The sequence below is a fragment of the Mytilus galloprovincialis genome, chromosome 10, assembly GCF_965363235.1.
Source record: "Mytilus galloprovincialis chromosome 10, xbMytGall1.hap1.1, whole genome shotgun sequence".
NCBI classification, from domain to species: Eukaryota; Metazoa; Mollusca; class Bivalvia; order Mytilida; family Mytilidae; genus Mytilus; species Mytilus galloprovincialis.
In genome coordinates, this window is record NC_134847.1 from 34,355,080 (window position 1) to 34,643,437 (window position 288,358).

At 32.8% G+C, this 288,358-nt stretch overlaps 2 protein-coding genes across 3 annotated transcripts; one reads left to right on the plus strand and one right to left on the minus strand.

Annotated features, from left to right (window-relative positions):
- Positions 1–28,355: 28,355 nt before the first annotated feature.
- Positions 28,356–44,788, minus strand: LOC143047445 (uncharacterized). Of its 2 annotated transcripts, XM_076220513.1 has the most exons (10): positions 44,636–44,788; positions 42,349–43,183; positions 38,029–38,142; positions 37,120–37,272; positions 36,103–36,324; positions 34,613–34,627; positions 32,233–32,345; positions 31,202–31,350; positions 30,331–30,434; positions 28,356–29,609 (listed from the first exon to the last, which is right to left on the minus strand). In XM_076220513.1, exons 2-10 carry the CDS (start codon positions 43,094–43,096, stop codon positions 28,807–28,809), a joined length of 2,421 nt encoding a protein of 806 aa, XP_076076628.1. In that variant the 5' UTR covers positions 43,097–43,183; positions 44,636–44,788; the 3' UTR covers positions 28,356–28,806. The 2 variants fall into 2 exon arrangements, with proteins under 2 accessions (XP_076076628.1, XP_076076629.1); XM_076220514.1 differs by lacking the exon at positions 34,613–34,627 and having other exon boundaries at positions 44,636–44,787.
- A 399-nt stretch (positions 44,789–45,187) lies between these two features.
- LOC143047446 (E3 ubiquitin-protein ligase rnf213-alpha-like) lies at positions 45,188–180,552 on the plus strand. The gene is made up of 92 exons (XM_076220515.1): positions 45,188–45,303; positions 47,843–48,209; positions 48,576–48,899; positions 49,917–50,534; positions 50,861–51,255; positions 52,000–52,070; positions 52,925–53,089; positions 53,483–53,682; positions 54,661–54,962; positions 55,537–55,784; positions 56,228–56,458; positions 58,154–58,352; positions 58,912–58,976; positions 70,564–70,852; positions 71,854–71,955; positions 73,640–73,732; positions 74,786–74,969; positions 75,616–75,903; positions 76,198–76,778; positions 79,525–79,678; positions 80,109–80,329; positions 81,059–81,211; positions 81,994–82,161; positions 82,389–83,031; positions 83,497–83,680; positions 83,943–84,079; positions 84,676–84,750; positions 85,225–85,331; positions 85,781–85,922; positions 86,550–86,745; positions 87,541–87,784; positions 91,717–91,863; positions 94,719–94,993; positions 95,794–95,962; positions 96,833–96,972; positions 97,683–97,880; positions 100,551–100,673; positions 105,717–105,837; positions 106,226–106,479; positions 106,953–107,035; positions 108,883–109,016; positions 109,350–109,442; positions 120,577–120,747; positions 121,062–121,222; positions 122,143–122,365; positions 122,599–122,769; positions 123,219–123,281; positions 123,447–123,556; positions 124,101–124,238; positions 124,691–124,853; positions 125,706–125,791; positions 126,184–126,316; positions 126,510–126,617; positions 127,039–127,124; positions 127,939–128,136; positions 128,937–129,063; positions 129,643–129,822; positions 130,236–130,372; positions 131,321–131,528; positions 131,976–132,366; positions 136,384–136,528; positions 137,699–138,039; positions 138,356–138,522; positions 139,349–139,570; positions 140,978–141,189; positions 141,467–141,569; positions 142,676–142,776; positions 143,159–143,338; positions 144,090–144,347; positions 145,059–145,179; positions 149,110–149,381; positions 150,065–150,185; positions 150,462–150,578; positions 151,858–151,965; positions 153,642–153,887; positions 154,401–154,503; positions 154,902–154,936; positions 155,805–155,902; positions 156,653–156,806; positions 157,211–157,394; positions 157,962–158,062; positions 161,562–161,619; positions 162,360–162,544; positions 164,650–164,791; positions 165,239–165,322; positions 166,453–166,645; positions 169,842–170,061; positions 172,590–172,664; positions 175,532–175,729; positions 176,640–176,729; positions 178,396–178,595; positions 178,968–180,552. Exons 2-92 carry the CDS (start codon positions 47,879–47,881, stop codon positions 179,167–179,169), a joined length of 16,737 nt encoding a protein of 5,578 aa, XP_076076630.1. The 5' UTR covers positions 45,188–45,303; positions 47,843–47,878; the 3' UTR covers positions 179,170–180,552.
- The last annotated feature ends 107,806 nt before the right edge of the window (positions 180,553–288,358 follow it).

Here is a 288,358-nt window from a genome sequence, read left to right on the forward strand (position 1 = left end):
TGTAAAAGACATTTATCCGAGATTTAACGAAATAATCAAATGTTGGTCGTAGTAGTAGAGTCCGGATGGTGACCTGAACTAACCCCGGACTCGGTGTATTCTATTATATATAAGTAGACATCGATAGAGATATAAAACCCTACACATTATTTGATGGAAATATGTTTTTCATTTTTATTCATTTAACTTTTTGCTTAACAAATTGTCATCGGAAAAATTAACAAAAGACTTTTATCCGAGAATCAACGAAATAATACTAGGCGAGTCCGGACTGTGACCTGAAATAACCCCGGACTGGGAGTATACGAGTTATATATACATAAACTGAATTAAGTGTTTAATTGAAAGATTGTATTTCCATTTTTCCTTTTTCTTTTTTCTTCATTTATTTGTCTATTTCTGTAATTATTTGATTATGATCGGAATGATCAATAAAAGACACTAAAGCAGCAATCAACCATGCAATACACAATCTTGAACAGGTGAGTCCGGCCTGTCACATTACATGACCCCGGACTAGCTTGAAGTTTTCTATACCTGTGTGTATTGCACTATGATAACTAACTGTATGTAAACTGTTTATTGTCGTAAAGTATGTTGACGGAACATTTGATTTGAAAAATGGAAATACAATCTTTCAATTAAACACTTAATTCAGTATATGTATATATAACTCGTATACTCCCAGTCCGGGGTTATTTCAGGTCACGGTCCGGACTCGCCTAGTATTATTTCGTTGATTCTCGGATAAAAGTCTTTTGTTAATTTTTCCGATGACAATTTGATAAGCAAAAATTTAAATGAATAAAAATGAAAAAACATATTTCCATCAAATAATGGGTGAAGTTTTATATCTCTATCGATGTCTACTAATATATAATAGAATACACCGAGTCCGGGGTTAGTTCAGGTCACCATCCGGACTCGACTACTACGACCAACATTTGATTATTTCGTTAAATCTCGGATAAATGTCTTTTACATTTCCTATGTATTACAGGTTTAATCAAATGTTCCGTCAACATACTTTACGACAATAAACAGTTTACATACAGTTAGTTATCATAGTGCAATACACACAGGTATAGCAAACTTCAAGCTAGTCCGGGGTCATGTCAGGTCACAGGCCGGACTCGCCTGTTCAAGATTGTGTATTGCATTGTTGAACGCCGCTTAAGTGTTGTTTATTGATTTTTCAGATGACAATCGAATAACTTAAGAAATAGAGAAATGAATAAAGGAAAAGTAAAAAGCAAAAAGAGAAAAAAAATCTTTCATTTAAACAAATAATTTAGTATATTCATATACAATCCGTATACTCCTGGTCCGGGGTTATATCAGGTCACAGTCCGGACTCGCCTACCGGTAATATTAATTTGTTGATTCTCGGGTAAACGTCTTTTATTAATGTTTCCGACGACAATCCAATAAGAAAAAAGTGGAATGAATAAAAATGAATAAGTTCGTCTCATCAAATAATTTGTGAAGTTTTATTTCTCTATCGATGTCTATAGTTTGCGAATACACCTAGTCCGGGGTTACTTCAGGTCACCATCCGGACTCGCTTATTACATTTAATTTTTTCGTTAAATGTCGGATAAATATCTTATAACTTTCTTATGTATTACATGCTTGATCAAATGTCCCGTCAATATACTTTACGACAATAAACAGTTTACATACAGTTAGTCGTCGTAATGCAATACACGCAGGTATAGTAAACTTCAAGCTAGTCCGGGGTCATGTCAGGTCACAGTCCGGACTCACCTGTTCAAGATTGTGTATTACAATGTTGAACGCCGCTTAAGTGTCGTTTATTGATTTTTCCGATGACAATCGAATAACTTACGAAATAGAGAAATGAATAAAGGAAAAGTAAAAAGCAAAAAGGGGAAAAAAATCTTTCAATTAAACAAATAATTTAGTATATTTATATACAATCCGTATACTCCTGGTCCGGGGTTATATCAGGTCACAGTCCGGACTCGCCTAATATTAATTTGTTGATTCTCGGGTAACCGTCTTTTATTAATGTTTCCGACGACAATCCAATAAGAAAAAAGTGGAATGAATAAAAATGAATAAGTTCGTCTCATCAAATAATTTGTAAAGTTTTATTTCTCTATCGATGTCTATAGTTTGCGAATACACCTAGTCCGGGGTTACTTTAGGTCACCATCCGGACTCGCCTATTACATTTAATTTTTTCGTTAAATGTCGATAAATATCTTATAACTTTCTTATGTATTACATGCTTGATCAAATGTCCCGTCAATATACTTTACGACAATAAACAGTTTACATATAGTTAGTCGTCGTAATGCAATACACACAGGTATAGTAAACTTCAAGTTAGTCCGGGGTCATGTCAGGTCACAGTCCGGACTCACCTGTTCAAGATAGTGTATTACATTGTTGAACGCCGCTTTAAAAGTGTTGTTTATTGATTTTTCCGATGACATTCGAATAACTTACGAAATAGAGAAATGTATAGGAAAAGTAAAAAGCAAAAAGGGGAAAAAAATCTTTCAATTAAACAAATAATTTAATATATTTATATACAATCCGTATACTCCTTGTCCGGGGTTATATCAGGTCACAGTCCGGACTCGCCTAATATTAATTTGTTGATTATCGGGTAAACGTCTTTTATTAATGTTTCCGACGAAAAATCAAAGGTAAGCGGAAGAAGGGATCCCGTAGACCGCCCTACGTCACGATTCATGAATTATGCATATTCTATTTATAGGCTATTTATAAACGATTCTGAAAATACTTATTCTAAAAATAGAATATTCTCAACATGTACAACTATTAAAAAAAAACTGATTCAAAATCATTAACTTTCATGAAACACGGTGAATTTGCTTTATTTATTTTTTTATCACATAAAAAAAAGGAAAATGTACCGCATTACAGTAGCATATATCATTGTGCAAATATATATATACAGATTCCTTTTTAAAATACACATGATACATTTCATATAGATATGATCAACAGTAGTATTCAGTGCCTTAATTATGTTGTAAAGACCTGCAAATGTCACATGCACGTGGTCCCATGGCTTTGGATATACTATGGAGTTAATAATATTTTTATTATCCGTTTAAAAGAGTATTTTTATGTTGGAAAATTGAAAAAAAGATGTAGCTTACACATGTTAAACATGTTACACGTACTAAGGCTTTACAGGAGTGTGAGAGGGTGTTTAAACTGGTCTGCGTTTAAAGAAACGAATCTGTAATCTGACCCCCTGTTGTCTGACCATTCTACTATAGCTGGACGTTCTATAGGAACCATTGTTACTTGTTTACAATAAAGCTACTGTTAGGGCGTTCTACAGGATCCCTTGGTCGTTCTACATGATCCCCTGTTGTCTGAACCTTATATATCTACTACAGAACGTTCTATAGGATCCCTTATATTGTTTGTTTATCATGTATACACTAAAGGACGTTCTACAGGATCCCCTGGACAGTCTACAGGATCCCTTGTTGTCTGAATATGATATATATATCTACTATAGTATAGAACGTTCTCTATAGGAACAAGTTTTTGGTCAGGATTCTTCTGAAAAAGCTCATACCAAATTTATGAAATATATTCTTGGTGTAAACAGAAAGTCAAGTATTATAGCTGTAATGTCAGGGATTTGGTAGATTTCCCGTGTATTTTACTATAATTTTACCAATGTTAAAATATTGTCATAGACTGGAACGTTTGAAAGAAGGATTATTATTTGATGCATTTATATGTTGTAAACATACAGTTACATAGTTCTAATGTAAATACATGGTATTCTAGTATAGATTATATTCAGAGAGAGATTGAATAACCAAATTTTGACCAATCAATTGGTTCTTTATGTCAGTATGTTAAAAATAAACTATGTAAAAGTTCTTTCATATTTTGGAATGAACTGAAGTAGCAAACAATAAACTCCGAAAAAGGGAAAAAATTGTTTTAAAAAAGAAAAATATTTAGAATTACAGGACTTCAAAAAAAGACAGTCAATTTGTAAATTAAGAATAAGCGCTCATTTAAAAATTGAGACAAACAGATATTCAAAAAAACATATAGAAAGATCTGAGCGTCTTTGTTCTAATTGCTCATTCGGTAAAGTTGAAGATGAGCTTCATGTTTTATTAGAATGCCCTCTTTATGATATTCAAAGGGACGATTTTTTCCAAGATATTTCTAACAATTGTTATAATTTTATAAATTTAAATAAATCTTCTAAATTTTTATGGCTCTTGACTCAATAAAATGTTACTCTATGGAAAAACTGGGCTGTTATATTGGTGACTGTTTTGAATTAAGGAGATCAGGTATGAACACTGACACTAGGTCAAGTAAATAATTTGAGAATAAATACATATATAATGTAATTTTATTATTCTTTTATTCACAATATATATGTGGTTTTTGGCTTGATTATGACCAATGCTTATATTCCAAATATATCTGTATATGCCTCTGTAATTGTTGTTGTTACCAATTATGTAAATCAATTGTATCTGATTTTATGCCCTTTATGGGCCCTGTAATTTTGGTAAAAATATATATAGGATCCCATATTGTTTGTTTATAATGTATATACTAAAGGGCGTGTTCTCCAGATCCCCTGTTGTCTGAACATTATATATAAACTATAGAACGTTCTATGGGATGCCCTATTGTTTGTTTTTGATGTATCTACTAGGCTAAGAGAACGTTCTACCGGATCCCCTGTTGTTTGTTTTTCAAGTGTATACTATAGGGCGTTCTACAGGATCCCATAGGCGGTCTACAGGATCCCTTGTTTTCTCAACATTATATATCTATTATAAGACGTTCTATAGGATCCCCTGTTGTTTGTTGTTCAGGTTTATACTATAGGGCGTTCTACAGTATCCACATGGAGGTCTGCAGGATCCCCTGTTTTCTCAACATTATTTATCTACTATAAGACGTTATATAGGATCCCCTGTTGTTTGTTTTTCAAGTGTATACTATAGGGCGTTCTACAGTATCCCCTGGGCGGTCTTCAGGATCCCCTGTTTTCTCCACATTATTTATCTACTATAAGACGTTTTATAGGATCCCCTGTTGTTTGTTGTTCAGGTTTATACTATAGGGCGTTCTACAGTATCCCCATGGCGGTCTGCAGGATCCCCTGTTTTCTCAACATTATTTATCTATTATAAGACGTTCTATAGGATCCCCTGTTGTTTGTTTTTGAAGTGTATACTACAGGGCGTTCTAAAGGATCCCCTTGGCGTTCTACAGGATCCCCTGTTTTCTCAACATTATATATCTACTATATGACGTTCTATAGGGCCCCTGTTGTTTGTTGTTCATGTTTATACTATAGGGCGTTCTACAGTATCCCCTGGGCGGTCTGCAGGATCTACTATAAGACATTCTATAGGATCCCCTGTTGTTTGTTTTTCAAGTGTATACTATAGGGCGTTCTACAGGATCCCCTATGCGGTCTACAGGATCCCCTGTTTTCTCAACATTATATATCTACTATAAGACGTTTTATAGGATCCCCTGTTGTTTATTTTTCAAGTCTATACTATAGGGCGTTCTACAGTATCCCCTGGGCAGTCTGCAGGATCCCCTGTTTTCTCGACATTATTTATTTACTATAAGACGTTTTATAGGATCCCCTGTTGTTTATTTTTCAAGTCTATACTATAGGGCGTTCTACATGATCCCCTGGACGGTCTACAGGGTCTCCTGTTGTTTATGAAAATTATGCATTTAAGATAGGACCTTCTAAAGGTTCCCCTGTTGTTTATTTATTATGTACATACTATAAGGCTTTCTATAGGATCACTAGGTTGGTTTGCAGGACCCCCTGTTTTCTCAACATTATATATCATTATATATCTTCTATAGGACGTTCTATAAGACCCCCTGTTTATTGTTTTTCATGTTTATACTATAAGATTGTCTATAGGATCCCTTGGTCGGTCTGTCGGATCCCGTTTTTTCTCAACATTATATATCAACTATAGGACGTTCTATACGGTCCCCTGTTGTTTGTTGTTCATTTTATACTATAGGGCGTTCTACAGTATCCCCTGGGCGGTCTGCAGGATCTACTGTTTTCTCAACATTATTTATCTACTATAAGACGTTCTATAGGATCCCCTGTTGTCTATTTTTCAACTGTATACTATAGGGCGTTCTACAGGATCCCCTAGGCGGTCAACAGGATCCCCTGTTTTCTCAACATTATATATCTACTATAAGACGTTCTATAGGGCCCCCTGTTGTTTGTTGTTCATGTTTATACTATAGGGCGTTCTACAGTATCCCCTGGGCGGTTTGCAGGATCTACTATAAGACGTTCTATAGGATCCCCTATTGTTTGTTTTTCAAGTGTATACTATAGGGCGTTCTACAGGATCCTCTGTTTTCTCAACATTTTATATCTACTATATTACGTTCTACAGGATCCTTTGTTGTTTGTTTTTCAAGTGTATACTATAGGGTGTTCTACAGAATCCCCTAGGCGGTCTACAGGATCCCCTGTTTTCTCAACATTATAATATATTTACTATAAGACGTTCTACAGGATCCCCTGTTGTTTGTTGTTCATGTTTATACTATAGGGCGTTATACAGTATCCCCTGGGCAGTCTGCAGGATCCCCTGTTTTCTCAACATCATTTATCTACTATAAGACGTTCTATAGGATCGCCTGTTGTTCATTTTTCAAGTCTATACTATAAGGCGTTCTACATGATCCCCTGGACGGTCTACAGGGTCCCCTGTTGTTTATGAAAATTATTCATTTAAGATAGGACCTTCTTAAGGTTCCCCTGTTGTTTATTTTTCAAGTATATACTATAGGGCGTTCTACAGAATACCTGAGCGATCGATCAACAGGATACCCTGCTTATAAAAATTATGCATTAAAGATAATACTTTCAATAGGTTCCCCTGTTGTTTGTTTATCATGTATATACTCTAAGGCTTTCTATAGGATCCCTTGGTTGGTCTAAAGGATCTTCTCTTTTCTCGACATTATTAATCAACTATAAGACGTTCTATAGGGTCCCCTGTTGTTTGTTGTTCATGTTTATACTATAGGGCGTTCTACAGTATCCCCTGGGCGGTCTGCAGGACCTCTTTTGTTAAAAAATTATGCATCTGAGATAGGAAATTCTATAGGTTCCCCTGTTATTTGTTTATCATGTATATACTATAGGGCTTTTAAGATGCCTTGGGCGGTCTGCAGGATCCTCTGTTGTCTTAACATTATATATCTTCTATAGGACGTTCTATAAGACCCCCTGTTGATTGTTTTTCATGTTTATACTATATGATTTTCTATAGGATCGCTTGGTCGGTCTGTCGGATCCCGTTTTTTCTCAACATTATATCTCAACTATAGGACGTTCTATACGGTCCCCTGTTGTTTGATGTTCATTTTATACTATAGGGCGTTCTACAGAATCCCCTGGGCGTTCTGCAGGATCTACTGTTTTCTCAACATTATTTATCTACTATAAGACGTTCTATAAGATCCCCTGTTGTCTGTTTTTCAAGTGTATACTATAGGGCGTTTTACAGGATCCCCTAGCCGGTCTACTGGATCCCCTGTTTTCTCAACATTATATATCTACTATAAGACGTTCTATAGGACCCCCCTGTTGTTTGTTGTTCATGTTTATACTATAGGGCGTTCTACAGTATCCCCTGGGCGGTCTGCAGGATCTACTATAAGACGTTCTATAGGATCCCCTGTTGTTTGTTTTTCAAGTGTATACTATAGGGCGTTCTACAGGATCCCCTGTTTTCTCAACATTATATATCTACTATATGACGTTCTATAGGGCCCCCTGTTGTTTGTTGTTCATGTTTATACTATAGGGCGTTCTACAGTATCCCCTGGGCGGTCTACAGGATCCCCAGTTTTCTCAACATTATTTATTTAATATAAGACGTTCTACAGGATCCCCTGTTGTTTGTTTTTCAAGTGTATACTATAGTGCGTTCTACAGGATCCTCTAGGCGGTCTACAGGATCCCCTGTTTTCTCAACATAATATATCTACTATAGGACGTTCTATAGGGTCCCCTGTTGTTTGTTGTTCATGTTTATACTATAGGGCGTTCTACAATATCCCTGGGGCGGTCTACAGGATCTCCTGTTTTCTCAACATTATATATCTTCTATAGGACGATCTGTAAGACCCCCTGTTGATTGTTTTTCATGTTTATACTATAAGATTTTCTATAGGATCCCTTGGTCGGTCTGTCGGATCCCGTTTTTTCTCAACATTATATATCAACTATAGGACGTTCTATACGGTCCCCTGTTGTTTGTTGTTCATTTTATACTATAGGGCGTTCTACAGTATCCCCTGGGCTGTCTGCAGGATCCCCAGTTTTCTGAACATTATTTATTTTCTATAAGACGTTCTACAGGATCCCCTGTTGTTTGTTTTTCAAGTGTATACTAAAGAGCGTTTTACAGGATCCCCTAGGCGGTCTACAGGATCCCCTGTTTTCTCAACATAATATATCTACTATAGGACGTTCTATAGGGTCCCCTGTTGTTTGTTGTTCAAGTTTATACTATAGGGCGTTCTACAGTATCCCCTGGGCGGTCTACAGAATCCCCTGTTTTCTCAACATTATATATCCACTATAAGACGTTCTATAGGATCCCCTGTTGTTTGTTGTGCATTCACTGGGCGGTCTATACGATCCCCTGTTGTCTGGACATTATATACATACTAAAGGACGTACTATAAGACCCCTTTTAATTGTTTTGAATGTTTATATTATAGGTCGTTCTACAGGATCCTCTTTTGTTAAAAATTACGCATTTGAGAATGGAAATTCTATAGGTCCCCCTGTAGTTTGTTTTTCATGTATATACTATAAGGCTTTTATGATCCCTTGGGCGGTCTTCAGGATCACCTGTTTTCTCAACGTTATATATCTAAAATAGGATGTTCTATAGGGTCCCCTGTTGGTGTTGTTCGTGTTTATTTTATAGGGCGTTCTACAGTATCCTCTTTTGTCTGAACATTATATATCTACTATAGAACGTTTTATAGGATCCCATATATTGTTTGTTTATTATGTATATACTAAAGGGCGTTCTACAGGATCCTCTGTTTTCTCAACATTATTTATCAACTTTAGGACGTTCTATAGGGTCCCCTGTTGTTTGTTGTTCAAGTTTATACTATAGGGCGTTCTTCAGTATCCCCTGGGCGGTCTACAGAATCCCCTGTTTTCTCAACATTATATATCCACTATAAGACGTTCTATAGGATCCCCTGTTGTTTGTTGTGCATTCACTGGGCGGTCTATACGATCCCCTGTTGTCTGGACATTATATATATACTAAAGGACGTACTATAAGACCCCTTTTAATTGTTTTGAATGTTTATATTATAGGTCGTTCTACAGGATCCTCTTTTGTTAAAAATTACGCATTTGAGAATGGAAATTCTATAGGTCCCCCTGTAGTCTGTTTTTCATGTATATACTATAAGGCTTTTATGATCCCTTGGGCGGTCTTCAGGATCACCTGTTTTCTCAACGTTATATATCTAAAATAGGATGTTCTATAGGGTCCCCTGTTGGTGTTGTTCGTGTTTATTTTATAGGGCGTTCTACAGTATCCTCTTTTGTCTGAACATTATATATCTACTATAGAACGTTTTATAGGATCCCATATATTGTTTGTTTATTATGTATATACTAAAGGGCGTTCTACAGGATCCTCTGTTTTCTCAACATTATTTATCAACTTTAGGACGTTCTATAGGTCCCCTGTTGTTTGTTGTTCAGGTTTATACTATAGGGCGTTCTGCAGGATCCCCTGTTTTCTCAACATTATATATCTACTTATAGGATCTCCTGTTGTTTGTTGTTCATTCACTGGGCGGTCTACACGATCCCCTGTTGTCTGAACATTATATATATATACTGAAGGACGTTCTATAAGACCCCCTATTGATTGTTTTTCATGTTTATACTATAGGTCGTTCTACAGGATCCCCAGGGCGGTCTACAGGATCCTCTTTTGTTAAAAATTATGCATCTGAGAAAGGAAATTCTATAGGTCCCCCTGTAGTTTGTTTTTCATGTATATACTATAAGGCTTTTATGATCCCTTGGGCGGTCTTCAGGATCTCCTGTTTTCTCAAAGTTATATATCTAAAATAGGACGTTCTATAGGGTTGGTGTTGTTCGTGTTTATTTTAAAGGGCGTTCTACAGTATCCTCTTTTGTCTGAACATCATATATCTACTATAGAACGTTTTATAGGATCCCATATATTGTTTGTTTATTAAGTATATACTAAAGGGCGTTCTATAGGATCCCCTGTTGTTTGAACATTATATACTTACTATAGAACGTTCTATACTATCCCCTATTGTTTGTTTATCGTGTATATACAAAGGGGCGGTCTGCAGGATCCCCTGTTTTCTCAACATTATATATCTACTTTTAGGATCTCCTGTTGTTTGTTGTTCATTCACTGGGCGGTCTACACGATCCCCTGTTTTCTGAACATTATATATATATATATACTGAAGGACGTTCTATAAGACCCTCTATTGATTGTTTTTCATGTTTATACTATAGGTCGTTCTACAGGATCCCCAGGGCGGTCTACAGGATCCTCTTTTGTTAAAAATTATGCATCTGAGAAAGGAAATTCTATAGGTCCACCTGTAGTTTGTTTTTCATGTATATACTATAAGGCTTTTATGATCCCTTGGGCGGTCATCAGGATCTCCTGTTTTCTCAACGTTATATATCTAAAATAGGACGTTCTATAGGGTCCCCTGTTGGTGTTGTTCGTGTTTATTTTAAAGGGCGATCTACAGTATCCTCTTTTGTCTGAACATCATATATCTACTATAGAACGTTTTATAGGATCCCATATATTGTTTGTTTATTAAGTATATACTAAAGGGCGTTCTATAGGATCCCCTGTTGTTTGAACATTATATACTTACTATAGAACGTTCTATACTATCCCCTATTGTTTGTTTATCGTGTATATACTAAGGGGCGTTCTACAGGATTTCCTGTTGTCTGAACATTATATACATACTAAAGGACGCTCTACAGGATCCCCTGTTGTTTGAATATTATGTATCTACTATGGGACGTTCTATAGGTTAGACTGTTGTTTTTTTTATGTATATATTAGAGGGCGTTATATATATGCGCCCATGGGCGGTCGATATGATCCCCTGTGGTTTAATAGTTGTGTATCTGTATAGGGCGTTCTATAGGATCCCCGGGGCGGTCTATAGGCTCCCATTGTTTGGTTATCATGTATTCGCTAGATTTATCTACTAGATAGCGTTCTATGGGATCCCCTGTTGGGTCAATATGATCACCTGTTGTGTTATAATCGTGTATCTGCTATAGGGCGTTCTATATAGGTTCCCCGAGGCGGTCTATACGATCTTCTTTTGGTTGTTAATCATGAATCTATAACAGGTTGTTCTATAGGATCCCCTGGGCGGTCTATAGAACCCCGTATTGTTTAATAATTGCATATTTGATATAGGGAATTCTTTGGGATCCCCGGGTCGGTCCATAGGATCCTCTGTTGTTTGTTCAACATGTTTCTTCTAGAGGGTGTTCCATAAAATCCCAGGGTCGGTCTATAGGATCCCTGTAGTTTTTTCATCATGTATCTATTAGAGGGCGTTATATATATATGCTCCCATATGCGTTCTTTATGATCCCTTGTGGTTTAATAATTGTGTATCTGCTATAGGGCGTTCTAAAGGATCTCCGGGGCGGTCTATAGGATCCCCTGTTGTTTGTTCATAATGTATCTATAACAGGTTGTTCTATACGATCCCCAGGGCTGTCTATAGGATACCCTGTTGGTTGTTCATCATGTATCTATAACAGGTTGTTCTATATGATCCCCTGGGCGGTCTATAAGATCCCCTTTTGTTTAATAATCGCGCATATTCTATAGTGCGTTCTATCGGATCCCCTGGGCGGTCTATAGGACCCCGTATTGTTTAATAATTGCATATTTGATATAGGGAATTCTTTGGGATCCCCGGGTCGGTCCATAGGATCCTCTGTTGTTTGTTCAACATGTTTCTTCTAGAGGGTGTTCCATAAAATCCCAGGGTCGGTCTATAGGAGCCCTGTAGTTTTTTCATCATGTATCTATTAGAGGGCGTTATATATATGCTCCCATATGCGTTCTTTATGATCCCTTGTGGTTTAATAATTGTGTATCTGCTATAGGGCGTTCTAAAGGATCCCCGGGGCGGTCTATAGGATCCCCTGTTGTTTGTTCATAATGTATCTAAAACAGGTTGTTCTATACGATCCCCTGGGCTGTCTATAGGATACCCTGTTGGTTGTTCATCATGTATCTATAACAGGTTGTTCTATACGATTCCCTGGGCGGTCTATAAGATCCCCTTTTGTTTAATAATCGCGCATATTCTATAGTGCGTTCTATAGGATCCCCTGGTCTGTCTATAGGATTCCCTATTGTTTATACCTTGGATGTCTATATGATCCCCTTTTGTTTAATAATCGCGCATATTCTATAGTGCGTTCTATAGGATCCCTGTGTCTGTATATAGGATCCCCTATTGTTTAATAACCTTGCATATGCTATAGGGCGTTCTATGTTTTCCCTTTCAAAGGTCGAGGGGGCATAATTTTATTGTCCCGACAAATTCTCGGAAAAGGATAGACACATTCATCTTTATGGAATTATGGCATAATGTAAACCATTATATAAAGTTGTGCTTTTTAATAAGGGGATGGTCCAAGATGGTCTCGATTACTATAAACACTGGTCAACAGTTTTTTTTTGCCCCACCTACGATAGTAGAGGGGCATTATGTTTTCTGGTCTGTGGCTCCGTTCGTTCGTTCGTTCGTTCGTCCGTCCGTCCGTCCGTCCGTCCGTCCGTCCGTCCGTTCGTTCGTTCGTCCGACTTCAGGTTAAAGTTTTTGGTCAAGGTAGTTTTTGATGAAGCTGAAGTCCAATCAACTTGAAACTTAGTACACTTGTTGCTTATGATATGATCTTTCTAATTTTAAAGCCAAATTAGACTTTTGACCCCAATTTCACGGTCCACGGAACATAGAAAATGAAAGTGAGAGTTTCAGGTTAAAGTTTTTGGTCAAGGTAGTTTTTGATGAAGCTGAAGTCCAATCAACTTGAAACTTACTACACTAGTTGCTTATGATATGATCTTTCTAATTTTAAAGCCCAATTACACTTTTGACACCAATTTCACGGTCCACTGAACATAGAAAATGAAAATGGGAGTTTCAGGTTAAAGTTTTTGGTCAAGGTAGTTTTTGATGAAGCTGAAGTCCAATCAAATTGAAACTTAGTACACTTGTTGCTTATGATATGATCTTTCTAATTTTAAAGCCCAGTTACACTTTTGGCCCCAATTTCATGGTCCACTGAACATAGAAAATGAAAGTGGGAGTTTTAAGGTTAAAGTTTTTGGTCATGGTAGTTTTTGATGAAGTTGAAGTCCAATCAACTTCAAACTTAGTACACACGTTTCCTATGATATGATCTTTCTAATTTAATTGCAAAATTATATTTTTCATCCCAATTTCACGGTCCACTGAACATAGAAAATGATAATGGGAGTGGGGCATCCGTGTACTTTGGTCACATTCTTGTTTTTTTATGTTTTTTGTATATAAATCTAGTATTCCTGAGCATAAAACCATAATATTCAATATACAAAGTAGATGTCAACAATTTGTATGATCCTCAAAATTACATGTACCTAGCAGTAGGTAGTTGTGTTTTTTTTAGTATAAATTTTATTTCAAAATTGCTGACGGTAACCTAGCAATGGCAAGGTCGTCTGGCAACTTGACAACAGTATGACATCCGCCTTTGCTCGCAATGGCAATTCTATTTGTTTTCGTATTTTAATGGATTTATACAGACAGGAGAAAAGAAATTGACCCGTCTTTTAATATCCCTTTCCGATATATTGATGATATACTGTCTATTAATGATAATAGATTCAATGAGTATATATGGCAAGCCGTTTTACTATTTATTCTAACTTCAAGATAGCTCATATAATATATCAGATATTTCAAATGATATATATAAAATCTCTCTCATATAATATATAATATATAAGATATTTTATATAATTTACTCTTTATAAGATATCTTATCAACTTTAAAAGATAGCTTTTATACTTTATAAGATATCTTATTAATCTAATAAGATATATTATACACTTAAGAAGATATATTATAAACGAAATGAAAAAAAAAAGAAACGAACAATAACAATATAATATGCCCCCTTTGAAAGGGATAACAAAGAACGTCCTATAGCAGATTTACGACTATTAAACAAGAGGGGATCCTAAGACTGACCCGGGGATCCTATAAACCGCCCAGGGTATTGTATAGAACACCCTGTTATAGATACATGAACAACGAACAGGGAATCCTATAGACCGCCCTGGGGATCCTATAAAACGCCCTATAGCAGATACACGAATATTGCACAACAGGTGATCCTATAGACCCAACAGGGGATCCCATAGAACGCTCCCTAGTAGATACATGATTACTTAACAACGGGATCCCATAGAACCCCAAAAGCAGATACACAATTATTAAACCACAGGGAATCCTATAGACCGCCCAGGGGATCCTGTAGAACGCCCTCCAATAGATACATTATAAACAAACAACAGGGCTCCTAAAGACCGACCTAGAGATTTTATGGACCGACCCGGGGAACTTAAAGAACGCCCTATAGCAGATGCACGATTATTAAACAATACCAACCAATAGGGGAACATATAGACGGCCCAGAGGATCTTAAAGAATGTCGTATACTAGAAACATAATGAACAAACAGCAGGTTATTCTAAAGAGCGCCTCGGAGATCCTATAGAACGCCCTTCAGCATGCAGATACACGACTATTACACAACAGGGGATCCTATAAAACGCCCTCTAGTATATACGTAAAGTAGATACATGTTTAAAAAAAGGGGGAACCTATTCAAGGTTCTATCCTAGATGCATACAAATCAAACAGGGGATCCTGAAGAATAAATAATGCTGAGACAACAGGAGATCATGTAGATGGGCCTATAGTATAAACATGAAAAACAATCAACAGGGGGTCCTATAGAACGTCCTATGATAGATATATAATGTTGAGAAAACAGGGCATCCTGCAGACCGCCCAAGGGATCATTAACGCCCTATAATATATACATAACAGACAAAGAACAGGGAACCTATAGAATTTCCTATCTCAGATGCATATTTTTTTTTAACAAAAGGGGATTCTGTAGACCGCCCTATAGTATAAATATGAAAAACAAAGAACAGGGGAACCTATAGAATTTCCTATCTCAGATGCATATTTTTTTTAACAAAAGGGGATTCTGTAGACCGCCCAGGGAATCCTGTAGAACGCCCGATAGTATAAACATAAAAAAACAATCAACATGGCATCCTGTAGACCGCCCAGGGGATCCGGTAGAACGCCCTTTAGTATATAAATAATAACCAAACAAAAGGGGATCATGTAGAACGTTCTATAGTAAATATATAATGTTCAGACAAAAGGGGATCCTGTAGACTGCCTAGGGGATCCTATTGAACGCCCTTTAGTATATAAATGATAAACAAACAACATGGGATCCTATAGAACGTCTTATAGTAGATGAACAATGTTGAGAAAACAAGTGATCCTTTAGAACGTCCTATAGTATAAACATGAAAAACAATCAACAGTGGGTCTTATAGAACGTCCTATAGTACATATATTATGTTGAAAAACAGAGATTCCTGCAGACCACCAATAGTTTCCCGCAGACCGACTTAGGGATCATATAGAAAGCCCTATAGTATAAACATGAAAAACAATCAACAGGGGATACTATAGAACGTTCTATGATAGATATATAATGTTGAGAAAACAGGGGATCCTGCAGACCGCCCAAGGAATCATAAACGCCCTATAATACAGACATAATAAACAAAGAACAGGGGAACCTATAGAATTTCCTATCTCAGATGCATATTTTTTTTAACAAAAAGGGATTCTGTAGACCGCCCAGGGGATCCTGCAGAACGCCCTATAGTATAAATATGAAAAACAAAGAACAGGGGAACCTATAGAATTTCCTATCTCAGATGCATATTTTTTTAACAAATGGGGATTCTATAGACCGCCCAGGGGATCCTGTAGAACGCCCGATAGTATAAACATAAAAAAAAAAGATCAACAGGGCATCCTGTAGACCGCCCAGGGGATCCGGTAGAAGGCCCTTTTAGTATATAAATAATAAACAAACAATATAAGGGATCCTATAGAACGTCCTATAGTAGATATATAATGTAAAGACAAAAGGGGATCCTGTAGACCGCTCAGGGGATCCTATTGAACGCCCTTTAGTATATACATGATAAACAAACAACAGGGGATCCTATAGGACGTCTCATAGTAAATAAATAATGTTGATAAAACAGGTGATCCTTTAGAACGCCCTATAGTATAAACATGAAAAACAATCAACAGGGGGTCTTATAGAACGTCCTGTAGTACATATATCATGTTGAAAAACAGAGATTCCTGCAAACCACCCAAAGTTTCCCGCAGACCGCCCAAGGGATCATATGGAAAGCCCTATAGTATAAACATGAAAAACAATCAACAGGGGGTCTTATAGAACGTCATTTAGTACATATATAATGTAAAGACAACAGGGTATCCTTTAGACCGCCCAAGGGATCCTTTAGAACGCCCTTTAGTATATACATGATTAACAAACAATAGGGGATCCTATAGAACGTCTTATAGTAGATATATTATGTTGAGAAAACGGGAACCTGTAGACCGCCCAGGGGATCCTGTAGAACGCCCTATAGGATATAAATGAAAAACAAACAACGGGGGATACTTTAGAACGTCTTATAGTAGATATATATTTTTAAACAAATGGGGATCCTGTAAACCGCCCAGTGGATCCTGTAGAAAGCCCTATAATATAAACATAAAAAAACAATAAACAGGGCATCCTGTAGACCGCCCAGGGGATCCAGTAGAACGCCCTTTAGTATATAAATTTTTATAAATAATAAACAAACAATATAGGGATCCTATAGAACGTCCATTAGTAGATATATAATGTAAAGACAGCAGGGGATCCTGTAGACAGCCCATGGTATCCTGTAGAACGCCCTTTAGTATAAACATGAAAAACAATCAATAGAACGTCCTATAGTACATATATTATGTTGAAAAACAAAGATTCCTGCAGACCGCCCAAGGGATCATATAGAAAGCCCTATAGTATAAACATGAAAAACAATGAAGAGGGGGTCTTATAGAACGTCATTTAGTACATATATAATGTAAAGACAACAGGGTATCCTTTAGACCGCCCAAGGGATCCTTTAGAACGCCCTTTAGTATATACATGATTAACAAACAATAGGGGATCCTATAGAACGTCTTATAGTAGATATATTATGTTGAGAAACAGGGGATCCTGTAGAACGCCCTATAGTATATAAATGAAAAACAAACAACGGGGGATACTTTAGAACGTCTTATAGTAGATATATATTTTTAAACAAATGGGGATCCTGTAAACCGCCCAGTGGTATCCTGTAGAAAGCCCTATAATATAAACATAAAAAAAAACAATCAACAGGGCATCCTGTAGACCGCCCAGGGGATCCAGTAGAAAGCCCTTTAGTATATAAATTTTTATAAATAATAAACAAACAGTATAGGGATCCTATAGAACGTCCTATAGTAGATATATAATGTAAAGACAACAGGGGTACCTGTAGACCGCCCATGGTATCCTGTAGAACGCCCTTTAGTATAAACATGAAAAACAATCAATAGAACGTCCTATAGTACAAATATTATGTTGAAAAACAAAGATTCCTGCAGCCGCCCAAAGTTTCCTGCCGACCGCCCAAGGGATCATATAGAAAGCCCTATAGTATAAACATGAAAAACAATGAAGAGGGGGTCTTATAGAACGTCACTTAGTACATATATAATGTAAAGACAACAGGGTATCCTTTAGACCGCCCAATGGATCCTTTAGAACGCCCTTTAGTATATACATGATTAACAAACAAAAGGGGATCCTATAGAACGTCTTATAGTAGATATATTATGTTGAGAAACAGGGGATCCTGTAGAACGCCCTATAGTATATAAATGAAAAACAAACAACGGGGGATACTTTAGAACGTCTTATAGTAGATATATATTTTTAAACAAATGGGGATCCTGTAAACCGCCCAGTGGATCCTGTAGAAAGCCCTATAATATAAACATAAAAAGAAAACAATCAACAGGGCATCCTGTAGACCGCCCAGGGGATCCAGTAGAACGCCCTTTAGTATATGAATTTTTATAAATAATAAACAAACAGTATAGGGATCCTTTAGAACGTCCTATAGTAGATATATAATGTAAAGACAACAGGGGATCCTGTAGACCGCCCTTTAGTATAAACATGAAAAACAATCAATAGAACGTCCTATAGTACATATATTATGTTAACCCGAATAATTCAGTCCCTCCCCGTAATCGATCTCTCCTACTTATAATGTAGTAAGCGGAATATAACGACTGAATTATTCGGGTTAATATTATGTTGAAAAACAAAGATTCCTGCAGACCGCCCAAAGTTTCCTGCCGACCGTCCAAGGGATCATATAGAAAGCCCTATAGTATAAACATGAAAAACAATGAAGAGGGGGTCTTATAGAACGTCATTTATACATATATAATGTAAAGACAACAGGGTATTCTTTAGACCGCACAAGGGATCCTTTAGAACGCCCTTTAGTATATACATGATTAACAAACAATAGGGGATCCTATAGAACGTCTTATAGTAGAATTATTATGTTGAGAAACAGGGGATCCTGTAGACCGCCCAGGGGATCCTGTAGAACGCCCTATAGTATATAAATGAAAAACAAACAACGGGGGATACTTTAGAACGTCTTATAGTAGATATATATTTTTAAACAAATGGGGATCCTGTAAACCGCCCAGTGGATCCTGTAGAAAGCCCTATAATATAAACTTTAAAAAACAATCAACAGGGCATCCTGTAGACCGCCCAGGGGATGCAGTAGAACGCCCTTTAGTATATATTTTTTTATAAATAATACACAAACAATATAGGGATCCTATAGAACGTCCTATAGTAGATATATAATGTAAAGACAACAGGGGATCCTGTAGATCGCCCATGGTATCCTGTAGAACGCCCTTTAGTATAAACATGAAAAACAATTAATAGAACGTCCTATAGTACATATATTATGTTGAAAAACAAAGATTCCTGCAGACCGCCCAAAGTTTCCTGCCGACCTCCCAAGGGATCATATAGAAAGCCCTATAGTATAAACATGAAAAACAATCAACAGGGGGTCTTATAAATAGAACGCCATTTAGTACATATATAATGCAAAAACAACAGAGGATCCTGAAGACCGCCCTGGGGATCCTGTAGAACGCCCTTTAGTATATACTTGATTAAGAAACAATAGGGGATCCTATAGAAAGTTTTATAGTATATATATTATGTTGAGAAAACAGGGGATCCCGTAGACCGACCAGGGGATCCTGTAGAACGTCTTATAATATATACTTGAAAAACAAACAACAGGGGATCCTGTATAACATCTTGTAGTAGATACATAATGTTGAGAAAGCAGGGGATCACACAGACCGACCAAGGGATCCTGTAAAAAGTCCTCTAGTAGATACATCAAAAACAAACAAAAGAGTATCCTATAGAACGTTCTATAGTTTATATATAATGTTCAGACAACAGGGGATCCTGTAGAACGTCCTTTGCTATATACATAATAAACAAATAATATAGGAGATCCTATAGAACGTTCTCTAATTAGAAATATAAGGTTCAGACAACAGGGGATCATGTAGAACGCCCAGAAGATCCCGTAGAACGCCCTAATAGAACATGTAGCTTCATTATAAACAAATAACAGGGGAAACGAAGACCAGCACCCCCAACCCCATCCCCACTACCACCACCCCCTAACACCCCGTAAAGGTAATATCTCGTGTCTAAGAACGTGTAAGCTACATGTTTTTTTTTCAATTTGCCTACATCAAAGTACTCTTTTAAGCAGATAATAAAAATATTATTAATTCCATAGTATATTCAAAGCCATGGGATCACGTGCATGGGACATTTGCAAGTCTTTACAACATAATTAAGGCACCACAACTGTGTGTCATATATATATGTGAAATATCATATATATCTTAAAAAGGAATATGTATTTGCTTAATGAGGGCACAATGATAAATGCTACTGTAATGCGGAACATTTTCCTATTTAAGACATCATTTCACGTTGAACATGAAATAATTTCTGTCATGAACGTTGCACGAAAAATAAAGACTTTAAGGTGAACCTTTTGTGACTGAGTCACTGTCCTCTTGTATATATGAACTCTCTGTTTTACTTAATATTCCCTATTTAGTGTGTACACATTTATGATATAAATAATTTACAGCTTTTAAAAAAGTATATAAAGATATTCTGAACTTTTAAAATGCAAATAAAGGAACAACATCATTGGCCTTATACCGCCTTATCATTTCTGATCACGGAAACAAAATTAAATCAATTTCGTTCTTCTCCATGTTGACGATCCCTGTCTAGTGTTGTTGTTTTTTTTGAAAAATACTGAGCACGCAAAATAAGCATTTGAATCACGAAGCACGTATAAAAATTACATATAAGCAGAACATGTTGAACACCTCGGTGTTTTGCACGACTGAACGTAAAATAAAAAAGTAAAAACACATTGAACGTGAAATAAAAAAACCCAATCACGTACCACGAAAATAACTCTCTACCACTCTCCATGAAAGTTAATGATTTTGCATCGTTTTTTAAGATAGTTTTACATGTTAAGAAAATTCTATTTTTAGCATTAGTATTTTCCGAATCGTTTAAAAAGAGCCTATAAATAGAATATGCATAATTCATGAATCGTGACGTAGGGCGGTCTACGGGATCCCTTCTTCCGCTTACCAAAATCAAAGTGGTAAAAAATCCACAGTCCGGGTCCGGCGGCCAGTCCGGGTCCGGGTCCGGGTTTCATACCAAAGTCCGGGTCCGGAGTCCGGTCCGGTCCGGGTTTCAGTGCGTACCCAGCATAACTTAGCGTGTATATATCTCGTACAGTTAGCCAGGCGCATTATGCAGTGAACATAACTCATTTAAAAAAATACCTCATGAATGTGAAATTGAGGGAAGTTAAGACAACCTTTGTTTATAACCGATGTGCAAATCTCATTAATAAAGAAGACAAATCTAGTTACAAACAAAATCTGAGGGAATTGCATACACTGAAAAAAGAGCGAAACGGGTGCGTCGACAGATCTATAGTAATCGTCTTCTATTTTGCATGCAACACCTGTCATGTGAATCCACACTTACCCAAAATGTCACAATCCAAAATAGGACACAATCCTAAATATTGCAGATTAGACGACTATTCTGATGTAGTTAGTTGTCTCATTGGCAATCTTAAAGCATCTGCTTTTTATTTTTATAAACATTTTCAAATATTTTTTTGGGATGTGTAAACATCCAGGTTCATTTTCTATATAGAGTTTACTTTATCTATATATATATATATAACATTATATATATTTATTAAAATGTTAAATCCTAACTATCCTACTGCCTGCCGATACTTTTATTTTGGCATTGCACAAGTCATGTCTTCTTTGACTGTCCATGACGTTAAACACTAAATCACTGGGATGTGGTTTAGCTGAATTTAGTCTCTGAATGTTTTTTTATTATTAATTGTTTTTGACTTTTAACTACCTAGCTTTCAGTAACTGCGAGTACTCTCAAATTGTACTTTCGTGTCAATTTAAACTGTTGATACCATTTGTAATGCATTTTTGTTTATTAATGTTTACTTATTGTGTTGTATCTCATCTCACTATTTTGAATATATACCACCTTTGATAAGTATTTAGTATGACGACAATTTTCACTTCTGTTCTCGTACTATGAACAACAAATTTATTTATTTTGTAAAAAATATTTCCATTCCCCTTGAACTTCCAAAGTTCAAAAATTCTGGATTGAGAAGATACTGAATCAAGCAAAACTTTATATCAGTTTAAAATATTTATCATTGATATATAAACCAGGACGTTGTCATCCTATTGCAAATACAAATACTATGAATTCAAGGGAAATTATTAGAATTCCTACAAAATTGAAAATAGCTGCTGGGAGTTACATTCTGCAAACAGTTAGAGCCAAGTTTATAAATAATACAGAACTGTCTTTATGCAAACTGTGTAATGAAACAGAAGAAACTTTACCACATTTTTTATTAACGTGTAAAAGTCAAATGTAGACGATTATGTTACAATCTCCATTGTGAAAGGTATACGGTCTCACTAATTAGCGACAACAAGAATTTTAGCGACAACAAGCGTCAACAAGCGACAAGAAGCGACAACAAGAATTATTTTAGCGACAACAAGCGACAAGAAACTATTTAGCGACAAGAAAACATATTTTTTTTAATTAAAATTAATTATTGCTAGTTATTCCAATAAATATTAAAAGAATATGCAAAAGAAAATAATTTTAGCGACAAGAAAGTTAAAATTGATAGAAAAAAATGAAACATTATTTACATATTTATTTTATCATCTCTAGTGTTATTGTGTAATTGGTGTGTACGTCATTGGTCACATTATGCTTGCGATAAATGCGTAAATTCCAGAGGTCATGCTATGCCTTGGATAAATTAGCAACTTTCATTGGTCACACTATGCATGATATAAATCAGCTAATTTCATAAGTCATGCTATGCTTTTGGATATATAAGCAAGAGGGGCGAAGAAATAAAGAGGCGTATATCATTGTCAAGAAATAAAGAGGCGTACATGTATATCATTGTCCAAAATGGTTAAAAGAAGCGCTGAGCATGCTTTTGTGTCAAAAATTATATTTTCGGATTAAAAATCTACATTCCACCCCTCTTATGAATTTGCTGTTGTCATTCCAGATTCTATTAAATTATAGATTAATAGTAGGGATGGCAACGAGTACTCGAGTACTCGGGTACTAGCTCAGAAGGCAGAGTACTCGAGTACAGTTTTAGTACTCGGATACTCCTTTGCCTGTTATAAATCTCGAGATATTTCTCTTCACATTTCCACTCCCTTTTCCGTTGAAATGTCCCCTTCGTAATACTAAAAAAAAACAATTAACAACATAAACATGTTTATCCTGATGATCATGACTATTTGTTATAGTAGTACTAGCAACGTCCTTTCCTTCCGAGGGAATGTTTTCATATGCCCTTCTTGTAACAAAAAATAGAAAGTCAGACAGTCTTTCGTCTGAAATTGTTGACCAGATCATATTTCTAAACAAGAAGAAATTCAAAGTGACCTGCGGTGAACCCTATGCAACTGATTAGAGACATTTTAACGGTGTTTGTACACGGATCAACACTTTCATGGATTAATTATTGTCATTATTAACTCATCACAAGCTGTAAAAACTTACCTTTGTTTGTTAATCAAGACTTCCATATACGTGATTGGTATGAGATGTACATTTATATTAATTTAATAACTCTGTTTTTGAAAATTAACTATAATTGTTTAATTTACAATTTAAAGATAGGCAAAAGTACGAGAGCGAAATTCAAACCCAAAAGTCGAAAATAAACCGACAACATATATTGTCTACTATGTCGGACTTTATATACAAATATTATGATTTTATTGGAATTTGGTTCATGAACACGTACACAAAAAATAATTGCTATTATGATAGGCTACTAGTAAAAACAATGGTCGGTAATTCATTGTTTAATTAATACAAAAACCAGAGGATCAAGCTTTTTTGTGGTACATTTGTCTTTCGTTAATATGTTTATGAATGGTAACAACAAAAACACTGCATCACACCTAAAATCTAAACTTTTAAATAGACGTTTAAGATTTATCCGAGTACTCGCGAGAACTCTAGTATCACGACCGAGTATCCGAGTATTACATTTCAGATCTTTTGACATCCCTAATTAATAGTAATCTTTTGACATGAAAAATTCCATTAGTGAGCTCTCTTCAATGTGTTTGTAAACAGCATAGCTCAAATGATTTATTGCAAAAACAAAATTTTCAACAGCACATTCTTTTATTAAGTTACAAGGTCATAGATAAGGCCAGGATTTTTTAATTTGTTGGTTTACGGATCCGCCGACCCGATTTTTCCGATTTCCAGAATAAAAATAAAATTGACTTTTCATGCTTTTTTTATTCCCGCCGACCCTAACAAATGCATTATCCCTGAAAAATAATTAAATAATTTTTTTTTATGAAATGAAATGCATTAGTCACTAACAAAATTGATAACACTTTCTGTTGTGAAAAAATAAAACTTCCAGTTTACGTTTCTAAAAATAGACAAATCAATTATAACTGACCTTGAAATGTCGTTTGCGCAAATAATATTGCGGAACGAAACTTGTGTTTAAAACCAATTACACAATAAGTTCGTTTCCCTTATTTGTCATCAGTCCGTAAGATGCATCATCTCATAGAATTAGACTTGTCCAAATGTGGACAGGGTAAAGGCATCAAGTTGAAGTACTGAATATTAACAAATCATTTGGAATTTTCTTGTTTCATAGATAATAAAAAAATTATCGTCCATTTGGATAAAAAACGGGAATGCGAGACAACAGATTAACCCGATAATCTCGTTTTCCAGTGGACGAGTCTATTAGGTTTTTAACACGTGTGTTGAAACTTATTTTCGTACGACGTTTTTACATTTTTTTCTTTATCAGTTTTCGTGCTTGAAGATCATTTTTCACCAAGTTTTCTGGAATTGATAAAGAGCTACGCGAATTTATTTTTTGTTGTTTCTGAAATGACGATTTAATTTCGTCTTTGACCGTGCACCCCCCTTTTTTTACTGTAAATTATTAGACATGTCATGCGATGTTTATAACAGTTGAGCAATAATATTTCATCGAACTAAAATTTAAGAAATGATGATAAAATAGCATAACAAACATATTGTTAGAAAGGTGAAATATATATTGATTTTGCGTATTTTTCTGTCTTCAAAGATGATTTTTTTTTCTTTTTTTTTTCCCGACCGACCGACCCGACTTTTTCATGGGGAAAATCCGTAAACCATCAAATTAAAAAACCGTGGCCTAACAGTATACTAAAACAAATTATATATCACAGCATTAACAATAAAGATATATATAATAAAAATGTTAAAAAAATATAATAAAATATGATTTGAATCAATATTTTTTAAAGATAGTTATCAAAAATAATATAACAGATTTATAACATTGTAAACAAGTGTGTCATTATTATGCTATTTTGTCCTCAGTCTTTCTAATATTTAATCCGAATTTGATTTTTTTATACTTCTAAAAATACATTTACCATAAAAAAAATAGTGAGTCAGCAATTTAAAAGATTGTCATGATTACCAAATTGTTATGAAAACGTAAATTTATATATACTTTTTGAAGTGGAATTCAACTTCAATGATAAAGCCTTTTTTAGTAAAGAAATGTAATCACTAACTTTAAGAGAGATGCACATAAAACTCATTTAAAAAAGAATGAAGCAAGCAAGAGTAATATTACAGCATTTCATGATTAACACCCAGCAATGGAAATATATAAAAGACTACAATGAAGTAGAATGTGAATAACAGTTACATGTTCATAGAATAAAATGAATAAGGAATGATTGATATATGATAATCTACTTTATAACAGATGGTTTATGGATAGAAAAAATGTTAAAAATGCAGTCAAACATCAAAGCAATACATGAACATTTTTGCTTGGATATATAAGAAAATGTTATTGGCCACTCTATGCTTGGGATAAATAAGCAAATTTCATTGATCATGCTATGCTATGGATAAAAATAAGCAAATTTCATTGTTCACATAATGCTTCCATAAATAAACAACTTTCATTGTCACACTATGCATTGGATGAATATATGCAAATTGTATTGGTCACACACTGATTGGGATATAAGCAAAATGTATTGGCCACACTATGCTTGGGATATAAGCAAAATGTATTGGTCACACACTGCTTGGGATATAAGCGAAATGTATTGGTCACACTATGCTTGGGATATAAGCAAAATGTATTGGTCACACTATGCTTGGGATATAAGCAAAATGTATTGGCCACACTATGCTTGGGATATAAGCAAAATGTATTGGTCACACACTGCTTGGGATATAAGCGAAATGTATTGGTCACACTATGCTTGGGATATAAGCAAAATGTATTGGTCACACTATGCTTGGGATATAAGCAAAATGTATTGGTCACACTATGCTTGGGATATAAGTAAAATGTATTGGACACACTATGCTTGGGATATAAGTAAAATGTATTGGCCACACTATGCTTGGGATATAAGTAAAATGTATTGGCCACACTATGCTTTGGATATAAGCAAGATGTATTGGTCACACTATGCTTGGGATATAAGCAAAATTTATTGGTCACACTATGCTTGGGATATAAGCAAAATGTATTGGTCACACTATGCTTGGGATATAAGCAAAATGTATTGGGCACACTATGCTTGTGATATAAGCAAAATGTATTGGTAACACTATGCATGGAATCAAAAAGCCAGGTCCATTGGTCACAATATGCCAATAGATAAATAAGCAAACTTCCATGGTCACAAAATACTTTGATAAATTAGCAACATTCATTGGTCACTTTTTATGGTTGGGTTAAATAAGCAAATTTCAGGAGTTGTGCTATGCTTAAGGGTATATACAAGCAATTTTTATTTGATCACACTATTCTTCTGATAATTAGGCAACATTGATAGTCAAAATAAGCATAGGATGACTATGCAAATTTTATTAGTCATATTATGCTTGAGATAAATATTCAAATTTGAATGGTCACATTGAGATTAATTATGCAAATTCTATTAGTTATATTATGCTTGAGATAAATATTCAAATTTGAATGGTCACATTGAGATTAATTATGCAAATTTTATTAGTCAAATTATGCTTGAGATAAATATTCAAATTTGAATAGTCACATTGGGCTTAATTATGCAAATTTTATTAGTCATATTATGCTTGAGATAAATATTCAAATTTGAATGGTCACATTGGGATTAATTATGCAAATTTTATTATTCATTTTATGCTTGAGATAAATATTCAAATTTGAATGGTCACATTGGGATGAATTACGCAAATTTTAATGGTCACACCTTAGTTGAATAAATTAGAAAATCATTGGTCACACTCTGCTACTGAGCAATTAGCAATTTTATAGATCATACTATGATTTGGTTAAATAAGAACACTTGATAGGTTAATTATGCTATTGATAAATAAGAACACTTGTTTGGTCACATAATGCTTAGAATGCATAAGATCAGGTCATTGGTCAGACAAATGGAAGAATGAAAAATAACACATCAATGCTCACACAAAAAGTAGAATAAATAAGAAAATCTCATGCTTCACACAAATGGTAGAACGAAAAAGATCAGCTCATGGTTCACACAAATGAAGGAAAAGATAAGAACAGCTAATTCATTACAGAGATGGTGGAATGAATAAGAACAGCTCATTGTTCACACTATTAATGGAACCTATAAGAATAGCTGTGCTCGCACAAAGGATAGAATTAATAAGACCGGTTCATTGGTTACACAGATGATGGAATGAGATCATTTGTGCCACAAATGGTGGAATAAATTTAAACAGCTCATTTGTAACACAGAAGCAATAATAATCGCTCATTGGAAACACAGATGGTCAAATTGGCCGTTTCAGAATCTAAAGCATCATGGGTAATTTCATTGTTCGTACCCCAAAATGTAAATAATGTCACGTCATTGGTTAAATTTCCATTGTTTATGACATTTTTAACCAATCAGGATGTTTTGGTGTACACTTTTGAAAATATTACCCAGGATGCATTAGATTTTGAAACGCCAAATTAATAAGACTCATTCACTGGTCACAAAAATGATGGAATAAATGAGAAAAGATCATTGGTAACACAAATAGTGGAATGAATAAGAACAGATAAATGGTCATACAGATAGTAGAATAAATAAGAGGAAGTCAATGTTCACACTAATCTTGAAATGTATAAGAACATCTCATTGTTAACACAAATAATAGAATGAATACATATCTCATAGTTCACACAAATGGTAGAATGAATAAAATAGCTAATAGATCACATTAGTCTTGGTCAAAAGAATGTAGGAAGGAATAAGCCCAGCTCATTGTTAACACACTATATTAGAATTACTAAGAACACTTTAACAGTCATGCTAATGTTGATCAGAAAATATAGTACAATTCATGTATGTCATATAATTAAAGCAAAATCTAAAGTACACCACTTTTTTATACAGTCAGTGTATGGTACAAGTAACCTTTTTGTAATGATTCAATGTATTTTGCAATCTCTGATGATTATTTTTTGTAGAAAAATATTCTGAATATAAATCTTCCTGGATATGTATAACTGGGATCTTACCTTAAAAGAAACATAACAAGAATATTGAATTTAAAAAAAAAATAAAAAAATTGAACGGAAGCCAGTAGATTTGATTTAAACATAAAAAATAAAAGATAAAATAAGTTAATTTACAGTTCCCTCTAGAATGATAAATATGAATTTTTAAACACATATGCAATTTTAACCTCTCCTTCCTCTCATAAAATCATAATATATTTTTTGTACCAGTTTCAAATTATCTGCCATTTCTTTTGCTCTAGTCAAATTACCTAAATCTTCAAAGAAGTCAGTTAGCCTGTATATCTCAACTTTACAATTTGTAAAGTAAGACTCCATACTTTTCTTGTCACCAAGGCGACGTGAAACTTCCATTAATATTTTATAAGAATCATATATAAAGGTATTTTGTGGCATTTGTTTAATGAAACCCTCTTTGCACTTCAAAGTTTCCACTAAATCTGTCTGTGCGACACTATATTGTCCTAGTCCAACATAAGCTTCGGCCAATCTTGTTTTTTCTTCCAATACACAAATATGATTTGGTGACGATTCTAGCCTCCCTTTCAATCCTCTATTAAAATATTTAATCGCATTATAAAAATCTTTTTTGTGTAAATAAACTAGTCCCATTGTATCATTGGAGAGATCACGGCAATCAGACAAGAAACCAGGGTACTTATTTACAATATCAAATGCTTCGTTTAAAATGTCAATGCCTTCGTCATGGCGACCAAGCTCAGACAAAGTACTAGCAACATTGTTCATTGATATGACTATTGCTTTGTCTGTTGCTTTTGTTTTTCTTTTAATATCAAGTCCTGCCTGATAATACTCCAAAGCTTTGGAATGATCTCCCTTTTGTTTGTATAATATTCCCATATTATTGAAGCATGCTCCAATGGAAGGGTTTTCATCTGTGCCATAAAGATCTCTTCTTTTCTTCAGAACTTTCAGATGGTAAAACTCTCCTTCATCCAAAAATCCTAAAATGTTATATGTTTTTTAATTTTCAAAATAATGAATTTCTCAAAGCCATGTCTTAACTCTAAAAGTCAAATATTAAAAACTTTTATTTGATTATTGCTGTGTAATAGCATTAATGCTACATCTCCTTTTAATCATATTCAGCCTTATAATATAATAATCCAAGAGTGCAGAAGTTAGTGAGATTGATCCCAAGCCAGGTTGAACCAAAAACTTGAAATTGGTTTTTGCTACTTCTAAAGCAGAAGTCATTTCAAAGTAAGACCAAAGACAGGTTGGCTAAAATAATGTGTCAAGGAAGGGTGACATGTCTTCCTGGAGTGTATTATCATATAACCTAGCAAGTTAAAATTCAGGCTCATGTTGGTCCAGTTCAAAGTACTATATTCTATTTCATTAACAGTTCCTTGCCCTGATATGCATGTGATATTTACCACTGTACATTAAGCAACAATCGTCAACATTATCATTAACTACTGTAAAAATCAGAAATTCATGCGTGCATTTATCATTACAGTTTTGTCATTTTTGACTATTATGCAATATTCAGAAAAATCCTGTATGATTCACATAAAAAATTTCAAAATACGAGTTTTAATTATTGTGATTATAACCCTGTCACATAATTAAAATAATTACTGAATTTACAGTATATCATACATGCAAACTCAATGACCTTGACAGATTTGACCGTCTGCAATTTAGTAATCTCATTCTCACCTGCAAATGTGTTGAAGAGAGCCAGACACTGTAATGTTTGTAGAATAAGGTCTTCATTCTCCATACCAAGTTCGGTTTCGTATTGAAAAGCTTTCTTCAGGGTACTGTGAACAGAATTATTACCAAAAATTACTGAAATATGCTTACATTACTATCAAAAGACAAAGTAAAATACTTGGTAATAAGAAAAAAATGTATAAGAAATGCTGCATACTGAAGTTTAAAGTTGATGTGACCACCAAAAGTCAGAATTAAAACCTAAATACAGAGTACCATGAAATGCATACCTGTCAACCTATGAAAACAAATTCGTGGATATATTTAATTTCATGGTTTTGGCAAAGTCTGCACACAAGTCTACCTTAAATTTGTCATCCGTTGAACATTTAATTTCGTGATTCCCTAGGCCCGTAGGAAATCCATGAAAGTTGGTATACCATGAATAATAATGAAACCACAGTATGCATAATATAACTATCAAAAGACACTATAAGTTTTTCTATTGACGAGGTAAAATACTTGGTCAAAACTTACAAATTAAAAAAATGCATCAAAAATGGTATATATACTAAAGTTTAAAGTTGATGTGACCACCAAAAAGGCAGGGAATCAAAACCTAATTTTCATGAAAACTGACATATCCAACCTATTGCATTGAGGTCTACTATAAAAGTATTGTTTATTTTCCAGTAATACCTTGTTTCCCTAATTTATATCTGAAAGTGCCTCTAATGCTATTAGAGTGCAATGAATCTTGTCTTCCCTTTAGAGTAATGGGGTGTTAATCTTAAATGATACAATTTCAACTGTTAATTACTTTCATCTTTTTCAATGAAAATCAAAATCGTATTGAGACATTATTTAAAGTTACCTAAGAGCTTCTGCTGATTTTCCCTGACATCCAAGATTCCACCCCAGACCCTGGTGAGCTCTTATCTTCATCAAACATGTGGATACATTATACTTAGCCATCACAGATATGGAATAATTGTAGCTTTTTTCTCCTTCATGAAAATCTCCCTACAAAATAGCATCATGTATCAAGAAAATAAAGTGGTTAGAAAAACAAAAACTGTAAACCAAGGAAATTTGGGGCCTTCCTTTTTTCAAGACTTACAATGTGTTTCTTTATTCTACACTGGCTAGAGGTATAAGGGGAGGGTTGAGATCTCACAAAACATGTTCAACGCTGCCACATTTTTGCACCTGTCCTAAGTCAGGAGCCTCTGGCCTTTGTTCGTCTTGTATGTTTTTTTTAATTTTAGTTCATTTATATGTTTTTGAGTTTAGTATGACATCCATTTTCACTGAACTAGTACACAATTTTATTTCCGTGCCAGCTGAGGACAACCTCCAGGTGCAGGATTTTCTCGCTGCGTTGAAGACCCATTGGTGGCCTTTGGCTGTTGTCTGCTCTTTGGTCTGGTTGTTGTCTCTTTGAAGTATTCCCCATTTCCATCCTCAATTCTAAGTCTTATTTCAAAAGTATCACACAGTAATCAATTCAATACAGGTGTCTATACACAAGATCTATATAGTATTAAGTTGTTAATAAGTGTTGTTGGTGGTAAAAACCACAGGGTAGTGTTATCCATCTAGTGCATTTATGCTGCTGACTAGCATTGTATGTGAAAAGAGATCTGAGCGTGTCAGCCTCTCCTGTCAGTACATAGCCTCTACTCTACCAAGACTCCATTGGTGCCTCCTCGTGGCAACGCAAAAAATAGCATAAGGACCTAAGAGCTACAGTTCCCCCAGCTAATATAACCCCCTTACCAAATGTTTGTAGAATTTAAAAGAAGACCGCCATCAATCATAAGTCAAACTTCTATTCTTATTGGATGTTATCAGAGGTAACTTTTAATCTGGATATAAGTATCAACAAGATCATCTGACACTTACCTTAAGATTTGTAAGAACACTACCATAGGTCACACTGACAAAAGCCTCATCTAATTCTTCCCTATTACTTCTGGTTAATTGTAGAACTTGCTCTATGAAGGTAAAGGTATCCACTGCAGAAATGAATGAATTTTTTTATTTGTATTATAAAGAAAAACATAGTTGATATAAAAATAAGAAGATGTGGTATGATGGCCAATGAGACAACCTTTAAATGGCATTGAAGTTAACACTTATATCTGTTAACAAAACTAATAACTGACTATAATCGGAAAACAATATTAACAGCTTGTATGAAAATGTTTGAAACACAAGCACTCAGTAAACATCTTGTTTGTTATGTTGGTAAAATGGGATCCAATAATTATCAGTGAATCGATTTGCATTATACTTATTAATTTAAAATACTTGTATATTATGTGAAAGTAAATGCATATGTTATATGTATATGTGTGCTTTATAGGTACTGTGTATGATAGAATAAATCAAGCAAAATACATGAAATATGTACTGTTAAAAAGAAAAGAAAAATGAACCAAACTTGCTTAGGCTGGTTCTTCTCATTCCAAAAGGGCGACACAACTTAACTTGGTGAAAATAAGACTGGAATACCTAAATCATGACAAAATCCCATGGAACCCCCTGTTATAATTTTTTTTAATTCAACCCTTTAAAACAACAACTGTTAAAACTTCTTCAATTTAAAGGTTTCATAATGAGTGAGAATTAGATATCTCCTGATATCAATTGAGGATGATACAATATAATACAAGAGTAAATGTTTTGAATATTATTAAAGAAATCCCTTATCTCTGTTGGTATGGAGGATATTCTCATTGTTTTGACCTTCGAAAGTCATCAATCATCATGATGACTGAACAAAGTACCAATATTATTTTCCAATGCTGGATCATTTTTTACATTTTTTGTATCCCATGTGCAGTTTGATACAGTAAATATCTCTTCATGCAAGAAATAGATAACAGGCCAACCATTAGAGAAAAAAATGTATATCAAAGTCAATTTCAGAGGCAATCAAGGGACACAATCTAATAATTCTTGAATTGTTAAAATATGTATAAGCACACAACATTATAATTAAGTTGTTTACAGCCACTCAATACTAAAGCAAAAAAAAAAAATATTATTGTTAAAAATGTGCTAATCAGCAAAACAGTTGATTTGTGTTTACTCATAAATTTGTAGCACACCACCAGTAAATATTGACAATAAAGTATGCCCTAATCATTCTTTTTGTCATTAAAGCATTCACTAGTCACCATTTTCATCACTGAAGCATTCATTAGCCAACCTTTATGTCAATAAATAATTCACTTGGCAACTTTTTTGGCAATTAAAGAACCTTAGTGAGAGTGCTCAGATGCCACCTTTCCCCACATTGTTACTGGACAAATAAAATAACTCTAAGAAACACAAATTGAATCATAATTTCCTGTTGTTATGAAAATCTGCATAGTATATGTCCTTATTATCTAAAAGGTTTCATGAAATTCTGTTGTGTGGTTTCAGAGGAGTTGCAATAACAAACTGTTGCAGTAGTATATTGAGGCAAATAAGTTCAAAGAAGCGTAACTCCTAGAAAAATACCTGAATCATAATTTGGTGTCGATATACACATATACATAATATGACCTAATTATCTACAAAGTTTCATGAAATTCTGTTGTGTGGTTTCTCAGGAGTTTTGATTACAAACTGTTGCAGTAGTATATTGAAGCAAATAAGTTAAAAGGCGCGTAACTCCTAGAAAAAAAACGTGAATCATAATTTCCTGTTGATATGCAAACCTTCATAGTATAACCTAATTATCTACAAAGTTTCATGAAATTCTGTTGTGTGGTTTCAGCTGAGTTGCGATGACAAACTGTTGCAGTAGTATATTGAAGCAAATAAGTTAAAAGGGGCGTAACTCCTAGAAATAATATTGAATCATAATTTCTTATCTATACAACAGGACTAATGGATGGACAGGTCAAAAACATTATACCATCCGCAAGTTTGTTGCTTGGGGTATAAAAAAAACTTTCACTGGCCAACGTTTTTGTAAATAAAGCTTTAAATAGTTCAACCTTTTTCTGAATATATATACCGGTATATGGTTATTTGAATATTCAATCTTCAATATTTACAAGTGCTATGATATATAAAACTTTGTTAAGAGAAAACACCACTCAACAATGTTCTTTTATATATTGCTTAAAACAAGATGTTAATTATTTTTGCATGTAACTGATATATATACTAGTGTGAGAAAAACATAAGACACTGAAAATAAGTATTAAATTGTAACTTAGTGGTATATATGTACACATCTTAGAAAGCTTTTCACAACATTGTTATTGCAATTGTTTGTACTTTCACAAGGTTTTGTTGTCTGTAATTAATTGCTTATAATCTTGAACTTTATCCATATAATAAACAGTTGTGCCATGAGCACATGATACACCTGTCACATTTTCAGGAATACTTTCATTTACTTCTCAATGTCATATTCAAAATTTATGAAATTCAAAAGGGAAAACTATAGATATTAACAATTCACCAAAGTTTCATGAGAATTGCTGAAAGCATTTTTGAGTTATTGTATGAAAACTGGAAAATCACCCCTGTTTTAATGAATAAAACACCATTACTGGGAAATGTAAAATCTGAAATTTATAAAATTCTAAAGGGAGCTTGCATCAATAGATATAAACAATTCACTTAAGTTTCATAAGAACTGCTGAAAGCATTTTTTATATATTGTACGAAAACTGGAAAACTGGAAAATCACCCCTTTTTTATGAATAAAACCCTGTAACTTGGAAACATATAATTTAAAATTTATAAAAATCAAAAGGGGATCATGTCAATAGATATGAACAATTCACCAAAATTTCTTGCAGGTTTGTAAAAGAATTCTTGAGATATTGTCAGAAAACTAAAAAAAAACCCAACTTTTTTTAAAGAAATAAAACCCCACAACTCGGAAACAAGATATCTAAATTTTATAAAACAAAAATGGACTCATGTCAATAGATATAAACAATTCACCAAAATTTTATGCAAATTGGTTAAAGTGCTTTTTAGTTAATGTTTGACATGTTGACGATGGAGGGACAACAGTATCCCATAATATAACCGTAAACGTGCCTATAAAAATGAGATGTAGTAATTCCCAATGAGATAACTATTCTTTATTATTTAGCCCTTTCTAGTCCAATTCACAGGTTCAATTTCTGATACAGGGGGGCGGGGGTTGTAGGAGAGGTCCTGATCCTGAAATCCCAGGCTTAAAAACACAAAATCCTGAGGTGCCGAATTTAAATAAATTTAAATCCCAACAACCTGAAACCCGAAAAAAGAATTCCTGAATCCCGAAAGGGTTGATCCCGAAATCCCAAGCTTAAATACACCTGATATAGGAGTTCCGATAAAGGTCCTTTCCCCCCTTCTTCATGTAATTAGCCAAGAAAAGATCCAAGTTTTAAAATTTTTGCAAGGATTTATATTCGCATTATTTTTCTTCTGGCAAAAAGCGCAAAATAGATCACTCTTGCAAATAAGTTGGTTTAGAGTATATAAAACATTAAACCCAGCTTTATTGATGCATGAAAGGACTTATTCACTGGTTAACCAATATAATTTCTGAGGACTTGATAAGTCAACAGTTTCAATGAATAAATCATGAGAGCATGAATATAAAGTTTTGCTCAAATCTGTGTAGTTTACAAATCAAATGAACTATGCAAAAATTGAATTAGATTGCTTAAATTCTTTTTATTATTCTGAACTTAACCAGACCCTCATATAAAAACATGGCAGCAAAAGGAGTTTCTTTAAAATGAGAATTATAAAACTTCTACCAACCTCCGACAAATCTAGTCATAGTAGGGAAGGCTGTTGTGGCCAGATCTACATATACCGGGTAAGTGTCCTCAGTGGTGTACATAACATCTGTCATCAGTTTTTGAAAGTTCTGCTGCTCCATATTATACATGCTCAGGGCCTCTGCATACTGTGAAGTTTCCATCTTATCACATATGTCATGCATGAGCTCAGCAAACATTTTGCAATATCTTTTCCTTATTTCTGAAAATTTATCACTTATCAGAATTCTGACTATAGGTTTTTCTGAATTCTGGGTTCTGACTATAAGTTTTCAGAATTCTGACTCTAGGTTTTTCAGAATTCTGAGTTCTGACTATAGGTTTTCAGAATTCTAACTATAGGTTTTCAGAATTCCATCTATAGGTTTTCAGAATTCTGACTATAGGTTTTTCAAAATTCTGAGTCCTGACTATACTGGTTTTCAGAATTCTAACTATAGGTTTTCAGGATTTTGTATTGCTTACATAGTCTCTACATATATTGATTCATTTTGAATATTGAAAAACTGTTTTTAATTGGAAACCCCAAAATCATTAAGATCATTTTAGATGGTAAAAAAATGAGTTTTACAACACAGTTTTATCATGTAAATCCCCATAATAAGATATTGTGAAGCTTCAGCAACCTTTGGATAATTTAGATTTTTTTTTTTTAAATTTGGCTTATATTTGCTTTTAAGATTAGAGAGGTGATGTATGTATTTCTTCAGGAAATTGGTATTTTGTTAAATGCTTAATCACATCTACCAACAAATCCATAATAATAAGTTATTAAACTTGCAAGTATCAATGAACATGCTTTGGTACATATCTATTTACATTACAGGGCAAAACCTGGAATAGGGCTGACCAAAAATGTTTTCACATTTGTAATAGAAAAATGTGTATTGACTTCGTCTAAAATAATATAACCATGGCTAACAACATTGTTTGTTATTGGAAACCCAAAATTCATTCAAATCAAAAACTAAAATAGCGGCTGCACAAAGGAGCATACCTGGTAGATTTTGTATTTTCAAGAACTCTGAAATACAGTCTCTCAATATACCATGTATATCAAATCTCTTTGAAGGTTTGTCATATTGTACCACATGGCGTTGAACAATAGGAATCAGTGTTTCTGTCATGGTAATGTCGTCACTCTCCTCATCTGAAATGATAGTTTTATCATATAAAGGTGAATCGAGAAGGATAATAGGTTTCTCAACCCCGTTTTTCAGGATTTCATTTCTAAATCATGTAAAATCTGTGAAAATTAGGCTGAATATCATCCCTAAAACTGATTTTTCTTAAAATATGAAATGTTGTTTATATAGCTTGTGTAATAGGACAAGTACTGTTTTTCATTCCTTAGACTATAACAATTATTCTCAGACTCTTGGATTTTCTATTTACATGCATTGTCTCAAGCAAATTTACAAAAAAACTTTTCTTTTAGGCCACACCAATTTAATTTCTTGTTCTACGGATTTTTGGACTCCAATTTTTTGTTCTTTGCAGATATTTCCGCTGTTATAAATTTATATTGGAGCACTCCCACTTTGGATAAATAGGTTTCATGCTGAAACAAATATTCTCACAGATATTAACAGTGTGGTGGGGTGCTTTTATGTTTAAAATCGTAATATACAGGTTAGACTGTGATTTTAAAAACAAATGTTGATATCTTTTTATAATATTTACAACAACAAAAAACGGTGCGGGAAATGGACATGATTACATTTCCGGATGTGGGAAGCGGGAATACAAATAAAATAAAAAATGTCTGTTTTGAAAAAAATAGGTGCGGGCGGGTCCGTCGAACTAGGAATCAAATTGGTGTGGCCTTATCATTTAAAAACTTCAAACACCTAATCCTTATGTAGAAACTTATTTTACCAGTTTTAATATGATGCTTCAAACATACCCAACAACCTTGCTGCCTGTTGTGCAGAGAACGTCCCAGGAATGTAACTAAGTATTCCAAGCTTCTCTTTTAGTATTGTGGATAATCTGTTTAAGAACTGTCTGTACATTGGTGCTGAAAATAAAAGTATAAAATCAAAGAGCTGATAGCTCTGAGGTGGAAGAAGGTGAATAAAAGGTAACTTGAATTACCATAAAAGCAGCCCCACTAACCCAGCCTGCTTTGTTCCATTATCGTCATGACATATTTTTTTTTCTTTAAACAAGAATGTGTCATCAGTACATGGATTTCCCATCCGTACAATCATTTTCTATGTTCAGTGGACTGTGAAAATTGAGTAAAATCTTTAATTTGGCAGTAAAATTAGAAAGATCATATCATAAGGAACACATGTGTACTAAGTTTCAAGTTGATTTGATTTCCACTTCATCAAAAATTACCTCGACCATAAACTTTAACCTGAAGCAGAACGGACGGACAGACCAGAAAACATAATGCCCATAAATAGGGCATAAAATTAGTAGGACTTGTAACATACCCGCCAACTTTTGAAAGTTCCCATGGGGGTTTTTAGTGTGCGATAACAATTTTAATGGTTACAATTTTTAGCAAAGTATTTTGCACGATCTGGATTGTCTAGAAAAAGTGTCATATTTGTATGATGAACTTACATGCCTTTTTCTTAAGTCTGTTTGCATGATTCTAGTTATTAAATCAGTAGAAAAGATGAACATGTAGCTAGCAGACCAGGGTTTATTTTCTTGTGTAAGAATATTAGATGCTTGTTGAAATTTCCAATTTTGAATTATGCACAAAGATGGACCTTTAACAGGTTGGGAACAACACTCCAAAATGAGGAAGTAACCCTCATTGAAAGAACATTACAATCCACTGTAAAAAATGAGCACCTTTATCATTGTTTATATTCATATTATTTGATGAAACTTTTCCCCAAAAACTATGCATCTATCAAGTATTAAATGGTCAAAACATGTCAAAAGAATTTTGTGATGTTTCTAAACTTATTTATTAATTTGACCCCTGATTGTCTTACCTTGGGTACAAAATAAGGAACAGATGATTTTCACTAAATCGTGTTTTAGAGTTTTTTTAACGATACCCTTGATATTAATATTTTTTAATAAATGTAAGGACGTATTATAAAACGTCCATGATAAGAGTAAAGAGAATGAACACAGGGTGAACGTACTCATGTACTATATGGGTGAAAGAACTCATGACGAACAAAACAAGGGCGAAAATATAAACAGGGCGAGTTGTCCCGATACCAAATTCACGCATGCGTACTACAAATATCTACAGTAAAAACATCCGGTTACAAGTTAACAAATAACGTTCATGTAGATGAGATGAAATCTAATAATTTACATAAATAAAAGGGTACATATTTGCAATAGTGATTGTTTTTCAATCCTAATTTACAAATTAAATGATTCAGATGCTTAATCATGTGTAAAAATTGGTGTCAGGAATCAGAAGTTGTTATGAAATTGTAATACACAGAAACGAATGCGGCATACAGAGGTTCAATGATTTTAAAGTCGGCACCATAGGACTTCAGAAGACTTGAAGTCTTCTTCCACCAAAAAATATTTGCATAAAAAAAACTCTGATTTATGACAAAAATATAGACAAAGAAAAATATGACAGACTGAAACCAATAGCAACCACTGAATTTCAGGCTCCTAAAAAGTTTGGAATCAAGAGCTTAATTTCACTGGAATAAAATACAGCTACATTATAACACAATTTTATTTAATGGTTTTAATCCCGAACACTAAGTTCCACTCAAATTATTTTGGTTTCACCACCTGACATGTTTAAAAACAACTCTTACAGTAATTGCTCTTCAACTATTGCAACTTGTCATTGTCATGCTAAAGGTGAAATGTTGTAATTTTGAATTGCTATAAAAATGTCCGAATTAAGCTATCATATAATTTTTCTTTTGAAAAGTCTTCTATATTCATAAGAATCAGACATGATTTGAATTAACCAGATGCTCCGCATTATATGACCGCAGACAGTCAGGGGTACTACTTGTACAAGTGTATTTTATTTACTTGAAGAAGTAAAAAAAAAGCCAATTTTTTTTTACCTATACAAGTAAATAAAATTCACTTGTATAAGTATCCTACAAATTTACTTATATGTGTATATATTTTTTTACTTCTTCAAGTAAATAAAATACACTTGTACAAGTAGTACCCCTGACTGGCAGAGGTTGAACCCTGAACATTGGGGCAAGTATGGACACAACATTCAAGCTTGATACAGCTCTGAATTTGGATTGTGATTGAAAAGTTGACACAACACAGGTTTCTGACACGGAATGAATGTGGTCTAAGAACTTAAACTTAAAACTTTAAATTTTAAATTGGACATTACCTTTAATGGTCCAATATCTAAAATCTAAATACATGGTTAGATTCACCATATCAAAGAACTCCAAGAATTCAATTTTTGATGAAATCAAATAAAGTTCAATTTTTGACCCTTTAGACCTCAATGTGGACCAATTTGTTAACCCGGCCCAAATATCAAAAATCTAAATACATGGTTAGATTCAGCATATATCAAAGAACCCCATATATTCAATTTTTGTTGAAATCAAACAAAGTTTAATTTTAGACCCCGATTTGGACCAACTTGAAAACTGGGCCAATAATAAAAAATCTAAGTACATGTTTAAATTCAGCATATCAAAGAACCACAAGAATTCAATTTTTGTTGATATCAAACAAAGTTTAATTTTGGACCCCGATTTGGACCAACCTGAAAACTGGGCCAATAATAAAAAATCTAAGTACATATGTTTAGATTCAGCATATCAAAGAACCCCAAGAATTCAATTTTTGATAAAATCAAACTTAGTTTAATTTTGGACCCTTTGGACCTTAATGTAGACCAATTTGAAAACGGGACCAAAAATTAAGAATCTACATACACAGTTAGATTCAGCATATCAAAGAACCCTAATTATTCAATTTTTGATAAAATCAAACACAGTTTAATTTTTGTATGCTGAATCTAGCTGTATATGTAGATTCTTAACTTTTGGTCCCGTTTTCAAATTGATCTACATTTTTTGGCCCCTTATTTCTAAACTGTTGGGACCAAAAACTTCCAAAATCAATCCCAACCTTGATTTTGTGGTCATAAACCTTGTGTTAAAATTTCATAGATTTCTATTTACTTACACTAAAGTTATAGTGCGAAAACTAAATGGACAACGACGATGACGATGACGACGACGACGCCAACGTGATATAAAAAAGAAGATGTGGTATGATTGCCAATGAGACAACTATCCACAAAAGACCAAAATGACACAGACATTAACAACTATAGGTCACCGTACGGCCTTCAACAATGAGCAAAGCCCATACCGCATAGTCAGCTATAAAAGGCCCTGATAAGACAATGTAAAACAATTCAAACGAGAAAACTAACGGCCTTATTTATGTAAAAAAATGAAACCAATATACGACCAAAAAATTTTCAATTTTTGCAGTCGTATAAAAATCATAAAAGACTAACAAAGGTCAGAGGCTCCAGTGACTTGGGACAGGTGCAAAAAACTTAGCAATTCAAAATTACAACATTTTATCTTAAGCATGACAATGACTACAAAATACCTATACAAACTCACAAATGAAACTGTTAGACTAAAGTTAAAATCCTATAGCATTGTAAGTATGTTTTATTATATCATCTTGCACTTTCATGACTTTACTGTGGTTTTCAATGTTCAGCAGTTTGTTCAAATTTCTGACCAATTGAACAGTTTGGTTTTACAAAACAAATTGCAATTTGGTCAGAATGTTGAATAAGTTGCAATAGGTGGAGAGCAATACTAACAGTCAAGTCACAGTAATAACATTTATTCAACTCTCTTTTCGAAATATTCAATTTTATCTTCAAAAAATTTTCATGCCAGACATTTGCCAAAATTAATTCATGACTTTTTCAAATGCAGTGTCATTAAGATCTTCACATGAATGTATGGTCTTTGTGTAGTGTTGTTTGTAATTGAATTGTTTATTTGTCTTTATAGTTAGATTACTAACCAAATCTCCTTTAACATGTTTAAAACATATCTATGTAATACATTTAAAATTAAAAGGACCAGTCACCACTTGCAAGAAAACTAGTATGTAAACTTGCAAAACTTTGGGTTAGAGATTATTACAAAATTGATTTTAATAAACTAGGTTAAATAAATTTGATCAACACATGATCAAAACTCATTTTAGGAACCTTACTTGTAAGCAATTATCAAAAAATAACTTTACATACCAATTCTCTCTTGGATTGGATATAAATCTTGACTAAGAACTTTCAGACGACACTTGTTCAGTAGTTCCACCATATCACATGGTTCTAACAACCCATCATCCTGCTCTAGCTCAGAACCAGTCAACAACAAAGCAAGAGGAAGACCCTCACAAAGCTCTACAATTTTATCAAGGTAAATTCCAAAGTCAACAGATGGGGCTGACATATGCAATAAATCTCTTGATTCCTGCATTGACAGGGGAAGTAACTCAACATACTTGTATACATCTCCATGGCAAAAGTCATGACCTTGCAAGTGAGAAGTTGATGTTATTAACACCTTGACCTTTGCACTTTGATCTGAGATATCTTTGATCAGATTTATAAAATCTGGATTGAAATCGGAATCAATTGCATCCTCAGCATTGTCAAATATGATGAAAAATGTTCTGTTTGTTTTTGAAAGATAAGTTAAAATGGCCTGGTAGAGTTCATCATCATCTCCGTCTATAGATTGATGTATTTCACATTTTTCAAATAGAGTGAGAAAAATTTGTCTGAGTGACTGAAGATTTCTGAGATCCACCCATGCAGCTGTATAATCATTGTCATTGAAGTGTTTTGATACAAAATGTAATAATTGTTTCACAAATCGGGATTTGCCTATAGATCTCATCCCATACACTCCGACACATCTTAGATCCTCCCATCTTTCCAGCAATGCTTCAAAATATGTGCCTCTACCAACAAAGTGACATTCCAAATCCATTTGTGAATCAGAGTTCACTCAACCGTATCATCTGACAACAATTTGTCAATGTATCATTTTAATTGTCCATGTTTTTCAAGTGACAACCTGGAAAAAGTATGCAAGATCATGATTATAGATAAACTTCAGAAACATGTTGAAATAGGGGCCAATAAATGCCATAATAAGTCATATGTATGTTTGGTGACATAAATGAAACCTGCAATCATAAAAGATCATTTACATATATATATTTATTGCTTAAAACGAATTTGCAGTTGTAGATTGAAGTAGCTCTTCACTAACAATTTACTTTAATTAAAGCTTAAAATATAGGTCATAGTGACTCAACCATGTCAACTATGATTGTCTTTGCAAAAATAAATGCTAACATCAGGCAGTATTTTCAAAGTTTCTCAGCATCATGAACATAGAATATTTGGCCAAGTATAAATCATATGTGTAAAAATTTACACTGTGTGTTCACAAAACTTTTTCATGCACTGATTAATATCATATATTTATTATATCAAAACTGTTTTAAAGGATGGTGAAACACAATATACCGGTAGACTACATGTACATGTATTAAATGGCATTATTTTATAATCAATAGGATAATATTTTGAGCTTGCTTACCATGTTTATAGTTTACTGCATAATTAAGTCTAGTGACTTACAATGATATATTGTTGCTGAAACTCCTGTTGCCTATACTAGAACTTTGGTTTCTTACTGAGGCTTTCCTCAGCCTAATATATTCTCCCTTTCTTGATAATATATACTGCATTGACACATGGAGGTTAATGATTAACCACTGAATAATCAGAGGCGGATTTACAGCCCCCCCCCCCCTCCCCCCCCCCTTTTCTGAGAAAAATTTGGTTGATTATATATGGAATCACTGAAGCATGACCGGAGTGGCCCCCCTTTTAGGCAGTCAGTGGGCCCCAACTTATGAAAATTTCTGAGAAAAATTTGGTTGATTATTATATAGGGAATCACTGAAGCATGACCAGAGCCTAATATGTTCAAGAAAGTTTCTGGATCCGGCAATGATAATGTTGTAATTAGTGTCTTAATGAGTAAAACAGAGGGAAACTTTATATTTCGATGGCTATTCTCTTTTTATGAATATTTTCAATCTTTCCAAGAATTTCTGAGTTATTTAAGTATGATTATTGAATTTGCAAAGTTCAGACAGTCTTCTATACATTTTTGCATCTTGGTTACTGGAGTGAGTTGTCTATTTTGTTTGAGATACTCAATATAAAGTTTTTGATGGTACCAGGAGTGTATATAAATGCAACCTTTTTGTCTACTTTCTTTAATATCTATGTAACAAATGTGTCTGTTTGTGTTTTCTGTGAATATGTATATAATGATCTGTCAATCAAAACGGTTAGATATTAATGACTATTTTCAAAACCTATAAAGACAGTGAACTCATATTATTGGTCAAACTTAATTTTAAAATAATATAAATCTTTTGAATGCGATTCAATTACGGTCAATTACCAATTTGAAAATTTTATGCAAATATTTAGAGTACTAATTTACCAATTTTACATTTCATAGGTTAATTGAATGAGCATCACAATGAGTGGAATTCAGGAAGAAAATGTTGACCATGTTGACCAGGTTTTACTTTCATATTTTCCTTCTTTCGTTTCATCAAACTTTCTACTTTCGTTTCGGCTACATGGTCTTACCTACTTATGCTTCACATTTCCGGACTAACACCATAATATATTGAATATTTTTCGACACAATTATCTTTTTTTGTCACCTTTTAACTTATTCTACTAATTATAAAAAGATCAAATTATTATTCTGACAATCACAATTTACTTATTTTGTGGAGAATTTCTCCTTTAAGGTTTCCTAAAGAGGTCGGGATATATAGCCGCCTGTTAGCAATTCACTTTTACCGCCTTTGGAATTTCTTCGTAGAATGGTTTCGAAGGTAAACCTTGTTTCTTTAATTTAGTAAGAACATGATGTCATTGACAGTGCAACACGTTATCATTTTATTAATCAGTCTAACATTTTGTATAAAAAAGAAAGTATAAATACGTCAGTTGTGACGTCTTCAACGAAACTTTCCAGTTGACAGTTGTCACAAAAACGAAAGTAGAAGTAACATTTCTTGAAAATCCACTTGTCAGAAATTTGTAACATTGAAATCGATACACATTTGTTCTAAACAAACTTTGCACTTCAAAAAGGTAATGTTCATTTTAATATTAAAACGTAATAAGAAAATTATTCTGGAAACCAAATAAGATTGGATAATATTCATGTATGGTGCAATCCAGTGTATCCGTGCACCTAAGACTTTTGACTTCACTTCATTCAACTGATAAAAGCAATAATTGGATAATATTGTGTTAACACATTCATAACATACTTTTATTTCATAAAATTATCTGTTTGTATGGTTTCACCCTCAAGTTTTTGTGTAATGTGTGTCCAAAAATAGGGAAACCCCTGTTCTGAGAGTTCCTCCAATGTATGGTGATTTTGCGCATGCCTTCACAAAAATAGCTTAATTTAAATAAAGGAAGGATTTTCGGCTACGAAATATAGCTGAATTTGAACCATGCACACTGCCAAGGATGCAGTTTAAAAAATATTTCAATCTGATATAAATTTGACTTAAATAAAACAAATTTTATCTGATGATGTAATTTTTTTAATGGAAATTGGCCAAATATTGTAAATCACAGGATTGCAGTAATTATTTAACTCTTGAACTTATCAATTTTATTCTTTTTTTATCCCTTCGGAATGTTAAAACAATAACAAGAACAATTCTATTTGTGTTACTGTGTTGATATGACGAAATCAGCTAATGCGCTGTATCACCAGCAGGACGGACACCGGGGACTCCATTGTAATTTAATTGTATTGCCTATTGTTAGAACCCCCTTTTTTTGACAATCAATGCATTTGAAATATATGGTTTGGAACCTCCCTTTATCCTGGGTTGGCATATTTCACTTACCTGCTGTCATTAATACCAAATGCAATTTTTTTGTAGCATACTCAACTTTTACTTCACGTCATGGTTTACTAATAAAACTGATGAGACCTATTTACATTTTATGCTAAATTGGTCCTGTGCCATGCAAGGCTATATCTGCACCATTTGTTGCTTGTTTATGTTGTTGTTGTTTGCATTTCAGGTTTTTTTATGCCCCATTTATGGGCATTATGTTTTCTGGTCTGTGTGTCCGTTCGTTCTTTATCTGTCCGTCTGTCCCACTTCAGGTTAAAGTTTTTGGTCGAGGTAGTTTTTGAAGAAGTTGAAGTCCAATCAACTGGAAACTTAGTACACATGTTCCCTATGATATGATCTTTTTAATCTTAATGGTAAATTAGAGATTTCCCTCCATTTTCACTGTCCACTGAACATAGAAAATGATAGTGCGGATGGGGCATCCATTTACTGGGGACACATTCTTGTTTCTTCATAATATTATCAACGGTACATGCTTTTCATCCTGGAAAAAATTTACAGGATGATAAAGGATTATCTATTAGATAAACAAAAACCTATTTAAAAAGTGTGAAAGCAGCTAAAGGGTCCAATAATGCCACATTGTCATTTTGACTCACTGCTGACAATTTTTGTCGAGCCTGCAACTTTTGTTGCAGAAAGCTCGACATAGGGATAGTGATCCAGCCGCGGTGGCTACAGCAGCAGCAGCGTTAGCTAACTTCTTATAAGCTTTATATTTTAGAAGGTGGAAGACCTGGATGCTTCATTTTTTGTATATAGATGCCTCATGTTACGAACTTTCCGTCAGTCACATGTCCAATGTCCTTGACCTTATTTTCATGGTTCAGTGACTACTTGAAAAAAAAGTTAAGATTTTTTGTAATGTTAAATTCTCTCTTATTAAATAAGTAATAGGATAACTATATTAGGTATGTGCGTACCTTGCAAGGTCCTCATGCCCGTCAGACAGTTTTCACTTGACCTCGACCTCATTTCATGGATCATTGAACAAGGTTAAGCTTTGGTGGTCAAGTCCATATCTCAGATACTATAAGCAGTAGGTCTAAAATATTTGGTGTATGGAAGAACTGAAAGGTGTACATGTCCAACTGGCAGGTGTCATCTGACCTTGACCTCATTTTCATGGTTCAGTTGTTATAGTTAATTTTTTGTGTTTTGGTCTGTTTTTCTTATACTATATATGCAGTAGGTCTACTATATTTGGTGTATGGAATGATTGTAAGGTGTACATGTCTATCTGACAGGTGTCATCTGACCTTGACCTCATTTTCATGGTTCAGTGGTCAAAGTTAAGTTTTTGAGTTTTGGTCTATTTTTCTAATACTATATGCAATAGGTCAACTATATTTGGTGCATGGAAATATTTTATGATCTATATGTCAGTCAGACAGGTTTTATTTGACCTTGACCTCATTTTCACGGTTCATTACTAAGTGTTAAGTATTTGTGTTTTGGTCTTTTCTTAATTTATAAGCAATAGGTCAAATATATTTGTTGTATGGAAGAATTGTTAGCTGTTCATGTCTGCCTGGCATGGTTCATCTGACCTTGACCTCATTTTCATAGTTCATTGATCAATGTTTAGTTTTCTTGGTTAATGTGGAGTTTATGTGACAGTTGTAATAAAGCTTTATATTTAGGACTATCAACATAATATCAATGATTACTAAAGAAGGTAAGACATTTCAGCGTGTGCACTCTTGTTAAAAGAATTAATATGCTTAAATTATTTTATTTTTCAGTATTAGAAATAAAGGCATGATTTAAAATCATTTACAATGAAGTGTAAAAACACTGTTGATGGGGGAATTTGTGGAGAAGAAATCCCCCAATCTTCAAAGTTTTGTCTGGCTTGTGGTGGTAAAGTAGCCAAAGAGGATGACACCACTACTAAAGCTTGTCCTCAATGTTCATCTTTAATAACAAAGAGACAAAAATTCTGTGCAGAGTGTGGATGGAGAATAGATCCAGCAATATTTTTGGCTCCTAAAATTTTGTGCGCTGGGAAATTTGATGATGGAAATACATGTGGAGCAGAATTAATACCTGGAGTTAAATTTTGTACAGAATGTGGCAATGATCAGAGCAAGTTAAATGAACAAGACAAAGGTAAAGCATGTAATGACAGTTCCCTGTATTTAATATTTTAGCAGTTGATAAGGGGTTAAGATTTTGAATATTGTATTGCCACAATGTCAATGAATGTTAACTTCTGAATTTTTTATTTACATAAGTTTATTCCTTGGGTTGTATAATGATTAAATGTTGTAAAATTTTGGATATCTTCTGATAAATTGGTATGTTAAATGATTATGTTCCTTTATTTGGATGTGACTAAGGTGACATTATAATATCTGAATACCACACTGCAGTGTTTTTAGGTAGACATGGCAATGAAACTCTGCCATTAATCAGTTATCACTCTTTCTTCACCAATAATTTTGCAATATTTTTGTAAACCTTTTTTTATTTTAGTTGCAAAAGGTGAATCTGTACCTGTTCCTGTAGAAAGACAAACAGAAGACAGTCCAAGAGTAGACGATCTCCCGAACACAAGACGGTCACCACAACAAAGTTCAGGATCTGGGTCATCAAGTCGATCCGATAGTCCTGATGCATGGAAACCTCCTGGTATGTTATCTTCCACGCCAGACTCAACAGAGGAGGACACAGTGGATAGTGACATGCAGAGAGTGGCTGGTGGTCCTCAACATGAGCCTGCGGTGTCAGAATGTCTTGATGAAAGAGAAATGACAGAACAGAATGAGGAGGGTCAAGGTGGTACAGTCAGGAATGAGGGTAAGTTAGAATTTTACAAGTACTTTTCATTGAGTGTGCACATGCTTAAAATTGTTCCAAGCAGTATAAATTTAATTTTCGTACACTGCAACAAGTGTGTTCCATTATTTCTCCTCTCTAAACAGTTAAATTTTATAATTTAAAGCACAAGGCTTGTCGAGCTTTTTAAATAATTAAAATTTAACTGTTGAGAGAGTAGAAGTACCATATTTACACAAGTTATAGGGTTGAAATCTGTTTCTCTAATGATTTTTTCTGCTTTTTCTAAGATTTTCAGAAAGTTTTATTTTCTATATGTGACTTCGTCAGACATTTTTGTATGACACCACAATAGAAAAATCAGAAAAAACCAAGTCGTTTTTACGTCATATTCAAATTTCGACTTATCATATGCAGAGAACAGATATTTCACTAGTGAAGAGAAAAATTTTCTCACACCGCTCAAGAAATGTGAAAGTTGCACATAAATTGGAGAAATATAGATTCCACAACTGCAACAAGTGTATTACGATATTTCTCCACTTGAGACAGTTAAATTTTAATATTTGAAGCGCGAGGCTTGCCAAGCTTTTTAAATAATTAAAATTTAACTGTTGAGAGTGGAGAAATATTGTAATACACAAGTTACAGTGGTGGAATCTGTTTCTCTTATGACTTTTATCCTTCCTTTTCGAAGATTTAAGGAAAGTTGTGTACTTTTGATGTGACGTTATCAGGCATGGTCGCCTTTTTTCGTGACGTCACAAAAAGAAATTTCAGAAGAAAACAAGAAAATTTAACGTCACAATTAAATTTCAACCAATCATTTGCAGAGAACGGATTTTTCACTAGTGAGGAGAAAGATTTTTCTCACAGCGGTCAGGAAATGTGTAAATAGCACAACAACTAGAGGACTATGTTTTCACCATTCTAATTAAATGGTTAGAACAGATCATGAGATGATGTCTGATGTTACATACTACATTGTACTATGTGCTATGAACGGAGTAAAGTTTTTAATTTATATGTTTATTGTAGAAGATACCAAAGGCACTGGACCCAAGCTTCCAGCTAGTGCTATATCTGAGCCTTCAGGAGCAACAGTTAATGATTTGGACAAGAACAATCAACAATCAGAAGCAATGGAAACTGATGAAACTCTATTAAAAGAAAATGCAATTCCTAAAAGTGACAATGCAACTGAAGATAATAACATGAATGATCAATCTGCTCAACCAGAATGTCTAGCCCAAGGACCTTCTTTGTCAGAATCAGGCACTCCAGTAACTTCTGATGAGCTAATGGAAATACCTGTAACAGAATCTGGATTGACAAAGACTGATACCAATGAAACAGAAAAACCTGTTACAACTCCCCCTGTTAATGAAGAAATTCCTCCTCATAGTTTTCTAACGAATAATATGGGTAATGCAGGTGCAAAAAATAAGGTACACCAGCTGGCTCAAACTTTTGAGAAGAATGTCAATGTCAGAAGTCCTGAGAAAGTTAAAACCAACGTTGCAGGATCTGAACAGAACCAAGATGTCAGGAATGGAAATATTCCTCCAGAATCAGTGGGTTCAGGAAATGTTGATGAAACAGGAGATAACAAACCACCAGCTACAGAAGACAACAACACTACAGATAATAAAGACTGTATGTATGATTCAATATAAATTCAATTTATATGTATTAACAATAATTTAATCAGGTTAAATGTATTAGAGTGACTGGGGTATTACAATTACCAAGTAACTTCTCAGTGCCTCATGTTAAGTATGGACTTTAGTTATATAAGATCAATTCATAGCTTGTTTAAAACATGGCTATGCTATTTTTAATAAAAAAGCAAAATAGCCAAATTTTTGAGACCTTTTATAAATTATATTTTGAATTAAAACGCCTAATAGAGAACACTTTCTCAGTATGTATATTCATGCATAGTATACTGTCATTAGTATCATTTTATCATTAAATTTTAGGGAAGAATGCACCTCTTCCAGAGTCCTCAAGTAGTGAAAATGATGAGGATGAAGAAGATGATGAAGAAGAAGAAGAAAAAGAAGGTGCAAAACCAGATCCTTCTGTAAAATCAAAAGGTCAGAAAAAGAAAGCGAAAAAACGTAGGAAAAAAGAGGAAGAAAAGAAGAAAGACAGGAAAAAACGTAAAGAAGAGAAGAACAAGACTGAAACTGATGGGGCATCTGATGTTTCCAAGAAACAAGAAAGGAAGGAAAAGAAGGCCAGATTACAAACTGATCCCAGTGCAGAGAAAGTAGAAGGCATGGATCAGTTACCTTCAAATGAAGAAACAAGACCTCATGATAAAGACGACAAAAATAGGTCTAACAACGCCACTGCTTCAGGGAGTGGAGAGGTAAGTTAAAAAGTGGGATGCTATACCTGTATCTGTTGGAATATGTGTCTATGCATAAATAAAGTACCACATCCAGAGCTTTGTGGTTTAATTGGGATGTAAAAGCCTTGAAAACGGCACATTAGTTTATATGGGCACAGTTAGTTAAAAAGGCTTCATGCTAGCCAAATATAACTACAAAAAAAAGAACTACATGTGTTTGATTCCTTTCCTTTCATTTTAATGTAAAATGGTTAAATTTAGAGCTGTTAAATTTAGAGCTATTGATATTCCCATGCTTTTTTTTTTATGATATGGAGAGCACATTTAGCTATGGATGATGGATGTTGTGTTTTATTCTTACAAGGAAGAAGGAGTAACTTTAATACACACAAATAAAAACACAAAGCAAAACAGAGGAACCCTTATGAAACCCTACGATTTTAAACCTGTATGTGAAGCAACACTAAAGGCTTGCTGTTTCTAGCTATGGAAAGGGTCAGGTTCCATTTGCTTTGAAAGTTTTGCATAGTTTACATTTTAAAAAATGTGGCCAGTTATTTTCAAATAAACTATAAAAAATACATATTGGCGTGACATATATCTATGTCAACAGCATATTCAAAAATATATACTATATAGCTTGTATAGCATGAAAATATATCATTCACTTATTATAAGTTTATAATTTCAAATTGTGAATTGCTTGTACAAATTGAAAAGTGAATACATAACCATTGTGTTTCTTTTTTTATTTCATTAAAGCCACCTTCAAATTCTGCAAATACTGGTAATCAAGCTTCAGGTCCAAGTTATGCAGATGCAGTATCAACAAAGTAAGATTCAGTAATTATGTTTTTGTTTTATCCCATTTCAGTTATTCCATTCAAATTGAAATCAGGAAATATGGCAAAATATTTATATATAAGGACAGACATATTACTATAATATAAAAATTTAGATGCATATAAATTTACTGTGAATTCATTTATTTTCGTGGGTACCAATTTTCGTGGATTAAGGGAAACTTGCATGTTCGTGGATATTTAATTTTGTAGTTTTGTTGAAGTCTGCATACAAGCCTATAGAAAATTTGTTATTCGTTGAACATTGAATTTCGTGGTTTTATTGTACCCATGAAAGCAACGAAAATTGGTATCCAACGAATAATAATGAATCCACAGTAGTTCAACATTTTCCAGAAGAACACTAACATGACTAAAGAAGTGAAAAGTTTATCAAGGTCACATTACAAATTTTATGCTAACATCCTGCTTTCATTAATGATTGCATAAAAATAAGAAGATGTGGTATGATGGCCAATGAGACAACTATCAATGAGTTTAAATATATGGTGCTTAGCAATTATAGGTAATAAGCAGCCATTTCACCCGCAGATAAAATTTAAAATACAACATTCCAGTTGATTTTCACTTATTTAATTTGATTAAAAAGTATCGGGTGAAACATTAATTAGACAATGAAAACTCATTATTGTTCTTCCGCCACGATTTATTCTTTTCCTTACTTGTTGATTATTTGATTATGATGTCAAATTTTCTTACTTTCCTCTGAATTTCCTATTTGGAAAATTTAACTGTCGCAGGTGGATAAATATCTTATCAAATTCCAGACAGTGGTAGAATCTATATTTTAAGGTAACCTTGTCTTATTTATAAAATTATTTCAGTTTAAGATCGAAAGAAAAGAACAAGCAGTTTGCAGAGGTACATTTCCATTGTATTGTTTCTCCCTCACTATGGAGTAACTTAGAAAGGGATAAACTGTATCTAACATTTGAAGACTCAACTCTTGGAGGATGGCAGTCAAGGAAACATTTAATGAAAGGCGAAAGGTAAACAAATTTGTTTTCTTTCATATAAATTTGACTAATTATAAATAGTATTTCTTTACATTTGCCTTGCTATTTCATGCTGCAGGGGAAACAAGTGTCAACAATGTGTTTGCGATTATGTAAGTTTAAGAGATATTTGGTATTTAGATGTACCATCACTTATATATTGCATAAAATTTTATTAACAAGAAAAAACTATTTTACCAGGAACTTTTCACACATATTCATTTTACCCTGTTGAAAGTATACTTGAAGGCTCATATAGCATTGTATAGACTTGGTTGAAGTTCAGTTATTTATTTGATAAATTAATTTTAAAGAACTTTTACTTGCATGGTTTTCATGGTTTAAACCAGTTTTCTTGACAAATTTGATGAAATTCTTATTTTTTAGGACTTTACCAGATAACTATGTAGTTTTCTCAGGTACAGTAAATGTACCCAAAACTATTCTACACAAAAGACTTTTCTACAATTATATTATGGTACATGGGAAAGGAATAACAGATACATTTGAATATGTTTATTGTGGTACACTTAGTGGAAGTTCAATATACAGATGTCTTAATATTAAGAACAGTGATTTAGTGAAAGGTATGTATTTTCAATGGTTTAACAACAAACAAAATAGCCATTTTAACAAAACAATGCTCTTTTCTGTTCCTTTACATGGATTCCTTTAAAGTCTAAAGATGCTACTTCTGAAATTTACTTTTTTATTGAATAAATCTTACACAGTAGGTAACTTTATTTTATTGGAAAGTCTGTTTCTAATGCAATCTTTATGTAACAATTTTTTTCATTGGCTGAAATTTACCGTTAAATCCACAGTTGACCAAGCGTAACTAAGGAAGGACCCACCATTTTGAATTGATTGGATCAACAAATGTTCGATTACTACAATATTATTGATAATAAAACTATACCTACCTCAAATTCGCCGTTTTAATGTGATTTTATGTGAATTTGAATCAAAAATAACGTGATAAGCCCTAGTTTGCAAGTTTTCATTTGTATGACCTCACATTTAGCCATTACATCTTTGCGCCAAAATCATTCATGAAGTTTCGCAGATTATTTTTTATGTTAAATTCATACATTTTTTCAAGCTTTAACGTATTATTTTTTTGTAAAGCATTAGAATCGGAATAACAGGACTATAGTTGAAGAGTTGCCACCGTCAATTTTGATTTGACAGTCGCAAATATCTCTTTTATTGTCTTTGCTACGGGTCGCCAGTAAAACTGCATTTGCAAGTTATTCCTAAATTAGATATTAACAAATGAGATATATAGATGTTTTGGAAATAGAAGATTTGAAATTTTATTAGGTCTTCTCTTTTATTTATTTTCTTATCATTTGTTAACATAAACCTGAACAAATCTTTTACTTAACCAAATTTACTTCAAAAAGACAATACATATAAATTAACATTTTGTTTTCTATTGGCCATAAGTAATGCTGAGATATTTTGATGTCAGAACTGTAAAGGAATTTCAAGTTACATTGGGCTATTTTTAACAAGTTTAAAAATGACTGGAAAAATAAAAAAAATATCATTTTATGTTTTAGGTGTCTATCATAGATATGATGGGGTGATACGCGAACATCCCAGTAAACATAAAGGTGCCTGGCAGTCATTTAAAGAGTTTATTGGAATAGATGATTACAAGAAGGTCTTGTTCAAAGATGCTGAGTTGTCGGGAAAAAGTTTTAAACCTGCATGGCAACTCACCTCATATAGTTCAGATGGAATCAATGGTGAAGAACTGATAAATCATATAAGTCTTGTTGTTGATGGTTTAAAGGAAGTGTATTGTAGACATGCATCATTATGGTTTGCACAAGACTTCCATAAAGTTGTCGGCTCAGTTGTAAGTATTGTCAAATTACTCTCACTAGTCTTTATATTCTAATAAATATGTTTATATACTACAAGAGGAAATATGTTAGCTTAGTATAACTTCTATCATTCTATCAAAGTATGAAAAAAAAGTTTCGAAATAAAATTGTACAGAGCATAGTTTAATATTTATTGCAGGTACAGCAATGATGGTAAATAAGAGATTCAAAATCAAAAAGTGTGATGTTAGATTTAATTTTGTTATCATTGCTATCCAAACAAAATTTCAATCAAATATTGTATGAGAACTGAAATTTTCTTTCTATTACTGGTAGTCTACTAGCAGACATATCTATGGATATCTTTGATAATTTAATCACTGTGACCTTTATTTGGCAGAAAAACACAGGAGAGATATCTTAAACATTATAGGGAAGTGACATGTTTATCTAGTTGTTCAGAAGAATTTTGAAGAAACTTAAGAAGACTAGTGGCAGACACTTCATAATAAAATATTTTAATTACTACAAAATGTATTCCTTATTAGAATTTCTAAAAAAAGATTTTATATATACATATTAAATTGATTCTGCAACCTATTTCAGATTCTGCATCCAGATATAATAGTATTATTGAAAACACTTAACACAAGGGAAAATATTACCAATGAAGAGCAGGTTCTCCACATAGTTACAGCTATAACAATATCTTACCTGGTATCAGAGTACCAAATAGTATTAGATGACTCAGCTAGGAGTATGCTATGTGAAAGTCTGCTGCCCAAGCCTGACAATGAGAAGAAATTGTCCTGTGACTTTGACTCAGTGTCAGCTTTTTTTCCAACAACAAAAAAGTAAATTTTATAGTAAATGGATAGCTTTAAGAAATTAAAAAAAATTATGTTATGAATAACTGAGATGTGGTTTTACTCCAGGCGTACAGCAAACCAATAATACACACATTAAACCGTCACAACATCATTACAAGGTTCAAATAATCATTATAATTGACAAATTAGAGGAATTCCAAAAGTTACCATAATCTAGGAAACTTGACAAACTTAGCAGTTTGCTATATTTCACTAAAAAAATATCTTGGAATTTCAATGCTATTCAATATTTCTTTGCTAACAAACTAATGATATCATTTTCAACCCACACTTGCTGTGTAAAAAAGAGGTTATACTTAATTCATACATTTGATTTAAATTCATGTAAAATGTTCCGCATAAATATTTCTAAAATAGATAAATGATGGTACTATAAAAATGTATATTGAAAAAAATAATTTTTTCAGGCAAGTTACTGAATCTGTTTTGACTTTGTCGAGACAAATTGCTGGCAATACATCTAATCCTTGCTGGACATATTGCCTGCCTATTCTTCATTTTCTACAAGGAAAATGTATACCTTTTCAACAAGCGTCAGTAGCAGTTAACCATGATGCTGCCAGACCTGAATGGTGGGGAATAGCAGAATATGGAAGTGATATTGTCTACTTCAAAGGAAAGACAGTTCCATGGGATAGGTAATTAACCCTGCAGATTAAGTCACCTTGAATTTTAATCTCCACTATAAAACAGGGAGGTCTTTTTTGTCGAGCCTTCGACTTTAGTCGAAAAAGCGAGACTAAGCGATCCTACATTCCGTCGTCGTCGGCGGCATCCACAAATATTCACTCTGTGGTTAAAGTTTTTGAAATTTTAATAACTTTCTTAAACTATACTGGATTTCTACTAAGCTTGGAAAGAAGCTTGTTTATGATCATAAGATAGTATCCAGAAGTAAATTTTGTAAAAATAAAATTCCATTTTTTCCGTATTTTACTTATAAATGGACTTAGTTTTTCTGCGGGGAAACATTACATTCACTCTGTGGTTAAAGTTTTTAAAATTTTAATAACTTTCTTAAACTATCCTGGGTTTGAACCAAACTTAGACAGAAGCTTGTTTACAATCATAAGATAGTATCCAGAAGTAAATTTTGTGAAAAAATAAATCCACTTTTTCCGTATTTTACTTTTAAATGGACTTAGTTTTTCTGCGGGGAAACATTACATTCACTCTGTGGTTAAAGTTTTTAAAATCTTAATAACTTTCTTAAACTATCCTTGGTTTGTACCAAACTTGGACAGAAGCTTGTTTATGATCATAAGATAGTATCCAGAAGTAAATTTTGTAAAAAAAATAAATCCATTTTTTCCGTATTTTACTTATAAAAGGACTTAGATTTTCTTCCAGTTAACATTACATACAGTCTGCAGTTAAAGTTTTTAAAACATTTATTAGATTCAAAAACTATCCTGGATTTTTACCAAACTTGGACAGAAGCTTCTTACAATCAAAAGATAGTATCAAGAGGAATATTTTTATTGATTTTTTTCCTCACTTTTGTTGAGCCTGCGATTTAAAGCAAAAGTAGGCGAGACACCGGGTTCCGTGGAACCCTTACAAATTTTTACTAACCATTATCTTTTTATGCCCCACCTACGAAAGTAGAGGGGCATTATGTTTTCTGGTCTGTGCGTCCATTCGTCCGTCCATTCGTTCGTCTGTCCGTCCGTTCGTTCGTCTGTCCGTTCGTCCGTCCGTTCGTCTGTCTGTCCCGCTTCAGGTTAAAGTTTTTGGTCAAGGTAGTTTTTGATGAAGTTGAAGTCCAATCAACTTGAAACTTAGTATACATGTGCCCTATGATATGATTTTTCTAATTTTAATGCCAAATTAGAGAATTTATTCTAATTTCACGGTCCACTAAACATAGAAAATGATTATGCGAGTGGGGCATCCATGTACTGTGGACACATTCTTGTTTGTTTCTGTTTTAGTTTTAGTTCAAACCATTTATCAAAAAAGAATTTTCGGAAATGGAAATTTTCCATAATAAAATTGAGAATGGTAATGGGGAATGTGTCAAAGAGACAACAACCCTACCAAAGAGTAGAAAGTTATTTTTGGAACATGATTAGCACACAGTGCAGTCGCCTCTCTAAAATATTGAGTCGGGCTTAATTTATTGTAATAGCTTCACAAATTATGAAGTTTTAACATATTTTTCAGTTCTTATGGTTCAATTGATGAAGTGAAATTTGGTATTTGGAAAGTTGATGTATTTGTAGGGATGAGCTTAGCCTAAAAGGCACTCTTAAACCCTAACAAAAGAAAGGGAAATAAACGTATATAGTAGTAAATATTGAAGTGGTAAAGAGCAAATGTTTTATTTTCAGATCATCTACTCTTGTATTGAAGAAGTTGATACCATACTTCCAGATGGACTTTTACCTACCTAGATCATTTATGGCTGCTTTAAAACTGGAAGAAATACCTAATCTTATTGCAAGTGGGATTTTCCCGTCGGACTGCATTCTTGCAGTCCTTTTTTACTTCATAAGGACTTCAACAAGCTATCAAAAAGAAAAAATTGAGGTAATTTCATATTTATGATCACTAATTTATCAATCTGTCTGCAACTTGTATTGCTGTTTGTCTGTCTGAAATAAAGAAGGGAAGAAGTAAAAAGAAAAAAGAAAGAAAGATATGGTTTTCTGATGAAAAATAAATTTACAATTAAATACATGTATAGCACTGTATATGTTACATGGCAATATAATACTTCCTTCCATGGAATGAAAATCAAGCATGATACTGTAAACCAACTTATTTTTGCGAGCGATTTACGTTCGTGACTTTCACGAGTAGAAAAGTAATGCAAATATAAATTGTCGCAAAAATGTAAAACTTGGATCATGTCTTATTAAATTTCACCAAGTAAATAAAAAAATCGCGAAATTAAATAGCGTTGAAAAAACTTAGAAAAATGCATTGTAAATAAGTTGGTTTATAGTATTCTCTGTTGCCAAAGTAAATGTTCCTGATTTAGCCCCTTGAATTGTTTAACAATATAAAAAAATAAATCTGGATGACTACTTAGGTTCACTTTCTTTAAGGTAAAAAAGTTTTGCCAATATTGTTTGTTCTTTTTTAGGCAAATTTAAAGATGCTGTTCAATCAAGCTATAGTTCAGAATTTCTCAGATGATCCAAAGGATATGTATGTATTTTATTATTTGATCATTTATCCCAAGTGTTCATGGAACTTATTTCCAACTGTCACCGCTTGTATACAGTCAAACCTGAGTAAACCGGATTCCTGTTCATTCCAACCGAAAATTATAGTCCCATTTTTTCCCCTTCAAAGTCTTTGTTAAAATACCCTTTGTAAACCGGACCCTGTGTATTCCGAATTCTGATCTTATGATGCAGTTCCAATACTCTTAATTAAATCAATTATTACCTGTCAAAACAGGTTTGTCTAATTAATTTCAAATGATCGATATGCAATCAAAACATATATTTGTTTATTCAATATGACTTTTAAGGTAATCAATTAGCCAGGTGTTAAACTGTGAACTTACAATCGTACAGTAGTCTCAGACAGTAGTGAACTGTATTATTTATTATAACGTGTCAATTAAACGAAAAGACACGCCGAATAAAACTCGGATTGAACTTGCGTTGTAACTTGGATAAAAAAAAATCAAAATCGCGGAAAAAGATATTTACATCGTGTTTTCGAAATCCTTGGTACCCTGTTGAGAACCCCATAACCAATGACCATGATAATGAAGAACACCCGGATGATAACAATCAATATGTACGACAATATTTCGATAGTTAGGAAATTTTGTTAGTAAATATTTTGGCTTTTTAAGCGGCCATACCAACGATTCAAGTTATGGATCATGGAAGTAAATCGAAAATCTCGTCTCACAATCCAAACCACACGAGTATTATGATGCAAATGAAAACAATGAAAAACGTAGTGAAAGTGAAATTGACAAGTCGGAGACTGATGCTACCGAGGTCTATTTGATATACGACGACATACGAGGATATGTAAAACACGGTGAAATTATATTTTTTTAAATTCGAGGAGCAACCAGTTTCTTATATAAATTCAATTACTATAACCAATAAATATGAAGATTCAAAACAACGATCATACGTTATTTCGTTGTTGTGTTATGTATTTGAATTTATCAGTTTATAATTTACAATCAGACAGAACTTTTACATGCAATATATCGGACGTCTGAAGTCATTTACTTCCGGTTAAAACGGAAACCTGAATAAACCGGCTCACTGTCAAAACTGGCCCTTTTTATCTCACCTGGCCCAAAGGGCCAAGTGAGCTTTTCTCATCACTTTGCGTCCGTTGTCCGTCGTCTGTCGTCGTCGTCGTCCGGCGTCGTCTGTTAACTTTTATAAAAATCTTCTCCTCTGAAACTACTGGGTCAAATTAAACCAAACTTGGCCACAATCATTATTGGGGTATCTAGTTTAAAAAATGTGTCCGGTGACCCGGCCAACCAACCAAGATGGCCGCCATGGCTAAAAATAGAACATAGGGGTAAAATGCAGTTTTTGGCTTATAACTCAAAAACCAAAGCATTTAGAACAAATCTGACATGTGGTAAAATTGTTTATCAGGTCAAGATCTATCTGCCCTGAAATTTTCAGATGAATCGGACAACCCGTTGTTGGGTTGCTGCCCCTGAATTGGTAATTTTATGGAAATTTTTCTGTTTTTGGTTATTATCTTAAATATTATTAAAGATAGAGATAAACTGTAAACTGCAATAATGTTCAGCAAAGTAAGATTTACAAATAAGTCAACATGACCGAAATGGTCAGTTGACCCCTTTAGGAGTTATTGCCCTTTATAGTCAATTTTTAACCATTTTTGGGATACGATTGCTTTCAAGCAATCTGTAGACTTTTACCGTTGATTCATTGCTGCATTCCCTCACGTCAGCCGTTTTATTCTAGACATTCAGCAACATCTCAGATTCTTATGATTGTCTTGCTTTAAAAGGTAAAAACAAGCAAAAGGATTGAACATAAACAACTTTCCTGTAATGTTCTTCTCATAATCTTCATGTTTGATATTTCCCTTGACTTATATGCGTGTTTTTAACAACACGGAAAATCAGAATTAAGCAGTATTTATATTTAGTGTTTTTATAAATTTAGAAACACGTCAGAGGGAATCCCCCAGTTTTAATAAATGTGGGAGGTCTCTGAATTCCGATAATTCTATTTCTGTCATATATAAGAACTGAAGTGGAGTTTTTCTATATTTTACCGTTATGAAACTGATATTTGATACTGTACTCTCATAAAGAAATGGAGAACCATTCATCATATCATTTAATAAACGTTCTTGTTCCAAACCACAAGTCGCGGGTTTGTTTATGTATTAATGCGCATGCGTATAGTTTTCTTGATTTCAAGGGGTATCAGATTGAGTGGTTGCTCTGGATTCCCCGCTTCATTGATTAATTTGAAACTCGTGGGATTCTTTCTATGTCTGTCTGCTATTGAGGGTTATTGTTGTTGCATAATTTTAAATCATATGCATCATTTAAATTAAAATAAATGTCCACTTCGGAAAGGTTTACACCCCTTCAGCCGAAATGGAGTCTTCCATATTATCGTTTCGAGTTGTCTCCCTTCCGGAAGTATTTTCCGTCAAAATCGAAATACAATACTACAATATTAAAAGAAAATTTAACTCGTTAGATGTCGATAAATGTCGTATTATGTTAAGAACGATCTCAATTTAAACAGAGAGTGTGTACGGAAAGGAGTCATGCCCACTGACCCAAAGGAAATTAATATTTAAAGAGTTAGAAATGGGGTTCCTCCTAGAATTAACGGTGATAAGATACGAAGTGAAATAAAAATGTACCTTTTCTCACTCTCAGTGACTGCTGTGGAAAGTAAACTGGGAATTTATAGTACAAAAATAAAACACAATAAGTACATTGCTCATACACTTGTATCCGGGATTGGCTATTTTTAAAGTTGAGTGACTATTCAGATTATTACATTTTGCATATGCAGTTGAATTAGTTTTGAAAATAATACTATCCAGCTGTACCAGGGCTGCCAAAAATGCGTGAGACTCATGCATGTTCATGCTTTTTTTTTGCGGCAGTATCATTGAATCCATTGTTTTCCTCTTTAATCTTTTCAATTTTGGCCAAATCTCAAGCATTTGCTTAATGAAAAGTTGGCAGAACTGCTATACATGTGTCAATGAAAACTATGGCAATCGTATCCCTCAGAGCATTCTGCTCTTTGATTTGTAAATCTTAGTAATCTTTTACAAAAATTTTCTTCTCTGAAACTACTGGGCCAAATTAATCCAAACTTGGCCACAATCATTATTGGGGTATCTAGTTTAAAAAATGTGTCCGGTGACCCGGCCAACCAACTAAGATGGCCGCCATGGCTAAAAATAGAACATAGGGGTAAAATGCAGTTTTTGGCTTATAACTCAAAAACCAAAGCATTTAGAGCAAATCTGACAGGGTTAAAATTGTTTATCAGATCAATTGGCCCTAAAATTTTCAGATGAATCGGACAACCTGTTGGGTTGCTGCCCCTGAATTGGTAATTTTAAGGAAATTTTTCTGTTTTTGGTTATTATCTTGAATATTATTAAAGATAGAGATAAACTGTAAACTGCAATAATGTTCAGCAAAGTAAGATTTACAAATGAGTCAACATGATTGAAATGGTCAGTTGACCCCTTTAGGAGTTAAAAAAAAAAATGTATTGCCCTTTATATTCAATTTTTAACCATTTTTCGTAAATCTTAGTAATCTTTTACAAAAATCTTCTCCTCTGAAACTTCTGGGTCAAATTAATCCAAACTTGGCCACAATCATTATTGGGGTATTTAGTTTAAAAATGTGTCCGGTGACTCGGCCGCAATAATGTACAGCAAAGTAAGACCTAAAATTAAGTCAACATGACCAAAATGGTCAATTGACCCCCTAAGGAGTTATTGTCCTTAATAGTAATTTTTTAACAATTTTCATAAAATTTGTAAATTTTTACTAACATTTTCCACTGGAACTACTGGGCCAAGTTCATTATAGATAGAGATAATTGTAAGCAGCAAGAATGTTCAGTAAAGTAAGATGTACAAACACATCACCATCACCATCACCAAAACACAAATCTGCTTCCTTTGTTTAATATTCACATAGACCAAGGTGAGCGACACAGGCTCTTTAGAGCCTCTAGTTCATAGTCCCGTAGCCAGCCGGTTTATACAGGTTTTACTGTATCTTGTAAACTTTCTGTATACAATTTTTTTTAAACCACTGAGGAAATTATAATAAATTGAAGTATCTATAAGATTCTGTTTAAAGTTAGTACATCATCAACCTACAGAAGGAACTGAGTTTTTTTTGTTGCGTTTTGTATTAATAGATATTCTAATTTTACCACTTTGTTTATATATGATCAGGGACCTTGGTAAGTGGCCGAGTGGTCTAAGTAGTTACTCCTGTAATCAATAGCCAGTCAACACTGTGGTTGTGAGTTTCGAACCCTACTTGTGCAGGTGCACTTGACTTCAGTCTTAATTGACTAGGATTGTCAGTTTTCCTAACGAAGGTCATGGTTTTCCCCGGGTACTCCGGCTTCTTCCACCAATAAAACCTGGCCGCCACGAAATAGCCTAAATGCGGTGCTTAAAAGTGGTGTTAAAACACCAGAAATAAAATAGATAAATAAATAATATTAGGGATGTCAAAAGATCGGAAATTTAATACTGGGATACTCAGGCATGATACTCGAGTACTCGCGAGTACTCGGATGAATCTTAAACGTCTATTGGAAAGTTAAGCTGGATTTTAGGTGGGATGCAGTGTTTATGTTATTACCATTTATAAACATATCTACGAAAGACAAACGTACTGCAATTATAGCTTGATCATCTGTTTTTAACCAGATTTTTGTGATAAAAATGTCGGTTATTGATTTGGGGATGTACGGCGGGCGGGGGGGTCGGGCGGGCGGCAATCAAATGTTGTCCGTGCATTAACTCATGAACCGTTCAACCAAAGCTTTTAAAATTTTAATATGTTGTTACTGACAACTAAATGATGGTCAGGTTCAATAATGGCGATTTTGACTTTTACCGTTCAGGAGTTATGGTTCTTGAAAGATTGAAAAATGGAGTTTCCAGTCGTGTCCGTGCATTTACGCATGAACTGTTCTACCTAAGCTTCCCAAATTTTAATATGTTGTTACTGATGACAAAATGGAGGTCAAGTTCAATAATGGCGATTTTGACTTTTACCGTTCAGGAGTTATGGTTCTTGAAAGATTGAAAAATGGTGTTTCCAGTCGTGTCCGTGCATTTACGCATGAACTGTTCTACCAAAGCTTCCCAAATTTTAATATGTTGTTACTGATGACAAAATAGAGGTCAATAATGACTTTTACCGTTCAGGAGTTATGGTTCTTGAAAGATTGTGAAATGGCGTTTCCATTCATGTTGTTGCATTTACTCATGAACCATTCAATCTAAGCTTTTCAAATTTTAAGTGTTGATACTGATGACAAAATGGAGGTCAAATTTGATGTTGACGATTTTCACTTTCACCATTCATCAGTAATGGTTCTTGTGATATTGCCAGGACACAAATAAATATTAATAAATCCGGTTTGCTGTCGTTGTTACAGCCTCTTGTTTTGTGTGTCAATCAATGAATTACGGACCGCTGTTTCAACAAATTACCTATCATAATAGCAATTATTGTTTGTGTACGTGTCCCTGAACCAAATTTCAATAAAATCAAAAATATTTGCGTATAAAGTCCGACAAAGTAGACAATATATGTTTCATATGTTCCTGAGGAGTTGGTATGCTTTTATAATACGACTTGTTTATTAATTTGTCATCAACAATATTGGACTTCAAATTACTAGAGCTTTTTAGTGTTGCTCTGTCTTACTTTTTCTGTGGTTTTTTTTTTTGCGCTATCATTTGTCTAAATTTATCTTTTTTTAGCTTACCTGACCTGAAAGGTCAAGTGAGCTTTTCTCATTACTTGGCGTCCGTCGTCCCGCGTCCTGTGTCCGTCGTCTGTCGTCCGTAAACTTTTACAAAAATCTTCTCCTCTGCAACTACTGGACCAAATTTAACCAAACTTGGCCACAACCATCCTTGGGGTATCTAGTTTAAAAAATGTGTCCGATGACCTGGCCATCCAACAAAGATGGCCGCCATGGCTAAAAATAGAACACAGGGGTAAAATGTATATTTTGGCTTTTATCTTTGAAACCAAAGCATTTAGAGCAAATCTGACATGTGGTAAAATTGTTGATCAGGTCAAGATCTATCTGCCCTGAAATTTTCAGACAAAACGGACAACCTGTTGTTGGGTTGCTGCCCCTGAATTGGTTATTTTAAGGAAATTTTGCAGTTTTTGATTATTATCTTGGATACTATTATAGATAGAGATAAACTGTAAACAGCAATAATGTTCAGCAAAGTAAGACCTACAAATAAGTAAACATGACAAAAATTGTCAGTCAACCCCTTAAGGAGGTATTGCCCTTTATAGTCCATTTTAACAACTTTTCGTCATTTTTTGTAACTTGTACAAAAATCTTCTTTTCTCAAACTACTTTGCTAAATTTAACCAAACTTGGCCACAATTATCATTGTGGTATTTAGTTTAAAAAATGTGTTCGATGACCCTGCCTACCAAACAAAATGGCCGACATGGCTAAAATTAGAACATAGTGGTAAAATGCAGTTTTTGCTTTATATCTTTGAAACTAAGACATTTAGGGCAAATCTTTCAAGATTTAAATGTCCATCAGAATAAGATCTATCCCCTCACAAATTTTCAGATGAATCCTACAACCCGTTGTTGGGTTGCTGCCCTAAAATTGATAATTTTAAGGAAATTTTGCTGTTTTTGGTTATTATCTTGAATACTATTATAGAGATAAACTGTAAACAGCAATAATGTTCAGCAAAGTAAGATTTACAAATAAGTCAACATGATCAAAATTGTTAGAAGACCCCTTAACATACAAGATGGCTGACATCAGTAAATACAGTAATAGGTGAGCGACACAGGCTCTTGAGAGCCTCTAGTTTAGCCATGACGTCAGTTTATATTCGACTTTTGGGTCTGAATGTCGCTCTCGTAATTTCACCTATCTTTACATTGAAAATTAAACAATTATAGTTAAATTTCAAATACAGAGTATTTAAATTAAGGCGAAGTGTACGTAATTAAACTACACAATGGATTTTTTTAAAATTTTACATGTAGATTCTGCTTGTAAAAATAAATCAGAAAATAAAATAAAAAAAGGGGGTAACCGTTTTCGTTTTCGAGATACGAGCTGTTGAAGTTAACAGCATCATACACCAAATTTACAAAGGATATATAGGGAAAATCGTGAAATTCGGCAGGAATTGTTACATTTCCAAGATTTTCTATTATATTAGACAATCGATTTTTTTTTAAATTTATGAGACGATTCTAAAATGTCTGAGGAATCGATTGGTGCAAAGAAAGTCCTTAGCAACCGTGCTACTTTTCAAGCTATACCCTATTAAAGTTGAATCTTGAGTGTAAAAAAAACAAAAAAACAACGACAACGTTATTGACGTCGCCGCATCATTTACGACGCTTCATATAGTTCTATACTTGTATGAAATATATACCGTTTTGTTGGAGTTCGTGTTGCTCGGTCTTTAGTTCTTTATGTTACGTTTTGTGTACTATTGTATTGTATTGGTCTATATTCGAGTGCGTGTGGAGATCGCCAAGCTAGAAAACGGTTGACATTTTCTTCATTATGAACTAGAACTATTTTTTGACCTTGGTGCCTTATTTTTTGTTAAAATCTAAACACTGCGACGTGTTTTCAAAATCTTTGTTCCGAAAAAACTTCATTTCATCAAGGTCTCTTCTCAGAATATCAGCCATCTGTCTGGCACAGGATAACAAATCAATATTTAAGTAAATTATAAGTTGTGTGGTAATTCTTAGTACCTTTTGTTAAATTAATCTTATCTTTGTGCCGCATCTCTATAATTCAACACATCCCTGAGCCACGACATTATACATTTTATGCATTGCATGCACTTCTTTTTATCATAATCCAGACCGGCTAGTAACCGTTGATTGATTGATTGTTGGTTGCTTAACGTCCAGTGGCAAATATTTCATGCATATTCAGGACGAGAACAAGTTCACAATAAATACAATAGGTAGGTTGATACGATAGATGCCATCTGGGATGATGGTCGGGGAAATTTGGACTGCCACTGGAAAATGAGGGTATCTTGGATAGGGACAGAAATTTTGCCTTGCAATAGGCCACCTACGAACCCCTCAATAGAGTTGTTGCAAGGGTTCTTAACGTGCAAAGAGCGTGGCACTCTCTTTACACGAGGCATCGGATTTAACGTCCCCCTTCTGACCGGACGTGACTGCGAACTTGATACATCCCGCACAGCCAAACGGACGCCCCACTTCGGCAAGCGTTTTACTGCCGGTCGGGAGAAGACCAAGTGACCATATTTCTATACCCCAGTCACCCTTGGGGGGACTAGTAACCGTTGTATAACTTTACACGTCTGAAGACGAATATTTGCGTGAAACATTTTTGTATGATTTTTATTTCTATAAATCAATCTGAAATCTACAATAGTCCATTTCCGAAAGTCGGGCTGGACCTTTACTTTTATGTGCATTCGGGATTTACACAAATTGTAACCCGAATAATTCAGTCGTATTATTCAGCTGATGTACGAATGCTACATTTCTCGTGTGGGAGAAAATCGGACATGGAAAGGGCTTGAATTATTCGAGTTACTCAAATTGAAATTCGGGAATATATTTCTAGCTGTTCGGAATTCGCGGAAACAAATGATTATTTTTCGGCATTACGGTATTGAATCAATAGAGATACCAATTATTTCTTTTAACAAATTCGAATACCAGTCAGTTTATAGGACTTCAGTTTGAAATAGGGGCGGCAATCCATTCTTTTTATCCAATCAATTGGAAAGGGGGGGGGGGGGGGCGGGGTCAACATTGATAGTCAAAAAGCCTTGAAATATTCGATAAAAAACGTTGAATGTAAATTATATGAACTCTAAAGTCTCATATTATAAGACTAGTAAACCACAGGCTTCTCAATTCTTGTATGATCATGAACTAGGTGAAAACCTAGAGCTGACCGAGTGCGAGATCCTCATGGCTTATCACCGAGGTCGTTAAACACCCCTTGCAGTAAACTTTGGTTAAATTTAAAAAAAAATCGAAATGTAATAGTCTGAACACATTTCACCTCTCATTCCACTAAATATTAAATTGCAGTTACAAGTATAACAAAACTTCCTTGACCTCTTTTCTTTAACCATAATAGAGGGAGGAGGAAAGGAGGGATCCAGATCCCGAAATCCCTGGATTAAAAACACGAAATCCGGGCGAGGTCCCGAATTAAAAAAAATTTAAATCCCGACTACCCGAAATTCGGAAATAGAATTCCCGGATCCCGAAAGGGTCAATCCCGAGCTTAAAAGCACCCCCCCCCCCCCCCCCGTAATTCTATATTCTATTCTTCATAATCTTGAATTGAGACTTGATACTTCAAAATTACATTCTCTAATTTTGAATGATGCACACAGGCACAATAAAAGAAAACAGATTTCGCTATATATCTCTTCGAAATTGGAATTTATGAAAGAATAAATGACATGTTATATTTTATCTTTCATGTGTACTTTCAATTTCATATGGTTCTAAATTTAGATTTAGTTTTCCCATAAATTGCGGACGGAATAGAAGACACCTGTTTATTTTCTTCACATGTAGAAAAAGTTGAAAACTGGGAGTTGAATGACATAATTTTTACTTATTTTAAGATAAATGTTAGAGTGAGACAATTTTTAAGTTACTGAGTAATTTTTGGGGCATAATTTGTTTATTTTTTGTTTGTTTTCCGTCTTTGTTCTTCCGACTGGTAAGTTTTGCACTAGTGGTCAAATTATTCTCTTGGTATCGTCTGATTTCTTATATGAATATAAATCATGTCCTTAAATTTTCAATTGCACAAAATACGAACATTTCAACGTCTTTTTAATTAAACAATTAAATTCACACGTCTTTCATTAATTATTTGTAACGCTATTATAAAGCTTAACGTTGAGTACTGTGTTTTTCGTTCAAGACTACGGGTTTTTAAAACGATATTGTTGGGTCAATTCAGGTTTCATTTTAATTAATTGATATCAATAGAAGAAAAATTGTTACATGTTTATTGTTTATAATTTTGTTGTGAGGCGTTTTTTCTTTCTGTTGATATCATAAACACGAAATGCCTTCTCCTACGCGTCTAAAAAAAAAAACAAAAAAAAACAAAACAGTGTTTTTAAGTCAGGCTGCACACAGAACAACGTACAGAATGCTGTGATTTCTAATTGGAGTTATTTAGATAATTTCTATGAGGTTTAAAACAGCACAGGCGTGCTTGTTGGATTCATTAAAGACCGCAGAAAGTAGTTTCTCTTTCGTGTGCCCTTTCTTGGAGTAAGGGAGATAACTTGCGTAACTAACGACGAACGTTTTTAATCCCGTATTCCGCTAGAGGCGTGCAATTACGTACACTTCGCCTTAATTTAAATGTCTTGATTAACAAACAAAGGTAAGTTTTTACTACTTGTGATGTGATAATTATTAATCCATGAAAGTGTTGATCCTTGTACAAACACTGCTAAAAATGTCTGTAATCAGTTGCATTTTTAGTGTAAATAATGTATATACATTTTAGATAGTCTTTCATAACTCTTTTTAGAGTGGCTCTTGTATGTTTTATGGTGTTATTTTATTAACTTTTTGTATCTTTTATATAATGAAGAGGTGAGACTTAAATAAAATAAAAAATAAAAAATGCATGCGCTTCACCTCAGGTCAGATTTTTTTCTTTTTTAGAAATATGATCTGGTCAATAATTTCAGACGAAAGACTGTTTGACTTTTTTTATTTTTTGTTGCATGTAGTGCACATGAATGCCTTCCCTCGCAAGGAAGGAACTTTGCTGGTACTAATATAACAAGTAATATCCTCAGGATAAACATATTTATGTTGATAATTGATTTTATTCAGTATTTCGAAGGAAATATTTCAACGGAAGTAAAGTGAGAAGGAATGTGAAGAGAAATATCTCAAGATGTATAACAAGCAAACGAGTATTTGAGTACTAAAACTGTACTCGAGTACTCGGCCTTCCGATCGAGTACCTGAGTACTCAAGTACTCATTGCCATCCCTTATAAATATATATGATCAGTTCAGCTTGATCTCATTAAGACTTGTTTGAAAATCTTAATATGATTAGGATATCAATGATTAAATAGTTGAAAATCTAGATTGCAATCTAGATTTAAAGATTTTCTACCAGAGCAAATTTTATTTCATCAATTAAAATTAGTTTTGAATATTTATCACAGTGACTTGATTTTCTAAGTGATGCAGTCATTGGCATTGCAGTTCAATGAAAAAAAAAAGACCAAATTGCAATTTGATTCATGAAATCAAACGTTTCAACTGATTGGAAATGTTAACTAACTGCGATAGTAGAACCACAGTCAATTTGGTCAGAATTTTGAATGTGCTGCAATAGGATGAGAATAAAACTTACAAGCCGACACAGATAGAATTTTAAAACAAAGCTGAACATTGGATTGAAATTTGTTCATTGCCAGGATGTTTGCTTGTAATTAAGTTTCTATTTAATTTTCAGTACTTTTGCTGATGCATGGAGATCTTGCAGGATATCGGGCGATGTGCTACAAGAAATCTTCAAGTACAGGACGAACAGAGATTTTGCTGTATTTGCCATTGAAGCATTCATTGTGTCATTAGATATGTATGAAAAAGTACAGGAAAAAGTAGATTGGAAATCAAAGGAAATAAAAGAAGTTAAAGTATCACAAGACAGTCATTTGAAGATGTTTGAACGAATGAGATTTGATATCTGTAAATATCTGTCTAATCAAACATTTTATACTGAGGAACTAGCTTATCTGGAGGTAAGTAGACACACTGAAAATATTTGAAAATTTTGTAAATTTCAGTGCAGAGGATTCAAACTTCATGCCTATTCTTTTGCTTGTAAATGTTTGGGAATTGTCCAAATTTATGCAATATTTTTGTTGTTCTGCAAAATACCTACCCCAAAGTTTTTATTGGCATTTTTTAAAAGTTTTTATTGATGAAAAACCTTCATGGCTCCACATACACTCAAGATGAGAAATTTACCAGTACATGTACAAAGAAGATTTCCTACCTGCTTACTCTTATCTTCAAATTTCCATCTATCAACTTTTATAGTAAGAAAAAAAAATATATTTGAGAAAAAAATAAAATAACAAAAATACTGAACTCTGAGGAAAACTAAAAAAGGTCTGTACTCAAATGGCAAAATTAATATCCCAAACACATCATATGAATGGATAACAAATGTCATATTCCTGAACTGATACAAGCATTTTCTCAAATAGAAAGAATTCTTCATATTTGCAGAGGAGCTTTGGATATCTACTTTTAAATTTTCCCTTTTGAGCCTTTTTCTGTTAATTTGAATGACCTATCAAGTAACTGTTAAAACAATCTGTTTTTAATTTTTATCAGATTTGTAAATGTATAAAAAGATCATTTAAAAAATATAATTCCAATCTAACCATGCGGTGAAGACCTAATGGTGGCCTTGAATTGTTTTCTTTTAAAAAAACAGAAATAAGATAGCTGTCTCTTTGAATTAGGTTCTGTGTCATGACTTTGAATTTAAGCTTATGAATTAATAGACCACTTTCTCATTGGTGCATTTTTCTAAATTTGTCCTATGCAAAAGGCTGATATAATGTTATTATGTCACAGTAAGTTTTGATTTTTCTCCATTGATCTCTGTTATCCAGTGCAAGTCGATCATAAAAGTATACTATATACATACTTCACAATGGTTTGTTTTACATAGAAATGTTGTATAAGAAGAAAACAAAATGTTATCCATCTTTTTAAATTTAAATTTCAGCGTTGGAATGCTGCCCTAAGAATCAAAGTACCGAAAGGGGATATTAAAGACAGTTATGTGAAATATGTGGAGGAGCAATTGAAGATAGAGTTACAAAAAGTGGTAAAGTTTTTTATGCATAAAATTGTTTTGTATTGCAATGTGTGTGGATTGTTAAAAGAAAATAAAAAAAAAATGTTTTGCAAAAAATTCTTTACTATTCATTTGATAAAATAATTTAAAGTTTGATATTGTTGCTACCAAGAACTGTAAATTCAGAAATTATTAGGAGGTTATTATTAATGCAAATAATGCAATTGTGAGTATTGCACAGAATTCTCATTCTGAATTTCAATGCATATATTTATATGCACATTTTTTTGAAATTGCAATGATTAATCTTGTCTTTTTGTTCATTCTTCAAAAATCAGAAAAGGAAAAGCACATTATAATTTCTGAATTTGCGGTATTTATTTTTCATAGAATGGTAATTTCTTATTAAAAGTTTTCTTGTTAATGATTTAAAATTATATATTATCAAAGGAGTAATTTCGGTAAGGGTCATATTTGGCCCCGATTATAAAGTTCAATGTTACAAGACAAAAATTGTTTTAAGTTGACTTAAAGACGTGTGAGAAAGTTAGATAGAACTATGTTGGTCAAATTAAACTCCGTATGGTGAACCAATGCCTGTGTGAATCATTTCGAGAGTCTCTGAAGTGGATACCTTGGTATGCAGGGTTGTCAAATTATGCAAATGAATGCAACATTTAAAATGATACTCTAAATTGACAACAGCAGGTCCTGATGAAACCTGCCTTGCAGGCGAAACATGTAGACCATAGCAAATAAAATTGCAGACCATTTGAAGTGTTGTTGTCAATTTAGAGTATTATGTTGGTCAAAGTTTAATTTTAACACATTGAATTTTGCGTCCCAAAAAGGTCAAAATATTAGATTTTTGGAAAAATTGATAAAATCGGCTGAACTCAAACATATTTAGGACCAGGAAACATAGAGGGCAAGCGTCGACAAACTTAATATTTAAATAAGACATTTAAAATATCTTCACAAACATTATTTTTAAAGATCTTAGTTGTTGACGTATGCGCTCTATGTTTCCTGTCCAATTATCTATGAAAATTTTGCCATTTTTCTTGATTTTTTTCGTGGCAAATCAATATGAGTACAACTTGTGACGTCATCATAAAACGCAGGAACGTAAATTTTCACCAAATGATTTTTTTCCTATCTAGTCATTGTATTAGCTATAATTTCTTGTGATATTGGTCAATAAATAAATTTGGTGTATTAACTGTCTTCTGATTGGTTAAAATAATTAGTTTTATTTTCAATGTTGTCAATTTTCATGGCGACACGCCCACTCTGACGTTGTGTATTCATACGCCAACATGTGTGTACGTTGTTATTGTTAATATAAATAATATAAAAAGTTCTTTGAGCATTATTTTTGATAGAAATTTATTTATAATGAATGGCAATAATTTATTTTGAATTTATTGAACCATAAAATTAATTTTTTGACTCTTTACATTTTACATAATCCGCTTCGCGGATTATTCAATGTGAAGAGTCAAAAATTAATTTTATGGTTCAATAAATTCAAAATAAATTATTGCCATTCATTAAATAAATCCTAAATTGAAATTTATGCTAAAACAGGGGGCCATTTTAGGACCTTACTAAACCTACTCCTTTGTCATGTGTTTCATTTGCTGCAGAACATTATGCAACCACCAGTTTTAAATAAATAACTATAGATGTTATTGTTCTCTCTTTTTTACAGAGCGCCAGTCAGGCATTGATAAAGATTTATTTGATTCAGAATGAACAATTTGAAAGTGCTATACAGGCCATGTTGAGTGAGATTGCTTTCAAGGTAAGTGTAACATCTGTCAAAAGAATTTATAAAGTTGATGTTTGATCTAAATAGTTTGCAAGTATTTTTACTCTGGGTTGATCAAAATCAGCACCAGAACATACCCTTTTGTAGTAAACCTTAATACAAAAAGACAGACAAAGACAAAGTTCATACTTTAAAACAGATTTATTTTTTATGTATATTCATTTCAGCTTTTGATAGGAGTGTTATGCTTTGGAATGTTTTCACTAGAACACATCAATAGATACATTGCCTTCCTACCTGGTTGTAGTAAGGATATATAGGACATAATATTAAAGGCCTTCATAACCAGTTAACAAACTTATTTTTCCTAGTGTCTTATATTTTCAACAAGAAATAATAGAATAGCAAAATAGATATAAAAATTAGAGATACAATATGTGTTAAGTATAATTTGATGCTAGTACAGATATTTTATAAAGATAACATGCAAAAGATCTTTGGTCCTTTTAAGCATTTTCTCGTGAATAATGTCTATTATTGCTATTTTATGAAATTTTCCTTTGATTTTATTGACTGATAATTTCCTTTCTCAGCGGAGTTGAGTGATAAGAAAAATTATCACTAGAAACTAAGGGAGCATGTGGCGTTGCTTATGAAATTGACAACGTGTCATAGGTAAAATAGAAATAAACAGATTATCTTTGGTCGTACCGGCTCAAGCCAGAAAATCACAATCTTTGAGATGATCAACGATAATCTATAAATGTAGACGATTCTCATAACATAATTATTTGCAAGTTTAATGTGGGTCTCATTGGGGTCTAAGCGTGATGCAGGATTGCCGATTTTTTGTAAGCGTGATATGTGAAAGTCAAATTATTGTGTCGTGAAAATGGGAAAGGAGTTCTAGCAGGACCCGGGAAATGACAAAAAAATGAGAATTGCTTACCTACATAGTGTAAGTGGGATACGGGAATCTGACAAAACAGTAAGCGGGATCCGGGATTGGAACCCCCCAATGAGACCCCCTTTAATGAAAGCTGCATGATAATTCAATAATATAAATATCTTGATTTCATTTTACAGGCAATTCATGAATTTGACTTTGATATGGAAATCATGAGAGAAGACAGAGTTGTGATGAGAATGGGAGATTTGATTAACAGTGTTCTGGAGCGAAGCTGGGAAAAAACTCAGTCCACAGACCCCCATCAAATTTTAGAGCATGCTGTAACATGGGCATCATTTCCAACATTCATTGAAATGTATTGTAAGTATAAATTGTAATACTAAATAAAAAATCTTTTATTGTGTTTAGTATCTGTACTTCTAAAATAACAAGGTCTAATTTGTTAGCAGACTTGACGAAAAACGACCTTTCATAGAATTTAACTTTATGAGAAACTAACAAAGGAGATTGATACTGACTAAAAATTATACCATTTCAGGCCTTTTTTTTTCCACATGATTAATATTATCAATAAATAAGTTTTGATACCAATATTTTATTAAGCATGTAGTTTCTGGATGTTGTTTTTTTCTTTATTCTACCCTCCACTATGGGGAGTACCACTACTATATTGTGGTAAGAAAATCAGTACAGCTTCAAACTGAAAGATTATGAGAGCAGAGAAAAATGTGCACCTTATAATAAGCATGACTTTATCAAATGACAATACGAATACCAATAATTTCGGTTGAACTAAGGCGTAGGTACTTTAATTCAGTCATGGACCTGCAATGTTGCGGGTGTGTTCTATTTTAGTAATAAATATTTTGATATCAGAATAGTATACTGTTTCGATTGTAAGCAAATTGAACTTAGGTTTTTTTTTTGCAGTATGTGTTTCAAACCATAAGTTAGACATGAAAGTTTAGTTTATTTTTCTTATATTGCAACAATTTGATTTTAACAGACAAATTTTCCAAACATTTGAAAGAAGATTCTCTCCACTTATTGAATCGCTCCATCAAGGTTTTGAATGGTGCCATTGTTCAGCTGTTCCAAGGGGAAATAATGGTCAAAGACATACAAATAATTCTGGAGAAACGAATGAACTTCCAGAAAACAATACAGTCTTTGAAAGATGTGAATGTTAAGGCTACAATGATGACATTGAACCTTAGGGAAAAGGAATTACAAGCTTATACAGATACACTCAAAATAGTGAAGGAATTTTTATCCTATTGCATCTATTGTAAAGGTAGGCATTAGAATATTATTGTGAATATGAAAATGTAATTTCAACTGAAATGTCTATACCGTTGCCATTGTCCTGTTTTAACAAAATTCTGTATAATAATTTTTGCTGGTTTTATTAAAGTTAATATTATTAGTGTTTTTAAAAATCTTCTGACATTGTGTACAGTGTCAGATTACAGTTTGCATCAGTTTATTAAGCAGAAGATAATTTTCCCACTACTAATATTTTATAGACTTTTATGCATGCTTATGAAATATAATAAGATATAATATAAAATTTGCTATACTTTTACAGCCAACACAACTGTAATGGAGGATCTGATTAGAAAATTGGATGATTTAGGTACATTTCCTATCAACCGCCTTGTTCGGACCTTACAGTTTGATGAAATAACGGATATAGAGAGGCATAGGCCATTTGTGAAAGTTTTTGAACTAAGTCAAGACCAACTGGATATTCTACCAGACATAGTAGAATGCAGTAGAGGACTTCTTTTTACCAAATTATGGGAAGACCAAGGCATTGAATTGAAAAAAGAACTAAACAGAAAACTGACTATACATGAAGTTTTGACGGAGGTTTGGGAACCTACTGTGAATCAATGGAAAACTATTTGTCAGAGGCTCAAAAGGGGAGATTTGTTTTTTTCTGAATTTGAAAGATTTTTCAGAAATACAGAAATTGGAAATTTGAGAGATGAGCTGACACTGCTTGAAAGAGGAGGAAATACAAGATGGGTAGATGAAAGACTAGACCAAGTAGAAAAATATCGAAATTTGAAAAGTTGTGAATTTGGCGCTGAAGCAATACTAGAAGTGGTAAAAGCATTTGATTTGCAAGGAGACTTTAATCAAATCATCACAATATGCAAATTTGTAAGTTGAAATATGTTAACTGTGGTATAGGAATCAGTTTTAGTATTGTATATTTAGACTCAAAACAAGTGCATGCTATTAAATTTTTTTGATACAAGTTAGTCAGAGATTGCGCTGATGTAGGAAATTCATTTTAGGACTTGCTGGTGTGTTGGACATCAAAGAGCAATCTTTATAGAAAACATTTTTAAAAATTGTCAACCTGCAGTGCAAGTTTCTGTGTCTAAAAAATAATATATCCATTTTCCAGTAGTAAAATTTAATATTCTGATTTCGTCCTTGAATTTAGAAAAAATCTTTCAGGATCAAGACTTACTTTTAGAAATTTATTTCTCACTAGCTAGAACTCAGCTATGTTTTCATCCTTATTGAGTATTATGAGTAGCATTATGTTTTGATTTTAAAATTTTTGTGCAAATGTAACCTGAAACATTGTATGGTTTAAAACAGTGTATTTGTGAACAAAATGTGTTTAAGAAGCAATGATACCCAGTGCTAAGGTATTCCTTTAATGTAATAATAAGAAGATGTGGTATGATTGCAAATAAGACAACTCTCAACCAGAGACCAAATGAAATAAAAGTTTGACATGTTTTATAATCTAGGAACTTGTAATGGACCTATAGTTATGAAATAAAGGTAAACTGAATTTTGTATTTAAGGGCATACGATACAGTTTTGATCCCATATTGAAATTTTGCTGACAATTTGCATCTAGGCTATTTTTTGCCTGATTAAATCTGATATGTAATAAAAAATATACCTTCATGCGCTACTTTTTGAGTAAAATGAGGTTCAAATTTTATATATTTTTTAGACTCAGATCGACGTCCCGCCTCTAATCGACGTCCATTCCTCAAATCGACGTCCAATCCTCAAATCGACGTCTAAATCTGACGTCACATTCTCAAATCGACGTCCAATATGTTAATACTCTAATCGACGTCCAGTGTGACTTCATGTAGTGCCAAAACGACGTCCGATTGAGTGTAGTCATCTCTGATCGAGGTCCAATATCAATAAGGACTTACAATAATGAACATGTTATGTAGGGTTCTTATGTCATCTTTTTCTACATTTATACATACTTTCCATATAGATTTTTTCAACCCGAAATAGGTAACATGCATATTAATATTTATCTTGATAAAAAGTTCATCCAAAAGATTTTCAATTGTTCCTATTCATAAATGTAATGACATGCATGTCAATGAGAAAACAACCCAACGACAAAGAAAACCAAATGACATCTAGAGGGCATAAGTCTTCAACAATACACAAAAGAAAGAACTACAGCCAATTGATTTGAGAGTATTACAAGTTGGACCTGTAGTGAAACATATACGCAAGAAATTGCGTTATGTTCTTATGTTGTGCTGTTACACCGCTGTTCCAGATCTGGGAAGGGTTAAGTGCACATGCACATGTCTATCCCCGTCACATTCAATATGTGCATGTCCAGTTGTTGTCGTTGGTTTATGTCTGTCATATTTGTTTTTTCGGAATTGTCTTGTTATAAATTAGACCGTTAGTTTTCTAATTTGAATTTACATCATTCATGTTGTGGTTTTTATAGCCTTTCCCGGATGGGTTTTTATCAGTGTTGAAAGCCGTACGGTCGCCTTTAATAGTTCACATTCACTTTATTTTAACTCTGTTGTATAGTTATCCCATTGGAATTCATATCCTTTCTCCTTATTTTTATGTAATCTTTAAAATCTAAAAATTAATATCAAAACCTGTTTACATACAGTCGGACAACCAGAAGCCTCTGAGTAGGAATATCCTAATCATAAGTGTCTGTCAGACAAGTTACAATGGCGGCCAATTTTGGTGTCATTTTTCAATGATAATTTTCAAAATATCGAAGTTTCCAGATGGTATTCAAAACAAGTTATTGCTATTCTTTAATTTATTTGACCACCTTATAGTTAATGAATATAAATCAAATATGTTTTAAATAGATTTAATGTGTCACACATAATACATTTAAAAGTTTTAAGGTTTCAGCTGATATCGGTTTAGGTCTATTCTGTATTCTGTTTCCCGGCAAAACGGACGTCAAATAGAAAAGCTTAAATTGGACGATTAGAGATGCCAAAAATTGGCCGTCGATTTGTAATGTTATTTTATTGTGACGTGCGATATGGACGTCGATTTGATGAATGGACGTTGATTAGAGACCGGACGTTGATCTGAGTCTTACATATTTGCTCAAAATTTGGATTTGTGGACGTATTTTACCTTTCGACAGATCTAGAAATACATAACTTTTTTTTGTTTTAAAAGATAAACACAAGCTGTTTTTTGTTGAATTATTTGTAAATTCTGTTTTATATAAATGTCCTTTAAATTTGTGCAATTTTTTTTTCAAATAACTCATATTTATCTAATGTACACTAATGATAAAAAAACGTCATTTTTTGCTGCATATTTATCAAATTTGAAAAATGGCATTTTAAAACAGAGGTGTTCATGAACTTGTTTTCAAGTTAGATAAGTTTGAATGATAAAAATCAGTTTAAAACTGAATCTTTTCCTGATAAGTCATAGTTTGACTTTGCGAAAATTACAATTTACGTTAGCAACGTCATTACCTCCCCTGTAATTGTATCGTATGTCCTTAAGCTGTTAAGGCTAACATGTTTTTAATAGATTATTTTTTTAAACTCTGATTTAAAACTCTGAGAAGAATTTAAAGTTTTTTTTTTATAGAAATCCACCATTGATTATTTTCTCTCTTTAGACCAAAGGAGCTGACACCAATATGAATAAGCTGGACAAATCATTACTGAAAACCTGTTCTGTTTTGAGGGAAGTTACCAAAGAGAGAGCTGAATGTTTGAAAACATTTATCAGATGTAAACAGCTTGTTGATTGGCTGAGAGAATCAATGCCGTGTAAGAAGTTAGGAATTGAATTTTTGTTTGCATATGTACTTTTTGCTTCATGATGCTTTCTTATGTTTTAGAACAATTAGGTTTCATGTTAGAATTTCAATAACCTAGAATTAGAAGCAAGTAAAAGTACATTTATTTTGATGAGGTTTGTTTATTTGTTTGAAACACTGTGTTTGCATTTTCACATGGTATTGAAGACCAATTCAACAATCTATTATTTTGTTTTAGAAAATAACTTAATAATTAGTTATTTAGTCAACAAAATGTTATTTAAAAGCTTTTATAAAGGAAAAAATATTATTGTCAGCACTTAAAAATATTTGTAGAAAGAGAAGTACAAGTTTCCTTATTGCTTAAATTTCTGTTCCCTTAAAAAAGCTGTTCATTTCCTTTACAAGAGTTTCATTTGGATATTCATATCTATTTTTAGCTGGGCTGAAAGAATTAAAGGTGTTTGTTGACTTGGCCAGTATTTCTGCTGGAGAAGGAGACATGGAGATTGACAAGGTCAACTGTCTCCACTCAGCAACAACAGGATATGCTCCATTGATTTTCAATTTGAAGAAAGACTGCAATACAAAGATCTTCCTGAATAAGTGTCAAGAAGTCTGGAAAGAATTGTTAGCAAACCCAGAACTTCCAAGGAAATTGGTATGTCATACATAACTCATGCTACATGTGAAATTTAAGTCTATACAACCAGCGATCATTCACCTGTTAACCAGTTTTTTGCAACTGTGTAGTTCAGTTTGAATTTTATTTCAACTTTTTAAGCATTTAAAATCAATATTTCTCATATGAAACAGTAGATGTAGACTGTCTGAGACTAACATAGGTAGTCAAGCTTGAGAGATGTGGTGTAGTGGTTAGTCCATTCTGTGGGGAAAATTTCAGGTACTTTATTTTCAGCTCTCCCTTGACACCATTTGCGAGTATGGTCTTGAGAAACGATGATAGTCCCTCAGAAGGAGACGATAAATGGCTGACCGTGTAAAAACACTCTTAAGGTTGTAGATTTGGAAAAAGAGCTGGCTAATCTCGCTACAAGGCAGCACTCGCACCTGCAAAGTTGAGATCGAGGGATTAATATAAGTTGTAATATCTTGTTTCCCAATCCACAAAAATGAAAATGTTTAAACTAAGTCAAGCTTGTAAAATTCCCCAGTTGTAGTTGTTATGCAGTTTGATATGCTTTTAAGGTAAAAAAAAAAAAAAACCAATAAACTGCTACATCAATTAATGATGTATTTGAGGCAAATTTTTAAAATCATAGAAATGATTGAAAGTCATTATTAATTATGAAAAAAATAAAACTAGATAGACATTAACCAGAAATTGAAAAATATGAAAATAACTATATAATGCTCTGTATTTGTTTAGATTGATACCAACAGACAGTTGGCATGGTTACAGACTGTAAAGAGATCTCATGGTTCTGTAGAAGTTAGCTCCCTTCAACAGGCTGAAGCTATAAATACCAAAGGAATTTATCAAGTAGGAAACCTCAAGAAAATTGAAAATCTTAGAAAAACAGTAAGTTTATTAAGTGTTTTTGATTGGTTTGCTCATGAAACTTTCAAAAATGAGTTAAATTTGTTGTTGTTATATTTGCTCTTTGACTTTTTCTTGTACATTTGTAATGAAATAGAAGTTCCTTCATAAAATAAGTTGCAAAAAGAAGAAATAATATTATATTGTAATAATATTTCCACTGCAAAAATATTATTATTTGTTTCCTTACAAGTAAAGGTTTAGAATATTTGATCCACATGATTAAATATTGTGGCATTGTTTAAAAAAAAGTATCCAAAGGGATCTTCAGTCAAGGAAATTTTCTATTTATTCTACTGCTCATTTGGAATGTACTAAATATAAATGGCAAGACATTAAGTTATGATGTTAATTTTCATACTAAATTTTAAGATACATGTTTTTCACTCTCAATTTGTGCTTGAGTTTTAAGCACTTATTTATCTTCGTATCAAGTTTTCTATTTTCTCAAACTGAGGGTTAAACATTTATAAGATTTTTATGAGGTGATAGATGCTTAAAAACACAAGGGCTGTGTGCAGAATTTCTGTGCCAGCATAACACCAGAAGGACCTATCGAAGTCATCTGATGTAAAAATGAATAGTATTTTGTGGTAAAAAATACAAATACCATTACACAGGAAAACAATCATAGCCCAACATTTTAAAGTGGAGATAATCAAATTCACTTTCTTCATTAGAAAAGTGATAGTTTTGTGGTGTGGGATTATTCTTTTGTGAGTTTACAGTTCTAGCTTAGTTGACGGATTTTATTGTTTTACCAGAACCTGAATGAAGTTTTAGAACTTAGAGTTGCTGAAGATGACCAGGAAGGCAGAGTAGCACAGAGAAAGCTCTACAGATATGATCAACTCCATGACCTTCAGTCCAGACTTATGTTAGTAGCTGGTAAAGCAGAGAAAGGGAAAGATGAAGTGGATAGATTTATGGAGGTAACATAATTTTTAAGATAAATCCCATACACCAGTGTCCAGTATTTCGTGTCTTGCCTCTTTAGCTAAATATTATAAAAAATGTATATGAAAAAGAATAAATTTAGTGCTGCTGTTTATCAGCAGGGGAAATAACATACTTTAAACTACTGTTTTAATGTCAGATTGATAATTCTAAAGATGAATTTTAGATAACAGTTATAAAAAAAAAATACTTTTACTTGCAGATTTTGGATGGTGCAGTAAGACTTGGAAATATTTATGCCAAACTGGTAGAAGAAGGCTGTGTTCTGTTCTCTCAATGGCATGTTAAATTTTTGTGCGACCGAGGAAGACTTGCTTGTGCATTCATATACTTTGGATATGGAGAGGACAGGCATACATTAAAAGGGAGAGTTGATGAGTCCAGTCAAGATGTCAGCGCTATTATACCCAAAATAGCAAAATTTCTTGAGCAGTGTCATGAGAACTGGCTGCGATACATAGATGAGAAGAGAGAAAAATATTATTGCTTGAATTTCTTCACAATTGATCAGATGGTAATATTGCAACAAGAACTTGTGAAAATTGGCTCCAATCAAGAGCCGTCTGCTCTCATTTATCCACTGTTGTCTGCTGTTAAGCAGGGATGTACAAGAGAAGACCTTGTCAAAGCTATGTCTGCTGCCAAGGAGGATGTGGAACAAATGGATAGAAGAAGACAAGAAGAAGAAGAAACAAAAGAAAGTGACGAAGACGTCATGGTAGAAGTGAAAGAACCAGATGAAGTAAAAACCAGTAAATTTTTACAAGAAATGATAACAGCAGGATACAATATGGAGCTAGCAAAAGAAGCTCTGAAAAATGTGGGACCAGATGATGTTGATGGAGGTTTGTGTTTTTATAAAATTTATCAGTTTTTATTTGAAAAACTGTATTTTTGGGTTAAGTGCTTGTAAATCAATATGAGCACTTTGCATGCACAACATAGATTATTTTCATTATCTAGATGAATATAGGTATAAATAGATTATTCATCAGTCAAAGTTATCTAAGCCTGTTTTTCTACATTGCTGAAATTTTTTTACAATGCTATCACTTATCAATATTTTTGTTTGCACAAACTTTTCAAACAGAGATTTCATACCTAGAAAAGGGTGTCTAAATATTTCGAAAGCTTCATTATATGACAATCATTTTTTCTTTCGATAAAAACACACTTTTTCTTTTGGCTGTTTCTATAGGTTACATGACTTTTTTCACTAAAAATTACAGATAAAATTTAAATTGAGTAACATTAATTATATGACGCCATATTTACAACAAATGTATAATCACTAATAATTCTATAATTAGGTATAGTTTGGTGTATGGATAACGAAGATGATTTCCAGGCCATGGATGTAGATGAACCAGGCAGAAAATCTCCTGGTTCACTAGAGGAGCAGGCCTTCAGTAGATTTACAGGATGGACGCAGTCTGGACTGTCATTGGCATCTGTAACTGGAAGTCTAGTTGATCACCTTGGAATGGGAACGGGGTAATTTTTGAAATTATAAAACAAAAATCAATTGATACATGAACAATATTTAGTTTTGTTTCAATATGATTAACAACTTATTAAAGATTTTTTAGATATTTTATTATGCAAACATTACCTTTTTCCTCCATGTAATTCAATAAAATGCTTCATATGTTATTCTCAATAGTGGATAATGTCAAATTCTAACATTAAAATAAAAAAATAAATTCATACTGCAGTTAATATTCTTAAATGTAATGGTTTTACTTTCTATTTGCAGAGAAAATAATGTAGAAATATTAATCAAAGCTCTGGAAAGTCTGTGGGACACATTTCTTACATCAATTTCTTCTAGTGTATCAGACTATCTTAGTGTAGAACATCTAGGGATGATTCTAAATAGACTCAAAGAACAAGGTAAATTCAGACTTGTATTTTAATATAGGAAACCTAAAAGCATGAGACCCTAATTGTAATTCTCTTACTCAATTTTTCCCAAGGAAAGGTCATAACATTTCACATGATATTTTTGTCCCGACGTAGTGGAGAGGGCATTAAGTTTTACCCTCACAAAAAACTTAGTACAAGACCAAGATCAAGTTTGAATTTTGATGGCGTCACTTTTACCATTCTACAGTCATTATTAGCCCCTTTACAAATGGAAAAATTTATTAAATTTTGTGTTTCCTTTCTCTAACTATAGTTTTGCACAATTTAATGTTATGAAACCTATACACAATGCTAATTACCAAAAATCACAGATCAAGTTTAAATTTTGATGGTGTACCATTCTAACGTTATGCCCCTTATAAATGGCAAAACTGCTGAATGTTTTGCTCTGTAATCTATAACTTTAATTTGCCTCAACCAAATATTATTAAACTCATACACAATGCTCATTACCACAAAACACAGATCAGGTTTGAATTTTGGTGGCGTCACCTTTACAATTCTAGAGTAATGCCCCTTTACAAATGTAATATTTACACTTATTTACTTTTTTTCAATTTCAGAAATATTTGAAGTTGACAGGTCATATTTACCCTGTTTCAATATGGGAGAACCAAACTTGATTATTTGTCGTCAACGTAAGTTTCTTCAAGTAACATTTAATTTATTCTTGTTTAATTGAATATGGTATATTGTGATTTTATTTGAAAACTTTGGTGAGTTAACAATTGAAAAGATGTAGAAATTCTTGCAATTTTATATTCATATTCTGAAAACAAAATAGCAAAAAAAAAAAGAAAGAGTGAAAAGAAAAGTATGGTGGCAATATATTAACTCTAAAATAGAATTATATTTATAGATATGTCAACATTACTTTCTAATTTTGTTGTCTTTTACTTATAAATGGAATTATCCACAATAGCTATAGTCGATGGTTGTCTCATTGGTAACCAAACCACTTACAATAATTTTATGATTGTGTTTGGCAGTCAATTCAATTTTACACATTTACACTGCAGCCATTGCAGGTAAGACAAAGGGTTCTGTAGAACCCTTATAAAGTTTGTTTTTGTTTGGTTTTGTTGTTTTTCACCAAGGATATATGATTGTAGGTGATATATACAACACAGTAATATCAGTTTACAGCCATGAAGATGACAGACCACTGCCACAGTCAGATGAAGTGTTACTCTGTACACCACAGACAACACTGGATATGGTAATTTAATCATAGAATAGAAATGATAATCAATTCTATCTATTTGTTGTTAGGTTGCTTGGCTTTTAATGCTAATGTGATATTGTTTATCTTTTTCTTTTGTATGCCCACTTAGGCCACTTTTCCTCTGTTAACTTTTTCAAAAAAATTATCCGCTGACACTACTGGGCCAAATCCAACCCATCGATCATCATTATATGATGTAGTTTTGAATATTTTTCTTTTGACCGTGCCCCCGACCAATATTACTCATAAAGCTAAAAATAGAACATATAAGAAAATGCACATATTTGAGTGGACATAGAACTTAAATATCATACATTGAGTACCTAATTCATTATTACTGAATGATACTATCTTTAATATCTTTAAAATTTTATACTGTCCTCCTGACAAATATGAAACAAAACAAACCAATGAAATAAAATTTTATTTAAAACTTTTTGTAGCTGGAAATATTCTGGAGAAGATCCTTGTTTGCAGACGACAGTAAAGTTTACTGTTTAGTAAATGCTGATCTCCTGGATTATGAAGTTAGTGACAAGGGAGAGAAATCTTTGGAGAGGCACATGAAACAAGCTGATAGTAAAGGTTAGATAGGCTTAATGTCTAACAAAATTATATTTTTGGGTAGCAGAAATTATCTGTTAAAGGTTGATGATATTTGTGTATTGTTATTCATTGCATAGCAATATTAGGGGGAGGGGACATATACTTGCCTCCCCATGATGCCAAATTTATATTTGCCTAAGAGCAACAAAAACACATCTATTGCCAAGGCACATTTATTCCTAAGAAACAGATAACATCACATGACAAGTTTGCATCATACAAAGGGACATAACTCTCATGACTTAACTACAAAATACATACAACCATACATATACATGACACCAATTTTAGTTAATTGTTAAGAATAATCATCCCAAAGAATTTGATGTTGTGGATGTTTGAAAACAAAAAACAGAAAAACAAACAGTGATGAAACAAATTTTTCTCAACAACTATGTTTTTCGGTCATATCTGTTGAATCCTTAACAAATTGTCAAGACAAGGCTGTTGAGACTTGCCAAATGATGCATCACTTGTTCATTGTTGAATACCATCTATAAATTCAAAATGTCTGAATTGATGAAGATTTGATTGTTGCTATGGTATTTTATGATTGTTTACCCTGACAGTGGCTGTTATGATGCATGTTCTCTTTGATTATTAAAGGAAGGAACTATAGACTGGTAGTTATATGTAGCAGTGAAAATGAAGATAGGTCAAGAATAGTTGCTGCCCTTGATAAGTATCGTAGACCACAACTACCTACAGATGGCGCTACTATCAGGAAATATCTCCTGACTAAGCTGAAAGTTGAAAGGTCATCTACTGGAATAAGACCTGCATCAGCTGTTGACTTTGAAAGGTAAATAAATATTGAAATATGATGTCATGTCAAAGAATTTGTCCTATTTAGACTCTTTTTACATGAAGTTTTTTCTATAATGGTTTGTCTTATCTGATTGAAAAATGCTGAGTGGACTGGTAAATTTTATCAAAATGTCAGAAATTGAACAGATACAGTCATCAAAATTAATTGACTCCATTTTGTAGCAGTTGTCAACTTTCATTTAGGCTACTGTAGATTCGTTTATTATCGTGAGTACCAATTTTTGTGGATTAAGGAAAACCTGCATGTTTTTGGATATTTGATTTCGTGGTTTTTCCCTAGTCTGCATACAAGCCTATAAAAAAATTGTTATTGGTTGTACATTTAATTTGTGGTTCACCTGTACCAACAAAATACATGCAAATTGGTATCCAGCAAAAAATAATGAAACCACATGTACAGTATTTATTAGATCAAGCATGGACCCAAATATCAGATGTCTGTTGATGGTCACTTGGTACAGTATGACTTATCCATCCATGATGATTGTTTCTCAAAAATCCACTTACAATGCAGAAAAAAAGTTTGTTTGGAAAAGAAGACTATTGAAAAATAATCTAAATATTGATGTTGCTTTACTTAGAAAGATAGGTGGCATTTTCTAAAAAATTTCTTCAATTGAATAGGAGTATCACTCTGCAACAAAATTTTAGGATTGTATGCCTTTAGAATGAGACATCTTTAGAAAATTTTCTGTATTTAAATCTTTTTCGTGAGATACCTTTGTGTTAGGAATCTCAATTTTTATATTATTTAATTAACTAATTTTAGATGCAGTGTAAGAGTTGTGAAATCATGGAGGGCAGGAGTCGGCAAGTCCTTGTACAAGAAAAGAATGGTGACAGATTTGTACAAACTTATAACTAACATTACCAGAAGGAAAGCCAGTAATGTTACTATACCTTTACATGAGAAAACTATCAATGTTGATGATATAATGGACATTTTGTTGGAGGAGACATTAGCTCCACGATGTCATGAACCACGGATATTCCACATTGATATTTCACATGTTGTAAGTCACCATTTGTTTTAATATTATTGTTCTCTAATTTTTGCACAATTTTCATTTCTTGATCAGTGTGAGAGAAATATTTCTCCTCCCTAGTGAAATCTGTTCTGAGCAAATGATTGGTCGAAATTTACTTGGTTTCTCAATTTTCCTATTGTGATAATAAAAAGGCAACCATGCCTGATGCATCACATAAAAAGTACACAAATTCATTCAAATCTTAATTAAAAAATTAAACCAAACTTGGCCACAATCATCATTGGGGTATCTAGTTTAAAAAATGTGTGGCGTGACCCGGCCAACCAACCAAAATGGCCGCCATGGCTAAAAATAGAACATAGGGGTAAAATGCAGTTTTTGGCTTATAACTCAAAAACCAAAGCATTTAGAGCAAATCTGACATAGGGTAAAATTGTTTATCAGGTCAAGATCTATCTGCCCTCAAATTTTCAGATGAATCCGACAACCCGTTATTGGGTTGCTGCCCCTGAACTGGTAATTTTAGGTAATTTTTGCTGTTTTTGGCTATTATCTTGAATATTATTATAGATAGAGATAAACTGTAAACAGCAATAATGTTCAGCAAAGTAAGATTTACAAATAAGTCAACATGACCAAAATGGTCAGTTGACCCCTTTAGGAGTTATTGACCTTTATAGTCAATTTTTAACCATTTTTCCTAAATCTTAGTAATCTTTTACAAAAATCTTCTCCTCTGAAACTACTGGGCCAAATTAATCCAAACTTGGCCACAATCATATTTGGGATATCTAGTTTAAAAAATGTGTGGCGTGACCCGGTCAACCAACCAAGATGGCCGCCATGGCTAAAAATAGAACATAGGGGTAAAATGCAGTTTTTGGATTATAACTCAAAAACCAAAGCATTTAGAGCAAATCTGACATCGGTAAAAGTGTTTATCAGGTCAAGATCTATCTGTCCTGAAATTTTCAGATGAATCGGACAACCTGTTGTTGGGTTGCTGCCCCTGAATTGGTAATTTTTAGGAAATTTTGCTGTTTTTGGTTATTATCTTGAATATTATTATAGATAGAGATAAACTGTAAACAGCAATAATGTTCAGCAAAGTAAGATTTACAAATAAGTCAGCATGACCAAAATGGTCAGTTGACCCCTGAAGGAGTTATTGCCCTTTATAGTCAATTTTTAACCATTTTTTCGTAAATCTTAGTAATCTTTTACAAAAATCTTCTTCTCTGAAACTACTGGGCCAAATTAAACTAAACTTGACCACAGTCATCATTGGGGTAACTTGTTTAAAAAATGTGTGACGTGACCTGGCCAATCAACCAAAATGGCTGCCACGGCTAATAATAGAACATAGGGATAAAATGCAGTTTTTGGCTTATAACTCAAAAACCGAAGCATTAAGAGAAAATCTGACAGGGTTTAATTGTTTATCAGGTCAAGATCTATCTGCCCTGATGTTTTCAAATGGATCGGATAACCCGTTGTTAGGTTACTGTCCTGAATTGGTAATTTTAAGGAAATTTTGCCGTTTTTTGTTATTATCTTGAATATTATTATAGATGGAGATAAACTGTATACAGCAATAACGTTCAGCAAAATAAGATCTACAAATAAGTTTACATGACCAAAATAGTCAATTGACCCCTTAAGGAGTTATTGCCCTTTATAGTTAATTTTTAACATTTTTCATAAATTTTTGTTAATTTTTAGAAAATATTTTCCACTGTAATTACTGGGCCAAGTTCATTATAGATAGAGATAATTGTAGCAACAAGAATGTTCAGTAAAGTAAGATCTACAAACACATCACTATCACCAAAACACAATTATGTCATGAATTTATCCGTGTCCATTGTTTAATATGCACAAGACCAAGGTGAGCGACACAGGCTCTTTAGAGCCTCTAGTTACATTTTGAACTTCTTCTAGAGAACCACTGAATGAAATGAAACCAAACATGGCATGAATGTTCCTTATGAGGTGCTGACCAAGTGTTGTTACTTTATAGACGATCCATCATCCAAGATGGCCGCCAGCGAGGGACTTAGTTTAACATAGGACCCTATAGGAAATGCTTACAAAAGACTTCTTTTAGAGAACCACTGAATGAAATGAAACCAAACATGGCATAAATGTTCCTTATGAAGTGCTGACCAAGTGTTGTTACTTTGTAGCCGATCCATTATCTAAGATGGCCGACAGCGGGGGACTTAGGTTAAGATAGGACCCTATGGGAAATGCATACAAATGTCTTCTTTTAGAGAACCACTGAATAAAATGAAACCAAACATGTCATGAATGTTCCTTTTGAGGTGCTGACCAAATGTTGTTACTTTAATTTGTAGCCGATCCATCATCCAAGATGGCCACCAGCGGGGGACTTAGTTTAACATAGGACCCTATGGGAAATGCATACAAATGACTTCTTTTAGAGAACCACTGAATGGAATGAAACCAAACATGACATGAATGTTCCTTATGAGGTGCTGACCAAGTGTTGTTACTTTGTTATTTTGTAGCCGATCCATTATCTAAGATGGCCTCCAGCGGGGGATTTAGTTTAACATAGGACCCTATGGGAAATGCATACAAATGACTTCTTTTAGAGAACCACTGAATGAAATGAAACCAAACTTGTCATGAATGTTCCTTATGATGTGCTGACCAAATGTTGTTACTTTGTAGCCGATCCACCATCCAAGATGGCCACCAGCGGGGGACTTAGTTTAACATAGGACCCTAAGGGAAATATATACAAATGTCTTCTTTTAGAGAACCACTAAATGGAATGAAATCAAACATGGCATGAATTTTCCTTATGAGGTGCTGACCAAGTGTTGTTACTTTGTAGCTGATCCATCATCCAAGATGGCCGCCAGCGAGGGACTTAGTTTAACATAGGACCCTATTGGAAATATATACAAATGTCTTCTTTTAGAGAACCACAGAATGAAATGAAACCTAACATGGCATGAATGTTCCTTATAAGGTGTTGACCAAGTGCTGTTACTTTGTAGCCTATCCATCAACCAAGATGGCTGCAAGCCGGGGACTTAGTTTAACATAGGACCCTATGGGAAATCTATCCAAATGTCTTCTTTTAGAGAACCACAGAATGGAATGAAACCAAACATGGCATGAATGTTCCTTATGAGATGCTGACCTAGTGTTGTTACTTTGTAGCCGATTCATTATCCAAGATGGCTGCCAGCATGGGGATTTAGTTTAACATAGGACCCTATGGGAAATATATACAAATGTCTTCTTTTCGAGAACCACTAAATGGAATGAAACCAAACATGTCATGAATGTTCCTTATGAGGTGCTGACCAAGTGTTGTTACTTAGTAGCCGATCCAACATCCAAGATGGCCGCCAGCATGGGGACTTAATTTAACATAGGACCCTATGGGAAATGCATACAAATGACTTCTTTTAGAGAACCACTGAATGGAATAAAACAAAACATAGCATGAATGTTCCTTATGAGGTACTGACCAAGTGTTATTACTTTGTAGCGGATCCATCATCCAAGATGGCTGCCAGTGGGGGACTTACCTTATGGGAAATGCATACAAGTCTTCTTCTAAAGAACCACTGAATTGAATGAAATCAAACATAGCATGAATGTTCCTTTCCTTATGAGGTGCGGGCCAAGTGTTGTTACTTTTAGCCAAATTTTATATTTTTTTATATGATTTCAAAAACCCAAGTAGAATGAGGTGAGCGATACAGGCTCTTGAGAGCCTCTAGTTTTTTATGAAAAGATTCTTTTGAAAAAAAATTAAAAAGAATTTTGGTGTATATTAAACATATGTTGAAATAGTTTATATTTTATAAAGCTAAATTAAAGTATTTGTATGTTTACGAAATAATGGTTGTGTGTGAAAAATTAATATATATTTCCAAGGAACTTAAATTTCTTGCGCAATATTTACATTTTAGGTACAAGAAGGAGTTGATGCCTTTCTGTTCCAGTTGTTAGTTCTCGGAATGCTAGGTCACAGTTCAGGAAATGTCTGGAGAAGATCAGAACTTGATTATTATATTATTGAATCAATGCCGTTACTTGCTAGAGATATGGATGTACAAGTAAGTTGTTAGTTCTCGGGTGTCTAGGTCACAGTACAGGAATTGTCTGGAGAAGATCAGAACTTGATAGTTATACTGAGCCAAAAAAGTTTAGCAACACTTTTTTTTTTAATTTTTTTTAGTTGTTTCTGGAAACAAATTAATTAAACATCATTGATATAATCCTTAGTTTTACCTGTAATTTCAAACAGTAGTACTTTTTTTCCTGGTGATTGATTTTGAGCCATTTTAGCTTTGCATGTGTAATTGATGTTTTACCTTCTGGACCTGTACTTTTAAAACGATATTAAAAATTTCTTTTTCACTAATGTTCAGAAACACACCATTGGTAAGAAAAAAAACATACACATTTGAAAAAAATGCATGGGCGTCAACCAGGCCTCCCTGAAAATGACCATCAGAAAGCTCTTGGCTTGGTTGATGCCGGAATGAGTGTTGCTGACATCGTGGCTCGATTTAATGTGCATAAGGCAACAGTTTAGAGACTAACAAACAGATATCGACAAAATGCAACTGCACAGGATAGGTTGATATCTCTTAGACCAAAGAAAAAAACTATTGTCAAAGGAGGAGTGCTATTTCGCTTTTTTCAACACGTGACAAATTTTTTCCAGCCACAAGAGTAGTGCAATGACTAAGGGCAGCTTCTGGTGTGCCTGCCAATCCTTCATTGGTACACTTAGGGCACGGCTGAGAAATTGATTTTGAATAATACTATACTCATTTCCGTATTTTGACCCTCCCGCGCTCCATACAAAGAAATTCCTAATGAATATGAGTGATAAACATTCATGTTAATTCTGACATGTCATAATTCCATTTGTTATTATCAAAATTACATGTTGTTATGATTTTGTAATAGAATAAAATTTCACATTTTTGTTGCTAAACTTTTTTGGCTCAGTATATATTATTGAATCAAAGCCATTACTTGCTAGAGATATGGATGTACATGTACGTTGTCCCATATACAGACTACATATTTAATAGTTCAATGGTGGCATAGAATGTACTGTGGATGCATTTTTTTTTCGTGGGTATCAATTTTCGTGGATATTTGATTTCAAGGTTTAGCCAATCTCTGTATACAAATAAAATTGAGAATGGAAATGGGGAATGTGTCAAAGAGACAACAACCCGACCAAATAAAAAACAACAGCAGAGGGTCACCAACAGGTCTTCAATGTAGCGAGAAATTCCCGCACCCGGAGGCGTCCTTCAGCTGGCCCCTAAACAAATATATACTAGTCCAGTGATAATGAACGCCATACTAATTTCCAAATTGTACACAAGAAACTAAAATTAAAATAATACAAGACTAACAAAGGCCAGAGGCTCCTGACTTGGGACAGGCGCAAAAATGCGGCGGGGTTAAACATGTTTGTGAGATCTCAACCCTCCCCCTATACCTCTAACCAATGTAGTAAAGTAAACGCATAACAATACGCACATTAAAATTCAGTTCAAGAGAAATCCGAGTCTGATGTCAGAAGATGTAACCAAAGAAAATAAACAAAATGACAAAAATACATAAATAACAACAGACTACTAGCAGTTAACTGACATGCCAGCTCCAGACTTCAATTAAACTGACTGAAAGATTATGATTTCATCATATGAACATCAGGCACAATCCTTCCCGTTAGGCGTTTAGTATCATACCATCATAACATATATGAGAAGAACATAACCCGTGTCATGCCAACAACTGTTTTTAAAAAAAAATAATGTGTTTAGTTCTGATGCAAAGACCTTATCAGTGACTCAATATTAACGCCAAAATATGCAATCTTTAATGACTTGACAACAGTATCGTAATTATATCCCTTCTTAATAAGTCTATTCAAAGGTTTTGTAAGTTTCTGAGGTGAATACTGACACCTTTGTGCTTTATAAAGAATATTACCATAAAAAATTGGATGTGAAATACCTGAACGTATTAGAAGTCTGCATGTTGAGCTATATTTACGATTGATGTCTTTATACCGATGATAAAATTTAGTAAATGTTTTGACTAGTTTGTGATATCGAAAACCCTGGTGTAATAATTTTTCAGTAATACATAAATTTCTCTCGTTAAAATCTAAAACATTGTTACATACACGAGCGAATCGTACAAGTTGAGATATATAAACACCGTAAGATGGTGACAAGGGAACGTCACCATCTAAAAGCCTATTAAAAATATGTTATTGGTTGAACATTTGAATTCTTGGTTCACCTGTATCCATGAAACCCACGAAAATTGATGTGGTGATATATCGATATCTGTCGATACCTGTAACTTGGCATTGCACAAGGTCATGTTTTTCTCTGACTGTTTATGACGTCTTTACACTAAATCCATTAGATGTTGGATGTGTACATATTGATAGTTTAGTCTTAGATGCATGATTTTTTTCATTAGTTGTTAGTGGCTTTTACTAGCTGTCAGATAGCGAGTACTCTCAGATCTGTTCCTAGTGTCTTTTTGTTGTCAGGATGTACAAGTACCCGGCCACATCCACTTGCATTTTTGTCCAACTGAGGAGTTTTTAAACTGATTTTTATAGTTCGTTCTTTCTGTTGTACTGTAATACCACTGTCCCAGGTTAGGGGGAGGGTTGGGATCCCGCTAACATGTTAAACCCCTCCACATTATTTATGTATGCGCCTGTCCCAAGTCAGGAGCCTATTATTTAGTGGTTGTCAGTGACTTATTTCCATGTAAAAATGGTTCCTATGTACTAGCTAATGGTTAAGTTTTGTAGTAATGTGAACAAAAAGGAATTATTAAGTTGCATGCTCTAGGGAGACATTCCAAGAATTTAAAAAGAACATGGTGCAGAACTAAAGATATTTTTTGTTGATTTCAGGGAGGAAAACTGAGATGTTTACATCATTGCTTGGACATTTTACCACATGTAACCTGCAGATCTCCACAGGAAAGTTTTGAGATTTTAAGTAACATCAGACGTCCTGCAGACTATACAGACCATGATAGACTCTTTGATGGTATAGAATTCAAGAGTCCTACATTCCAGAGACCATATCAGTATCTTAAAAGGCTAGACACAAATTGCAGACTTGATGATGTGAATGCTCAGATACCAGACGGTGATAAGAAACAGTGTCTCAATACATTACTCAAGTATGCCTATTATTTAAGAAATAATTGATGCAAGCTATACTTTATTGTAGTTTAACATACTAGGTAGGCATTATATTCATGATTATTTTTGCCTGAGAGATAGTAAGGAAGGGTTTTTAGTTAATGAAATATATTAAATGCATGCCAATTTGATAAAATTCATTATTATGCAGTAGTCAATATACACATGTACAAAGAAATTTTATTGGATTTAGAGCATGGGTTTATTCACAAAGCTAAAGAAGCACGTCATATTAGAATAAAACACTTTTTTGTGGGCATTACTGATGTTGTTGGTTTGAGAGAAAATTGAACTTTCAAATATATTGCCAAAAAAATACATTTATGGTTTGTTGTTCTGTGCATTAAAGTCAAAATCCCATCTGTCTTTCTTTCAATAAGCTGTAGTTTTGTTACCTCAGCTTCTGTATTGAGGAATTATTTGTTATTTGGTCTGAACCTTTATAATGCTGAGTTGTACCTTGTGAGAAAATTTCAAATCTACCGGGCAAACACTTCCACAAATCTTGCACAAATCTTCTGCAGATTTATCTTATAAAGATAGAAGTATTAAAAATATTTATTAACAATAAAGTCATGTGTTGAAGGTTAACTTGATGAACACAATCCAGTGATGTGAATGATACGAGCTTTGTATTTAAACTCATATCTTTAATAACCATAACTGTCAATTTCATTTTATGATTTGACAGTTATTTTGTAAAGGTGAATGATAACATTGCATTTTTTTTAATTCAAAATATTTTTCTTTGTTTAAAATAACCTGTTCATTTTTTCAGACATTGTGGTATCAGAGATCCATCCTGGTCAGAGTTGTATCATTTTGTCAGCTTTCTGAACAAACAGTTACAAGACTTTGAAGTGTCAGCTTTCTGTAGTTTAGCAGCAGGGGAAGACTTGCCAGGATTTGCCAAGTTTGTACTACGATTCCTCATTCAAATGTCTAGGGTAAGTGGTGTTTTTTTTTGCAGATAATCTCTCTCTACATCAATAAAACTGTCGGCTATAAAAATTATGTTAAGGTTAAGAAACAGTAAATGGGCTATGTCGCATATTTTTCTTAAATTTTGCATGCAACCTTGGCTCGTTGAACTTCAACTGAAAAACGATTTTAAGACAAATTTCAAAAGTTTTTTTGTCAATTTTATGTGCTTTCTATACAAATATTCACACATAATGGAAGAAATCAATCTGTAATATTTCAGATAAAAAAAAAAGATAAATGCATTATTTTTTTATTTTCAGTTGTAGTTCAACGAGCCAAGATTGCATGGAAAATTTTAGCAAAATCTGCAACATAGCTCATTTACTGTACCTTACCCTTAAGTGTTATTGTGCAATCTTCAATAGACATAAGAAGATGTGGTATGAGTGCCAAAGAGAGAACTCTCCATCAAAGTGACTTGTGTTAAAAGTAAACAATTAAAAGTCAAAGTATGGCCTTCAAAAAAGAGCTTTGGCTAACACAGAACAGCTACCTTTAAAGGGCACAAAATGACAAGTGTAAAATAATTGAAACAGGAAAACCAACGGTCTAATCTGTATAAAAAACGAGAAAACAAGAAAGACTTTTATGAACCACATCAATAGCCGACAACCACTGAACAATAAGTTCCTGACTGAATACATGAATAAAACATAATGTTTAAAGTAGCTTTCTCATTTGTGATTATATAGTTAGGCACTTAAAATTGTAAGTTCATACCAAATTTTGAAAAAAAATTGTAAAACAAGAGTGACAAGAAAATATAGTATGAAAGGGATTTCTTAATAAGTGAGAATTCATATAGATCTAATGTTTTAATATTTTGATGACAGGATTTTTCTACCCGATCCTTGATAATGAGTGAGGAATCTCCATTACAACTGCTACAGAGACAGATGAGTGAAGAGGATCAAGACAAGGAGGGGGAGGATGTTATACAACTTTACCAGATGAGGAGAACATGGGAAACAAGGTAAGGTTTATCATTCATTGAGTCTAAATTAAGATACTGTAATCCAATTAATTTACTTGTGCCTTTTTTTTCGTTTACACCTTGAGAGTGGTCTCCCTGATTATATATTTGTACAGTTTTATAAAATTGTGATGTATAAGTCTAACAAAAGAAACAAGTTAAACAAATTTGTAATGATTTATTTTCACGTTGTTTTGTTTTCAGCAAGCAAAATTTATAAAAATAATTTGCCCATAAAAGTTAATTTGGGATTCAGTCAGTCTGATTAAAGTACAGATCCTATGTTTAATTAATGCTTACAAGGATCTGACGACACTTGGTTCTACTTTCTTTTCAAGCATCAGCCAATGAAATGTCAGCTTACAAATTTTTGAAGGAGTGTATCATAATGGTAAAGCCAGAGGATTTTGATATGTCTTCAAAACAGAAAATAGAATTTAGCATTTTTAAGTAAAGCATGGACACAGGATCATTATTTTAATCAAACTGGTCTACAGTATCATTATACAGTGAAACCTGCCTTATCTGACACCTGAGTATTCCAATATCCGCTTTAACCAACACATTTTCATGGTCCCAAAATATGCCTAATCTTGCAAGAACACCTGAGTATTCCAACACCCTGCTTAATCTGACATTTTTTCTGGTCCCCCAGTGTGTCGGATAACACGGGTTACACTGTGATTAAATATTTTAATAATTTGTTTCAGTCCTCATCCTTACCTGTTTTTCAACCCAGACCAGAATAGTATGACTTTCTTAGGATTCAACATAGACAGGAGAACTGGTAACCTGGTTGATGTACAGACAAATACCATTCTAGAACCAGGAATTATGGAGAACAATTTGTTTGATGCTCTTGTCAGAAATACAGTCAACCTTGCTGAAAATTTTGATGCTCTCCCAAGGTAAAATTTTCAAGTATAAATGTTAATTAAAAGTTTTTTGATAATTCAAGTAGACTTTTTCACTTGTTAAATCTTTTAGTCAAATTATGTATAAGTTATGTGAAAATAAGAGTATTTTGTTTGACCTCCAATGAGACAACTCTCCACCAGAGACAGGATTATGTAAAAGTTTAAAAATTTAGGTCATTGTAGGGCCTTTAACAATGAGCAAAACCCATACCACATAGTAAGCTATAAAAGGCCCCAAATGACAAATGTAATCAAATTCGGACAAGAAAAATTACAGCCTGCATTAAATTAAAAAAATTTAATGGAAATTTATAAGAGCAATTACGTCCACAATTTTAACTTCGTATCTACCACAGGCGATCATACAGTTCACTACTACACACATCTTATTAGTTAGCTACTGCAGCTGATTTGTAGGTTAACTACCAGAGATATTTTGCAGTGTGATCATTTTTACGGCGGTGCAATTAAATATGAAATTATTAAGCAATTACTGTATAGAAATTAAAAATAAAAAATGCATTTAATTCACAATTGTTTGAATTTTTATATTTCTGATTTTGATCCAATTATGTACACAAATTAAGTCAATAAACTATGTTGAAAAACAAAATTATTTGTCCAAATGTCGTTATCTAACTCCGGTTCTTCACTTACTATTTCCGATTAACTGATATCACTGCCGATTTAGAAGTAGCCTTCTAACTTCACTTTCGTCTATACTAGACTACTTAAAACCCTCAAACTCTTCATCTTCTTCCTCTGATTCGAAGAATGAAGCCCATTTAATGGCCATTGTTTCAATCACATTTCGCAAACAAAAACATGTGTTAAACACAATGTATTTTAATGTAAACATATTACCTTTCAATGGAAAGGAATATACGAGTAGAAAGTTTATTCATTTGTAAAACCGAATTTGATTGGTTTATTTCGGGATTCCCCCTAGGTATTGTCCAATCTAAAGAGTTTTAACAGTGGTATATTTTACGGGAATATCCGTCAACACCAGGGTTTCCCCTGGGTCAATTATTTTTTTCGCCACCTCTTTCGCCAAAACAATATATTTTTCGCCACTTTATTATTTTTTTCGCCAAGTAACATAATTATATTTTTCGTTTAAAATTTACCTTTTTTTCTAACCCCCCCCCCCCCCCCCGCCCCCACCCGCTCCCTTAAATAAGATGATTTTGCCCCATTGTGTCTATGATTATGCTCTCAAACTTATTTTAGAGTTAACATTTTAATGAATAAACACTAAACATTTACTTTAAAACAACAAATTTTTTTTTAACTTAAAAGGGAAAAATATTCTTTGTATATTAAACGACTTTTCTAAATGATTTGGCCACTATACTTTTAATAATAAAGAAGATATAAGTCCTGGAATATAACAAAATTAATGGACATGTTTTGATTATATAATACCAGTCTAGTTCGTAGGGAAAGTTTCTTAAAAGAAAAATACTGATGTTCCCTTTTGTACTAAGAAGTGGTTTTTACTCAAAACAAAAGCTTTTATCACATGAAATTGATCCCTCGTGTAATGTGTAGTCATTACATTGAAGGGCTACTCCCATTCAAGGGCTTGTTCCCAACCTTTTGGATGGATTTCTTCATAACGACAGTTTTCTTTTCTTGACCATCGTAAATAAAAAAGTTGAGACGTAAAACTATGATTGAAACAAGTGTGTCACTCAAACGACTTTAAACTAGTCTCCCTAATCAATTACCGATATTAAAGTCAAAGGATAATTAAAGTTTTAAATCGGAGATTTTTCTTGCTTTTGAATATTTTCGTCACAACAACAGCTTTCTTTTCTAAACTATCTTTAAAAGGAGAGGAGACGTCAAAAGTTTGCTTCAAACACGTGCGTCGCAAAGTGGTAAATCAATTCCGTATGTGACATTTAGCGAAAGCCATTTAACCATATCATTTTGTCAAACAATTCAATCAACACCTTTATTAATTAGTCCTTTGTTGTCGATAGCTATAAAATGCAATCAGCTGATTATTGATTTTCTGTCCAAACCTTAATGAGGTCAAGAGGAATTCCGAGTATTGTCTGATCGGGTAAAGTCCGAGAAACTCGAAAAAAGTAAATAAACAAGATGGAGGAAAATAAATCGTTCTATATATTTCTTTCGCCAAATTCTTTCGCAAATGACGAATTTTTATCGCCACAATTATTATTTTTTCGCAAATTGCGAAAATGGCGACCGCCAGCGGAAACCCTGGTCAACACGACTGTGCATGCATTGTTTACAGTGGATAGATCAGTCACTGCGAATACACAGGTGTTTTGGCCAGCGGATTTATCAGTCACTACGAACTAAACGGTGTTAATTACCGCGTATATATCCGTCAGTGGTAGATAAAGAGTTAAACAAAATAATTAATTTTACAATTGTTATAGGCATGTCAAAGTATGAATAAGTAAAAAAAAAACACCATTAAAATATATTTGAAGGTTTTGTGGGACTACGAGAGCCATCTTGCACGTAAACCCCCTATGGGCATTTTTAAAAGTTGGTAGGTATGTGAAAAATATAAGTATCATATACAGCATCCAAAGTGGCCTTATATAATGGACATGGATTATGTTTTTTCTTATACTTTTTTTGTCTTGCTTGAAATATTCCTTTATTTTTCAATTTTAGACTAGAGAAAATCACAAAGTTGTGCAATGTTATGGGACTTGATATCATACACGATCCAGATGAAACCTATGAGTTGACCACAGATAATGTGAAGAAAATACTGGCTATTTATATGAGATTCAGGTAATTTTGGATATTGCTTTTAATTTAAAAAAAACTTGAATCTGTTATTTGAATTATCATAAGCCTTTTGATACTTTTTAGCTCACCTGGCCCAAATTTTCAGATGAATCAGACATTCCGTTGTTGGGTTGCTGCCCCTGAATTGGTAATTTTAAGGAAATTTTGCTGTTTTTAGCTCATCTGGCCCAAATGAGCTTTTCTCATAACTTGGCGTCCGGCGTCTGTCGTCGTCCTGCGTTAACTTTTACAAAAATCTTCTCCTCTGAAACTACTGGGCCAAATTTAACCAAACTTGGCCACAATCATCATTGGGGTATCTAGTTTGAAAAATGTGTCCGGTGACCCGGCCAATCAACCAAGATGGCCGCCATGGCTAAAATTAGAACATAGGGGTAAAATGCAGTTTTTGGCTTATAACTCAAAAACCAAAGCATTTAGAGAAATCTAAGACGGGGTAATATTGTTCATCAGGTCAAGATCTATCTGCCCTGAAATTTTCAGATGAATCGGACATTTCTTTGTTGGGTTGCTGCCCCTGAAATGGTAATTTTAAGGAAATTTTGCTTTTTTTGGTTATTATCTTAAATATTATTATAGATAGAGATAAACTGTAAACAGCTATAATGTTCAGCAAAGTAAGATCTACAAATAAGTCAACATGACCAAAATGGTCAGTTGACCACTTTAGGAGTTATTGCCCTTTATAGTCAATTTTTAACCATTTTTAGCTCACCTGGCCCGAAGGGCCAAGTGAGCTTTTCTCATCACTTGGCGTCCGGCGTCCGTCGTCCGTCGTCCGTCGTCCGTCGTCGTCCGTCGTCGTCGTCCGTCGTCGTTAACTTTTACAAAAATCTTCTCCTCTGAAACTACTGGCCCAAATCAAACCAAACTTGGCCACAATCATCATTGGGGTATCTAGTTTAAAAAATGTGTGGCGTGACCCGGTCAACCAACCAAGATGGCCGCCACCGCTAAAAATAGAACATAGGGGTAAAATGCAGTTTTTGGCTTATAACTCAAAAACCAAAGCATTTAGAGCAAATCTGACAGGAAGTAAAATTGTTGATCAGGTCACGATCTATCTGCCCTGGAATTTTCAGATGAATCGGATAATCGGTTGTTAGGTTGCTGCCCCTGAATTGGTAATTTTGAGGAAATTTTGCTGTTTTTTTGTTATTATCTTGAATATTATTATAGATAGAGATAAACTGTAAACAGCAATAATGTTCAGCAAAGTAAGATCTACAAATAAGTCAACATGACCAAAATGGTCAGTTGACCCGTTTAGGAGTTATTGCCCTTTATAGTCAATTTTTAATCATTTTTCGTTAATTAAAGTAATCTTTTACAAAAATCTTCTCCTCTGAAACTACTGGGCCAAATTAATCCAAACTTGGCCACAATCATCTTTGGGGTAGCTAGTTTAAAAAATGTGTGGCGTGACCTGGTCAACCAACCAAGATGGCCGCCACGGCTAAAAATAGAACAAAGGGGTAAAATGCAGTTTTTGGCTTATAACTCAAAAACCGAAGCATTTTGAGGAAATCTGACATGGGATAAAAATGTTTATCAGGTCAAGATCTATCTGCCCTGAAATTTTCAGATGAATCGGTCAATCGGTTGTTGGGTTGCTGCCCCTAAATTGGTAATTTTGAGGAAATTTTGGTGTTTTTGGTTATTATCTTGAATATTATTATAGATAGAGCTAAACTGTAAACAGCAATAATGTTCAGCAAAGTAAGATCTACAAATAAGTCAACATGGCCAAAATGGTCAGTTGACCCGTTTAGGAGTTATTGCCCTTTATAGTCAATTTTTAACCATTTTTCGTTAATTAAAGTAATCTTTTACAAAAATCTTCTCCTCTGAAACTACTGGGCCAAATTAATCCAAACTTGGCCACAATCATCTTTGGGGTAGCTAGTTTAAAAAATGTGTGGCGTGACCTGGTCAACCAACCAAGATGGCCGCCACGGCTAAAAATAGAACAAAGGGGTAAAATGCAGTTTTTGGCTTATAACTCAAAAACCAAAGCATTTTGAGGATATCTGACATGGGATAAAAATGTTTATCAGGTCAAGATCTATCTGCCCTGAAATTTTCAGATGAATCGGTCAATCGGTTGTTGGGTTGCTGCCCCTAAATTGGTAATTTTGAGGAAATTTTGGTGTTTTTGGTTATTATCTTGAATATTATTATAGATAGAGATAAACTGTAAACAGCAATAATGTTCAGCAAAGTAAGATCTACAAATAAGTCAACATGACCAAAATGGTCAGTTGACCCGTTTAGGAGTTATTGCCCTTTATAGTCAATTTTTAACCATTTTTCGTAAATTAAAGTAATCTTTTACAAAAATCTTCTCCTCTGAAACTACTTGGCCAAATTAATCCAAACTTGGCCACAATCATCTTTGGGGTATCTAGTTTAAAAAATGTGTGGCGTGACCTGGTCAACCAACCAAGATGGCCGCCACCGCTAAAAATAGAACATAGGGGTAAAATGCAGTTTTTGGCTTATAACTCAAAAACCAAAGCATTTTGAGGAAATCTGACATGGGATAAAAATGTTTATCAGGTCAAGATCTATCTGCCCTGAAATTTTCAGATGAATCGGTCAATCAGTTGTTGGGTTGCTGCCCCTGAATTGGTAATTTTGAGGAAATTTTGGTGTTTTTGGTTATTATCTTGAATATTATTATAGATAGAGATAAACTGTAAACAGCAATAATGTTCAGCAAAGTAAGATCTACAAATAAGTCAACAGGACCAAAATGGTCAGTTGACATGTTTAGGAGTTATTGCTCTTTATAGTCAATTTTTAACCATTTTTCGTAAATTAAAGTAATCTTTTACAAAAATCTTCTCCTCTGAAACTACTGGGCCAAATTAATCCAAACTTGGCCACAATCATCTTTGGGGTATCTAGTTTAAAAAATGTGTGGCGTGACCTGGTCAACCAACCAAGATGGCCGCCACCGCTAAAAATAGAACATAGGGGTAAAATGCAGTTTTTGGCTTATAACTCAAAAACCAAAGCATTTTGAGGAAATCTGACATGGGATAAAAATGTTTATCAGGTCAAGATCTATCTGCCCTGAAATTTTCAGATGAATCGGTCAATCGGTTGTTGGGTTGCTGCCCCTGAATTGGTAATTTTGAGGAAATTTTGCTGTTTTTGGTTATTATCTTGAATATTATTATAGATAGAGATAAATTGTAAACAGCAATAATGTTCAGCAAAGTAAGATCTACAAATAAGTCAACATGACCAAAATGGTCAGTTGACCCCTTTAGGAGTTATTGCCCTTTATAGTCAATCTTTAACCATTTTTCATAAATCTAAGTAATCTTTTACAAAATCTCCACTGAAACTACTAGGCCACAATCATCTTTGGGGTATCTAGTTTGAAAAATGTGTCCGATGACCTGGCCATTCAACCAAGATGGCCGCCACGGCTAAAAATAGAACATAGGGGTAAAATGCAGTTTTTGGCTTATAACTATGAAACCAAAGCATCTAGAGCAAATCTGACAAGAAGTTAAATTGTTAATCAAGTCAATATCTATCTGCCCTGAATTTTTCAGATGAATTGGACAACTGGTTGTTGGGTTGCTGCCCTCCAATTGGTAATTTTTAAAGAAATTTTGCCGTTTTTGGTTATCTTGAATACTATTATAGATAGCGATAAACTGTAAACAGCAATAATGTTCAGCAAAGTAAGATCTACAAATAAGTCAACATGACCTAAATGGTCAATTGACCCCTTAAGGAGTTATTGTCCTTTATAGTCAATTTTTAACAATTTTCATTAATTTGGTAAATATATGTAAATTTTTACCAAATATAGTTCTCTGTTACTAATGGGCAAAGTTCATTATAGATATAATTGTAAGAAGCAAAATCGTTCAGTAAAGTAAGAACTTCAAACACATCAACATCACCAAAATAGAATTTTGTCATGAATCCATTTGTGTCCTTTGTTTAATATTATATGCACATAGACCAAGGTGAGCGACACAGGCTCTTTAGAGCCTCTAGTTCGTAAATCTTAGTGATCTTTTAGAAAAATCTTCTCCTCTGAAACTACTGGGCCAAATTTAACCAAACTTTGACATAATCATCATTGGGGTATCTAGTTAAAAAAATTTGTCCGGTAACTGGGCCAACAAACCAAGATGGCCACCATGGCTAAAAATAGAACATGGGGGTAAAATGCAGTTTTTGGCTTATAACTCAAAAACCAAAGCATTAAGAGCAAATCTGACAGGAAGTAAAATTGTTGATCAGGTCACGATCTATCTGCCCTGGAATTTTCAGATGAATCGGATAATCGGTTGTTAGGTTGCTGCCCCTGAATTGGTAATTTTGAGGAAATTTTGCTGTTTTTTTGTTATTATCTTGAATATTATTATAGATAGAGATAAACTGTAAACAGCAATAATGTACAGCAAAGTAAGAACTAAAAATATGTCACTATGACCAAAATAGTCAATTGACCCCCTAAGGAGTTATTGCCCTTCATAGTCAATTTTTAACAATTTTCTTAAAATTTGAAGATTTTTAATAACATTTTCCACAGAAAGTAATGTTATAGATAGAGATAATTGTAAGCAGCAAGAACGTTTAGTAAAGTAAGATCTACAAACACATCACCATCACCAGAACACAATTTTGTCATGAATCCATCTGTGTCCATTGTTTAATATTCACAAAGACCAAGGTGAGCGACACAGTTTAGATTTATACTACACTGTTAAAAATTGTGTGCTTAACTTTATGTACATGTACATGTGTTACTGTGATTTGATTTCATGTTTTAGGGTACCAATATTTTTTCATGGATTTAGCTAAAATTATATTATTTGGTGGATATTTGATTCAGTGGTTTTGACAGAATTTGCTTAAAAGCCTATAGAAAATATGTACTTTGTTGAACATTTAGATTTATTTTTCATTTAATTTTTACCCACAAAATCCATGAAAATTGGTATTCAAAGAGTATATAATGCCTTTTAAAACTTGTTTCATATTTATTTTCAGATGTGATATACCAGTTATTATTATGGGAGAGACTGGCTGTGGTAAAACTCGCCTGATCAAGTTTATGTGCAAATTGCAGCAACCTCCAGGTGTTAATGTGGAAAACATGATATTGATGAAGGTGATAATTACTGACATCATCTTAGTTATAACGCTTATTTCCTAATGCTGGTAAAGTAAAAATTTGATTGTTTAGTTTCTTTGTTTAAGTCTTATTAATGGAAAATATTTTGAAAATCAGAATCACTCTACGATAAATATTCAAAAGCTGCAATAACAGAAAAGAACTAACAGTTTTAAATCCCAACTTAGACTGGGATAGATTTACATTTAAATATATATATAACTACAATTTTACCAAGATTGTGTAGAGATTTGTGCTGTCCTGTTTTAATATAAAAATTCACATATTAAAAATGCAATTATAGAAATACTAGAGATCAGCACAAATCAAATTTGTAAACACCCATTCATAAAGAAATATTTTTTTGTGTAATTCAATATTCAAGGTACATGGAGGAACAAAAGCATCAGATATTATCAAGAAAGTAAGAAAAGCAGAAGAAATTGCCAGGTTGAATGCAGCAGAATTTGTAAACACTGATTATCGTAACATGGACACTGTTTTATTCTTTGATGAAGCCAATACTACAGAAGCTATCGGTGTGATCAAGGAAATTATGTGTGATAAAACCCTAGGAGGAAAACCAATCAAACTGCATGAAAAACTCAAAATCGTGGCTGCATGCAATCCATATAGAAAGTAAGTGAAAAAGAGGAAGATTACAAATTCAATTCAGTACTAAGGATTTATTTTGAACATTCTGATGGAGAAATTTCCTTAATCCAGTCAATCCATGTTCCCTCGAGCTCCATCTCTTTGTTTAGTTTTGAAAATTATGTATACCATAACCTGTATGTACAATACACTATTGTGTATAATACACATGTCCTCATTCTTCTCTCATATCGTGAAAAAAGTCTAGTTCACTGTACAAATTCTTTGATAGGGAACTTATATACCTTGTATTTGATCTTTACAAAAGTCAATTTAAAGATAAAAAAAAGTTTGTTTGTTCAATTAAATCTTTTTTGGCATATTTTTTCTGGTATTCCAAAGCAAAATAGTTTATTTTTTCTGGCATTCCAAAGTGAAATTGTTTATTTTTTCTGTTATTCTAAAATGAAATAGTTTATTTTTTCTGCTATTCTAAAATGAAATCTTTTAATTTTCAGACATTCTGATGACCTGATAAAGAGATTAGAGCAAGCAGGACTTGGTTATCATGTCAGTGCCAGGGAGACCTCAGATAAACTTGGTATATACCATTACCAATTATTAATTCAGTCTATATTTAATATGAAAACTTAATACGTGTACTATAAACATGTTTTATTTGACTGTTTCAGTAAATCAAATTATGATTTTCATGTGATTAAAATTCGCACACAATTTATCACATTTTTCTTTATCTCTGTACAGTTCACTACATTTTTTTTGAATTTTAGTGATTTTCTTCTATATAAAAAAAAGGGTTAGAGAAGAGTCATAAACTTTTCAGCTGATAACTGATTTAATTGGTCAGGCCTTTCAGTCATAAAAACTTCAAGCAAAATAATCATACTTTGACTTAAAAATCAACTTATGAAAATACTGGATTTTGTGTTTCTAGAAAAATAAGTGATACTTGAGTACTGAGTAAAAGTTTATGACCAAATACCCACATGTTTTCAAGATCTATTTAAAATGATCATGTACTAAAAGCAATCTTACTCAGTAGGAAGTCAAGTAAATATATGGCAATTTCATTTGCATCAAGCTATCATACCTGTCAACCTCTGAAAATGAAAAGTCAGGTCATGACCTGCATTGAGAAAAAAAATCTCAGGTCATAACGCGTACGACATTTTGCGGGCTCACTTGAAGAACAAAAATATGTTTACATATAATTTATATAGTCAATATGTATATGAAACAGTTAGAACATGTATACAAGTTTATTTCAGACTATTGTTATATTCCATGGTAGCAGACTTGGCATTCTTTAAAAGAACTGCACTTGGTTTCAGTTCATAGCAATGCAAATGTGTATTCATTTTACAAGAAAGAAGAGCACACAGTGTATCCTTATTAAGATCAGCCCTAAACTCTGTAGCTATTTTCTTTACTAAAGAAAATGCCCTCTCACTGTCTGCATTGCTGTTTGGCAAAACCAGTAATGTTTTAGCAAGTTTTGACAAAACAAAAAATCTTGGCTTGTTTTCAACTACCACTTTGTTATTTTCAACTGAAAGGGCCCTCTTTACTATTTGGGTGGTTTTAGTTTTTCCACATGAATAACCTGAAGCTATTTTACTGTCAGAGAACATTTATTTACACAATTTTGTGAAATGGTCAGTTACTGCAAAGGAAAGGTTGTGCTCAGCCACAAAGTACGAAAATAAAGTTTCTGCATTAGTTACTTTATCAGCCAAAACACTTTTGGTCTTTGTGAAGAAAGATGCCATGCCCTTAGATTCTGCCTGAGATTTTTCCAACTTTGAATGAGTCATTGTTTTAGAATGTCTGACAAGATCATTTCTTGCCCCTGCGCTAACATTGATATGTGAATTACAAAGTGTGCAATAAGCATCATTCTGGCTCCTTTCACTTGGTTTAACCCATTTAAATTCCGATTCCCAACATTTACTGTATGAACATGAATACTTTTTCCTTTTACTTGGTGTGGAACAAGCTGGCCCAGACAGGACCGCTTTCTTTCCGACATAATTTTGAAATGACAAACTATTTTTTAATTTAATTAACTGAATAATACTCACTAAAAAACTAATCTTACCTTGAAAATATCGTTACGTAGCTCAGGTAAACAGTCCTACATTTTGACTTTTGGTTACATTGAAAAAGACCGATAAAACCGAAGGTCGTATTACTTCTAAATACCGGAAACAATTCCGGTCAGAAATCCGGGTGAAACGGGTAATGTTAGAAATTCCCGGGACCCGCCGGGTAAGAAAAACTCCCGGGTGAGAGGTGAAAATAACGGGTGTCACCCGCAAAAAACGGGTGAGTTGACAGGTATGAGCTATTTCAACTGATGAATGTTGATGCTGCCTTGCTAATATCAGTAATGAAGAGCATGTATTGTAATTTTGACATTGTTTTCAGGCCATGTTCCAATGAGACATTTGGTTTATAGAGTCCAGTCCTTACCACAGAGTATGCTGCCATTAGTCTGGGACTTTGGACAGCTGAATACCACTGTTGAAGAAATGTACATCAGACAAATGGTCCTCAGATACGTATGTATATCTAAGCATTTCTTTTGGCAACTAAAATGATGAATATCAACACATATTTTTGTGATAAAAGGATTGTAATTTATATATCTGAAGGTTTTTTTAATATTGTTAAAATTATTAATATTGCATTTCAATTTTTTTCATCATCAGAGCCTCAATTTTCAAATGTTCAAGGACTATCAACTCTGTTCTTATTGAATGTGTGTTCCAGTTATTGAAAGTTACACGATATAGAAATTTACCTGCCATTATGACTAAAAAGAATTGTTCTATAATGCAAGGTATCTAGCTGTTGTTAAGAAATTTAATTTCTGTATTTTTGATATTGTTTAGATAAAGAATGGACAATTGCCAACAATACAAGGATTGGATACAACTGTTAGTAAGATACTGACTGTATCACAGGACTTCATGAGAGAACAAAAGGTAAATTACTTAATATAGATTGGATACAACTGTTAGTAAAATACTGACTGTATCACAGGACTTCATGATAGAACAAAAGGTAAATTACTTAATATAGATTGGATACAACTGTTAGTAAAATACTGACTGTATCTCAGGACTTCATGATAGAACAAAAGGTAAATTACTTAATATAGATTGGATACAACTGTTAGTAAAATACTGACTGTATCACAGGACTTCATGATAGAACAAAAGGTAAATTACTTAATATAGATTGGATACAACTGTTAGTAAAATACTGACTGTATCACAGGACTTCATGATAGAACAAAAGGTAAATTACTTAATATAGATTGGATACAACTGTTAGTAAGATACTGACTGTATCTCAGGACTTCATTAGAGAACAAAAGGTAAATTACTTAATATAGATTGGATATAACTGTTAGTAAAATACTGACTGTATCACAGGACTTCATGAGGGAACAAAAGGTAAATTACTTAATATAGATTGGATACAACTGTTAGTAAAATACTGACTGTATCACAGGACTTTATGAGAGATCAAAAGGTAAATTACTTAATATAGATTGGATACAACTGTTAGTAAAATACTGACTGTATCACAGGACTTCATGAGAGAACAAAAGGTAAATTACTTAATATAGATTGGATACAACTGTTAGTAAAATACTGACTGTATCACAGGACTTCATGAGAGAACAAAAGGTAAATCACTTAATATAGATTGGATACAACCGTTAGTAAAATACTGACTGTATCACAGGACTTCATGAGAGAACAAAAGGTAAATTACTTAATATAGATTGGATACAACTGTTAGTAAAATACTGACTATATCACAGGACTTCATGAGAGAACAAAAGGTAAATTACTTAATATAGATTGGATACAACTGTTAGTAAAATACTGACTGTATCACAGGACTTCCTGAGAGAACAAAAGGTAAATTACTTAATATAGATTGGATACAACTGTTAGTAAGATACTGACTGTATCACAGGACTTCATGAGAGATCAAAAGGTAAATTACTTAATATAGATTGGATACAACTGTTAGTAAAATACTGAAAGTATCACAGGACTTCATGAGAGAACAAAAGGTAAATTACTTAATATAGATTGGATACAACTGTTAGTAAAATACTGACTGTATCACAGGATGTCATAAGGGAACAAAAGGTAAATTACTTAATATAGATTGGATACAACTGTTAGTAAAATACTGACTGTATCTCAGGACTTCATGATAGAACAAAAGGTAAATTACTTAATATAGATTGGATACAACTGTTAGTAAAATACTGACTGTATCACAGGACCTCATGATAGAACAAAAGGTAAATTACTTAATATAGATTGGATACAACTGTTAGTAAAATACTGACTGTATCACAGGACTTCATGATAGAACAAAAGGTAAATTACTTAATATAGATTGGATACAACTGTTAGTAAGATACTGACTGTATCTCAGGACTTCATGAGAGAACAAAAGGTAAATTACATAATATAGATTGGATACAACTGTTAGTAAAATACTGACTGTATCACAGGACTTCATGAGGGAACAAAAGGTAAATTACTTAATATAGATTGGATACGACTGTTAGTAAAATACTGACTGTATCACAGGACTTTATGAGAGATCAAAAGGTAAATTACTTAATATAGATTGGATACAACTGTTAGTAAAATACTGACTGTATCACAGGACTTCATGAGAGAACAAAAGGTAAATTACTTAATATAGATTGGATACAACTGTTAGTAAAATACTGACTGTATCACAGGACTTCATGATAGAACAAAAGGTAAATTACTTAATATAGATTGGATACAACTGTTAGTAAAATACTGACTGTATCTCAGGACTTCATGATAGAACAAAAGGTAAATTACTTAATATAGATTGGATACAACTGTTAGTAAAATACTGACTGTATCACAGGACTTCATGATATAACAAAAGGTAAATTACTTAATATAGATTGGATACAACTGTTAGTAAAATACTGACTGTATCACAGGACTTCATGATAGAACAAAAGGTAAATTACTTAATATAGATTGGATACAACTGTTAGTAAGATACTGACTGTATCACAGGACTTCATGAGAGAACAAAAGGTAAATTACTTAATATAGATTGGATACAACTGTTAGTAAAATACTGACTGTATCATAGGACTTCATGAGAGAACAAAAGGTAAATTACTTAATATAGATTGGATACAACTGTTAGTAAGATACTGACTGTATCTCAGGACTTCATTAGAGAACAAAAGGTAAATTACTTAATATAGATTGGATATAACAGTTAGTAAAATACTGACTGTATCACAGGACTTCATGAGGGAACAAAAGGTAAATTACTTAATATAGATTGGATACAACTGTTAGTAAAATACTGACTGTATCACAGGACTTTATGAGAGATCAAAAGGTAAATTACTTAATATAGATTGGATACAACTGTTAGTAAAATACTGACTGTATCACAGGACTTCATGAGAGAACAAAAGGTAAATTACTTAATATAGATTGGATACAACTGTTAGTAAAATACTGACTGTATCACAGGACTTCATGAGAGAACAAAAGGTAAATCACTTAATATAGATTGGATACAACCGTTAGTAAAATACTGACTGTATCACAGGACTTCATGAGAGAACAAAAGGTAAATTACTTAATATAGATTGGATACAACTGTTAGTAAAATACTGACTATATCACAGGACTTCATGAGAGAACAAAAGGTAAATTACTTAATATAGATTGGATACAACTGTTAGTAAAATACTGACTGTATCACAGGACTTCCTGAGAGAACAAAAGGTAAATTACTTAATATAGATTGGATACAACTGTTAGTAAGATACTGACTGTATCACAGGACTTCATGAGAGATCAAAAGGTAAATTACTTAATATAGATTGGATACAACTGTTAGTAAAATACTGAAAGTATCACAGGACTTCATGAGAGAACAAAAGGTAAATTACTTAATATAGATTGGATACAACTGTTAGTAAAATACTGACTGTATCACAGGATGTCATAAGGGAACAAAAGGTAAATTACTTAATATAGATTGGATACAACTGTTAGTAAAATACTGACTGTATCTCAGGACTTCATGATAGAACAAAAGGTAAATTACTTAATATAGATTGGATACAACTGTTAGTAAAATACTGACTGTATCACAGGACCTCATGATAGAACAAAAGGTAAATTACTTAATATAGATTGGATACAACTGTTAGTAAAATACTGACTGTATCACAGGACTTCATGATAGAACAAAAGGTAAATTACTTAATATAGATTGGATACAACTGTTAGTAAGATACTGACTGTATCTCAGGACTTCATGAGAGAACAAAAGGTAAATTACATAATATAGATTGGATACAACTGTTAGTAAAATACTGACTGTATCACAGGACTTCATGAGGGAACAAAAGGTAAATTACTTAATATAGATTGGATACGACTGTTAGTAAAATACTGACTGTATCACAGGACTTTATGAGAGATCAAAAGGTAAATTACTTAATATAGATTGGATACAACTGTTAGTAAAATACTGACTGTATCACAGGACTTCATGAGAGAACAAAAGGTAAATTACTTAATATAGATTGGATACAACTGTTAGTAAAATACTGACTGTATCTTAGGACTTCATGAGAGAACAAAAGGTAAATTACCTAATATAGATTGGATACAACTGTTAGTAAAATACTGACTGTATCTTAGGACTTCATGAGAGAACAAAAGGTAAATTACTTAATATAGATTGGATACGACTGTTAGTAAAATACTGACTGTATCACTGGACTTCATGAGAGAACAAAAGGTAAATTACTTAATATAGATTGGATACAACTGTTATTAAAATACTGACTGTATCACAGGACTTCATGAGGGAACAAAAGGTAAATTACCTAATATAGATTGGATACAACTGTTAGTAAAATACTGACTGTATCTTAGGACTTCATAAGAGAACAAAAGGTAAATTACTTAATATAGATTGGATACGACTGTTAGTAAAATACTGACTGTATCACAGGACTTCATGAGAGAACAAAAGGTAAATTACTTAATATAGATTGGATACAACTGTTAGTAAAATACTGACTGTATCACAAGACTTCATGAGAGAACAAAAGGTAAATTACTTAATATAGATTGGATACAACTGTTAGTAAAATACTGACTGTATCACAGGACTTCATGAGAGATCAAAAGGTAAATTACTTAATATAGATTGGATACAACTGTTAGTAAAATACTGACTGTATCACAGGACTTCATGAGAGAACAAAAGGTAAATTACTTCATATAGATTGGATACAACTGTTAGTAAAATACTGACTGTATCACAGGACTTCATGAGGGAACAACAGGTAAATTACCTAATATAGATTGGATACAACTGTTAGTAAAAAACTGACTGTATTACAGGACTACATGAGGAAACAAAAGGTAAATTACTTAATATAGATTGGATACAACTGTTAGTAAAATATCACAGGACTTCATGAGAGATCAAAAGGTAAATTACTTAATATAGATTAGATACAACTGTTAGTAAAATACTGAAAGTATCACAGGACTTCATGAGAGAACAAAAGGTAAATTACTTAATATAGATTGGATACAACTGTTAGTAAAATACTGACTGTATCACAGGATGTCATAAGGGAACAAAAGGTAAATTACTTAATATAGATTGGATACAACTGTTAGTAAAATACTGACTGTATCTCAGGACTTCATGATAGAACAAAAGGTAAATTACTTAATATAGATTGGATACAACTGTTAGTAAAATACTGACTGTATCACAGGACCTCATGATAGAACAAAAGGTAAATTACTTAATATAGATTGGATACAACTGTTAGTAAAATACTGACTGTATCACAGGACTTCATGATAGAACAAAAGGTAAATTACTTAATATAGATTGGATACAACTGTTAGTAAGATACTGACTGTATCTCAGGACTTCATGAGAGAACAAAAGGTAAATTACATAATATAGATTGGATACAACTGTTAGTAAAATACTGACTGTATCACAGGACTTCATGAGGGAACAAAAGGTAAATTACTTAATATAGATTGGATACGACTGTTAGTAAAATACTGACTGTATCACAGGACTTTATGAGAGATCAAAAGGTAAATTACTTAATATAGATTGGATACAACTGTTAGTAAAATACTGACTGTATCACAGGACTTCATGAGAGAACAAAAGGTAAATTACTTAATTTAGATTGGATACAACTGTTAGTAAAATACTGACTGTATCTTAGGACTTCATGAGAGAACAAAAGGTAAATTACCTAATATAGATTGGATACAACTGTTAGTAAAGTACTGACTGTATCTTAGGACTTCATGAGAGAACAAAAGGTAAATTACTTAATATAGATTGGATACGACTGTTAGTAAAATACTGACTGTATCACTGGACTTCATGAGAGAACAAAAGGTAAATTACTTAATATAGATTGGATACAACTGTTATTAAAATACTGACTGTATCACAGGACTTCATGAGGGAACAAAAGGTAAATTACCTAATATAGATTGGATACAACTGTTAGTAAAATACTGACTGTATCTTAGGACTTCATAAGAGAACAAAAGGTAAATTACTTAATATAGATTGGATACGACTGTTAGTAAAATACTGACTGTATCACAGGACTTCATGAGAGAACAAAAGGTAAATTACTTAATATAGATTGGATACAACTGTTAGTAAAATACTGACTGTATCACAAGACTTCATGAGAGAACAAAAGGTAAATTACTTAATATAGATTGGATACAACTGTTAGTAAAATACTGACTGTATCATAGGACTTCATGAGAGATCAAAAGGTAAATTACTTAATATAGATTGGATACAACTGTTAGTAAAATACTGACTGTATCACAGGACTTCATGAGAGAACAAAAGGTAAATTACTTCATATAGATTGGATACAACTGTTAGTAAAATACTGACTGTATCACAGGACTTCATGAGGGAACAACAGGTAAATTACCTAATATAGATTGGATACAACTGTTAGTAAAAAACTGACTGTATTACAGGACTACATGAGGAAACAAAAGGTAAATTACTTAATATAGATTGGATACAACTGTTAGTAAAATATCACAGGACTTCATGAGAGATCAAAAGGTAAATTACTTAATATAGATTGGATACAACTGTTAGTAAAATACTGACTGTATCACAGGACTTCATGAGAGAACAAAAGGTAAATTACTTCATATAGATTGGATACAACTGTTAGTAAAATACTGACTGTATCACAGGACTTCATGAGGGAACAACAGGTAAATTACCTAATATAGATTGGATACAACTGTTAGTAAAAAACTGACTGTATTACAGGACTACATGAGGAAACAAAAGGTAAATTACTTAATATAGATTGGATACAACTGTTAGTAAAATATCACAGGACTTCATGAGAGATCAAAAGGTAAATTACTTAATATAGATTGGATACAACTGTTAGTAAAATACTGACTGTATCACAGGACTTCATGAGAGAACAAAAGGTAAATTACTTCATATAGATTGGATACAACTGTTAGTAAAATACTGACTGTATCACAGGACTTCATGAGGGAACAACAGGTAAATTACCTAATATAGATTGGATACAACTGTTAGTAAAATACTGACTGTATTACAGGACTACATGAGGAAACAAAAGGTAAATTACTTAATATAGATTGGATACAACTGTTAGTAAAATACTGACTGTATCACAGGACTTCATGAGAGAACAAAAGGTAAATTACCTAATATAGATTGGATACGACTGTTAGTAAAATACTGACTGTATCACAGGACTTCATGAGAGAACAAAAGGTAAATTACTTAATATAGATTGGATACAACTGTTAGTCAAATACTGACTGTATCACAGGACTTCATGAGAGATCAAAAGGTAAATTACTTAATATAGATTGGATACAACTGTTAGTAAAATACTGACTGTATCACAGGACTTCATGAGATTGGATACAACTGTTAGTAAAATACTGACTGTATCACAGGACTTCATGAGAGAACAAAAGGTAAATTACTTAATATCACAGGACTTCATGAGAGAACAAAAGGTAAATTACTTAATATCACAGGACTTCATGAGAGAACAAAAGGTAAATTACTTAATATCACAGGACTTCATGAGAGAACAAAAGGTAAATTACTTAATATAGATTGGATACAACTGTTAGTAAAATACTGACTGTATTACAGGACTTCATGAGAGAACAAAAGGTAAATTACTTAATATAGATTGGATACAACTGTTAGTAAAATACTGACTGTATCATAGGACTTCATGAGAGAACAAAAGGTAAATTACTTAATATAGATTGGATACAACTGTTAGTAAAATACTGACTGTGTCACAGGACGTCATGAGAGAACAATAGGTAAATTACTTAGTATAGATTGGATACGACTGTTAGTAAAATACTGACTGTATCACAGGACTTCATGAGAGAACAAAAGGTAAATTACTTAATATAGATTGGATACAACTGTTAGTAAAATACTGACTGTATCACAGGACTTCATGAGAGATCAAAAGGTAAATTACTTAATTAGATTGGATACAACTGTTAGTAAAATACTGACTGTATCACAGGACGTCTTGAGAGAACAAAAGGTAAATTACTTAATATAGATTGGATACAACTGTTAGTAAAATACTGACTGTATCACAGGACGTCATGAGAGAACAATAGGTAAATTACTTAGTATAGATTGGATACGACTGTTAGTAAAATACTGACTGTATCACAGGACTTCATGAGAGAACAAAAGGTAAATTACTTAATATAGATTGGATACAACTGTTAGTAAAATACTGACTGCATCACAGGACTTCATGAGAGAACAAAAGGTAAATTACTTAATATAGATTGGATACAACTGTTAGTAAAATACTGACTGTATCACAGGACTTCATGAGAGATCAAAAGGTAAATTACTTAATATAGATTGGATACAACTGTTAGTAAAATACTGACTGTATCACAGGACTTCATGAGAGAACAAAAGGTAAATTACTTAATATAGATTGGATACAACTGTTAGTAAAATACTGACTGTATCACAGGACTTCATGAGAGAACAAAAGGTAAATTACTTAATATAGATTGGATACAACTGTTAGTAAAATACTGACTGCATCACAGGACTTCATGAGAGAACAAAAGGTAAATTACTTAATATAGATTGGATACAACTGTTAGTAAAATACTGACTGTATCACAGGACTTCATGAGAGATCAAAAGGTAAATTACTTAATATAGATTGGATACAACTGTTAGTAAAATACTGACTGTATCACAGGACTTCATGAGAGAACAAAAGGTAAATTACTTAATATAGATTGGATACAACTGTTAGTAAAATACTGACTGTATCTTAGGACTTCATGAGAGAACAAAAGGTAAATTACCTAATATAGATTGGATACAACTGTTAGTAAAATACTGACTGTATCTTAGGACTTCATGAGAGAACAAAAGGTAAATTACTTAATATAGATTGGATACGACTGTTAGTAAAATACTGACTGTATCACTGGACTTCATGAGAGAACAAAAGGTAAATTACTTAATATAGATTGGATACAACTGTTATTAAAATACTGACTGTATCACAGGACTTCATGAGGGAACAAAAGGTAAATTACCTAATATAGATTGGATACAACTGTTAGTAAAATACTGACTGTATCTTAGGACTTCATAAGAGAACAAAAGGTAAATTACTTAATATAGATTGGATACGACTGTTAGTAAAATACTGACTGTATCACAGGACTTCATGAGAGAACAAAAGGTAAATTACTTAATATAGATTGGATACAACTGTTAGTAAAATACTGACTGTATCACAAGACTTCATGAGAGAACAAAAGGTAAATTACTTAATATAGATTGGATACAACTGTTAGTAAAATACTGACTGTATCACAGGACTTCATGAGAGATCAAAAGGTAAATTACTTAATATAGATTGGATACAACTGTTAGTAAAATACTGACTGTATCACAGGACTTCATGAGAGAACAAAAGGTAAATTACTTCATATAGATTGGATACAACTGTTAGTAAAATACTGACTGTATCACAGGACTTCATGAGGGAACAACAGGTAAATTACCTAATATAGATTGGATACAACTGTTAGTAAAAAACTGACTGTATTACAGGACTACATGAGGAAACAAAAGGTAAATTACTTAATATAGATTGGATACAACTGTTAGTAAAATATCACAGGACTTCATGAGAGATCAAAAGGTAAATTACTTAATATAGATTGGATACAACTGTTAGTAAAATACTGACTGTATCACAGGACTTCATGAGAGAACAAAAGGTAAATTACTTCATATAGATTGGATACAACTGTTAGTAAAATACTGACTGTATCACAGGACTTCATGAGGGAACAACAGGTAAATTACCTAATATAGATTGGATACAACTGTTAGTAAAATACTGACTGTATTACAGGACTACATGAGGAAACAAAAGGTAAATTACTTAATATAGATTGGATACAACTGTTAGTAAAATACTGACTGTATCACAGGACTTCATGAGAGAACAAAAGGTAAATTACCTAATATAGATTGGATACGACTGTTAGTAAAATACTGACTGTATCACAGGACTTCATGAGAGAACAAAAGGTAAATTACTTAATATAGATTGGATACAACTGTTAGTCAAATACTGACTGTATCACAGGACTTCATGAGAGATCAAAAGGTAAATTACTTAATATAGATTGGATACAACTGTTAGTAAAATACTGACTGTATCACAGGACTTCATGAGATTGGATACAACTGTTAGTAAAATACTGACTGTATCACAGGACTTCATGAGAGAACAAAAGGTAAATTACTTAATATCACAGGACTTCATGAGAGAACAAAAGGTAAATTACTTAATATCACAGGACTTCATGAGAGAACAAAAGGTAAATTACTTAATATCACAGGACTTCATGAGAGAACAAAAGGTAAATTACTTAATATAGATTGGATACAACTGTTAGTAAAATACTGACTGTATTACAGGACTTCATGAGAGAACAAAAGGTAAATTACTTAATATAGATTGGATACAACTGTTAGTAAAATACTGACTATATCATAGGACTTCATGAGAGAACAAAAGGTAAATTACTTAATATAGATTGGATACAACTGTTAGTAAAATACTGACTGTATCACAGGACTTCATGAGAGATCAAAAGGTAAATTACTTAATTAGATTGGATACAACTGTTAGTAAAATACTGACTGTATCACAGGACGTCTTGAGAGAACAAAAGGTAAATTACTTAATATAGATTGGATACAACTGTTAGTAAAATACTGACTGTATCACAGGACGTCATGAGAGAACAATAGGTAAATTACTTAGTATAGATTGGATACGACTGTTAGTAAAATACTGACTGTATCACAGGACTTCATGAGAGAACAAAAGGTAAATTACTTAATATAGATTGGATACAACTGTTAGTAAAATACTGACTGCATCACAGGACTTCATGAGAGAACAAAAGGTAAATTACTTAATATAGATTGGATACAACTGTTAGTAAAATACTGACTGTATCACAGGACTTCATGAGAGATCAAAAGGTAAATTACTTAATATAGATTGGATACAACTGTTAGTAAAATACTGACTGTATCACAGGACTTCATGAGAGAACAAAAGGTAAATTACTTAATATAGATTGGATACAACTGTTAGTAAAATACTGACTGTATCACAGGACTTCATGAGAGAACAAAAGGTAAATAACATGACAAAATAACTTAAAAGTCTTGATTGAAAATTCAGCCAACTTTTGGTATTGCCTGTCTGCAACCTTTTTGTCCATATTGATACCTCAATCAATTGCATGCACACAGTATTGATCTTTTTACCATTAAGACTGGTATTTTCATACCTTTTATATGCTTTCTTCAGTAGGTTTTCTAAACCATTTAATTTCTAGTTAATTTTTAAAAACAAATTTATTTCAGGATGAGTGTAGTTTTGTTAGTTTACGAGATGTGGAGAGAGTCCTACAGGTGATGAGTTGGTTTTACAGTCAGTCACAAGATGATGAAGCTTTGTTCCAGAGGATGAGAGACGAATCAGAAGATTCAGAAACTGAATCTGAAGAAGAAAGCATGGAACTGGGACATGTACAGGTAAAGTTTTAAAAAACCAAAAAGGATGCAAAAAGAGGAAAGAAAGATACTTGAGGAACATTTAAACTCATAGATCGAAATTAAACTGACAACACCATAAGTAAAAAAGAAAAGACAAACAGAAAAAATAATAGTACAAAATACACAAGAGTTTCATACTGTTTAGGAATTGCAGGGTTTGATTAGTGAAGCACCATACATCTGATATAAACTTTTGCAGACTCCAAGTGAAAATGATAGATATATTTTTACTAGGATAGATTTGCCTATAAACATGATAAGTATATATTAATGATAATGGAATACCTTTTCAGCATATGGACGATGTCACTAGGTCACTGGTTCTTGCCCTTGGAGTTTGTTACCATGCTTGTTTGAAGAACAGAGAGGAATACAGGGAAACAGTTGCGAAGTATTTTACTCAGCCTTTACGTTTAGTTGGAGGTGCTGATGGCATTGAAGAGGAAATATCCAGGTATATATGATTGATTGTTCCATGTTAAATGTCCAGTGGCAATTATTTCATGCAAATTCATGAAAGGAACAAAATTCTAATTGAGGCACTATGAAGATTCTCAAAGGAGAAGCAAATGGGATGATGCAAGCAAAATTAAACCAGAAAATAAAGAGTGTTAGTAAATATGGGCAGGAATTTTGCCTAGTCCTCTCAGAGAGTTGTTTTTGATGTGCAAGGGAGGTTGACAATCTCACCACATGAGGCATCAGTTGTACAGCCGATTTCATTGAGTATAATGTCTTTGGTTAGCTTGCTTGCTAGCTGAACCGTGAAGTAATTTTAAGGTAAGGTATACTACCCACCTTTCAAGTAGGCTAGTCCTACAGACAGATAGATAGGTTAACAGTAAGACTAATCTATTATTAAAGGAGGGTAGTATACCTAACCTAATAATGACTGCATGGTTCAGCTAACAAGCAAGCTAACCAAAGATAATACCTTTAGCTACACACCCAATGAAATTGGCTGTAACATCCCCATTCCAACAGGATATGGATAACCATATTTATACCCCCGCTTTAAAAAAGGGGGGGTATACTGTTTTACCTCTGTCTGTCAGTCCGTCCATCAGTCCGTCCGTCAGTCCGTCCGTCAGTCAGTCAGTCAGTCCGTCCCATGAAACTTTCGTCACATTTTTCTCAGGAACTACACATCCACCCTTTCTGTAATTTGGTATCAACATTTATATATGTCAGCCATACCGTGTGATGCGTTTTCAGATTCATCACTTGATTTATACTCTCGTGAAACCTTGCAGCGTCCTTGTTAGTATAGTATTCTTAATTAGTTCAGTTACGAAATCCTTAGGGAATGTCTTTCATAGTCTTTAATTGTATATTGTAAATGCATAAAAATAAATAAAATATCACTATTTACAGATGCCAAGCAGTATTTCTGGACAGTGTAGAATTAGCTCCAAACATAGCAAAGAACCAAGCCTTGAAAGAGAATGTTTTTATGATGATAGTTTGTATAGAATTAAGGATCCCTATGTTCTTGGTTGGTAAACCTGGAAGTTCTAAATCACTGGCCAAGACAATAGTAGCAGACGCCATGCAGGGAAATGCTGCACATAACGATCTTTTCAAGAGCTACAAACAGGTGTGTTATATAGACAATTATCCAATCCAAATTAAGATGTCTATTAACTGTCATATTCCTGACATGCAATTTGCAAATGACCATTGATACATTTTTTTAATCCTTAAATAATTGGAAAATGGCACTTTCTTTCATTTTACCTTTCAGTACAAAAGGCACAAAAGGTAGGTCAAGTAAGCCTGAAAGTGCCAAACATTAGATTTAAAATGATACACAATTTGTCTTTATCTTAGGTTCAGATGGTGTCCTTCCAGTGCAGTCCTCTATCAGTACCAGAGGGTATTGTAGGAACATTCAGACAGTGTGCAGCCTATCAGAAAGATAAAAATTTAGACAGATTTGTGTCTATTGTGGTACTTGATGAAATTGGTCTGGCTGAGGATTCTCCTAGGATGCCACTGAAGGTACAGATATAAGTTATCATGTGATTTAAAGCTATAATAAAAGAAAACGATAAAAAAGTTGGTTGACTACTTTGCAAAAATCTGTATGTGAATGATGTATACATGTGTATTTTTATTCAGGTTTTATGTCACTGAATTAGTACACATTTTTGTTTAAGGACCACCTGAAGCCCTCCTCCAGGTGCCATATTTTCTAGCTGTTTTGAAGACCTGTTGATGATCTTCTGCTGTTGTCTGTTATTTGGTCGGGTTATTTTCTTTTTGACACATTCCCCATTTCCATTCTCAATTTTATGTGTATTTTTATATAGGTTTGGAATATTGCATTATGAATATTTTCTAAAAAAAAATTCTTGAAGCAACAATGTTAGCTGATGGTAAAGAAGAAACCTTCTGGTTAATTATAATAAGCCACAGTGCATATTTTTTACCATTCATTTGTTTTACAGACCTTACATCCTTTGCTAGAAGATGGTTGTCCTGATGATGAAGAACCAGAAAAATATAAAAAGGTAGGAATCTATTTATTTAATTACACAAAGTAAAATTACTTCAGATGGCAGTTGAAAACTGTTTTATGATTTTAAGATAAGAACCAATACATTTAAAGAAAAAAATTGAAACACATAATCTATAATTGCAAATGTTAGAAACCGCCATAAGCTTATTATTTGCAGGTTGCTTTTATTGGTATATCCAACTGGGCTTTAGACCCTGCTAAGATGAACAGGGGTATCCTGGTACAAAGAGAGGTTCCAGATGTCAAAGAACTTACAGAAAGTGCTGAGTAAGTAATTTTTATGCCCCATTTACTATGCCCTATTTATGGGCATTATGTTTTCTGGTCTGTGCGCCCGTCTGTTTGTTCATTTGTTCGTCCGTCTGTCCCGCTTCAGGTTAAAGTTTTTGGTCGAGGTAGTTTTTGATAAAGTTGAAGTTCAATCAACTTGAAACTTAATACACATGTTCCCTATGATATGATCTTTCTTATTTTAATGCCAAATTAGAGATCTTACCCCACTTTCACGGTCCACTGAACATAGAAAATGATAGTACGGATCTGTGTACTGGGGACACATTCTTGTTTATGACAAAGAAGAAGGGATATGTCGTATTAATTTTTGACTTAAAAGGGAAATCAATGCAATCATGTCAAAGAAAGAAGTGATGAAATTAATGAGAAACAGCAGAAACACAACATAACACATCAAACTTAAAAATCTTAAAATTTTATAAAAGCTTGAATTATTATGTCTTGAATTTAAATGAAAGTTTGGTATTTACTGGTAAAAGGTTTCACTATAAAAGAAAACATAATCATCCATTTTCAGGGGAATCTGCTCAACCAGTAAGAAGGTCTTGAAACTAATCCGACCCATGATACCACTAATGGCTGACTCTTATTTAGATCTGTTTAAAGAAGCTTCAACAAAGATGAGAGAATTCTTTGGACTGAGAGATTTTTACAGGTAAAATTTGAAAACACACTTCGCTTTGTCAAGTGATGCTTATACATAAAAGTCATGTGGAAGTAACTATATGGCTATAATGATAATCTAGATTCAACACTATATAATTAATTCTGTTTTAGGTTGTTGAATTGCAAATTGGTTCGCAAATAAATTAAATATGCTTGTTCTTGAATTAGCTATAAATAGAATTAAAACAGGAATATGCAGTTAATTTATGTAAGGTTAGGTATGCAGTGTTTCAAAGGAAAAATGAAACACATCCTTAAAAAAAAACAAGATACAACAGCTAATGCACAAAAACAAAATAAAATTTTCCTAAAAATTTTCCTAAAAATATTTGACACTTTTGTAAAAAAGAAAATACATATTGCCTCACAATTATGAAAAAGAAAATTTAAACTGTTTGTGAAAGAGAGTCTCTTCTGTAAAACTTATAACATCTGTTACAGTTTGCTGAAGATGCTGTATGCCTTTGTGTCAGCCTCAAGAAAGAAACCAACATGGCCTCAACTTGAACATTGTATTTTGAGGAATTTTGGAGGACTAGAAGATGTGAAACCGGTTGAAATCTTCTATAATAGTCTGTCACATTTAGTGGACAAGACTGAACAGGTATGTATTGTGTTGTTAGTTCGTACACCCGTTTGTCCAGCTTGAGGTTTAACTTTTTGGTCAAGGTAGTTTTTAGTTGAAGTCCTATCAAATTGAAATTTAGTACACATGTTCCCTATGCTATATTGTTTTTAATTTTAATGCCAAATTAGAGATTTTCTCCCATTTTCATGGTCCACTGAACATAGAAAATGATAATGCGGATGGGGCACATGTTTACTTGGGACACATTCTTGTTTTATGACCTATTCTTATGGGTCTAGGATAAAAAAAAATGTGCCAGAAATTAACCTTATATAATGCAAAAGTGGTCTGAATTTACCTCAAATAAGCCTAGCCGACTTATTACCCTTCCTCCTTAAGTTGAAAGATAGACATGCTGTTTTCATCATGGTGGCAGCATGCCTCAGTATTAGTTTGTGAGTATGCCAGTATAATGGGAACTTCTAGTGTTATGTCAATGATATTTGGTATGCAGTTGAATTCACCGTTTCAGAATCAAATGCATTCTGGGTTATATTTCCAAAAGCATACACCAAAACATAAACAATAGAAATTCAACCAATGACGTAACGTTATTTTCAATTTGGTGAACAAACAATGAGTTTACCCATAGGCCTTTAGATTCTGAAAAAGCGAACTAGTATTAGCAGGTCTCATATCAATAAAGAATATTTGATCCCATATCAAGTTTATTGTCTTGAAAAGTTTAGCATAGTTGACATGTAAAAAGTATTGCCATTTTAATTTCATCATTTGCATTGCACTGTAAAAATTTCAAAAAGGCGAGATATATATCTGTGTTAACAGTTAATTAATACTAACATTGATTCTAAATATTTCTTTTTATAGAAGAGAGAAGAAGACCCAGATTGTACTTCATCAGGAATGATACAGGCCTGTCTAACTGGAGATAAGGGAGATAACAAATCCAATAGGTCAGTACAACCAAGGGAGGTAATAATACCTATATGTCAACAAAAGTTCAATTTTTTTTTAAATATTTGTCTTAGATTTTCATCATGAGTTTTCTTAAACTTTTTTATGCCCCATTTTTAGGCATTATGTTTTCTGGTCAGTGCGTCCGTTCGTTTGTGTGTCAGTCTGTCCTGCTTCAGGTTAAAGTTTTTGGTCAAGGTAGTTTTTGATGAAGTTGAAGTCTTGAAACTTAGTACACATGTTCCTTATGATGCGATATTTCTAATTTTATTACCAAATTAGAATTTTGACCACAATTTCACAGTCCACTGAACATAGAAAGTGATAGTGTGATTGGGCATCCATGTACTATGGACACATTCTTGTTGATAGAAGTTTCAATATATTTCAGTGAGAGTAGATACCTGTTACTGTTGACAGAGAATTATGGAGCACTGACTGTTCTACAACAGAAAATCTTCACTATGGACAATGCTGTTGTTATCTTTGGAAGTAGTTTTCCCAGTGATCAGGAATATACACAGGTATAAAAATGACCTCTCAATATAGCATATCATGAATTAGTAATTCAGAATTGATTGTTCAGAATTTTTATGATAATAAAAAGTCAGAAATTATTTATTTTTGTCATGTGTGTGATGTAAAGGTTATTTTCATGAATTACACATAACATTTATTCATCATGAGTTTTATACGTTAATATTTTTTTTTTCTCAGGTTTGCAGAAACATAAACAGAATAAAAGTATGTATGGAAACTGGTAGCACTGTCATTTTGTTGAATCTTGAAAACCTATATGAAAGTCTATATGATGCTCTCAACCAGGTAAGCCCTATTTATATATCAAGTCAATGGGTATACTTTTAGTAGTTATTTATGAAATTTTTTAATTTATGTAGAAATAAAATTTCAATTAGGAACACATCTAATAGCTTTTGTGTAATAACATCATTTGAAGTCTGAAAAAAGCATGTCTTTGTGCAATGCTATGACATAAATAGAGGCATGAATTGGGACATGGCTATACATTTAATATGGGTCACAGATTAGTGGATTTTGTCAAAAAATTATATATTCACATTGTCCACTGTGATGATTAAGTATAAACATAGAAATTAGCAAAAATAAATCCAGTACTTATATGTATTGAATTTCAAAAATGAATGTGTTGAAAAGTATAATTTATCTGAAAGATAATAGATTGTCCATTTATTTATATTGCATTATCTGAACTTTTTAATTTCAGTATTACGTTTTGTTTGGAGGAGAAAGATATGTAGATTTAGGACTTGGTTCACATAGAGTTAAATGCAGAGTACATAAGACATTCAGGTAAATTGAAAAGGGAAGTTACCAGTAGTTTTCCCAGTTATCAAGAATATAAACAGGTATGAATTTAAAGACCTTTCCATACAGAAAAAAAATCAGAATTGATCATGCTGAAAAATAGAATTTCTGTCATTAATCAGGTTGAACTCTAAAAAATGTGACAAAATTTCACATGTATCAAGTTGTCTCCCCTTTATTAATTGTTAAATAAAATTTTTGCTTTGCTGTAACTAAAAAGTACTACATTAGGTTGTAAAAACAGGTTAGGTTCAATTAATTATTGTTGATACTATTCAGGAGTTATGGCCCTAGAATATTTAAAAACATTGATCAAAATTGTCCATGTCTGGTTTTGAGGGTAAGTTTACTTTATACAAATCTTCTTAGCATTATTAAAACATTCCTGATAGGGATGAAAGTAATAAAAAGTAAAATGAAAAAAAAAACAAGGAAAAGTCAAAAACAAAAAGTAACTTATCAAATGGCAAAATCAAAAGCTCAAACACATTTAAAAATGAATGGAAAGAACTGGCATTCAGGCTATGAGGAATTTGTTCCTTTATTCTTTTTGGTTTTATTGCGAACCCAACTGAACCTTTCCATAGATTCACCTGATAACTACCTGTCCATTTAAACTTTTGGCAGTTCTATTGTCCCATTGAACAAATACAACAGGTATTGTTCTCTGTATAGTTTATTCACTAAGACCTTTAAATTTCTTCTTAGAGAAATCTATCACTCATTGATTAATCTACCAGAGTTCGCAATAAAAGTTAAGCCTTAGTTTAATTTATTAAATTTGTATTTGTTTTTACAGATTGATAGTAGTTGCAGAGAAACAGATTGTGTATGATAAATTTCCAATACCTTTAATTAATCGACTTGAAAAACATTTCTTGTCACTGAAGAACATGCTGACACCAGCTCAGCTAGATTTGGCAGACAAGCTACAAGCATGGGCACAACATTTTTGTGAGGTTAAAGTTCCTGCATACATGAGAAATATGAGAGACAAGTAAGTCAAAGTTTTATATTATAAATCTGCTTTACTATCGAGACGGCATTATTTCTTATTATGTCTCATTTATGGGCATTATGTTTTCTGGTATGTGCGCCTGTCCGTTCATTCGTCTGTTCATTTGTCCGTCTGTCCCGCTTCAGGTTAAAGTTTTTGGTCAAGGTAGTTTTTGATGAAGTTGAAGTCCGATCAACTTGAAACTTGGTACACATGTTCCCTATGATATGATCTTTCTAATTTTAATGCCAAATTAAAATTTTCCCCCCATTTTTCAGGGTCTAATGAACATAGAAAATGATAGTGCGGTTGGGGCATCTGTGTTTTATGAACACATTCTTGTTTTGAACTAGTTTTTGTGAAATTTAAAGGCATTGTTGATCCATGAATTTTAACATTCAGCAATGTACAAGATTCCTATATATTGGCATATATGTAGAATTTGTCAAAACCACTTCATCAAGTTACATTTAAACACAATGTTTTCCTTCACATGAGCATAACTGATTAGAATTCTGCTTTTATCAGATTTCTACTTATACTGTTAATTTTGATTTGTTCACAACAATAAAATTTGTTTTCATTCATTGGAATAATGCAAATTTAAAAGTGCAATAAAAATGCATAAATAAAGTCCTAATTTTATTGGGCTTGAATTAAGACTGAAACATTATTTATATTTTTCTTTTTGAGAACATCTCTCTTGTTTTACGCCGCATTAGCACAGATATAGCCTTTCTGTGCTAATGAGGCGTAAAGCAAACAAAAATCAACCAATCAATCTCTTGTTTTAATTTTAGGAAGGACATAAGAAAGATAGGAGATGCTTTTATGGGATACCATGCTGACACTTGTGCTGCCATAATACTACACGTCTGTCAAGAGAAAAGATGTAATGATGAAACTATATCACAGATTGAAGATGAGGTTAGATATTTATAGAAAGAAGAAGATATATGGTATGATTGCCAATGAGACAACTCTCCACAAGAGACCAAAATGACACAGACATTAACAACTATAGGTCACCGTATGGCCATCAACAATGAGCAAATCCCATACTGCATAGTCAGCAATAAAAATAACCAACGGCCTAATTTATGTACAAAAAATGAACGAAAAAAAAAATATGTAACACATAAACAAACGAATACTCTTTATTTCTGCTAAAACAAAAATTGCAAAATATGAGACATAAGGGTTGTTTGGACAACTGCAGAAAAATGTGAAAACAGATATAACAACAACGTTTGTGAATGCAGAAAAAGTTCATTCAATTATGACAACTAGAATTTTTCCTGATCTTATTGTGAGTTGTCATTTTCAGCTGTTTTCTTAAACTAGAACTAGGTTCAAATTAAAATGTTTTAAAAGGAAGACTGGAAAAAAGAGATAGAAAAAATACTTAAATAAACACTTCATGAGAAATGGTAAATTTACCCATTTTTGATGAAATTCCTTTTCTGTCATGACATTGCATTATAAACTTCACTCTATTTATAACAGATACTTGGAGAAGCTCAGTCTATATTGTTGTGGTGTGCAACCCCTGCAGCAGTTTTACAACTAGGTGAAAAACAAGGAGAGATTTTTAAGACCTACTTTTTAGGACAACACCATGAAAGTTTGGCTGATTACCTCCAGTATAAGATTGTACAACAACAGAAACATAATATTCATGTGCAGGTAATGTTATTTATTTATTATGACATTAAATTTTTTTTTTATTTGAAACAAATTAAATTTGTACCCTTTAGTACCCTTAAACCTTTCAGTCAACCTTTGGATGAAAATTTTTTCAGACATTGTAGGAAAATGGTCTTTGTTAGCTGCCATTCCTGAGACAAAGATGAGGAATTTAATTCTTACTTTTCTGTCAATCCAATTTGCACATATACATACTGTCAGATGATTTTATGTATATATAGAGTAATTTTCTAAAATATTTATAATCCATTTTTTTGACAATTTTTTATAATTGCTTTAGAAGGTCCTGATTATTCTTATTGCCACTAAATCTTTAGATTTTAATTTATTTAAATCATGGTTTATTCTAAATCCAAATCATTGTCTGTTTATCTGTTTTTCTGTATTTTTAGATTACAACAAATTCCAAACTATTAGCTACAGCTGACATAGAAATCCTGTGCAGGTTTATACCCATACAGAGACAGAATATAACTTTGCTGACTCTGCAGTCTTTCGATACAGAGCAACAGTTTAGCAGAAAAATCAAGTATGGATTTCTTTTTAAAGTATCAAATTTTTCAAGAAAGAATAAGGTCTCATGAGGCCTAGTGAATTCATTCAAAAGATGCTCTACTATAGCACTTTATATTGATGTTAATTTGTGTTGACTACAATATTTTTGAAGGTCAAAAATGGGATGACTTTCAACTTTATCAAAGCAAAAAGAAAATTATCCTTCCAGGCTAACTTTTACACTTTTGTCAAATAATATCTCAAAGATGTCTGAGGGGGGATAGGAGGGGTCCTGATCCTGAAATCCCGGGCTTGAAAAAACGAAATCCCGAAATCCCGGGCTTAAAAACACAAAATCCTGAGGTCCCGAAATTCGCAAAAAAGAATTCCCGGATCCAGAAAGGGTCAATCCCGAAATCATGAGCTTAAAAACACCCGATCCCGGAGTCCCGATAAAGGTCCTATCCCCCCTCATGTCTAAGTGGCATTTAAAGGGTTATCAGATATTATGAAATACAAGTGTGAGGTATGCTTAGCAAAAAAACACATTTTAACTGCACAATCTTAGCAAAATACATACAATTACCAATAAACAAATAGGTATGTTTTCTGCTCTTTGGTCAGGTTGTTGTCTCTTTGACACATTCCCCATTTCCATTCTCAATTTTATGTACACTATTATATACAATTCTTGTACAATTCAATCAAAAAGATTTATTACTAGTAACCACTACTTACAGTGAGTTGCTTATAGGTGTTACTGTAAAATTTTACCTATAGCTCAACCTGTTTTTAAAATTGGCAATACAATAGGGACATTTAAATTGACCAGCTGGTATTGTTAGATTTAAATCTACCTTGATGCTACCTGTAAAAAAATTTATTCACCTAACCCAAAGTTTCAGCAACTCACTGTAAAGGTGTTCCTCAAACTACACCCACAGTGAGGTTTTAAGATAACTACTTCATACTTTTTTTTCAGATCTTTTTTTGACCACACAACAACATCTGATAGCTTATTGATAGTACAGTGTGATTGTGGGGACCAGAATGCTGATCTGATTGCCTGTGCTAGGTACACTGTACAGGGAGAGCTACAGCAGGTTAGGGAGGAAAGGCAGTATGCCATCCATGTGGTATTCCTGATTCAACTTCCAGGTATTGCTGGAGGCTGTTTTACTGGATTCCAGGTTAGATATTTAGTATGAGTATGAATACATGACGAGTAAATTTCATTGAGACAGCAACACAGCATTACTAAAATATTCATGGGACATATAAGTTCAATTTCCTACTGCCTTTTGGTTGTTGATTTGGCACACTCTGTTAACTTTCTGGTCATTTAAACTAATTATTAACTCTGAAAATACAACTATAAAAAAGACAGCAATCTTGTGTGACCAACAAAGCTGAATGCTAAATAAAAGACAAATGTAAAAAGATAGTACCTCGATTGTAAATTGTCAAAAGTGTGGTATAATAATGTTAAAAAGGGCAAAATATTTAAATTAAGAAATTCTTCAAAAAACTTAGTTTATCAAGTTACATGTTTTATCAAATCTTTTGAAACAACCTGTTTTGGCATTTGCAAGTTTATTGATAACATGTTTAATCAAATGTTTGTGATTTTTCTTCAGTGTGGATTGTGGCATTCTGTACATATAGATGATATTCACCCTGCTCCTGAAGATATACCCTCTGTTGCTGACATGCATGGGACATCAGTCAGTGCTTTGTTAGCCTCCACAAAAACTAGACCAGAGGACGATATGGAAGTAGAAGAAGGAACGAATGAACAAATGATGGAAAGAATGGAAACAAACGAAGATGAAGTCGATTTAATGGATATTCAGTTAGAAGTAAAGACAAATGAAAAAGGACAGAAATTCAAAAGACATTTTAAAATTGATAATTTGATCATGAAATGTTTACAACCAGCCTTGGGTAATGTTAAAGATCCTATGTCAGATTCCTCCAGAGCTATAGATCGATTGAAGATTATACACAACTGTTTGAAACATGAAGCAGGTTAGATAATTTTAGTCTCTACAAATTTTATTATTAAAATACAATCAGACCATGATAGTAAGATAAAACTTTGTCTACAGATAGAAAAAATTGATAATTTTAGCTTGGATCTGCTTTAAAAGACGCAATATAAAGTTTTAAAGAAAAACATAATCCTGATCTCTAATTTCCTCTTAAGCCCAACAAATAGCTCGCCTTTGAGTTGAAGTTGCACTATTCATTGTATGTTTGCAAGTTCTCTCTTTTTTAGCTCACCTGGCCCAAAGGGCCAAGTGAGCTTTTCTCATCACTTGGCGTCCGGCGGCGTCCGGCGGCGTTAACTTTTACAAAAATCTTCTCCTCTGAAACTACTGCGCCAAATTTAAGCAAACTTAGCCACAATCATCATTGGGGTATCTAGTTTAAAAATTGTGTCCGGTGACCTGCCAAACCAACCAAGATGGCCGCCATGGCTAAAAATAGAACATAGGGGTAAAATGTATATTTTGGCTTATAACTCTCAAACCAAAGCAATCAAAGCAAATCTGACATGGGCGTTAAATTGTTTATTACGTCAAGATCTATCTGCCCTGAAATTTTCAGTTGAATCGGACAATGGGTTGTTGGGTTGCTGCCCCTGAATTGGTAATTTTAAGGAAATTTTGTCCGTTTTGGGTTATTATCTTGAAAATTATTATAGATAGAGATAAACTGTAAACAGCAATAATGTTCAGCATAGTAAGATCTACAAATAAGTCACGATGATCAAAATTGTCAGTTGACCCATTAAGGAGTTATTGCCCTTTATAGTCATTTTTACCAATTTTTCATTAATTTTTGTAATCTATTACAAAAATCTTCTCCTGAAACTACTGGACCAAATTTAACCAAACTTAGCCACAATCATTAATAGGGTATGTAGTTTAAAAAATGTGTGCAGTGACCCGGCCAACCAACCAAGATGGCCACCTTGGCTAAAAATAGAACATAGGGGTAAAATGTAGATTTTGGCTTATAACTCTGAAACCAAAGCATTTAAAGCAAATTTTACAAGGGGTTAACTTGTTTATCTAGTAAATATCTATCTGCCCTCAGATTTTCAGATGAATTTGACAACTGGTTGTTGTGTTGCTTCCCCCCAATTGGTAATTTTTGGAAAATGACGCAGTCATTGTTCCATAACTGCCGACCTGAACTTCATTACATTGCTCTGCCTACCGCGCTTGGTTTCGTATTTCCTATTTTCCAAACAAACTGGAATCTGCTTGTGTTATCATTATGCATCATTGTGTAGTATTAAACCAGCCAGGACCCAGTTTACACTGGTTTTTGCTTGTATTCCACTACACTCGAACAAAGTGTTGTAGTTTGACGGGAACCAGTTTTAGAATTTGTAAACTACAAAACGTAATCGGTTATTGTTCATTCCGTTTTGGTGTTTCATACCGACTTATATGGTTTGAATAAGCTTAAGACCATTCAAACATTAATGTGATAGGTATATTAAAGATTGTTTTACAAAAGGATTGAACTGTTTTACTTTCAAAGTCGTACTATAGGGATATCTGTCATATACGGATTTCCACTCTCACCGGTTAATTTCTTCTTTTACACGTGCTTTGGAAACTTCCTGTTTAATCGCAAGTTTTAAAATTGTTTTTGAGTGAATTAAACTTATTTTAACAATCATGAAGCGTTCCAGAATCATTTTAAAGCAGTTTCTTCTTCTCTTTGATGATGGAAAATAGGTTTTCTCAAGAAAATACCGCAAACGATCGCAGAGGAATTGAAACGTACAAGTCAAGTCGGCACCTGGTTAAATTGGCATCTAGTCAAATCGGCACCTATTCGACGTCAATTCGGCATCCAATAATATTTGATATAATATTTTCTATTCAATTAATTAATTACTGTTACCAAGTACATAGTGAATATGTTGTTGTGTATTTTGGTAAACCACGAAACGAAAGTGAATATGTAGTGTATAAAGGTAAACAACGAAGCCCTTACCAAAGCTGTTGTTTTAACAATTAGACAATTTGTGTAATTGTAAAAACAAGTCAATTATTAAAATAAAATGGAAAACTATGAGTCCCTTTCAATAAATCAAACTTTCATGCCAAATAATTAGCAATTTAAGGTGTTTGTTTTTCAGTAAAGTTTAAACAGCATTAAACCAACAATCCTGTAAAATACTCAACTGGTTAAAATAATGCAGAAAAATACACAATATCTCATGTATTAGTCCAAATAATTATGAGGCTATTTTATTATTTTTCTGGGACGCCTTCCTACGACGTTCAGGTGCCAATTTAACTAGGTGCCAGTTTGACTAGAATTCTTTGACAAATGTTTGAAACTATCTGAGTTTCATTAGACCTTTGATAGCAGTAACAAAAAGATTATTTACTTAATATTTTGTGGGAGAAGGGGTTCAGACTGTGTGGCATCAGGTCTGTTTGTGCCCAATACATTTTCGCACCCTACACGTTCGCACATTCACACTCTACTCATTCACGCCCAATTTTAATTCAAATTCAAGTTGAATAATTGGAAAATTATGGTTGTTGTTTTAAATTGCTTTGGTGTAAATACTGAATGTATTTATAGCTCGGTATGAGTAAAACATTGAAGATTTTAAAGGAAAAAACACAAAAGATAATTGTTTTTAACAGCTTGGTCCCATTGATCTGAAACAACGAAACAATAAAACATAGAAACCAAAATATAGCAATCCACTAATATAACCAAAACATGATAAAATTTATTCAACACGCAGAAACAAACATAGTCAGAATCTCACTTCATTTTGAAACAAGTCAATGAAACAAGTTATAGCAATACACTAACCAAAACATGATTAAGAGTTATTCAACACAAAATAAAACGTTGACAAAATACCACTTTATTTAGAAAGGATTATTATTATTTTTAGCAATACCTTATCCAAAACATAATTAAGATTTATTCAACACAAAAAAAAAATTGCTGTCTCACTTTATTTTGAGACAATGACAACAATTATACTTATAAGAAAACACTTGCTTACATAGTTATTAAACACAAAACCAATTAAGATTGGGTGCGAACATGTAGGGTGTGAAAGTGAAAGGGGTGAAAATGAGTGGGCGCAAACGTGAATGGAAGCGAACGGACTCAGATTCAGACTATGTACCAGTGAGAAATATACAAGCCTTTCTACGGTATTTATTTGTACAATTCAGCTAGTCTTGACCTATTCATTTGTCTTAAAAAACCAGCCAGTTTTCACCTTCACTTCACACACACACACATATACGAATATCAATTATATGCTTACGATACATGTTGCATTGTTAAACTAATTACGGTATGTGAAAATCAAGACTTGCATAAAAACTATCCCAATATTAGAGACAGTGGCGTCATTTTTCTTCAGAGCTTTCAGCTCTTTGATTAAAGAAATTTAGCCGTTTTTGGTTATTATCTTGAATACTATTATAGATAGAGATAAACTGTAAGCAATAATGTTAAGCAAATTAGGATCTACGAATAAGTCAACATGACCAAAATGGTCAGTTGACCCCTGAAGGAGTAATTGCCCTTTATAGTCAGTTTTAAACAATCTTCATTAATTTGGTAAATTTTGGTAAGTTTTTACAAAATGTTTTCCTCTGTAACTAAAGGGCCAAGTTCACTACAGATATAGAAAATTGTAAGTAGCAAGAATGATCAGTAAAGTATGATCTACAAACACATCACCATCACCAAAACACAATTTTGTCATGAATCCATCTGTTTCCTTTGTTTAATATGCACATAGACCAAGGTGAGCGACACAGGGTCTTAAGAGCCTCTATTTTATAGCTTGTATGTACACTTTGGCTATACCATGAAATCAAATTTTCACAAACATATGGTTTTCTTAAATCCATGAAAATTGGTACCCATGAAAATAAATGAATGTTTTTTTTTATAAATAAGTCACAGTGGTGTACATTTGTATTGTCTAATTATCTAATTAACTTTAAAATCAATGTTTTGACTTTTGTTTTACAGGGGAGGTAACTGTAATGTCTGGAATAGCCAAACATTTAAGTAGTATCTTAAGAGAGAAGGAAGAAAGTATTGGTGCAGTAATTACAAACTGGTTATCAACAGAAGCCTCTAGACCTGAGAATATCAACAGGGCTGGTACATTCAGGTGTGTATTGTGTTATGAAAATTTGTCTGGATGATAATATCCTAGCTATGTGTATAAATCTGATATGAAAAGTTATTTTGAAGCTGTTGAATATAGATTCTACCACTGAATCGAGTGTGATACGATATTAATCCACTCATGAGTTGAATATTTAAAATTTTAACTGATGAGGGTGCACGTGGATAAACATTGTATTGCACAAGATTTGGTGGTTGGATCTGTTTTCTTTAATGATTTGTAAACGACATATATGCAAACAAATTCAATCCTTCCTTTGGAATAATCTGCAAAAGAATGTGTTCTTTCTATGTGACATCATCAGGCATGTTTGCCTATTTTCTTGATATCACAATAGGAAATTTGAAGGAAAGCAGGAAAAGTTGACGTCATAATCGAAATTTTGACCAATGTTAAGAACTTAGATCAAACGAATGGCACTTTGATAAAATAAAGATAATCAGCATGTCAGAAAAAAGATAAACTGTAAGAATTATAGAAAGATGTTAACAGTAAAGTAGGAAAAAATAATTAACCACATTTAATTGTCTATAAAAACCACAAAATTACACTGAATGGAAATATGTTGCATGTCGCTAGATCTTGTGAGATTTCCAGACATTCAACTCTCTCATCGTTTGGCTTGCAAGTTTATACATGATGGAAATGTTTTCACTTCCAGTATTAAAAGTCAGCATTTTTTTAGTGTGACAAAACATAGTAACCTAATTTGATACTGCTATGGTTAAGTTTTAGTCAGTTCTTATTCCAAACAACAGTTAACAGAGGAGCGTAAAGGGGGGTATCTGCATTGAAGAATGCAAAATAAAATTGCCATTTCTCGATGAATGAACAATTAAAAATGTCTAACACTTTGATCTTTTTACCGATTTCACGAAAGCGGTGAATAACAAACCTTTTTCATGGCTGCACGTGAATAAAAATGGCAAACATGTTGCATAAAAATAACCCTTTACCACCCTCTTCACATTGTACCAGCGCCTGAAATGACTTCACATTTTCTCCCTACGACATCTTCTTTATCCTACCAATACAGGCAGTTTACTTTAAATCTTTAATTTTAATCTCCTCCTTCAGAATGAATAGTTTTATTATAAAACTTATTTTTTATGAAATACATTTTATATTAAACATGCAAAATATGTATTCCAGGAAATTTGCAGTTCAGTGCTTAGAATCTAAAGTTATTCCAATATTGGCTGGAATCATTGCTTTCATAGATACAAACAGAAACATGGACATTCTTATCAATAATCCAACAGATAGTTGGCACATCAACATGTGGGTTGACATTTTTAATAATCCTGAACTGACTCAACTGAAATATTCATGGATTGTCTCCCCTACAAGACAACATGAACTTCAAGAAGTAGCTGTTAAAACTACATCTAAAGATGGGAAGCCGTTCCCAGCTGTCATGCCATTTTCTTGGCTGATTTTTGGACAAATTGAAGACATCTTGAGAAAATCAATTGAAACAAAAGAAAGCACAGGTAATTTTCTGAAAAAAAAACAGTTAAATTTCATATTCAGGTACCCAAAAGTCAGTTATTGTGACATTCCGTATTCCAAAAGGAAGAGTTAAATATTACAACTATATAGAAAATCCAATTTGGACCTCAAATGCTTTACCACAATTTTACATGTAATTGGTGAGTACCATTGTTGGCCTTTTCTTTAGATTTTATGTGGTTTTTATACTGTAATATAAATTCACTTCAGATGAATGCACTGGTGTTTTTTTTCTTCAAAATTCAATTCAAATAGAAAAAAAACTATGAATGTGGAATTTTTATTTTTATTCAACAGAAAGCCATTTTGATGTGGTTATGAAAGCATCAGAAATCTTCCAGTCCTTACCACTAGGGAAACTTTTGTCAGATGTAGAAGGTACCTACATCCTTGAAGTACTGAAATGTTACATCAGAGACTTTGTCTACATGATTCATCCTGTACAAACTAATTCTGAATGTCAGGTAAAATATTTAATTTTGAAACATCTTTTAGGGGCCAGCTGAAGAAAGCCTCTGGGTGTGGGAGTTTCTAGCTGCATTGAAGACCCATTAATGGCCTTCTTCTGTTGTCTGTTCTATGGTCGGGTTGTTGTCTCTTTGACACATTCCCCATTTCCATTCTCAATTCATTAGTTCTGAGAAAAGTTTAACTTCAATTTTGCGGCCTAACAGTGTTTTTCCTTTATTTGGTTATGTTATATAGCCATGACATATGTGACTTTCGGGCTCCTAGTCATTTACTTTACTCAGTACTCGAGTGTACAAAATTTTTGTTCTTGAAAAATCATATCCAGAATTTTGATTGGTTAAAAATTCCAAGTCTTGAGTACGATAATTGTACTTGGAATTTATGACGTCAAGGCCTGGATCTTTACATAAATTATGCTGTCAGTAAAGTTAAGCTTAAAGAAAAAGTAACAAGAGAATTTCTAAAGAATTAAATTTCACATATTATCTAAAATTTAAAAAGTGAAATGTTTACTGTGAAAGTGCTAGTTTTAAAATAGTATAAATCCATATACACTGCCTTTTTCTGACTTAAAGTGTTGTCCAGACCTGTTTGACAGGCAAAGTTCCGTATATTGCAGGATACATTGTATGATGGGGGTCTTATAAGTTCCATTTATCATTCTACTTTTGATTTCAGTCTTTGAGATGAATCATAAGCAAAATGTTTGGTCCCTTGTCTTACAAAAAATATATCACAAAATTATTCAATGTGGGGATTCATGCTCCACATTCTTTTCACTAGTAATTTTTTTGTTTCAATTCTAAATTTATTTTTCAGCTTTTATGTGAAAGTGTGATAACAGGCTGTAGACATCTTGTAAGAGGAGAATATGGAAGATTATTACCCTCTTTGTTAGGATGTCACATGACCTATATTCTTAATGATATGAGATTCAAGAACTTTGCAAACATAGTACACATATGGCCAGGATGCAGTCAGAGAATTCTAGATTTCCAGCAGGAGTCGTCTAACTTTTATCTTGTTACAGACGAGGAAAAGGTAAGTTTGTTGATTTCTAGACGCCTTGTTAGCGTTTTGATGTATGAAATTGTATGATTTTTTTTTATTTTAAGAATAATATCATTCAATAATAACTTTTAATTTGTGTTATAAGGTTGTAGAATACAACTACTACACATTTTTACGGCTGTCCCAATTCAGGAAGCTCTAGTCTTTGTCAGTTTTTTGTGTTTTCCTAATTTTAGTTCATTTGTATATTTAGAGTAAAGTGAGGCATTCATTTTGCTGAACTAGTTTACATTATTGTTGAGGAACAGCATTTTGAATATGTTAGACTAATTTCCAATGCTTTGGCTTTCTAATGGGGGCATGATTAACACATGCATTCCTTTTTGTCACAGAAATTTTATAACTGCCTTGGTGGTCTTGTAGTTATTGGAGTGTACTATGTGCTTGAGATTGTGTTTTCAGTTTCCAACTAGGTCAAACCAAAAACTTTGAATTAATTAATTTTTGTGAATTGAGATAAAATAATGCTTTCCTTGGTACATTGTATTTCCTATTGAAAATTAACTCTTTTTGGAACATTTGATTTTTAGTTCATCCTAACCTACAAAATGAAGGAAAAATTGTATCCCAGTAATGATGATGTCCCAATAATAATAAGGAATCTGCACTTTGTGTATTGAATTAAAAATACATTGTAGTGGGTATTATTAGGGTCTAAGCTTTTTTTATACCCCCGCTTTAAAAAAGGGGGGGTATACTGTTTTACCTCTGTCTGTCAGTCCGTCCGTCCATCAGTCCGTCAGTCAGTCCGTCAGTCAGTCCGTCAGTCAGTCCGTCAGTCAGTCCGTCCCATGAAACTTTCGTCACATTTTTCTCAGGAACTACACATCCACCCTTTCTGTAATTTGGTATCAACATTTATATATGTCAGCCATACCGTGTGATGCGTTTTCAGATTCATCACTTGACAACTTCCTGTTTACCGAACACTTGTCTGATTTTACACATGATAGCCAAGTTGAAAATTTTTGTCACATTTTTCTCAGGAACTACAATACAAGGATTTCTGAAATTTGGTTTCAGGATTTATATAAGTCAGCTATACCGTGTGATGCGTTTTCAGATTCATCACTCGACAACTTCCTGTTTACCGAACACTTGCATATTTTTACACTATTAATATTATCCACTTGCGGCGGGGGTATCATCAGTGAGCAGTAGCTCGCAGTTTCACTTGTTTTGTAAGCATGACCTGTGAAAGTAAAATTATTGTGTCTTGAAAACGGGAAATTACAAAAAAAATGAGAATTGCTTACATATAAAGTGTAAGCGGGATACTGGAATCTGACAAAACAGTAAACAGGATCTGGGATCAGAACCTCCCAATGAGACCCCAATTGTACAACTGTCAACTAATGCAGTTATTTTTCCTTGCAGACACTTGATATACTAGCGTTGCATTTGTTAGTTAATAACCTAGAACCCAATAAAGAAGCACTGAACAAACCAGAGCCTAGAACCAAATGGTTACGACAAGTCTGTGATTATAGACCAGTTGTGGAAAGAATTTTTGGACATTTTAGTCATGATATTGAAAACAAGGAATTTCAGTATGGTGAGAGATGTCAAAAAGGAATAGAAAATGCAAGGTAGATTTTGAAGTTGTGGGCTATTATATTAGGAACTGATACATGATTTGAACACATGTTCAGATTTTCAAATGCATTGTTTAAAAATGTGCACATGGAGATATATGTTATATTTTTTTAAAACTTATTGACATCTTAGAAATTTTTGCGGAAATTACTTTTTGGGCTTTGATTTAGCTGATATGGGGAATTTCATTGTAAAATTAATTACTTAGATACTTACTAGTGATATTTACTTATTACTAAGTTTTATTTTTGACAAATATAACTTCTGTAGATATCAGTGGACTAGAGCAGTTGTTGTGAAGCTATTTATAGAACATGTTTGTACCGCTGGTAAAGAAGAAGTTGAGATCAGAAGATGTATGCCATTGTGGGTGGTAAGTATGATATTATACTGTTGATTAATATTCGTTGGATACCAATTTTCACGGATTTCGTGGGTACTGGTCCGAGACCACAATTATTTCGTAGTGCATTTCTTTTAGAACATAAATGAAAATAAAAAAATCCCACCTGTGCTTTCTCAAAGAAACTTTTACAGTGTCTTGTACTACTTTTGGGACAAATTATATCAAAATTATAGAAAACTTCATCGTCTCTAACTCAAAATATGGACAATTTTATGTTTAAGGTGTCTTGAAATCTTTGACAGCATCTGAAGTGCTAATTTTCAACCTTTTTCAGCTGGACCAAATCACTACTTTCCTTTAAAATTTTGGACCCAAGTTTTTTTACAGTGTAATTTCACCCCCCTACTTGCAATTTGAGGTATTAAACATGGAGAAATAAATTTGGAAGGGGTATAAAAATTAATGGCAAATAACCCACTGTCAACACTAGGGACTATATTTGTGAACAACGAAAATCAAGGGACGACAATGGTGGTCTTGGACCTGATAACTGGGGAACCACGTATTTGAATTTCTAAAAAAAATGTATGCAGACTTTGTTATAACCACGAAATAAAATATCCATGAATATGCAAGTTTTCCTCAAACCACGAATATTGGTACCCACCAAAATAAATGAATCCACAGTACATCACAAATACAGAGACATTCTTTGGTTTACTGTATTTTTACAAAAAGTAATCTTGATTTCAGGCTTTTTAGGTAAATTAACTGCAGATTTTTGTTGTTTGCCAAAAAAACTGAAAATTGAAATTCTGGTTATGTGTTCTAAATAAAGGCAACAGTACCAATGTTAAAAAGTCATAAATGGTTCGAGAGAAAACAAATTCAGGTTACAAACTGGTTACAGAAGGAAACATATCAACTAAACGAGGAAAAACAAAGGAACAACAGAAAAACTGAAGTGCAACAAAATCAAACGCCAACATACATAGAAACGGACTGTAGATAACAACTGGCATATTCCATTTGGTATAGGACATTTTAGGAAATATCTGATGTACTGTAAGAAATAGCTAAAGTTAATGTATTATACCCCTAACTAATTCCATACTTTTTTAATTGCTTTTCAGACATTGAGAGACGGGGCAAATATGAAAGAAGTTCAGTCACTGGAAAAAGTTGAAAAGTTTATCAAAACTTGTAACAAAGACGTAGTTACACAGTGTTTTGGGTGAGAAATTTTAATTGTGTGAAAAGAAAATCTTATCTTGTGTTCAAGATTGTTTATAATTATATGACTGAAATAATCTTTTTCTTCCCTATTTAAAAAAGGTTTGCATATTTTTAATTCAAAAAACTTTCTTTTATACAAGCTATGATATTTTCATTTAAAAGAAATTATTCCAAAAGAAATTTATTTTTTTAAATTACTAGTAGATTAGTGACATCATGTGACTTACAGTACTAGTGATATAGTTATTGGAAAATCCATAAATGTTTACCAAAGTGAGTTTCATCTGTCAGTTATTTTGGTTTCAAAAACTGGCATTTTGATAAAATTAGTCTGTAAACATTTGTTCGATAAATGCTATAATATTTTAACTTTTTTATAGTCAACAAGTAACATGTGTTGGATGTGAAAACCCCATACAAGGAGCTCCTGTCAGACTGCCATGTGAGCATGTGATCTGCAGAAAATGTTTCCAGGATTGCATCCTTTTGAAGGAGTTTGTATGTCCAAATTGTCAGAAAGAATTCCCAAAAGATCTAGATCCAAACAAAGCTCAAAAGAGGTAATTGTCTCATCAATATCATAAAAAAAAATATTTACAATTCTAATAATCACATTATATAATGGATATATGCATAAAGGAATATAATTCCTGTCCAACATGTTAAGGGGGAGATAATTGAATTCAAATTACTTCAAGTACTCTCAAATGCCATGACAGATATGATGATGAAAATTTATAGTTGTAGAACACTACTTAAGGATATACTTAAGGAGGTTGGCTACTCTATTTAAAATAACAAGCTTTTTAAAAGATTTCTAAATTGATAGTATATGAATAAAGGTACTAAAAAAGCAGAAAAAAATAAAAGATCGGTGTGCTTGTTTTCCAGGTATAAGGCATTGAAAATTTGGCAGGAAATGATTCTCTCTAGAGTTTTAATACTATTATTATTGACAATTTTTTTTAATTTCAAATCTATGTTTAAATAACAAGGATTTTATAAGATTTTTAAATATTATGAAAAAAGAAGTAGGGATTAGTGGGCATATTTTTTAAAAATAACAATACATGGATAAAACCAGAGGATTCCCAAAATCTGACATATATTCAAAAACAAGAGTAGCTAACATCCTTAATAGAATATATTCTCAGTTCATGTAAGGGGAGATAATTGAGTTTCTGCAAGGGCATTTTTTTGTAATTTACTTACAATTCCAGTTTTATTTCCATGCAAACAATTTTATGGTCTAGTAAACCCATTTCTAAGATTAATTGATAGTTTTACATATATTGTAAATGTATATTGCAGTGGTGAAGTTAGAAAGTATCAAGACTACAGAAGGCGATGTAACAGTTTCTTTATGGAGCTTGTGTCACAGCTGTGTTTTGCTGAAGGAACACCTCCATCACAGGAAGTCATAGAGAAACTTCTTTCCTACATTATTGGGCATGTTGGGAAAAAGAGAGTAGAGAGAGTTGTGTCGAAAGAGTTGACAATATTTGATGACTCCATTGACCCTACACCAGTTGTCAGGTCATTCCTTCTACAACAGTTGATGCAAACGAGGTAATTTATTGACCAATCTAGAGTATCTTCTTACATCTGGATAGTTAGAGTTGTCTAATTGGCAATCATACAACATCTTTTTATAAAACTGCAAACATAAGACTTTATTTGGTCGTATATTGGTATCACGTCATAATCGTCCGAAGAGAGATGGTTTCCGGATAATAACTTTAATGTTAGAAAATAGAAATCAATCAAATTTTTAAACTAGATTTATAACCCCTAAAGGAAGGTTGGGATTGATTTAACTGGTAATGGTCCAAACTATTTAGGAATTAGGGGACAAAAAAGGGCCCCATTAAGCATTTTTGTAGTTTCCAGACAATAACTTGTGTTAAAAAGTGTATGAATCTCTCTGAAATTAAACTACAAGTTTCCATACAACAAAGGGATGATTATTTATACTTTATTAGAAATTTGAATTGAGTATATGACTATAGATTGAGGGAATGATTTTATATTTTGGAATAAGGGAAAGGGGAAGGTGAAGAAAAAATTGGGGAGGGGTAATTTTTTTTTCTGATTTCATATTTCAGAGATTAAAAAGAAAATTTCTTCAAATATTTTTTTTTTTGGGTGGGGGGGAAGCTGGCGTATTAAGTTATAATCCTGGTACCTTTGATAACTATTTGCTATGTTTAAAAAGTTTGATTAATATTGGGACTCTTTGCTTGTTGTGTTTAAACAAAGTTATTTTCTTATACTTTTCAGTGGACATGAAATTGAAAATAATTTATCCAGATACTTCAACCACGCCAGTGAACTAGTCAGAACTACAGGAGATCCACACCATCTGGTTGAGCTTTGTCAATTGGTTCTGCAATGTATGGAGGTAAATACATATGATATTTCAAGTTACATTTAAGTTCTTAAGGGTTTTTTGTATGTAAACAGTGAATTTTACATTGTCTTCCTATATCTAAGGTGATGGGACCTGCTGCTGGAATATGTCACCTTTTACAGCATAAATAAATGTGAATAGGTCAGGAAAATTATCAGAAATATATGATAGGATCAATTAAGTTCCAATAAATTTCTTCATCTGTCATCTTTCTTGGTGTTCCCAGCTGTGTTTTTATCTATCAATTTACTCTCTTTTAAGGTGGTACCATGGAAGTAATATTTAAAAGGAATAACATCGACTAATTATCATGTATTAACGGCCTACAGAGCCCTGTACTAAAGTCATATGATTTTATCCAATTATAGTCTCAGCGGTAAAACCCCTTTGGTTACTATCTGTGATACCGCGGTTATAAAATGGCATCTGGAATTTCTTATCAGTCACATGATTTTATCGAGTCCGGTAATTATAAAGTACCTGTGTGAAATCTGTGGTTTATTAATAAGAAGGTGGCGCTGTATCATATAAAACCTGTACCTTCAGAAAGAAGTCGTATGATGTAAAAAACTTGAAAAAAACGGCCGAGAATTGTTCAAACTACAGCAGTTTAGCATGGAAAATTTTATATAATTTAGCATATTTTTGCTTTTTACCGTTTGTTTTAAACTGTTTTAAAAGTATTTTCCGGTTAAAAGTGGATCCTGAGGTAAACAGTTAAATACCGATGAATCGATCAGGTTTCACATGATGTTAAACAAAATAATGTAGGCAAATCTAGACATAATTTTTTTTACTGTTGAAATGTGCAAAGTTTATGGAGATTGAAAAAAGGATAGTTACTTTCAAGTATTAAATTTATGTATATGTCATAAATGTCATTACATTATTGAAACTGGACAACTAAAAAGTGGATAAAATTTTCGTAAATATATATATTTTTTTAGCTCACCTGGCCCGAAGGGCCAAGTGAGCTTTTCTCATCACTTGGCGTCCGGCGTCCGTCGTCGTCCGTCGTCGTTAACTTTTACAAAAATCTTCTCCTCTGAAACTGCTGGGCCAAATTTAACCAAACATGGCCAAAATCATTATTAGGGTATCTAGTTTAAAAATTGTGTCCGGTGACCCGCCCAACCAACCAAGATGGCCACCATGGCTAAAAATAGAACATAGGGGTAAAATGCAGTTTTTGGCTTATAACTCAAAAACCAAAGCATTTAGAGCAAATCTGACAGGGGTAAAATTGTTTATCAGGTCAAGATCTATCTGCCCTGAAATTTTGAGATGAATCGGACAACCCGTTGATAGGTTGCTGCCCCTGAATTGGTAATTTTAAGGAAATGTTGCTGTTTTTGGTTATTATCTTGAATATTATTATAGATAGAGATAAACTGTAAACAGCAAAAATGTTCAGCAAAGTAAGATCTACAAATAAGTCAACATGACCAAAATGGTCTGTTGACCCCTTTAGGAGTTATTGCCCTTTATAGTCAATTTTTAACCATTTTTCGTAAATCTTAGTTATCTATTACAAAAATCTTCTCCTCTGAAACTACTGGACCAAATTAAACCAAACTTGGCCACAATCTTCATTCAGGTATCTAGTTAAAAAATTGTGTCCGGTGACCCGCCCAATCAACCAAGATGGCCGCCATGGCTAAAAATAGAACATAGGGGTAAAATGCAGTTTTTGGCTTATAACTCAAAAACCAAAGCATTTAGAGCAAATCTGACATGGGGTAAAATTGTTTATCAGGTCAAGATCTATCTGCCCTGAAATTTTGAGATGAATCAGACAACCCGTTGATAGGTTGCTGCCCCTGAATTGGTAATTTTAAGGAAATTTTGCTGTTTTTGGTTATTATCTTGAATATTATTATAGATAGAGATAAACTGTAAACAGCAAAAATGTTCAGCAAAGTAAGATCTACAAATAAGTCAACATGACCAAAATGGTTTGTTGACCCGTTTAGGAGTTATTGCCCTTTATAGTCAATTTTTAACCATTTTTCGTAAATCTTAGTTATCTTTTACAAAAATCTTCTCCTCTGAAACTAATGGGCCAAATTAAACCAAACTTGGCCACAATCATCATTCAGGTATCTAGTTTAAAAATTGTGTCCTGTGACCTGGCCAACCAACCAAGATGGCCGCCATAGCTTAAAATAGAACATAGGGGTAAAATGCAGTTTTTGGCTTATCACTCAAAAACCAAAGCATTTAGAGCAAATCTGACATGTGGTAAAATTGTTTATCAGGTCAAGATCTATCTACAACAACAAAAGAGAGTTTTTAACGACCTCAGCTGGCTATACAACCCTTGCACAATCAACTGAATTTTGCAGAAATCATTAATAGGATAGATTGCCCTTATATGATAATTTTTTATTACCTTTTTGGGTTTTTTGGCAAAGGGGGAGCGGGGGGGGGGGTTGCGCAACAACAAAACAACTTCACAACTTTCTCATTACTTTGCATTTCTCGTTAGATAAATTTTACAAAATTCTCCCCTGAAACAACTGTCAAATTTAAACAAACTTGGTTTAAATCACCACTAGGATATCCAGGGACCACTGTGTATGATGACCCTGCCTGCCCACATGGCTGAAATAAAACATAGGTTTCAAACGTACTTTTTAGTATTATATCTCTGAAACTAAACGACAGTACAACAGTTGCATTTATCATGCATCAATTGTAAATAAAAATATCAGGTGAGCGACACAGGGTCCTTGGACCCTCTAGTTTACAAATGTTTATTGTGGAACAAGCTACAGCAAAATTATAACAAACCGACGAAATGGGCTCTGTCTTACGGCAAATTCACTTTTACACAAATTAGTTTATGTATCAAGAACTTAAATTGAAGGATAGAACCGTTTAGAATTGTGAATATTTTAATTGACTAATACACGAAAGACTTAGATTTTTCGTATTTAATAAAGGGTGTCCAAACGTATTTTTTTAACAATCATCTTCTTAACTTACGGAAATGTTTTTTTAACTGTCTGTAAATATTAAAATTGAAAATGACCCAGCCTTGTTCTCCAATTTCGTATGTGATAGCTGTCGGTTTAAACTATTAAGATCAAACTAACCAAAAATATGAAAAAAATGGACTAAAATAAAAATTGAACGAATGACTCTATTGGGCAGGGTACATCAACAGAATGTAACGAATGGACTATTCAGGTTACTTCGCACATACATACGACAAAAACTTGTCTGTTCGTAATTCTTCCTGAACACGAAAATGACCGATAAGTGTCAGTGATTTGATCGATCACATGCGGAGAATCAACTTCCATGCCAGATATTGAACCAATTAACGAGTTATCGAAAGATGGGCGGTAATGCAGATGAAACCTTTGAAGTGACGACGATGTTATTCCTTTCAATATTACTTCCATGGTGGTACCTAACACTACAGGGAGATAACTCTGTAAAGTCAGCTAAACGTTTTAATTACGTTGTATTGTAAAAGGAATATAAAGCTTCTAAATGATCAAAATTGGTGTTTGTCAAACTGCTATATAACCAGTGTAATTTTTCTGACAAAACGGTTGGTTCAAAATTTTTGAACTTTTTACATTTTCATTAAAGGGTTAAAATAAATACTTTGACAAAATTTTATGAAAATTAAAGGAGCCAAATGAATTTTAGTGAAAGTGTTGGGTACCACCTTAAAACTTTGGTATTCGTTTCCTACATTACACACCAAATGAAACCCAAAAAATATGTGAAAAGGTTATATTTTTACCTACACAATATATGAAAAGGTATACATTTTTTAAATCTTAATTATATGAAGAGGGTAAGGTAAGAGAACCCCAGCAGCACTGTCCCTATCAAATAACTATTGAAGTGGACCCAAAGTTATAATAACTTTGAAAAAAATTACAATTTTGATTTTCTTTCCAGGATTCCCTTCATCAACAATATGTAAACAGAGAGGATGAAGTTGCTATGGTAACCAAAATGTTACGGGAGGCTATACCAAATATAGCACAGGAAGTACAAACATTAGAGAAAATAGACCATATTTCAAAAGTCAGATTTTGCCTGACTGTTGTAGCCAAGTACATTTACACTCTGTTTGGAACAGGACAGAAAAATAGGCTGGAACCGGATATCAGAAGGTTATTCGATGCAGCAGCAAAGCTGTGTGAAGAATGTGGGTCTCCATGGCCAAGGTAATTTATTTACCAATTAGAAACAAATATAGTTGATCCTGTCACATGATCTTGTGTCTAAGCCCTGCCTAGGATAGTTTTATGTTTGCCAGTCTGTGTTTGTCTGTCCATTTATTTCATATCAGGTTAAAGTTTTGGTTTAAGGTAGGTCGTCGTCTCAACTTGAAAAAAATATTTAACATCTTAATTATGAAGTGAACTTTTTAGAAATAGACCAAATAACAGTTTTTACCCAGATTTTGTTGTTTAAAATTATATCAAATTTGTGATAGTGGGAGAATGGCACATTGACCATTATATTTTCTTGTTTTCTTTTTGATATGTAAATTGTAGTATAATAGAAAGAGTGACAAATGACAAATGACAAATTGACAATGCTGTACTAAGCAACAGTATCAAATTGTTTGCCTTTTTGTGATTCTGATTTGGCATTTTGCCTGACCATAGCATAGAGTTTCAAAAAGATTGTTTATTAAATTGACTTTGCTTAGAAGAAGGAAGTTATATTACATTGCTTTGGATCTAAAAAGTTTAAGATTTTAACTTTGGAAACAAAAGTTGAAGTAAAATATATTCATACACCAACTAAAATCTAAAACGACTATTGTTAGTAGGGCAGGATGTCAGCTACTATCGCTTAGGTACATACATATTTTGATTTTAACACAAAAATTGATTTTCAGACGATACTTTGTAAAGCAGTTATGTAGATGCTATGGTATAGACAGTTACCAGACTGTATTGACCAAAAGTGATGCCAGCTTCCTAAGATGGGTCCGTCTGCCAGAGCTGAAAGAAAAAAAGGTACCTTAGAAGTTTCAAAATGACAATTTTACTGCTAAGTCAAAGCTTGTCAGATTGTAAATGTAACAAGAGGTACTTGTTAAATTAATAGCTGATCAAATCTTAACAAAATCTAATGTCTACTGTTGAGGAGGTTTTTTATTTATTTTTGTAGACACAGAAGGTCGTTTCCATTTCCAACAATATTGAAATTATTAACTTTATGGTTAATGTATTTTGAAACTAATAACAGCATTTTGGTATGTATTTTTATCCTTTTGATCTGTCAATTCGCAGGTTGAAGAATGCCATGACAGATACATTGTAACTGGAGATGAGTACAAAGAGTTGAGAGAGACCATCGTTACTACAGTATTGAATGAAGATGCTGAAAAACTGCAACAACTATTACAGGTATTAATATTGTCCTGGATAGAGTTTAACAAATTTTGCTAAATTATATGATAAGAAATCAATTTAATAGTAAAAAAATGTTTCCACAATATCTGGAGTTGAAGGATGGGAAGAAAATATTTTCCCAGAAAAATTATAATGGCTTCTGCAAGCAAGTGTTGCCTCATGAATAGTTTAGTCTGTGTGCTTAAAACAAAAACCCTGCTAATTAAGCGCTGATTGGTTGATTAAAAATTGGCTATGAATCTCATTGGTTAATTATAATACAAATGATCTCGAAAAATCATTATTAAACGAGAAGCACATGCAGCAGTGACTTGGAAATCCCATTGCTGATTGGTTAAAAACCTAGACATGCGAGTGTCCCCAAGTAACTACTGACCAGCATTCCAAAACTTATTATGTATTAACTCTTACCATGCAGGGGCTGTAATATAACGGCCGTACCAAGACCTCTGTTATTTGCCACCAATGGTGCTCCATACGTTTGGAGGTCATTGTAATGCCATTAAATTCAAAGTGTATGCATGTTTCTTCAATCTTACACTATTGATTGTCATGGTTCTCACTTTTAATGTTCATTTTGAGATCAAATACGAACTTCAAAAAATGAAATCGGATAAAAATTGTTTTTTTTTTTGAAGGGATGGGCTTACCTTCCAGATCTGAAACATGGACTTATGAAGACTGAAACCTTAACAAATAGTGTAAACCCGAAGGCATATAACTACTGATTGTGTTTATTATAAAAATTTGCCAAGGAAACAACTACTTCTGGTTGCAAGTCCAGTTAAAGTTCAAAATCGGAAAAAATCAGAAATTTTTGGAATTTTGGTGCAAATGACTTTATTTAGACTGCGATGTACCCAGATCAGTTTCACTCCGACCTAACAACTGTTGTTATGAATGTGTTCACTGGGGTCACTCTACATGTAAACTACAGTTGGATTCATCTTTTAGCATCCCTCAGACTTCCAGGTCGAGAAAAAGAACGAAAAAACTTCAAAATTGACGCTTTTTGCAAATGAGGACCAACTTTGGGACAAATAGGAATAGTTATCCAGTGGCAGTGGCAGTGTTACCTTTATATTTTATAAGGTGGAAGACGTGGATGCTTCATACTTTGTATATAGATGCCTTCAGTTATTAAGTTTTGGTCTGTTATATATCTATTGTCAATGACCTCATTCTTATCGTTCCGTGACTACTAAAATAAATAATTTAAGATTTTGATGTGTGCGCTCTTGTGGAAATTTAAAGATATTTTGTAATTTTTTAGAGACCCAAGGAAGAATGGCAGACCAGAATAAAGCTGTTGTTAGCTTTACACAGAGAGATCTCTATGAATAATGTGTATGGAGGTCAACCACAAAAGTTCACAGACAAGGTTAGTAATAGACAGTGTTTTGGTTTCCATAAAGAGCGCAACCAGCCATTTTTAAAAGTTTGGTTACAACTCAGGAGAAAGGAGAGTTCCTAATATATGTTCTCATTAAAATGATCAAAAGGATTAAAAAACAAATGGGCGGAAAGGGGAAAGGGGGGGGGGGGGGAGTCCATCTCAAAAAACCCCCTCCCCTACAATTTAAGGTACTGCTGTATTCTAACAATAGTATCAAAATTTGAAGTGTGAATTTTCATACCTTATTACCTTTGTCAAACATATCATGTTTCATTTTTATACGCCCGTCGTCTTTTAGACAGGACGTATTATGGTATACCGTTGTCCGTCCGTCCGTCCGTCCGTCCGTCCGTCCGTCCGTCCGTCCGTCTGTCTGTCTGTCCGTCCGTCCGTCTGTCTGTCCGTCGCCCACACTTCGGACAATAACTCAAAAACACTTTCACCAATTTCCATGAAACTTGAGTGAATTGTTTATATCTATTGACGTAAGCTCCCTTTCGTTTTTTTTTAATTTCAGATTTTAAGTTTTGGATTTATGGGGCTTTATTCATAAAAAAGGGGGGATTTTCAACACTTCGGACAACAACTCAAAAAGGCTTTCACCAATGTCCATGAAACTTTTGTGAATTGTTTATATCTATTGATGTAAGCTCCCTTTCAATTTTTATAAATTTCAGATTTTCAGTTTTGGATTTATGGGGCTTTATTCATAAAAAAGGGGGGATTTTCAACACTTTGGACAACAACTCAAAAAGGCTTTCACCAATGTCCATGAAACTTTGGTGAATTGTTTATATCTATTGATGTAAGCTCCCTTTTAATTTTTATAAATTTCAGATTTTAAGTTTTGGATTTATGGGGCTTTATTCATAAAAAAAAGGGGGATTTTCAACACTTCGGACAATAACTCAAAAAGGCTTTCACCAATGTCCATGAAACTTTGGTGAATTGTTTATGTCTATTGATGTAAGCTCCCTTTCAATTTTTATAAATTTCAGATTTTAAGTTTTGGATTTATGGGGCTTTATTCATAAAAAAAAGTGGGATTTTCAACACTTCGGACAATAACTCAAAAAGGCTTTCACCAATGTCCATGAAACTTTTGTGAATTGTTTATATCTATTGATGTAAGCTCCCTTTCAATTTTATCAATTTCAGATTTTACATTTCCGTGTTATGAATTTTTATGCTTAAAAAAGGGGGGATTTTCGAATTTTGGGACAATAACTAACACTTTCACAAAATTTTATGCAACCTTGATAAATTGTTTATATCTATTGACATAAGCTCCCTTTCCATTTTTATAAATTTTAGATTTTACGTTTTCTTAAGTAATGAATTTTTATACTTAAAAAAGGGGGATTTTATGAAACTTTGGTGAATATATTAATGTAACATCCCTTTTGAGTTGTATATATATTTCTAGTTGATCATATAAATTCTTTTAAAGCATAAAAGACAAGTTAAAAGAGCAACAGGCGTATCATGCGCTAAAGTGCAGCCCTTTATTCTGTTAACAAAAACATAAGAAAAATATCTGAATTTACAGTACATTATTCATGGTTTTAACAAACATTGGCTATGAATTCTCACTTAGGTTCTTGAAGTGTCTGTATTAGTTCCCTTTATGATGAATGTAAACATATTTTTTTTTATTTTAGGGCAAAGAATTTCTAGGTGAATTCATAATGAACCATGCTTTAATAATACACAAAGAAGTTCTCCAAAGAATACTACAGAATGCTCTATGGAGATTGCCAGGAAACATAGTACCTAGAATGCCACTGGCTGAGCAGAATATATCCTGTCTTCTTACACACTGCTTTGTATTGATGACTGAAATTCCAGGGAAACACACCCTGCTGACACCATTGCTTAATATTGCTCGGAAACCTCAGAAAATGGTTGTACGTATCTTAAAAATTGACAAAGAGTCTTTTAAGATATCTTCATTGTTGCTTCAATATTTATCTAATATGTTGTTAACAATATTGGACAGAAAGTTGCATGTAGTTTCCTTTTTCAAATTTATTTGACCAGGGTTTAAAGCAATGATTATTAAATGAATATATTGATTGGTGTTTATTGCCACATTTGTGCTATTTGAAGGTGGCTAGTTTTTATAGGGGAAGTAAGCCATTGAGAACCACAACCTTTGGTAGTAAAACTGACAACTCTTTGTCAATTAGGATTGGTGACACATGCACCAGCCACATGCCTTATTCAAACTCATAATCTCAGTGTTAACAGGCTAGTGATATAGTAGTTCAAGTATTAAGTCCACTCAGCCAGTGAGGTCCCTCAATTAAATAAAACTTACAAGGATATATGTGTTTTATAAAAAGATGGAAGGATACTAATATTATTTTTCACCATCAAGAAATATTAAATTTTATTTGTCATTTAATTTTTTTTTCCAGTCCTCATATTTACCAACAATGCCTCAAGATGAACTCCTTGAGATTAAAGAAGCAGTTCTGGCAGCTAGAAGAAATAATGTGAATGAAAATCCAGTGTTTTACAGTAAGTTGTATTCTGATGTAGGTGTTTTTCTTTTCTTTTCTTTTTTTGTTATCGGAGATGTTTAAGTAATAGTTTCAAACTAGAATTCTTTGTTTAAAAAATGGATCATAAATTATATGGAGTCTTCAATTTGTTTCGAAGTGTGTCAGATCTTCTATAAACTATGATCATCTAGAGATGGTATTTTATTTTGTTAATTCTATATGATTAAAGATAAGTTTGAAGCATTTATAATGTAAAATACATATCTATTTCCCTAATAACTGTCGGGTAATAATTTCATAATAACAGCAAAACAGTCAAGTATGGTAACATCATTTTACTAATAATTAGATCCATTTTCTTAAAATAATGTTCAGTGAGCATGCAAACTATTAATCGTAATTTTTTGGTTTCAGGATGTCCAAATGGTCACCCTTACATCATAGGAAATGTAAGTACACTGTTACATGTAAATCATAGTCAGAGTTGAAAACGCATTAACAAAAATTAGTTTTAGAACTTAAATATTTTCCTATTCATAATTTTACATATAGTACCGTATAACAGGTTATTTTCGCAAATGTTAAATTTCGCAATTTTCATTGAATAAGGTTTTCGAAATATTATAGCGGTTATTATTTTGGCAGATTTTAAATTTTTATCATTACCTTTTCATTTAATTTGCACGTTTGAATTGGCAGAATTTATTTTGGTGATTTTGCTCTATACGCGAAATTAAGCGAAAATTTACATCCGGCGAAAATAACCAGCTATATGGTATTTATTGCTGAAATGGTAGACCACCCAATGATATGGTTAGATTTTTATGCCCCGCCATAGGCAATGGGAGCATTAAGTGTGACCGTTGACCGTCCATCTGTCCGTCCAATTTTTGTTTCCGCACTTATACTTAAGTTTTCCTTACTGAAATTTTATGAATCCCACACAAGATGCTATGAACTAAAACTGGCAGACAGAGTTTGTATTTGGCCAATGATAGTGATGTTAATTAAAAGATCATTAGAGCTTATTTTGTCATTGTTTGTATTGTATTGTTTTTGCCATCTCTAAAAAAAGGTTATTTATTTATTTATATATTATTATGCCTCTGTTTATTTCAGGAAATTGCAAACCTTCAGCGTGGGCATTCATGTCCTCAGACACAATTTTCATTAATTTACACGAGGGCCATGATTTGTTGTTACCAACCAATCATTACATTTCTTTATTTTCAACCCAAAATTACCTCACAGGTTTTGGATTTTATATAGAAACATCTTCAAAGGTGTTTGACATCTTTTTATATATTTACATTTTAGTGTGGCCAACCAGGTGCTGTAGGTGTCTGTAAAGAATGTGGAAGAGAGATTGGTGGCCAAGGGCACCACCTTAGACCTGGAAATGAACTAGATGCTGGGTAAGTGTGTATGTAGCAAATAAATTGTAAAGGCTTACTGCATAGATTTTGTTATAATGTTATATAAAAAGGAAGATATGGTATGATTGCCAATGAGACAACTGTCTACAAGAGGCCAAAATGACACAGACATTAACAACTATATGTCACCGTACGACCTTCAACAATGAGCAAAGCCCATACCGCATAGTCAGCTATAAAAGACCCTGATATGATAATGTAAAACTATTCAAAAGAGAAAACTAATGGCCTTATTTATATAAAAAATGAAAGAAAAACAAATATGTAACACATAAACAAACAACAACCACTGAATTACAGGCTCCTGATTTGGGACAGACACATACATAAATAATGTGGCTGGGTTAAACATGTTAGCGGGATCCCACCCCTCCCCCTAACTTGGGACAGTGGTATAACAGTACAACATAAGAATGGTCATTTTATCTTAATTTAATTAAGAATTTGCTTACAATGTTACATGTTATTAATTCACAAAATTGTCAATCCTATTGAAAAAGTAAAATCACAAAAATACTGAACTCCGTGGAAAATTCAAAACAGAAAGTCCCTAAAAGAACGTTTGAAAAAAAAATGATAAATTAGTATGATGTATAACAAGATTCTTGAAGACAGAAGTTTTAGTATGCAACAAATTGAAAATTAATTTGTTTGTTAAAAAAATCTCTCATATATCATGAACACAATAGAAAGTTTGCATATAAAAGTTTTTTGTGTTTTTTTTTCCAGTGTTGACAGAACTGAAAAAGGTCATGTTTTAGGCCCAGCTGCAAGACTTGGTCCATTAAGGGCACCAGAGAGAAAGTTAAACAGAGCTTCATGTGCTGTTCTTAGACTGTTAACCCACATGTCAATGTATATAGGTGCTAATGTTAATGAACAGGTAAAGTAATTATAAGAATCAGTCAGATATGAATGTTACAAAAGTTGCATTTTAAAACCCTTAATGTTTGAAGCAGTTGGACTTTTAAGTATGATTTGATAACATATATTTTTTGGAGGGGATTTATGTTTTCTGGTCTATGTGTCTGTCTGTACATTTGCCTCTGTGTTCATCTGTCCCCTATTAGGTTAAGGTGTTTGGATAAGTTATTTTTAGGTAGTTGTCCATAGAATTGTGGGCATATTGACACTAAGTACATATTTGCATATTTATGTTAGTTTTAAAATTTTATATCCAAATATTGTCTCAACCCTGTGTAATACGTTTTCTACATACTATTATATCATTTTTTTGTGGTAGGGTGTTACATTAATTTTTATCTACTAGTGGGTTTTTTTTCCCAGGCAGCATGGCAGACAATTAAACCTACCATACAGCAAGGAGATGTTCCACTGTTTTTACTTGAACACATAGATTTGGACCTGACCTCTATTCAGAATATTCTAGGAAAGAACAGAGATGAGATCTTAGCTTTGATTCATTTTCTCCTAGCTCAAATAATGAACAGTCACACTTTAGCTGTAATAGGTAAGAACAGTCAAACTTTAGCTGTAATAGGTAAGAACAGTCACGCATAAATAGTTAAAGGTAAATATGAAGTCACACTTTTGCTGTTACAGGTAAGAACAGTCACATTTTAGCTGTTGTAGGTATGAACAGTCACATTTCATGTTCAATAGGTATGAACCATCACACTTAATTTAGCTGTTGTAGGTATAAACAATCACACTTTAACTGTTATAGGTATGATGTTCCTCTAGTAGATATATATTTAAAATCATTGCTTAAAAAGTTCCTTCCGTTTAAAATACAGCAATTAACATTACTCAAAAACTCACAGAAAATGTCTCCGTAACTGTTGTTTGTAAAATCAACAACATTTCGCTCGGGTGAAATATCTATCCCTTCTATAAAATCCGGCATATCTGATACTCGACTGTTCCAATCTCCAAACAAATAAAATGGACTACCATTCATGGAGGAAAGGGTTAATTAAAGGTAAAACATTTCCTTGGTCAAGAGGGCGACAGTTTTGTGCAAATTTAATTGTAGATTTATACACTACCTAAAGCAATTAATTTCTGATTATTACAGGTGAAGATTATCCTGCTAAAGTTTGTGGATTAAAAGACAAAGATTCTAGAACACAGTGGGAAGACGAATTTGCCAAGCGATACATTATGCCTATGCTACAGGTATGTATATGACTTATAAGGATATGTGTGCTACATATCAAAGTGGCTACAAACAAACAATACAATTAAACCAGAAAACACATTTAGAATTCAATAAAAAATAAAAACAATAGGTTGTTAATTTTTTGTGTCCAATTTTCTGGATTTACCTTCATCAAGAATGCTCAAAAGTCAAATGTATGAAAGCCAAAGAGGTACATGAAATAGAAAGAGTTGTAGAGAAATATAATCAAAAGGACTTCAATAAATAGCCAAATTCATTAAATGTCAACTTTAATAGATAGTCTCAACTATTAGTTCGACATACTTTTTGTTGAAAACTGTAGATATTCTATTTTTATGCAGTTAAGCTGCATTATGCGAGCACCCTAGATTTGTGTTCTACCCAATAAATCCTGAAATACTTGCCATTGTTATTATCTAGCTTGCTACTATGTTATATATAACTAATTGAACACTTTTTTAATACTTTTTATTCTGGATTACAAAAAATATGACCAGAAAAACCTTAAATGATCGTCGATTTATCCAAAAGTTTTAAAGTTACACATAGGAAGTAGTGCTTATTAAGAATCCTTGTGTAGTTCATTATGACTTGTGCTTTTAGCTAAGGTGTCAAAGAACAATTGTATGAAATATTTAATCGCCGAAAATCTCTTAAGACAAGTAGTTTAGATTTCCCAAATGACAAAAGTCGTAGGAATATTGTTTGTCATCAGTACGTAGTACAACTACGTCAGTAGTCTATTATATAATAAGTTTAACTGTTCATGCTGTTGGCGGCAATTTCAAATTAGAAAAAGAAATTTTCGTACGTAGTTTTTCAATTTCGAGGCAGGTGTGCAAATTAGCGGTGGTCCGAGGTCCGCGACCTTCCACTTTTGAAAGCGGAATTTCGACTAGGATAGTTGGTTTCTAGCTACGCCCGACGTAGTCACCTTCCACTTGAAAGAAAATAAGAAATTACTTTGCAAACCTTTTCACTATGTTCACCAAAGTCTCCAATTAAACGAGCTAAAAACTTATTTTTATCATTATTATTCATGTTGGCGATGTTCATTTTGTTCAACCGCTAGCTTTATACAGAAAATCGCCGACAAATATTGTATAAATTCGAGTGAAGTCGTATCTGATTGACAAAAACAACATTGTAAACACATAACAATGGCGACCGTGAATTCTAAATCAGATCCGATTCCGGAAGCGGATAAGGGTAATTCCGGGTTTGGCGATCATTTACAAAATAAATCCAAGCAGGTGAAAAAATACATCTATGCATGGTAAATGAATATAAACACTAGTATTTTAAACCAAAAGATATATGTAAAAGAAAGAAAAAACAGAAAAATATTTTATTCAGAAACTCAAAATTACTTTTTGACAAATTTTAATTTAAAAATCCAATACAACGTGACAGCTGGGAACAGTATATCTAACAATATACATGTTCATGGTCACAGTCTAAATTTTCTTTATAAATCATAAATGATGATAATGCATGTGAGATGCTTTTAAAGTGTAAACATATTACTGCAATTTCGAGGGGTTATTTGTTTTTCTCAATTTTGAAGGGTCAATTAAAGTAGCTGAAAGTTTCTTTCTTTATTTTCACAAATAATGCAACTATATTATATATACCTTAATGTAAGTAAATCATATGATATATAGGTGGCATTCTTTGGGCCACTCTACCCCCTCCTGTTTGATAACTTGGAAACGGTCGAGCTCCCCACCCCTAAACCATATGAGGGGCAGATCCAGGATTTCAGGTTAGGAGGGGCGCAAACTTAAATTTTCGCCGAGCAGAGCGAGGCTAAAAAAAATTGAGGTAAAATTATCGGAATATTCTTTATTAAGCTGAGAACAACCCATGCTTTGCAAATTTAAGGGGGGTGCAAGCCCGCAACCCTCCCCCGTCTGAATCCGCCCCTGCATATATTCAAGTTTAGGACAATATAATAAATAAAAAATGAAATATAGGGGGAGTCCATGGAGTTACCCCACCCCCTCCTGTTTGAGAACTTGGAAACGGTCGAGATCCACACCCCTTAACCATATATATTCATGTTTGTGACAATATGAAAAATCAAATGAAATATAGGAAGAGTCGCTGGGGGTCACCCCACCCTTCCTGTTTTAGAATTTAAAAATGGTCGAGTTCCCCACCCCTAAACCATATATATTCATGTATGGGACAATATAACAAATCAGATGAAATATAGGGGGAGTCCCTTGGGTCACCCCACCCACTCCTGTTTGAGAATTTGAAACCCATTGAGATCGCCACCCCTTAACCATATATATTCATGTACGGGACAATATAACAATTCAAATGAAAGATAGGGGGAGTCCCTGAGGTCACTGTTCACCCTCCTGTTTGAGAACTTGGAAATGGTCAAGATCCTTACCCCTAAACCATATATACTCATGTATGGGACAATATAACAAATCAAATGAAATATAGGGGAAGTCCCTGTGGTCATCCCAACCCTCCTGTTTGAGAACTTGAAAACGGTCGAGATCCCCACACCAAAACAATATATATTCATGTATTGGTCAATATAACTAATTAAATGAAATATAGGGGGAGTCCCTGGAGTCACCCGACCCCACCTGTTTGAGAACTTGGAAACCAATGAGATCCCCACCCCTAAACCATATATATTCATGTATGGGACAATATAACAAATAAAATGAAATGTAGGGGAAGTCCCTAGGGTCACCCTACCCCCAGTGGCGGATCCAGAAATTTTCATAAGTGGGGCCCACTGACTGACCTAAGAGGGGCCCGCTCCAGTCACTCTTCAGTGATTCCCTATATAAGCAACCAATTTTTTTCCCAAAAAGGGGGGGGGGGGGGCTGGGCCCCCTGCCCCCCTAAATCCTCTGCCTACCCCTACCTGTTTGAGAACTTGAAAACCGTTGAGATCCCCACCCTTAAATTATATATATTTATATGTATGGGACAGTCAGACCGCACCTTTGATTCCTGTTGTAGTGAACATTTGTCTGATTCGTGTCTCATAACTTTTGTACTATAGAACACAAACTCAGTTTTCTTTCCAGGGAAACCAGTCCATTCATACTATTACATGTTCATACTAAGTCAAATTGAACTTCTAGCAGTCAAATAAAACCAAGGTTAACTACCAAGTAGAACAACTGCAATCATTGGGAACTTGTACCACTACAGACTCACCATAAAAAAATATACATTGATATATGCATTGCTTTTGAAACCTTGATGACATATAAATTATTTGCCTTTATAAATAAATCATTAGATAAACATGAATGTTTAATGTTGAGGCAACATTGCCACAGTTTTCATAATTACAGTTGCCTTGGTTTTTGGTTAACTGCCTTCAGCGCTTACAGCGCTTTGATTAACATTTAGATGTACAGACAAGTGATTGTGCATTCATTTTATAATGGTGTTTCTTATTTCAGAGCTTAAAACATATATAGATTAAAGTGTTAAATGTTTTGTGATTTATAGGATATGGAAAATATTTTGAAAAAATGTAATGATGGGATACTGCAAGATCAAAGACTAGGTAAGATTAATTACAGTACAACAGAAAATTTCTAGACACCAGAAACAATTGTGTGATTTTTTGTTTTTGTTTTTATGGGGGAAGTCTTTCTATTAAGAACTATTTAAAAAACATTTTTTTGTTGAGACAATGCTTAGGTGGAAAATAAGTAAAGCCTGATCAATTTTGATTTCAGAACTTAATAACTTCTAAGAACATATACAAAATTTGTTAAGCTAAAAACATCAAATTGAGAATGGAAATTGGGTATGGGTCAAAGAGACAAACAGCCCAAGGCCTCCAATGGGTCTTCAACACAGAGATAGAATTCCTCATCCAGAGGGGCTTCAGCTGACCCGAAACAAAAATGTGTTCTAGTTCAGTGAAAATGGACATCACACCAAACTCTAAAACTTATCAATGAATTAAAATTTAAAAAACTAAAACACATACAAGACTAACAAAGGCCAAGGCTCCTTACTTGAGATAGATGCAAAAATGTTTTTTTCATTATGACTAATTTTATTGGTAAGAAAAAACCATTGTTTGTAGGGTTAATCGCTAATCTTTGACAGAACACTGACAAATTTTGTCACTTTCAGACAAATCAATTTCAGTCAGTCAATTTTACAAATATATGAGTTCCTGCTATAACGTTGATCAAATGATGTTTATGATATACACCTACCTAAACCAATTGGTCGCAAAGGTTCACTTTTTGAAAAAGAAGGATACCAATACATTGAAATTGTAATTTTTAGGAGCAGATCCACTACTACAGATTCTGTATGAGACAGACCGACCACAAGAAGCACAGGACATTGTAATGTTGCATGATATTCCAGCTGTATGGAGATATAGAGCTATGATAACAGTCAACCATCTTAGACAGAATCTTGATACTACAAAACAAAAGTTGCTAGTTCTTAGACTTTTCCTCACAGAGGTACTCAATATTTTTTTATGCCCTGCCATAACGAAGGTGGAATTTACTATTACAATTGTCTTCACCCCAAAATTATTTTTTCATCCTCAATTTTAGGTTTCATCAACTAAATGTTATCAATCTTATACACAATGCTTATTACCATAAAACACAGATCAAGTTTGAATTTTTGTGTCGTGACAGTTATAGAGTTATACCCTTTTACAAATGGAAAAAAGGCTGAATTTTTCATTTCCATCCTCTAACTTTAGTTGTCCCAGCCAAATGTAATGAAACTTATAAACAATACTTATTACCACAAAACTCAGATCAAGTACAAATTTGGGTAATGCCCCTTTATAACGTTATATACAAGTGGAGGCATCATCTGTGTCACATCGACATATTCCCCATTTATTGTTAAACCATAAATCAGTCTATTAGAATGGCTTAAAGTCATTAAAGGAAATACATGAATTTTAAAAGGAACATTATCTAGAGGGTTATCATCATTACATTTTTTTATTATGACATATTTTACCTATCTGATAAACGTGATACAATTTTTCTCTAAGCAATTAAGATATAAAAATTTTGTAGTCTTTGGCGTTACTACGAAAATAAACTGATACAAAAATAATAAATACAATATGAATTTGAGGAGTAATTGGAGGGTACCTCAAGTAAACAGCAGCCCAGTGACTCATTTATGGACTTATTGCTACTTTGCTGAGAAAAAAAATGTTGGGGTATTATTGCTTTGTGGCGCAGAGATATTGTGTTTGATCAATAAAGAGCATATGCCTATAGAAAACATTTAGATGTTAATTAGTTATCATAAGATCTTGGTGGTACTTTCTATTATGTGTTTTTACATCTTTTTATACGACTGCAAAAAATTTTGCGGTCGTATATTGGTATCATGTCGTCGTCCGAAGACGGATGGTTTTAGTATAAGTAAACAGAAATCAAAAAAATTTTAACACAATGTTTATAACCACAAAAGGAAGCTTGGGATTGATTTTGGGGGTTATAGTCCTTAAGGTTTAGGAAAAAGGGGCCCAAAGGGCCCAAAATAGCATTTATCTAGTGTCAGAACAATAAGCTGTGTATAAGTATTTCAATTGTTTTGAAATTTTACCACAATGTTTAATACCATAATTAGAAGGTTGAGATATATTTTAAGGGTTATGGGTCAAACAGTTTAAGAATAAAGGGACAACAAGTGGCCAAAAACAAACTTTTTGTAGTTTCAAGTCAATAAATTGGAGTTATCTTTCTTTGTCCAGTTAGTTCACTTTACTACCAACTGATAAATTAAAGCAATCTTTACCATTCAGTGGTTATAAGAACTTTGATTACCATTCTAAGGCTATGCCCCTTTACAAGTGGAAAAATTGAAGAAATTTTTAGTTTCTGTTCTCTTAACTTAAGTTTGTCTCAACTAAATTTAATGAAATGTGTATATAATGCTTATTACCTCTAAACTCAGTTTAAGTTCAATTTTTGGCAGCTTCACCTCTACAGTTCTTGAGTTATGTCCCTTTATAACGTTATATGCTAGCGGGGGCATCATCTGTGTCCTTTTGCACACATTCCCCATTTATTTTTTTAGAAGTTAAATTACTGTTTATTAATATTAATTTTAACCATAACTGTATGACATTTTATATATTTTAATATTTTATGATGTATTAAAATGAGTAGTTATTGTTTCTAATAATAGAAATTTGAATTGAGATCATTTTTTGAATAAGGGAAAGGGGGAAGTGAAAAAAAATTGGGATTGGGGTCAATTTTTTTTATCTCATTTTGTATTTCAGAATTTGTTCAAATATTTTTTCTTTGAGAGGATTAATATTCAACAGCATAGTAAATTGCTCAAAAGCAAAAAATAAATTTTTAAAGTTCATTAGACCACATTTATTCTGTGTCAGAAACCTATGTTGTGTCAACTATTTAATCACAATTCAAATTCAGAGCTGTATCCATCTTAAATGTTGTGTCCATACTTGCCCCAACCGTTCAGGGTTCGACCTCTGTGGTCGTATAAAGCTGCGCCCTGCGGAGCATTTGGTTTTCCATCTTTTTATCTCAGTAATTGACTAAAATTTTATGATGATCAGGAACACCATTTGCGAGCTGTAAGATTTGTACCAAGCATAATTAGACTGCAGAAAATGTTGATACAGAAATACAGTAGAAAACTAGACAGAGCTGAAGCTACGACACTTACAATATCAGATGTCAAAGTACAGATGAGAAAAGGTGAGAATAAAGTCTTAAATCAGGATCCTGTGCAGTGGTTGTTGGTTTGGTTCCTAAGTGTTTCTTGTTTTTTATATAGATTAAACTAGACTGTTGGTTTTCCTGTTCCTATTGTTTTACATGAGTCATTTAGGGGCCCTTTATAGCTTAATGTTCAGTGTGAGCCAATTTAGGCTCCATTTTCAAGGCCATACTTTGAGCTATTATTGTTTACTTTTTACACATTTTGACTTGGATGGAGCGTTGTCTCATGGGCACTCATACCACATCATCTTTAATATTTCTATCTTTTACCAATTTTGACCTCTTCTATATTTTATAAAAATGGATTTAGTCAACTTGGCATATGATTTGTGTCGGATGAGTAAGAGGATATGTTTTACATTTTAGAGCATCTGACGTCAATTGGTGTATAGTCTATATATTGTTAGATTTCTTGTTTTTCAGATAGAAAACTCAAAGAATTTAATCATTTGCTGGAAGACTTTACAAAAGCTTGGAATTGTGTAAGAGAATCTCTTGAAAATTATGGTAAGAAATACTTTTTTTTAAGGTCTAGATGTGAAAATTTGATAATTTTAACAAGGGAACATGAATACCCAGATTTAACAGAATAGTAAAAACAATATCCATTTAATGGGAAACTGCATGGTTAGTTAAAATAGGTATTTTTGTCCCTTGGGATTTGCAATGTATTGTAGAATACTTTACTTGAATTGATGCTGCATATGGACTATTTCTTACATAATGACTTTGTGTCACCTAAATTTTCAATTCAGACTAAGAATGAACAACAGAATCCAAGTAAGGTTTTGTTGACCTTCTTCAACATTTAAAATGACAAAAAGGCATTATACCATCTTTTACATTATATACTACTGTACTGTTCATTGATTCTCCTTCAAGTTTTAGTTCATTTTGGGAAAAATTAGATAACTAACGTGGATTAATTATTTTATGTTGAATACCAGTTTTTTTCGACTTCATTTGGTTGCAGATCAAGGAACTTCAAATTAAAAAAGCCCAGATATTACAGCTTTAATGCCCCATTTATTATTATTACAGGTAGATTTTGATGAAGTTGAGGTCCAAACAACTTGAAACTTAGTACACATGTTCCCAATGATATGATTGCCAAATTAGAGATTTTCCCCCATTTTCCCGGTCCATTGAACATTGCAAATGATAGTACGGATTGGGCATCTGTGTACTGGGGACACATTCTTGTTTAGCCTATTATTCTATATTCTGTAAACCCAATCCAGATCTAGACCCTCATTTATACTTTAGATATATTTATTTATAGTGGATTGGCAAACAAGTTTTCACAACTTATATTAATCCCTTGCTACTATGCTGGTGATAGTGCTGCAGTATATCGGCCTAAGTCTTCTTTTTTCTAAATTTACATGCCAGAGATATCGCTATTTTTTAACACAGGTCATTCATTTATCATGCCTTTCCAATGGACTATGATTGTTTCTCAAAACTATACTCGCAAATGATGTCAAGAATGAGCCAAAAATTTCAGTCCCAAAAAGGGTCCAAAAAGGACCCCAAAAAGGGATCAAACCAGAACCTTTGTGTTTTTAGTCCAATGCGCTCACCACTACACCACATCACTCCTTATAAATGCACCTTTATTTATTTATTGTTTTCAGCATGTCCAGCCAATGAGAGTATAGTACGAGTGGATAAAGTATATTGTAGAACAGACATTACAGAGAAGACTGCCATATCACACCTCATACCAACATACAAGGATGCTGGCCTCTGTTCATATGTCCTGCTATTTTTCCTGCTGAAGAAACAAAACTTATTCCTACAAGAGTATTGTGCTAGGTTTAAAATCAAGTATGTATGAATGAAAAGCATATCACTTGAACAAGAAAATTGTTATATTTTACAAATCTGTTAACCCATTTTTATTAGCTCACCTGACCCAAAAGGGCCAAGTGAGCTTTTCTCAATACTTGGCGTCCCTCGTTGTCACCTGTAATTTTTACAAAAATCTTCTCTGATAACTTCTGGCCAAATGAAACCAAACTTGCCTTAAATCATCCCTAGGGTATCTAGTTAAAAAAATGTTTGGATGACCCTGCTCATCAGTTTTGGAATTAGGGACCAAAAAGGGACACAAATAAGCATTTTTCTTGGTTTTGGCACAATAACTTAAGTATAGGGTGCTATAAACAGTTTCGTATAAAAAAAAACTAGGGGTTATTCCCAGACTAAAAATAACCATGGAGGGAAACCCCTGTTTATTTACTTAATTGGTGAAAAAGTATCATGTTCTTTGTATTTGATTGTAAAAATTAGTTAATTAGCTTTCAATAAAAACAGGTTGAATGATTGAAATAATTTTTAAAATTATATTTAATATGCATGTTTTAAGGGGAGACAACACTGTAAACATCCTGTTTTTTTGGCAGTGAAAATTGAAAACTTATTTACAGCTTCTGTAGCTCTTTTCAGAGCAGGAGACCGTACCCTGAAACAAGATTTTTTTGAAAGGCCAGGTAAAAACTTATAAATTTCATACAGTTTTGATTATGTAAAATGTGCATGGATCATGTCTTCATGGGTGTGCACATGACCTGGTTTCAGGTTTTTTATGTTCAAATTAGGCCTTTTCCCCCCATGTTCATTGGATGGAATTTTTTAAATATATTAAAAGTACACATTATTTTTATTTCATTATGAACTAGAGAACATTCTGATTCCAGTGATATCTAGTTTTATACAAGTATCTTTATTAATCAGTCCACCACTAAGGGTCACTTATGCATTGTCCCTCAATATATGACGTCATAGAAAAAAACTGTTGATTGCACCCATAAGTATATAGAAATCTATGAAATTTAAACACAAGGTTTATGACCACAAAAGGAAGGTTGGGATTAGATTTTGGATGTTGGACCATAATAGGTAAATGTTCAATTTAATTTTTTTAAGTTCTTAGACCACATTCATTCTGTGTCAACTATTTAATCACAGTCCAAATTCAGAGCTGTATCAAGCTTGAATGTTGTGTCCATACTTGCCCCAACTGTTCATGGTTCGACCACTGCGGTCGTATCATGCTGTGCCCTGCAGAGCATCTAGTTTGGCTTATATATCTTAAATTCATGCATTTAGAGTAAATCTGACAAGGTAAAAATGTATTTTAAGGAAATTTTGCAATTTTTGGTTATTATCTTGAATATTGTAATAGATAGAGATAAACTGTAAACAGAAAACTTGTTCATCAAAGTAAGATCTACAAATAAGTCATCATGACCAAAATGGTCAATTGACCCCATAAAGAGTTATTTAAAGTAATTTTTTACAACTTTTTTGTAAATTTTTGTATTCTTTTACAAAATTCTACTCCCGAAACTACTGAGACAAATTTAACCAAACTTGGCCACAATTATCATTAAGGTATCTAGTTAAAGAAAGTTGCCAATAAAAGATCTGTAATACAAGATAAAAAAAATATAGATTTTTGTCATGAAGTTTATTTCATTATAATACTTTATTCTGATTGGTGAACTGCACATCATGTGTTGTTCCTCAAGCAATTGCATTACTCAATAAAACTTTTCATTCATGATAACACATGGTCCTACAATAAAGTGCACAGGTGAATTAAATAAAACAATTATAAAATTCGTGCTTTCATGATAATAGCTAAAAAAATGTAATTATAAGTATTGAATGCTTCTTTTTGTAACTTCATAGGGTTGTAAAAGCGTTGACCATGCACAGATTTTTAGAATGAAGCACTTCTGCGCTTCAAACAAAATGTACTTTGGTCAACGCTTTTACACCCAAATGAAGTTACAAAAAGAAGCATTCAATTCTTAACTGTTTGATATGCCCATAGACCAAGGTGAGTGACACAGGCTCTTTAGAGCCTCTAGTTGTGTATATGTCAAAAGCATGTACTTTCAGATATTTTAACCAATAGTAGTGCTATCCCTTCCTTTACTATCATTGTTCAAGAGGAAAACTTCTATTAGAATAAAACAAAACCAAAATGATATGTTAAAATCATCATTATTTCAGTTATTCCACAGGAAAAATGGGTGATATTCATTCATTGGTTACAGAATTGCCATGATTCTTTGTTATGCCCTTTTCTTAAATTAGGTTTTGAAGAACATACACAAGATGTTTTTTTTATGGCACCGCAACGAAGTTCTAAACGCTTTCAGATAGTGGGCTGATTTTTTGTATGTGAGTTAACCATGATGAGTTACAGATCAAATTTAAATTTCGTTCTGCTCCACTTATTTTTGCCGAAATTACGGGCTTTGGACTTTGAAAAATTGTTGAAAATCACATTATAGGGACTTTTTTTCTAAATGCCTTCAGATATTGGGCTGATTTTTGGTATGACTGAGTTAACCATGATGAGTTAAAGGTCAAGCTTAAGTTTTGTTCCAATCCGCTTATTTTTGCTGAAATTACAGGCTTTGGACATTGACACATCTAGTTATTTTAACTTTGAAAACAGATAGATGCGAAATTAGGTTTACTTATGTACTATGCATTTCAACAGATATTTTAATGTTTTCATCTTAACATTTCTGGCAAGCAAAGATTATGTAAGAATGTGTCTGATGTCATGAATGCCCCCTGTTCAAGGTCTGCAATTTTTCATGTTAAAAATATAAAAATGGGACATTAGTCAAGAGATAAATGACTCTCAACAGCCTTTTGTATGAGTTTCATAAATTAATTGCATGAGGCAAACTTAAGTTTGGAATTAAAAATGGGAGGGAGGGAGGGAAAGATAACACCTATTGACCCTATTGCTGATGGTAAGGGCCTAAAAATTCTTGATTTTCCAATGATTGCATGTATGGCAGTTTTAGATTTCCTGAGGAAAATACATGTTTGTTTTTGTTAGGAATAAAAGAATTTCTCATTTATTTTAAAAAATTTAATTAAAAAAAGTTTAAAATAAAAGAGACGATTAATTTAAATAGAGTAAAATCTTTTTGAAGAGAAGTTAATATAAATATCAAATTGGTTTAAATGAAAAATGTAAGACATATTTCAGAGATGAAAGTCTACCTAAGGTCCATGTGAAAAACATATCAGCAGCACATCTTATCAGCTATCATCCAGACAGAGATTTGTTACCAATGGTATTAGCCAATTGTAACTACTCATTTGAAGTGGGACAGGGCACCAAAGTGGAATACAACTTTACCAATCTAGAGAGACAATTGATGGACAGATTCCTTTTCTCAAAATCTATTATTAACAACATTAATGAGGTAACATTATGTATTTTATTTTTAGAAAAGTGTGTTTCAACTTGATAATATTAGGGTTTTTAAATTTGTTGGTTGTCAGATTTTTTTTTTATGAAAAAAATCAGTCATTTTGTCTGAAAATAAAAAGAACAAAATCTTTTACAAGATAAATATATATATATATTCCAGCTTGCTAAAAGTATTTTTGGTATGCTATTTTATCCTAATTACTTAAAATATTGCTCAGCTGTTGCAATTTTTTAAAAAGGGGGATTCTAATGTCCATGGATACACAGGAAAATATATGGTTATTTAAGGAATGACTAATATTTTTTTTGTCTATGAAGAAATAACATAAAAAATTTGGTGCACACTAAATAACGCGCGTAGCGTGTTATTTAACAGTGTGCACCACATTTTTTATGTTATTTCGAATAGACAGAAAATATATTACAGTCATTTCTTATAATTTAATTCTAAATTCCATTTTAAACCGTAGAAAACCTTGAAAAATGTTGATGACGTCTCGGTCACATGACTAAATTATGTCTATGGTCTGATAACAAAATAACGTCAGCCAATCAGAAGACGTGTTACATCCAAAATTAAATTATTTCATAAAGGAGAAAAAAACCTATGGTACTGACTTGAAATCTAAATCTTCCAAGGTTTATCACTGAGTTTAAGATACACAAAATATGGTGCATTGATCAAAATATTCTAAACATCCTATCTATGAACATTTAATTTCCAGAAATATATAAATGAAATATATCCTCAGATATTAAAGTTAAAAAATTATTTACTGTTGATCTATTATTATTTGTTGGATACCAATTTTCGTGGGTTTTGTGGGTACAGGTGAACCATGAATTTAAATGTTCAACAAATAACATATTTTCAATAGGCTTTGTAAACAGATATTGGCAAATCCACGAAATCAGATATCAACAAATATGCAAGTTTTCAGCTATCCACGAATGAAATGAATGAATCTATAGTATTGAAAAAGAAAATCAACAAGTTTTTCTGATTTTTTTATAAACAATTTCATATAATTTAATTTTGGAAGTAACATGTCTTCTGATTGGCCGACGTTATTTTGTTATCAGCCCATAGACATAATTTAATCATGTGACCGTGACGTCATCAACGTTTTTTCAAGGTTTTCTACGGTTTAAAATGGAATTTAGAATTAAATTATAAGAAATGACTGTAATATTTTTTCTGTCTATTCGAAATAACATAAACAAGAATGTGTCCACAGTACACGGATGCCCCACTCACACTATCATTTTCTATGTTTAAAGGACTGTGAAATTGGAATAAATTCTCTAATTTGGCATTAAAATTAGAATGATCTTATCAAAGGGAACATGTATACTAAGTTTCAAGTTGATTGGACTTCTACTTTATCAAAAACTACCTTGACCAAAAACTTTAACCTGAAATTTGCACTATCATTTTCTATGTTCAGTGAACCGTAAAATTGGGGTCAAAACTCTAATTTGGCATTTAAATTAGAAAGATCATATCATAGGGCACATGTATACTAAGTTTCAAGTTGATTGGACTTAAACTTCATCAAAAACTACCTTGACCAAAAACTTTAACCTGAAGCCAAAAACTTTAACCTGAAATTTGCACTATCATTTTCTATGTTCAGTGAACCGTAAAATTGGGGTCAAAACTCTAATTTGGCATTTAAATTAGAAAGATCATATCATAGGGCACATGTATACTAAGTTTCAAGTTGATTGGACTTAAACTTCATCAAAAACTACCTTGACCAAAAACTTTAACCTGAAGCCAAAAACTTTAACCTGAAATTTGCACTATCATTTTCTATGTTCAGTGAACCGTAAAATTGGGGTCAAAACTCTAATTTGGCATTTAAATTAGAAAGATCATATCATAGGGCACATGTATACTAAGTTTCAAGTTGATTGGACTTCAACTTCATCAAAAACTACCTTGACCAAAAACTTTAACCTGAAGCCAAAAACTTTAACCTGAAATTTGCACTATCATTTTCTATGTTCAGTGAACCGTAAAATTGGGGTCAAAACTCTAATTTGGCATTTAAATTAGAAAGATCATATCATAGGGAACATGTGTACCAAGTTTGAAGTCGATTGGACTTCAACTTCATCAAAAACTACCTCGACCAAAAACTTTAACCTGAAGCGGGACAGACGGACGAACGGACGAACGAACGGACGAACGAACGGACGAACGGACGAACGAACGGACGAACGAACGGACGAACGGACGCACAGACCAGAAAACATAATGCCCCTCTACTATCGTAGGTGGGGCATAAAAATGTGGTGCACACTGTTAAATAACCTGCTATGCGCGTTATTCAGTGTGCACCAAATTTTTTATGTTATTTCTTTAGAGACAGAAAAAATATTACAGTCATTCCTTAAGTGTACACAATGTACATATCCTGCATGTATCAATTTGCATATACAGTTAAGCTGATTGCGCCAAAAATATTATGTATGATAATTAAATTTCATGTTAAATGATCTTTCATCTTACAGATAGAGACAATCACCTACAGATCAGAATCTACTAATGCTGTGGTTTTCAAGAGTTTATGTCTGAGGGTTAAACAGGTAAGTACCATCTCAGTGATAGGGTGCTAACCTCAAGTTTTTAGCTCACCAGGCCAATCAAGATGGCCGCCATGTCTCAAAATAGAACATAGGGTTAAAGTGTAGATTTTGGCTTATATCTCTGAAACCAAAGCATTTAGAGCAAATCTGACATGGGATATAACTTTTAATCAGGTCAAGTTCTATCTGCCCTGAAATTTTCAGATGAATCACACAACCTCTTGTTGGGTTGCATGCTGCCCATGAATTTGTAATTAATGGAAATTTTGCTGTTTTTGGTTATTATCTTGAATATTATTATAGATAGAGATAAACTATATACAGCAATAATGTTCAGCAAAGTAAGACCTACAAATAAGTCAACATGATCAAAATAATCAGTTGACCCCGTTAAGGAGTTATTGCCTTTTATAGTCAATTTTTTTTAAATAATTTTTCATAAATTTTTGTTATCCTTTACAAAATTCTCTGAAACTACTGGGCCAAATTTAACCAAACTTGGCCACAATCATCATTGGGGTATCTAGTTTAAAAAATGTGTCCGGTGACCCGTCCAACCAACCAAGATGGCCGCCATGGCTAAAAATAGAACATAGGGGTAAAATGCAGTTTTTGGCTTAAAACTCAAAAACCAAAGCATTTAGAGCAAATCTGACACGGGGGTAATATTGTTCATCAGGTCAAGATCTATCTGCCCTGAAATTTTCAGATGAATCGGACATTTCGTTGTTGGGTTGCTGCCCCTGAAATGGTAATTTTAAGGAAATTTTGCTGTTTTTGGTTATTATCTTGAATATTATAGATAGAGATAAACTGTAAACAGCAATAATGTTCAGCAAAGTAAGATCTACAAATAAGTTAACATGACCAAAATGGTCAGTTGACCACTTTAGGAGTTATTGCCCTTTATAGACAATTTTTAACCATTTTTTTCGTAAATCTTAGTAATCTTTTAGAAAAATCTTCTCCTCTGAAACTACTGGGCCAAATTTAACCAAACTTAGCCATAATCATCATTGGGGTATCTAGTTTAAAAAATATGTCCAGTGACTCGGCCAACCAACCAAGATGGCTGCCATGGCTAAAAATAGAACATCGGGGTAAAATACAGTTTTTGGCTTATAACTCAAAAACCAAAGCATTTAGAGCAAATTTGACAGGAGGTGAAATTGTTTGTCAGGTGAAGATCTGTCTGCCCTAAAATTTTCAGATGAATCGGATAACCGATTGTTAGGTTGCTGCCCCTGAATTGGTATTTTTAAGGAAGTTTTGCCGTTTTTTTGTTAGTTAGAGATAAACTGTAAACAGCAATAATGTACAGCAAAGTAAGACCTAAAAATAAGTCAACTGACCAAAATGGTCAATTGACCCCCTAAGGAGGTATTGCCCTTTATAGTCAATTTTTAACAATTTTCATAAAATTTGTAAATTTTCACTAGCATTTTCACTGAAACTACTGAGCCAAGTTCATTAAAGATAGAATTGTAAGCAGCAAGAATGTTTAGTAAAGTAAGATCTACAAACACATCACCATCACCAAAACACAATTTTGTCATATGTCCTTTGTTTAATATTCACATACACCAAGGTGAGCGACACAGGCTCTTTAGAGCCTCTAGTTTAAGTTTAAAATTGTAAAAGTGTGTTGTTTTTATACCCCCGCTTTAAAAAAGGGGGGGTATACTGTTTTACCTCTGTCTGTCCGTCCGTCCGTCCATCAGTCCGTCAGTCAGTCCGTCCCATGAAACTTTCGTCACATTTTTCTCAGGAACTACACATCCACCCTTTCTGTAATTTGGTATCAACATTTATATATGTCAGCCATACCGTGTGATGCGTTTTCAGATTCATCACTTGACAACTTCCTGTTTACCGAACACTTGTCTGATTTTACACATGATAGCCAAGTTGAAAATTTTCGTCACATTTTTCTCAGGAACTACAATACAAGGATTTCTGAAATTTGGTTTCAGGATTTATATAAGTCAGCTATACCGTGTGATGCGTTTTCAGATTCATCACTCGACAACTTCCTGTTTACCGAACACTTGTATGATTTTACACATGATAGCCAAGTTGAAAATTTTCGTCACATTTTTCTCAGGAACTACAATACAAGGATTTCTGAAATTTGGTTTCAGGATTTTTATAAGTCAGCTATACCGTGTGATGTGTTTTCAGATTCATCACTCGACAACTTCCTGTTTACCGAACACTTGCATATTTTTACACTATTAATATTATCCACTTGCGGCGGGGGTATCATCAGTGAGCAGTAGCTCGCAGTTTCACTTGTTTTTTTTGTTTTTTTTTAGTTTTCCCTTTATTGTTTTTTAGTTGATGAAATAGAACCTATTACTTAAATGAGAGTTATCAAAAGAATTCACCGATCACCAACCAAACTAAGGAGCAAATTCTTCTATACTGAAATGATTAGAATAATATTTTTTGGGGTAATATATTGCATGTTATATTATGTACTTATTCTAAAACTAAACTCCCATATGCAGAATTAAACTAGATCTCTTAGGCCAATTTTTTTTTTTTTTTTTTTTAGGCCAATTTTGATTTAATGCATTCATACAGCCATGTAAAAATTTCTTGTCAGGTTATTTCCTGTTTCTTACACGTCTGACATCTTGGCTGGCTAACTTCAACTAATTTCCCCAAATAAGTAGTATTAACAGGTAAACAATTAGTTACCACCATCACAAATGTATATCTCCATAAAGGAAAGATTACACTTACAGAAAAGATTCGCTGTTACCTAGTTGTGTGCAGTGAAATTTATTTCATACAAACGTATCAGACTAATTTGTAGTTTTTAGTTACAATTACAAGACATCAATATATTTTTTGGTAAATAGGAAAGATTAAATCCAGCAGTTCAGAGTCAGATTTGTGGAGAGCTTCGTCTGAAATCCTTACCTGAATTGAATGATAGTATGGACAAGTTAGACATAGCCATCAGCTTCCTGAAGTCAGTGGGATCAGATCCAGAAAGTTCTTTGAATAACTTCATGACAAATACATTAAAGATGGACAATCCATTTCATATCCCTAAGGTATGTATATCCCTAAAAAAAACATCTTAAAAAATACTATATCCAATATCATCAGAGAACAGTGAGACTAGAGAGCTGATATTAGCATATGAATTTTATGTTTCAGATTTTGCCACATAATATACATTAACATCATTAATACAAACAAATGTTATACTAAATGATGATTCTCAACACTAAATGCAATGAAAAGTGTGAAAAGTCTGACAATATTAGGTCAATGTCAGGAAAATATAAACTTTTTTGTATGAGGCTAAGAAACTGGGGAAGGACGAGGTTCTACCGAGCCTTTCCACAGTTTTGCGCCGAGTACAAAAAAGGTTTATATTTTCCTGACATTGACCTAATATTGTATATAGATATGGAATCTAATCTGTTTCCTATATTTCACACTTCATTGCATTTAGTTTTGAGAATCATCATTTAGTATAACGTTTGTTTATATTAATGATGTCAAACTTATTTTTATCCCTTAATGAGCCCTTGATTGTGGAGAAAGTGTTCCATGATGAAATTGACATTATACAAAATATAGCTATGTTAGTATGTTTAGGAAATAAACACCACTAGTTGCAGTATAAAACATTTTATTGAGTCCTCTACTGATGAAGTAGAAGGGGACTTCAGGTTTTCACTACTTGTGCAACTTCTTTATATATACAGATTTTATTCTGATTATAAAAGAAAATGTATGACATAATATCCACATCTGTACCCAGGTTTAGTACTGACAAATTGAATTAGAATTATACATTTTTATGAGAGAAACTAATCAGTGAATTTCTAAAAGCATTCTGTTCTCAAAATTAAACTTTTTTTTTAATTACTCGCATGAATATTTAGGAAAATGCAAATAGTAGTAGTAGTTACAACTGTAAAGTAGATTTCTACTGTTAATTTACCCTTTTAGGCACAGCAAGCCAGCAGATGTAAGAATACCATGTCACTCTGGATAACATTTGCCATGGAAAGAGCTAAATACTTGGCTAGATATGATAGGGTTAGTATCATTATTTGTAACATGTAAATTTAATGACCAGGAGTAAAAAAATATAAAGAGATAATTCTGATTTATTTTATAGTGGACTCTTGTTATCCCCAAGTCAACCGGAATTATTTTGAGATATCCAGAGTTCAAAGCATATGAATACTGGAAATTGACTAGACCAAAAGACACATTTTTTATTCAGCTTAGTAAGGCTAAAAATAAATGCAGATGAACGTTGGTAGGAAATCAATTTTTTGAAGTGAGATCATTGAATGTAGAGTTTCTTTTCTTATGTTTATAAAATTATATGATTTTTAACTCTTATTTATTTCTTTGTAGATTAAATTTTTTCCTGTGGTTTTTAGCCGATAGAGTAATTTCCAATCGCTTGTAGAGTGATATTTTTACAATTGTTCATTCTCCTATACAAGATATTATCATAAATAAAAAAGTTCTTTTCATTTTCTTTTATTTCAATCTTTTTCTGCAAGAGAAAATACAAAAAGACTAAAGACGCTGATTAATTTTAGTAGTTATGAATTGATCGCTAAGTCCTAATACCTAATTTATGCAAAACCATGCTCACTAATGAGGGGGGATAGGACCTTTATTGGGACTCCAGGATCAGGTGTTTTTAAGCACAGGATTTCAGGATTGACACTTTCCAGATCTGGGAATTCTTTTTTCAAATTTCGGGATGTCTGGATTTAAATTTATTTAAATTCGGGACCTCGGGATTTCGTGTTTTTAAGCCGGACATTTTGGGATCAGGACCCCTCCTACCCCCCACTAATGTATGATTGTGGATAAGTAATTTTAAAAACATAAATAACAATGTATCACTTATTTTTTATCATGGTGATCAAAGATAATCTTTGGTAAATATACTTGGATAAAGAATGTTTCAAATCAATATAGTATATATAGAAATTTTATTACACTAGTTTTGTCAGATGAACTCTTTAATCCATTTAAATATCCAAGAAAAAAGTTTTCACATTGGTGATCTTTGATTGTTTCTGTTACGTTTATGCACAAATTTATAATTGGGACAATTTCGTACTTGTGGCAATGTATAGATATATGTTTGGTTGACATCTGTATGTTGCTGCATAGATGTCTTAAGGATGTTCTTAGGTGAAATTAAATAAATCAAGAATTTAAAATTGATACTTTAAGCTGGAAAAGTATTAGTTGAGGATCAAAATAAGCTAAAAATATTGATATGTCATGATGGAGCTTCTTTTCGAGATATTTGCTTTATAAAATATGGCAGGAAAAGGCTGACTTAGACTTTTACCTTATATTTGCATTGGTATTATTTGGGAATCAAGTCAAGAGAAAGAAAATCTAGAATCTGCTTAAATTTTGTCAAATGACCTTTTATTAGCTATTAAGTCTTATATTAATTGATAAATAAATAGGTTGTTATGGGGCAAAATATTTTACCTTGTATCGTATGGAATAACACCAGAGTTCGAAAATCTGACACAAATTCCAAAACCTCACGGAAGTAGATCCTTAAGCTAATATTTGTCCTTTGGTTCTTTTTTCGTTGACGCATATAAGAACAATAATGACATGTTTGCCACTGAACATTAAGCAACTAACAATCAATCCAGTCATTGATGTATACCCACATCTCCTTTTATTTATATCAATATATTGTCAATTTCAGAAAGCTTTTGAAGGTATATCAGAGAATTACAAGAATGCATTAATAGAGGAACAAATCAGTATTATAGAAGACATTTTAAACAAGCTGCCTCTGGAACAGATTGATGTCTTTGTGGAGTTATTATTCGAATGTATTGTTCTTAAAATAGATGTCCCACAGAATATGGATGATGAAGATTATGTTGATATTTCTAAAATATGGTAAGAAATACTTTTTAATTGATGGTATGTCATTAACCACAAATAAAGTCTTGGGGAGGGTATATAGGAATTGCCCTGTCTGTCTGTATTTTCATATTTATTGTCAGGGTAGTTCCGCTTTAACAATTATACACCATTGATAAAACTTTACAAGTTGTAGAACACTTCCTTAAGACATGCATAGGGGAATATAATCTCAGCCCAATTTGAATTGTCAGAAGTGAATATTCTAAAACTTATCAGTGAATTAATGTTTCAAAATAATTCCAAAGTCGCCATTTTGTTGTATAATCTGTGTACATGGATATATGTTTAAATGAGGGATAGAGGAGTTAAAAAAGATGATAATAACTTTTTTTATGTTATTTCCAGTTTACGTGATACTTTGATTGGATATCTTGATGCTTGTCCATATGAAGAAGAGGAGCTAACAATAGACGATATTCTCATGACAGCTATTGGTCAGTTACCATCAGATAAAGAGGATCCTAACAGGATACTGACAGCACAGTCTATAGAAGTCTGGAGTCTAGTCAATAAAGTGTTTACAAGTAAACAAAGACAAAGACGTTAGAAATCATGCTGCTGAAATAGATTCAGAATAGTGTGCCATAGAACTGTTTAAGTTCTGTCATGAAAACCTTTTTACTATATACTTTAAATTGTTGCTTTTTTGTTTTTGTTTTCATTATAATTTTCCTCGGAGTTCAGTATTTTTGTGTTTTTACCTTTTATCTACTTGTACTGTTTGAATTGTATCATGAAAACCTTTTTACTATAAACTTTAAGTTGATTTTTGTTTTTGTTTTCATATTAGTTTATCTTTTTGTACTGTTTGAATTGTATCATGAAGACCTTTTTACCATATCCCTGAGCTTGCAATCAGTTTTTTTGTGTGTTCAAAGTTTTAGTTGCACTTTCTGTGTTTCTTCTGCAAGATGATTTGTAGACTGTTGTTTGTCTTTAAGTATTTTATCTTTTTGCCATGATGCTTTGTTGTTGTTCTTTCTTTGATTTATGGTATTTGCTATCCTTACTAATTTGGTATAAGCTTATTTTTTCTAAAATGAATAATTTCAGGTCAAGCAAAACTAAAAAATGTGTGATACCTATATACCATCTTAAAAAAACATAACATGTGACACATGCCTATCCCACAATTGTTTTACATGTATATAAAAACAGATTTGAATCATATATATGTATGTGTCTTTTATGTTGCACATATGAAAGATATGTGATTAAAACATGCTCACAGATATGTAAACAAAAGTTTTAAATACCTAATCAAGTTGAAGTTTGAATATTGTCTTCTTAACAACTGAAATGTATGAACTACTTAATAAGATATTGGGGTCAGAATTTGTTCAAGTATGAGACAAATATTGAAATGAGAAATAAGATGGATAATATGTATCACATATTTACTGTTGTAATTGTGATATGACAAAAAAGCATTGTTTGGAAAATCAATGGTGTCATTTTTAATACTGATTGCTTTCATGTATTTTGCACTATTTTTTATGTCATTTGGAATCGATTGAACTATCATGCATTGATCTGGAGATTGTCTGGAATTTATTTATTTTGTATGCCTCATACTTTTTTTTCCAGCCAGTATAATACATAATTGTCTTTCATAAGTTTGTGCAATACATATAGATTGTATAAGTCATACTAATTTTGTAAATCTTTCATATATTATTTTTGAATAGCATATATTATTTATTGTCATGAATTAGAAAAAGATATACATGAACATGTAGCTTTAATTTAATTACAAAATAATGGTGACATTTGTCTGTAAATGAATATTGCAATCTTCAAATTAATCTAATTGAAAATTAGTATTATAATCCTGTACATGTTCATATTATTTACAGAAGATTAATGTTTATTTTTTAGTTATTTGTCCCTTTCTTCATCAATATGATTGTTTTTAGCATATGATATAAATTCCATAATATTATTATTTATTTAGGAATTTCCCTTTCAAATACTATGAAAAGGAAAATGTGGTATTGCAAACTTTCTGCCGCTTTGAAACATTCTACTGAAGCATAAGAAACTTTTATATTTCTTAAAATTATACATTTATTTCTGTCTCGTTTTGCTTTGTTAATTAATCATTTATTTGTTGCCGTCCCTCTCTGAGATTTAAATTCCCTTGACATCTTGTAGGTCACCCAAATGTGTTTTACTGTTATATGATCTGAACAGGCCAAAAGGTGGGTTTGTGCGCACATTAAACTATTTTAACCCCACCATATTTTGTGCCTGTACCTTTTCATACTACTTAAATCATGTTTTTATGTTGTTGTTTTAATTATCTTTGTAAGTCTTATTTATTGGAGGAGTCAGTTGTTAAGGGTTGGGAGGAGTCTGTTGTTAGGGATTGGGTGGAGTATGTTGTTAGGGGTTCTACTTTACTGTCTATTACTTTGTATTTCCTGTTATCTTTTTGATGTATTATTGATTATTGTGGCAGTGATTCTTTATCTACATACTTAAAATCAGAATTTAATGTTTAAAGTCTTTCTTGCCAACCAACAAGAATGTGAGAATAATTAATGTAATTCCTGAACATGTTATGTTGAAATGTACTGGCAACCAATTTTTATTTGAGTGTTTTTCCTTGCAATGTCCATTCTGTGAAACATTTAGCATGCATAAAAGCTTCACATTAATTTCAGAATTTTCAGTATGATTTTTGTATAAATAATGTCAAACATTAATAGACACAAAGGGTTGTTAGTAAGTAAAACACTGCTTTCTCCTGCATAACATATTGTCCTGATTATGCATGAAATAATTTCATTCTGGACATTGTGCAACTAGTTGATAGTTTATTTTATTCATGTTTAAATTGTTTTTGAGATCATGTAGTAATTTGTTTCTTATGATTCGTTTTATATATTATGAGTTGTTATGTTTGTTAACAGTACATGAGTGATCCATTGAACTGTATGAAACAATGCTGAGCTTTAAAAAAATATATTACTGTTAGAATTTTAGTGTTACTTTGCTATTCATTTCCTCCTGAACATGCATGAAATATTTGCTACTGGATGTTAAACAACTTACAATAAATCAATCATTCTTGGTAACCTTCAAATATGAGTGTGTGAAGTTGTTGGTTAGATCTCGTAAAATACAATAGACCACTTTTGAGTTTGTCCTTCACCAGAAAAAACTCATCAATTATGCACGCCTTAGTGGCGTCATTTACCAGATAAACAGGATCACCTGTATCCCTGCACTATTAAAGTTCATCAAGCGTCTTGTCAGTGACCGTCACTGTGCAGGATAACATTTGTTCTATAGGTACTTAATCACAATTCCTTGATGACAGTAGTGCTGATTGTCAATAATAAGAATTAAATTTGCTGAATAATTCATTCAATATAGCATCATAGTTTTCCAACCACTTGTTCAACATTGAAACAGAAGTGACAACGTTTTTGACGGAAATGCATAGAACTCGAAAGATGTCTATTGCTTTTAAATTGATATTTTCTTCTCTACTGATAAACAATCTGCATTTAGGATAAAAGTAAGAAAAAATAGGTTTTTTGTTTGAATCGTTTTACACAGGCATTTTGGGGCCCTTTATAGCTTGCAATTTGGTGTGAGTGAAGGCTCCATATTGAAGGCCGTACTTATAATGGAGTTGTCTCATTGGCACTCATACTACAACTCCTAATATCTATTTCCTCTTGGACAGAATAATGAGTTTGAGTATGGTGATTTATCATCCTGTAGACTTGGGGGAGGATCCAGCTATTTCTAAAGGGGGTTCCCAACCCAGGATAAAGGGGAGGATGGGTTCCAACTATATGTCCCAATTCAAACGCAGTAATCGTCAAAAAAAAGGGGGGTTAGTAACCCCTTCTGGATCTGGATCTGGATCTGAGACTGTTACCTTGTGAGCTGGCAAGATCAATACAGCATGTCAGTCACTTACAAAGCTGGATGAATTAAAATTGTTATTCTCTTATGATTGTGGTCTAGCCTTTTAACTATTTCTTGTGTGAAGAGAGAGTTCTCCTTTAACACTGCATGGAGTGTGATATGAAGCTTTGTTTTTGATTCCCTATCCCATCATCATGAGATGAAATTATGACATTTGCATTGGCTATTCACTATGTCATTGCTAACTTTCAGAGGTTAAGACCATTTATCTAACCTTCTATACATTTCTAGGAATATGATTGGTTAAAAGTAACCCTGTGGAGACCCAAGTATATTCTATATAAAGTTAGTAGGCAGGCTTATTTCAATACACAGTTAGTAGTGGACTAGTAGTGTTATGTCCCTTTATGAAAAGAAAACTGAATTTATTGTTGTTCTGAGTATGCATCTAATATATGATGCTAATGTGGGCAAAGAAGCAATTAATCAATCACAATGACACACCGCTTAAGGTGGTACCTAACACTACAGGGAGACAACTCTGTAAAATCAGCAGAACGTTTTAATGACATTGTGTTCTCAAAAGAATATTAAGCTTCTCAGTGATCAAAACAAGTTTTTGTCAAACTGCTATATAACCAGTGTATTTTTTCTGATTAAACGGTTGGTTCAAATTTTTTGAAATTTTTATATTTTTGTCAAAGGTTCAAAGTAAATACTTTATCAAAATTTTAAGAAAATTAAACGAGCCAAATTAATTTTAGTAAAGGTGTTAGGTACCACCTTAATGCTCAGATAACTTTTATTAAATTGAAGTTATTATTGGTATCCTGAATATTAAGAAAATGTTTCCCTGCAAAATGTATAACAAGAGACATATATATGTCTGTAGAAACCAACGTTGGAATTTTGTACACCAGATGTGAGTTCTTTCCACAAAATACTTATCAGTGATGCTTGAATCAAAATAGGTTTACTTTTAAAAAGGCCAAATAAAGTACCAAGTTGTAGAGCATAGAGGACACAAAATTCCAAAAAGGTTTTCCAATTACAGGTAAAGTAAAATCTATTCCTAGGGTAGAAAATCCTTAGTATTCTGAAAAAATGATTTTTTTTTACAGTTAATTTATAATATAACAATATAAAGGATAACTCATATCTACACAAAAGTGCTGGCTAATTGGCTGTTGATATCCTGAAAGCTGCAAGACACTCGCAGAATACATGGCAAATACACTTGATTTAGAACTATGTTGACCAGATAAACGGTGAATCAACATAGAAATGATAACGTAATGGGTAGCTACGTAATCAAATCTTTTTGGCTCAAATGCAGATTGTTGTATACCATATGTATAGTTTTCTGGAAACGGGGATTAACACTTATTTTCAAGTAATTTAAACAGAATGCAAACAAAATGTATGTTATAATGTAGATAACATTTTAAAAATCACAACAAAACAATACTAAATGCCAGTTATTCTTTTTATTTCCAAATCGTTTTTTTTTCTTTTTCTTATTACTGTGACTTGACTCATGATGGGTGTTACTCTTTACCTTTACCTATAGCTCAACCTGATTTTAAAATTGACAATACAATAGGGACATTTAAACTCTTTTGGATAGCTGGTTCGTTCACACACAAAAAAAATCTCTTAAGCTCCCATGGGTGTTACTGTTTACCTTTACCTATAGCTCAACCTGATTTTAAAATTGACAATACAATAGGGACATTTAAACTCTTTTGGATAGCTGGTTCGTTCACACACAAAAAACATCTCTTAAGCTCCCATGGGTGTTACTGTTTACTTTTACCTATAGCTCAACCTGATTTTAAAATTGACAATACAATAGGGACATTTATACTCTTTTGGATAGCTGGTTCGTTCACACACAAAAAACATCTCTTAAGCTCCCATGGGTGTTACTGTTTACCTTTACCTATAGCTCAACCTGATTTTAAAATTGACAATACAATAGGGACATTTGAACTCTTTTGGATAGCTGGTTCGTTCACACACAAAAAACATCTCTAAATTAAGCTCCCATAATTCATCATTCCCATAGTCGCCTGACATTGGGCAAAGTCCATTACAAATTGATTTGGTCTAGTCATTCAAATCTTCTTAAAATCATGAACAGGAATATATATGGTTTAGGGGTGGGGATTGCGACCATTTTCAAGTTCTAAAAAGGGGGTGGGGATGATTCTCAGGGGACTCATTTGATTATTTCATTTAATTTGTTTTTTGTCCGATACAAGTATAAATATGGTTTAGTGGTGGGGATCTCAACCATTTACAAGAGGGGGTGGGGTGACCCCCATGAACTTCCCCTATATTTCATTTGATTTGTTTTATTGTCCCTTACCAGAATATATTTGGTTAAGGGGTGGGAATCTCAACCATTTAGGGGTGTGATGACCTGCAGGGACTCCCCTATATTTCAATTGATTTCATTTATTGTCTCATATATGCATTTCTATGGTTTAGGGGTGGGGATCTCAACCGTTTACAAGTTAAAACAGAAGGAGATGGGTTGACTCCAGGGACTCCCCTAATATTGCATTTGATTTGTTTTATGATTGTCTCATACAACAATATATATAGTTGAGAGGTGGGGTTCTGGTCTATTTACAAGATAAAAGCACATTCTCAGATTGAAGGGAGGGGGGTTGACCCCCAGGGACCCTACCTGTATTTTATTTGATCTGTTGTATTGTCCTGTGATCATAACTGAAGACTGTGTGTGTCTTTAACTTACTGTTTTCGAGTTATAGTCATTTGAAAAATTAAATAAATGGGGAATGTGTCCATAGGGCAACAGATGATGCCCTTGCTAGCATATAATATTATAAAGGGACATAACTCAAGAACTGTAATGGTGAAGCGGCCAAAATTTGAACTTAAACTGAGCTAAGTGGTAGTAAGCATTATATATACATTTCATTAAATTTAGTTGAGACAAACTTAAATTAAGAAAACAGAAACGAAAAATATTCAGCAATTTTTCCATTTGTAAAGGGGAGTAACCCTAGAATGGTAATCCAAGTGATTGTAACACTGAATGGTAAAGATTGCTTTAATTCATCAGTTGGTAGTAAAAATGAATAATGCATTGTATAAAGAATTGGTTTTAGTTGATTCAACTACCATACTGGACAAAGAAAGACAACTTCAATTTTCAAAGAAGATTTTAAAAAGCATTGATTGTAGGTGATTCATCTGTTATTATGGACAAAGAAAGATAACTCCAATTCAAACAAAAATCTACTTGATTGATATTTTTGAAATTTTTCAGCAATTTTTCCATTCTAGAATAGTAAAAGTGACAGCACCAAAATTTAAACTTTATCTGTGTATTGTAGTAATTAGCATTGTCTATAAGTTTCATAACATTTGATTGAGACAAACTTAATTGATTTTTAAATTGATTTTTATATATATTAAGTTAGAGAACACATACCTGCCAACAGTCTCTTTTTGCAGGGGATTTTCCCCCATGGAGGCTCCCAAATTGAAATTTTGAAAGAGCAATTTTGTCCACAATTTTAAACAAAACAATTAATTTTACAATCAGGGGCGTAGCTAGACCAAAATGATGTGTACGCAAATCCGGGGAAAGAAGTCATACGGCCGGAGGGGTCTAAAGTAAATGGTGCAAAATCCTGCATTCTCGCGATTTCCTGGGACTGAAAATGACCTCACAGAAATCTTATTTTCATGAGTAACAAGTCAACTTTTGATAATAATTGAATTTGAGAAAAAAAAAGAAATTAAAAGAAAAAAAACTTCTAATGTGTAGTGGGTAGAGCTTATTTTTATATTAGGTAACAATTAAAATATATAGTGCCCCCACCATATATTTTAATTGCTACCTAATCAGTCTCAACCCACTATACATTCACTGAGGAAATCCAAATTTCTAAGCCTTAAAGGTATTTTTTTGTATTGTGAAAATACATATTAAATAGATCGAATCACATTTCTTTATGTTTTATTTTATAAGAGAACAAGCAGTCTTTCTTTTAGCTTTTAATTCTCAAAATTAGTTCTGAAAGTCAATGACCATTTCCTTTCCAGTTATCCAAAACCGTGTCTTTTGAAATTTGTTTTTCGTGGTATATGTTCAATAGAACAAGCCCAGATAAACGAATGGATTTCATTGTATTTCTTTAGTCGTCTCATCGAACTGAAAGATTGTTCTATCGTTGCCGTCCAGACCGACATACATGCATATATGTTTTAAGTATTTTAAAGATTCCCGGGTATAAATCCTTGTTTATAACATCATAGTTTGGAAAACTTTAACTATACATTTGTATATAAATACTTTTGAAGTCCCAAAATCTACAAGGAAAAGCTTCAAATTAAATCTGAGTTCTTTTTATCAACTTCCAAAAACGAGTCTTTTATTTTTACAAAGCAAGGAAAACAAGCACTGTAAATTTTGCACATGGAGAATAAGCACTTTTAATCTCGAGACACATATAATTAAATTAACGAGGCACCCATCTTGCACGACCGAACATAAAATAAAAAAGTAAAAAACACGTTGATCGTAAAAAAAAACGGCGAATATAGGTTGCAAAAATATTACCTTTAATAGAACATCACGTTTTATTTCATCAGTCATTTTGAAATCTTCAGAAAAGATGTCAAGGTAAGGAGGCATAGTAGACGCATTTATTGTATTCTGAAACCCCGAGGACTCAGCTATTTCAATTGTTTGCATCAGCAGCACAATCACGATGCTGGTCCCGAAAATGTAAAGAGAAAACTAGTTTCCGGAACGGAATATAGTTACAAAGCTCGAGTTACAAAGTGACTATTAACATATTTTTATAACACTTTATAATTAATTCTATTACTTAAGTTTTATTCTAACTAGATTTACCATATTTTTATATTTATCAAATTTTCGATGTGTACGCAACTGCGTTTTTGCGTACGGGTTGCTACGCGCCTGACAATGACTATAGGCTTATAAAAGTATGAAGAAGCAAAAAAAACAACAACATTAAAATGTATCTAAAGGCCCCTTTGAAGGTTTTTTAGGACTATGACAGCCAACTTGCACCAACACTTCCATGGGCATTTTGAAAAGTTGGCAGGTATGAGAACGGAAACAAAAAAAAATAGCAATTTTTCCATTGGTAAAGTGGCATAACTCTAAAATGGTAAAAGTGGTGCTCTTAATTCTAACTTGATCTGTATTTAGTGGTAATAAGCATTGTGTAAAAGTTTCATAACATTTTGTTAAGGCAAACTAAAGTTAGAGAACGGAAACCATTTTTGGGTTGTACGGACCTACAGATGTACAAGGGTAAAACTGTCCCATCTGCTATGGCAGGGGCATAAAAAATAAAATCCCATAGGATTCTAAAGTAAACCCCTCCCTTCTTTATAGTCCTTTCAAAATACCCCTCAATAGACCCCACAAAAAAAATGAACTGAGCAAAAACAATAAGTCTCCAAACATTGTTTGGGAGACTTTATCACATATAATTAATACGAATTTTGTGAAGCCGATTCTGTAATAGGCAGAATTTTTTATAGCACAAGTCTGTTATGGGCTGAGATACCTGGTTAAAACTAAGTCCCTGTTTATATTCATGTAGAATTAATTCTAGTGAGATTGTTTAAATGTAATTCTTTGTTGTATCTATGCTATTAATGATTATGTTCATAATTGAGCTTTCTTAATAAAATATTTTGTATTTCGTATATGTAATAGTTAATAAACTTATCCTCGGTAGTGCTCCTTGGATAGTAGTAAACAGTACAAGGATACTTTCGATACACTTGGGCTTACTCGTCTTCAATAAACAGTTGTAAAAATTGAAATGCTGAAAAATTATCATTCATTAAATATTAAAAACACAGTATTAATTTTCTCTTTCACTGGAGGACGGAGGAAACCCCTGAAACCAGGATTATATACAAACCATACAAATATGGATCTCACGCATGTCTGGGGAATACCGATAAAAGCATAATGTAGAAACTGCTGTCTGGTGTAAATGTGTTTTGATTTTATTTTTCCGTGCAGCGCAGATTCAGGAATGAATGCTTGTGATAACCATTTTCAAAATGAAGTTGAATTATATATGAACATTTAGTACATTTGTCACGTACTCGGTGTAGTGACTTCTGGGTATCGTACCAGAGTTTACCCCTGGATATTGGAAGATGCACCGTTTCTTAGCTTTCTATCTTTAAACTTGTATTTTGGCCTCTATCACACACTTACAATGTGTGGGACGTGTTGCTGTCTCTGAATAAACCTTGTGTGTCGTCCAGTAACAACCAGTGCTAACCTGTGCACTATTACTATGCTTTATACTTCCTATGCGCTGCTATTCCTGTGCACCACTATCCTGTGCACTATCGGTCTGTTCCACCTGTGCACTGCTTAACCAGCACTCCCTGGTTTATGTTTTACTTGTGCACTTGTTTACCTGTGCACTATAACCGCACAGTCGCATTTGCACCTGTTACCCGGTGCGTATGTTCCACTTATATCCTCCTGCAACCTTATTCAGGTACGCAGATAGATTCTTATTCAGAATCTATTTAATCTTTATAAAGTGAAAATTATCCTTCTTACTTCTTCTAGACGTCTGGATTATCCAACAAGCGACTCTGTTCTGACAGCACATCAGCTTATATACTAAGGTTTTGGACCATACCATTTAATTTGGACGATACCATATGTCTTATTCATATGAGTGTTTATAATTACCTAACCCTTAAAGCTAAAACGTTTGAATGACGGCCCTTATGTTTACGACTACCGATCGGAATATTTCCGGGTATGCTAACCACGTCCGGTCCGTTACTGATTCTAAATATTATAAATATCCATAGCAATGTAAACAAAACAAAATCGAAAGTAGACAACTGTTCAACTTTCAAACATAACGAGTTCGTATAACAATGTTTCAGCTTGATAAAAGAAATAAGATGAACCCTAGTAAAATAAAACTGATGAACCATGTTCATCACACATTTTAATTCAAGCAGTAAGCTTATCAAAATAGAAATTATTAAAAAAATTTAAACTTTAAAGCATCGATCTTCCAAGAATTCGTATTAAAACATTAGTACTACATTATCTAGGAGTAGTACATTTGTGATAGTCTGTAAATTTCTGGTTTGAGGCCTATGTCTTAGGAAAGTATTTATATAGCTTGAACTTTCCTAAAATTGCTTACATACTACATCTCAAAATGTGACCAAGCTGCAAACCAAATCGCAAACCATTTCCCTTCAGTCAAGTGATAAAGCTATCTGCTCTCACTGTTGGCTACGTAGTAACTATTTTCTACATATGTCATATAGCATGATATATAATAAAATGCTTCGCTAAGTGCAGCCTGATATGACCGCAGAGGTCTAACCCTGAACAGTTGGGGCAACTTTGGACACAATATTCAAGCTTCATACTGTCTGAATTAGGATTGTGAAAAAAAATTTGACATTATTTAGGTTTCTGACACACACAAAAAAAGTGATCAAAGATCTTACAAATCTATTGTGCAATACTGTACAATTGGAGATTACTTCTTTAAAACTTTTCAAAAATTCGAAATTTGAAAAATGTTGAAAAAAATATGAGTTCCCTAAAAAAAATTGGGGAAAAAAATCTCCCCTCCCCCTGGATCAATAACCCCAAAACTCAATTCCAGCCTTTCCTTTTTAGTATGGAACCTTGTAGTACAATTTGAGAGAGATCCATACACTTAAACACAAGTTTATTTAATTGTATGGAAACTAGAAAAATGTTTGTTTTTGGCCCCTAATTCCTACATGTTTTGGACAATTAACCACAAACTCAATCTCAGCCTTTTCTTTGTGATATGGAACCTTGTAAAAAAATTTCATAGAGATCCATATCCTTAAACTAATTATATATATATATATAAAGTGATTGTCCCGAAACCAATGAGGGGGGGCAAGGGGTTTAACTGTTATGCTGTTATGGGGCAATTTAATTCTTTGTTATCTGTTATTTTGAAAATATATTTGCTGTTAGCTGTTATTGTCTTATTCTTTGTTAGCTGTTATTGGGCTTTTAGTTTTTTTGTTATCTGTTATTGTGATAATGTATTTGCTGTTAACTGTTATTGAAAATTGGAATGTTAGCATTTTTTTTGACAGTCAATATTCGGTATAAATTGAAGAACTTTGGCCATTGGGGTCTACCACTACTAATATGTCCCGTATTCAGAGAAGGATGCCATTAACATATACCCATCACAGAAGTGAGGTCCAGGACAATTCAAGTATATCTTATGATTATCCTTTGTACTAAATTTCATTTTTTTTTTTATGAATGTGTATTTAGAATTATCTTAATTTTTTGTATGAGAATAATGTTCCTTGTTTTCCGTACGAACATATTAAATTAAAACAATTCTTAATATGACAAAAAGGAAAACATATGGCCAGGAATATCTGACAAGGATCTCAATTAATGACTAGGTCCTAACAACCACTTAACCTTTTATATAATATGGTACATAGACTCAGCTCTGTAATTCTTTTCAAAGCAGAACCAAATGCATTGTACAATGAAAGTTCCAACCATGTTCTTGGGTCCGAAGCTGCACATAACTCATTACAAACAAAGATTTATTTCGTTTCAAGCCATTGTTTCCCTACTAAACTATGTATTCTACTTACTAGTACACTTGGTACAATCAAAAACCTCAGCCGATAAAAAATTGTTCAAATAAGGCCTTTGAAAATAGTGGAATAAATTGCTTTTAGAGTGTCAAAATTCGTTCAAAGTACTTGATAAATTGCATGCTTATAATTGGTGCTTTTGATTTTTCTACCCTATATACCACTTTGCCTCATAGTTTTATTAAGAAAAATTCACACACCTCATTAAATGGTCATTTAGAAAAAGCTGAAGAATATTCAAACTCTTTTAGGTCACTTTTTTTATTAGCAACAAAGGGAGCTTCAGTCAATATATATAAACAATACACCAACGTTTCATGAGAACTGCTGAAAACATTTTTGTGTTAATGTCTGAAAACTGGAAAATCACACCTTTTTAATTAATAAAACCTGTTAACTCGGAAACGTAAAATCTAAAATTTATAAAAATTGAAAGTTACCTCATGTTAATAGATATAAACAATTCACCAAAATTCCTTGCTTTGTGAAAGCATTTTTGAGATATTATCAGAAAACTGAAAAAAAACACCAATTTTATTGAATAAAAACCCATTACCCAGAAACTTAAAATCTAAAATTTATAAAAAAAAAAAAAAAAAAAAAAAAAGGGAGCTCACGTCAATAGATATAAACAATTCCTCAAAGTTTAATGCAAATGGTTAAAGAGTTTTTGAGTTAATGTCCGACATGTTGACAACAGACGGACAACAGTATACCATAATACGTTCCGTAAACGAGCGTATAAAAAATATTATAATATATTGAGTAGTAATTTAAACACATTCTAGATACATAAATTAATACTAAAAACATAGTCATAAAAAATGGAATGCATTACAAAGGATTATATCGTAATAAGAAATACTGATTTGTCAAAGACCGAATTATTTTAATATTTCATTTACTGTTATCTGTTTTTGTCGATTTTAATTCCTTGTTATCTGTTATGAGCCAAATCAATTTGCTGTTTTGCTGTTATTGGGACCCCCCTTGCCCCCCCTCACCAATGTGTCTTCAGATAAAGATGCAGACAACGACGTCATACCATTTTACGATCCCAAAAATTTTTTGTGGTTGCGGTCTTTAATTATAGGTTTTTTTATGTACATACATACATAATTTACTGCATATATTAAAAGACAAAGCCTTTTTCAGCATTTGAACAAAGTCATAACTTTTTTTATTGCACTAAAAAAATTTAGACAATATTATCTTGTAGATGATTAAGCTATCAATTTTTACAAATACTAATATTTTACACTTGTATAATCTTTAACCTCCTCATCTTCACACAGAAAATTGGACTATAACAGACATAATCTCTTTTTACATTCCTGGTAAAGCCTTTACATATTATATAAGTAAGTTGAAACTAAACCTGTACACATAAGCAACAATGCAATCTTCTGTGCGAGATAAATGCTTTCAACCATGTAAGAGGAATTATAAAGACAATATCAAAATTACATTTTTAACAATTTGTTAAGATTCAGAATATTTATATTAAAAATAAAGCTGCCATTTTGAATATCAATAAAACAAGAGGCTCCTAAGAGCCTGAAACGCTCACCTGTAATTTTTTGCTTAAATCTTTCGATCATCTATGATCTTTGCTTTGAAATATATATTAACGAGTGGTTTAAAAATTCCATTTAAATTTTCTTTGTCTTATTTTTTTTCTAAAACAAAACAAATGCGTTTTACTTCTATGTATCATTTTAGCCATAGTGTTTTTTAATTTATACTGGATACTCTGAAACTCATTTGAGAGCCAAAATTTGGCTGAAATTGATTCAGCAGTTTCAAAGGAGAAGATTTATTTAAGAAAGCAGACTAGAAGAACAAATTGTGAATTTCTTTACAGGGCAATAACTCCTTAAGGGGTCAATTGACAATTTTGCTCATATGCACTTATTTGTAGATCTTACTTGGCTGAACATTTTCTGCTGTTTGCAGTTTATCTTTATCATTAATAATATTCAAGACAATATCAAAATAATAGAAACCAAACAATGGGTTGTTAGATTCATCTGAAAGTATCAGGGCTGAATGAACATGACCTAATGGACACTTTTATCCACTTCAGATTTGCTCTAAATTAAGTTTTTGAGATATTAGCCAAAAATTGCATTTTACCCCCCTATGTTCTATTTTTAGCCATGATGTAATCTTTCAGTTATTTATTGGAAAGTAGAATGCTTCTGCTACGCAAATATGGGTTTTTTTGACAATACAATGCACATTTATCGGGTACTAGCAGCATTAAGTCATGCTAAATTACTGAAACCTTCACAATTTTAGCATTTTAATTAAATTTTAGACGGTTTCGGTCTTGAATGAAAGTGGCCACATTCGTGTTCATTCATAATACTGAAATGTAAGTTGTATTTGATGATAATACATAAACATATATAAAGGTTGAGGATGAGCACGGATGCGGCCACTTTCATTTTTGACAAAAAAAATCTGAAAAGTGACGTTTTTTTGCATATTTGATAGATTTTTCATATTTTAGCTCCAATCAGAGCGTTTTTAATGGCTAAATCAGTTAAAATCTTTCACATAAACTTATCGAAATACTCCTTTCCAACGAATGTAAACTTTCCTTTAAAAACTTTAATGCTTTAATAATATCCACAAATTCAAAAACCCACGAACTGAGGAATTTTGAAAATCTGCAAAAATTGACACCAAGGAATAAAAGTACCTTCACAGTATTTAACAATGGTTAAGTTCAATAAATAACATAAAAAAAACATGTAATAAAACTACACAAATCATATCTAAACTACCAAATATAACAAAGTCCAATTCGTTAGTCATAAAAACGACAAATCAAATAATTCAACTTTATATATAACTAAAAAGAATAAAAGTTATACCATCTCATACTGATATCAATAGTACATACCCGCCAACTGTCACCATTTGCGGGGGATTTCCCCCATGGAGGCTCCCAAGTGGAAATTTTGTAAGAGCATTTTTGTCCACTATTTTTAAAGAAAACAATTAATTTAACAATGGCTATGAGCTTGTTAAAGTAGAAGAAACCAAAAAACCACATATGAATATATTTGAAGGCCCCCTTGAAGGTTTTGTAGGACTATAAGAACCATCTTTCACGTAAAACCCCCATGGGCATTTTGAAAAGTTGGCATGTTTGATAGTATATTTCACATGCAGTTTCCAGATGTAGAAAGAAAACCAGGAAAGGGTTCCAACAAAAACATTTTAAAGGCGGAGAAAAGTAATGCACCATTTTTATAAGCATGACTGTAATCAGATAACAATACTAATACTGATAAAATGCTTATCTGAGCACAACCAGGTATGGCGGAAGAGGACGAACCCTAAACAGTTGGGGCAAGTTCGGACACAATATTCAAGCTCTAAACTATCTGAATTTGGATTGTGATAAAAAAAACTAGAGGCTCTATAAAAGAGCCTGTGTAGCTCACCTTGGTCTATGTGAATATTAAACAATGGACACAGATGGATTCATGACTAAATTGTGTTTTGGTGATGGTGATGTGTTTGTAGATCTTACTTTGCTAAACATTCTTGCTGCTTATAATTATCTCTATCTATAACAGTACTTTCTCTGGAAAATGTTATTGAAAATCTTCAAATTTTAAGAAAATTGTTAAAATTGACTATGAAGGGCAATAACTCCTCAAGTTAGGGGTCAATTGACTATTTTGGTCATAGTGACTCATTTTATGTTCTTACTTTGCTGTACATTATTGCTGTTTACAGTTTATCTCTATCTATAATAATATTCAAGATATCAAAATTTCCTCAAAATTACCAATTCAGGGGCAGCAACCTAACAACCGATTATCCGATTCATCTGAAAATTCCAGGGCAGATAGATCGTGACCTGACAATTTTACTCCTGTCAGATTTTCTCTTAATGTTTTGGTTTTTGAGTTATAAGCCAAAAACTGCATACAGAGATAAACTGTAAACAGCAATAATGTTCAGCAAAGTAAGTTCTACAAATAAGTCATCATGACCAAAATGGTCAGTTGACCACTTTAGGAGTTATTGCCCTTTATAGTCAATTTTTAACCATTTTTCGTAAATCTTAGTAATCTTTTAGAAAAATCTTCTCTGAAACTACTGGGCCAAATTTAACCAAACTTGGCCATAATCATCATTGGGATATCTTGTTAAAAAAATGTGTCCGGTGACCCGGCCAACCAACCAAGATGGCCGCCATGGCTAAAAATAGAACATAGGGGTAAAATGCAGTTTTTGGCTTATAACTCAAAAACCAAAGCATTTAGAGCAAATCTAGCATGGAATTTGTTTATCAGGTCAAGATCTATCTGCCCTGAAATTTTCAGATGAATCGGACATTCCGTTGTTGGGTTTCTGCCCCTGAAATGGTAATTTTAAGGAAATTTTGCTGTTTTTGGTTATTATCTTGAATATTATTATAGATAGAGATAAACTGTAAAGAGCAATAATGTTCAGCAAAGTAAGATCTACAAATAAGTCAACATGACCAAAAAGGTCAGTTGACCACTTTAGGAGTTATTGCCCTTTATAGTCAATGTTTAACCATTTTTCGTAAATATTAGTAATCTTTTAGAAAAATCTTCTCCTCTGAAACTACTGGGCCAAATTTAACCAAACTTAGCCATAATTGGGGTATCTAGTTAAAAAAATGTGTCCGGTAACTCGGCCAACAAACCAAGATGGCCGCCATGGCTAAAAATTGAACATAGGGGTAAAATGCAGTTTTTGGCTTAAAACTCAAAAACCAAACCATTAAGAGCAAATCTGACAGGGAGTAAAATTGTTGATCAGGTCACGATCTATCTGCCCTGGAATTGTCAGATGAATCGGATAATCGGTTGTTAGGTTGCTGCCCCTGAATTGGTAATTTTGAGGAAATTTTGCTGTTTTTTTTTTGTTATCTTGAATATTATTATAGATAGAGATAAACTGTAAACAGCAATAATGTACAGCAAAGTAAGAACTAATAATAAGTCACTATGACCAAAATAGTCAATTGACCCCCTAAGGAGTTATTGCCCTTCATAGTCAATTTTTAACAATTTTCTTAAAATTTGAAGATTTTCAATAACAATTTCCACAGAAAGTACTGTTATAGATAGAGATAATTGTAAGCAGCAAGAATGTTTAGCAAAGTAAGATCTACAAACACCTCACCATCACCAAAACACAATTTTGTCATGAATCCATCTGTGTCCATTGTTTAATATTCACATAGACCAAGGTGAGCGACACAGGCTCTTTAGAGCCTCTAGTTTTAACTAGATACCCCAATGATGATTATGGCCAAGTTTGGTTAAATTTGGCCCAGTAGTTTCAGAGGAGAAGATTTTTCTAAAAGGTCACTAAGATTTACGAACTAGAGGGTCCAAGGACCCTGTGTCGCTCACCTTAGATTTTTGTTGACAATTGATGCATGAAATAACAATAATACTTTTTGTTAAAGGAAACTTTGTGAACCAAAATCTAATCTTTCTTGTGATTTAACTACTTTCAACTAGTTTATTATTTTCAGTTTTGAGGTCTAAAACACACTTTTCAAGTATTGTGTTGTTCACTCATGGACATACATGTCTATATATTTGTTCTATATAAACTCATCATCGATACCAGGACTACATTTTGTATATACGCCAGACCCTATCATTACTGGTCAAGGATAATTAAGGAAACTTTAATTGATTTTGTTCAATATATATAAGTTGTTCAATTAGTTATGACAGCAAAGTTACTGATCATTATGGAGAATGACAACAGATCAATTGTATCAATCTTTTTACTGGACCCAAGATTATCATCTTTTATGAGTGGTGACCTGAACTTTAAATTAAGATTCAAAATGAATAGGTATTACTTGAATTGAACAAGGTAGACACAGAGAACGAAGTTTTTGCTAGCTTAAATAGAGACGACCTTTATAGTAGTTCTAACATGTGTGAAGCTGCTATTTGTTTGTTCTTTTAGGGTTGTGACCATGTTTTTTTTTTCTCTTCTTGACTGGAGGTTTTGTTCTTATCAATTTCAAAAATGAATGGGGTGTGAAAAATAATAAAAGACATCAAATTTAATTGTTTATTATGAAAAATTTGAACACATGAAATACTTCAAATAATGCATTATAATATTCATTGTCTTATACATTTTTTTTATATATGTGGATTAAAACAGTTCACTTATAGAACAATATTTACATTCTATATCTATAACAACACATTTTCAAAGTCAAAATATGACAGTAAAAACAGTATATATAAAAAGCAACACAGCGATTATATTATGATATGATTATTGTTTCCATAACTTGACCTTCAAAATTTCTTGAAGTGAATTTGTAAAGACTTGTCGAGAAGAATATTTAACAGTTATTTCCAACTTAAAGAGTCTAGATTCTATATATAATTTATTTTCTCTTAAGCATTTAACAACTATCTGTCAAAGTAATTGTCATTTTTGTTTCATTTCTATTCATGGTATACTGAGTTATACCATAGTACATAGTATCTCTGTATTAAACTTTATTCATATCAGTTCTGGTGGATTTGCTTTAATGCAAGATTCAAAAGTTTACTCCATACGTTTATTAATTGTTGTATGATGTTAATATAACAACAACTGAAACAATCTATATAATTCTTATTTTCTTCAGCAGTTAGTTTACTGAATTCACTTTACATTGGCTTATTATAAAACAGTCATTAAATGTTCTCAAATTTCTTCTCTATTAAGCAAATGTTCACAAATTTCTGCTCTATTAAGCAAATGTTCACAAATTTCTGCTCTATGAAGCAAATGTTCACAAATTTCTGCTCTATTAAGCAAATGTCCACAAATTCTTTTCTAATAGGCAAATGTCACAAATTTCTGCTCTATTAAGCAAATGTCACAAATTTCTTCTCTATTAAGCAAATGTTTACATGAACTGTTCATTAGTTTCTGTTTTATAAATGACTTCTACATATATATCAAATGTATAAGCAAAACTGCAACCACATAGTTGAGTAGAATGACAAATTAATGCAATATTTGATTTTTTTTCTTCTCAACATTTAACCCTTTGCATGAATTAATGATTTACACATTTTGATAAACCTGTACTTAGAATAAGACATAATTGAAATCATAAGAAATCAAAAATGTTGGATTTATGGATTGTTTTTCAATTTGGAGAACTCCAAATAATTATATTATAATAAAATATGTGGTATTTGTACAGAACTGATTTATTATGTCTGATATGAACATGAGAGCATTTCTTAAACAGAAAAGTCAATGAATATTGGATGAGATAAATATACAGATTAATTTGGCATTACAAAAAGTAAACTGTACATACTTAATCATGATAAATGTTTTATATATCATATATATATACAGTGAACAAAAGTATTGTAAATTGTATCAAGTTATCTATATGAAAAATTACAATGAATATATTTACATAACAGCAAGGATTTCAACTTTCATAAACATTTTGATTATTTAATCATAGTTCATCAAACAGCCAGTTAAATTTAATCATTTTGTAGGAAGAGAATAGAGGCATGGAACTTGTGGTCTTCAAAACTCCATTTTTACATCTATATTAAAGCAATGGCTTTTGTTTGTATTCAAAACAAATATTTCAAGAATTATATATAGATACATTTATAACAAGTAAATATCAGGAGTGTTCACATGCTAAGTACACACAACTCTCCACTGATACAATGAGCATTCAGGTAGTAGAGGTTCTAAAATTTGATGTCTCCAATCATTACTGACTTGAAATAAATGGAATTCTACTTATCTTCCATAGCAAAATGGTTGACCAATCACCAATGGCCTTTCTGCTTTATGGAAGACAAAGTAACACACTTTCAAATTTCTTTACCTCTGCTACCGTTAATCCAGTGTACCTGTAAAGAAGAAAGCTTTGTAAAGAAGCTTTCTTCTAAACAGGTAAAACTGGATATCAGGAGTCTTGAAGCCAACTCAGTTCTATTCCTACTTATGAAAAGGCAAATCTGTTGGAGTGGAAACCCATTTTCCTTTAAAACCACTCCTGCACATTTGAGGTTGCATTTTCAGCAACCGCAAATGTGTCATGTTTTTCAGCGGGTTTAATTTTCATTGTTTCAAACAAAGCTGGTTTCGGCATATAAAATAATTATGACATTGAATCATTGTGTTTCAATGGCTACATATATAACTTTATGATCTGACCAATAGGAATCAAGAACTTCTATTTCAAAATTTACCTTACTATCAAAATTTAGGAAAATTAAGTCCAACAATGTACCATAAGATGTAGTAGGTTTAGACACAATTTGTGAACAGCAAAATGAATCTCTCATGAACTTTAAAAAGAAGTGTTCCCAGTGTTTAAATCAATATTAAAGTCTCCCATTATGATAATTTTTGGATGTCTTAAATACACATCAGGAAGAAGGTTTGCAAGGAAAGTATCTTTAAGTTGTTGCAATTTACAGATTGGTGCTTTGTAAACAAAGACAACCTGAAAAAGACCTTTGCTGGGTGATATTATGTCTGCTATAACAAACTCTAAAGATGGAGTTGAGAAAGTGACTGTATTGTGAAGAATACAATTATTTCGATAATATAATACCAATCCATGAGGTGGTCTTGTATTAAAGTTTGTTTGCTTTTGGTCTAATCGAACTGGTGGTTCAAAACCAGGTACATGAAAATCATCATTTTCATCTGTTGAAATAAGTCTTGATTCAGCAATACCAATAACATCAGCATCCAAGATGTTAGGGTCTGATTTAAGATCATTAAAGTGAGCATGCAATGACCTTGAGTTGTGAAAAACTACTTTAAAATAGTTACTTGATAAGTTATACAATGGCTTAAAGCACAACTGTAGAGTTGCATCTGTCCTTAGTCTGTGTAATTCTTGTCGAACACAATCTGCTACAGATATTGCTTCTTGATTAAGATCTAATATATGTAATCCAGTTAAAGATGTTACTCTGCTTAGTGCAACATAGTGAATATGTGGTATTTTCCCTTTACGTTTTGATTTCAGACTAACAACAACCTCGTGTAATGTATCTCCTTGCGATTTATGAATTGTTTTTCCGGCTGCTGGGCGAAGAGGAAACTGAATTCTTTCAAAGGTCTTATATTTATAAGTAAATGATCTTTTAATGTCAAACATTGGAGTCCATGTTTTTTCAACATCTTTTCCGTACAAGTGTGAATATTTTTTTCTATTGTTAGCACCTATTCTGGCATCTTCAAACTTAACCCATATGATACTTGGTCTTAAAGATGTAGTTTTGCACTCAATCAATTTAAGTTCACATGTTGAACCATTTGTGAGACCATCAGTGACTTCAATATTAGCTGTAAGATCATATTTCATCCCAATTGCTAGTACTACTTCTTTTGCAAGATTGGCTGTATCAGACTGTTTTTCTGGTAAAGAACTAAGTAATTTTGTTTTTACAGATGTTGGTAAATCCCCACAAACTGTGTCAACTGCTTTAACTTTAACTTTTGGTGAGCATAATTTAGATATGTATTGCAAATTAAAATTATCCACTAAAGCATTTTCAACAAACAAATGTGTAGCATTAGTTCTGTATGTTGGATCACTGATTGAAACAGTCCTTGTACTTAAAACTGCAAAATCTTTTTCAGTCAGCTGATTTTGTCTAAACCTATTTAGTAGTAGAGCAAATTCTAAATCATCTTTTTGTCTCATTATTTCAGTAAGTTCATGAAAAGAAAATAATAATTTCCAGTAATTAGGGGCTAATGCTGTTAATCCTTTGCTAAGATCATTGAAAATCCAGCTGTCAAATACAGGTTGGAGTTGGAAAAAGTCACCAATAGCTATGATACTGACGCCACCAAATGAACAGTTGCTTCCCTTGATTTTTTTCAGCCTTCTCTCCAGTAAAGAGAACATTTTGTTTCCAACCATTGAAATTTCATCAATCAAAATCAGAGACAAATTTCTGTATTTCATTCTGAGTGTATTGAGAACATCACATGACAGTGATTGGTCAAGTCCTTTATTTGGTTGTATCTGGAAAGCATTGTGAATAGTCAGACCATTTATATTGTAAGCTGCCTTTCCAGTAGGAGCGCAAAGAAGAATTCTTATATCGTCAGGGTCCTCACCTTCAATAGAACATAAGTGTCTATGTAAAGTTTGAAATATTGCTCTGACAACTACAGATTTTCCGCACCCTGCTCCACCTGTCAAAAATGTATAAAATGGTTCATGTTTTGTTTTAACCCATGTGACAACATGTTGGAAAAATTCCCACTGCTTTTTATTCAAGGATCTTATCAATGCAAAATAATCACTCTCACTTATTCTGTTGGCATGATTTGTCAACTCTACTGTTCTTGCTTCTATTCCAACTTCACGGGACATATCATACAGTCTATGTTCTGTTGGTCTATCTGGATTGAAATGAACATACTGTTCAGATTCTGTTGGGCCTATTTCAGCATCTTCCATTTCTACTTGCTGAGTGGCAGGTGCTATCTGATCATTCTCATTACAATCATTTTCTGCCTCTTCTATAGCTTTCTCTAGATCTATTACTTTACCCTCATATTGCTTGGCTTTTTTTTCTAATAGTCTTGCAACAGTCAAGTACATTTTTTCAAATGTTTCATGTCCACATTGCAAATCTGAAAGTTCATTTCTCCATGGATAAAATAACATTAAGCGTTCTCTGTAGAAGTTTTCAGAGTCAGTCTTGTAATTGTATTTAACATATCTTATAACCTTAGGTGTTTTTCTTTGGTATATTCTAATACCATTCTTCAGAGTTAAGTCAATTTTGTTATTGTTTTCTTCTATAACATCTGTATTTGCCTCTTCATTTTCACTTTCAGATCTATTGTCCTGCTGTTCTGATTCATGATCTGAGGACTCTGAAGTTTTAGGATACTGCAATTCAAGTTCAGATACATAGTCTGCTAGACACCAGTTCTCCAGTTGTTTTGGTCTACGCGAGTATCTTTTAATATCATTGTCTGATTCTATTTCAGTAGAGTCTGGGCCTAGTTTTTCTAGGGCTGATGATTGCTTAAGGAGGAAAGTTCTTTTGTGACGTGGAGATGTGTTAATGAATACAACTTGTCTTGTAGCTTTTGTTAAAGGCATCTGTAGCGTTAAGTAGGTTGCTTCTTGTGCGCTTGTTTCAACAGAATTTGAAAAGTAATTCCCAATGTGTCTTACTTGATGCTTCAAGTCTAAATTTCCCTGTCGTGCTTCTTTTGCTGCTTGGTCTAGTAATGCACTCATACCTTTTTGTGACTTACTTATGTATGAAACAATATACACTGCACATGCAAATGCATCTAAAACAAACTGTAAATCATGATTTGCTTGCCAGGCTATCAACACAGTTTTCATGTAACCATTAACACGGACTTCAGATGGTTTTCGTTTGAGAAAAACTTTTGGACCATTCAAGTTGCTTCTAATGGCCTTAATGTAATTTTCATCATTCATTTGTAACACGTCATCTAAAAACATATCATATGTCATCTGGTCTATATCTTCAGAATTGTGAAGTGTATTAATTTCGTTTTGTATTTCTTTATATATAGCCTTGTATTTTTCTATGTCATCATTTTCTCCCAAAGGTTCTAAAATTACTGTTGCTTTCATAGGTGGAAGGGGAAAACCAAAACGACAAATTGGGTGACCTTTTTTTCTGCACGTTTTTGAATGTTTATGAACTTGCAAATTGACTAAACTGTCATTTTCTAAAAGTGAACAGGAGACATATTTATCAATAAATGCTACAACTTCTTCATTTGAATCACTTTCATATACTGGTGCATTTTCAATCCAAATTAAGATATGAATATGTGGTGAACCTCTCTGTTGAAATTCAACCCTATAAAAAAAATCTGTCAATTTTCCAATAGGATCATGATCACTTTTCAACACCAAGTTGATAAACTGTTGGACACGATAATCAAAATATCTAGAGCATGTCACAGGGTCTTTCTGAACAAGTTTAGATTTCTGATTCCAATCCATTTCTTCCAATTCGTTGTCAGTATACTCTTTTCCATCATTTAATTTGCCAAGAATTCGTAACAAATCTTTCCAGTTAGTGTCTGCAGATGAAAGAGAGCCAAACCACGTTGGAAGACCCAACTGTCTAATCATTGCAAACAAATCTTTTTTCCTCTTTTCAAGGTATACTGGAGAGTTTCTTAAACTTCTAAAGATATAATAACCTTCATCCAATCTTACAAGATCATTCACAGTATTAGGATTCAGTACATCTTTTGCTGTCCATTGTTTTCCTTCTGATTGACACCTTCTCAGAGCAAGATTGACCTTATCACTTATGTTTTTTAACTGAATTTTCTTTAACTTAAAAAAAATGTTTGGTACAGACTGTGCTACTCTCCTATCCATGGACCTTAGTTCCCATTTAACAATATCAGTATAGTGAACAGAAACAGACCTGTCTTTGTTATCTGGCCTTCTTTGACCACAAAATATAGTTGGAAAAGATAAGTACTCTGCATCAGGATCACTGTAGAGACTAATTGGTCGTTGACCTTCACCAGGAGCAAAAGTTAAACCTGTATCACATAGTGGATTGTCGTCTGGAATGTGATCTAACAGTGTATCTGTGTTTCCAACATGCGTTTCACTTTCATCTACTTCACTGAAATGATCAGAGTCATTGTCTGAATCATTTTCATCCTGGTGATCCTCTTGTTCTGTACTATTGTTTTCATTTTGTGTTTCTTCTTCATTTATTTTTGCTATTTCTGTAATCCAATCATCATTTATTTCAATCCCAGAAGACTTGTACAAGTCACTTGTTCTCATTAAATAATGTAATGCACAAATGACAGCAAATGGTCTGACATTTTCACTAAAATCACATTTTTTGAATTCAAGCTTTTTCTTCAATTTAACTGATATTGTACCTGATTTCTCTATTGTATGTGGAAGAGAATTTATTGTAGGTTGAACTTCAACAGGCACATTTACAACATTGCCTTTAACTGATAACTGTCCACCTCTAGGCAACTGTCGAATCTGCATAAAAGGAATTCTTAATGATAATAGTCTCTCTTCTAAAGGATACAAATTTAATTCTTTTGGTTTTTGAGGAAATCCCATTTTATTTGCTATTGCAAAACGAGGTATTTTTTGTCTTTTAATTGCATTTAGACAAGTGTGGCATATCCATTCTATGTGCTGTACAGATTTCAAATTAGTAAAGCAATGAGTCATGTTAGCAGGAGTGTTCGTTTTGACAGTTTTAGAATTTACTACAGAATCACAGAACCAAGTTTGATGACATGAAGTACATATATATGTAGGACCTTGATTTATTTTTGTTTTAAAATTTCTTATGCAAGCATCAAGGGTTATACCCTGAGTTCTTTTCTTTTTTAGGTCTTTTTCATGATCTGTAAAATCAATGTTTTTTCTTTTAGTACTTTTGACTGTCTTTTCATAAAATCTGTCTATATCTAGGTTTTTCTGTCTAGAACTTTGTTTCTTCAAGCGCTCATTTTCTAAATTTTCTGGATTTGACCTATATTCTTTTTTTCTGTGGAAGTCACGTTCAGACTCATGTTTTCTGTAGTCTTCATCTTGTCTGGCAATTTTTTTCTTTTCTGTTTCGTTTGTTTTGAAATCTTCATTCTTTCTAGCCTCTCTTTTAGAAGCAAGTTCTCTTTGTCTTTCCATCTGTCTTATATCAGAATTATCTCTTTGAGACTTCTTACTTTCTGCTTCAGCCCTTCTATAATTTTCATCCTTTCTAGCCTCTCTTTTAGAAGCAAGTTCTCTTTGTCTTTCCATCTGTCTTATATCAGAATTATCTCTTTGAGACTTCTTACTTTCTGCTTCAGCCCTTCTATAATTTTCATCCTTTCTAGCCTCTCTTTTAGAAGCAAGTTCTCTTTGTCTTTCCATCTGTCTTATATCAGAATTATCTCTTTGAGACTTCTTACTTCCTGCTTCAGCCCTTCTATAATTTTCATCCTTTCTAGCCTCTCTTTTAGGAGCAAGTTCTCTTTGTCTTTCCATCTGTCTTATATCAGAATTATCTCTTTGAGACTTCTTACTTTCCGCTTCAGCCCTTCTATAATTTTCATCGTTTCTAACTTTTCTTTTAGCAGCAAGTTCTCTTTTTTTGAAATCTTCATTTTTTCTAGCCTCTCTTTTAGCAGCCAGTTCTGTTTTTTTGAAATCTTCGTTCTTTCTAGCCTCTCTTTTAGCAGCCAGTTCTGTTTTTTTGAAATCTTCATTCTTTCTAGCCTCTCTTTTAGCAGCCAGTTCTGTTTTTTTGAAATCTTCATTCTTTCTAGCCTCTCTTTTAGCAGCCAGTTCTGTTTTTTTGAAATCTTCATTCTTTCTAGCCTCTCTTTTAGCAGCAAGTTCTGTTTTTTTGAAATCTTTGTTCTTTCTAGCCTCTCTTTTAGAAGAAAGTTCTCTTTTTCTCTCTATCTGCCTTATATCAGAATCATTTCTCCAAGACTTTTTTTTATCTGCTTCAGTTTTTCTATAATTTTTATCTTTTCTGGAATATCTTTTTGCATTTAATTCTTTTTCCTTTAATTTTTTATTTTTTCTTCTATTTTGCATGTAGTTTTTCATATATACAAATTTGGATACCTTGATATACTGGTAGGAAACTTTTGTTTGTTTTGTGTTCCTTAGTTTCTGATCATCGAAATAATTCTTAATCTGCTTCGTCACATCTTTGTCAGTATCTATACTACTGATACTTACAGGTAAAATTTCAAATTGAGAGTCTAAATCAATTTGTAAACTTGTGTAAAAAGCATATAAGTAACTGAGGAGGTTGAGGAGGTCATGCAAGTCAGCAAATCCAATCAAAATACTTTTGCCAGAGGAATCTAATGGATTATTCAGTGTACATTCTGAATGTGAATGAGTGTCAAAAAAATAGTATGTATGATTAAAATAATAAACTGCCGAACATATGGCTCCGATCAAAATAAGAAATTTGTTAGACTGTTTTATACAATTTTGAATTGCTTCTTGTAATGTTAGAAATCCAGTCAACTCTTGGTACTGTAAAGCTAGACCAAACAGAATATTTTGTTTGTTAATTATAAAAATCCCTTCAGGAATTTCTATTTTGACAGGAATTTCATCAAAATTTAAAAGCATATTTTTAAATAATCCCTGTGTTGTTAATTCTTGAACATGCTTCCTGTAAATATCATCACCTTTATTCAAAATGTAATCCAGGTTCAGTGTGTTTGAATCAAAATTTGATGTAGAAAGTGACAAGAAAACTAAGCAATTACAAGTACATTGGTTTCCCCTGCTTTGATCAGCAAATTTTGTGGCATATTGGTCAAAAGTTCCAAATTTCAGAAATTTTGCATTAAAAGAATTAGAATAATCAGATACTTCTTCTAAATTATTTTTAGATTGTTCATTTTGGTCTTGCAACAGATCAGTTTGGATATTAATATGAGAATCTTTTCTTGCATAACTATTGTTTGATTCATTTGACAGAATATCTGTTTGTATTTGACAAGTTTCTTTTGCACAGTAATTGTGACTGTTTTGATTCAATTCTTTTGCACAGTAATTGTTACTGTTTTCATTCAATTCTTTTGCACAGTTATTGTTACTGCTTTGATTCAAATCAGATAGTTCATGTTTATTTAATTCAGATATTTCAAGTTTATTCAATTCAGATATTTCAAGTATATTCAGTTCAGATATTTCAAGTTTATTCAATTCAGATATTTCAAGTATATTCAGTTCAGATATTTCAAGTGTTTTCAATTCAGATTTTTCAAGTAGTTTCAAGTTACTGTTGTTTGCATTTGAGTGGAGGTCAGTATCCCCCATATTTTTTGAGTTACTGTTGTTTATATTTGTGTGGAGGTCAGTATCCCCCATGTTATTTGAGTTACTGTTGTTTATATTTGTGTGGAGGTCAGTATCCCCCATGTTATTTGAGTTACTGTTGTTGAGGGTGTCAGTATCACCTATGTCAAGGTCGAACTCTGTACTGTTAATGGGGCCAGTATCCCCAGTCAAGTCCGTCAGTCTCTGTTTCTTTGGGTTTTTCACACCACGTTTAGCCTCAGCTGCCCTCCAATTTTTTCTTCTTGGCATCTTTAAAAATCTAAAAATACATATGCAAACAATGTACAATAACGAGGACAAAATGTTATAAATGCATATTGTGATAAAAGAAAGGCTAGATGAACAATTACATAATGAGAGCTAATATGATTGGGGTAGACATAGTACCTTTATATATATCATGAATATAATATGTGTTTTCTGCCATAGAGTTGTCACTTGTTCAGACATATTTATAGCTATATCTATATATTTATGCTTCATATATTTGAATAAAATAATATATCAAAGTGCAATTATAGTTTCTAAACATGTAGCCTTTGGTTAAATAAGGAAATGACCATTTCAGAAATTGGTATTGCTAGTGCATTTGTGTATATTTAATTTAGCAGTATTGCAATTTGAATAACACATATGGACACAAACATGATGGTAGTCTCACATATCAAAAATCAGCTCAAAATGTGGAGGCTTATAGAAAAAAAGTCTGTATAACTGTTATTTTCAACAATTTATCAGAAGTCCAAAGCCCATAATTTCTGCAATAATTAGCAGGGCGGAACAAAAGTTAAACTTGATCTGTAACTCATCATGGTTAACTCACATACTTAAAATCAGCCCAATATTTGAAGGCATTTAGAAAACAAGAATGTGTCCATAGTACACCGATGCCCCACTCGCACTACAATTTTCTATGTTCAGTGGACCGTGAAATTGGGGTCAAAACTTTAATTTGGATTTAAAATTAGAAAGATCATATCATAGGGAATATGTGTACTAAGTTTCAAGTAGATGTCACTTTAACTTCATCAAAAACTACCTTGATCAAAAACTTTAACCTGAACTTTGCACTTTCATTTTCTATGTTCAGTGGACCATGAAATTGGGCTCAAAACTATAAATTGGCATTAAAATTAGAAAGGTCATATTATGGGGAACATGTGTACTAAGTTTTAAGTGGATTGGACTTCAACTTCATCAAAAACTACCTTGGCCAAAAACTTTAACCTGAATTGGGACGAACGGACGCACAGACAAACGAACAGACGGACGGACGGACGAACGAACGGAGGCACAGACCAGAAAACATAATGCCCCTCTACTATCGTAAGTGGGGCATAAAAAGTACGTATAACTGTGATTTTCAACAAGTTATCAAAGTCCAAAGACCATAATTTTGGCAAAAATTAGAAGAGCAGAACAAAACTTAAATTTGATCTGTAACTCATCATGGTTAACTCACATATCAAAAATCAGCCCAATATCTAAAGACAATTAGAAAAAAAGTCTGTATAACTGTGATTTTCAACAATTTATCAAAGTCTAAAGCCCGTAATTTCAACAAAAATTAGCGGAGCGGAACGAAACTTAGACTTGATCTGTAACACATCATGGTTAACTCACATACCAAAAATCAGCCCAATATCTGAAGGCATTTAGAAAAAAAGTATGTATAACTGTGATTTTTCAACAATTTATCAAAATCAAAAGCCCGTAATTTCGACAAAAATTAGCGGAGCGGAACGAAACTTAGACTTGATCTGTAACACATCATGATGGTTAACTCACATACCAAGATCTGTAACACATTATGATGGTTAACTCACATACCAATAATCAGCCCAATATCTGAAGGCGTTTAGAAAAAAACTCATTTGTTGCGGAATGACGGAATGATGGAATTTCGGAATTACGGACTAACGGAATTCGGAATTATGGAATTTCAGAATTTTGGGATTTCAGACAAGGGTAAAGCTATATGGCACCGACAACTTCCTTGCGGGCCATAAAAATGATCAGGAAAATTTCCTGAATGTTTTCATTCTGCTAATGAACTCAAAATCATTAACATATTTTCAGACTTTCAATAAAATATATATATTTATCAGTCTAGTAAAATATAGGAAGGAATTCAATACCAATTCCTTTTTAATTATTGTTTGGTATGAAAAAATCGTAACCTGATAACAGCGTTTCTTTGTTTACATTGAATATGACGTCATAACTTAAATAACTTCACAACTAATTTCCTAACAACATGAACAACAGAAATAAAATCAGGAAATAAAATCAGGAACATTATTTATAGTATTTCCGTTTCTTTTTTATCATGTTTGAATTACAGCCTTCATCCCCATTCACAGGTAATGTCTGCCGCATATTAAATCTGGAAACAGTATATCTAACGTGAAATAAATGTGATCAGTTTTTCACTATAAAATTGATAAAATCTTAGACTTTACAAGATTTTGCAAGATACATTGATTATCGGAAACGTCTGACTGAAAAACTATTGGAACTGCTCAATAAATTAACCACACAATTCCAAATATTCAACAAATATGTGTGTTATGTAAAATAAGTATATTTCGTCATGCAATATAATTAATTTAGGTGGCATTCTATTAATAATAAAAGGATACAAAGGGAAGACCCCCATTTTCTACCTCCAAAGACCTTACCTTTTTATCATGACTCAAAGAAACCTAAACCTATATGTCCTGAATGAAAACAGATTTTGATATAGTCAGTTTTAATGAGAAAATTAATAAAATTTGAGTTATCTTTCTTTGTATTCAGAGGTGCTCTTACCGGAGTAGGCTTACACATACGGTAAACGGTGCAAATTGTGCTCATATGATAAATTGATTAAATATGAAAGGCTGTATGACCAAATTTCTGTTTACAAATATCTGGCCGGGTGGGCACTAGGTATATATTATACTAAAGGAAAGTATGATAGTCCCAGCAAATATTAATTAGTGAAGATTGTTGACCCATCAGGTAATCCAATTACATGCAATAACAAATTATGACACCTGTTGTGACTGTTGATTAGCATAGGGTCTTAAACTTGTCATTATATGTCCCCACGTAAAATTAAACATTCATTTGAATGGACCAGAAAAAAATAAAATTGGAAACCAATAATTTGGGATTTTGACCTGATTTATGATCCTGATATCAGGATTCGGGTAAAGGTATGAAAATCAGGATGATACCGTGAAAATCGGGATAGTTGGCAAGTCTGATAACAGATGTTTCAATTGTTATTTTGTAGAATTACAAATAAAGTATATCAGTACACAAGTTCCAACAAACAAAACTCAAATGGTTAAAATATTTTTAATGAATTTAATATTTCCATTGAAAACTTCTTTTTAGCTTCATCCTTCTCTTTTACATACACCTTATCGCTAATCCCGGCTGACCTGGCCGCTTGAACTTTTGACACATACAACAATCACTTATCCATTATGGCGTCAGATATTATGTTTTATGACGTCAAAATTTTACGGGAACCTGTGTGATATCCAGTAATGGCGGACAAATAGCGATAGGGTGTATTGTAAGTCTTTAACAAGAATATGTTTTCACGACAACATAATAATTTGAGAACAGGTAAAATATTGAGAGTAAAATTTATAAGGGTTTGCAAATTAGATACATTTAGTTGTATGCTACTATATTTTCAACTGCACAATGCAGTAAAATAAATATTAACAGCAAAATAATGTGTAAACTATTTTCATCAGGTTATATTATTTGCTGTCATTTATAAATCTGTATAATTTTTTCCCTTTCATCAGGTTGGGAACAAACCCTCTATACGGCGATAATACCTGTATAGAGGGATAACCCTTCTTTTAAAGAGGCATACAATTATCCATCTATAGAGGGGTATTTTTGTTTAGATTGGATTTAAAACAAATTAGGGCAGAATGGCATTTTCTAGTTATATTGGCTATAATCTCTAGCATAACATGCATCAATTATTGCACTTTACTAAAAATTGGGATGACCAGATTTCTGCAAAAGTGACAAAACATGCAATCTATTGTTTAGCTTAGGAATAATCACCGTTGGTATAGAGGATTTGTGATCATTTGTTCCCAACCTGTTCATTGTTATCTAGCTTCTTTGATTCTAAATTTAGAATGTTAGCTAATCAAATTTTTCATTTAACTATGTTGATCATATTCATCTATATTATATCTGAAATACAAAGCAGTTTATGTGTCCCCATTATAGTTAAAACTTGAGCAAACACCTCCACTGTACCTTCAAGACCAGAAAAAGAATTCTGACTTTTCATTGAAGAGTTTCTTTTTGCTATATCTTATTACCACAAAAAAACTAAAAAACAACAAAGTCCAATAAATAAAATGACTGAAACCAAAAAATTAATGACACTGAAAACATGGGTCTTTATTCTAAGAATGTGAACCTCCCGACAGGAGAACAATAATCCTGTTTTTAGGGGTCTCATCCAGTTAAGGAGAAAAAAAATCCTCTGTATGAAATATTTCATGAATGAAAATTTTCAGCTGCCATTTTTGATAATTTCTTACTATTATGACTACTGTAGGGTATTAAATTTTACCTGTAAATGAAAGACGTATAATTATATGGCTTCACTTGACAGCTTGGGTGTCAAACATACTGGTAATCAACAATGTTTACCTCTGGCTAACTGCCGTTGTGTATCATGTGTATTAAAAACTTTTGTGTATTGAAAAAACTGTTACTTCCCTTTGAATTATCCTTTTATAAGTTATTTTTCTCTAAAAATGTAAATTGTAAAAAGAATATAAATTAGTTATATTTTAATAAATAATCATAAAAGGGCGGTAATTAAATGAATTTAAATGTTTTGGGACAAATAAAAAAACATAAATTTATAAGTTATTTTAGGAATCTAGACTTCTTTTCAAGGATTAAATTGAAAATTATATTAAAAATCTGATTTATATATAACTTGTTGAAGGAGCATAGCCTTGAATTGAGATTGGAACACCCCCTTTTTTTAACGATCAATGCATTTGAAAGGGGACTAATAGTTGGAACACACACACCCCCTTTTTTTAAATGTCTGGATCCGCCCCTGACACATGCATATTACCTGTGAAAGGGGACAAAGTCTATATCAATAATTTTTGGAATTCGAAATTGACATTCAAACTTCAGAATCTGTTGAACAAGAAACCAAAATACTTACATTATTGCTGTTTACATTTTATCTCTATCTATGATAATATTTAAGATACTTACAATTTTCTAAACTTGGTCCTTAAGATACAGAGGAAAATATTTTGTAAAATTTACAAAAATTTACCAATTTAGGGAAAATTGTTGAAAATTGACTATAATGGGCAATAACCCCTTTAGGGGTCAACTGACCATTTTGGTCATGTTGACTTATTTTTAGATCTTATTTTGCTGAACACTATTGCTGTTTACAGTTTATCTCTATCTATAATAATATTCAAGATAATAACCAAAAACGGCAAAATTTCTTTTAAAAATTACCAATTTTGGGGCAGCAACCTAACAACAGGTTGTCCGATACATCTGAAAATTCCAGGGCAGGTAGATCTTCACCTGATGAACATTTTAAAAAGCATCAGATTTGCTCTAAATGCTTTGGTTTTTGAGTTATAAGCCAAAATCTACATTTTACCCCTATGTTCTATTTTTAGCCATGGCGGCCATCTTGAATGGTTGGCTTGGTCCCAGCAAACATTTTTTGAACAAGATACCCTAATGATGATTGTAGCTAAGTTTGGTTAAATTTGACCCAATAGTTTCAGAGTAGAAGATTTTTGTAAAAGATAACAAAAATTTACGAAAAATTTGTAAAAAATGACTATAAAGGGCAATTACTCCTCAAGGGGTCAATTGACCATTTTGGTCATGTTGACTTATTTGTAGATCTTACTTTGCTGAACATTATTGCTGTTTACAGTTTATCTCTATCTATAATAATATTCAAGATAATAACCAAAAACAGCAAAATTTCCTTAAAATTACCAATTCAGGGGCAGCAACCTATCAACGGGTTGTCCAATTCATCTCAAAATTTCAGGGCAGATAGATCTTTACCTGATTAACAATTTTACCACACGTCAGATTTGCTCTAAATGCTTTGGTTTTTGAGTTATAAGCTAAAAACTGCATTTTACCCCTATGTTCTATTTTTAGCCATGGCGGCCATCTTGGTTGGTTGGCTGGGTCACGCCACACATTTTTTAAACTAGATATCCCAAAGATGATTGTGGCCAAGTTTGGATTAATTTGGCCCAGTAGTTTCAGAGGAGAAGATTTTTGTAAAAGATTACTAAGATTTACGAAAAATGGTTAAAAATTGACTATAAAGGTCAATAACTCCTAAAGGGGTCAACTGACCATTTTGGTCATGTAGACTTATTTGAAAATATTACTTTGCTTAACATTATTGCTGTTTACAGTTTATCTCTATCTATAATAATATTCAAGATAATAACCGAAAACAGCAAAAATTCCCGAAAATTACTAATTCAGGGGCAGCAACCCAACAACGGGTTGTCGGATTCATCTGAAAATTTGAGGGCAGATAGATCTTGACCTGATAAACAATTTTACCCCATGTCAGATTTGCTCTAAATGCTTTGGTTTTTGAGTTATAAGCCAAAAACTGCATTTTACCCCTATGTTCTATTTTTAGCCATGGCGGCCATCTTGGTTGGTTGGCCAGGTCACGCCACACATTTTTTAAACTAGATACCCCAATGATGATTGTGGCCAAGTTTAGATTAAGTTTGCCCAGTAGTTTCAGAGGAGAAGATTTTTGTAAAAGTTAACGACGACGGACGACGACAACGACGACGGACGACGGACGACGGACGACGGACGACGGACGCCAAGTGATGAGAAAAGCTCACTTGGCCCTTCGGGCCAGGTGAGCTAAAAATGGTTAAAAATTGACTATAAAGGGCAATAACTCCTAAAGTGGTAAACTTACCATTTTGGTCATGATAACTTATTTGTAGATCTTACTTTGCTGAACATTATTGCTGTTAACAGTTTATCTCTATCTATAATAATATTCAAGATAATAACCAAAAACAGCAAAATTTCCTTTAAATTACCATTTCAGGGACAGCAACCCAACAACGGAATGTCTGATTGATCTGAAAATTTCAGGGCAGATAGATCTTGACCTGATGAACAATTTTACCCCCATGTCAGATTTGCTATAAATGCTTTCGTTTTTGAGTTATAAGTCAAAAACTGCATTTTACCCCATTTTCTATTTTTAGCCATGGCGGCCATCTTGGTTGGTTGGGCGGGTCACTGGACTCATTTTTTAAACTAGATACCCCAATGATGATTATGGCTAAGTTTGGTTAAATTTGGCCCAGTAGTTTCAGAGGAGAAGATTTTTCTAAAAGATTACTAAGATTTACCAAAAAATGGTTAAAAATGGACTATAAAGGGCAATAACTCCTAAAGTGGTCAACTGACCATTTTGGTCATGATAACTTATTTGTAGATCTTACTTTGCTGAACATTATTGCTGTTTACAGTTTATCTCTATCTATAATAATATTCAAGATAATAACCAAAAACAGCAAAATTTCCTTGAAATTACCATTTCAGGGGCAGCAACCAAACAACGGATTGTCCGATTCATCTGAAAATTTCAGGACAGCTAGATCTTAACCTGATGAATAATTTTACCCCCACGTCAGATTTGCTATAAATGCTTTGGTTTTTGAGTTATAAGCCAAAAACTGCATTTTACCCCTATGTTCTATTTTTAGGCATGGCGGCCATCTTGGTTGGTTGGGCGAGGCACCAGACACATTTTTTAAACTATATACCCCAATGATGATTATGGCCAAGTTTGGTTAAATTTGGCCCAGTAGTTTCAGAGTAGAAGATTTTTCTAAAAGATTACTAAGATTTACGAAAAATGGTTAAAAATTGACTATAAAGGGCAATAACTCCTAAAGTGGTCAACTGACCATTTTGGTCATGTTGACTTATTTGTAGATCTTATGTTTGCTGAACATTATTGCTGTTTACAGTTTATCTCTATCTATAATAATATTCAAGATAATAACCAAAAACAGCAAAATTTCCTTGAAATTACCATTTCAGGGGCAGCAACCCAACAACGAAATGTCCGATTCATCTGAAAATTCCAGGGCAGATAGATCTTGACCTGATAAACAATTTAACCAAGTGTAAGATTTGCTCTAAATGCTTTGGTTTTTGAGTTATAAGCCAAAAACTACATTTTACCCCTATGTTCTATTTTTAGCCATGGCGGCCATCTTGGTTGGTTGGGCGGGTCACTGGACACATTTTTTAAACAAGATACCCCAATGATGATTGTGGCCAAGTTTGGTTTAATTTGGCCCAGTAGTTTCAGAGAATATTTTTGTAAAAGTTCACGCAGGACATCGACGGACGACGACGACGGACGCCGGACGCCAAGTGATGAGAAAAGCTCACTTGGCCTTTTGGCCAGGTGAGCTAAAAAAGCTTGCTAGACACTTTGAATTTTTCTTAAGTTCTGAAATATTTGCTTTCTTCCATATATTAGACATACCAAAATCAATAAAGGAAAACATAAATAAATACTAATTTATTTTATTACAATAAGTTTCTTCCGTTACAATCATAAACACATACAACACTTTAAAAACTATCACAGGAGGCAACAGTGATTATCACCGGTAAAATATCTCTAGTCTATCCGAGATATTTAAATCTTCAAAAATAAATCATTAAAAATCACTTGTGTTGTCAGTGCTTCTGTCTATACAGACTAATAATTAATACCTTAACTTTGAACAAAAAAATAATAATATATAATATCAAATATGAATATATGAATATATGTACATGCATGTTATACAAATTATGATGAAAGACAGATCTATCAACCTTCTCTTCTTCTGGCCAATTTTAGCATGAGAGGTACTGACCTGCATTTTGAAATCCCTTAAAAACTGAAACCCTCAAAACAAGTTTTCACAGGAATTAATATGGTATTAAAGCTCTCACAGATTTGGTATTTTTTTCTATAACCCTTTAAACAAAATACAGTACAACTGAATGGCTAACCTTTTCAATTATCATTCAAACAGCAGGCGGCTGGTCTGCTGCACAAATAAATGGTAACTTTTTCAATAACATTATAAAGCACAAATAAATGGTAACTTAACAGACATAGTATGCGCCACAGAATCATGGTTAAAAGGAATTAAACCAGGATCAAATCCAACAAAAGATGCCATAATGTCAAGCGAAATATTTCCAACTAACTTTAATCAATCTAACTATACAAATCCTTGCTATAATGTATACAGAAATGACAGAGGGACCCTTGGAGGGGGTGTATTTGTACTTGTAGAGAAATCCATTACATCAGTCGAACAAACATCCTTAATTACTGACGGAGAAATTGAATGGGTAAAGGTCAAAATAAAAAACAATAAAGACTTGCTAGTTGGATCTTTTTACATGCCACACAGAGATCAAAAACACCTAAACCAGGCGCGGATCCAGAGGGGGGGTTCCAGGGGTTGGAACCCCCCTTTTTTTTGGACGATCAATGCATTTGAATGGGGACATGTAATTGGAACCCCCCCCCTTTGTCCTGGGTTTGGAACCCCCCCTTTCTAAATGGCTGGATCCGCCCCTGTAAACGAACTGCAAAAGTCACTTGAGAAGGCCAGGACTAATGGGAACACCAATGTCATTCTAACAGGAGATTTCAACTGCCCCGACATCATATGGGACACAGCAACAGCCCTTGGACCAGACAGAGAAATCCAACAAGGACTAGTTGATATAGCTGAAACATATAATCTGACACAAATACACACTATACCAACTCGTGAAGGAAACCTCCTAGATCTTGTATTTGTTACAAACCCAAATCTAGTTACAAAATGTAAATCCTCCAATAACGTACCAGGTATATCAGACCATATGACATTATAATCACCGACCTGGAAACAAAAGTACACCATCAAAAAAGCCTACCAAGAAAATGTTACATCTACAAGAAGGCAAAATGGGACCAAATCACCACAGACCTTAAACACACCCTAGAAGAGGTCAAGGAAAAACATCATCAAGGAGCTGAGGTACATCAACTTTGGGACACCTTCAAAAGTCAGCTTCAAAAAACCATGAATACAAATATTCCGAACAAAGAAATAAGATCAAGAAATAACATCCCATCGATCAAACACAAACAGAGGAAAATGCTAAAAAAAAAACAGAGGCTGTACAAACAAGCCAGAAAAACAAACAAATGGTCAAATTATAGGTCTTTTTAAAAGGAATGCAAGAAACAACTGAGGAAAGCAGAATATGAATATGTCAACCAAAACATCTTTGAGGGCCTAAACAACAATGACACAAAGCCGTTTTGGAAATACATTAAATCCAAATGCACGGGACTCAAGAGGAATAGCACCCTTAAACTAGAGGCTCTAAAGAGCCTGTGTCGCTCACCTTGGTCTATGTGCATATTAAACAAAGGACACAAATGGATTCATGACAAAATTGTATTTTGGTGATGGTGATGTGTTTGAAGTTCTTACTTTACTGAACGATTTTGCTTCTTACAATTATATCTATAATGAACTTTGCCCATTAGTAACAGAGAACTATATTTGGTAAAAATTTACATAAATTTACCAAATTAATGAAAATTGTTAAAAATTGACTATAAAGGGCAATAACTCCTAGAGGGTCAATTGACCATTTAGGTCATGTTGACTTATTTGTAGATCTTACTTTGCTGAACATTATTGCTGTTTACAGTTTATCGCTATCTATAATAGTATTCAAGATAACCAAAAACGGCAAAATTTCTTTAAAAATTACCAATTGGAGGGCAGCAACCCAACAACCAGTTGTCCAATTCATCTGAAAAATTCAGGGCAGATAGATATTGACTTGATTAACAATTTAACTTCTTGTCAGATTTGCTCTAGATGCTTTGGTTTCATAGTTATAAGCCAGAAACTGCATTTTACCCCTATGTTCTATTTTTAGCCGTGGCGACCATCTTGGTTGAATGGCCAGGTCATCGGACACATTTTTCAAACTAGATACTCCAAAGATGATTGTGGCCTAGTAGTTTCAGTGGAGATTTTGTAAAAGATTACTTAGATTTATGAAAAATGGTTAAAGATTGACTATAAAGGGCAATAACTCCTAAAGGGGTCAACTGACCATTTTGGTCATGCTGACTTATTTGTAGATCTTACTTTGCTGAACATTATTGCTGTTTACAATTTATCTCTATCTATAATAATATTCAAGATAATAACAAAAAACAGCAAAATTTCCTCAAAATTACCAATTCAGGGGCAGCAACCCAACAACCGATTGACCGATTCATCTGAAAATTTCAGGGCAGATAGATCTTGACCTGATAAACATTTATATCCCCATGTCAGATTTCCTCAAAATGCTTTGGTTTTTGAGTTATAAGCCAAAAACTGCATTTTACCCCTATGTTCTATTTTTAGCGGTGGCTGCCATCTTGGTTGGTTGACCAGGTCACGCCACACATTTTTTAAACTAGATACCCCAAAGATGATTGTGGCCAAGTTTGAATTAATTTGGCCCAGTAGTTTCAGAGGAGAAGCTTTTTGTAAAAGATTACTTTAATTTACGAAAAATGGTTAAAAATTGACTATAAAGGGCAATAACTCCTAAACGGGTCAACTGACCATTTTGGTCATGTTGACTTATTTGTAGATCTTACTTTGCTGAACATTATTGCTGTTTACAGTTTATCTCTATCTATAATAATATTCAAGATAATAACCAAAAACAGCAAAATTTCCTCAAAATTACCAATTCAGGGGCAGCAACCCAACAACCGATTGACCGATTCATCTGAAAATTTCAGGGCAGATAGATCTTGACCTGATAAACATTTTTACCCCATGTCAGATTTGCTCTAAATGCTTTGGTTTTTGAGTTATAAGCCAAAAACTGCATTTTACCCCTATGTTCTATTTTTAGCCGTGGCGGCCATCTTGGTTGGTTGACCGGGTCACGCCACACATTTTTTAAACTAGATACCCCAATGATGATTGTGGCCAAGTTTGGTTTGATTTGGTCCAGTAGTTTCAGAGGAGAAGATTTTTGTAAAAGTTAACGACGACGGACGACGACGACGGACGACGGACGACGGACGACGGACGACGGACGCCGGACGCAAAGTGATGGGAATAGCTCACTTGGCCCTTCGGGCCAGGTGAGCTAAAAAGGGGACTAATCTTGTCAGTGACAGTAACGGGAAAGCCGAACTCCTACTAGAACAATTCAAGTCCGTATTCACAATAACATCAGACACTAACCTACCAACAACAAGAATACGAGCTAAAATCAATATAACACCATTAACGATCGACCAAAAGGGTCTGGAAAATCTACTTAAAAACACCAACCCAAATAAAGCCTCTGGACCAGACATCCCAAACCGCATACTCAAGGAATGTGCTGAACAACTCGCACCCATCCTACAAATCGTAATGCAATGCTCGCTAGACACAGGTGAACTACCAAAAGACTGGAGGGACGCAAACATATCCAGTATCTTATAAATGCATATATCTGCACAAATAAATGGTAACTTTTTCAATAACATTATACAGCACAAATAAATGTTAACTTTTTCAATAACATTATACAGCAAAAATAAATGGTAACTTTTTCAATAACATTTAAATACTTACAATTATATATTACAGAATAAATAACAATCTGAGTCCAATAACATAAAAACATAATAAATAGTTAAACAATACAATACAATCTAGCTATGACAGATACTGATTAAAAGAAGTCCATTAAACTTCATGTGTTGAAGTATCCACTGTCAGACTAAAAACTATACTATGATTTTTAACTAAGGGTATTAACTTCTCTTTGTTTTTGATTTTTTTGCCAGAAATTCTGAATCCTCTGGTTTTATCCATGTAGTGCCATTAAAAAATTTGCCCACTTTTCCCTACTTTTCTTTCTAAAATTTGATAACATATAGTTCAAAAGTTCATTTTTAAAAAATCTTATAAAATCCTTGTTATTTTTTCTTTGATTTTGGAAGAAAAAAGGTGCCAATGTCAAACTCATAAAAAATCTTGTGAGAATTATTTCCTGCCAAAGGAGTAGGTTCGATAAGGTCCTAACCTAAAATGGCCCTCTTTTTTTACCTTAAATTTTAAATTTTAAATTTATTGATCAATATCACAATAAATCATAGCTAATACATTGACTTAATAGGAAATAAGCCTTTTTATTGAAAATTAACATTCCTGTGTCTACTTATGATGTCACAAATAGTACTCATTTTCAATTTCCATGAAAAATCAATGAAAATTGGTAAATTTTGCATTGATTATTGGACAGGAAATTTAACATAGAGCGCATACGTCGACAAAAAAGGTCTTTGACCACAATGTTTCTAATAACACTTCACATGTTTAAGTAGAATAAGAATATTTAATTTGTCGACGCCTGCGCTCTATGTTTCCTGGTCCTTAATTTGGTTGAAATCCGGCCAATTTTGTCAAATTTCGTCAAAATCTCTTATTTTGGCCTACTTTGGATGAAGAAATCAACGCTATAGAATAAAACTTTGACACAAATAGCTCACATGTCTTTAAGACAACTTATAACATAATGTATCTTGTACCATTCATTTTTAAAATCAGGGTTAAATAAGGCCCTTACCGAACTTACTCCTTTCGAATTACTTATATCTGGAAAACAAGTACATGGACCCTTAAATTTCTTCTGCTTTTTCAATTTCTGTATTTATATACTATCAATTTAAAACAGTCTTTTAAAAACTTTGTCATACAGAGTAACAAACATCCTTAATTCAAAAATTTGAAAAATTAACCAAAAAAAACAAAACATTCAATTACGTAATTAATAATGTTACAAATAATGTTCTCAAAATCTAAATTTAAATTTTTTTATTTTGTGAAACCTATCCCCCAAAAAATTCTGAATTTTCAATACTTAAACATTCTAGTTGCAGCAATTGATATGTATTCTTTGTTTCCCTTTGTGACATATTGAAAAAAATAAAACTATGCAAATACAAACATGACATATAAACTCATCATTAGATACCGTATAGCCAGTTATTTTCGCAGATGTAAAATTTTGCGATTTTCATTAAATAAGGTTTACGAAATATTTTGGCGGTTACTATTTTGGCGGATTCAAAACTTTAATCAATAACTTTGCATGTGCACTTTTAAATTGGTGGAATTTATTTGGCGATTTTGTTCTATCCGTGAAAATAATCGAAAATTTGCACCTCACCAAATAACCCGCTATACGGTATAACATGTGTAAAATTTTCAAAAACATTTGTTCTGATTAAATATGTATCACAGATTTCCATAAAGTAAGATGCTATAAAAAGTCTTAATATATCAAAGTAGAAAATCTTTGCACAAGCCCTTTTGATCATCTTTTCCTCTTTTAACCTGTAAAATATAGAAAATACATGAAACATTAAACATCTAGGTATCTGCATCATGAATGTCAATTGCCATATATCATGTAAAAACTAAACAAGAAGGTATTGTTATTTGGACCATGAAATCGCAAAATGAGAAATCTTATCCAAGCCTTTCGAAAATAATATCAATTTGATTAATAAATGAACAGGTTAATATATTCTAGTCTCTTTAGCATAAAGCTTAATGTCACTTGTGATGTTACTATGAAGTTATAAACATGACAAAATTTTCGTATTTTAACTAAAATGTGCAATTCACACATATTTTTTGGTTTAAATGCATACATGTAACTCATATAAAAGAGGGACGAATGTACCAGAGGGACAGTCAAACTCATAAATCGAAAATAAACTGATAAAGCCATGGCTAAAAATGAAAAGGACAAACATACAAACAATAGTACACATGACACAATTTATGAAAGGGAAGGGGATTGTAGTTACGACGCAAGGAACATATCTGATATCATTTGTGAAAGGTTTTTTCCATAACTGTCAACCAACTCAAGATGGCGTCCGTATAATTCACGAAGAGATGATTCCAACTTCACCATTTGGAACTCTTGATTTAATAGCTTCTTTGTGAGCAACAACCCTTTATCAAGGAAATCATGATAGGAAATGCAAGCACGGGAATATCGTATCAATTGGGAGATATATACACCGTGTGCAGGTGCTGCTGGAATGTTGCTACCCAGAAATGGAAAGTTCACAATTGGAAAGCTGAAATCATTTCTTTTGTCACTCATATAAAAGTCAAGTATGAATGCAATTTTTAAGTTAGATTCCCACATGAACAAGCAGGTTATAAAGATTGGTAATATTTTACCTAATATGTTCAGTGTAGGAATTTCTGATATACATTTTTACTCATAATAGCTGTGTATTAAAATTACAGTCACATTTTTTTTCTGAATCCTTAAATCAGAGTTTCAGGAAATCTGCTTTTAGAGTGTGATGCATTTTAACATTTTTTTCTGATTAACTTTTAGTTTGCAAACTACTTCTATATTCTTTCTTATTTCACATCAAATGTGTTCTTCTCCTACATGTAACTGTAACATAATGATTATAATGGGGGTATCATTAGTGAGCAGTACCATTCTAATAATTTTTTGGTTTTATTTTATATGTCCTCTTACCATGCTAAAGGCATTGGGTCACCTATAGTTGTTAGTTTCTGTGTCATTTGGTCTCTTGTGGAGAGTTGTCTCATTGGCAATCATACCACATCTTCTTTTTTATATATAAAATAGATTCTTCAGATTATTTTTTTTAATTCTCACTGCTCATATATAAGTATGTGGAGTATGCAGTTTCAGAGTTTCTTTGAAGTCTGGTTCTGATTGCTGATTAAATGCATTTTTAGAAAATAGGTTCCTTGGTCATTGGTCATAGAGTTTACATTTCTAAGGAACAAAACATTCCTACAGCCTGTTACTATGTTAAATATTGGGTTTCAAAGTTCCCACTAAAAAAATGTCCTATATTTTCAACTAAAATCGTTATTTTTCAAAAAAAATTACCAAGTAAGTTTTAGAGCAATTTTTATAAAACAGATGTAGAAATGTCTGAAGTTTAATCATTTACTTGACCATAATTTTCATGAGGTTTGTTTTTATCATTTGTTGGGATAAACACAAATGCAATTTTTATACGACCGCAAAAATTTTAATTTTTTGGTTGTATATTGCTATCACGTTGGCGTCGTCGTCCTGCATCGTCTTGCGTCATTGTCGTCCGAATACTTTTAGTTTTTGCACTCTAACTTTAGTAAAAGTGAATAGAAATTAATGAAATTTTAACACTAGGTTTATGACCACAAAAGGAAGGTTGGGATTGATTTTGGGAGTTTTGGTCCCAACATTTTAGGAATTAGGGGCCAAAAAGGGCCCAAATAAGCATTTTCTTGGTTTTCGCACTATAACTTTAGTTTTTAAAGTGAATAGAAATCTATGAAAGTTTGACACAAGGTTTATGACCACAAAAGGACGGTTGGGATTGATTTTGGTTCCAACAGTTTAGGAATTAAGGGCCAAAAAAGGGCCCAAATAAGCATTATTCTTGGTTTTCACACAATAACTTTAGTATAAGTAAATAGAAATCAATGAAAATTAAACACAAGGTTTATGACCACAAAAGGAAGGTTGGGTTTGATTTTGGGAGTTTTGGTCCCAACAGTTTAGGAATAAGGGCCCAAAGGGTCCAAAATTGAACTTTGTGTGATTTCATCAAAAATTGAATAATTGGGGTTCTTTGATATGCCGAATCTAACTATGTATGTAGATTCTTAATTTTTGGTCCTGTTTTCAAATTGGTCTACATTAAGGTCCAAAGGGTCCAAAATTAAACTTAGTTTAATTTTAACAAAAATTGAATCCTTAGGGTTCTTTGATATGCTGAATTTAAAAATGTACTTAGATTTTTAATTATTGGCCTAGTTTCAAGTTGGTCCAAATGGGGGTCCAAAATTAAACTTTGTTTGATTTCATCAAAAATTGAATAAATGGGTTCTTTGATATGCCAAATCTAACTGTGTATGTAGATTCTTAATTTTTGGTCCAGTTTTCAAATTGGTCTACATTAAGGTCCAAAGGGTCCAAAATTAAACTAAGTTTGATTTTAACAAAAATTAAATTCTTGGGCTTATTTGATATGCTTTATCTTAACATGTTTTGATTATGGGCCCAGTTTTCAAGTTGGTCCAAATCAGGATTCCATATCAAGTATTGTGCAATAGCAAGAAATTTTCAATTGCACAGTATTGCACAATAGCAAGAAATATCTAATTGCACAATATTGTGCAATAGCAATTAATTTTCAATTGGAGTTATCTTTCTTTGTATAGAATAGTAGTTGATAATATATGTTGGAAATTTGCCAGACATGACTATCATGTCATTTTCTATTTTTATTTGCCAATAACTTTATGTAAATAACTTCATTGGAAATTTGCCAATATAAAATGTTGCTGATGAAGCTTTTTTTTCCTTATCTTATCTAAAATGTTTTTAGATAATATATGTTGGACATTTGCCAGACATGACTATGATGTCATTTTCTATTTTTATTTGCCAATAACTTTATGTAAATAATTTCATTGGAAATTTGCCAATATAAAATGTTGCTGATGAAGTTTTTTTTATTGTTTTATACAATAAACAATGTATATTCACTTTTACTACCAACCAATCTTTACCATTCAGTGATAACAAGCACTTTATTTTACATTTTAATATTTTATGATGTATTTAAAAGAGTAGTTATTGTTGCAAACTCCATTAGAAATTTGAATTGATATCAGTTTTGGAAAAAGGGAAACCGGGATGTGAAAAAAAATGGGGGGGGGGTTAAATTTTTCTCATTTCAGATTTCATAAATAAAAAGAAAATTTCTTCAAACATTTTTTTGAGAGGATTAATATTCAACAGCATAGTGAATTGCTCAAAGGCAAAAAAAATAGACCACATTCATTCTGTGTCAGAAACCTATGCTGTGTCAACTATTTAATTTTAGATTTAAATAAGTTTGAAGAAGAAATCTTTAATTGATTTGTAAAATCTTGACATTTGTTTTGTGTAAAAAAAACCATGTAATGTCAAAAATTTGATCACAATCCAAATTCAGAGCTGTATCACGCTTGAATGTTTTGTCCATACTTGCCCCAACTGTTCAGGGTTCGACCTTTGCAGTCGTATAAAGCTGTGCCCTGCGGAGCACCTGGTTGTAATTGTTATTTGGTTAGAATACATAGCAAAGTTTTCAAGAAATATTCTTCTATCTGTTCACCTCATCAGAAAAATTAAATGAGAACAAATAATATCATGGCCAAAATAGAAAACAAAACTTTAAACATTTCTACATATTATGGTATTTAGTTGATTTAATTCAGTCATGTAGTTACATGGTAATATTTTTTTGAAAATTTTTAATAATTATTTTAGTTGAAATGATAGATCATTTTTTAAGTGGGAACTCACTTTTGTCCAATGACTGTAGATAGTAAATGACATCTATGGTTGCATTAGAATGACAAATAATTACAATCTAAGTCATTAATAAAGAGTTTACCTTCCCATAGTAAACGAATCATCTGCACCATACCAGTCATCATCTTAACAATCAGTGTGTCCTTCCTAGCATTTTCAGCTTTAATAACACTTTTAAACATCTCTTGTCACTCTCCTTCTCAATTCTGAGATTCACGTTCTCCCCTGTAATCTCAGCTAAAGAATAAAAGATATTCTGTTGTGATTAATGTTAAATACAATTAAGTACATGCAGTGACTTTGAATGCCAGAATTTTAGTGCCCAGGGGCCAGGGGTCACCACACTGTCAACTGTAAAATGCGCTAATACATGCATGCATTTAATGAAATCTTTTCAAAACCATGTTAATCTTTTTCACTAAACACTATAACATGTTTCAACAAGGCAGCACTAAAAACAGTTCTAATAGCAGGTGTTTAACAAAACATATGTAAACTAAATGTTAGTTATGAACTAATCAAGGAGGATAAATCATTTGTTAATATGCCAATGTTTTACACTCACACATCATTTTTCCCAACTGAAATATTTGTTCAAAGTCATCGAAAAAAAAAATCAATGATTAGATTATTATTTATGGAATTGCCCGATCAAGTGGATTTGAAGGCAATACAGAATACTGCACGGAAATGTTTCAATTAAATCAATATTTAGCCCAGAGATCAGAGTATCAAAATAAAAGACAAAATATGATTGGTTTTCAGGCATTATTTTTTTTTTAGAAAATAAACTCAACAACAAATACATATTTTTCTGTTTTACAACTATTCAAATAAAGATCAATGATTTTTGATTTTTGGTGTTTTAACAACACTTTTCCACACCACATTTAAATTATTTCTTGGCGGCCAGATTTTATTGGTGGAGGAAGCTGGAGTGCCCAGAGAAAACCACCGACCTTCAATAGGAAAACTCACAATCCTAGTCAATTAAGATTGTTGTCGAGTGCACCCGCACAAGCGGGGTTTGAACTCACAACCTCAGTGTTGACTGGCTCGTGATTACAGTAGTAAGTACTTAGAACACTCAGCCACCTAGGCCCCTTGGGGTAGGAAATGAATGTGGTCGCTGTCAGAAGAACCCCAACAGACAGATATATATGTACTGTACACAAAATATATTTGACTTATTTCTTATAGTAAATCAATAGACAAAACCATGAAAACATTGTTCAATGACCAATAAAATAAATTGCTTTGTCGAGCGCAGTTGGATACTAATGCAGAGGTCCAACCATGAACAGTTGGGGCAAAACTGTACAAAATATTCGCACTTGATACAGGTGTGAATTTGGATTGTAATTAAATTTTTGACACATAATATGTTTCTGACACAGAATAACTGTAATCAAAGAACTTGAATTGGTTTAGAGATTTGAATTTATATTCATTTTTTTGCTTTTGTATAATACCCCCACCCCAGAAAGAAAATTAATTCTTTCCCTCAAGATATGGTTATAATCTCAATTCAAATTTCAAAGGAGTTTGCAACTATAATAAACCATTTAAATACATCATAAAAGTCTAAAAATAGCAAATTACATACTGCATCAGCATATTTAAAATAGTAACTTCAAAATATAAATTGACATCTAATCACCTCGAGATAATACAATATTTCTTTATACATGTACATAATTTAAAAGCAGTGTAAGGGAGGTAATTGTCAATGTTGTGTTTGAATTACCTCCCTTACACTGCTTTGGAATTATGTTTTGTACTTAAGTTATAGTCCATTAACCAGGACACCCTTGTTTTTCCCCCTAATTCCTAAATAGTTTGAGCCATAACCCCCAAAAACCAATTCTTACCACCCCTTTGTGGTATGGAAACTTGTGGTATAATTTCAGAGAGATCCATACAACTTTCCACAAGTTACTGTCTAGAAACTAGAAAAAGGCTTATTTGGGCCCCTTTTTGAGACCTTATTCCTAAACCGTTGGAACCATTACCCCCAAACACTATTCCATCCTTCCTCTTGTGGCCATAAATCTTGTGGTTAATTTTCATAGGTTTCTATTTACTAATACTTAAGTTATTGTCTGGAAACCAAATGTCTTCGGACGACGATTGTATGGTTTTGGGTAAACATGTGTGTCTTTCACCCTTTTACCATCAGGTCCGAGTACACAGTTATTTCGTAGTGCATTTCTTTTAGACAATGGAAATAAAAAAAATCCCATCTGCGCTTTCTCTATAATATTTTTACAGTGTGTTGTACTACTTTTGGGACAAATTATATCAAAATTATAGAAAACTTCATCAGCTCTAACTCAAAATATGGACAGTTTTATGTGAAGGGGGTCTTGAAATCTTTTGACAGCTTCCGAAATGCTAATTTTTGACCTTTTTCAACTGGACCAAATCACTACTTTACATTATAATTCATTAATCAAATTTTTTTACAGTGTAATTTTATCCCCCTTCTTGCTACTTGAGGCATAAAACATCAATAAATAAATTTGGAAGGGGTATAAAAAAAAATGACAAGTAACACACTGTCCACACTAGGGACCATATTCGTGAACAACAAAATCAAGGGACGATAACTGTGTACTCGGACCTAATAGGATAGAAAAAATTGACCAATCTTAATAAAACTTGGTAACACCTAAGCTTAATAAACTATGAGACTGCTTACAAAGTTTCATGGCAATAGGATATATATTATAGACATTTAAAGTACAATAAATACAGTATGATAAATTCTATATTCAACATTGCGTGTTAAAATTTGACGTTAAAATTGAAAAATTTCAACTATCAACTTTTGGGGCTTTTAAAATCAAAATATTGCAAAAAAACACTGTTTAAATGCCTTAACATATAATATATCATGTATCAAAAGCAAAAGAATACTCATTCGATTTATCAGACTTAGCATAATTATTCAAAAGTCAAATTTTGATGAGCATGTGCCTAAAAATGGAGGTTTTCCAATGAAGGGGAGCCTTACATAAAGATGTAATATTTTCCAACAATTTTAAATTTGTGAAGTTTTTTGGTTATAAATAATTCTTACATATGTATTTATTGTACTTTAAATGGAAAGAAAGATTACAAATATCATCATATTAGTTCAAAAGGGTCTTAGGCCAAGTAAGTCGGAAAATAGTTTAGGGTCAATTTAGGCCGTAGCACATATTTACATTAAAAAAAATGCATACTAAAGCTAAAGGGAATAAAAATTTGTGTCTTATTCATTATTTCTATACTCAAGTTACATGATACAATAAATTTGAGCACAAAAGGACTCTTCAGTTCAACTTTTTGTGCAGACAGTATGGTCAAATGCAAAGATTTTTCAATTTTTAGTGAAAAACTTGCATGCAATTTTAGCCCAAACAGGCTTATATTTGAACAACTTGCTATCCTTCAGAAGAAAAGAGAGATATTATGTGAAATGAGACAGGTACAAAAGACATTATAAAGCGCTTTTTATACAAATTTAGTGAAATCTTTAATATAGACTTCAAATTTTATGTACCAAGCTCCTCACATTTAATTTGATCCAAACAGGGCATTAGACGAGGGTCATTTATACAGCACATTGTGCACACATTATCTGAGATAATCTTCTTTTCTGTAAATTCAGAGTTCACAAATGAGTTATACAACTGGATTAAAGCATAGAAACACAAATATTAAAACATGAAAACCTGTCAGATAGCAAGTTAGAATGCCACCTATGCATCAAAATTGAAAAAGCTTTGAAATGCTCATTTTGACCATGTAATGCCAAAATGGGATTTTTTTGCAGATTTCTATCAAATAAAAGTTTAAATCCTTTAGTTTTATGCTTTTTGACAAATTGGCACCATTAAATCATTCAGCCTTAAGGGAAGTTGCCTAAGTACAGATTCTATATTTCATGATTTCACCTCTTAGGTCCGAGTACACAGTTATTTCATAGTGCATTTCTTTTAGACAATAAATGGAAATAAAAAAAATCCCACCTGCGCTTTCTCTATAATATTTTTACAGTGTTGTTCTACTTTTGGGACAAATTATATCAAAATTATAGAAAACTTCATCAGCTCTAACTCAAAATATGGACAGTTTTATGTGAAGGGGGTCTTGAAATCTTTTGACAGCTTCTGAAATGCTAGTTTTTGACCTTTTCAACTGGACCAAATCACTACTTTACATTATAATTCATGAATCAAATTTTTTTACAGTGTAGTTTTATCCCCCTTCTTGCTACTTGAGGCATAAAACATCAATAAATAAATTTGGAAGGGGTATAAAAAAAAATGACAATTAACACACTGTCCACACTAGGGACTATATTCATGAACAACGAAAATCAAGGGACGATAACTGTGTACTCGGACCATCAATATATATCTTTCAACCAATCTCAAGTTAGCCTTGATTAAATTAAAAAGTATTGAAGTAGGGGTTGTTTTGATAGTAATTAATCATCATGTCACTTTTATGACTGGAAATGTGTGGCTGTTAAAGGCAAAAGGTTGGGTCAAAAAGAAAAGATTGTGTATTATGTTAAAAGGACCGAAAAAGCCTTGAAAACTAAAAAGTAGATGATCGTTTCATGCTTTGCCCAGTCAGACTTTTACCGGACATTATACAATTGACCGGAATATATGACTGTTTTGGAAGCCTTGATCTCTACCCATTGGTTTATTCTGAGTCCCCTTGATTATATAGATTCAATTTCTACCTTTTTAGAGTCCCTTACCAAGAGATTTCTTTAAGTATTTTATACCTTCATAATTATGTATGAAATTCCAAAACTCTTCGAAGGTAGGCCCTGAAAAAAATGAATATTTAACATATAAATATATCAAACTTTTAGATAATATACATGGTATATGCTTTATAATTAAGATAAAAGAAAAAAATGTCACAGGATAAAAAGTCATAAATCTGGTCAATTGGACTAACAGTCACAAATAATTTGTTTATATTTATATACTTATCTAGCAAAAGTTAGTTACACAAAGTAATAAAATATCTACAAAAAAGGAACAACTATGTCTATGCAGATTTTGTGCTTTGTGGGTCATTCTCTTATGGACATTCAATCTAGGACTATATACTGTATATACCAACTATTTTTTTAGCAATATAGTTTTACACCGCAAGTAGAAAAATAATGCATCTATACAAGACTTGGATTTTTCCATATATAAAAAAATTGTATACATAAAGCAAATTCGAAAAAAGCGGGTAAACACGAAATAAATTAGCAATGAAAAATAACTTGGTTTACCATTTTACAGTACTGGTATATGTTTCAATGAAGGTGTAGAATCAGGGATTTTGTATTATCACTGAACTGATTATGTGATTTTATATATAATCTTTTTTACAGATTCCCTGATTAAATTCAGTGAATTCAACAACAAAAAAAAAGAAATCCTTAAAACAAGAGTGCACACACTGAAATGTCTCACCTTCTTTACTAATTATTGATGTTATGTGGGTAATTCTAAACATTAAGCTTTCCTACAACTATCATATAAACTTAACATGATCCAAGGAAATGAGGTCAAGGTCATATAAACCAAACAAGAAATACATGTACACCTTATAACCATTCAATACACTAAATATAGTTGACCTATTGCTTATAGTTTAGAAGAAATAGACTTAGCCAAGCAAACTATAAACATTGACCAATGAACCATGAAAATGAAGTCAAGGTCAGATGTACCATGCCAGGCAGACTTGTACAGCTTACAATCCTTCCATACAACAAACAGGGCTCCAGCTAGAAATTGAAAGGGGCAGAGTGCCAGTGGAGGGCAGGGCACTTTTTGATGATAGGAAAAGGCACAAATAATTTGTTTGTGTCTACGTTTCTGTGTGTTTCACAGCAATTTTACAGTACTTGATTAAACAGCACAAGGGTTTTTGTGAAAAAGTCATCAGGGCAGAATATATAGCATATATAGTATTAGAAAAAAAGACAAAAGCTCAAAAACTTAACTTTGACCACTGAAACATGAAAATGAGGTCAAGGTCAAATGACACCTGCTAGCTAGACATGTAGACCACACAATCAGTCCATACACCAAATATAGGACCTATACTGCATACAGTATAAGAAAAACAAATCAAAATACAAAAACTTAAATATAACCACTAAACCATGAAAATAAGGTCACATTGACACCTACCAGTTGGACATTTACATTTAACAGTCCTTCCATACACTGAATGTACGAGACCTCTGGCTTATAGTATCTGAGATATGGACTTGACCACCAAAACTTAACCTTGTTTACTGATATATCAAATGAGTTCAAGTCAAGTGAAAACTGTCTGACAGGCAAGAGGACCTTGCAAGGTACACACATATCAAATATAGTTATCCTATTACTCATAATAAAAGAGAAATTAACATTATAAAAATCTTAACTTTTTTTTCAAGTAGTAACTGGACCATGACAATGCAGTCAAGAACAACGGACATGTGACAGACAGAAACTTCTGAATATAAGGCATATATATATATACAAAGTATGAAGCATCCAGGTCTTCCACCTTCTAAATTTTGAAGCTTTTAAGATGTTAGCTAACAGTGCCCCTGCTGTCTGATCACTACCCCTATGTCAAGCTTTCATTAGATTCATTAATATTCAATGGATACCAATTTTTGTAGATTTCGTGGGTACAGGGGAACCACAAATTTAAATATTCAAAGAATTGCCAATTTTCTGCAGAAATGTATGCAGAATTTACCAAAACCACGAAATTAAATATCCAGGAATATGGAAGTTTTACTCAGACCATGAAAATTGGTAACCACGAAAACTAGAGGCTCTTAAGAGCCTGTGTCGCTCACCTTGGTCTATGTGCATATTAAACAAAGACACAGATGGATTCATGACAAAATTGGGTTTTGGTGATGTTGATGTGTTTGTAGATCTTACTTAACTGAACATTCTTGCTTCTTACAATTATTTCAATTTATAATGAACTTGGCCCATTAGTATAAAAAGAGGAAAATATTTTGTTAAAATTTACCAAAATTTCCAAATTATTAATAAACAGTTGCGCCATGAGCGCATGATAAGCCCGACGTCTTGTGTGCAAGTTTTATGTAATAATCATAAATAGTTTCGGAGAAAGTTTTAAGCAATAACCATTAATTGTTTTTGAGACACGGCAGGACATGTGAAACACCCCCCCCCCCACCCATTTTTTTTTTTTACAAATATCACTAAAATAAAATTTTGAATCAAACCAAAAAGTATACAGATCTTTAGAATAGATTAATATAACAAAGAAGTGTGTACAGTTTCAAGCAATAATCATAAATTGTTTTTGAGATACGGAGCGACATGTAAAAAAAACCCTCCCCTTTTTTACAAAATACTAAATAACTCAAAAACAAAATTTTGAGTCATCACCAAAAATTATACAGATCTTAAGATTAATATAACAAAGAAGTGTGTAAAGTTTTAAGCAATAATCATAAATCGTTTTTGAGATACGGCACAACATATAAAAAAAACCTCCCCCTTTTTTACAAAATACTCAATAACTCAAAAATGAAATTTTGAATCATCACCAAAAGTATACAGATCTTTAGATTAATATAACAAAGAAGTGTGTAAAGTTATAAGCAATAATCATAAATAATTTTTGAGATACGGCGCGACATTAAAAACACCCTCCCCCTTTTTTACAAAATACTCAATAACTCAAAAATGAAATATTGAATCCTCACAAAAAAGTATACAGATATTAAGATTAATATAACTAAGAAGTGTGTAAAGTTTTAAGCAATAATCAAGAATCGTTTTTGAGATACGGCACAACATATAAAAAAAACCTCCCCCATTTTTACAAAATACTCAATAACTCAAAAATGAAATTTTGTATCATCACCAAAAAGTATACAGATCTTTAGATTAATATAACAAAGAAGTGTGTAAAGTTATAAGCAATAATCATAAATAATTTTTGAGATACGGCGAAACATTAAAAACACCCTCCCCCTTTTTTACAAAATACTCAATAACTCAAAAATGAAATATTGAATCCTCACAAAAAAGTATACAGATATTAAGATTAAGAAGTGTGTAAAGTTTTAAGCAATAATCAAGAACTGTTTTTGAGATACGGTGAGACATGTGAAAAAAAACACACGCCTGTTTTAGTTACAAAGTGCCGTAACTCAAAAAGTTTAATTCTTATTTTCACCGAAAAAAATACAGATCATTTCACTATCATAAAAAACAACTATATTCAGGGGGTAGACCTTGGTTCAGGGAGATAACTCTTTAAATCAGTTATGCGTTTGTAAAAGTCAAGTTTCGTCAATGAATTTTAAGCATTTACCTGAAACAGATTGGAAATAATCTATGTATCCTAGAAGCTTAGAAAATATTCATGAAAATGGCTGACACAAACGTACTGATGATTTTAAGAGTTATTTCCCTTAACCTAGGTCTACCTCCTTAAGTTTCATGAAATTTAGATAAGTCGTTCTCAAGTTACTGTGCGACATGTTTACGCCGGACAGAGAGACAGACAGACAGACGGACGGACAGACAGACTGACAGACAGACAGACTGACAGACGAACGGATGGACACCGGACATTTGTATACCATAATACGTCCCGTCAAAATTTTGACTATAAAGGGCAATAACTCCTTAAGGGGTCAACTGACCTTTTTGGTCATGTTAACTTATTTGTGGATCTTACTTTGCTGAACTTTATAGCTGTTTACAGTTTATCTCTATCTATAATAATATTCAAGATAATAACCAAAAAAACAGCAAAATTTCCAATTCAGGGGCAGCAACCCAACAACCGGTTGTCCGATTCGTCTGAAAATTTCAGGGCAGATAGATCTTTACATGATAAACAATTTGACCACTGTCAGATTTGCTCTAAATGCTTTGGTTTCAGAGTTATAAGCCAAATTCTACATTTTACGCCTATGTTTTATTTTTAGCCATGGCGGCCATCTTGGTTGGTTGGTCGGGTCACGCCACACATTTTTAAAACCAGATACCCCAATGATGATTGTGGCCAAGTTTGGTTAAATTATATTTGGCCCAGTAGTTTCAGAGGAGAAGATTTTTGTAAAAGCTAATGACGACGGACGACAACGACGGACGAGGGTACAAAGTGATCAGCCAGGTTAGCTAAAAATGAATCCACAATATTTGATCCATGTGTTCTGCCATTAATAGCAACCTCAATGAAGAAATATGACGTTAAAGTTTACTCCTTTTCCTGGAAAATCACGCAATTCTGAGTTTCAATATAGGGTTAAACTAAATTGTTCTTTTTAAGCAAGGGGGAGGGGGTTGGAAATTTCTAATAAAGTCATGCACGCAATAATAGATGCTGATCATAGGTACGATACTGGCAGTTTATATGGAGTTGGGAAAATGGCAATGTTTAGCTGTACCTATACAGTACAATTTCATTTTTCTAAAAAATTTTAAAAGTTTATATACTTGGCTGTGTTTCCTGCAGCTTTTGAAATGCAAATATAAGACTCTCATTACTGAATCTAGTTGTCAACACTCGTTTCTTCATCTCAAGATTTGGATCCATTGCTGAAAAAAGTCATCAATATTTTATCAACTTTGGTATGCAATTCTCTCTTAATTTTTGCTTCAGTATATTACATATATTTATTTACACACTTCTTAATCTAGCATAATTATTTGATTCATTAATAAAAGACTTATTCTACAGGTTTAAAGTTTTTAAATAAAGATTTGTCTCATACAAGGGGCGAATAATAAAAATTAACAATGGAAAAGAAACATTGAGAAAGGATATGTATTTTTCAAAGGTGTCAGACCTATAATTCAACAGTCCTGTAATCCGACAATCTACAGTCGTATAATCAAACAGCTCAACAAACAAAAATTATATATCTAAAGACATGTAATTTTATACATAGGTATATTTGTTCACAGAGATAAATTACACCTTGCTATCCATGTGTAGGGCCATATCTGCAAACTTTTTTTTGTAATATATATTTTATTATTTTCATATCATTTTCAAATCTCATCTACAAATAAAGATGTACACACAAATTATTCTGCTATAAATCTTAAACATATGGTTTACCATACTTGTTATAAATTATAAAATACATTGTACAAAGTCAAATAACAGAATACAGAATACATCTGCATCGAGCTCTATTTTTTAATAATATTATTAATGTTTGACCATTTTTCTTTTATTCTTTTTGCTTTATTGGTAGAGCACAAACTCATAGAGACCATGTCAACCCTATAATAATAGTTAAGCCATTCAATTGCTTCAGCAACAGATGGGACTGTAAATCTAACTCTACATAAGTAAACATATCTCTTCAATATCAGAATACATGTATTTAGAATATCTTTAAATATGTGATAATTAACACCCAAAATTATACTTGATAAGGTTGGGAGAAAGCTTACATTACATACATCTTCTAACTTTTGAAAAAAATTAAGCCAGAATGTTCGAACGTATCTACATTCAAAAAAGAGGTGTATGTATGTTTCTTTAGTTTCTGTACAAAAAGTGCACAGTTCTGTTTCACTATATTTACACTTCATAAGTAAAATATTTGTTCCTAGAATTCTATGGAGTAATCTGTATTGAAATGCCCTTAATGTGGGATCTTCAGTTATAAGTAAAGGAAGACTAAAAAAATAATTCCATTCTTCGGCCACAATATCTATTCCCAATTTTATTTTCCATTTCTCTTGTATGCGTGATGGGGTTTCCTTTATTTTCTCTAGAAAAAATTTATACAAATGTTTTGATACTTTATCAACTGTTTTTATGGCGGTAACAATTTTGTGACTGACAGTATTTAGTTTGATAAATACTTGTGAATGAATTATATTCTTCCATTCCTTTGGAAGAGCCAAGATTAGTCCATAGAACTCTAAGAAAGTTGTTTTTATATTATGATTTCTAATAAATTCATCATAATTGTAAAATTCTCCATTTTCCTTAATGAGATCATTTATGAAAAATACATTATTCTGTATCCACCTTTTATAAAAAACTGTTTTTCCATCAATCATAATATTTTCATTTAAAAACAATGGTTGAGACAAGATATCACTTGGGGCTGTGGTCAGAGGTTCACACAGTGAGGCATATGATGAAATTACATTTTGCCAAAAAGGGTTAAATTCTTTTTTAATTTCATTGAGTGCTGATTTTGATAGATGCCACATATTTTCTCCACCATTCATTTCAAGGTGATCTGCCAATAGAACTTTCCATGAGGAATAATTTGTGGGGTCTAAAACTTTTTTAACCCAGGATAACTTAAGTGATTTTATAAATGATTCAATATGTGGCATTTTTACCCCACCATCCTCGTAATTTGAGATAAGTATATTTCTTTTAATTTTGTCCCCTTTACCATCCCACACAAATCTGTATAGCATAGCTTGTAACTGCTTTAATATATCTGGGGATGGATCTGGTAAAACAGTAAAACATTGAATTAGAATTGGTAGGGCGAGAGTTTTCACAACTACAATTTTCCCATATATAGTAATATTTCTGAATGACCAATCACTTAAAAGATTTTTTACTTTTTGAATTTTTTCTAAATAATTATCAACACATATATCAACTTTTGACAAACAATATTGAATGCCTAGGAGTTTGAAATTTCCTGAATGGTTCCATATTATTGTTTTATTTGTGTTTAGCTCCTCACCACAGCCCCTTTTTGCCCCAATCCATATAACTTGGGTTTTTTCAAAATTAGCCTTCAAACCAGAGCATGAGTAAAACAAGTCTATCTTATTTAGAGCACTGTTGAGAGATTCTTCACTATCATCCAGGATCAAAGTCGAATCATCAGCATACTGACTGAGTAAAAATTCAGAATTTTTAATCTTTATACCATTGATGTTGTTGTCATATTTTATAGATGCACTAAGCAGTTCCAAACATAAAATAAAAAGATAGGGAGACAGCGGATCCCCTTGTCGTACCCCCCTCTCTATTACAAAAAAATCAGATAGATAGCCATTATTTTGAATGCAACTTTTTGAGTTGTAGTAAAGAGTTGTGAACCATTTCACTATTGTGTCACCAAAACCTAGAAATTTCAAGGTTTCGCATATAAAGTTCCACTCAAGAGAGTCGAAAGCTTTTTCAAAGTCCAACAAAACAAGCAAGCCAGGAATATCTTCCTCATCTACTTTTTTCAAGAGGTCATATATAAGTCTTGTACACTCACCAATATATCTGCCTTTCATAAAGCCAGTTTGAGTTTCACTAATCAGGTGATCTAGGACTTTTTTAATTCTATTTGCAATACATGTTGATACTATTTTATAGTCTACATTAAGTAGTGAAATAGGTCGCCAATTTTTTAGAAAATGTTTTGGTTTACCATCTTTGGGTAGACAGGTAATAACACCTTGTGTTTGTGAAATTGATAATTTACCTCCTTGAAATGCTTCTTTGAAAGAACGCAGTAGGAAAGGATTAATGTCGTGCCAAAAAAATTTATAAAACTCAGTTGTAAAACCATCCAGACCGGGAGATTTTCCATTTTTCATATTTTTTAATGCATTATGAATTTCTGAGCTTTTTAGTTCCCCCTCTAAATTAATATTTTGTTCATCAGAGAGAATTTTGATAAATGGGTTTTCCAGAGAAAAGAAATTAGCTCTGTGTGTATTATTTATAATTGTTTTCTTAGATGAATATAGATTTTCATAATATAACTTTTGTTCCGCACGAATTTTTGCTTGATCAGTGATATTTTCACCATTATCTAGAGTTAATTTTTGAATTACTTTTTCAATATAATTTCTTTTCTCTAGATTACAGAAATATTTTGTACTTCTCTCTCCTTCAATTTGCCATTTTGCTTTTGCTCTCATTATTGCCCCTTTTATTCTAGATTCTCTTAAAGACCTTAACTGAAGTTCAATACGTGTAATTTCTTCCCTTTTATCATTGATATTTTCATTATTGTTCAAATTGTTCAATTGACTTTCTAGTTCTTCTTCTTCCCTACTGCGTTCTTTCTTTTTAAAAGATGAATAAGATATTGTTTTTCCTCGTATCATCAGTTTTAATGTTTCCCAAAACAGTTGGTCTGAAATGGAAAATTCTATTTCTTCCCTATTTTCAGAATCAACTATTTTATATTGATCAATACAATCAGCAATACAAGTTTTAGTATTAGCAATAAATTCTTTGTCGTATAATAAAGCATTGTTAAATTTCCACGTCCCTTTGCCTTTTTCATTTGTATTAAATTGAATGGACAGAGATACAGGTGAGTGATCAGACCTATATGCAACACCAATATCACACGAGGTTATCAATGGTTGAAAATCAGATGAGACAAGGAAGTAGTCCAGTCTTGCCTGCTTCTTGTTAGGTCCTCTCCAGGAAAACCTCTTTTTCTCTGGGTATAATTCCCTATAAACATCAACCAAATCTATTTCTGACATCATTTCATTAACCTTTTTTTGGGCTTTAGGATTATTTTTGTGCAAATAGTTTAAAGTATCCATATCATAATTTTGTGGTAAATTCCAATCACCCCCCACTATTACTGAAGTATTACCAAAATTTTCAATATCTCTTTGGAGTATTTCATAAAAAACTGGTTTGTCCTCGTTGGGTCCATATACTACTGCTATTGTCATTCTATGATTGAAAATTTTTATATCTAGAATTGCATAGTTCCCGTCTTGATCCACTTTCTGTCCAAAGATTTCAAAAGAAAAAGTGCTTCTAAATAAGATAGCCACGCCCCTACTGCTCGTGGTATGCGACCCAAATATTATTTTATACCCCCATTCTGCTTGCCAATACTTTTCAAGTTCTTTTTTACAGTGAGTATCTACCAAGAAAACCATATCATAGTTTTCTCTACATTTACTAAATATATCTCTTCTTTTAATTTTATCAGAAGACAGGCCTCTACAATTTATGCAACCAATTTTCAAACTACCCATATTTTATATCACTTACAATTGTAACGGATGAATGATCTAAAATTATACAGTCAATAAACATATTCAGAGCAATACAAAAAAATGAAGTACAAATAAATAGAGAGAAATGAAAGTGACATAAAAATGCTTTTTTCCAACCATTTAAACAATAACTACCAAAAAGCTCCCGTTTCATGGTATTGCAGCAAATACAATTTAAATCAAATAAATTAAGTAACTAAGATACAGTGGGTTTCCTTCTTCCCCAGCCATTTATGTAAACAAAATATAGTGTTGTCTAAATCTTTTTTATTATTATTTTTTTTTTTTTTTTTTGGCTCTTTTCTTCATGCCTCTAAAAGAACAGTTTTTTAACCTTAAATATGGTGTAAAATCTATTTCCCAGTTAATTTTAATAGTGTTTGATTAAGGTTCGGAAGTTTGAATGAAGTATTTGTTATTTTTGACAGGGGTGCCCCCTTTTTTTGTGGAAAGCAGATAACTATTTGTTTGTAACTTGTCTCTCAGGTAGACATGTTTTTTTTAAAGATACTAGGGTTTTATAAATATTCTTTAGTGACATGTAACTTATATGTAGGGCTCTTTGAAATAGAGAAAAAGTGCAACATGTGGTGATATGTATCTTGACATGTGGATTTTATGATCTACCGCCGGTGACCACGCTTAAAACTTATAAAACTATTTTCACCAATAGGACAAGTTCAAACATGTTACGTAACTGGATTACCTTTTGCCTAATTACTCTCAAAAGGCACATATTGTGTATTTATTTAGTTTAGAGTAGGCAATATTACTGTAATGAATCTATTAGTGTTTATGTCTGATTAGCTTGCACGAGTCAAAACATCCGGTTTTGTTTGCGCATGTCTACCTGGGATACCTAATATGCAAATTAGCCATGTGCAGATTGACCGGGACACTCAATTAACAACATAGAAAAAAAACCCGAATTTAGAGAGAGTTTCAAAATACACAATGGCAAAAAAACATCAAAAAACAAAGTTATAACATACAATAATACTAATAAGATATACTATGAGTGTTCAAATGAGTTTTTGTTACAATTCTTGGTTTAATTCAGTTAAAAGTTGTCATTGGTTTTTTTTTCACGAGTAGGTAAGCTAAAAAGTCTATGATGATCTCTTTTTTTTCAGCATAACAAACGGATAATCTTTAATGTACACTAGATGGACGTTCCTCTGTTCAGATGAGGACAGTGCACGTCTTTCATTCAGAAGGTTAAATCTAAGTTTTGCAACAGACGGCGGCACATCGGGAACGACACTGTAACCACTTCCACGTTTTAATTTCATTCCTGCAGCCAGAACATCATCTCGATCTATTAGGCTATTAAACCGTACAATGATCTTTCTCTTCTCCTTGTCGCTCTCTTTTCCTGGTAGCCTATGCACGGCCTGGAATAGCATTTTTTCTATGCGCTCCTTTGGTATCTCTAGAGTTTTTTCAAAGAAGGCCCGGACATAAACATCAGTCGCTTTAGGCATCTCGGTCAAGGGGGATCCCCTCACGCCACTTATAACCAGGTTCCATTTTCGGCCCCAATACTCCAGCTTTAGACGTTCCTTTTCTTCTGTTGATATTTTTTCCTCAATATCAGGGAGGAGTGTGTTATGGACATCTTTTATACTATCCTCCATGAGTTTAGCGTGAGATTCAAGGTTTTCTACATTGTCCCTTAGTACCTTGACCTCCGTTCTCAGAGTTTCAACATCCCCCTCTAATTTAAGGTGCAAACTTGCAAAACATTCGGACACAGACTTTGATTCGTACATTTGTTTTAGTGTCTCATACCTTTCTTGTTCCCTGGGGTCCATTGTATCAGCTGTTTCAGTATAATACCGTCAAAATGTATTTCAGGTATTGGTTTCTATTCCGACCAGTGGCCTCTGTTTACACGAGTACTGGAATTCGGTCCACTCGAATGATCTTATAACTGTAATGTTTGTGGCAATTAAAGAGTTTTTATCAGATAAATGTCATTAAAACAGACAGAGTTGTTTCTGGATCATCTATTGTTTTTATTTTAAGACCTAGCTCATAACTCACATAACTTATTAACTGTGTTTTCAATAAAAACGGCGGAGAGTAGAAAAACACCACTTCATGCAATCGCCATGTTACCGGAAGTATCTGCAAACTTAACTTTGTGACTAAAGAAGGCCCAAGAAGTTTTTAAGAAGTCCCATTTAATTATACCCTTATTAGGTGTTTGACTCAAATTTCTTTTGCAGAAAGTTTAAGCTTGATCACCCTGTACACATTACACTTTAAGTATGCTCAGTATACTTATGACAGCTTGCTCATGTGCTTTAACAAAATACCAGTAAGTAGTATCTTTTTAACAACAAAAAGATGCTTAATTGCCATTTTAGAGCAATGATTAGACCTAACACTACATGGAGATAAAATCAGCTAAACGTTTTAATCCCATGGTATTGTTAAGGAAATATTAAGCTTCTCAATGATCAAAATTATAACAAAATATGTCTCTGGTAGAGCTTAATATTCTAAACATTTTTGCCACCTTCAAATTTTCTCTCTTTATAAAGGCCTTTTGAAAATAATATTCAAAACTTACATTTTACCCCTATGTGCTATTTTTAGCTGTCGGCCATTTAAGTTGGAAAGCTGGGTCACTTTTTTTTTAAAGTTCACAATGACAGACAAGGACAGACACCAGGTGAGTTTTCTCAATTGAATTGTTTCATATTTTTCAGTCATATCAGGGCCCTTTGAGCGGACTGGGTTATGGGTTTTTATATTTTGTTGAAGGCTGTTTCACACATATATACATGTATATGTATTTTTAGGAATCTTATAAGACTTCATTATGTACCAAATATAATTAATTACTTTGGGTTTAGGAATCAGATGCCCATGTTTTCAAATTATATTTGAGAGAGCCAAACCTATATTTCAACTCAAGCTTTCCAAAAACTTTTTTTTTAAACACATTTTCTAAAACTGGATGCTGATACGTAAAATCCATGTACATGATGTACTTTCACAAGGACAATTACAAGTACCAATGATATTTTAGAACAATTTGGATAAACAATTAAATCTCACACCAGCCCATACATGTACTCAAATAGTTTGGTTCTAACAATTTTTCACTTTACATATTTATACCTTTTAATTATTACTATATCTTTGAATTTATCATCAAACAATATGTCCTGTACGGCAATGCTTTGTTTATAAGTACCCTTCTTACAAATTACTACAATTGTTAGGTTACTGTCTCAATGAAAATAAAAATTGATTTCCAAATACAACAAAAAAACGCCAGTAGACAATATAGGTATTTTGTAATCATTTAACTCACACAAATGATCTAATAGTTCCCTTCCTGCATCATTCTCTGCTGGATGCACACTTCTACTTAAATCAATATCTATATCTTCTGAAATGATAATAACCATGTGAATTGGAAGTGTAAGTTTTATCATAATTATGCATGAAGAGATGGAAAAAAAATTTAATTCAAAGTTAACTGTGTCACATCTACAATTTTCAGAACTGATTTTTTTTACAATTCTTTGACTGATATTTTGTTGAAAAATTCCACTGATATTCATGATTATTGCATTTTGACGATTTCGCAATATTAAAAAAAACCACATAAAACATCAGGGAAATATTGAGTGATACATGTAAGCATGTATTTGATATAATTCTAATAAATCTGGAAAATATCAATGAAACTGCCCAAAATAATACAAAACCTTAACCTTCATTCTTAAAAATTTGGAAAACTTTTAAAAATCAATAAAGGAGCAAGATAATGATAAGAGAAACAACAGTAAACTATAATATGAGTCTGTCAATGAAAGCAGTTTAATTCATACACATACATTTGCATTATTAGGTACTTATATGTTATATAAGTTAGGTTTATACATAATACATAGTTTGATTTTAATTACTCAGTAGTCATTATTTTAGGATTTTCCTGAGGATGTGTATTTTCTTTGCTGTTGAGATGAAACAGATTTATTATCATATGTCAATCAGTTAGATGTGAAGTTTATCACATGTTCTTAGCAGGAGGTCTAATTTCAGGGAGAGATCCGTTTGCGCCAAAAATGCGTCCTTTTGCGCCACAACTTTTTTTCTCCAATGCTACGTTTGCGCCACCTGTTTTAAAATTACATGGTATCATTTGCGCCAAAAATAAAATATACGATTGCGCCAATTTAAAGAAAAATCACTTTCCTCCTCCTTTATCCGGGCTTGGGATCGGCAAATTTTACTATATTGTCCAAAAACACAAACATGGAAGGGTGGGATGAGTAAAAGAGTTCTTTATAATTCTTGTGAAATGCCTCTGCTCCATTATTAATCCGTCTTGCGGAAGATGGTATTTCGGCCCATATAGATGGTGGGAACAAAGCACTGTCATCTACATATATGGCCAAAACATAATCTGCGAACGATTCTATTTTCTTGTCTTTTGGCATATCCTGTATCAAATCTTCAGCAAAGCAATCACCTACTTCATCTGGGTTCAGAAAAGCTAATCCAAAAAAAATGGTGTAACCACTTGCTAACATTACTGCCAACTCTTTTATACTCTTTTGCTAGTCCAAGATTTTGTATTTTACGCCACCATGCCTGGCCAAGGTGAAAACGACATGCCTTGATGATAATTCCTGGGAAAAACTCTTTAACGACAACGTGCATTCTCTCCTCAAAATCTATATGCATAGATGTAAAATTCATTTGAAGATTAAACCTGTCACAACATTTCTTAAGCAAAGAAAACATTTTTCTATAACAGTCTCCTGATTTGGAAGGCAAAAGGCAATATAAAAGTGGAATATAATGTCCATTCCTGAATCCATGTTTGGTATACAATTGCTGGAAATACTTCGAACAGCACTGAAACGTTCCACCAGCAAAAACATCTTCTGCCTGCTGAACACTGAACACTTTTTATAATCAGTGTTTACCTGTTTGTTTATATGCATAGTACCTTTAGTTTAATGGTAATCCTAAATATATATTAATCTTTAATATGTACGATCAATATGTGTTCGGGTAAATTGGCGCAAATGAGTTCCGAAAACTGGCGCAATTGATACATTTGAAAAAATAATTTTGGCGCAAATGATGCCCCTGAAAAACGGTAATTGGCGCAAAAGGAGTGCTGCCTAATTACATCAGTTCCAATACAAATATACATGTCTTGTTAATTAGTGACCACTTGTGGCATTTGGCTTCCTTTGTCCTTTGTTTCTTGATACATTAATCTGGGTGCAGTTTTAACTCCTCCCACTTAGGAGTATCCCATTAAGGAGTTGTGTATTAAAAACCTGCGTATGCTGCCTTGAGTATTCATTTATTTAAATGCAGATTAAGCAGTTATAAGAATAATATTGGCTCTAATAGTGTTTTAGCTAAAAACTTGCCTCCCACCGACCCCTCCTTTCGCCTTCAATATTGCCATGACAGGGGAATCAATCTCAGCACGGTTTATAGATTTCATTATGAAATTTTATCACTGGTTGTTTCAAAAATTTCACTCATCCCCCAAGAATTTCTGGGGATAAACTGTCAAATTTCATACAAATTCATTCCAACACCAATTCAACGTTATCAACACTACTAGGCTTCCTCATAGCCTCCTTATAGGCTTCCTCATTGTCTCATTATAGGCTTCCTCATAGCCTCATAGGCATGATAGCCTCTAGGAATGATAGTCTCATAGGCTTCCTGATAGCCTCATGCATTTATTTTGAACCATCGTTCCAATTGGATTGGTGTGATGTCAAGCCAGGGGTCTATACTTTGCTACTTTCAGTATGCACATAGCTAGGCTCTTGGTTTAGGCATGGAGCAAAAAATTAAATTTTTTAGCTGAGTAGTTTCCCCAAGGGCCAAATTATAATTGTGATGTATATATATAAAATAAAAGTTGTAATTAAATTATGATTTATGTTTAATTCAAACATGGATACCAATGGCATTGCTACACAGGATTTCCCAGGAGTTTATTTACAAGATAGGTTATAGCAGGAAAAATTAGGTCGATAATAATGTGAGCACTAAATCTTTAATTTTACATATCATGAGTTCAAATGGTGTGTTCTGAAAGAAATCAGGGGTAATTAAATTATTTAAATTACTATGAAATTACTATGAACTCATTATGTGTGACTTTGAGGATTTTGTTCACTGACACATTTATTAGCGAAATTGAAATATAGGGCAGAAAGTTGCATCAGGATGGTTTAATTGTCAGGTCAAAAAATTTGCAAAAGATATGAGGTTGGATGTTTGCTCAGGTGTTAACACACTTTTCCCTATTACATAACAGATTACCAAAGAAAAGATACAGTATAAATAACAGACAATTAAAATAAGATTAGAACAGCATCACATCAAACAGAAATAGATTTACCCGAAAAATATTTACAAAGAATCAGAACACAATGCAAACATGGAACAAATGACAATTAAACATATTCAGGATCATTTCTGAGAATTTTGTATAAAAAATACCTTTGACATGATAAATGAATGAATATTACATACCTGAACTCATTGTTCAACTATTTAATTTCAGAAGACTGTTTGAAGAATAGCTGTGATTGGTTTAGTACAGTATCACCTGTAGATAATAAATAGAGAATATCATATGGCTTTTTCAATATCGCATCCATATCAACCCGAGACACCAATATCATCCCAAGAGCTCTGCTCGAGGGATTATATTGGTTGAGGGTTGATACAGTGTGAGATATTGAAAAAGCCATATCATATACACTTTATTATATACATATATGTCAAGTAGATGTTTTTTATGTGACATGACGTCGTACAGATAAGGTTTGAAATGACGTCATACAGATTATAGGTTTGACATGACGTCATACAGATAAGGGTTTTGAAAAAGCCTTTCCAACAGTGACTGCAATCGATGACGTGACGTCATACAGATTAAAGGTGTGATAAAGCTTTTGCAACCGTGCTGATATCAATATCATCACGGGTGGCTGATACAGCACGTTTGCCATTGATTGTATTACACATACAATTTATCTGTATTTACTACTAAGTATATAATAATTAGTTTTATTTCATATCAGTTAAGAACTAGCTTCTCTTATTGGATAACAAGGGGTCACATGACATTCTTTTTTCTACAGTAAACTAGATGTGTCAAAGCAACACAAATGGCCCAGTCTCCAAAAGTTGAAAAAACTGCAATTTCAAAAACACATGTGGAAACAAACATGAGGGTAGTCTCACATATAAAAAAATCAGCTCAAAATCTAGAGGTGTAAAGAAAAATGTCCGTATAACTGTCATTTTCAACAATTTTGAAAGTTGTAAACCCTTAATTTTAGAAAAAAATACCAGAAACATGCTATTATTTGAACTTGGAATTATTTTTAATTATGGAATTTGCTTGATTTCTTGTTATTGAAATTTTTAATAAATTCCATGTTTTTTCTGTACTGAAATGTTCTGTGCTGCGCACAACACTTCCTATTACAAAGAAAATAGTATATTTTCAATAGAATGTACTGTGCCGTGCACAACACTATCTAACCAAAATACATTGTATGAAAAGTGTTATTGACCGCTAAAAAGATTATAATACCAAATAAACATGGAATTTATTAAAAATTTTAACACAAGAAATTATGCAAATTCCATAATTAAAAATAATTCCAAGTTCAAATAATAGCCTGTTCAGAGCGGAACGAAACATTAACTGCATCTGCAACTCATCATTGTTAGATTATATACCAAAAATCAGTCCAATATCTGAAAGCATATAGAAAAAAGGTCCGAATAACTGTGATTTTCAAAAATTTATCAAAGTCTAAAGCCCGTAATTTCCGCAAAAATTAGCAGAGCGGAACAAAACTTAAACTTGATCTGTAACTCATCTTGAAGTTGTAAACCCTAAATTTTAGACAAAACTAGCAGAGCAGAACAAAACTTAAACTTGATCTGTAACTCATCTTGAAGTTGTAAACCCTAAATTTTAGACAAAACTAGCAGAGCGGAACAAAACTTAAACTTGATCTGTAACTCATCTTGAAGTTGTAAACCCTAAATTTTAGACAAAACTAGCAGATCGGAACAAAACTTAAACTTGATCTGTAACTCATCTTGAAGTTGTAAACCCTAAATTTTAGACAAAACTAGCAGAGCGGAACAACACTTAAACTTGATCTGTAACTCATCTTCAAGTTGTAAACCCTAAATTTTAGACAAAACTAGCAGAGCGGAACAAAACGTAAACTTGATCTGTAACTCATCTTGAAGTTGTAAACTTTAAATTTAGACAAAACTAGCAGAGCGGAACAAAACGTAAACTTGATCTGTAACTTATCTTGAAGTTGTAAACCCTAAATTTTAGAAAAAATTAGCAGAGCGGAACAAAACTTAAACTTGATCTGTAACTCATCTTGAAGTTGTAAACCTCTTATTAAAGGCTAAAATTCTAAAACAGACTTTTATAGTTTGGTGCCCCTGGTTATACCCCCCTTTATAAAATTTATCCTAGATCCGATCATCCGAAATATGAATACCACTGTTCACTTTTTTGTTCTTTGTTCTCTGAATATCTGTCATAATATATTGACAATGAAACCACATCTTTTAAAATTGTATATGATGGTCCCACAAAAATGTCGAAAATGCGTAAATTTCATTTTATTTTCTAGCTTCTTTCATGCGATAGCGGTATCTTTTTGGTAACTATTTATGTGTTGCGTTTAAATATGAATTGTTAAACACTTTATAGTGACTGAACAGGTAAAACAAATACTTCTCAAGAAACAGAAAAGAGAACTACTTGGAACAGCACCAGGCTATGTATTGGTATTATATGTTTAAAAACTCAGCATGGATGATATGTGATCATATATATGTTAGTTGTACTTCATATTATAACGCATTTTTAAAAAGTCTATCGGGTTTTTCATGCATTTTCTGTTCACATTTTCACAACAATCGTTCAAAAAGGCTTAACTGACTGGAAAGATTCAAACAATGTCAAGTGGTTTTTTCGCAAAAATTCTCGTGCGTTTCTGCAAAAAAAATCACGCACAATTTTGTGAATGAAAGGGGAAAGTAGATCCTTAATACTTGTTCCATTCACCCATGTCATTTGCGTACTAACCTAATAATTTTTATATCACGGCAGAGACATATATATGTGTATATATGTCTCTGATCACGGCCAGTCCATTGATACTGAAATTATCAGCCAGTACACATCATATAACATGTACTCTTGGAGTCGTGTACAAATAAAAACAATTAAACTTTAACCCTCTTGCTGCCGGAGGGACACATTATGTCCAAACCGGCAGTGCCGGAGGGACACATATGTGCCGGAGGGACACATATGTCCATGGATAAATTTATGCAAGCTTCTTATCAATGCTGTATCTCTTTCAATTAAAATACAGAAGAATAAACAGGGTCATGTTTTTCTCCAATTGGTCCCAAATGTAGTGGTCATTTTGTCGTGACGTCATATATCGAATGACGTGGTTGTTTGGCATGTTACGTCACAGACGTTGAGCTGTCGTATTTTCCGGCATATGAAATGCAACCTTGAAAAACGGTCGGCAGCAAGAGGGTTAAAGGGCAGTGAGTATATCTAAGTTAAATATTGTAATATTGTATGATTAAGAGTAAGAAAATGTTAAAGAATACTCACTAAAAATCAACACAAAACAAAACAAAAAACTTAAATATAAAAAAAATCATATATGATAAATTCACTTGTTCAGGAGTCCAATTTTGGAGTTTCCCTATGGACCGACACAACAGAAAAACAACTCTGTATTCCAACTATTCTGTAATAATTTCAAGTAAATAAACTACCTCAAACGAATGTGAAACGTGCAGTTTCAAGTTTCTCTTTCTCCTTTCATCATTGCATGATTTCATATCTTTTTACTTTATTCCTTTGATAATTGTAGCCTGCAGACGATTTGTAATTTCGACTGGTAACTTTTTCTTTATAGATCGAAAACCAGTCGGTCTCACAAGTTAGCGACAAGAAGGATTTGAGCGACAAGTAGACTGGTTCCCGATCGCAATATTCAGTATGTTACACATATACAATCTCCGGCGCAGAGATCACACAGGGGCGTAGCTAGACCAAAATGATGTGTACGCAAATCCGGGGAAAGAAGTCATACGGCCGGAGGGGTCTAAAGTAAATGGTGCAAAATCCTGCATTCTCGCGATTTCCTGGGACTGAAAATGACCTCACAGAAATCTTATTTTCATGAGTAACAAGTCAACTTTTGATAATAATTGAATTTGAGAAAAAAAAAGAAATTAAAAGAAAAAAAACTTCTAATGTGTAGTGGGTAGAGCTTATTTTTATATTAGGTAACAATTAAAATATATAGTGCCCCCACCATATATTTTAATTGCTACCTAATCAGTCTCAACCCACTATACATTCACTGAGGAAATCCAAATTTCTAAGCCTTAAAGGTATTTTTTTGTATTGTGAAAATACATATTAAATAGATCGAATCACATTTCTTTATGTTTTATTTTATAAGAGAACAAGCAGTCTTTCTTTTAGCTTTTAATTCTCAAAATTAGTTCTGAAAGTCAATGACCATTTCCTTTCCAGTTATCCAAAACCGTGTCTTTTGAAATTTGTTTTTCGTGGTATATGTTCAATAGAACAAGCCCAGATAAACGAATGGATTTCATTGTATTTCTTTAGTCGTCTCATCGAACTGAAAGATTGTTCTATCGTTGCCGTCCAGACCGACATACATGCATATATGTTTTAAGTATTTTAAAGATTCCCGGGTATAAATCCTTGTTTATAACATCATAGTTTGGAAAACTTTAACTATACATTTGTATATAAATACTTTTGAAGTCCCAAAATCTACAAGGAAAAGCTTCAAATTAAATCTGAGTTCTTTTTATCAACTTCCAAAAACGAGTCTTTTATTTTTACAAAGCAAGGAAAACAAGCACTGTAAATTTTGCACATGGAGAATAAGCACTTTTAATCTCGAGACACATATAATTAAATTAACGAGGCACCCATCTTGCACGACCGAACATAAAATAAAAAAGTAAAAAACACGTTGATCGTAAAAAAAAACGGCGAATATAGGTTGCAAAAATATTACCTTTAATAGAACATCACGTTTTATTTCATCAGTCATTTTGAAATCTTCAGAAAAGATGTCAAGGTAAGGAGGCATAGTAGACGCATTTATTGTATTCTGAAACCCCGAGGACTCAGCTATTTCAATTGTTTGCATCAGCAGCACAATCACGATGCTGGTCCCGAAAATGTAAAGAGAAAACTAGTTTCCGGAACGGAATATAGTTACAAAGCTCGAGTTACAAAGTGACTATTAACATATTTTTATAACACTTTATAATTAATTCTATTACTTAAGTTTTATTCTAACTAGATTTACCATATTTTTATATTTATCAAATTTTCGATGTGTACGCAACTGCGTTTTTGCGTACGGGTTGCTACGCGCCTGTCACATATCCGTTCCGTTCAACTATGTTATAGTAGTCTCAGGTTCAAAGTTAGTTCATCAGGACACGGTCTCTCAAGTTGAAGTCGTCATTAATGACAGCCAGCATATCATCCAAATATTGTTTATAAAAAGTGTTATTGATTTTTCAAATGGTCTATCGAAACAATAGATTTACAAATAAACTGTGAACATAAAGATATGTATCGTCTTTTTTTGTTATTTTGATCAAGAATTTGATAGCAGAGACATATAATACAATATGTTAATATGTCTCTGTTGATAGTAAAATGCAAATGTTGAAATTGAAATAGCAATTCTTTAAAATGCAAGTTTATTGACTTACATCATATGTAAACTATTCATAGTCAATAAACCATATGACGCGGAGATGTTTGGACCAGAAAAACTTTATGGCCGGAAATGAGATGTACAGATGCTAATACAACTGCATACCAAATATCAATGACCTACCACTAGTCAGGTTCCCCATAAACTAACGGTGAACGGACAGAAAGTCACAGGACAAAAAGTCACAGGACATAAAGTCACAAATTTGATAGGACAAAAAGTCACAAATAATTTTTTGACAATTGTTGGAATATATAAGAAAAATATCTTGAAAATATTTACTTTTTAATACATATATTCATATTAAAGTTAATGGAATTTATCATTCTACTTGAAAAATGAAGATTTATTTCATTTTAATCATGCAAAGGACATATTTCTTGGCACCATGAAGCCATTTGAGTGCCAATCTACTTTGACATTTTGTTTTCTTAACAATTATTTGATCATCTTTGATATTTTTTTGATAAATTTTGCTTACAAAGTTGGTTAATATACAATACATATTGAAAAACACAAAAATATTTTTGTAAAAATAAGCATTTTTTATTCAAAGAAAATAATCAGAAAAAATGAATTGTGACTTTTTGTCCTGCATGACTTTTTGTCCGTGACTTTTTGTCCTCTGACTTTCTGTTCTACATTCAAACTAACATAATCACAAGCTAATAAATTGTTGACGCTGCCGCCACCGCCGATGCTGTAAACAGTATATATATAACGCGCTTTTTTTTTTACTCCTATCTTAATTGACTAGGATTGTCAATTTCCCTACCGAATGTAATGTTACTGGTTCTCTCTGTGTATTCCGGCTTCCGCCACCAGCTTAAACAACTGATTGTCGCAGAAATTTAAATATTAGGAAATAAATATAAAAATGCATGCTCTGAACCAGGGACTTTCTATACTAGAAAGTCCCTGATGCAACATGCATTATTTGTGTCTCATTATCCAGGAAATACAGACACATTATGAGATATCTGAACTGAAATCAATGAAATCGAAGAAGACGAAACAGAAACAGAAACACGAATAAATACTAAAATATTATTATCAAATTGGTTTTCTTGTCGCAAATTGTTCTTCTTGTCGCTTCTTGGCACGTTTTGTCTTTAATTTGTGAGACCAATAACCAGTTTACTAAAATCGGAGACGGAACCGGATAATCCGATTAACCAGTTTTGTCGAGTTTACTTATGCTAAAAACGGTCATGCAGTTCAAATGCAGAATTTATTAAAATTATGTCAATGATCGCAGGTTTATTATCAGTCTAATTAAAAAAGAATTATACTGTAATACGTGTGCTATATAGACAGTTGCTGAAAGTCAATGTGAATTTGAATTTCGAAAATTAATTACAAAACTTAGAATCAGTGACCATTCATTATTAATTGAAAAAGGAAGGCATTATAAAATGATCTAAAATTCCTCGCGAAGAGAGACTTTGCAAAAAATGCGAAGTACTAGATGATGAGAAACATTTCTTAATAAATTGTTCTCTTAATTCAAATATTAGATTAACATATTTTAATTGCATTAACAGAGAAAGTAATTCATTTGCTAATCTCACTGACAATGACAAAGTTATATATATATACTTAACCCATCAACACCAACACAAGTGAATAAACTAGGATCCTTTATAAAAAAAGTCAATGGAACTGAGGACAGGGGACCCTTTAATATTTACCTGAATTTGTGTATATATATATTGAGTTACTTAAGTTATTGTCTTTATTTGTTTTTGTTGTGTTATATGTCACAAACTGTATAGTTTATATGGCAATAAAACTTTGAATTGAATTGAATTGAATTGAATTGAATTGAATTGAATTGAATTGAATTGAATTGAATTGTTATAAGTGATTTTTTCATCTTCTTTTATCACAGATAGACTGACCTTTCAATAGCATTTTAAGAAAGTAGAATGAAAGAGAGTGATTTTTTTCATCTCATACTTTGTATCTCTGTACTAAATTAATATCTATGATATCAGTCATGATACCGACCTAACAATATAAGATATATTTGTCTCTGATTATGCAGCATCAAGAAAGGCAGCAACCATTTGATTTTCTGGGGGGGGGGGGGGGATTTTTTTTGGAAAAGCAAGTTTGTTTCCAGTTTTTGGAGAAAAAAATATAATTTTGTTTTTGACCCTGAGAAAAAAAATTGTTTGTTTCACCCTCAGCTGCCACTATATGTAATGGTAAAACTGAAAGAAAAAAAATGTTTTCGGCTTGTCGCCAAAAAAATAGATTTTACCATATGATATATGTTGTTTTGTGTTTTTTTTTTTTTTGTTCTTGGTGTTTTAATATACATTGGAGTTATGTCTTCTGCACCAGCTTTTATTTTATTAAAATCATAAAATAATGTTTAATGATTGTCTTTGTTTTAAATGATTATCACTGGGTATTGGGAGTCCTTCACTGATGATTTATGAATAACGGTAAAAAAAAATCTTGCATAATGACGTTAACGGTAATTGTTGGTTCATAATGATAAACGTGTGCCGACTAATTTCTTTCAGACGATACAAATTGACTGATTTTGACGAATCACGTTATTTTTTTTCTCCTAAGGTAACACGATACCGAATGACGTAAGGCCACGAGTTATCGTAACTGACGTTATGGAATAACGTTCACATGCACGTACAAACCAAATGCAGCAGGTTTTGCAATCACAAAGTGATAAAATAATAAATAAAAATAAATTTGTATCTATGTGACATTTTTAACGGTAACTTTTTCTAGATGCAGACTGCCGAGAATTTGATGCAATATATATAACGGTTAACTTATTTGCTTTATCGTTTTCCGGCAATTCTTCTGCTCATTGTTAACCTTTAACAATGTATACATTACTTTTAAATATTCTGTTTCTTTAACATTTAAGCATCTGTACGATTTATCTATATATGTTCTTATGCATAATAGACTGACTTTTATCACTTTATTTTTTTATTCAAGTTTGGTTTATTCTTTTGCAATAAATACTTATTCATGATACATGTACGCCGTATCCCCATGAAATTTTGTTTTAAAGGTAGAAATTTTATCTGCAGAAACTTAAGATGATGTGTAAAAATCACGGGGAAATTGTCATCTATTAATTCGTGTTAAAATGGTCGTCAAAAACACCGCTCGGGCAAAATGGAAAAAGGAAATTTATCTAGATGAGAATACGAATAGAACTAGGCGAAAATGCACAATACAAGCAGATTTTGAAACTCATACAGAAAATAGTTTGTAAGTATGTAATGTAAAGAAAGTAGTTTAACTTGGTTATTTTGCCGAATAACTTTCTCTGTGTTCCAAGTGTAAACAGTCTCTGAAATTCATTGATCTGTACAGAGTAAATCCGATATAGTTTCGGAAACATTTTGAAAATAAAGTGCTTGATTTGTAATCCTATAGACAAAGTATACACGGGATAGACAGCAACATCGAAATGAAGCCTGAAAAATTTAACGCTGGGCTGAGAAATATATGGGAACTTGATTCGGCAAAAATAAAATTTTAAAAAATCAGGTCCCGTTACAGTCTGATTAAAGCCATCCCCAAGTTTCCACTTGCGTCTTTAAACGCAAGTTGATAGTCGGGACTGGCTCTAGTCAGACTGGTTCCGTTACAATTTTTTTCTCTCGAAATTTACAAGAAAACGACTGACTAATAATTTTTCAAACGACAGAAAGAGACTGAAATAGCTAGATTTTGAAATCCTTTAGATTTTATATTCGTGTTAATTTACGGTTGCATGGGTATTCGGTGGTAGTGTGTTTTTTTGTGTGTGATTTGAGTTGGTAATAATTTACATGTAAAAGTTCGGAGACAAAACGACTGAAAGAGAATTAACATAGTTTCCTTTGAAATTTAGACCCTGAAGAGCATATTGCTCACACACTAGGCGTCGGGAAAAGCCCGAGGAGTTTTGCAGTATTAAAAGGAGTTTTTAGAACAAGCATGTAAAAAAGAACTGTATGTATTTCTTTGTGTGGATAAAAATATATATGTACATTGTAATATTAGTATAAAATGTATTTGTACGAGCTTTAGAAACACGATAAAAAGCGAGACTCGTCGTAGTGAGTACAAATACATTTTATATTTCTGACAATGTATATAAGTTCTTGTAAATAAACATGCATAAATATTTGCCACTGGACGTTTTGCAACCAGCAATCAATCCAACAATTTACGACCGTCACTTGAAACTTAAGTTATTTAAAATTTAGATCATTGCCTCTAAATTTTTCAAATCGACAAAGTTTACGAACATTTACGCACAAAGAAAAATATCTACGTTACCGCTTGCTCAATATGGAAGTGTGGTAACATGAGACTTTATTTGTAAAAGTACAAATACAAATAAAACAAAAAAATATATGGAACATGTTATTTTTACAACAGTTGGCAGTTAGAATGATAATTGGAGATATGGGATATGCAATTAATAAGAAAGCAACATCTGGACAGTTAACGACATCAAAACCGAAGACATCAAGCAAATTGCTTATTGGACGAGTATCTTTTTATTTCTTATTTGTAGTTTTAGTAAACGTTGGTCCCCTAAAGTACGCGTAGTATAATTATCACAGTAACATTTCAGTCTCTTAGTACATATTTGTTTTTTAAGTCTTAAAATTTTGTTCTTCGTCAATCCCGCACTTCGTAGTCTGCTTCAGGTTTAAATTATGTACCTGGTGTAACTACTCATATTAAAGGTGCGCATATCGTCTGGATTTTTAACAGGATTTTTGTGACAAAAATGTCGGTTATTGATTTGGGGATGTACGGCGGGCGGTCGGGCGGGCGGCAACCAATTGTTGTCCGTGCATTTACTCATGAACCGTTCATCCAAAGCTTTTAAAATTTTAATATGTTGTTACTGACAACAAAATGAAGGTCAAGTTCAAGAATGACGTTACCGCTTGCTCAATATGGAAGTGTGGTAACATGAGACTTTATTTGTAAAAGTACAAATACAAATAAAACAAAAAAATATATGGAACATGTTATTTTTACAACAGTTGGCAGTTAGAATGATAATTGGAGATATGGGATATGCAATTAATAAGAAAGCAACATCTGGACAGTTAACGACATCAAAACCGAAGACATCAAGCAAATTACTTATTGGACGAGTATCTTTTTATTTCTTATTTGTAGTTTTAGTAAACGTTGGTCCCCTAAAGTACGCGTAGTATAATTATCACAGTAACATTTCAGTCTCTTAGTACATATTTGTTTTTTAAGTCTTAAATTTTTGTTCTTCTGGAGAAAATTCAAACCATAATGATATAAGGAGGTGCGGTAAAATTGCCAATTAATCAACTTTCCACCAAAGACAAAATACGAAAATCTTAGCTTGCTTACCTTGCTATTTCATTTTAGATCTCCAAATTACCATTCCATTATATGAACTGCATATTCAAAATTATGTTTTGTCACCAAACTCCTAATAGAGCACGTATCATCATATTGTTTCACCCATGTCCGTTCGATCGTCAATCCCGAACTTCGTAGTCTGCTTCAGGTTTAAATTATGTACCTGGTGTAACTACTCATATTAAAGGTGCGCATATCGTCTGGATTTTTAACAGGATTTTTGTGACAAAAATGTCGGTTATTGATTTGGGGATGTACGGCGGGCGGTCGGGCGGGCGGCAACCAATTGTTGTCCGTGCATTTACTCATGAACCATTGTGAACCGTTCATCAAAATTTTAATATGTTGTTACTGACAACAAAATGAAGGTCAAGTTCAAGAATGACGATTTTGACTTTTACCGTTCAGGAGTTATGGTTCTTGAAAGATTGAAAAATGGAGTTTCCAGTCGTGTCCGTGCATTTACTTATGAACCATTCAACCTTTAGCTCTTTCAAATTTAAATATGTTGATACTGATGACAAAATGGAGGTCAAATTTGATATTGACGATTTTCACTTTCACCGTTCATCAGTTATGGTTCTTGTGATATTGCCAGGACACAAATAAATGTTAATAAATCCGGTTTTCTGTCGTTGTGACAGCCTCTTGTCTTTATTTTGTTCATGACAGGTTGCTGGATTAGACATTTGGATAAATTATAAAGGCACGCAGAGTACAGACGCCGGCTTACATCTCCAACATGTGGAATTTCAAGCTGGAACTTTTATATTTCGCAGTTTGTTTTACTTATAAAGAATGCATATATATGATCTGTTAATAATTTTCCACAAATGACAGACTGTTGAACTTTGTGAAATTTTGCATACAGTTTGCAATGTTTGTCCGACTTGCTGAGCAACCAACTCACACATTTACACCACGCAGAGTACACTATACTAATGTACGTAGCAAGTCAAGAATACAAGTTTTGAATTTTTCTTTGGGTTTTGTTATTTTATTTTTTAGAATGTGTATTTTATCAGGATCATTATTTTCCCTCATAATTTTCACAACCAACAGAATGTTAAACCTTTTTTGACTGGTGCATCAAATGTGTCTTTTATAAATAACTGTTTCCAAAATTGTATTGTATCGTACCGAACGATCATGCATGAACTATTTGCCACTGAACGTTATACAACCATCAAAAACCGAGCAATTATAAAACTGTTAACTCAATCAAATTTTTAAAGTACTCTATTTCTGCATGGATGAAAAATTAACACCACCATTGTCTTAAAGGATGGAGTTAAAAACTCAATAGTTCAAATGAATCACACGTAAAAAAATTTATTTTATTTTCACGAGAACTTTACAAAAATATGAAGGTATTTTTTATGTTATTTTCACACGAACTTTACAAAAATATGAAGGTATTTTTCATGATTTTAATTAAATTTTAGAATAAAGATATTTGGATAATCTTATTTTAAAAATTTACGTGAATTTAACGTTTGTACCAAATTCAAGTTTCAAGTATATGCTCGTTTTGTCTGAAAATCAGACGAGATTAATGTTAATTTATGTGAGTGAAATTTCCATGTGCAGGACGAAATAAATACGGGTTATTGCATGAATATTGGGGAATATTGTTCCGAGTAGAATTTTATATTGCACGAGCTTGTGAGTAACCATCAAAGAACGGTCTTCAACACATATCATTAATTTTGATCACACCGAACAGCAAGCTATAAAGGACCCCAAAATGACTAGTGTAAACCATCCAAACAGGAAAACCAACGGTTTAATCTATATAAAAAACGAGAAACACTTATGAACCACATATGTGTCTGGATGATTTCACATTTATTAACATTAATATTTTGCACTGAAATTTTTCAATCCCCTTTTTGGCGTCGCTGATGCAACAAATGTAATTGTACATAAATAAATAACGTAAAACATTTAATTAATACAATGCACCATTGATACAGAATTCATGTCAAAACAAGAATAACAGTGGACGAAATGAGATCCTTTTTTAACTGCCGTGTTCTAGAGGTTCAATTTGGATATAAAAACTCCAAAACATTAAAAGTCCACATATAAACCAGAACATATGGTTGTTAATAATTTAATTCTTATAGCATTCACTACATTATTAATACTGGCTATATCCACCACTTGATTTTCGTCTTGTATAACAGCAGTATCCAGTTCCAAATATTATAACTAAGCCAGCCGCTTAACCCGGCAAAATCACCACCAAAACATGGTCCGTCAAATTTACGTCCTGCAGCTGGTTTTATGGTTGTGGTTGGTTTGTTATTAGAAAGCAGACCACAGTCTGTGAAGTGCGGGAGTCAGTGACCTTTTTCTGACTAGAGAAGTCTCTGTGTGATTACAGGGGTCAAATTGTCAATTCAATGCTTACTCTGTCGACTCATTTAGTTTCTATCCATATGAAGTCTCTCAGTTGTTGTTAATACCTTGGTCTATATTGTCTGCATGGGTTTGTCAGATTTAAACTTTAATAAACTACTGTTCCCTCTAATCTTTTTGACGTCAAAAATTTGAGCAAAGCTAATCGTTTTATTACAACGTATTTATATTCCATATTTTTTAATTGTAAATCCCAAAGTTTATAAAGCAAAGCAGGATGCACAATTTTATTAGGTACTTGTGATATTTTATTTTATTTATTTTCAAATGTGTCATTGTTTAAGAGGAGTTTTGAAACACAGTCAAGGCAATGCGGATGGAAAAACAAAAAGGCAAATGCACAAAACTGTAATTGTGCAGAAGAATAACTAAACATTAACATTTTTATACTGTTCATATTATGATAAACTCATAATACATAATATGGTATGGTCATTTATAGAAGTACTGCTTATTTCAATTTTAAGATAAGTTATGTTTTTATCACGGTTAGGAGATATAGGAAGATGTGTTGTGAGTGCCAATGAGACAACTCTCCATCCAAATAACAAATTTATAAAAGTAATAGCATGTCAGGGAATTTTACAGATAATCTTAATATAACCGGAGATTTTGTATTTTGAATTTGTATAGCCAACTTTTAACCAGTAACTGATGTCATGAATAGTTATGTGACTGAACAAAGATCAAATTACGAATCAATGAACACACTATTGAAGGAGGTTGCTCTTCGGCGATATTTACTGAGAATTCGAAAACACAAGTTTGCTTTGAGAATACGCCAACTTTAACTCTTTATTTTACAAATTCAGATGTTATAATACCTGATCCATTTAAACAAACTAGAAAGAATAAAGCACAATTTTATTGTGTTCAATCAGAATTCTACTGTAGAACAGGAGACAAAAATTATTTATACACAAAAAATTGCGACAAAAAAGTTTTAAAAATCCACAAGGGGGAATTAAACGCTACAATATAATTGTGAAAATTAGTAAATATTAGGCTTTTCAATGGAAAAGAAGGGAAATGTATATGGATTATATGAGAATTGCCCAATTAGTAAGACCAAATATGCAGATTTAGTAAAGAATCAGAGACCCTGTGGTAAAGAGGGTAAAGATAAAACAAGTGGCACCAAGAAAAAAACAGAAGAAAAAAGAGAAAAAGGAAAGAGAAACAATTAAACAAATGAAATTAACTACAAACTGATGCTGTTTCTGACAACAAAGATACCACCGCAACTTTATCAACGGTAAATTTACACCAATCAAGAAGTTATTGAAGTCTAACAAAGCATTAACAACAGACTGAACCTGAATCGCTGACGCCGATGCCTTGGATTTTATTATCTTGCTTTAGCAAAATAAGTTTCTTTATATCGACAAAAATCCTTCAGAATTACCCCATTCCTTCCAGTATGTCATCAATATCATATGTTTTAAACAAAGCGATGATCATGTAAAATAACTATCTATTTTTCAAAATCTAAATATGAGAAGAATTACTTCTCTATCTTCGGACATACAAGGATACACGCATTACAGAAAGGTTCCGAAAATAGGATGCACCCTTTGCTGTTGTGCTATCAGTTATCTTCGCTGCGATGTTTCGTCCCGAACATACTTGCATTATTTTCCACTGAACGCTAACGGCAACCAACAATCATTCAATCAATTATTGTCACGTATGTTTTTTTAATCAAAATTGATTAGCCTGCATTAGGAGTTGGAAAAATAGTATATATATACATAAAAGCTCATCAATCACTTTGGAAAAACATAAATGACTCGAGATCGGTTGTACAATATATTGCTAAGCCTAATGATTAATGAAATATATTTCTAAATTTTTAAATCATCTATTTTCATGGGTAGCAAAACCGGTTAGGCCATATCACCTATGATTTCTTTGGAGACCATCTAGATCATTAATTAGATGGCGACTATCTAAAATACACACCAAATGTTGATACATTATACAGTATTCATGCAATGTAAAAACATAGAATAACAAAAATGCCGAACTCCAAGAAAAAATAAAAACGGAAAGTCCTAAATAAAATGGCAAAATAAAAAGCTCAAACACATCAAACGAATGGATAACAACTGTCATATTCCTGACTAGCTACAGGCATTTTCTTATGTAGACAAAGGTGGATAAAACCTGGTTTTGTAGCCAGCTAAACCTCACTCTTGTACTTCAGTAATCAACAATTCCATTACATTTACAACAATGTATGAACAAAGCTGACATCAACGATAAAAATGTAAAAAATAGGGCTACAAGAGTCAACATTGTGTTAAAATCTTAATCACTATAAAAACAAAGATCATGTCACCAAAGAAAACACAAAATGACATATAGACAAAAAGCATCAGCAAAAACGAAAGACAAGAAAACAAAAAAATAACCATAGATCATTAACACAATGTAGTGATTTAAAAGAACCTAGCCGTGACAATTTTTTTTTTAACAAAAACAGTAAAATTAAACATTTCACAAGGACAAATAACTTAGAAGTTAGAACACTATAAACCGTAATTAAGATGATAAACAACGTAAGTATATTTTAAGACCATCGTGTATTATTGGTTAAGTTGATATGGAATATTTATCAGCAAGGTCTTAGTATACTCGGATGCAATTTGTTTCGAAAAAAATACAAGACGTTCTTTTACACAACCCTGATTTATCAATTTTTTGCTCAGACACTGATGACGTTTCATAAAGCCTGGGTAGCAGCAGCAGCAAGTTCTTTTAAAAATACCGAATGAGTTGGGAAATGTATGTCCTATATATGAAGTTGATATATTGATACTAATTAAGGTGGGGAGAATTGATAATGTCAAATTTAAAATCGTCTCGTGTATGTTGTTTAATTTTAGTTCTGGAGATATATTAATTGGACCAATCAGAAAAAATATCTGCCGTCTGCAGTCCTTTTCGTAATATTTGGATCTCATATATCCCAATGACATAGAGTACTATGGAATGCCATGACTGCCTTATGTTAATGATCAGCATTATATGCAGTGCTCACAACATTATATGCAGTGCTCACACCATTATATGCAGTGCTCACACCATTATATGCAGTGCTCACAACATTATATTAAGGGCTCACAACATTATATTAAGTGCTCTCAACATTATATTAAGTGCTCACAACATTATATGCAGTGGTCACAACATTATATGAAGTGGTCAAAACATTATATGTTGTGAGCACTGAATATAATGCTGATCATTAACACAAGGCAGTCATGGCGTTCCATAGAGTACTGCTGAAACTTAAAGGTTTACTCAATATCTTTGGACAATTTCCTCGGTATTGACAAAGATGGACTTAGAACCTATGACTTGCGTGATGTTATACTTTCTAATTCTACAAATTCCAATGTCTTAGCAGTAACACACATTCTGGTTTATCTAATGTCGTATACGTATTTAAAATAAAAACTTATGCTTATGCTTATCTATGTTTACACGGGCGCATTACATTTGCGAGCATTTGGAGATGACAGTTTTGTGTGCAGCTTTTAATTCCATTTGAGCGTATTGTCCTTTCAGCTAACACAGGTAAATTAAGACCATAGTTCATAATAAGTGTGTTTATAGCTATTATGAATTTGAGAAAATTTAAATAATGTTTTTTTTATATTGAATAATTAAAAAATAATGTGTCCATAAGAAATCCAGATTTACGAATCTTTCAAAGTAAAATGTTACACTGTTTCATTATTCTACCGAATATATATCGATCGCTTTAATAAATAATATAAGTCAGTTTTAAACTTGTAGTAATGCACACATATGGAGTTTTGTTTGCCAGAAATAGATCAGTGGGTAAAATCATTAGTGTATGATGGATTTCATTTCCTTATTATGGGTCAAAGTGAGGTCTTCAACATGAAGCCTTGGCTAATACCGAATATATTCCTTTATTATTTGTGAGCAGCCTAACATGTCTAAATAGAAATAATATTCTTTTAAATGACGGACGAGCTTCCTGTCTTTATATTCAGATTATCATGCAATTTTGTATTTCTACCAGCTGGTCCATGCCATTGCTGATTGGCTTTGATTTTAGTTTTTTTTTTTTTTTTATCTCACCCCTAGTTTTTGGTGGGGTTCGTGTTGTTTAATCTTTAATTTTCTATGTTGTGTCATGTGTACTACATGTTTAGCCATGGCGTTGTCAGTTTATTTTCTATTTATGAGTTTGATTGTCCCTTTGGTATCTTTCGGCCCTCTTCTATATACATTTCTAGGAATATGTTTGGTTAAAACAACCGCGTAGATACCGTGATTTTTTTTATTAAAGCCTTTAAAGTGCTGTGTCCAGCTCATCTTTTTTTCTCAACACTACTAAAAGAGGTGAGAAAGATACCAGAGGTATTGTCAAACTCATAGATAGAAAAAAAACCGACAACGCTATGGCTAAAAAAGAAAACGACAAACCGACACAAGACACAACATAGAAATCTAAAGACTAAGCAACACGAACCCCACAAAAAACTGGGGTTGATCACATGTGCTCTGGAAGGTTAAGAGGAGATAACTTTTAAGTACAGTTCACTTCATGTGAAACAAATATCCTAAAAGTAAGTATGGAAGACTAAATAACATATAGCTTTGGTCTCTTTTCAATTTTTTGATCTGATTAAACAATCATACACTTACATTGTTAAAACCTCTTGTACAATATAATTCATCTATACGGTGATGTGGTATGATTGTCAATGAGACAACTAACCACCAGAGTTTCAAATGAAGTTGATGTAAGCAAATGAAGTGCAACTGCACGGACTTCAACAACGAGAAAGACATTCTAATTTCTGTCTTGAACTATATCAGATTTAAAACAATGTGAACACTTTTATTATTAATTTTAATGGATGTATTCTACGATATACTTTTATAAGATAATTTAAATATGCTGACATTTTAGATTATAATTATGATGATATTGTATGAAACTTTATCTTTTGGAACTCATATTCCTAAGAAAACATCCTTATGGATCAAAGCGTAGAAAAAAGCTAACGTCCGTAATTAAGAATACGTACGGTTTTTGATTAAATACCAGAACGTTAATAGACAATAAGATGAATCTTCAGATATCAAATGAAATATCGATTGGTATTTTTTAAATGTTCTTTTGTACCATCAATATAATACATGTTATATATTTATGCGCAACAGAATTTCAACATCAGTCTGCTGATTTGATTAAAAATTGTTAGTTCTGCTAACGATTTGAGATTAAAGATTGAATAGTTAATTGCATACTTTGCATACTGAGACAGCAAGTGTTAGAAGGCCATTTGCAACATAGTCTGCAATGTCGAGTACAGATGCAGACGATTTTGGAGGGGAAAATGTAACCAAAATTTCAATAACCCAGTCGCCAAAAGAAAGCAATCTAAGTGCAAGGGTCGTTGCATTTTTGGTCTTAGGCATGACCATTTTCGTTTTAAATGTATGCTGTCTTGTGGTATTATCGAAGGAAAAAAAACTGAAACAAAAGCGCTTTTACATGCTAACAATATTTTTGAGCGTGAGTGATGCTGTTACTGGTCTAGTGTTATCAGCCTCAAGTTTCCAAGCGATGTATTTTACATTGACCGGAAATGGATTACCGCCATATTGTTTTTTGAGTGGAATATTACTTTCTACAACTCTTCTGTTTTCTTTACTGCAGACTCTGTGGATTTGTTTGGAGCGTCTGCTAGCGACATTTCCAGCACATCAAACTCTGTGTGAAAAAGTTGCTATAGTTCCTACAACAATACTTTTGTATCTTCTTTGTTCAGCGTTTGTTGTTCCTGTAAACGCAATTTTAGGAAACTTCTGGTCAAAATCATGTATCGCTGTTGTTATGTTTGGAAAGAACAGAATAACTGTTTTAAGTATTTTTCGACCGCTGTTGGTGATTGTAATAATTGCAATTTTGATTATCTACATAGTGGTTATTTTGCGGGTATATAAGTCATGGAAACAGGTTCATCCTAATGGAACGCATATTCCGAGACAACCTGGACAGGATCTGCCAACTGTGAGAACACAACTTCAGTGCACATTAAGAACAAATCCATACGTAGATCACAACCCCAATGACGACAATGATTCAATTGATGTATTACAGACCAATCCACAACAACGGCATAGAGTAGCAAACAAAGCGCAAAGAGTTTCACAGCTTACCGGAAGTACGCAATCAAGTGCACGCCGAGTATGGAAAACCTCTGTGACCCTAGGTTTACTGGTGCTTGTCATGCTTGTTTCGGTGGTGCCAAAGGTATCTATTGGATTAGCTGTAGCAAACAGTCCAAACGATGCTAATCTGGCAATGGCTTTGGGTATTGCAGACTTATTTTTATTTATCAACCCCTTATTGGATCCACTCATATATGTGTTTAGAATACCATCATTCCGAAAAAGGCTTAAGTGCTGATGACTTGATTGTTGTCTAATTCTTAAACAAGATTTTCAGATAATCCAATATGATAAAGTCTTAAAAACATACATCTTAAGATAACATTTTGACAGTAAATTACAGCACAAAGGTAAGAAGACAATAACATTCAAAACCAAGGAGTAAACAAAGACTCATAACACCAAAGACATTTAAATCAATAGTTACAAATAATAAATAAGAAACAACACGTCTTCCACTAAAAACCGGGAGTGAAATCAGGCGCTCCGGAAGGGTAAATATTTCATGCACCGTATACGGCACCCGTCGTGTTAATTCTTTGTTCAGTTCGGTAATGATGGAAGGTTATTATGACTTGGGAAGAATATCAGATATGATTTCTGACACACTTTTGTCATAATGGCCAATCAGCTCATGATGGCGACCGTAAACTTTCTTGAGTGATGACCTTAATTTTATTGATGCATAGCCCTGTCTTATCAACGAGAAAGCAGTATTCCTCGTTCATCAAAAACAACGTACTTTGAAATAGCTCTAGAGTAACGTATCAATTGAGACACGTATACTCCATATGCTGGTGCCGCTGGGATGTTGCTTCACAGAAACGCAAATGGACTATAGGAAAATTAAAATAATCGCGTTTGTCATAAATTTTGGTATCTATTATTTAACCTACTTTCAGTTGTCATTTCGAGAAAAAGGTCTAAATATGAAGCAGATTTATATGTGTCGGTAGTATCTATAATTTCAAGTTCACTTGGATATATTAAATGTAAGTGATCACTGAATCTATTATTATTAAGAGACAGTACATCATGAATATACCGAAAGATGAAATTAAAAGACTGGGCTAATTTCTTTTCTCCTTTCTGTACAAGCCCATGGATAAATTCTGCTTCATAGGAATACAAAAACAAATCTGCAAGTAGAGGACCACAATTTGTACCCATTAGGATTCCAATTGTCTGTTGGAAGACCAAACCTCCAAATTCAACAAATATGTTGTCAATTCAAAAGTCCATCATCACAAGAATTATTTTAGAATGTCATCTTTGTCATGTTCTGATACACATTGATTTATTGTCAGTAACAGACAAACACAATTCTCTCAAACAAACAAAAACAAACACACATAAGCCAAGGCTTCGTGTTGAAGACTATACTTTGACCTATAGTGGTTTACTTTTACAAATTTTGACTCTGTTAGAGAGTTGTCTCATTGGCACTCATACCACATTTTCTTATATCTATATACATAAAGTTAGGTTAGATACGGAGTCAATCAGATATATATGTCACTTTATACTTATACATGTATGGCACTTCTCATATTTCCTCTTTGTTTACAATGGATCCAATGGTAAAGGTGTTCATTCGAAGTTGGTTCGAATTTGATAAGGTTACTATTAGAAATCCTTTCTATAAAACAAACTAAGGTTCCGATTCATTTCTGAAGTGATCTTTAATTCCTAATAAATTTTAGTAGTAATCAGTAACTCTCAAAATTTCATGGAAGAGTATAGTCTTGTATGACCCTTTTCTATGAAAATATTGATATCATAAAGATTTTCGTAATTCTGAATATTCCAAACTACATGCTGTAGGCATCTTGACAAAAATGAATCATAACATTATATATAACGCGAATACTTGGCACCGTCGTTCATTTCAGTAGTCAGCACTTCGGTGATGACATGAATATCAAACATGTTTTTTTTTATAAAGGAGTAGGTCCGGTAAGGACCGATTTTGGCCTCAAATTTCAAGTTCGTCTGACGAAAGATTTTGACCACTTTAAGTGTCAATTTCATTTGATTCAATTAGTTTATGTGAAAGATTTAACTAATTAGGCATTAAAAAACGATCCGATTAAAGCTCAAATATGAAAGCTACCAAATATGCCGAAAATGTCACTTTTCGGATGGTTTTTGTCAAAAATGAAAGTGGCCGCATCCGTGTTCATCCTCAACCTTTATATATGTTATGTATTATCATCAAATACAACTTACATTTCAATATCATGAATGAACACGAATGCGGCCACTTTCGTTTTACACGGAAACCGTCTAAAATTTAACTAAAATGCTAGAATTGTGAAGATTTCAGTAATTTAGCATGACTTAATGATGCTAGTACCCGATATATGTGCATTGTATTGTAAAAAAAATAGCCCAAATTATTGAAGCAGAAGCATTCTACTGTCCAATAGATAACTAAAAGTTTACATTTTAACACTTTTGTAAAACTGCTTTATTTTGGGGCCAAAAAGGGGTCTTACTGGACCTACTCCTTTCCTGTATACAAAATTATGATTTTTTCGAAATACTAATGATTATTTTATCCCAAGCATAGATTACCTTAGCAGTATTAGTCATACATTTTTGGAATTTTGGGTCCTCAATGCTCTTCAAATTTGTACTTCTTTTGCTTCATATCTATTTTGATCTGAGCATCGCTGATAAGTCTTTTGTAGACGAAACGCGCGTCTGATGTAATTAAAAAAAAAACTGGTATCTATGATGAGTTTATATTCTGTGAAAATATTATAATCATAATTGTAATACTGAATTTTCCAAACTTTGTTCCATAGTCATCAAAGACAAAGATGGATCATACCATTAGCATATAACACGAAATTTTGTCACCGTGGTTCATTTCATACAATCTTTGTAATAGTAATACACGGAGGGAAAAGTGTGTCTGGATAAGAAACCCCGTCGACCGGAGGCCGGAGGGGTTTCTTATCCAGACACGCCTTATCCCGAGGTGTATAACTAACTTACAACCCATTCTAAACTCTGTATTGTTAACATTGATTATTATGTGGCAAACCCGATAGCATGTATTTTATTGACAATATGATATCAAACCATGATTTATAAGATTTTTCATATTACATGAAACCCCACATGTAACCTTAATTTGATTATCTTCGTTCAAATTTTGACAATTAATATATTTTACCAATGTCAAGGTTGTTTTTCATATTCCTATTAAATCCATTGGTTAATACGGATCAGTAGGTCAAGGTTGGCCGAATCGTTTATTCATATTAGTAAAAAAAAATACGTCATGCTCATTGTATGCAGTTGTTTAAATGGAAGGGTATGAGACGGACGACATTTTTTGACAAGCGTTGGATTTGGTTTAAGAGACCAAAGATAAAGGCAATATTATAATCCAAAGTAATTACCTGTATCAGTTTAATAAAGGTAATCCTTACTATATTTTTTATTTTTCGGTTTTATAGAAATAAGCCCCCTTTTTCTCGAGAATAAATAAACATTCATATTCGGACCTCCAAAGAGATAAGTGTGTCTGCAATAGAAACCAGACTACCAAACACGCTCAGCATACAAAGATACAGATTTAATATTTCGTAACTCTCTCTTTTTGGGGCAGGGGCTTATCCAGCTGGGGTCCCAACTGAACAGAAAGGGGTAGGGTTTCAATCAGTCATGTACATTGATCTTTTAAATCGGATCCAACCCGCAGAACCCCTAGCCCGGATCAGCCACTGGATAACGAGGGGTTGAGATTTTGGATCCCCCCTTTAAAAAAGAAGATCAATGCTTTAGAATTTAGACATATGAAAGGGATAAAAAATATAACTTTCAGCAAAGGAGTCATTAAGCTTAATTTTTTTTTCGCTATTGGAATTTCCTAAAGTTTTTTTTTTAAATATCTTGAAACAATTTGTAGTGAACACTGTTAGTAATTTTTTATGTTCATGCTGTTTAAAGAATAATCAAGTTCTATTGTTACGAATTACAATGGACTTTGTTTACGGGATGCAGAAGCAGGGGTTTCCAGAAACCCCGCTCGTCACAGCCTGTGGTCAAAATCCATTGTTATTCGTAACAATAGATCTATTCAATTTACACTTGTTTCAAAAAAAGAAACTACGAAGTATAACAATAGAACTGGAGTGTAATCATTATTCTTCAACGTCGAATCAATACCATGATAATGAAATAACTGAAGACCAGATGTGATTTTATTTGTTTAAAGTTACATTTGTTATGTGTGTTGACATTTTTGTCATTTTACCTTTAAACAACTATATTGTACTTTATTCAGATATCAAAAGATGCACATGTAGGCGAAGCTACTATAATTCACTTTAATACCTTTACTATTAATATGTCGAGTAAATTACCTCATATGTATATGAATAATTGAGCATACTAATATTCTCGTCAATACAGTTGTTTGTTTACATAATACTCATTTTGTGTTTTACTAAGGTGCTTGGCCAATCCATTGAATGAGCTGCTATGCATACTAAACCGCTACGTGTTTACAATTTTCACAGAACACGCTTTTTAATGACATACAACACAATTCTTCAAATATAGCAGGAAACAGAAGAGAGGCGAAAGATACCAGAGTGAAATTCAAATTTATAGATCAAAAATAAACTAAAACGCCATGGCTAAAAAGGAAAAAGACAAACAGACAAATAATAGTACAAAACATAACATAGAAAACTAAAGACTAAGCAACACAAACCCCACCAACATGTGGAGGTGACCTCAGAAATTGTCTTGTTGCTTTTTTTTATGATGATGTTTTGTGAAAAATATCACATATTCTTTATTGTCCATTTACTTTTGCTGAAAACATGATGATGTCAATGAGACATCAATCAAATGACAAAAATAACTGAAAAACAACTTGAGAGCAGCATTCAGACTTATATTATAGAACAACTAATTGGAATTACTGAGCTAGACTGATTTTGATTTACCTACTTGTTTGTCTTTAAACCAATATATCATATCAGGAATATGATAGTTGTTTTCAATTCGTTAGATGTGAATGAAATTTTGACTCGCAATTTTATAAAGGACTTCCCGTTTTGAATTTCCTTAGAGTTCGGTATTTTAGTTATTTTACATTTTGCTACATTAAATGGTTGACATCATGAATGTTCGGTTCATATGAATAGCTAAAATATGTTTTTTTTGTTTAACTTAATTGACCTAAAGAAAAAGAAAAGAAAAATGGTAAAGTCGGAAAGAAATATGATTGAATCTGAGCACTTAATATTGGGCAACTAAAATTCTTATATTAAATAGTAAGTCTTGACACCACTAATTTTGAAGAGAAAAATTAAGCTACACTCTTAAAACTTCTACAAAAAAATCCATGGAGCAAACACGTGTTGTCAGAAGCAGACAAAGGAGCCAAATTAAAATATTTGCAAAATAGAATGTAAGAAAAAAGGAAAATCACAAAAATACTAAACTCCGTGGAAAATTTAAAACGGGAAGTCCCTAATCAAATGGTAAAATAAAACACATCAAACGAATGGACAACAACTGTCATATTCCTGACTAGGTCCTGTATGACAGTCGGATCAAATTCCATTATATTTACAACGATGCGTGAACAAAACAGACATAATAGGTTAAATTGTCAAAATAGGGGTACAACAGTCATCACTGTGACACAATTTCAAACAAAAACAAACAAATATTTAACAAAGAAGCACAAAAAGCATCTAAATTTAACAACCACATTCATTGCTTCACATCAACTATAGTGTAGAGTCGCGAATTGCACTTTTAAATTCTTGTAAGTGCCTTCTTCAAAGGCAGATTTGTTACATATTTCTGCAACTTATGTAGTTGAGTATATACAATAATTAATAGAAAAAAAATATCAAGAAAAAGTAAGATGAAAGAGGTTATCATCCAAAACAATTTCTGTCTAATAATTGACATTGAGTCTGCTTTAAAACTCACTGCAAAAAAAACCCAGTAATCTATATCCCATCTTGAAAGCATGTCAGTAAGTCCATTGGCCATACCACTCAAATACCGTTCCTGGATTCGAAACTCATGACTAGCTGTAGGAAAACAGCTTTCTCCATTACAAGATTGCATGAAAGTATTTCTACAAGCACAAAATTGACTATAATGACAGATGAAGAAAAATCACAGTGAATAACAATTTTAGAAATCATCCATACATCCTCGAGCATACATCAGACACACCAAAAAAAAACCCAAACCCACAAGTGAATTGCAAGAAAGCACGAATCATGACAAGACCAATCTTTAAAAAACATCATAGAAACCCAATTGTAAACATGTAGAAACTTATTCCAGCAAACTAAAACCAACTTTCATACTTGGATACACGTATCGTAATGTGTTAACCTCCGAAAGTCCGCATGCAAACCAACAACATCGAATCAAAAGGTCGCCCTGCCGATCACATGAACTCACAAAATGAAGTGTACAAAGTAATTATTCGAAATCTCTTAAAAAAGAGGCGAACGTTACCAGAGGGACAGTCATACTCATAGTCAAAACTCAAAAGTAAGGTTTTTCAAAAGGAATTGAAAATACGGACGTGTTTTAACAACACACAATCTACTACGAATACAGACAAACTGATGCATCTATGGAAGTTCTAAGGCCTGACAAAACGATAAACGGACAGAAAGTCACAGGACATAAAGTCACAAATTTGATAGGACAAAAAGTCACAAATAAAATGTTGAAATTTGTTGAATATGTAACACTCAGAAACGTGTCCTTCCCCCCAAACGCGTCCGATTCCCCCAAACGTATACACATCACGTCACTGAACTGTAAAACTTGTCTTGTTGCAAAAGGGCGCCACAGCATGTCATTTGTATAAACGTCCAAACGTGTCCAATCCCCCAAACGTGTCCATATCAAGCGCAATTTGGTTATTGCTACTTCATTAACGTATACTAATTTCACTATTTCATTAAAATTATAGATACTTTTTTCAACCAGCAGTATACACTTGGTAAAAGTGGGGGCGACATTTCGGCTATGTAGTATGTAAATTGTAAGCAAATATGTTTAGTTAAATTGTATTATTACCTAATAAAGAGTATTGTACTGTTACCTGGTAAAATGTCCCTTTCTCTGCGCATTAAAACTTTTCTCTCTAAATATGCATGAAATACTGGCAACTGGACAATACGCAATCAACAGTATAAAATAAATTTAAACAGTAGAACTCCAAAAACATTAAAACTTGTATGTTCTCTCTAAATATGCATGAAATACTTGCAACTGAACAATACGCAATCATTAGTTTAAAGTTAATTTTTACAGTACAATTGTTGAAACATTAAAACTTGCAAAACTATTGTTCGCTCTAAATATGCAGAAAGTACTTGCAACTGGACAATACGTAATCAACAATCTAAAGTTTATTTATACAGTACAAATTAAATTTGCAATTAAAACCTGGGTTAATCACATGACAATCATATTTATAAAAAAAGAATCTATAAAACCAATGCAAGACATATTTGGCACTGGACGATATGTCTTTTTATCGTGTGTCTTTAGTGATGCTGGAAACCTTAAATTTATTAAAAAAAAACAGATAACAATTAAGTTTATGATTTAATGAGCTTTTATACTACACACGAATTCAAATGGAGAACTGTTGATAAAGTGAAAAAAAAAATGCTGCTGAAAGCCCGCCGTACAATAATTTGATCAATATAAAAGGCATCATTGGAGTTTATAAGTACAAAATAATTTACAAAGTTAACGATTAATGCAACGATAGAATTTTTTTATCGCGATTTAGAGTAATTTCTCGCAATTTAATTGACTGATATTGTCCTAATAAATTTCAGTGCATTTTTTTATTACGTCCATTGGAATTATCTCCCTTATTTATTACGTCAATTAGAATTATCTCCCTTATACCATTGACCTAATAAAAAAATAATAAAATTTTGAGTTGCTTTATAGTCCTAGTATTTTTATTTTTTTACAGCTTTAGATTAAATATCTAAAATATATTTGGTTGATATTGTCCGAATATTGAATTTGAATATAATATCATGAATATGTAATATAACAAAATCAGGATAAATTCGTTACACAGTGTGCAATTGTCCTAATACGGAATTTATCGGGGCAATAAAATTCATATCGGGTTTGGCTTCGCCTTAACTGGATTTTGATTTACATTTCTTTCCAGTCTGCAGAAGATAGCAAAATAAACAAACAAATGAGTTTCATTGGATGCGGTCCCCTCAGTTATACAGTTCAAATCACCTATTGTTTGCAGATTTCTATTATCTATCTATTGTCCAAATACTACTCGCAACATTTGTTATATGAAAAGCTTATCAAATCTCTTTCCCAAGCTTCAGAAGTTTTTTCTTGTATGTCACAGACCGCCAGATTATCAAGATAGTTAACAATTTTCAAATTATTATGAGCGTCAAATATAATACTTCCCACATTAGTCATTATTTGGCCAATACAAATGTTTATGCAAATAAACAAGTGTTGTCAGCGTTAACCGATTAATAGGTTAACAGTCGGAAGGACAGAATATCGAATAATAAAAACGCTAACCGGTTAACCGAATCTTTTTACATTTTTAAAATATTTGCTAGAATTGTGTATTGAAATCGCAATAATGCATTTGAACAGTTATAAGCTGATTAACTACATAATTTCACTTTGATGTAATGTTTTGTATTCAAATATGCTAACGTCTCTATTGTTGTTTTATTGATTTTGTCAAACCTTTTGACAATGTATCAAATTATGTTTTCAAGAAACAAATGTTGAAATGCTGTATTAGTGGAAACCTTTCAAATCTTATTAAATCAATGCGTCTCTTTAAAAAAATACTTGTCTTAATTTAGAAGTAGAATTTTCTGAGTTTTTCCATTTCAATGTTGGCCAAGTGCAAAGCGAATCATTATCTCCATTTTTATATGCAATTTATGTAAATGATATAGAAATTAAGTTATCAAATAAGGAAAAGAACCATATGAAGAAAAATGTTAAAACTTTTTCTTTTTATGTTTGTTGATGAAACAGTTCTCTTCAGCGAAAGTATTTCTGAATTACATAAAATGATAGTCAATGTATATGATAGTTCATGCCAGAATGGTCTTGACATTAATTTAAGAAAAACCAAAATAGTCGTTTTTCGTCACAGATGTTATTGAAAGAAAATGAAAATGGCATTCAAATGGTAAAATGATAGAAATATGTGATCAGTTAGTATATCTTGGTTTGTTATTAACTTATAACTGTACTTTTACAGTAAAACATAAAACACTATCTGAACAGTGTAGAAAGGCTACATTCTGTTTATTGAGTAAGATTTATGATGATTGTTATAATACTGAGACTTTAATATCCATATTTGATACATATGTAGCAAGTATCGTGAATTATGGTTGTGAGATATGGGGGTTTCATAATAGATATGATGTAAAAACGCTTCATTTGTATTATTTAAAAATTTTTATTGAAAGTGAGAAAAGGGGCTCTTACTCATATCGGTTATTTTGAACCTGTGCATTTACCATTGTATATAAATAGATATGTAATAATGGTACGTTATTGGTTGAAGTTATTATAATATAAAAATTGTATCTTGAAGAGTATTTATGAAGATTATGCACGAATGTAGTTTTGTTAAACCGAATGATAAACTCAAGGAAGAGGAACGAAAGATACCAAAGGGACAGTCAAACTCATAAATCTAAAACAAACTGACAACGCCATGGCTAAAAATGAAAAAGACAAACAAACAACAGCACACATGACACAACATAGAAAATTAAAGAATAAACAACACGAACCCCACCAAAAAAATAGGGATGATCTCAGGTGCTCAGGAAGGGTACGCAGATCCTGCTCCACATGTGACACCCGTCGTGTTACTTATGAGATAACAAATCCGGTAAATAGTCTAATTCGGTAGGTCACATTCATGAAAGGGAAGGGGATTGTAGTTACGACGTACGGAACATATCCGATATCATTTGTGAAATGGTTATTCCATAACTGTAGTTGTAAGATAAAAGACGTACCAAAAAGGTTTTGGATTAAATGATATATGGTAAGCGCAAAGTATTGGGAACAGTCATTATATTAAAACATGATTTAAAAAAAAAAAAGAATATTTGATAAATAAGTAGCTGAAGGCTTTTCGTTTTTTGAAAAATACTCCAAAACGTAATTTGTATCAATGTAAACATGATGGACATAGTTTGCATTTTTTTTTAATTGACCAATGAACAGTTTATACCAGTCATATGTAACTCAATATAAAATCATTTCACATTTACTCAATGCAGAAACTGGAAGATTTAAAAAAAAATGAGCGCGTTTGTACCATATGTGATCAAATAAAAAGAAATAGAAGACGAATATCATTTTGTAATAGAGTGTGATTAATATATAAATATCTGAAATAAATATATTATCATAGAAACATGTCTACTTTCAAACTAGTTCAGTTATTATGTTTAAGAAAATAAGGAGTTAAATAATCTGGGTAAATATCTTTATGAGGCAGACAAAATTCGTAACACTTGATTGTTTGCTATGTACTGTTAGTACCCATGTAAATAGTATGCCAAACTCCGCTACGTGTTAGAAACTGTTTGTGACATGTATGCTGTGTATGTATATCTAAACTGTATAGATTGTGTATCTGTTCAATCCTATGAGCTGTACGTATTTGCTTACGGAATGAAGTATAATTATACCCCCGCTTTAAATAAAAAGGGGGGTATACTGTTTTACCTCTGTCTGTCAGTCCGTCCGTCAATCAGTCCGTCCCATGAAACTTTCGTCACATTTGTCTCAGGAACTACACATCCACCCTTTCTGTAATTTGGTATCAACATTTATATATGTCAGCCATACCGTGTGATGCGTTTTCAGATTCATCACTCGACAACTTCCTGTTTACCGAAAAAACTTGTATGATTTTACACATGATATCCAAGTTGAAAATTTTCGTCACATTTTTCTCAGGAACTACAATACAAGGATTTCTGAAATTTGGTTTCAGGATTTATATAAGTCAGCTATACCGTGTGATGCGTTTTCAGATTCATCACTCGACAACTTCCTGTTTACCGAACACTTGTATGATTTTACACATGATAGCCAACTTGAAAACTTTCGTCACATTTTTCTCAGGAACTACATTACAAGGATTTCTGAAATTTGGTTTCAGGATTTATATAAGTCAGCTATACCGTGTGATGCGTTTTCAGATTCATCACTCGACAACTTCCTGTTTACCGAACACTTGCATATTTTTACACTATTAATATTATCCACTTGCGGCGGGGGTATCATCAGTGAGCAGTAGCTCGCAGTTTCACTTGTTATCTATATTGTCCAAAGCAGTATCATACAAGTGCCGACTCAAAAATAGTATAATGCAAATTATGTTATTGGAAGTATTGTATATTGGGTGGTAGGAGTATAGAATGCATTATCTACTCAAGTTGAAATACTACACATAATTTCCTAAGAGACACCAGAGAAAATGAACTCAACACTGGTTTTACAATTTGTCAGTTCGCCGAGATCAAGAAAATTCTCATCTTCTCAATCAGAATAAAGGCATAACGAACGCATATGGTAGTATTGCATTATTAGAAGTAAAAATTCACCAGTAATGCTTTAATTTAATCCTAATATTTCACAAGGATAAACTTCAATTTATCGTGTCAAAAACGTGCATATGGAGAGTACTGTAGATAAGACCTGTTAATATTGTCCGAGTTACTGTTTGGCAAAAGTATTCGATTTGACAGTACTAAAATACACTCATCATAGATACCAGGATTGAATTTTTGTATTTGCAACAGAAGCTGGTTTCGTCTACAGCTGACCTTAATCGCATGGACAATACCCGATTCATTCCATATAAGAGAATAACCATCAATAGAAGTTAACCAATCCAATTAAATTTCTCGCCTTATTCAACCTGTGTACAAAACATCTAGTTTACAAAATATTCTATAGAAAACCGAAATAAAAAATAATGGTGTTTTGAAATACTCATGACATATGTGTATGAAATAGAAATCGTTTTACTGTAATAAAATGTAGGATCAGTTATCTACAACTGTCAAATTCAAGGGAATATTTTTTTCGACCTATTTTCGTTAATAATCGGATGTGACGTACCATGATTTGGTGGTATTACACCTATAAATGGTGTGATAAACCTAATTTTATAGCATGACAAACCTTTCATTTATATACTCGCATCAAATTTCATTATATTGACAACGATGTGTGAACAAAAAACCGACATAATTGGTGAAAAAATAGGGTTGAAGCAGTCAACATTGTGTTATAATCTTAATCACTATAAAAACATTCAAATATGTAACAAAGAAAAACAAAAAGTCTATAGACAAGGCAAATTAGCAACAACAACAGACAAGAAAACAAAAACTTATCATAGCACAAAATCGCAATGATAGGATTAACAAAGACAAATAAAAGAAAACTATAATACATTATTAAGGTGATGAATAACGGCAGTACCTATAGAATCTGTACTTCATGACCATCGTGTATTATTTTTGAAGTTGATACGGAATATTTATCAACAAGGCCTCGTTGTCTTCCGATGAATGTTTTGGGTTTTTGTACTGAGATGACTACGTATGCCAAATACGAGGTATAGGTCTAAACATGAATTAGAGTTAGTTGGGTTACTTCAACTTTCTAGTTCTGATTGATACAGAATATTAATGGAACCCAATCAGAACAGTTAGGATTGCTAATGGAAAGAACATCATCAATATATCTGAATGTGAAATTAAATGATCTGGCTTCTTTGATCTTCTTGTTTTTGACAAGTGTCTGAAGAAACTCCGACTCATATGAAAATAAGAAGAGGTCGACCAGGAGAGGCGCACAGTTTGTTCCTATGGGAATGCTGACAATTCGTTGAAAAGGTATACCTCCAAATTCAACAAATATATTGTCAATAAGAAACTCCAGCATCACTTGTTCCTCTGTGAACATATTTACTTTTTTGTTCACTAATAAACAATAAATTTACAGCGCATGCTACCATTTTTATGTTGACAAGTATTATGGATTATTTCTTTAAGACGATTTTTCAATTTCACATGGGGGATAGTGGAATACAGGGTTGAAAAATTAAAAGTTTTGATCGAACTTATTTCAGAGTAAACAGTTTAAATTTACAGTATTTCGGAAGATTCTCATTCATTGTACATGCGGATAGAATTTTGGTCAATCTAAAGGACAATTATTTCGTAGAACGCGCAGGTGAGCCGGCAAGATACAGTGTGTACTGAATTTTGTGAAGCTTATGTATCCAATACAAAGCAAAGTAAGTCCTCCAATTTTCTGTTTAAACATAATGTTCGTTGAAACCATGAAGGACTTATGATTCGCCAAAATCTCCTCCTTGTCAAATGATATTTTTTTGTATGTTAGACTACCTGAGTGCACATTTATTCCTAATTCTTTGAAAAGACACTCGTAGTAGTATGATTTATATACAAAGAATGTATTATTTAAAAGTCGATTCGACGAATTTCCAAGATGAAATTCATAAAAAGACGAATTGAAAGTATACAACTTCTCTTTTTTCGAATTTATACGAGAGGATTTCTTTACAATCCTGTCAACCGAATGTGGCCTACCGAATTATAATTATATCATCGTGTTTGAACTAACATCAGCAAAATAACAGGTGTAGAATCTGGAGCAGAATCTGCTTACCCTTCTGGAACACCTGGGATTATCCCCAGTATTTGGGGGGGGGATTCGTGCTGCTACTTTTGCAGTTTTCTATGTTGTTCTTTTTTGTACTGTTGTTTGTCTGTTTGGTTTTGTTTTTTGTTTTTTTTTCAGAGCGTTGTCAGTGTATTTTTGACTTATGACTTTGAATATCCCTTTGGTATATCGCCTCTCTATTATGAACAGCGGTTTATAAAGGCAACAGAGGTATACCGCTGTTCAAAAGTCATATATCGATTGAGAGAAAACAAATCTGGGTTACAAACTCAAACCGAAAGAAACAAATCAACTATAAGAGAAAAACAACAGACAAACGCGAAATGCATATAAATTATCTAATTGATAACAAATGTCATATTTATGATTTGGTACAGGACATTTTAAGAAATAAATGTTTTTTTTTAACCTTGTTTTATGGCTAGCCAAACCTCCCGCTTAGATTTCAATTTTGGAAAAAAAACCGCTTAAATGACAACACTATGTGACAGCAAATTAGGAAATACAGCACACACAAACGCAAGAACACTCAGCACAGAAAAAACGCATGAATAAATAATATAATAGTCGTTATAACTTGTAAACTGCAGGATGAAAAGGACATCTTGCAAAGCATTCTGCAGATTCTACCAGATTAGTTTTTTTTCCATTTAAAATTTCTGTACCATGCCTTGAATATAACAGTTGCAATCCATTCGTTTGAGGTATTTGAGCTTTTGATTTTGACATTTAATAAGGAAAAAGTAAAATCACAAAAATGCTGAACTCAGAGGAAAATCTAATCGGAAGGTCCATAATCAAATGACAAAATACATTAAAAACGAATGGAAAAGAACTGTTATAAACCTGGCTTGGTACAGGAACTTTCCGTTTTGAATTTTCATGTATTTGGTTTTCATGTTATATTTGTTATTCTCGTGGTGTTTTGTCTGATGCTTGGTCCGTTTCTGTGTGTGTTACGTTTCGGTGTTATGTCGTTGTTCTCCTCTTATATGTAATGCGTTTCCCTCGGTTTTAGTTTGTTACCCCGATTTTGTTTTTTGTCCATGGATTTATGAGTTTTGAACAGCGGTATACTACTGTTGCCTTTATTTCTCTGAGTTCGGTATTGTTGTTATTTTACTTTTTCTTTATGATGGAGCTATAATTAATGGTCTTAACATCTTGATATTTCGTTCAAATCTTAACCCATAAAGGTGGAATTCGAAAGTTATTTAAATGACTAAAAGATGTTAAACGCCTGATTCATTGTTTAGCTGAAGAAAACTTCTGTGGAGCTTAACAATGACATTAACATAGTCGTCACTATGTTAACAAATATTTGACTCAAATACTTTCACAACAATCCATCCGTCCCGTCGTCTTTTCATTTTTAGCCATGGTGTTGTCAGTTTATTTTCAATCTATGAGTTTGACTGTCCCCCTGGTATCTTTCGTCCCTATTTTTGAACATTTGCTGAAATTTATCATATAAAAAAAAAAAAGTTCACTTTTCTTTAAATGTTCGTCTTCTCATACATTATTTATGATAACTTATGCGTACATTAATATAACGTCTAGTGTCGATTATGATTAACGTGATCGAGGCGAATGATACCAACTCATAAGTAAAAGGAAAGTACTGACAATGGCATGGCAAAAAATCAAAATATTTCACAATGACCTACAAAAAGACTGCCTGAGTGTGGACTTTTCAAATGCATTTAACAAGGTCAGTCATATTACAAAAGCTACAACACTTTTAAATAACAGATATAAAACAATCAATTGGATAAAAAAAAATAGAGTAGACTGAAAAAACTATTGTTAACACGACAACGACGAAAGAATCGTTCTACTAAAAAAACATTAGGGATTGGAACGCCTTACCCTACTCATTGACATCTGCCAGTACTGTATTGTCTTGAGTCCCCAGAGAGACTCCTGACTAAATCTGTTATCACTTGTTTTGACCCTCACTGTTAAATACATGTATTGGATTTGCCAATTGTTCAAGGCCGCATTGTGACATATCTGAGTTGTTAATTTCTGTGTTATTTGGTCTACATTGGCAATCATACCGCATGCATCTTCCTATTTTCTATATATCATGTATATATAGAACCTTTTTTGCCGGTGTGTTTTCAAAATTATTCATGCGCACACCCAAAAGTGACAGATTCAACCAGGTGAATAGGTCACTCAGGGGTAGAAGTATAATTGACGTAACAACATTTGAATACTTTTTTTTTTTTTTTTTTTTTTTTTCAGTCACGTCTCAGTCATTACAGCTGAACGGACGTGCTGGGCCAGCTCTCCTTTACCCGCTATCTTCGATGAGGGTTTACAGTTAGATATCTACGACTTACTACTTAAGATGACAGAAACCGATCCATGCCGTACAGATAGACGTAGTAGTTGGCGTACCCGCGTTAACATGCACTCCAAAACCATTGTATTATGGGGAGTGTTATGCCGATTAACGTCCGAGGGCTGTATCCTAGGCTGTTGGTGATACGACCTTCATTTCACTGCCACACGGCTTTGGTCCTGATAATGCTTCCTGTCATCTTTCGAACTACGTCCGAGATCATCTACCAGTACTCCATCATCGAGGCTAGCGGGCTGCCAAGCTGACCAAACTGGCCCTGAAAGCAGCCGTTAGTGAAGAGGGGGGGCAAGGGGTTTAACTGTTATGCTGTTATGGGGCAATTTAATTCTTTGTTATCTGTTATTTTGAAAATATATTTGCTGTTAGCTGTTATTGTCTTATTCTTTGTTAGCTGTTATTGGGCTTTTAGTTTTTTTGTTATCTGTTATTGTGATAATGTATTTGCTGTTAACTGTTATTGAAAATTGGAATGTTAGCATTTTTTTTGACAGTCAATATTCGGTATAAATTGAAGAACTTTGGCCATTGGGGTCTACCACTACTAATATGTCCCGTATTCAGAGAAGGATGCCATTAACATATACCCATCACAGAAGTGAGGTCCAGGACAATTCAAGTATATCTTATGATTATCCTTTGTACTAAATTTCATTTTTTTTTTTATGAATGTGTATTTAGAATTATCTTAATTTTTTGTATGAGAATAATGTTCCTTGTTTTCCGTACGAACATATTAAATTAAAACAATTCTTAATATGACAAAAAGGAAAACATATGGCCAGGAATATCTGACAAGGATCTCAATTAATGACTAGGTCCTAACAACCACTTAACCTTTTATATAATATGGTACATAGACTCAGCTCTGTAATTCTTTTCAAAGCAGAACCAAATGCATTGTACAATGAAAGTTCCAACCATGTTCTTGGGTCCGAAGCTGCACATAACTCATTACAAACAAAGATTTATTTCGTTTCAAGCCATTGTTTCCCTACTAAACTATGTATTCTACTTACTAGTACACTTGGTACAATCAAAAACCTCAGCCGATAAAAAATTGTTCAAATAAGGCCTTTGAAAATAGTGGAATAAATTGCTTTTAGAGTGTCAAAATTCGTTCAAAGTACTTGATAAATTGCATGCTTATAATTGGTGCTTTTGATTTTTCTACCCTATATACCACTTTGCCTCATAGTTTTATTAAGAAAAATTCACACACCTCATTAAATGGTCATTTAGAAAAAGCTGAAGAATATTCAAACTCTTTTAGGTCACTTTTTTTATTAGCAACAAAGGGAGCTTCAGTCAATATATATAAACAATACACCAACGTTTCATGAGAACTGCTGAAAACATTTTTGTGTTAATGTCTGAAAACTGGAAAATCACACCTTTTTAATTAATAAAACCTGTTAACTCGGAAACGTAAAATCTAAAATTTATAAAAATTGAAAGTTACCTCATGTTAATAGATATAAACAATTCACCAAAATTCCTTGCTTTGTGAAAGCATTTTTGAGATATTATCAGAAAACTGAAAAAAAACACCAATTTTATTGAATAAAAACCCATTACCCAGAAACTTAAAATCTAAAATTTATAAAAAAAAAAAAAAAAAAAAAAAAAGGGAGCTCACGTCAATAGATATAAACAATTCCTCAAAGTTTAATGCAAATGGTTAAAGAGTTTTTGAGTTAATGTCCGACATGTTGACAACAGACGGACAACAGTATACCATAATACGTTCCGTAAACGAGCGTATAAAAAATATTATAATATATTGAGTAGTAATTTAAACACATTCTAGATACATAAATTAATACTAAAAACATAGTCATAAAAAATGGAATGCATTACAAAGGATTATATCGTAATAAGAAATACTGATTTGTCAAAGACCGAATTATTTTAATATTTCATTTACTGTTATCTGTTTTTGTCGATTTTAATTCCTTGTTATCTGTTATGAGCCAAATCAATTTGCTGTTTTGCTGTTATTGGGACCCCCCTTGCCCCCCCTCAGTGAAGAATAAACAACAAAATAGTCAAAAACCAAAAACAACTCACCAAAACCAAGATGGCGGCCCCCATATTGCGACCTCCACTACTTGTTCCTGACCCATGGCTCCAGAATATTTAAAGCTCACCAAACGCCTTCGGGCACCGAGCCGACCGTGCGAGGGCTGAAAGGCCAGTCAAGGTCGTTAAACACCACCACATATATATAATACTTTTTTTTAGACGATCTACACATATGGCTGAATTATAAATGAAAAGGAGTACTCGATTCCTGGTAGGCATTGACAATATTCCTTTTTTTTTCTACGATTTCTGAATAAAACTCATAAATACTTTTTTTGTATCTTCATCATTCCTCTTTAATCATAAAAAACAACACTTTTGAAATACACACATGAGCATCTTTAATTTCTACTTTCGTTTTGCCAAAAAAAAACTTGATTAATATGCGCGTTCCTTCTTCGATCCTAAATTATTGGGATTTTTGATATTTTTCAATAACTTATATTTTCTTTTTTAAACAATCTTACTTTCCTATTGATAAAAAACAAAAATAAAAAAATCCGGGACAAACCCAATATTAAGGTCGGGAACAATGACTTCTTTTATCCCAGTTCAGAATTTACGCCGAAACTGTTTTGAGAAAATCGAGAAACAAGACCTCGAAACAAACAGAAGTCAAAGAGAAATTAAACTATGATTCGGTAAGTAACTGCAGAAAGTAAAAACTATTGCGTTTTATTCACATTTTATAATGAAATGGCCAGTCTTTCCTTCTTTGTGGAAATGTAGTTCACAGGGAAACAGGAGCCAGGAGCTCACAAATGTCTGGTCACAAAAACGAAAGTGAAAGTTGAAATTTATCAATAATGAATATTTAGAAATTACCATTATCATTGATCATTTCATTCTGTCATGTGGTTATGACACAAAACTGTAAGTACAATTAACCTGAAAATTTGCAGGATTAAGGCTGTCAAGATTATTGTTTGGGGTGGTCGAATATGCGCACCAAACCATGGCAGAATAATCAGTCCGTTGATTGTGGCCATTACCTGGCAGAAGCAGAAGAAGTTTTAAGAAATCCAAAGTGTATATACAAGTTGCAAGTATTTTATATATTAATTAGGTTTTTTAACTATAAAAAAAGCAGATGTGGTATGATTGCAGGGCCATAACTACATGTAGGCAATAGGCTATTTGCCAATTCCAGTAATTGACCCTGTAATTAGAGATCCCTCTTTTGGTTGTCTCCCTTATGAGGGACATTAATTTTCATTTATAATGGAGAGCTAGCAGAACGAGCAAATTTACCTGGGCTTAATGTGAGTAATCTTTAAGGTTTTCAAATCTTTTAATTACATTAATTTTTTGTTATTCTGAATACTTTTGACATCAGAAATTATCTTTCATGAAATATAAGTTAAACCGCCGATACATCACTTTCAATTCATCAAACTTTGCATTGGCAAAAGCCAATTTTGTCCGGTATGGAACCAGTCTACGATTGACAAAGGGAAGTAATTTGTTTAAAAAGTGTGTAATAAGGCTTAAATTAAAATATTGTTTGTTTGCAGTTTACCGACCGACCCTTGAAAATCCTCCCGACTGTGAAAATTTCATTGCTTTAAATTTGAAGAAATTTTTTTTAATACTTCTATTGACGCGATCTGGAACTTTGGGTCCTTTCCGGATATGATTTAAAGTCTGGGTCAATTACGCTTTTCAAGTTCGGTTTTTCTTAGCTTCCCGTCAAGCGTTCATGTGACCATTTAATGATAAAGCACATGGAAATTGTTTACAGGTATCCATGAAGTCACGGAGGAGTACTTTACGCTGTCGTCTCGTGTCAATTTTAAGACAAATAACAAACAAAAAAGTTTATTTGTAAACTGTTTATACAGATTCAGGCAAATGTTATGATGTGTGATGATATCATTGACGATGATGCAGCGGATATTCATAACTGACACGATAACCATTCTGTCTCAAACAAATCGGGTACTGAATCTGTGGAGCCTGACTTTATGGAACCAATTTCAGTGGTTAAATCATTCAACAGCAGCTTGAAGTATGGCATATTTTCTACAAATTGTTGTGAAGACGACAAAGATGAAACCACTCCTCCGTGACTTAAATCTTCATGGATATCTGTAAACACGCCTGTACGGAGGAAGGGCTCATTTGAAATGTTAATGGATATAGATCATGCCAAACCAATAAGAAGCAACCCTAACTACACAAAGATGTAGAGAAAATGAATGGTTAGCTTGAAAAATAAATATACTCTCTATATTAAATCTATCTTCGATTGCAATGAGTATGCTCCTTTAGGATAAGGGGGGCTGCCCCACTCATTGCAATTATTCTCTTTCTTACAATATCAAATATACCCAAACTGTGTGGCTGTGTGAACTCAATTAAAACATGTCCTTAGGAGCTATGCTGCCAATTTTTTTTATGCATTAAAAACATTTCAGTACAGACCATTTACTTTTAATGGGGTGCTATGGATTTCACCCCAAACTTTAAGATTTCTTTGGTTTTCATTAAAGCCTGGCAAAAATATAACCTTATCACATATAATTAAATATTGTTAGAAATATGAAAACAGTCGAATGTCTTAATACTTTTTTTTCAAGTTGCCTTTTTTTCAATTGAGGAAGATTCAATGGTTATTTTTTTTTATTAAAAATACACTCTTTAATACATTGTCTTATAAATCTTTAATATCTACATTTTTTCTGATGAAAATACTCTATATTGAAAACATTCTAGTTAAGAAGCATACATGTCTGAATATATTTCTTTAAAACAGTTCTAGTCATAATGACATTCCTTGTTTATAAGTGTTCCAGTATTTAATAATTATACCATATTTTATGTAATAAATTGGATAATGACACTATGTTAAAGTTTCAGTTTTGGTTAAAAAGTTTTTTATCTGAAAATGCCTGTTCATTTGATGTTGGTTTTCAGCATGTCCAGTGTTTGTTGTTTTAAAATGTTTTTTTTTTCTTCACAAGAAACTTGGTTTAGTGTAACTGCTTGTTTAAACTGTATTTTGGCTGATAAAATAAAATATTTTTCCTACCTACCGACCCTTCAGTCTGAAGGTACAGTCGGAAAACTGCAAACAAACATATTTTTAAGGTTGGCCTTAAACAGAATGAAATCGGTAATTGGCAAATGGACTATTGAGGCAATTGCCTCAAGTTGGAAATTAAAAAAAAGTTGAAACAAAATCTTGTCTTCATATCAAATTGTAATCACAGGGAGTGTTGGATAACATGGATAAGGTGCAACTGAGTTCTTTTCACTCTAATGTGGCCCCTGCATGTTTTTCGTGATCCATGTTTTGTATTTATTTTAAGTTTTCAGTGTTGATGGTCTAATGTTTGTAGTTATGTGTCTTATCTGTGTAACCGGAGGGGTTTTTACGTTGTGTATTTTCTGTGTCAACTTTTACATATTTTACCCGGGGGGCCAGACCGTGTAAAGAGTAGGTATCGGAATCCTGAGTCTCTAATCCTTCATGTGTGGCTTTGTAGCACTTAACACTAGCAAAGTTTCATAGTTTATTAATAAATTACAATATAGCAAATATCAACAATTTTGTAAAGGTAAAAGTATACAAATGTAAATAAGTTAAAACTCACATTAAAGTGACAAAATGTGGTGAGGTCTGTGCAAGACCAGCAAAACTAAAGATAGACATTTTGTTCTATATATAACAATGTCATCTTACAGTTAGTGGTAAGGTATGTGCAAGACCATCAAGCTTTCTATATGTAAAGCTTTACTGCATGTCAAGACTGTCTAGTGTCTTTAAACAGTGTTGGGTTGCTTTTCTTTCATAAAAGCACCTACCTTAAAAAGTCTCTATAGGAAGACTGTGGCTCTCTAAATGATTAAGCAATTTTACAAATATTTATCTCAGATGTAATTTAAAATTATCAAGATGAATAGAAAAGTTAAATAAGTCAATGATAAGTTACAAATGTATCAAATTTTGTAAATATATTCAACAAATTAAAGCACAATAAAGTTAATAAATATTATTATACCTTACATATATTTTAAACAATTCTATTGGGTGAAACGTTATCACGTGACATGGAATAATTCAGTTGTTTTTCATTCAATTGCAAGGAAGGACGAATAACCCTAAAATTTTCCACCAGCGGTGAATAACCCTATTATATTATTCACCGGCAAATAACCTTTTGATTTTTGTTGATTTGTTCTTGAGTTATCTCCCATGAAAATGACGTCACAGACATAAATAAACAAAATGGCAATGTTCACCTTACACTGGAAGCCCATCGAGACGGAGAGACGAGGAAAAAAGGTATTGGACATGAATAGAGTGCCAGTAGGTGATGATATCTCTTTCAAAGTAACGGTCCTTTTCAGGGCCATTAATATTTTGCAAAAAGATTCTACCTTTGTTGTACATTCGAGAAATTCTAGAACACAAATGTATTTTCAAACATCAGCTTGTCATTGTTATGTAAAGTTTAAAGAATATAGAAAGTGTTCGAAAGGCCTTTCCACTGTTAGTTCGGTATAATAAAACAATTATGGCCCATTAGAATCGATGA

Excerpts from the sequence above, each read along its gene's own strand:
- LOC143047446 (XM_076220515.1), top strand. The coding sequence starts at position 47,879 with ATGAAGTGTAAAAACACTGTTGATGGGGGAATTTGTGGAGAAGAAATC. Across the intron at positions 48,900-49,916 it reads TGGTACAGTCAGGAATGAGG|AAGATACCAAAGGCACTGGA; the intron begins GTAAGTTAGAAT and ends TGTTTATTGTAG. Across the intron at positions 138,523-139,348 it reads AAACTAATTCTGAATGTCAG|CTTTTATGTGAAAGTGTGAT; the intron begins GTAAAATATTTA and ends TTTATTTTTCAG.
- LOC143047445 (XM_076220513.1), bottom strand. The coding sequence starts at position 43,096 with ATGGATTTGGAATGTCACTTTGTTGGTAGAGGCACATATTTTGAAGCA. Across the intron at positions 38,143-42,348 it reads TCCAATCCAAGAGAGAATTG|CACCAATGTACAGACAGTTC; the intron begins GTATGTAAAGTT and ends TTTTATTTTCAG. Across the intron at positions 36,325-37,119 it reads GAAAATACAAAATCTACCAG|AAATAAGGAAAAGATATTGC; the intron begins GTATGCTCCTTT and ends ATAAATTTTCAG.